Source organism: Rana temporaria, chromosome 6 (assembly GCF_905171775.1).
Source record: "Rana temporaria chromosome 6, aRanTem1.1, whole genome shotgun sequence".
Classification (NCBI taxonomy): domain Eukaryota; kingdom Metazoa; phylum Chordata; class Amphibia; order Anura; family Ranidae; genus Rana; species Rana temporaria.
Genome location: NC_053494.1, coordinates 10,867,588 through 11,085,454, shown reverse-complemented (window position 1 = coordinate 11,085,454; position 217,867 = coordinate 10,867,588). Strand labels below are relative to the sequence as shown.

General features: G+C 46.6%; 5 protein-coding genes across 10 annotated transcripts; 3 read left to right on the top strand and 2 right to left on the bottom strand.

Annotated features, from left to right (window-relative positions):
- Positions 1 to 9,978: 9,978 nt before the first annotated feature.
- TLCD3B (TLC domain containing 3B) lies at positions 9,979 to 51,636 on the top strand. The gene is made up of 5 exons (XM_040356151.1): positions 9,979 to 10,267; positions 37,908 to 37,991; positions 47,100 to 47,304; positions 47,852 to 47,947; positions 50,580 to 51,636. The coding sequence occupies exons 1-5, from the start codon at positions 10,143 to 10,145 to the stop codon at positions 50,904 to 50,906; spliced, it is 837 nt and encodes a 278-aa protein (XP_040212085.1). The 5' UTR covers positions 9,979 to 10,142; the 3' UTR covers positions 50,907 to 51,636.
- An 8,300-nt stretch (positions 51,637 to 59,936) lies between these two features.
- Positions 59,937 to 104,912, bottom strand: LOC120943066 (major vault protein). Of its 2 annotated transcripts, none has more exons than XM_040356150.1 (17): positions 104,806 to 104,912; positions 95,099 to 95,241; positions 90,486 to 90,681; positions 90,235 to 90,355; positions 88,760 to 88,891; positions 88,477 to 88,571; positions 82,489 to 82,725; positions 80,534 to 80,659; positions 80,296 to 80,454; positions 75,070 to 75,308; positions 73,080 to 73,277; positions 72,847 to 72,991; positions 70,417 to 70,628; positions 68,458 to 68,574; positions 64,047 to 64,173; positions 63,750 to 63,938; positions 59,937 to 60,787 (listed from the first exon to the last, which is right to left on the bottom strand). In XM_040356150.1, the coding sequence occupies exons 2-17, from the start codon at positions 95,218 to 95,220 to the stop codon at positions 60,650 to 60,652; spliced, it is 2,553 nt and encodes an 850-aa protein (XP_040212084.1). In that variant the 5' UTR covers positions 95,221 to 95,241; positions 104,806 to 104,912; the 3' UTR covers positions 59,937 to 60,649. The 2 variants fall into 2 exon arrangements, with proteins under 2 accessions (XP_040212084.1, XP_040212083.1); XM_040356149.1 differs by lacking the exon at positions 104,806 to 104,912 and adding an exon at positions 96,495 to 96,515.
- Positions 104,913 to 123,529: 18,617 nt separating this feature from the next.
- On the bottom strand, positions 123,530 to 130,538 carry PAGR1 (PAXIP1 associated glutamate rich protein 1). The gene is made up of 4 exons (XM_040356148.1): positions 130,390 to 130,538; positions 127,050 to 127,504; positions 126,849 to 126,931; positions 123,530 to 124,482 (listed from the first exon to the last, which is right to left on the bottom strand). The coding sequence occupies exons 2-4, from the start codon at positions 127,502 to 127,504 to the stop codon at positions 124,304 to 124,306; spliced, it is 717 nt and encodes a 238-aa protein (XP_040212082.1). The 5' UTR covers positions 130,390 to 130,538; the 3' UTR covers positions 123,530 to 124,303.
- A 134-nt stretch (positions 130,539 to 130,672) lies between these two features.
- Positions 130,673 to 152,816, top strand: KIF22 (kinesin family member 22). Of its 3 annotated transcripts, none has more exons than XM_040356145.1 (14): positions 130,673 to 130,758; positions 134,421 to 134,622; positions 135,910 to 136,037; positions 136,123 to 136,271; positions 137,380 to 137,589; positions 141,189 to 141,419; positions 142,941 to 143,094; positions 143,225 to 143,348; positions 143,435 to 143,603; positions 145,367 to 145,625; positions 149,020 to 149,081; positions 149,227 to 149,424; positions 151,542 to 151,601; positions 151,847 to 152,816. In XM_040356145.1, exons 2-14 carry the CDS (start codon positions 134,435 to 134,437, stop codon positions 151,874 to 151,876), a joined length of 1,962 nt encoding a protein of 653 aa, XP_040212079.1. In that variant the 5' UTR covers positions 130,673 to 130,758; positions 134,421 to 134,434; the 3' UTR covers positions 151,877 to 152,816. The 3 variants fall into 3 exon arrangements, with proteins under 3 accessions (XP_040212079.1, XP_040212080.1, XP_040212078.1); XM_040356146.1 differs by lacking the exon at positions 130,673 to 130,758 and adding an exon at positions 130,765 to 130,853 and having other exon boundaries at positions 145,367 to 145,559; XM_040356144.1 differs by lacking the exon at positions 130,673 to 130,758 and adding an exon at positions 130,765 to 130,853.
- A 15,258-nt stretch (positions 152,817 to 168,074) lies between these two features.
- Positions 168,075 to 191,845, top strand: MAZ (MYC associated zinc finger protein). Of its 3 annotated transcripts, none has more exons than XM_040356142.1 (6): positions 168,075 to 168,143; positions 170,767 to 170,868; positions 179,206 to 179,969; positions 181,230 to 181,293; positions 183,695 to 183,866; positions 191,156 to 191,845. In XM_040356142.1, the coding sequence occupies exons 1-6, from the start codon at positions 168,111 to 168,113 to the stop codon at positions 191,254 to 191,256; spliced, it is 1,236 nt and encodes a 411-aa protein (XP_040212076.1). In that variant the 5' UTR covers positions 168,075 to 168,110; the 3' UTR covers positions 191,257 to 191,845. The 3 variants fall into 3 exon arrangements, with proteins under 3 accessions (XP_040212076.1, XP_040212075.1, XP_040212077.1); XM_040356141.1 differs by lacking the exon at positions 191,156 to 191,845 and adding an exon at positions 188,227 to 188,423; XM_040356143.1 differs by lacking the exons at positions 170,767 to 170,868; positions 191,156 to 191,845 and adding an exon at positions 188,227 to 188,423.
- The last annotated feature ends 26,022 nt before the right edge of the window (positions 191,846 to 217,867 follow it).

The window sequence follows — 217,867 nt, the reverse complement described above, 5'->3', positions numbered from 1 at the left end:
GATCAATTCCAAATCGCCACATTAAGTGCTTGTGCATATATAGAAAAATCGATTTATAAAATGACCGGCCTGGCTGGAAATATTGCACAGGTCACCCAATGATAAAATCATGCGGCGGCATCCAGGGACCCCCAGCAGGGTGCATCCTGGGGCCACACATATCCTACATGCTTCTTCTAATCACACCGGGTTTAAAGGAGACAAGCTGAGAGAGGCCGAAGGCTGGCAGTGCCGTTCTCTGCCTGAAAATGCCGCTTGCCTTGCTGTCAGGATCAGGGTCGGCCTTAGGTGTTCAGGCGCCCTGTGCAAGCTAATCCTGTGGCACCCCCCCCCCATCTTCACCCCTCGCCCCCTGGTCACCTAAACATACACAAAGAGGACCCCTTTACATTACACAGCACCCTGCACCACTGGACCCCTTTACATTACACAGCACCCTGCACCTATGGAACCCTTTACATTACACAGCACCCTGCATCACTGGACCCCTTTACATTACACAGCACCCTGCATCACTGGACCCCTTTACATTACACAGCACCCTGCATCACTGGATCCCTTTACATTACACAGCACCCTGCACCTATGTACCCCTTTACATTACACAGCACCCTGCACCTATGGACCCCTTTACATTACACAGCACCCTGCACCTATGGACCCCTTTACATTACACAGCACCCTGCATCACTGGACCCCTTTACATTACACAGCACCCTGCATCACTGGATCCCTTTACATTACGCAGAACCCTACAGCTATGGACCCCCTGCATGTTACACAGACCCCCCTTCAGTGTATCCACCCCTTCAATGCAGATCCCCCCGTTCAGAGTAGCCCCCCCTTGTTGCCAGTCTGACACCCCCCAGTGTGTGGTACGTCCCCAAACCCCCCTAGTACGCCTCTGGATGGCCGCACGGCACCCCTGTTGCCCATGGCGCCCTGTGCGGCCGCACTGCTCGCACACCCCAAAGGCCGGCCCTGGTCAGGATGATCCGATGGCTTCAGCACTTTCTCCGCAACTCAGAATAAGCACTTAGGGCTCATTCACACTTACCGCCCCTCTGAAAAGTAATCAGTGGTAGAACGCTTTCCGGAGGGCTGTTGACAAGTGCCGCCTCCACATTGCCCTTTTTTATCCTGAAAAGCCTGCCCGACCGCACCGCAACCGAGCGCATTACATGCGATTGCAGGAAGGTTGCGATCTGGCCGCATTGACTTCAATGTGTTGAGTTGAGCGCCACCGGCACCACTTCCCACCAAACGCAGCATGTGGTGGTATACATTTTTGCCGCAGCTGCAAAGCATTGCGATCAAGTGATGTGAACAATCCCAGCACACTGCCATTGCACCTTAAAGCGGAGGTCCGCCTAAAAAAAATAAAAATATTAAAAGCCAGCAGCTACAAATACCGCAGCTGCTGACTTTTAATAAATGGACACTTACCTGTCCAGGGTGCCCGCGAAGCCGATCAATCGCTCGGCTCTCGGCTGCCCCCACCGCCATCCTCGGTGAGGGAATCAGGAAGTACAGGGAAGATAAAAGGAGATAGATAGAGGTGGAGAGGGAGTAAGAGAGAGAGACAGACAGGGGAGAGGGTGGGAGAAAGAGAGGGAAGGAGAGAGATTGGGGGAGAGTGTGAAGAAAGGTGGAGGAGGGGGAGTAGGAGATATAAGGGGAGAGGGAGATGGGGGGATAGAGGTAAAAGGAGAGAGAGGGTGTACAGGGAGGAAGAGAGACAGGGGAGAGGGTGGGAGAAAGAGAGGGAAGGAGAGAGATTGGGGGAGAGTGTGAAGAAAGGTAGAGGAGGGGGAGTAGGAGATGGGAGGGGAGATGGGGGGGAGAGGTAAAAGGAGAGAGAGGGTGTAGAGGGAGTAAGAGAGAGAGAGACAGACAGACAGGGGAGAGGGTGGGAGAAAGAGAGGGAAGGAGAGAGAATGGGGGAAAGTGTGAAGAAAGGTGGAGGAGGGGGAGTGGGAGATAGAAGGGGAGAGGGAGATGGGGGGAGAGGTAAAATGAGAGAGAGGGTGTACAGGGAGTAAGAGAGAGAGACAGGGGAGAGGGTGGGAGAAATAGAGGGAAGGAGAGAGATTGGGGGAAAGTGTGAAGAAAGGTGGAGGAGGGGGAGTAGGAGATAGAAGGGGAGAGGGAGATGGGGGGGAGAGGTAAAAGAAGATATAGGGTGTAGAGGGAGTAAGAGAGAGAGAGAGAGGGGAGAGGGTGGGAGAAAGAGAGGGAAGGAGAGAGATTGGAGGAGAGTGAGAAGAAAGGTGGAGGAGGTGGAGTAGGAGATAGAAGGGGAGAGGGAGATGGGGGGATAAAAGGAGATAGAGAGAGGTGTAGAGGGAGTAAGAGAGAGAGACAGACAGACAGGGGAGAGGGTGGGAGAAAGAGAGGGAAGGAGAGAGATTGGGGGAGAGTGTGAAGGAAGGTGGAGGAGGGGGAGTAGGAGATAGAAGGGGAGAGGGAGATGGGGGGGAGAGGTAAAAGGAGAGAGAGGGTGTACAGGGAGTAAGCGAGAGAGACAGACAGGGGAGAGGGTGGGAGAAAGAGAGGGAAGGAGAGAGATTGGGGAAGAGTGTGAAGGAAGGGGGAGGAGGGGGAGTATGAAATGGAAGGGGAGAGGGAGGGAAGGGAGAGGGGAAATAGGAGAGAGAGGTTGCAAGAGAGAGTAAGGGAAGAGAGTAAGACAGGGAAGGGGAGAGGGAGATAGAGAGAGGTCGGGAATGAGAAGGGGGAATGAGAGGGAGGGAAGGGAGAGGGGTAGAATGAGGGAGAGAGAGGGAGGGATAGGGGAGAGGGTGGGAGAAAGAGAGAGAGAGAGTAAGGGAAGTGTGAGAAGAGAGAGAGAGAGTAGGTAATAGAAGAGAAAAGGGAGATAGAGAGAGGTCGGGAAGGAAGAAGGGGGTGAGAGAGAGGGAGGGTAGGGAGAGGGGAAGAAAGAGAGAGAGAGGTGGAGAGGGAGCAAGTGATAGAGAGGTGGGGGAGAGGATCAGAGAAAGAGAGGGAAGGAGAGAGATTGGGGGAGAGTAAGGGAACAGGGAGGAGGGAGAGAGGAGTAGCAGAAAGAAGGGGAGAGGGAGATAGAGAAAATGGGAGAGAAGGGGGAATAGAGTGAGTGAGGGAAGAGAGAGGATAGAAAGAGATGGAGAGGGAGCAAGAGAGAGAGAGGTGGGGAAGAAAGTAGGTGAAAGAGAGGAAAGATGAAGAATGCGGCTTCTCTTTCTGGTTCCCTACTGCGCATGTGCGAGACGCGCTGCGCGTCCTCATTGGTCCCCGCTGTCTTCTGGGACCTGTGTGTTTCCCAGAAAACAGCAGGGGGGGTAAGTGGTGTAACCCCCACGGAAGTCTATGCCCGGAAGTGGGTGCAAATACCTGTATTATACAGGTATCTGTACCCCCCTCCCCCCTGAAAGGTGCCAAATGTGACACCGGAGGGGTGGAGGTTGCATTTTTGTGTGGCCCTCCGCTTTAAGACCCCTTTCACACTGGAGGCTTTTTCAGGTGCTTTATCGCTTAAAATAGCGCCTAAAAAAAGCCTCAGCTGCAATCCCAATGTGAAAGCCTGAGTATTTGTAGCTGCTGGCTTTTAATATTTTTTTTTAGGCCGACCTCCGCTTTAAGCCTTGTACGCACGATCAGATTTTCCGCGGACAAAGCGTAGGACTTTTGTCCTGAAGGGCATTGGTCGTGAACTTGTCTTGTATACAAACGGCAAAGAATTGTCGGCCAACAAACACAAAACTACGTGTTTTTTCAGCTCTTTAGCGCCACCCTTTGGGCAACTTCTGCTAATGTCGTGTTATGGTGAGCATTGCTTCCGAGCATGCGTGTTTGTACTTTGGATTTTTTTTTCCCGAAGGACTTCTGTACACACCCTCGGATAATCTGACATCACACATTTGTTGTTGGAAAATTCTAAAGCATGCTTATCCAACATTTGTTGTCGGAAAATCCGACAACAATTGTCCGATGGAGCGTACAGACGATCGGATTATCCGACAACGGCCTGTCATCACACAATTCCCGTCGGAAAATCCGATTGTATGCCTTTAGACTCCCTAGGAACACGGGATGTGGCTTTGTGGTTTGATTTGGTCGCCGCAAATAAACTGAGAGGAAATGAGAAGATCTTCCTAGGAGAGACAGATACACCCCCCCCCCCCCCCCAGATTTCTTCCCATCCCCCTAAGTGCTGCACATAGGTGCTGACAGGCCCCCTTTGTCTGTGTCACCTGCTGCAGCCTCCCCCCCCCCCCCCCCCCGACTCCCATAGATCTTCATACAGCACACAGGGGAAGCAAAAAAATAAATGAGTAAATAAACACAAATAAATAAATAAGTAAATAAACACAAATAAATAAAAAAATATAGTGATATTTGTAAATATTTCTTGTGGTTTCTTCCCCCCTGTATTCTATCCTCCTCCTCCTCCTCTTCTCTCCTCTGTCAGTGTTGCTCTGTGTATTTTATCCTCCTCTTCCTCCGCTGTCAGTGTTTCTCTGTGTATTCTATCCTCCTCTTCCTCCTCTGTCAGTGTTGCTCTGTGTATTCTATCCTCCTCCTCTCTCCTCTGTCAGTGTTGCTCTGTGTATTCTATCCTCCTCCTCCTCTCTCCTCTGTCAGTCCTGCTCTGTGTATTCTATCCTCCTCCTCCTCCTCTCTCCTCTGTCAGTGTTGCTCTGTGTATTATATCCTCCTCTTCCTCCTCCTCTCTCCTCTGTCAGTGTTGCTCTGTGTATTCTATCCTCCTCCTCTCTCCTCTGTCAGTGTTGCTCTGTGTATTCTATCCTCCTCCTCCTCCTCCTCCTCTCTCCTCTGTCAGTGTTGCTCTGTGTATTCTATCCTCCTCCTCCTCCTCTCTCCTCTGTCAGTGTTGCTCTGTGTATTCTATCCTCCTCCTCTCTCCTCTGTCAGTGTTGCTCTGTGTATTCTATCCTCCTCCTCCTCTCTCCTCTGTCAGTGTTGCTCTGTGTATTATATCCTCCTCCTCTCTCCTCTGTCAGTGTTGTTCTGTGTATTCTATCCTCCTCCTCTCTCCTCTGTCAGTGTTGTTCTGTGTATTCTATCCTCCTCCTCCTCTCTCCTCTGTCAGTGTTGCTCTGTGTATTCTATCCTCCTCCTCCTCTCTCCTCTGTCAGTGTTGCTCTGTGTATTCTATCCTCCTCCTCCTCTGTCAGTGTTGCTCTGTGTATTCTATCCTCCTCCTCCTCCTCCTCTGTCAGTGTTGCTCTGTGTATTCTATCCTCCTCCTCTCTCCTCTGTCAGTGTTGCTCTGTGTATTCTATCCTCCTCCTCCTCCTCCTCCTCTGTCAGTGTTGCTCTGTGTATTCTATCCTCCTCCTCTCTCCTCTGTCAGTGTTGCTCTGTGTATTCTATCCTCCTCCTCCTCTCTCCTCTGTCAGTGTTGCTCTGTGTATTCTATCCTCCTCCTCCTCCTCCTCCTCTGTCAGTGTTGCTCTGTGTATTCTATCCTCCTCCTCCTCCTCCTCTCTCCTCTGTCAGTGTTGCTCTGTGTATTCTATCCTCCTCCTCCTCCTCTCTCCTCTGTCAGTGTTGCTCTGTGTATTATATCCTCCTCCTCCTCTTCCTCCTCCTCCTCTGTCAGTGTTGCTCTGTGTATTCTATCCTCCTCCTCCTCTCTCCTCCTCCTCCTCTCTCCTCTGTGAGTGTTGCTCTGTGTATTCTATCCTCCTCCTCCTCCTCCTCTCTCCTCTGTCAGTGTTGCTCTGTGTATTCTATCCTCCTCTTCCTCTTCCTCCTCTCTCCTCTGTCAGTGTTGCTCTGTGTATTCTATCCTCCTCCTCCTCTTCCTCCTCTCTCCTCTGTCAGTGTTGCTCTGTGTATTCTATCCTCCTCCTCCTCCTCCTCTCTCCTCTGTCAGTGTTGCTCTGTGTATTCTATCCTCCTCTTCCTCCTCTGTCAGTGTTGCTCTGTGTATTCTATCCTCCTCTTCCTCCTCTGTCAGTGTTGCTCTGTGTATTCTATCCTCCTCTTCCTCTTCTGTCAGTGTTGCTCTGTGTATTCTATCCTCCTCCTCCTCCTCCTCCTCTGTCAGTGTTGCTCTGTGTATTCTATCCTCCTCCTCCTCCTCCTCTCTCCTCTGTCAGTGTTGCTCTGTGTATTCTATCCTCCTCCTCCTCCTCTCTCCTCTGTCAGTGTTGCTCTGTGTATTATATCCTCCTCCTCCTCTTCCTCCTCCTCCTCTGTCAGTGTTGCTCTGTGTATTCTATCCTCCTCCTCCTCTCTCCTCCTCCTCCTCTCTCCTCTGTGAGTGTTGCTCTGTGTATTCTATCCTCCTCCTCCTCCTCCTCTCTCCTCTGTCAGTGTTGCTCTGTGTATTCTATCCTCCTCTTCCTCTTCCTCCTCTCTCCTCTGTCAGTGTTGCTCTGTGTATTCTATCCTCCTCCTCCTCTTCCTCCTCTCTCCTCTGTCAGTGTTGCTCTGTGTATTCTATCCTCCTCCTCCTCCTCCTCTCTCCTCTGTCAGTGTTGCTCTGTGTATTCTATCCTCCTCTTCCTCTTCCTCCTCTGTCAGTGTTGCTCTGTGTATTCTATCCTCCTCTTCCTCCTCTGTCAGTGTTGCTCTGTGTATTCTATCCTCCTCTTCCTCCTCTGTCAGTGTTGCTCTGTGTATTCTATCCTCCTCCTCTTCCTCCTCTTCTCTCCTCTGTCAGTGTTGCTCTGTGTATTCTATCCTCCTCCTCCTCTTCCTCCTCTCTCCTCTGTCAGTGTTGCTCTGTGTATTCTATCCTCCTCCTCCTCCTCCTCTCTCCTCTGTCAGTGTTGCTCTGTGTATTCTTTACCTTCAACAGTGGAACCAACCATTTCATGTCTCACCCCCACCCTGAAAAATGCCTGGAGTCTGTGTGCCACCTGAGCATCTCCCCCAGCGGCCCCCCAGTGCCCGCAACATGGCACAGTCCCATAGGAGAGGGGCAGAGAGACATTTCTGGGCTATTTGCTGCCTTTTTTCTAAATAAAGAATCTGAGAAGGATTACAGATTATCCTTTTCAATGATTAGAAGATGAGTAAAGGGGGGGTGAGAGAGGTAGGGGGAGGATGAGAGAGGTAGGGGGTGAGAGGGATGAAGACAGGGAAGGGGAAGAGGGAAGAGCAGATAGAGAAAGGGAGGGGATAGAGGGGGAGGAGGAGACAGAGAGAAGGGTCAGGGGGAGAGAGAGAGTAAGAAAGAGATAGGGTGGGAGAAGTGAGATACATGAGGAGAGATTGAGGGAAGGGGGAGGAGGGAGAGAGCAGGAGATAGAAGGGGAGAGGGAGATAAAAGGAGATAGAGAGAGGTGTAGAGGGAGTAAGAGAGAGAGAGAGACAGACAGGAGAGAGGGTGGGAGAAAGAGGGGGAAGGAGAGAGATTTGGGAAGAGTGTGAAGGAAGGGGGAGAAGGGGGAGTAAGAAATGGAAGGGGAGGGGAGGGAGAGGGGAAGTAGGAGAGAGAGGTAGCAAGAGAGAGTAAGGGGGGAAGGGGAGAGAGTAAGGGAAGAGAGGGGAGGAAGAGAGTAGGACATGGAAGGGGAGAGGGAGATAGAGAGAGGTCGGGAAGGAGAAGGGGGAATGAGAGAGAGGGAAGGGAAGGGAAGGGAGAGGGGTAGAATGAGAGAGAGAGGTGGAGAGGGAGGAAGAGAGAAAGGAATAGGGGAGAGGGTGGGAGAAAGAGAGAGAGTAAGGGAAGTGTGAGAAGAGAGAGAGTAGGTAATAGAAGAGAAAGGGAGATAGAGAGGGGAAGGAAGAAGGGATGAGAGAGAGGGAGGGTAGGGAGAGGGGTAGAAAGAGAGAGGGAGCAAGTGATAGAGAGGTGGGGGAGAGGGTCAGAGAAAGAGAGGGAAGGAGAGAAATTGGGGGAGAGTAAGGGAACAGGGAGGAGGGAGAGAGTAGGAGATAGAAGGGGAGAGGGAGATAGAGAGAAGGGGGAATAGAGTGAGGGAGGGAAGAGAGAGGCTAGAAAGAGGTGGAGAGGGAGCAAGAGAGAGAGGTGGGGAAGAAAGTAGGTAAAAGAGAGGGAAGAGGGGGAGATGGAGAAAGGCAGGAAAGGAGAGAGGGGGAGAGAAAGTTGGGAGAAGGAGAGAGGGGAGGGGGGCTTAGAGGGGATAAAGATTAGGAGAGAGAGAAGGAAGAGGGAAACAGAGAGAGAGAGAGAGAGGGATGGGGGAAAATTGAGAGGGACATGTATATACAATGTTGGGTGATGTTTATACAATGTTGGGTGATGTATATACAGTGTTGGGTGATGTATATAGAATGTTGGGTGATGTATATACAATGTTGGGTGATGTATATACAATGTTGGGTGATGTATATAGAATGTTGGGTGATGTATATAGAATGTTGGGTGATGATGTATATACAATGTTGGGTGTACAGTGCTGGGTGATGTATATAGAATGTTGGGTGATGTATATAGAATGTTGGGTGATGTATATAGAATGTTGGGTGATGTATATAGAATGTTGGGTGATGTATATAGAATGTTGGGTGATGTATAATGTTGGGTGATGTATATAGAATGTTGGGTGATGTATATACAATGTTGGGTGATGTATATACAATGTTGGGTGATGTATATAGAATGTTGGGTGATGTATATACAATGTTGGGTGATGTATATACAATGTTGGGTGATGTATATACAATGTTGGGTGATGTATATACAATGTTGGGTGATGTATATAGAATGTTGGGTGATGTATATACAATGTTGGGTGATGTATATAGAATGTTGGGTGATGTATATACAATGTTGGGTGATGTATAATGTTGGGTGATGTATATAGAATGTTGGGTGATGTATATACAATGTTGGGTGATGTATATAGAATGTTGGGTGATGTATATAGAATGTGATGTATATAGAATGTTGGGTGATGTATATAGAATGTTGGGTGATGTATATAGAATGTTGGGTGATGTATATACAATGTTGGGTGATGTATATACAATGTTGGGTGATGTATAATGTTGGGTGATGTATATAGAATGTTGGGTGATGTATATACAATGTTGGGTGATGTATATACAATGTTGGGTGATGTATATACAATGTTGGGTGATGTATATAGAATGTTGGGTGATGTATATACAATGTTGGGTGATGTATATAGAATGTTGGGTGATGTATATAGAATGTTGGGTGATGTATATACAATGTTGGGTGATGTATATACAATGATGGGTGATGTATATAGAATGTTGGGTGATGTATATAGAATGTTGGGTGATGTATATAGAATGTTGGGTGATGTATATAGAATGTTGGGTGATGTATATAGAATGTTGGGTGATGTATATACAATGTTGGGTGATGTATATACAATGTTGGGTGATGTATATAGAATGTTGGGTGATGTATATACAATGTTGGGTGATGTATATAGAATGTTGGGTGATGTATATAGAATGTTGGGTGATGTATATAGAATGTTGGGTGATGTATATACAATGTTGGGTGATGTATATAGAATGTTGGGTGATGTATATAGAATGTTGGGTGATGTATATAGAATGTTGGGTGATGTATATAGAATGTTGGGTGATGTATATACAATGTTGGGTGATGTATATACAATGTTGGGTGATGTATATACAATGTTGGGTGATGTATATACAATGTTGGGTGATGATGTATATAGAATGTTGGGTGATATATATAGAATGTTGGGTGATGTATATACAATGTTGGGTGTACAGTGCTGGGTGATGTATATAGAATGTTGGGTGATGTATATACAATGTTGGGTGATGTATATACAATGTTGGGTGATGTATATAGAATGTTGGGTGATGTATATACAATGTTGGGTGTAGTGTCACCTGTCTGTGGCCCCCTCCCCCAGTGATGATGATGATGATGATGGGGGGATTAGAGTAGAGCCATGTCAGGCTGGATTAGGACAGGCGGTTATATCTCAGTGCCCCCCCCCCCCCCCCGGCTGTCCCCGTGTCACTGCTCATCATCCAGCCATCCTCCTCACTCAGTGCGGGGACCATCACAGCTCATCCTCCTCCCTCCTCCTCCTCCTCCCTCCCCGGCTCTCCCCTCTTTGTAGATGAGTGTAGCGGACTCCTCTGCCCCCATTGTCTGTGTGCCCGGTGCCTAGTGCCCCCCTCCTCCTCCTCCCGGTGCCGCCATGGTCCTGGTCCTGGCGGCTGGCAGCCTCTTCTTCCCAGGTCTCTTCCTGCTGGCCAGGGCCGGGCTCCGGGGGATACCTACCTTCCGGGGAGACCAACCCAACGCCGACATCGTGGCCGCCAGGTACCTTCTCCACCCCCGACCGACACCACCGATACCCCCGACCGACACCCCCAATCTCCTACACCCCCGACCGACACCGCAACCTTCTCCATCCCCGAACGACACCACCGACACCCCCAATCTCCTCCATCCCAACCGACACCCCCAATCTCCTCCATCCCAACCGACACCCCCAATCTCCTCCATCCCGACCGACACCGCAACATCAGCACCAACGGCCACAGCATGCCGCACATCTCACAGCACAGGGGGCATTATATCCATACACTATATATATATATATATATATATATATATATATATATATATATATATATATATACTATACAATCTATACATGACACTGCACCATTCTCGCTATACACAGCACAGGGGGCACTATATATATATATATATATATATATATATATATATATATATATATATATACGCACCATCATCAGGGGGGGGGGGGGGGGGAACATATACATCATACTGCACCATCACTATACTCAACAGGGGGGGGGGGCACTATATACAATATACACACTATAAACTATATATATACACACATTAATTACACTGCACCATCTTCACTATACACAGCACATTCATCACCGACATACAGGGGTATATAATAAATATACTACTGCATCATCATTACTGTACTCTGCCCACTGACATTATACTGAGCCATTATATATATATATATATATATATATATATATATATATATATATATATATATATACTATAACACAACAGGATCACTATACTCAGCACATGGCACAATGACATCACCAGATCACATACTATACTACATATGTATACACTACTATACAGCACCGAAATCTACTACACCCTGCATCACGACTATACTATAATATATACTTACATAGGAGCTGATCACTATACAGAGGGCACACTGCATCAGGATTACTATGCTGGGGGCACACTGCATCAGGATCACTATACACAGGGCACACTGGGCCAGGAACACTATACATAGGGCACACTGCATCATGATCACTATACACAGGGCACACTGCATCATAATCACTATACACAGGGCACACTGCACCATGATCACTATGCTGGGGGCACACTGCATCAGGATCACTATACTGAGGGCACACTGCACCAGGATCACTATACAGAGGGCACACTGGGCCAGGAGCACTATACTGAGGGCACACTGGGTCAGGATCACTATACATAGGGCACACTGCATCAGGATCATTATACAGAGGGCACACTGCATCAGGATCACTATACTGAGGGCACACTGCACCAGGATCACTATACAGAGGGCACACTGGGCCAGGAGCACTACTGAGGGCACACTGCACCAGGATCACTATACAGAGGGCACACTGCATCATGATCACTATACTGAGGGCACACTGCATCAGGATCACTATACAGAGGGCACACTGCACCAGGATCACTATACAGAGGGCACACTGCATCAGGATCACTATACAGAGGACACACTGCATCAGGATCACTATACAGAGGGCACACTGGGCCAGGATTACTATACAGAGGGCACACTGCATCAGGGTCACTATACATAGGGCACACTGCATCAGGATCACTATACAGAGGGCACACTGCATCAGGATCACTATACAGAGGGCACACTGCATCAGGATCACTATACTGAGGGCACACTGCATCAGGATCACTATACAGAGGGCACACTGCATCAGGATCACTATACTGAGGGCACACTGCATCAGGATCACTATACAGAGGGCACACTGCACCAGCATTACGATACACAGGGCACACGGCACAAGGATCACTTTATGGTGGATATAATGCATCTTTCGCTATACCAAAATGCAGAATGTAGCTATGTCACTATGTATCAGTATCACTATACAGAGTTTGCAATGTGTCTATATCACTATAGAGAGGATACAATGTATATTATCACTATAGAGAGAGGATACAATGTATATTATCACTATAGAGAGAGGATACAATGTATATTATCACTATAGAGAGAGGATACAATGTATATTATCACTATAGAGAGGATACAATGTATATTATCACTATAGAGAGAGGATACAATGTATATTATCACTATAGAGAGAGGATACAATGTATATTATCACTATAGAGAGAGGATACAATGTATATTATCACTATGATGGGGGACTCTGTACCAGGATCATAACATAGGGGAATGCAGCGGAACACTTTCACCATACAGATTGTACAGACCATGTGTTCCCATAACTTGATTATACTCTACCACTGTCGCTATACAGAGTATACATTGTATCACTGCACCTGGGAAGTGTATAATATGATATCATGTAAAGCTTTGTACACTATATGGTGGAAACAAAGTATTCTCACTATACCGGGGGTCCCTCAAATCATAATATCAGTGTATAACTCTCACTATACAGAGGGTGCTTTGTACAGATGATATGACACCCCAGAACAGCAGAAACTGTACATTCAGAGGATACAGAATATCAGCATTATGACATCACAGGATACAATGTATCATTGTCACTATAGAGGGGCATGTGTATGTGTGTGAATGCACAGCATGGCCCTGGGACCAGCACTGGGAATGCAATGTACTGTACATTTCCCATTATATTGGGGATGCAATGTATATTTCACTCTATTTTGGAGATACAATTTATATTTCTCACTATATTGGGGATACAATGTTTATTTCCCAAACTGTATTGGGGATTCTAAGTATATAGGCAATACAATGTATATTTCTCATCATGTTGGTGATATCTCTCAGTATATTATGGATACAATGTATTATTTTCCTTACAGAGGATATACAAGATATCAGCATTATCTAGGTGTATGTTATGTACCAGCAGCATTGTATTTGGGGCACATTGTATACTGACATCAATGCAGCATCTGCCATCTTTTCTATGCTAGGAAAACTATACCTGAACTCTATAATATAGGGCATGTATTCCCCATATACAGTGTGTCTTCAATTACAATGTAGCAACATCAAGCCACCATGTATCAGCCGCACTATACTGGGGATACAGAGTATTTTCAGTGATAGTTCCTCTGGCTGTAGACACAAGTCCACACTATGTTAATGACTGATATATACAGTCAGATTTATGCTTTGTATAGGAGTCAGTGTCCAATTATATACAGACAGGTAAAACATGTGTACTGGGATTTTGACAGATATATACAGACAGGAATACAAAGCATATAAGGGACAGTGATCAATATATACAGACAGGTATATGCTATGTATGGGGATCAGTGATCAATATATACAGACATATCCTGTGTATAGGGGGTCAATAATTGATCTATACAGACAGGTATATATTGTGTATAGGGGTCAGTGTCCAATTCTATACAGACAGGAATAGTTTATACTGCATATAGGGGCCGGTGTTCGATATGTACAGACAGGTATACACCATGTATTGGAGCGAGTTATCAATATATACAGACAGGTTGATGGTGCATATAGGGGTCAGGGACCAATATATGGAGACAAGTACATGATGTGTATAGGGGTCAAGGACCAATATATGGAGACAGGTACATGATGTGTATAGGGGTCAGGGACCAATATATGGAGACAGGTACATGATGTGTATAGGGGTCAGGGACCAATATATGGAGACAGGTACATGATGTGTATAGGGGTCAGGGACCAATATATGGAGACAAGTACATGATGTGTATAGGGGTCAGGGAACAATATATGGAGACAAGTACATGATGTGTAAAGGGGTCAGGGACCAATATATGGAGACAGGTACATGATGTGTATAGGGGTCAGGGACCAATATATGGAGACAGGTACATGATGTGTATAGGGGTCAGGGACCAATATATGGAGACAGGTACATGATGTGTATAGGGGTCAGGGACCAATATATGGAGACAGGTACATGATGTGTATAGGGGTCAGGGACCAATATATGGAGACAGGTACATGATGTGTATAGGGGTCAGGGACCAATATATGGAGACAGGTTCATGATGTGTATAGGGATCAATGACCAATATATAGAGACAGGTTCATGATGTGTATAGGGATCAATGACCAATATATGGAGACAGGTACATGATGTGTATTGGGATCAGTGACCAATATATGGAGACAGGTTCATGATGTGTATAGGGGTCAGTGACTGGTATATACAGAGAGATATACGCTGTGTATAGGGGTCAGTGATCATTGTATACAGACACGTAAATTCCGTGTATAGGGATCAGTGACCAATGTGTACATATAGGTGTAGGCCGTGTGTAGGGGTAAGTGACTGATATGAACAGACAAGTATACACTATGTATAGGGGACAGGGATATATACAGACAAGTATACACTGTGTATAGGGGACAGGGATACATACAGACAAGTATACACTATGTATAGGGGACAGGGATACATACAGACAAGTATACACTATGTATAGGGGACAGGGATATTAACAGACAAGTATACACTGTGTATAGGGGACAGGGATATATACAGACAAGCAGGGCCGGACTTACCATTGGCCTTGACTGGGCTCAAGCCCAGGGGCCCCACCCAATAGGGGGCCCCCTTTAAAAAAAAAAAAAAAAATTTTTTTTTTTTTTTTTTTTTTTTTTTTTTTTAGGGGTCCGGAGGTCCCCAGGGGCCCGGAGGCCCCCAGGGCCCCGGACGGCAACCCCCCTTTTTTTTATTTATTTTTATATATAATAAATATATATATATATATATATATATATATATATATATATATATATATATATATATATATATATTTTTTATTATTATTATTAAAGGGCCCAGGGGTCTCCAGGGCCCCCGGATGGCAACCCACCTTTTTTATTTTTTTATAAAAAAAATACATTTTTTTTTATATATATATATATATTTTTTTTTTATTAAAGGGCTCAGAGGTCCCCAGGGCCCCATGTGGCAACCCCCCCTTTTTTATTTTTTTTATAAATGTTTATTTTTTTATTTTTTATTAAAAGGCCCAGAGGTTCCCAGGGGCCCAGAGGTCCCCAGGGCCCCCGGGTTTGGCAACCTCCCTTTTTTTATGTATTTTTTATAAATGTTTTTTTTTTTATTATTAAAGGGCCCAGAGGTTTATTTTTTCTTTTTATTAAAAGGCCCAGAGGTCCCCAGGGCCCCGGATGGCTACATATATTTATATATATTTGTTTTCTTCTTTATTTCTTCTTTTTTTTGTAAAGGCCCCCCCGCTTCTCAATTTGCGGCAGCCCCCACGCTTCTCAATTTCAGGTGGCAGCACCCCCACCCCCCCTAGGTTCTCTGCTTCAGGGGGCCCATGCCTTAAGCTGTGCAAGGGGCCCCAAAATTCCTGATGGCGGCCCTGCGCATACCTCCCAACACGCACGGATTCTGTGGGACTTTCCCGCACAGACGGCTTCTTCCCGCAGTCCCGCAAAAGGGTTAATTTTCCCGCACTGCAAGAGGAGGCAGCACGGAAGCAGGAGGAACCGGAGTGGTGTGTGGAGGACTGTGGCTGCTGAAGGGAAGAAAGCCGAGAGCCGGGCTAATGACAGTCTGTGGCCCCGGCTCAACAACTGCAAAATCCCCCCCCGCTCAACAACTTTAATGCGCTCCCCCCCCGCTCAACAACTTCAATTCGCCCCCCCCCCCCCCGCTCAACAACTTCGATCCCCCCCAATTCTCGGCTCCAGGGGGCCCCTTCAACACTCAAGCCCAGGGGCCCCCACCACCCTAAGTCCTGCCCTGCAGACAAGTATACATTGTGTATAGGGGACAGGGATACATACAGACAGGTATACACTATGTATAGGGGACAGGGATATATACAGACAAGTATACATTGTGTATAGGGGCAGGGATATATACAGACAAGTATACATTGTGTATAGGGGACAGGGATACATACAGACAGGTATACACTATGTAAAGGGAACAGGGATATATACAGACAGGTATACACTATGTATAGGGGACAGGGATATATACAGACAAGTATACACTATGTATAGGGGGCAGTGACTGATATATTTAGAGAGGTATACAATGGGGCAGATCCACGTACATCGGCGTAATTTTGCGTCGGGCGTAGCGTATCTAAGATACACTACGCCGCCGTAACTTACTTTTTTTTTCAAATCCACAAAGAATCCGCGCCGTAAGTTACGGCGGCGTAGTGTATCTTTGGCGGCGTAATGGCGCGGCATTCAAATCTCTGTGATGGGGGCGTGTTTTATGTAAATACGTCGTGACCCGACGTAAACAACGTTTTTTTTTAACTGCGCATGCGCCGTCCGTGGGGGTATCCCAGTGCGCATGCTCGAAATTAACCCGGAACAAGCCAATGCTTCCGACGGTGACGTCATTCTACGCAAATCCCTATTCGCGAACGACTTACGCAAACGACGTAAACATTTCAAATTTCTACGCGGGAACGACGGCCATACTTAACATTGAGTACGCCTCATAACAGTAGCTTTAAATATACGCCGGAAAAAGCCAGACGCAAACGATGTAAAAAAATGCGCATACCGGACGTACGTTAGTGGATCGCCGTAACTAGCTAATTTGCATACTCGACGCGGAATTCGACGGAAACGCCACCTAGCGGCCGCCGAAAAATTGCATCTTAGATCCGACGGCGTACTAAGGCCTACGCCTGTCGGATCTAGCCGAGATGCCGTTGTATCTTGTTTTGAACGTACAAAACAAAGATACGACGCGGGAAATTTAAAATGACGCCAGCGTATCAATAAATACGCCGGCGTAATTCTTTTGTGGATCTGCCCCAATGTGTATGAGTCTCAGTAGCTAATATTTAGGTTTACACTGTGCATAGGGGTCTGATATATGATATCTATATACTACATACATATGTTTGTATATTGTGTTTGTTTTATATAATATATATATATATATACCTTATTTAAGTTGCGTTTGCTACAGTATCTTGTTTGTACTGTCAAAAGTGTGCGAAGAGCACTGTGGGGTTGATTTACTGAAGGCAAATAGGCTGTTCACTTTGCAAGGAAAGTTTGATTTTGAAAACAGAATTTTCCCCAGAGTTTAGTGAATGTGATAAAACTTTACTTTGCTAATAATACCCAATAAAAAAAAATCATATAAAATAAATTCAGCTTTTTTTTGGTTGTACGTGATTGGATGGTGAAAGTCATTAGAGATTCATTGAATTCACAAAGCTCTGGGGAAATTCTCATGCAAAGCGCAACTTCCCTTGAGAAATTAACAACATTTTTGCTTTTATTAAATCCCCTGTGGGCTAGATTCAGGTAGCTGCGCTTGATGTCACGGCGGAGCAGCGTATCGTATTTACGCTACGCCGCCGCAACTTACAGGAGCAAGTGCAGTATTCACAAAGCACTTGCTCCATAAGTTGCGGCGGCGTAGCGTAAATGGGACCGGCGTAAGCCCGCGTAATTCAAATGTGGAAGGGGGCGTGTTTTATGCTAATGTGTGATGACCTGACGTGATTGACGTGTTTTACGAACGGCGCATGCGCCGTCCGTGTACATATCCCAGTGTGCATTGCTCCCAAGTACACCGCAACGACGTATTGGTTTCGACGTGAACATAAATTACGTCCAGCCCTATTCGCAAACGACTTACGCAAACAACGTAAACTATTCAAATTTCAAAGCGGGAACGACGTCCATACTTAACATTGGCTGCGCCACCTAATAGCAGGAGCAACGTTACACCGAAAACGCCTTACGCAAACGACGTAAAAAACTACCGCCGGGCGCACGTACGTTTGTGAATCGACGTAACTAGATAATTTGCATACTCTACGCCGAAAACAACGGAAGCGCCCCTAGTGGCCAACGTAATATTGCACACAATTCTACGCCACCGCATTCAAGTTACGTCGGCGGAGGAAGCCTATTTTTGGAGCGTATCTGCCTTTGAGAATCGGCGTAGCGATACGCCGACGCAGATTTGAAAGCTTCCTGAATCTAGTCTTTAAGTACACATTTACACGCACCATAGTCCAGGTTCGGTGACTTGACTGAGAAGTGTGTATTGCTATGACATGTACCTTCTGCCATCCAAACACTCACCAGCTATGAGTTGGCAAAAAATTTTTTTTTATTTTTTAAATGTTTTTTTTTTTTTAACTTGTACAAACTTATGCAGGAACAAAACTGCATGAAGGGTGAACGGTTAGAAAAAAAAAAAAAAAGTTAAAGCGTACGTATAGCTCCATCCTTTTATTTTTACATAATGAAGAAGTATTGTTTTTTTTTATTTTTTATTTTATATATATATATATATATATATTAAAAAATGTGTATTGTTTTAATTGGTTATCAAGGTTATTTTTTATTGTTATAATTTATTTGTTATTATTGGTTATATACAGTGCCTTGAAAAAATATTCCTACCCCTTGAAATTTTCCAACTTTTGTCATTTTACAACCAAAAAAGTAAATGTATTTTATTGGGATTTTATGTGAGAGACACAACACTATGGGGGGTTATTTACGAAAGGCAAATCCACTTTGCACTACAAGTGCACTTGCAAGTGCAATCACTGTAGATCCGATGGGGACATGCAAGGAAAATAAAAAAACAGCATTTTAGCTTGAACATGATTGGATGATAAAATCAGCAGAGCTTCCCTTCATTTCAGAGCTTCCCCTTTAGATCTACAGCGATCTACAGCAACTGCACTTACAAGTGCACTTGTAGTGCAGAGTGGATTTCCCTAGTAAATCAACCCCAAAGTGTCACATAATTGTGAATTGGAAGGAAAATGATGAGTGGTTTTCAATTTTTTTACAAATAAATATGTGAAAAGTGTGGGGGGAGGGACATTTGTATGGCGCCCCCCGGAGTCAATACTTTGTAGAACCCCCTTTCTCTACACGTCTTTTTGGGGGTGTCTCTACCAGTTTTGAACATCTAGAGAGGGACATTTCTGCCCATTCTTCTTCTCTGTAAAATATCTCAAGCTCTGTCAGATTGGATGGAGAGCGTCTGTGATCAGCAATTTTCAAGTCTTGCCACAGATTCTCAATGGGATTTAGGTCTGAACTGTGACTGGGCCATTCTAACTCATGAATATGCTTTGATATAAACCATTCCATTGTAGCTCTGGCTGTACTTTAGGGTCGTTGTCCTGCTGGAAGGTGAACCTCCCCCCAGTCTCAAGTCTTTTGCAGACTCTAACAGGTTTTCTTCTAAGATTGTCCTGTATTTGTCTCTATCCATCTTCCCATCAATTCTGACCAGCTTCCCTGTCCCTGCTGAAGAAAAGGCATCCCCACAACATGAGGCTGCCACCACCATGTTTCACGGTGGGGGTGGTGTGTTCAGGGTGATGTGCAGTGTTAGTTTCCCCCACACATAGCGTTTTGTTTTTAGGCCAAGATTTTACATTTTGGTGTCATGTGACCAGAGCACCTTCTTCCACATGTTTGCTGTGTCCCCTCCCCCACATGGCTTCTCACAAACTGCAAACAGGACTTCTTATGTCTCTTTCTTTCACCAATGGCTTTCTTCTTGTCACTCTTCCATAAAGGGCAGATTTGTGGAGAGACCACTAATAGTTGTCCTGTGGACAGATTCTCCCCCCTGAGCTGTGGATCTCTGCAGCTCCTCCAGAGTTACCATGGGCCTCTTGGCTGATTCTCTGATGAATGCTCTCCTTGCCCGGCCCGGTCAGTTTAGGTGGACGGCCATGTCTTGGTAGGTCTGCAGTTGGGCAATACTCTTTCCATTTTCGGATAATGGATCCTACAGAGCTCCGTGAGATGTTTAAAGCTTGGGAGATTTTTTTTATAACCTAACCCTGCTTCATACTTCTCCACAACTTCATCCCTGACCTGTCTGGTATGTTCCTTGGCCTTCATGATGCTGTTTGTTCACTAAGATTTCCTAACAAACCTCAGAGGGCTTCACAGAACAGCTGTATTTATACAAAGATTAAATGACACACAGGTGGACTCTATTTACTAATAAGGTGACTTCTGAAGGCAAATGGTTCCACTAGATCTTAGTTGGGTTGGGGGTATCAGAGTAAAGGGGGCTGAATACAAATGCCCTCCCCCACACTTTTCACATATTTATTTGTAAAAAAAAAAATCAAAACCATTTATCATTTTCCTTCCACTTCACAATTATGTGCCACTTTGTGTTGGTCTCTCACATAAATCAAAACAAAATGCATTTACGTTTTTGGTTGTAACATGACAAGATTTAGAAAATTTCAAGGGGTGTGAATACTTTTTCAAGGCACTGTAGGTTATTTTTGCTGTTGGTGTCATGTTTGGGAGATTTCCCTGCACTCAGTGGTCTGAGTGCCTTGATGGTTGGGTGTCAATGTGTGGGAATGGACTTTCCTAGGCAGTCGGTAATTACCGTATTTATTGGGGTATAGCACGCTCCCGCGTATAGCGCGCACCCCTAAAGTTGCCCCCAATTCCTGTGGAAAAAAAGATTTTTGTACTTACAGTTTGGTGTCTTGCGCGGCGTCCATTCCCACACATTGACACCCAACCATCAAGGCACTCAGACCACTGAGTGCAGGGAAATCTCCCAAACATGAAACCGCGCCGAGTTTGAATACTGCGCCGGCATATACCGAGCGCAGTACACTCGGGCAGGCTCGGCTACTCTCGCGCTGACGTCCTGTACGTCCAGGACGTCAGCGCGAGAGGAGCCGAGACTGCCCGACTATACACGAGTGTACTGCGCTCGGTATATGCCGGCGCAGTATTCAAACTCGGCGCGGGAAAGCGGGTATCGGCGTATATCGCGCACCCACGCTTTTGCCCTGATTTTCAGGGCAAAAAAGTGCACAGTATACGCTGATAAATACGGTACATGCGGACTACTATAGATAATCCCTTTATGTGATGCTGAGCCTTCATGATTTACCTGCAATCCAATGAATAAAAGGGGTGGGCCAAGGAATAAAAAGGGGTGGGCCCAGGAAAAGTCAGGCTTGGGAGAAAGGGGCTAGACATCAGTGAGGGTGAACCTTGGCACCCCAGATGTTTAGGAACTGCAAACCGCCCCAGTGTGAAAGGGGCCTTACTGGAAAGTCCCCATCCACACTTCAGCTTAGGTAGGTGATTTTTTTGTGTGTGCGTTTTCCCATAGGAAATGCCATACAGGAGTATCATTGGGGCAGGTGTAGGCTTGCGCACAGGGTGTGCCAGATGTGCCCGGGCACACCTTAATCACCCCGTGCAGTGCAGATTCCCCCTACTGCCCTGGCTCCCCCCCCCCCCCCACCCGCAGCGCTTCCAACTTCCTTCCTTTTCTTTCCCACCGGCTGCTGTTGCAGGCACACACAGAGAGGGCCGGATTCAGATAGATTGGTCTATCTGTCCACCCGGCGTAACGTATCTAAGATACGTTACGCCGCTGTAACTTTGGGCGCAAGTTCTGCATTCAGAAAGAACTTGCGCCCTTAGTTACGGCGGCGTAACGTATGTGTGGCGGCGTTAGCCCGCCTAATTCAAATGGGGATGTTGGGGGCGTTTTTTATTTAAATTTGAATTGACCCCGCGTATTTTACGTTTTTTTTTTAAACGGTGCATGCGCCGTTCGTGAAAAAATCCCAGTGCGCATGCTCGAAAATCTGCCACAAAACGTCAATGCTTTACGTCAATTTTTTGCTGTGGCATGTTTATTTTGTGATTTAATTAATTTTATTAAAAGGAACGTTTTTGGAGTGTGGCTGTCCAAGTTCCCTTAATTTTTTGCATTCTCATTGCATTGCCGGCACCCATGCTTTGGATACAGTGAAGGGGCTCTCTGATCACTATTGAGTGGTTATCTTTTCTCTCTACCATAGCAATTGATTTATGCTTTTTTTTTTATTATTATTATTATTATTATTATTATTATTATTATTATTATTATTCATTTATCTTTATTTAATCTTTTTTATTTACATTTATTATTATCATTATTATTATTATTGTATTTGCTTGTGATGCAACAAATGTACTATAGCTATTGATTTCTGCTCTGGCTCATTTTTTATATATTTTTTTTAATATTTTTTGTTATTATTATTTTGTGGTTTATTTAGTCGATTGTGTTGATGTGTACACAGATATTGTTGTGCAGACATTTATTTTTTTATTATTGTATTTGCTTGTGATGCACATGTGTACCATAGCTATTGATTTCTGCTCTGGCTCCTTTTTTTTATTTTATTTTTTTATATATATATTTTTTGTTATTATTATTTTGTGGTTTATTTAGTCTATTTGTGTTGATGTGTACACAGATATTGTTGTGCAGACATTTATTTTTTTTATCATTGTATTTGCTTGTGATGCAAATGTACAATAGCTATTGATTTCTGCTCTGGCTCATTTTTTTGTTTTTGTTTTTCTTCTATATATTTTTTGTTATTATTATTTTGTGGTTTATTTAGTCTATTGTGTTGATGTGTACACAGATATTGTGCAGACATTGTATCATGTGTATAATCTGTCAGTGTCATATATACAGACACAGGGGAGCTATATACAATGTAACTATCCCGGCACGTGGCCCGGTCCAGGTGTGTCAACATAAAGAACGTTCATTATTGTACATTGACATTATATGTGTGACAGATTATTATTATTATTATTATTATTATTATTATTATTTTATACAGGATTTATATAGTATACATACAAACACTGATGGAGGGCACAGCGGGGTTTCCACATTAAACTGCTTTTCTTAACATATACACTTACAGCGAGTGAAAACCCAAAATTCTGTATCTCAAAAAATTCAAATATCACATAAGACCAATAAAAAAAGGATTTTTAATACAGAAATGTTGGCTTCCTGAAAAGTCTGTCCATGTACAGTATAGTATACACTCAATACTTGGCCGGGGCTCCTTTTGCATGAATTACGGCATCATTGTGGCGTGGCATGGAGGCGATCAGCCTGAGGCACTGCTGAGGTGTTATGGAAGTCCAGGTGGCTTTGATAGTGGCCTTCAGCTCGTCTGCATTGTTAGGTCTGGTGTCTCTCATCTTCTCTATGGGGTTTAGGTTAGGCGAGTTTGCTGGCCAATCAAGCACAGTGATACCATGATCATGTGACCAGGTATTCATGCTTTTGGCAGCATGGGACAGACCTTGCTGATGCAGTGTACCTACCTTGTGTCTTGTTGCTGTGCTCAGTCTTGCCATGGTGTGTGACGTGTGACATGAAACTGTCTTCCACAACCTCAGCCTAGCAACAGAGTTTGGCTGTTCCTCACCCAGTTTTACGCCTCCAGTCAACTGTCTTCCACAACCTCACCTTAGTAGCAGAGTTTGGCTGTTTCTTACCCAGTTTTAAGCCTCCAGTCAACTGTCTTCCACAACCTCACCTTAGTAGCAGAGTTTGGCTGTTCCACACCCAGTTGTATGCCTCTTAAAACCTCAACTTAGTAGCAGAGTTTGTCTGTTCCTCACCAAGTTTTAAGCCTCCTACTTAACAGTTTCCACAACCTCACCTTAGTAGCAGAGTTTGTCTGTTCCTCACCCGGTTTTAAGCCTCCTACTCAACTGTCTTCCACAACCTCACCTTAGTAGCAGAGTTTGGCTGTTTCTCACCCGGTTTTAAGCCTCCTACTGAACTTTCTTCCACAACCTCACCTTAGTAGCAGAGTTTGTCTGTTCCTTACCCAGTTTTAAGCCTCCAGTCAACTGTCTTCCACAACCTCACCTTAGTAGCAGAGTTTGGCTGTTCTTCATCCAGTTTTACACCTCCAGTCATCTGTCTTCCACAACCTCACCTTAGTAGCAGAGTTTGGCTGTTCCTTACCCAGTTTTAAGCCTCCAACTCAACTGTCTTCCACAACCTCACCTTAGTAGCAGAGTTTGGCTGTTCCTTACCCAGTTTTAAGCCTCCTACTCAACTGTCTTCCACAACCTCACCTTAGTAGCATAGTTTGTCTGTTACTTACCCAGTTTTAGGCCTCCAGTCATCTGTCTTCCACAACCTCACCTTAGTAGCAGAGTTTGGCTGTTCCTCATCCAGTTTTACACCTCCAGTCATCTGTCTTCTACAACCTTTCCTTAGTAGCCGAGTTTGGCTGTTCCTCACCCAGTTTTAAGCCTCCTACTGAACTGTCTTCCACAACCTCACCCTAGTAGCAGAGTTTGTCTGTTCCTTACCTAGTTTTAAGCATCCAGTCAACTGTCTTCCACAACCTCACCCTAGTAGCAGAGTTTGTCTGTTCCTCACCCAGTTTAAAATCTCCTACACCACTATTTCTGTTTTCAGGTAATGACTGTGTTTCAACCTACCTATGAAATTGATGATCATTATCACCTGCTTGGTGTAATTGGTTAATCATACACCTGACTCTAATCCTACAAAATCCCTGACTTTGTGCAAATGTAAGAACTGATGTTGGTTTGAAAGCCAAAAGGGGCGGTCACACCAAATACTGACAATTGCGCGGTCGTGCGACGCGACTCCCAAACAAAATTGACATCCTTTTTCACCACAAATAGAGCTTTCTTTTGGTGGTATTTGATCGCCTCTGCGGTTTTTAATTTTTTTGCGCAATAAACAAAAATAGAGCGACAATTAAAAAAAAAAATATGATATCTTGTACTTTTTGCTATAATAAATATCCCCAATTTTTTATTAACCACTTGCTTACTGGGCACAGAGAGTCCCCCGGAAGATGACCCCCCCCCCCCCGAGATTCAGAGAGTCCCCCGAAAGATAACCCCCCCCCCAGAGAGTCCCCCGGAAGATGACCTCCCCCCCAGAGAGTCAGAGAGTCCCCCGGAAGATGACCCCCCCCCCAGAGACTCAGAGTCCCCCGAAAGATAACCCCCCCCAGAGAGTCCCCCGGAAGATGACCTCCCCCCCAGAGAGTCAGAGAGTCCCCCGGAAGATGACCCCCCCCCCAGAGAGTCCCCCGGAAGATGACCCCCCCCAGAGACTCAGAGAGTCCCCCGAAAGATAACCCCCCCCAGAGAGTCCCCCGGAAGATGACCTCCCCCCCAGAGAGTCAGAGAGTCCCCCGGAAGATGACCCCCCCAGAGAGTCCCCCGGAAGATGACCCCCCCCCCCCAGAGAGTCCCCCGGAAGATGACCCCCCCACTCTCTACTGTCTGTGGAAACCTCATAACCTCATCCCCGGGAGGGAAACCCCTTTAAGTCAGCACTGGAAAATTACGCCGGCAATACGTGAGCCGACTGTCGTGTCCCGCGAGGCGTGAGTCACGATGGGAGGTGAGATAACGCCGGGAGAATCGTTTGCTGAAGTGCTAATTGTCACAGCGCACTAAATAGGATGAGGAGCTTCTCCCTTATTAATACATTTCATGACGGATAGCGGTCAGAAGATGTCAGGCGAGAGGGGGAGGGGCCAGAATCTGACAGAATCAGCCAACCGCCAAACAAGCTTTCACCGACCCAAAATGTATCTCTGCGTCTCAGGTGTGTGATTATAAATGTGCCGCTGATAACTTGGAGGAACAATGAGGAATGAGATGAAAAATTCCAATCACTCAGCAGCATTTATTCCGAAGAGAGATTTCCCTCTGATTTCCACTACAGAAAATAATCCGATAAATTTATCATTCACCGCGAGAAATGGGAAATGAACTTTATTAGGCAAAAAAGTTTGTTTTCAGAGATACCAAAGAAACCGACCGACTGGTGAAAGTCAGACCTGCATTGTACATATGAGGTGTCTATATACAGTGTCCCACAAAAGTCAGTACACCCCTCACATTTCTGTAAATCTTTTTTTGTACCTTTTCATGTGACAACACTGAAAAAATTACACTTTGCTACAATATAAAGTAGAGAGTGTACAGCTTGTATAATGGTGTACATTTGCTGAGGGGTGTCCTAACTTTTTTGAGATACTGTACATAGACTACATGTCTACATTACCCTCCATTATCTCTCCTAGCACCACCATCTCCTCTTCTCAACCCTCTCCTTTCCTCTCCTCCACCGAGCTTCTCCTCTCCCCATCTCCTCCCTTCTCAACCCTCTCCTTTCCTCTCCTCCACCGAGCTTCTCCTCTCCCCATTTCCTCCCTTCTCAGCCCCTCCTTTCCTCTCCTCCACCGAGCTTCTCCTCTCCCCTTCTCCTCCCTTCTCAGCCCCTCCTTTCCTCTCCTCCACCGAGCTTCTCCTCTCCCCATCTCCTCCCTTCTCAGCCCCTCCTTTCCTCTCCTCCACCAAGCTTCTCCTCTCCCCATCTCCTCTCTTCTCAGTCCCTCCTTTCCTCTCCTCCACCGAGCTTCTCCTCTCCCCATCTCCTCCCTTCTCAGCCCCTCCTTTCCTCTCCTCCACCGAGCTTCTCCTCTCCCCTTCTCAGTCCCTCCTTTCCTCTCCTCCACCGAGCTTCTCCTCTCCCCATCTCCTCCCTTCTCAGTCCCTCCTTTCCTCTCCTCCACCGAGCTTCTCCTCCCCCCTTCTCCTCCCTTCTCAGCCCCTCCTTTCCTCGCCTCCACCGAGCTTCTCCTCTCCCCTTCTACTTCCCACTCTCCCGGGAGCAAGCAAAGGGTCGCACCCGGGCCGCAGTTGAGACCCCTGAGCTAGATGATGCACCAGTTTATACCGTGTGCAGCTGTTTTCTCTCTTCACTAAATCTCTCCTTATTTTCCAGAAGGTCCAAAATTCTGTGTTCCCCGGTTCCAGCCCCGCCCACTCTCCCGGGACCAAGCCGAAGCCCTGCCTACTTCCCACTCTCCCGGGACCAAGCCGAAGCCCTGCCTACTTCCCTCTCTTCCGGGACCAAGCCGAAGCCCTGCCTACTTCCCACTCTCCCAGGACCAACCTGAAGCCCTGCCTACTTCCCACTCTCCCGGGACCAAGCCGAATCCATGCCTACTTCCCACTCTCCCAGGACCAACCTGAAGCCCTGCCTACTTCCCACTCTCCCGGGACCAAGCCGAAGCCATGCCTACTTCCCACTCTCCCGGGACCAAGCCGAAGCCCTGCCTACTTCCCTCTCTTCCGGGACCAAGCCGAAGCCCTGCCTACTTCCCACTCTCCCAGGACCAACCTGAAGCCCTGCCTACTTCCCACTCTCCCGGGACCAAGCCGAATCCATGCCTACTTCCCACTCTCCCAGGACCAACCTGAAGCCCTGCCTACTTCCCACTCTCCCGGGACCAAGCCGAAGCCATGCCTACTTCCCACTCTCCCGGGACCAAGCCGAAGCCCTGCCTACTTCCCACTCTCCTGGGACCAAGCCAAAGCCCTACCTACTTCCCACTCTCCCGAGACCAATCCGAAGCCCTGCCTACTTCCCACTCTCCCAGGACCAACCTGAAGCCCTGCCTACTTCCCACTCTCCTGGGACCAAGCCGAAGCCCTGCCTACTTCCCACTCTCCCGGGACCAAGCCGAAGCCATGCCTACTTCCCACTCTCCCGGGACCAAGCCGAAGCCCTGCCTATTTCCCACTCTCCCGGGACCAAGCCGAAGCCCTACCTACTTCCCACTCTCCCGAGACCAAGCCGAAGCCCTGCCTACTTCCCACTCTCCCAGGACCAATTCGAAGCCCTGCCTACTTCCCACTATCCCGGACTAATCCGAAGCCCTGCCTACTTCCCACTCTCCCGGAACCACTCCGAAGCCCTGCCCACTTCCCACTCTCCCGGGACCAAGCCGAAGCCCTGCCTACTTCCCAATCTCCCGGGACCAATCCGAAGCCCTGCCTACTTCCCACTCTCCCGGGACCAATCCAAAGCCCTGCCTACTTCTCACTCTCCCGGGACCAATTCGAAGCCCTGCCTACTTCCCACTTTCCCGGGACCACTCAGAAGCCCTGCCCACTTCCCACTCTCCCGGGACCAAGCCGAAGCCCTGCCTACTTCCCACTCTCCCGGGACCAAGCCGAAAGCCCTGCCTACTTCCCACTCTCCCGGGACCAATCCGAAGCCCTGCCTACTTACCACTCTCCCGGGACCAAGCCAAAGCCCTGCCTACTTCCCACTCTCCCTGGACCAAGCCGAAGCCCTGCCTACTTACCACTCTCCCGGGACCAAGCCAAAGCCCTGCCTACTTCCCACTCTCCCTGGACCAAGCCGAAGCCCTGCCTACTTCCCACTCTCCCGGAACCAAGCCGAAGCCCTGTCTACTTCCCACTCTTCCGGGACCAATCCGAAGCCCTGCCTACTTCCCACTCTCCCGGGACCAACCTGAAGCCCTGCCTACTTCCCACTCTCCCGGGACCAAGCCGAAGCCCTGCCTACTTCCCACTCTCCCGGGACCACTCCGAAGCCCTGCCCACTTCCCACTCTCCCGGGACCAAGCCGAAGCCATGCCTACTTCCCACTCTCCCGGGACCAAGTCAAAGCCCTGCCCACTTCCCACTCTCCCGGGACCAAGCCGAAGCCCTGCCTACTTCCCACTCTCCTGGGACCAATCCGAAGCCCTGCCCACTTCCCACTCTCCCGGGACCAAGCCGAAGCCCTGCCTACTTCCCACTCTCCCGGGACCAATTCGAAGCCCTGCCCACTTCCCACTCTCCCGGGACCACTCCGAAGCCCTGCCCACTTCCCACTCTCCTGGGACCAAGCCGAAGCCCTGCCTACTTCCCACTCTCCCGAGACCAAGCCGAAGCCCTGCCTACTTCCCAGAAAGTGGGAAGTAGGCAGGGCTTCGGCTTGGTCCCGGGAGAGTGGGCGGGGCTGGAACCGGGGAACACAGAATTTTGGACCTTCCAGAAAATAAGGAGAGATTTAGTGAAGAGAGAAAACAGCTGCACAAGGTATAAACTGGTGCATCATCTAGCTCAGGGGTCTCAACTGCGGCCCGGGGGCCGGGTGCGGCCCTTTGCTTGCCTTTATCTGGCCCTTGGGGCACTTTTACTCTAATGATACTAACAGTGGGGCACAATTCCTCACAACGACACCAACAATCAGGCCAATTGACACCAATGATGAGATATAATTCCTCAAAATGACATCAACAATGGGACACAATTCCTCACAATGATACCAACAATCAGGCCCTTTGACACCAATGATGGGGCACAATTCCTCACAATGACACCAACAATGTGGAACAATTCCTTACAATGACACCAACAATCAGAGAGAGGAGTACTGAGGCCGGGTGCTGTGATGTTCAAGAAGCTGTGTACAGCCCCCTGCTGACTCCTCCCACCAGCCACGATCTGCTTGCATTGCATAGAGAAGTAGAGAGGCATAGCGATGACATCACAGTGTCTAAAATTATGAATGTTGATGAGGGGCGAAGTGAGGTGCCAGGAAAGGCAAAAGTAAAATTCAAATTCAAGGTCAACATTAAATTTTCAGGGCTGCCGCAATCCAAATCTCTATAGCAGGTTTCGGGAGTCGCCCTGCGTCAGGACGAGAAATGCGTCAGGACGAGACATGCGCCCCCCTCCCCCGATCGCTCTCAGTTGTGACAGGAAAGCTAAAAGCACAGCTAAGTGTTTTTTCTTATAAATAGCAAACAGGAGCCGCAAGAGTCGCCGTGGTTCCTGAAACTCGACCTGCGGGGGCCGCGCCGTCCTCCCGACCTCAGAAAATGAACATGAATCGCAATTTATTTTTTCCCTGTCAAATCCGCTGACTCTGGTTATTTGTGTCCAAATCAATAGGACTGTATTCCTCAGAAGAGGATTTTACTAGCTGTGCTCAAGTCGTTTTCTGCATCTAATAACTCATAATAATGGACGGCGAACAGCAGTGAGGATCGAGAGCGAGAGATTAAAGGGCCAGTCCACCTAAAAATCACATTTCAGTATTTACTGGGTTGTGGAGATTTAACCCCTGGCAGTTTTTTCTATTTCTTGGGGACTCAGTTGGTGAGATTCTTGGGGTTGCACTCCTGCTGTGCCCATTATGAGGGGTTCCCACCATCCCTGTGCTGAGTTCCCGGGTCTGTACACCCGCTGTGCCCATTATGAGGGGTTCCCACCATCCCTGTGCTGAGTTCCCGGGTCTGTACACCCGCTGTGCCCATTATGAGAGGTTCCCACCATCCCTGTGCTGAGTTCCCGGGTCTGTTCCTCTGCTGTGCCCATTATGAGGGGTTCCCACCATCCCTGTGCTGAGTTCCCGGGTCTGTACACCCGTTGTGCCCATTATGAGGAGTTCCCACCATCCCTGTGCTGAGTTCCCAGGTCTGTACACCTGCTGTGCCCATTATGAGGGGTTCCCACCATCCCTGTGCTGAGATTGAAGGTCTGTACACCTGCTGTGCCCATTATGAGGGGTTCTCACCATCCCTGTGCTGAGATTGAAGGTCTGTACACCTGCTGTGCCCATTATGAGGGGTTCCCACCATCCCTGTGCTGAGTTCCCGGGTCTGTACACCCGCTGTGCCCATTATGAGGGGTTCCCACCATCCCTGTGCTGAGTTCCCGGGTCTGTACACCCGCTGTGCCCATTATGAGGGGTTCCCACCATCCCTGTGCTGAGTTCCCGGGTCTGTACACCCGCTGTGCCCATTATGAGGGGTTCCCACCATCCCTGTGCTGAGTTCCCGGGTCTGTACACCCGCTGTGCCCATTATGAGGGGTTCCCACCATCCCTGTGCTGAGTTCCCGGGTCTGTACACCCGTTGTGCCCATTATGAGGAGTTCCCACCATCCCTGTGCTGAGTTCCCAGGTCTGTACACCCGCTGTGCCCATTATGAGGGGTTCCCACCATCCCTGTGCTGAGTTCCCGGGTCTGTACACCCGCTGTGCCCATTATGAGGAGTTTCCACCATCCCTGTGCTGAGTTCCCAGGTCTGTACACCCGCTGTGCCCATTATGAGGGGTTCCCACCATCCCTGTGCTGAGTTCCCGGGTCTGTACACCCGCTGTGCCCATTATGAGGGGTTCCCTCCATCCCTATGCTGAGTTACCAGGTCTGTACACCTGCTGTGCCCATTATGAGGGGTTCCCTCCATCCCTGTGCTGAGTTCCCAGGTCTGTACACCCGCTGTGCCCATTATGAGGGGTTCCCTCCATCCCTATGCTGAGTTACCAGGTCTGTACACCTGTACAACAACGTAAAATCCGACAGCTGTTCCCTGGTCCATACCCTAACATGACTTACACCTGCTTTATGAGGGATAACTATACGCCGGACCTACGCCTTACGTAAACGGCGTAGATTACTGCGACGGGCGTAAGTACGTTCGCGAATCGGCGTATCTAGCTCATTTACATATTGGACGCGTAAATCAATGGAAGCGCCCCTTGCGGCCAGCGTAAATATGTGCCCAAGATACAACGGCGTAGGAGACTTACGTCGGTCAGATGGAGCCAGAATTCAGGCGTATCTGGCTTCAAGAATACGGCGCATAGATACAACGGCGCATCCGTGGACTTACGCGGCGTATAAGAAGATACGTCGGCGTAAGTCGTTCGTGAATCTGGGCCATAGCGTTTACAAAATAGGGGATAGTTTTATTGCATTTTTATTAATTTTTTTTTTTTTACTAGTAATGGCGGCGATCAGCGATTTTTTTTCGTGACTGCGACATTATGGCGGACACTTCGGACACTTTTGACACATTTTTGGGACAATTGTCATTTTCACAGCAAAAAAATGCACTGTTTATTGTGAAAATGACAATTGCAGTTTGGGAGTTAACCACTAGGGGGCGCTGTAGGGTTAAGTGTGACCTCATGTGTGTTTCTAACTGTAGGGGGGGCGGGGCTGGACGTGTGACGTCATTGATCGTCTTTCCCTATATCAGGGAACAGACGATCAGTTACACTGCCACAACGAAGAACGGGGAAGGTGTGCTTACATACAGCTCTCCCCGTTCTTCAGCTCCGGGGACCGATCGCGGGACGTCGGCGGCGATCGGGTCTGCGGGTCCACAATCACGTACCTGTACGTGTCTCTTTAAGCGCAGCCGTGGGGTCGCGCTGTGCGCGACCCCACGGCTGCGCTTAAAGAGACACGTACAGGTACGTGATTGTGCCCAGCCGTGCCATTCTGCCGCCGTATATCGGCGTTACGGGGTCCTTAAGTGGTTAATTGAAGACAAAAATGCTGATGATCCTCTAACCACAGAAGAGCTCATGAGATCCCCCCGACCCGCCAATGTCTTCTGAAATACTGCAAGCGCCGTGCGCTGGGAAGCTCTGGCAGATGCCAGTCTTTGCTGGTGCATTGTGGGTAACGAGTCACTGCGGACCGTTCTTTTATAACACATCTGTTACAAGTCACATTTTTATTAGGCCGTTAAGTTTTAGCGCCGTTCCCCTGTAATGCCGCTAACCGCAATAAATTAGATAGTAACAGAACGCGTTACATGGAGACTTCTGCTCAGCATCTGCATTAAAGTTTATGTTCCGCCAAAACTTTTCCACTCGTTTTGTACAGAGCAGGGAGGGGCTAGAACCCGGGGGGCACCATTAGAGAGATTTACCTTTGCTTCCTGTCCTGGTGACAACATTTTACTAGAAAGGAAGTGGAGGGACAGACAGATAGGCTGCATGCTCAGTGATGTCACCGCTCTCTAGTGATTGGATAGGCTGCATTCTCAGTGATGTCACCGCTCTCTAGTGAATGGATAGGCTGCATGCTCAGTGATGTCACCGCTCTCTAGTGAATGGATAGGCTGCATTCTCAGTGATGTCACCGCTCTCTAGTAATGGATAGGCTGCATTCTCAGTGATGTCACCGCTCTCTAGTGAATGGATAGGCTGCATTCTCAGTGATGTCACCGCTCTCTAGTGAATGGATAGGCTGCATTCTCAGTGATGTCACCGCTCTCTAGTAATGGATAGGCTGCATTCTCTGTGATGTCACCGCTCTCTAGTGAATGGATAGGCTACATTCTCAGTGATGTCACCGCTCTCTAGTCATTGGATAGGCTGCATTCTTGGTGATGTCACCGCTCTCTAGTGAATGGATAGGCTGTATTCTCAGTGATGTCACCGCTCTCTAGTCATTGGATAGGCTGCATTCTTGGTGATGTCACCGCTCTCTAGTGAACGGATAGGCTGCATTCTCAGTGATGTCTCTGGTCTCTAGTGAATGGATAGGCTGAATTCTCAGTGATGTCACCGCTCTCTAGTGAATGGATAGGCTGCATTCTCAGTCAGGTCACTGGTCTCTAGTAATGGATAGGCTGAACTCTCAGTGATGTCACCGCTCTCTAGTGATTGGATAGGCTGCATTCTCAGTGATGTCACCGCTCTCTAGTGAATGGATAGGCTGCATTCTCAGTGATGTCACCGGTCTCTAGAAATGGACAGGCTGCATTCTCAGTGATGTCACCGCTCTCTAGTAATGGATAGGCTACATTCTCAGTGATGTCACCGCTCTCTAGTGAATGGATAGGCTGCATTCTCAGTGATGTCACCGCTCTCTAGTGAATGGATAGGCTGCATTCTCAGTGATGTCACCGCTCTCTAGTGAATGGATAGGCTGCATTCTCAGTGATGTCACCGCTCTCTAGTGAATGGATAGGCTGCATTCTCAGTGATGTCACTGCTCTCTAGTGAATGGATAGGCTGCATTCTCAGTGATGTCACCGCTCTCTAGTGAATGGATAGGCTGCATTCTCAGTGATGTCACCGCTCTCTAGTGAATGGATAGGCTGCATGCTCTGTGATGTCACCGCTCTCTAGTGAATGGATAGGCTGCATTCTCAGTGATGTCACCGCTCTCTAGTAATGGATAGGCTGCATGCTCAGTGATGTCACCGCTCTCTAGTGAATGGTTAGGCTGCATTCTCAGTGATGTCACCGCTCTCTAGTGAATGGATAGGCTGCATTCTCAGTGATGTCACCGGTCTCTAGTGAATGGATAGGCTGCATTCTCAGTGATGTCACCGCTCTCTAGTGAATGGATAGGCTGCATTCTCAGTGATGTCACCGCTCTCTAGTGAATGGATAGGCTGCATTCTCAGTGATGTCACAGCTCTCTAGTAATGGATAGGCTGCATTCTCAGTGATGTCACCGCTCTCTAGTAAATGGATAGGCTGCATGCTCAGTGATGTCACCGCTCTCTAGTGAATGGATAGGCTGCATTCTCAGTGATGTCACCGCTCTCTAGTAAATGGATAGGCTGCATTCTCAGTGATGTCACTGCTCTCTAGTGATTGGATAGGCTGCATTCTCAGTGATGTCACCGCTCTCTAGGGATTGGATAGGCTGCATTCTCAGTGATGTCACCGCTCTCTAGAAATGGATAGGCTGCATTCTCAGTGATGTCACCGCTCTCTAGTAATGGATAGGCTGCATGCTCAGTGATGTCACCGCTCTCTAGTGAATGGATAGGCTGCATTCTCAGTGATGTCACCGCTCTCTAGTGAATGGATAGGCTGCATTCTCAGTGATGTCACCGCTCTCTAGTGAATGGATAGGCTGCATTCTCAGTGATGTCACCGCTCTCTAGTGAATGGATAGGCTGCATTCTCAGTGATGTCACAGCTCTCTAGTAATGGATAGGCTGCATTCTCAGTGATGTCACCGCTCTCTAGTAAATGGATAGGCTGCATGCTCAGTGATGTCACCGCTCTCTAGTGAATGGATAGGCTGCATTCTCAGTGATGTCACTGCTCTCTAGTGATTGGATAGGCTGCATTCTCAGTGATGTCACCGCTCTCTAGTAAATGGATAGGCTGCATTCTCAGTGATGTCACTGCTCTCTAGTGATTGGATAGGCTGCATTCTCAGTGATGTCACCGCTCTCTAGGGATTGGATAGGCTGCATTCTCAGTGATGTCACCGCTCTCTAGAAATGGATAGGCTGCATTCTCAGTGATGTCAGCGGTCTCTAGTGAACGGATAGGCTGCATTCTCAGTGATGTCACCGCTCTCTAGTGATTGGATAGGCTGCATTCTCAGTGATGTCACCGCTCTCTAGTGAATGGATAGGCTGCATTCTCAGTGATGTCAGCGGTCTCTAGTAAATGGATAGGCTGCATTCTCAGTGATGTCACTGCTCTCTAGTGATTGGATAGGCTGCATTCTCAGTGATGTCACCGCTCTCTAGGGATTGGATAGGCTGCATTCTCAGTGATGTCACCGCTCTCTAGAAATGGATAGGCTGCATTCTCAGTGATGTCACTGCTCTCTAGTGATTGGATAGGCTGCATTCTCAGTGATGTCACCGCTCTCTAGTGAATGGATAGGCTGCATTCTCAGTGATGTCAGCGGTCTCTAGTAAATGGATAGGCTGCATTCTCAGTGATGTCACTGCTCTCTAGTGATTGGATAGGCTGCATTCTCAGTGATGTCACCGCTCTCTAGGGATTGGATAGGCTGCATTCTCAGTGATGTCACCGCTCTCTAGAAATGGATAGGCTGCATTCTCAGTGATGTCACTGCTCTCTAGTGATTGGATAGGCTGCATTCTCAGTGATGTCACCGCTCTCTAGTAATGGATAGGCTGCATTCTCAGTGATGTCACCGCTCTCTAGTGAATGGATAGGCTGCATTCTCAGTGATGTCACCGGTCTCTAGAAATGGATAGGTTGCATTCTCAGTGATGTCACTAGTCTCTAGTGAATGGATAGGCTGCATTCTCAGTGATGTCACCGCTCTCTAGTGAATGGATAGACTGCATTCTCAGTGATGTCACCGGTCTCTAGTGATTGGATAGGCTGCATTCTCAGTGATGTCACCACTCTCTAGTGAATGGATAGGCTGCATTCTCAGTGATGTCACTGGTCTCTAGTAATGGATAGGCTAAATTCTCTGTGATGTCACCGCTCTCTAGTGAATGGATAGGCTGCATTCTCAGTGATGTCACCACTCTCTAGTGAATGGATAGGCTGCATTCTCAGTGATGTCACTGCTCTCTAGTGAATGGATAGGCTGCATTCTCAGTGATGTCACCGCTCTCTAGTGATTGGATAGGCTGCATTCTCAGTGATGTCACCACTCTCTAGTGAATGGATAGGCTGCATTCTCAGTGATGTCACCGGTCTCTAGTAATGGATAGGCTAAATTCTCTGTGATGTCACCGCTCTCTAGTGAATGGATAGGCTGCATTCTCAGTGATGTCACTGCTCTCTAGTGAATGGATAGGCTGCATTCTCAGTGATGTCACCGCTCTCTAGTGATTGGATAGGCTAAATTCTCTGTGATGTCACCGCTCTCTAGTGAATAGATAGCCTGAATTCTCAGTGATGTCACTGCTCTCTAGTGAATGGATAGGCTGCATTATCAGTGATGTCACTGCACTCTAGTGAATGGATAGGCTGCATTCTCAGTGATGTCACTGTTCTCTAGTGAATGGATAGGCTGCATTCTCAGTGATGTCACCGCTCTCTAGTGATTGGATAGGCTAAATTCTCAGTGATGTCACCGCTCTCTAGTAATGGATAGGCTGCATTCTCTGTGATGTCACCGCTCTCTAGTGAATGGATAGGCTGCATTTTCAGTGATGTCACCGCTCTCTAGTGAATGGATAGGCTGCATTCTCAGTGATGTCACCGCTCTCTAGTGAATGGATAGGCTGCATTTTCAGTGATGTCACCGCTCTCTAGTGAATGGATAGGCTGCATTCTCAGTGATGTCACCGGTCTCTAGTGAATGGATAGGCTGCATTCTCAGTGAGGTCACTGGTCTCTAGTGATTGGATAGGCTGCATTCTCAGTGATGTCACCGGTCTCTAGTGAATGGATAGGCTGCATTCTAAGTGATGTCACCGGTCTCTAGAAATGGATAGGCTGCATTCTTAGTGATGTCATTGTTCTCTAGTAATGGATAGGCTGCATTCTCAGTGATGTCATTGTTCTCTAGTAATGGATAGGCTGCATTCTCAGTGATGTCATTGTTCTCTAGTAATGGATAGGCTGCATTCTCAGTGATGTCACCGCACTCTAGTAATGGATAGGCTGCATTCTCAGTGATGTCACCGGTCTCTAGTGATTGGATAGGCTGCATTCTCAGTGATGTCACTGCTCTCTAGTAATGGATAGGCTGCATTCTCAGTGATGTCATCAGTCTCTAGTGAATGGATAGGCTGCATTCTCAGTGATGTCACCGCTCTCTAGTGAATGGATAGGCTGCATTCTCAGTGATGTCACCGGTCTCTAGTGAATGGATAGGCTGCATTCTCAGTGATGTCACTGGTCTCTAGTGAATGGATAGGCTGCATTCTCAGTGATGTCACCGCTCTCTAGTGAATGGATAGGCTGCATTCTCAGTGATGTCACCGCTCTCTAGTAATGGATAGGCTGCATTCTCAGTGATGTCACCGCTCTCTAGTGAATGGATAGGCTGCATTCTCAGTGATGTCATTTTTCTCTAGTAATGGATAGGCTGCATTCTCAGTGATGTCACTGGTCTCTAGTGAATGGATAGGCTGCATTCTCAGTGATGTCACCGCTCTCTAGTAATGGATAGGCTGCATTCTCAGTGATGTCACCGCTCTCTAGTGAATGGATAGGCTGCATTCTCGGCGATGTACATGGTATCCTATCAGCCGCCCCTATGCGCATGATCTGATAGCGCCGTGTATGGAACGATGATGCGCAGCCAGTAACTCATCACAACAGAAATGTGAGCGGCTCATACTAATCTAATCCCCACAGCCGGCCGCAGATCCTGTCCTTGGGGATTAAGGTCTTCCCAACACAAAGCAGCACCTATAAAATGTGACGCCACCCTACCACCCCACCACCTATAATAAAAAGACCATTAACCCTATGACCGCCAACAGTCTGAAACGTTCCCGCCTCTTATTGTCCTTTTCTCTCTCTTCCTGCAGGCTGGTGTCCTCTATACAAGCGGTGTTGGCATCGACGGCCGGGTACATAGTGGCATCAAGCTGCAAAGATGTCATTGAGGACCAGTAAGTATGACCTGGCGGTAGACGCGGTGGGGAAGGAGGGGGGGGGACGGGAGCGCTGGCAGGGAAGCAGACTGGCTCATAGGCTGCCTGTAAGCCAAGGAACATAAGGACTCATTAAATATGCATATAATCTGATGTACTCGGAGCCGGAGAGGTGTGCGCAGGGAAAGTGAAGCAGCAGCTCGGAGCCTGGAGAATAATAGTGTAACACAGCCTGAGTGCGGGGTTTAATTGTGCGACACAGGAATGAACCGCGTTAAAGGGCACCTGTCACTCACACACATGTAGCCGCCTGAGCAAAACTCACAGGGAATTCATATTTCATTTGGGCAAAGATTATTCTTCCAGGTGGCTGACATAGAAGGCAAATGACCAGTGGAGGTTGGTGCTGAAATTTTTTAGGGCGGGCGCAAACAAACTGAAAAAAAAAAAAAAAATCAATTGCAGCCACTGTGCCCATAAAACGCAGCCACTGTGCCCATGAAGCGCAGCCACTGTGCCCATAAAACGCAGCCAATGTGCCATCAAAAGCAGCCACTGTGCCCATCAAATGCAGCCACTGTACCCATCAAACACAGCCACTGTGCAATCAAACACAGCCACTGTGCCCATAAAACGCAGCCACTGTGCCAATAAAATGCAGCCACTGTGCCCATAAAACGCAGCCACTGTGCCCATAAAATGCATCCACTGTGCAATCAAACACAGCCACTGTGCCCATAAAACGTAGCCACTGTGCCAATAAAATGCAGCCACTGTGCCCATAAAATGCAGCCACTGTGCCCATAAAATGCATCCACTGTGCAATCAAACACAGCCACTGTGCCCATAAAACGTAGCCACTGTGCCAATAAAATGCAGCCACTGTGCCCATAAAACGCAGCCACTGTGCCCATAAAATGCAGCCACTGTGCCCATAAAACGCAGCCACTGTACCTATAAAAAGCAGCCACTGTGCCCATCAAACGCAGTCACTGTGCCATCAAACACAGCCACTGTGCCTATAAAATGCAGCTACAGTGCCATCAAAAGCAGCCACTGTGCCCATCAAATCTAACTAGTGTGCCCATCAATTGCCGCCACTGTGCCATCAAACGCAGTCACTGTGCCCATCAAACGCAGCCATTGTGCCTATAAAACGCAGCTACTGTGCCATCAAAAGCAGCCACTGTGCCCATCAAATCTAGCTAGTGTGCCCATCAATTGCCGCCACTGTGCCATCAAACGTAGACACTGTGCCCATAAAGCGCAGCCACTGTTCCCATCAAACGCAGCCACTGTGCCATCGAACACAGCCACTGTGCCTATAAAACGCAGCTACTGTGGCCATCAAAAGCAGCCACTGTGCCCATCAAATGCAGCCACTGTGCCCATCAAGCGCAGCCACTGTGCCCATCAAACGCAGCTGCTGTGCCATAAAATGCTGCCACTGTGCCATCAAACGCAGCCACTGTTCCCATCAAATGCAGCCACTGTGCCCATCAAACGCTGCCACTGTGCCATCAAACACAGCCACTGTGCCTATAAAACACAGCCACTGTGCCATCAAAAGCAGCCACTGTGCCCATCAAGCGCAGCCACTGTGCCCATCAAATCTAGCTAGTGTGCCCATCAATTGCTGCCACTGTGCCATCAAACGCAGCCACTGTGCCCATAAAGCGCAGCCACTGTTCCCATCAAACGCAGCCACTGTGCCCGTCAAGCACAGCCACTGTGCCCATCAAGCGCAGCCACTGTGCCCATCAATTGCAGCCACTGTGCCATCAATTGCAGCCACTGTGTCCATCAAACGCAGTCACTGTGCCCATCAAACGTTGCCACTGTGCCATTAAATGCAACCTCTGTGTCATCAAACACTGCCAGTGTGCCCATCATATACTGCCAGTATTCCCATCAAATGCTGCCAGTGTGCCCATTAAATGTTACCAGTGTGCCCATCAAATGCTGCCAGTGTGCCCATAAAACGCTGCCAGTGTGCCCATCATATGCTGCCAGTGTGTCCATCAAATGCTGTTCGTGTGCCTATTAAATGTTGCCAGTGTGCCCATCATATGCTGCCAGTGTGCCCATCAAACGCTGCCAGTGTGCCCCCCGCCCGCTCGCCGTCTGCCCGGCACCTACCCTGTCTTTGTGGGGGTCCCGCATGCGTCTCCTGCCTCATCTCCCGTCCTCTCCTCCCGTCAGGCGTCCAATATCGGCGCCTGTCGATTCAGCCAATCAGGTAACAGACACAATCACCTGATTGGCTGAGAGGCAGTTCAGTGTTAGGAAAGCGATTCATTCGCCTCCCTAACACAACGCTGAATGAACAGCGAACGCACAGCATGGCGCTCGCTGTTCACCGTTTTGGACGCGTATAGGAGCCTATGGCTCTAATCGGGTGCTTCCAAAAAAAATACCCCCCGCCGCTGTAAATCAGGTGCCCGGCGCCCGACAAGGGGCCGGACACCTGAATAGGGGGTAGCAGCGGCGACCATACAATGCATGAATCTATGTATGGTGATAGAGCGGTGCCAGGAGAGAGGAGGCGGTGCCCATGCGCCCCTTATGGGCGCACCGCCACTGCTGTACTCTATTTTAGACCTTTATGAGCAGCTTCCACACAATACAACCTTTTATTAGCCGTAAACGTCTCTTCTGTGCGCCTCTCTGACCTCAACTCATTATAGCTGCTGAGGGTTTCGCTAAATGCATTGCGGTTCATTGCAACGGTGGTTTTGCTGAAGTGCAATGAGAACTTGATGAGAAGCTCCGCTCACCTTTCCTGGAAGTGTTCTTGTGTCAAAAAAAAAAAAAAAAAATCTATGGGCCAGATTCACAGCAGTAATACGCCGGCGTATTTTCAAATTTGCCGCGTCGTATCTTGATTTGGAATCCTCAAACCAAGATACGACGGCTTTTGGCAAAGATCCGACAGTCGTACGGCTTCGGATCGTAGGTGTAATTTTCCGGCGGCCGCTGGGTGGAGTTTGCGTTGTTTTCCAGCGTCGGGTATGCAAATTAGCTGTTTACGGCGATCCACGAAGGTATGTGCGTTCGTCGCATTCTCTTACGTCGTCGCTAGTCGGTTTTTCCCGTCGCAAACATAAGCCTGCTTTTTCATAGCTTACATTTAGACCAGCCATGTTAAAGTATGGCCGTCGTTCCCATGTCGAATTTAAATTTTTTTTTTTTTGCGTAAGACGTCCGGGAATACAAAAGTACGTTACGCACGTCGCCATTCAAAATATTACATCGGGGCGACGTCATTTCGCGCAAAGCACGGCGGGAAATTTCAAAACGGAGCATGCGCAGAACGTTCGGCGCGGGAGCGCGCCTAATTTAAATGACACACGCCCCATTTGAATTAGGCGGGCTTGCGCCGGACAGATTTACGTTACGCCGCCGCAAGTTAACACGTAAGTGCTTTGTGAATCAAGCACGTACGACGAAAACTTGCGGCGGAGTAACGTAAAGGGGATACGTTACGCCGCCGCAATTTTTCATGAATCTGGCCCTATATTTTTTTAATTATATTTTTATTAACTTTCCAAAAACAAATTTAAAAAAGAAACACTACATCTTCGCAATCGTTTTCATATAACATTTCAATATCCCCCTGCCCTCTATACCAGTAAATACCTTATACAGCCCACTTCCTCTTTCTTGTCGGGTCATTAGCCTAGGCTTATGACATCACGCACAGCTCTCTATATATAACTCTTGCGAGAGTTTGCAAGGAAGTGAGAGGCGGTGAGTCATAAGAGGGCCAATGGGAGCTGCAGTGTGTCTGTGTAAATCCAGGAAGTGCTAGCGTCGTGCGTTAGCAGGACGGTAAGAAAAAGTCCATCTTTGGAGCGGTGTGTATACTGTTCCTCCACCTATTGAAATCAATGGGCACCGCGGCTATACCGTCGGAGGCACTTTGCGTGATTTTAACCCTTTCTTGGCCGCTAGCGGGGGGTAAAGGTGCCCCCGCTAGCGGCCGAATCGCGCCGCAAAATTTACGGTAAATCAAAATAGCGGCGCTTTATCGCCAACGCACCCACCGCCCTAAAAAAAATACTGAATTTAAAAAAAAAAAAGCATGATCCATGTGAAATGTTTAATTTGTATAATTTGTATTATTGAAAGAAAAATTAATAAAAAAATGTATAAAAAATTAATACAAATTTACTGAATTAAAGAAAAAAAAAAAGCATGGTCCATGTGAAATGTTTAATTTGTATTATTGAAAGAAAAATTACTAAAAATAAAAATAAAAAAATTAATAAAAATTTACTTACTGAATAAAAAAAAAAAAAAGCATGATCGGGGTTTGCTCCTGCAATGAGGCCACATATTTCTTAATTCTTTTTTTTCTTTTTTTATCAATATATATAGTATATACGTATATAAAAATATATATATCTATACAGATTCCACATGTGATATTCATGTGTGTGGATTGAATATTTTAATAGCGTTCCGCCGCTCCAGGCCTCTTATCGCCTGCGGCAGTCCCTTCGCTGTTCGTTGTTTAGATGATATTTTCTGGCCTCTGCGCTTGTTGACATCACATTAATCTCCATCCTCACACTGCGACACAACGCTCGCGCTCACAGCAGCAGCAGCAGCAGCACCTCCATCACCGGAGACGTTGTGCCACCTTGTGGCCGGATTAGAGCATAGCAAGCAGTGAAAGCACTGCATTGGAAGATTTCCCTTCCATCCCTGTTCTAGCGACAACCCAACGTTTGGGATTTTTTTTATAATTTTTTTTATTTTTACTCTCAGTGATAGAAATAAACAGGACAAATAGAGAGAGCGAATCTCCCTAACAGGGGCACTTAACCACTTGTCCACCGGGCCTATTTTGGCACTTCTCTCCTTCATGTAAAAATCACAATTTTTTTTGCTAGAAAATTTATCAGAACCCCCAAACATTATATAGTTTTTTTTAACAAATATTCTAGGGAATAAAATGGCGGTCATTGCAACTTTTTTTCTCGCACGGTATTTGCGCAATAATTTTTCAAACGCCGTTTTTTTGGGGGAAAAAAACGGTTTCCTGAATTAAAAAATAGCAAAACAGTAAAGTTAGCCCAATTTTTTTGTATAATGTGAAAGACGATGTTACGCCGAGTAAATAGATACCTAACATGTCACGCTTAAAAATTGCGCCCACTCGTGGAATGGCGCCAAACTTCGCTACTTTAAAATCTGCATAGGCGACGCTTAAATTTTTTTTACAGGTTACTATTTTTGAGTTACAGAGGAGGTCTAGTGCTAGAATTGTTGCACGCGCTCTAACGCACGCAGCGATACCTCACATGTGGGGTTTGAATGGCGTTTACATATGTGGGCGGGACTTGCATGCGTGTTCGCTTCTGCGCGCGAGATAACGGGGACAGGGGCGTTTTAAAAAAAAATAAATGTATTTTATTTATATTTTACTTAATTGTTTTTATTTTTACACTTTTTTTTACATTTTTTTTTTGTATCACTTTTATTCCTATTACAAGGAATGTAAACATCCCTTGTAATAGGAATCAGTGTGACAGGTCCTCTTTATGGAGAGAGGCGGGGTCAATAAGACCTCACATCTCTACAGGCTTACAAGCATGAAATCGGTGAAAAAACATTCACTGATTACATGCCGACAGCCGCGATTGCGGCTTTGTTTATTTCCGGGTACCGGGCGTAAGGTCATAACGTCGCGCCCGGGCCTCCAACGGTCATAGAGATGACTGGTGACCATCTGGTCACCAGTCATCTCTATGCTTTCCAGCAGCGCTGACCGATTCGCTCTCGGGCCCCCCGATGGCACGGGAGAGCCTGGAGAAGCACCGGATGGCGGCGGGAGCGGTGGGACGTCCCATCCCGCTGCCTATAAGAATGATCAAGTGGTGGAACCGCCGATTTGATCATTCTTATCGTGCGCAGAATCGGCGGCTGAAGACGGCGATATCTGAATGATGCCTGTAGCTGCACCCATCATTCAGATATCACCGCACAAAGTGGAGGACGTCATATGACGTCCTCTAGTGGACAACTGGTTAAAGCGGAGTTCCACCCAAGAATGGAACTTCCGCCTTTCGGAATCCCCGCCCCCCCACCGGTGTCACATTCTCACCTTTCAAGGCGTAGGAGAGAGCAGATACCTGTCTAATCCAGATATTTGCTCCCACTTCCAGGCATAGGTCGCCGCCGCGACCTACGCAACATCCAGCGCCTACTCCGTCGCCCCCTTCCGCTGTCTTCTGGGAGACACACGGGTCCCAGAAGTTAGCAGGGACCAGTGGTATAGCACAGCGAGACTCGCGCATGCGCATTAGGGAACCAGAAAGTAAAGCTGCGAGGCTTCACTTCCTGATTCCCTTACCGAAGATGGCGGCGCCTCCGCCCGAGAGCCGATGGAGGGATCGGCTTCGGGGTGCCGACATCGCGGGCGCCCTGGACAGGTAAGTGTCCTAATATTAAAGTCAGCAGCTGCCGTATTTGTAGCTGCTGACTTTAAAAAAAGGCGGACCTCAAATATTAAAATGAAAGTGATTGTAAACGATCACCTTGTAAAACAACCCATTCAGTTTACAATAGAAATGAAAGGCACAACATTCGTGTATAGCTATAAAAATACATTATAAATACGTGTTTTCCCCTTTTTTGTAAGTGATCACATTCCCTCTGTTCTCAGCTGCATAAAGGGGAGGAGAAGCAACAGCACACTGATCTTCCCAGTGAATGGCTGTGCAGCGGGGGGGCGTGACAAGTCTGATCATTGGAGGAGAGCAGGCTGAGTTCCCAGCACAGCTAGAGAAACACCAAAGTTCCAAATGCTAATGCCAAACAAGGACAGGTCCCCTTCAATGGGTTAATCCAGCTATTGAACCCAGGCTCGTGGACTGCGGAAGGGTTAACCACGTTCGGAGGTCACGCCGCTCAAGGCGAACAGTCTCCTCCCCTCCCGTAATCTGCGTTCTTTGCAAGAATTAATGCGTTTAAAAGAGATTAACACCCTCCCCTTCTCCTGTGCCCCCTCCCCCGGCAGATGGAGATTAAACCAGAATATGGAGGAGAGATTAGCTCTTCCTGACATCTGTCTAATTGGCACAGTTATCAGAGTGTCACCTCACGTACCAATCGTGTTACTTCCTGCCCGGGGGTCACTGGTCACATGTCTGGTGCAAAGACTGATATGATTGGCTCAGTGTTCTCTGTACAGCACTGCAGTATATGTCAGAGCTATACACATGTATAATAATGATAATAATAATAGTGTGTGACTGTGGGGGGGGGGAGGGGACATTAGAGTGTAAGCTCTTCTGGTACAAAGATTGAAATGACTGGCTCAGAGTTCTCTGTACAGCACTGCAGTATATGTCAGAGCTTTATACATGTATAATAATGATAATAATAATAGTGTGTGACTGTGGGGGGGGGGGGCATTAGAGTGTAAGCTCTTCTGGTACAAAGATTGATATGAGTGGCTCAGAGTTCTCTGTACAGCACTGCAGTATATGTCAGAGCTATATTAATGTATAACAGGGGTCTCCAAACTTTCTAAGCAAAGGGTCAGTTTACCGTCCTTCAGAGTTTACAAGGTCCCGACAGTGGAAGTCGAAAAGGTCCCGACGTCAGTGGGAAAAATTAACACCCCATTGCTTGTTTCAGTGGGAGTAATTGTGCCCAGTCATTGGGCCCCATTGTTGGTGTCATTGAGAGAAACTGCAGCCCCATTTTTGGTGTCATTGAGAGGAATTGTCCCCTATCATTGGTGTCATTGTAAGTGTAACGGTCACCACCGTTTACGATATCCCATCCATCAACCACGACAGCTTATTTGACACTCTAACCAACAGGACCCAATCCATCCCATTTCCCAGAATAACTGAGACACACAGCTCTGGGTTCTGGTTTCAAATGAAAGACATCTTCAATGGTACGCTCTCAGGATTTTATACAGTTCAAGGCATGTTTCAGTAATCACAGGAACAATCAAACTCTCCACCCACACATCACACACTGGGGGGGCTTCAATACACCTTCAGATGGGCTTATTACTAAACATTCCAGACATTTTGGCGCCGGTCTATAATTAACATGACCTAATCACTACACCTGAGAAGTCACATTGCTTTATTAATAGAATTCAAACAAAACACCATCACACAATGATTTCCCCTCAATCCACATCTTTAGACAGACGGTCCGTCTCCGACAGAAAGGTATTCACACCTGAGCATCAATAGGCTTTAAACAGTGTTATCACACAATGAAAGACCTTTCAGGAGCCAGCCTCATTTAACAACTCAATAGCCTGGGCTAAGCATTGAAAGAGTCATTCTATTGACCGGTAGGGTCAGAATAAACCAACACTTTGCAATATCTCAAGATCCTGCAATATGAGCTATCAGTAATGTCCCCTGTCCTGTAAGTTAGGATATCATTTCTCAGTCACCCTATGGCCCTATTGGACATAAGGTGACACTAGACATAAGATTCCTTGGTGACGCCGGTACAGGAGTACCCCTCATCCTTCCAAAGTCTCTGTTTATCACGGGTCATTCCATTACAGTAAGGAATTGTGCCCCGTTTTTAGTGTCATTATGAGGATTTGTGTCCCATCGTTGGTGTCATTGAGCCCCATTGGGCCCCATTGTTGGTGTCATCACTGATGTCATTTTGCCCCATTGTTGGTGTCATTGAGAGAAACTGTGACCCATTGTTAGCGTCATTGAGAGAAACTGTCCCCTATCATTGGTGTCATCGTAAGGAATTGTGCCCCGTTTTTAGTGTCATTATGAGGATTTGTGTCCCATTGTTGGTGTCATTGGGCCCCATTGTTAGTGTCAGTAGGAGAAATGATGCCACATGGTTGGTATCAGTGGATGAAATAATGCCCCAAGGGCCGGATAAAAGCAAGCAAAGGGTCGCATCTGGCCCCCGGGCCGCAGTTTGGAGACCACTGCTGTATAATAATAATGGTGTGTGACTGTGGGGGGGGGGGCATTAGAGTGTAAGCTCCTCTGGTACAAAGATTGATATGACTGGCTCAGAGTTTTCTGTACAGCGCTGCGGTATATGTCAGAGCTATATTAATGTATTATTATAATAATATGTGACTGTGGTCTCATTCTCTGTTATCAGGCACTGGCTCGCTCCCACCTACACCCGCTTTGCTCTGCCCTATTTCACTTATGATATCTACGCCATGTACCTCTGCTACTGGCACAAGCATAAGGTGAAAGACCATGCCGGGGGCTACGGTCTGCTCAAGGCTTACCTCTACAAGGAGTTCCTGATGGTCCTTCACCATGTCTTCATGGTACTCGTCTGCTTCCCCGTGTCTGTGGTGAGTCAAGGCCAAAGCATAACGTATATAATATGCTGTATATGACAAATTATAGCACATATATAGATGGTATATGATATTATTCATACAGAGACGTAACTAGAACCTTCAGGGGCCCCCGGTGCAAGAAACCATGAAGGGCCCCCCTAACCCCCACCCGGGGCTCTTCCCTCTGAGCCTGGTGGCGGAACACCATGGCCCGGTCGCAAGTGCAACCTTTACAACCCTGGTAGTTCAGCCACTGAGAACAGTAGTTTTGTACTTATTTATTTTATTTTTAATGATTTTTTTACCATTTTATTTTATTTTTATTTTACAATATAATTTTTTATCAGTTTATACAATTTTTTACAGTCTTCTCTGCCGCCGCACCATGATGCACCCGCCCACATCCAGGCCCCCTCCCCCCACAGGATGTGTTTTTTCTAACTGTATACCGGTAGCAATTTACTTTCTAAAGAACTGGATTGAATTTCTAGGTAGACCTTTGACGTCCTGTGCGATGGCCATACACGTGTCTCATGACCGCCATTTTTTTTTCTTGCAGCTCTGGAGGGAAGGAAAAGGTGACTTCTTCTTGGGTTGCATGCTGATGGCCGAACTCAGCACTCCGTTTGTTTGTCTGGGCAAAGTGCTCATCCAGGTGGGTACCGCTTTCTTTCCCCTCCAAGCAACAAATGATACCCGCAACAGTTATTCCCCATTTTAAATGTTATATATGTTAAAAGTAGAGGTGCACCGAAATGTAAATTTCAGAACCGAAAAGAAACCGAAATAAAAAAAAGTGTCAGGCCAAAACCGAAACCGAGACCGAAAATGACTTTTCTTTTTTTATAATTGTATGTTAAAACACCACCCCCACAATCACCTCCTGCCCCCACCACCCCCTGCCACCATTACCTCCTGCCAGCTCTTGCCGCCATCCCCTCCTGCCCCCGGCACCTCCTGTCAGCTCTTGCCACCATCACCCCCGCCAGCTCTTGCCGCCATCAACTCCTGCTCCCACCACCTCCTGCCACCATCACCTCACCCACCCCCTGCCATGGTGCCACCATTATCTTTTCCACCATCACCTCATGCCCCCACCACCTCCTGCCAGCTCTTGCCACCATCACCCCCTGCCAGCTCTTGCCGCCATCAACTCCTGCCCCCACCACCTCCTGCCAGCTCTTGCCACCATCACCCCCTGCCAGCTCTTGCCGCCATCACCTCCTGCTCCCACCACCTCCTGCCACCATCACCTCACCCACCCCCTGCCATGGTGCCACCATTATCTTTTCCACCATCACCTCATGCCCCCACCACCTCCTGCCAGCATTACCTTCTGCCACCATCACCTCACCCACCTCCTGCCACAGTGCCAGCATAACCTTCCACCATCACCTCATGCCCCCACCACCTCCTGCCACCATCACCTACTGCCACCACCAGCTTCTTTATTACCTTAAAGCTGGGCATGGCTGTGCTGTGATGGACATGGCTGTGCTGTGCTGGGCTCAGGACTGTGCTGGGCTGTACAGGACTGGGCTGTCACGGCTCAGTCCTCTGCCTATGGCGAGTGCACTGCACGAGCCAACGAGTGTCACTGCCAAAGTGTCCCTCCTGAGTCCTGACTCGATCGGCTATTCAAAAATGGCACCGGGTGGCGCCATTACGTAACTGCGCATTCGCCGCCCGGCCGAGCGGATGCGAGCTTTCCCGAGCCCGAAGCCGGGCTCGGGAAAGCTCGTATCTGCTCGGTCAAGGGGGGCGAATGCGCAGTTACGCAATGGCACCACCCGCTGAAAGATGAAAATTGGCTTGGGCAGGAAGGTGCGTAAGTGCCCGGTATGGAAGTGGGTAAACACTGTTCAAATTACACATGTGAGGTATCGCCGCGATCGTCAGAACGAGAGCAATAATTCTAGACATAGATCTCCTCTGTAACTCTAACCTGGTAAGCGTAAAAAAAAATTTAATCGTCGCCTATGGAGATTTTTTAGGTACCGTAGTTTGTCGCTATTCCACGAGTGCGTGTAATTATAAAGCGTGACATGTTTGGTATCTATTTACTAGGCGTAACATCATCTTTTACATTATATAAAAAAATTGTGCTACCTTTACTTTTTCTTTTTTTTTTTTATTCATGAAAGTTAATTTTTCCCAAAAAATTGCGTTTAAAACACCGCCGCACAAATACCTTGTGACATAAAATATTGCAACAATCGCCATTTTATTCTCTAGATTCTCTGCTAAAATATATATATATATATAATGTTTGGGGGTTCTAAGTAATTTTCTATCAAAAAATATGGATTTTAACTTGTAAACACCAATAGCTGGATTCACGTAGATCAGCCTAACGTTAGGCAGGCGTAGCGTATATGACATAAGTAAGTTAGAGAGGCAAGTGCTGTATTCACAAAGCACTTGCGTCCTAAGTTACGGCGGCGTAGCGTAAATGTGCCGGCCTAAGCGCGCCTAATTCAAATTGTGAAGAGGTGGGCGTGTTTTATGCTAATGATTCGTGACCCGACGTGATTGATGTTTTTAACGAACAGCGCATGCGCCGTCCGTGGACATATCCTAGTGCGCATGCTCCAAATTACGCCACAAAGACTTATTGGTTTCGACGTGAACGTAAATTACGCCCAGCCCCATTCACGGACGACTTACGCAAACGACGTAAAAATGAAAAAATTTGACGTGGTTCCGACGTCCATACTTAACATTGGTTGCGCTATCTTTTTGGTGGAATAACTTTAGGCCTGAAAACGCCTTACGTAAACGGCGTATCTTTACTGCGACGGGCAAGCGTACGTTCGTGAATAGGCGTATCTCGCTGATTTACGCATTCTAGGTGTAAATCAGCATACACGCCCCTAGCGGCCGGCCTAAATAGACAGCTAAGATACAACGGCGCACGCCGTCGTATCTTAGCTAGATTTAAGTGTATCTCAATTTGAGAATACACTTAAATTTACGACGGCGCGGATTTAGAGTTACGACGGCGTATCTACTGATACGCCGGCGTAACTCTCTCTGAATCTGGCTACAAATGTCAGAAATAGGCTTAGTCACGAGAGGACTATTGCATGTACAACAGCTCTTTTATATATATATATATATATATATATATATATATATATATATATATATATATATTTATATTACAACGGGGTATTTAGCGGTTTGCCAGGAGGTGAGCTTTACAAAAATAATTTGTTGATCCGTTTGACTAGAGTTCTTCTTTAACCATTTATTATTGTTGACCTTCTCCCTTGTCTCCCCCGCAGTATAAGAAGCAGCACACGCTTCTGCACCGGGTGAATGGTGTCATCATGCTGGTGACGTTCTTCTGCTGCCGTCTCCTGCTCTTCCCGTACATGTACTGGGTATATGGACAGCGGGTCGGACTGCCTCTCTACAAGGTCCCGTTCAGCCTGTCTGCAGAATATAACCTCGGCGCTGCCGTCCTCATGGCCCCCCAAGTCTACTGGTTCTACCTAATCTGCAGAAGAGCTTACAGTCTGTTCCGACAGTCAATGATGAGTCAGCGGCCCAAAAATGGACATCCGGCACCTGACAGCCCTTCAGCCAAAGACCAGGACTGCTCACAGTGACGCCTCCACCCCCCCCCCTCCGTTTAGTTCCAACATGTCCGCACCCAGCCACAGAGCCCCAACCCCAAAAACATGAGACCCGCTGAGGCCGCGCTACAGAGAGACTGTGCCTATCCAATGGAGGCACTTAGGCACCTTATAAATGTACTGCTTAAGAGGTCCACAGGAAGTCTCTGAAGTGTCCCGGAGCGAAGTGAGAGGAGACATTAACTCCCCGTGGAGATGGAAAAACAGTCTTACCTGCTACGTGACAGTATTACCATGTACAGAGTTCACCAATGCTCTGTCATTCTTATAGAAGGTTTACTATTTGCAGTACTCCTGGTGACCACTAGGGGTCACTGCCCCCCAACAGTTTGCCATTCGTGCACGATTTGCAGTCCTCAAATTGACCACTGGGTGTCACTGTCCCTCACACTGTCATATAATAATCGCTGCAGTACCAGTGAACGTGGCGTCACTGCCACCAACATGCTGCACTTTGTATATTATCTGCAGCACTGCTAATACTCCACTGGATGCCAGTGGCCCCCCAACACCATATTGATGTACAATTTACAGAACTCTAAATCCACCCAGGGCGCACTTGCCAACCATTGTTGTCATTTCCATTCAAAACTTAATATATGCAGTCTGTGAAACACTGTCATGAACAGGGCCGTCTTAATAGCATCTTGGGCCCCTGGGCAAAGTAATGCTCTGGGGCCCCTACAATGATGACAGTGCAGGTAAACGGACATCAAGTAGGTAAGAGGCAGACTGCCTCCCCTGTGTAACCATCACTCTCAGTGCCATCATGGGGCCCCCCCCCAATTTTGGGGCAGCGTGGGCTCAAGGACCAGCTGCTTTGGGAAAGTGCAGAGGCCCCGCCATACAGTTGGGGGCCCCTGGGCAGTGCCCAGGTGTGCCCTCTCATTAAAGCAGTGGTTCACCCTCCATGACAACATTTTAGCATAAAATGAGGCATAGTAGCGCGAGCTACAGTATGCCTGTCTTTATTTTTTTAGCCCCGTACTCACTGTGCAATCGTAGAGACAAGATTCCGACTCCCCGCGGGGAATGGGCGTTCCTATGGAGAGGGAAGGTGATTGACGGCCGGCTCTGGCACATCACGCTCCCCGAAGACAGCCGGAACAGGTCTCGGCTCTTCACGGCGCTATACGGCGCCTGCGCACAGACTATGCGCAGGCGCCGTGAAGCGCCAAGTCCTATTTCGGCTATTTCCGGAGAAGCGTGACGTGCTAGAGCCGGCCGTCATTCACCTTCCCTCTCCATAGGAACGCCCATTCCCGCGGGGAGTCGGAATCTTGTCTCTACGATTGCACAGTGAGTACGGGGCTAAAAAAATAAAGACAGGCATACTGTAGCTCGCGCTACTATGCCTCATTTTATGCTAGAGGAAAACATATTTTTTTTTTTTATTAATAGGGTGAACCCCTGCTTTAAGACAGCCCTGCTCATGAATACTACACGAGTACTATCTGCAGTACTCCAGTTGACGACTGGGTGTCACTATGTATAATTATATGAAAACCATTTGCAGTACTCCCGGTGGCCAGTAGGTGTCGCCATCGCCAACACTAGCATCTGTATACTGGTCGGCAGAACTCACGGTGACCACTGGGGGTCACTGTAACCACACAGTCATAAGATATGCTACCTGCAGCACTCTTTTGTGAGCACTAGGTGTTACTTCTATTTATACATACAGGGATCAATACTCGTTAGGTCCCCAGAATTGGTGTTATCCCCACACTACTAGAAAAGTATGTGCGACGCACCTATTATTTATCTTATTTATGGGACTGAAATCTCGTTTCAAAACAACGCACCCGAAACCTGCAAAGCATCCGCCTTTTAGGTGAAGAGTAACTGCATTACTGGTCGTGACCACATGGGAGCGCTGTTCTGTGTGATACAAAAAAAAAAACACACACAGTTGCACACAATCAAAATGTACGGACTTAACGCCACAGCTCAACTTTCCTCCAACGGCTTCCCTCCCCTAGCTCAGTATACCTCTGGGGAGGGGGGAGGGGAGGGGGGAACCGACGCCTCCTGCACCTTTTAGTAAACGGAGAGTCTTGGGCAGCAGCAGCATGTTAGGGGTTAAGTTTATCTGCCAAGACAACTACTCTCCGAGGGAATGGCTAAAAAATACAGCAAAGCAAAAAAAAAAAAAAAAACTTTCGCTCGAAGCTGCACACGTAAAGGGTTAAGCATGGCCAGTCAATAGCCAATCCGCTGTGCTTGCCTGGAACCTATAAAAGTCCTCATGGCTTTGCTTTACGGCTCTTAGTTTACACAATAGACTGAGTTAACCGGTAGGAATGTTAAGTTTTCATGCGCCATTTGTTTACGCATAGTGGGAGGAGCCAAATTGGTCAAGATGGCAGCCGGCCAATCCCCCTCGAAACCCTTGAAACCGGTGACATTGGGGCCAGCTATTTCGAGAGGCGGCGATCGCAAACTTGGCGACACAATGGGTTTCCTGCGAAGTGTACTGATCCGTTTAAAGAGGTTCTCCTGGAAAGTGTTAACCTTGCAGAAGGGTGTGATTTACAGCCTTGGGGGGGGGGATATCCATTGGAGGGGTGAGACCCCTTTCACACTTGGGCATCTTTCAGGCGCTTTAGCGTTAACAAAAAGCGCCTGAAAGAAGCCTCATCTGCAATCCCAATATGAAAGCATGAGTGCTTTCACACTAAGGCGCTGCACTAGCTGCAGCGCTTTAGGAGCGCCCCTTCCCATTGAAATCAATGGGAAGCACCTGAAAAACGCCTTGGCAGCAGCGCGTTGTGGACACTTTTAACCCTTTATTCGGCCACTAGCGGGGGTTAAAAGCGCCCCACTAGGGCTCAAAAAACGCTGGTAAAGCACCGCTACTTTTAGCAGTGCTTTACCAGGGTTTTTCAGAGGCGCTGGCAGTGCTTTCACATTGGGATTGCAGAGCTTCTTTAAGGTACTTTACATGCGGTTTTTTAGCGCTAAAGCGCCTGAAAAACGCCCCAGTGTGAAAGGGGTCTGGGGGTTGTGTGAGATCCCAAGCCTTCTCCGGAATCCAACGTCAAAAAAAAAGTCCTGCAAGCAGCCTCTTTGCAACGCTTTAGGAGCGGTGAATACATCGCTCCTAAAGCGCCCCTTCCCATTGAAATCAATGGGAAGCACCTGAAAAACGCCTTGGCAGCGGTGCGTTGTGGACACTTTTAACCCTTTATTTGGCCACTAGCGGGGGCTAAAAGCGCCCCGCTAGGGCTCAAAAAACGCTGGTAAAACGGCGCTACTTTTAGCGGCGCTTTACCAGCGTTTTTCAGAAAGAAAGAAATATAACCAATAACAACAAAAAAAAAAGCACTACAAAAAAAATAACAAATAAGATGGCTATATTGGGTTGTCCAATCGTACGCCAGTTGCCATCTTAAAGCGGTGGTTCACCCTTATTAACATGTTTTTAGTATAAAATTCGGCATAGTAGCGCGAGCTACAGTATGCCTGTCTTTATTTTTTTAGTCCCGTACTCACTGTGCACTCGTAGACACAAGATTTCGACTCCCCGCGGGGAATGGGCGTTCCTATGGAGAGGGAAGGTGATTGACGGCCGGCTCTGGCACGTCACGCTCCCCGAAGACAGCCGGAACAGGTCTCGGCTCTTCACGGCGCTATACGGCGCCTGCGCACAGACTATGCGCAGGCGCCGTGAAGCGCCAAGTCCTATTTCGGGTATTTCCGGAGAAGCGTGACGTGCCAGAGCCGGCCGTCAATCATCCTCCGTCTGGATAGGAACGCCCATTCCCCGAGGGGGGGTAGGAATCTTGTCGCTACGATTACACGGTGAGTACCGGACTAAAAAAATAAAGACAGGCATACTGTAGCTCGCGCTACTATGCCTCATGTTATGCTAGAAGAAAATTTTTTTTTTTTTTTTTTTTATTAATAGGGTGAACCCCCGCTTTAAGTATTACGTTTTTTACCCAAAAAAGGCAAACGTTATACATTAACCCTTTCCTGGAGAGCCAACTTTGAACCTCGCAAGAAGCCAGTCTCCTGTGTTAGAAGCCACCGCTGGAAGCTGCCCTTGTGTTATTTCTGAAGCTGCATGCCAGTTTTGAACCCATGATCCACATTTAGAAGTTATAGAACGGCAGCTTCCATCTGCGGCATCTTCACCGCCGTAAACCTGTCCGGCCTCAAGAACGGCTGCCTCAGGGCCCACCAGTTCCTAGTCGATTGATTAGGCTGCCTGTAAGCCCCACCCACCCGTCAAAGAATCCAGCGCCGGGGGGGGGGAGGGCGGGGTTTGAAGCGAGCTGTATCCGGGTAAAATTAGTCATCGAGACAATATCTTATTATTATTATTTTTCTGCATACGTTGCTGCTAAGATCCCAGACATTGTGACCGGTCCTAATTCAACCTATATAGACTCCTATTATAATCTATCCATTCAATTTCTCAACCTCCCCCTCTAGAAACCCCGCCCCCCCCCAACCCCACCCACTTCCTTGCTCCTCCCCTCTTATTTATTTTTAATTTATTTATTTATTCCATTTTTTTTTTTAACTGAATGTAAATATATTTCAGCAGAGCAAAATGTTAGTAATGTACTGCAATTTATAATACTTGTAAAGAGGTATTAAAAAAAAAAAAAAATGAAAGAAAAAAAAAAAAAGATTAAATGCAATCCAAAGAGTATCTGTGGAATGATGTCTATTGGCTGCAGTGAACATGTGAACACCTTGAGATTGGTTAAAATAGTATATATATATATATATATATATATATATATATATATATAAAATATAAATATATACTGGGTGTGGGTTTATGAGAATTCGCAGACTACAGGCTGACCTTTTAGGGCCTTACATCCAATTCCTTATACTCAGGGGAGCCATCACAAATTTTGGGGCCCCTTACACAGCTTTAGGCAGGGCCCCCTGGAGCAGAGAATCGGGGAGTGGTGGTAGTGAACCCTAAGGCAGACTGCTGCGGATGGAACACAGAGTGGATATGGAAGGCAGGTCCACTGCAGCACAAACAGGGATCCCACAGGAAGCTTGAGCCCAAGATTCCTCAGGGCGCGGAGTCTAAGATCCAGCTGGTATTCACCAGAGCCTCTAGTGGTGAGGATGGCCTTAGCTGCAACTGAATCCAGGTCGTGGCCCCCAGAGTCCCCCAGCTCACGCTCCGTAGGGCATAGAGGAGAGAGGGGAAGCAGCCACTCAGGATACAAGGTCAGGGCGACAACAGACAAGGATAAACAAAGGACAGGCCAAGGGTCAGGGTCACAAGCAAACAGGAATAGTCGGGGACAAGCCAAGATCGGTACACAGAGATAAACATAGCACACGGCAAGCAGGAACACAGTGCTTAACAAACAACGTTGATCAGCAAGATAGACCTGCAGTGCACTGGTTAATATAGAGTTCCTGAGATGGCCTGGGGTGGAGCGATACAGGGAGGAGAGATGATAAAAGCAGCCAGGTGAGAGTGTCCGGCCTCTAAGGTGAACACATGGAGAGGAAGGTAAGCTGCCAGACATTACTGCATATGCATGACACAGCTGGAGTGAAAAATCGAATATGTTATTATTATTTATGGTATTGAGGTATGAACATGGACTACAGACCAGTGTTAATTTGCCTCACATCTCGTACAGGGTGCTAGGGTTCCCAGATGCTGCAATTGCCCCCTTTGAGGCAGGTGGCATTTCTTTGATTGGGGGGAGGGGTAAGAGGATGAGTGCTGGGGGGTGCTTTGGAAGAGGGACCGGAGTTGTGCTACAAGGTGTGGTATCAAATCCAATCCCCGCCCCCCAGCACCCTCTCCTCTCCCAAAGCACCCCCCCCCCCCCAGCACATATCCTTTTACCACCCACCTATCACTCCTCCAGATGTATTTTCGTATTTCCTCTCCCCTCCCCAGTTACTGAATTCAGCAAAATGCACAGACCTCAGCAGCGATGCTCTTCCTCTTCTATACTCCTCCTCCTCCCTGGCTCCTCCTCCCTGTGTACAGGAGAACATCGGAACCAAGAGGGAGGAGCCGGCTCCAGCAAAGTGTGGATTGTGCAGGCAGTTGGTGGGGAGACATGCCGGCGGCCACAGAGGGGACGATCCCCACGTGTGGGACACTGGGAGCCCTGCAAGAGATACAGGGAAGGTGTTCCAAGTGCCCGCACTGGGCTCCGTGAATTAGCACAGTGTCTAAACCGGATTCTGCAGGGATCCCCCATGGTGGCGGAACACCAGGGCCCAGTTACAGCGGAAGCTTCTGTGACCCTGGTAGTTCCGCCACAGGGTGTAGTGTGTTACCAATTGTTTTCTTGGTGACTATGGTCTGCCTTGAGATCATTGACAAGAGTCTTTCGTGTAGTTCTGGGCCAAATTCTCACCGTTCTCATGATCATTGAAACTCTACGAGGCGAGATCTTGTATGGAGCCCCAGACTGAGGGAGATCTCCTGGAATCCCCTCCATGCTCCTGAGACTGTGCTGAGAGACACGGCAAACCTTCTGGCAATGACACTTATTGATGTGCCATCCCGGAGGAGTTGGACTGCCTGTGCAACCTCTATAGGGTCCTTGTCACCGGGAGCAGTGATCAATGTCGTGTCACATGTAGCCCAACCCCCTCACCGTTAGAATCACTCCCTAGGACACACTTAACCCCTTCCTCGCCCCCTAGTGGTTAACCCCTTCCCGGTCAGTGTCATGCACACAGTAATCAGTGCATTTTTATAGCACTACTCGCTGTATAAATGACAATGGTCCCAAAATAGTGTCAAAAGTGTTCGCCGCAATATCGCAGTCATGATAAAAATCACAGATCGCCGCCATTACTAGTAAAAAAAAGAAATAATAATAATAAAAATGCCATAAATCTATCCCCCATTTTGTAGACGCTATAACTTTTGCGCAAACCAATCAATAAACGCTTATTGCGATTTTTTTACTAAAAAATATGTAGAATATGTATCGGTCTAAACTAAGGAAAAAAAATATATATATTTTTTTTAATTGGGATATTTATTATAGCAAAAAGTAAAAGATCGTTTTTTTTTTTCAAAATTGTCGCTCTTTTTTTGTTTAGAACGCAAAAAATTAAAACCGCAGAGGTGATCAAATACCACCAAAAGAAAGCTCTGTTTGTGGGGAAAAAAAAGGATGTCAATTTTGTTTGGGTACAACGTCGCACGACCGCGCAATGGTCAACTACGCAGTGTCGAACCGCAAAAAATGGCCAGGTCATTGGGCAGCCAGTTCTTCTGGGGCTGAAGTGGTAATGAGTGTTCCTTTCGTTTTTTTGAGCTGTGTGTATATATAATGTTTGGGCGTTCCCAGTTATTTTCTAGCAAAACATTCTCTCTATACAGTAATCTATTTTATATCTATATATATATATATATATATATATATATATATATATATATATATATATATATATATATATATATATATACACATACATACATACATACATACATACATACATACATACACACACATACACACACACAGGCCCAGATTCTCGTAGAACGGCGTATTTTTGCGGCGGCATAACGTATCCGATTAATATTACGCCTCCGCAACTTAGACGGGCAAGTGCTGTATTCTCAAAGCACTTGCTCCGTAAGTTGCGGCGGCGTAGCGTAAATCGGCCGGCGTGAGCCCGCCTAATTCAAATGTTGAACAGGGGGGCGTGTTTTATGTTAATGTGCTGTGACCCGACGTGATTGACGTTTTGCACTTACGACGCATGCGCCGTCCGTGGAATATCCCAGTGTGCTTTGCGTCAAAGTACGCCGCAAGGACGTATTGGTTTCGACGTGAACGTAAATGACGTCCAGCCCCATTCACGGATGACTTACGCAAACGACGTAAAAATGTCAAATTTCGTTGCGGGAACGACGGCCATACTTAACATTGGTACGCCGCACTTACACCACCATATAGCAGGGGTAACTATACGCCGGGAAAAGCCTAACGTAAACGGCGTAACTTTACTGCGTCGGACGGGCGTACGTTCGTGAATTCGCGTATCTAGCTGATTTACATATTTCGACGCGTAAATCAGTGTACACGCCCCTAGCGGCCAGCGTAAAAATGCAGTTACGATCCGACGGCGTAAGAGACTTACGCCTGTCGGATCTAACAGATATCTATGCGTAACTGATTCTAAGAATCAGGCGCATGGATACGACGGCACAACGCAGAGATACGACGGCGTATCTGGAGATACGCCGTTGTATCTCGGTTGTGAATCTGGGCCACAGTGTATATATATATATATATACACACACACATTATTAATAATAATAAATTCCTATCATCCCCTCCACAGCAGTTGATATTTTAAAGTTGATTGTAGGAGTGTTGAACTGGTGTAAGGGGAGAGAAGACAGGGAGTGACCTCTAGATCCCCCCACCCTTGGTAAGAATAACTAAAGCCTCGTATACACAATCCGATTTTTGGCCAACCGAGCGTCGGACTTTTCTCCAAAGGCGCGTGCCTGAATTTTGTCTTGCATACTAACGGTACACAATTGTCGGCCAACAAACATGAACGTAGTTATGTACGACGTGGAACTTCAGCTCTTGTGCGCCACCCTTTGGCCACCTTCTCCTGTCGTGTTTGGTGAGCATTGATTCCGAGCATGCGTTGTTTGTGCTTTGGCCTTTCGCGTGATGGACTTTTGTACAGACGATACGAAAATCTGACAGGCCGTTGTACACCGAAAATTGACTAGCCTGCCATCCAACATTTGTTGGCCGAAAGTTGGACAACAATTGTCTGAAGGAGCGTACTAACAGTCGGGTTTTAGGCCAACAGTCTGTCATCAGACAATCCCCTGCGAACAATTGTATCGTGTGTACAAGGCTTTAACCTCAAAGTTCTAACAGTCTCATGTTACAGGCATCTGGGAAGCGTGAGGAAGATTTTGAGATTGCACACAGAGTTCAGACAGATGTCACGGATCGGAGACTCGATCACAGCAGCAGATCATTTTTAGTACACACAACACACAAGACATAAAGAAGAAAGATGGTTGTTTATTGAAACCGTATTGTTCCAGACAGAGCTTTGGTTGGGACTTTTGCGGCGACACAGCCCTCGCTACAGGTGAAAAAGGCACGTTGTATAGATAGCACAGTAAAGACACTGTGTTAGGCACTGTACACTGTTTCTTGGATGCATTTGACTGATCCATCTCTAGGGGAACCAAACACAGAACAAACAGGTAGCATGTAGTTTGCTAATAAGGAAATTCCCCTTTTGACATCTAAATGGCTGGCCTCTTAGCCTGTCCTCTACATAGACCACACTGCGTCCCCTCACTGTGATTGTGTTATTACAGGTCAGTGATTAACAGCATCCGAAGAACAAACTATCTGTGCTCCCAACCAGCATCCCACTATTGCGATTTTTAGTGTAGTGTGGGAGAATGTGGTCACAAGAGGCAACAAATAACTGCTCTGGACTAAAAGCCAATCACGAGGGTCATAGTGTCTTTGAAGAGATAGAATTTTATAGACACTACTGAGTAAAACATAGCAGTCTATGGAGGAGATGTTCTTGGTTTGCCTATACGGGCCCTTTAATTACAGGAAGGGGTGGGGGAGGAGTCACAGCTTAAAAAAAAAAAAAACACATTATGAGGTCATAGCATTCGGGGCCATGGGACAGTAGGGGACAGAGAGGAACAAAGGGTGGCTAGATACACAAAAGGGGAAGATCCATTAGGTTCATGCATCTTCATCTTTCCCTGAATGCGCCTTGGTGGAAAGACCCAACAGGCCTGTCGCTGTGCCAAAGAGGTTGAGGGGAGTGGAGCCATCGGTGATGAGTGTGGAATGGATCCCCAGACCCTTCAGAAGCTTAACCTGAGGAGAGAAAATGGTGAGATGGTAAATGCAGAACACAAAGAATGGGGGCACAGGAGAAAAGATGGAAGGAGGTGCAAGCCACAAAATAAGACGTGGGGACAAAAAAAGACAGATGAAAGGGGTTGGAGGCCAGAAATCAAGATGGAGGGCAGAAGGAAAGAAAGAAAGAAAGAAAGAAAGAAAGAAAGAAAGAAAGAAAGAAAGAAAGAAAGAAAGAAAGAAAAAGAAAAGAAAGAAAGAAAAGAAAAGAAAAGAAAGACAGAAAGAAAAAGAAAAGGAAAGAAAGACAGAAAGACAGAAAGAAAGAAAGAAAGAAAAAGAAAGAAAGAAAGAAAGAAAGAAAGAAAGAAAGAAAGAAAGAAAGAAAGAAAGAAAGAAAGAAAGAAAGAAAGAAAGAGAAAGGAGGTCAGAAACCAAGATGGATGTTAGGAGGAAAGAGGGAAGGTCATGAGGCCAGAAACAAAGATGGGGTAGGAGGAAAGAAAGAAAGAAAGAAAGAAAGAAAGAAAGAAAGAAAGAAAGAAAGAAAGAAAGAAAGAAAGATGGATGTTAGGAGGAAATATGGAAAGAGGGAAGGTCATGATCTAGGTAGGGTGCAGGAGGAGGGATAGAAGGAGACAGAGGCCAGAAACCATGATGGAGGGCGAATGGAGAGAGGAGGAGGGATGGAATGAGATGGACAGAAACAAAGATGGGGTAGGAGGAAAGAAGGAAGGAGGAGGACAGAAACCAAGATGGGTGGCGGAAGGAACAAGGCAAGGTCATAATCAAGATGGGTGCAGGAGGAAGGACAGAAGGAGACAGAGGCCAGAAATCATGATGGGCAAAAGAAAAGTTTGGGGGATGGAAGAAGATGGAAGTTAGGAAACAAGGTGGAGGGCAGGAGGAAATATGGTAGGAGATAAGGTCAGAAACCTAGATGGGAGGCAGGATAGAAGGAGACAGAGGCCAGAAACCATGATGGAGGGCAAAAGAAAAGTTTGGGGGATGGAAGAAGATGGAAGTTAGAAAACAAGGTGGAGGGCAGGAGGAAATATGGTAGGAGATGAGGTCAGAAACCTAGGTGGGAGGCAGTATAGAAGGAGACAGAGGCCAACAAACAAAATGGAGGGAAGAAGAGAAGATTGAGGTTAAAAACTAAGACGGAGAGCAGGAGGAAATATGTAAGGAGACAAGAGGCCAGAAACCAAGGTGGAGCGCAGAAGATGGAACGAGAGAGTTGTCAGACAATAAGTTGAGGGACAGGAGGAAAGATAGAAAGTGAAAAAGGCCAGCAACCAAGATGGAGAGCAGGAGAAAGATGGAAGGAGATGGGAGGCCAGAAACCAAGATGGAGAGCAGGACAGAGATGGAAGGAGATGGGAGGCCAGAAACCATGATGGAGGGCGAAAGGAGAGATGGGAAGGGATGGAATGAGATGGACAGAGCAAAGAAGGAAGTAGAGGAGGACAGAAACCAAGATGGGTGGAAGGAGCAACGAGGCAAGGTCATAATCAAGATGGGTGCAGGAGGAAGGACAGGAGGAGACAGAGGCCAGAAACCATGATGGAGGGCAGAAGGAAAGTTTGGGGGGTGGAAGGAGATAGAAGTTAGAAAACAAGGTGGAAGGTAAGAGGAAATATAGAAGGAGATGAGGTCAGAAACCTAGATGGGAGGCAGGATAGTAGACAGAGACCAAAAACCCAAATGGAGGGCAGAAGAAAAAATGGGAGGTCAAAAACAAAGATGGGAGTGCAGGAGGAAATATGTAGGAATAGAAGGAGATGAAAGTCAGAATCCAAAGTGAAGGGCAGGACAAAGACGGGAGGAGATGGGAGGCCAGAAACCACGATGGAGAGCGAAAGGAGAGATGGGAAGGGATGGAATGAGATGGAGGACAGAAACAAAGATGGGGGCAGGAGGAAAGACATAAGGAGACAGAGGCCAGGAACCACGATGGAGGGCAGAAGGAAAGTTTGGGGGATGGAAGGAGAAGTTAGAAAACAAGGAAGGAGATAAGGTCAGAAACCTAGATGGGAGGCAGGATAGAAGGAGACAGAGGCCAAAAACCAAAATGGAGGGCTGGAGGCCGGAAACCAAGATGGCGTGCAGGAGGAAAGATGTGGGTAATGGAAGGAGATGGATGTCAGAATCCAAGGTGAAGGGCAGAAGGTAAGATGGAAAGAGGGATGTAAGAAATTAAGTTGGGGGACAGGAGGAAAGCTAGAAAGTGAAACAGGGCAGAAACCAAAATGGAGGGCAGGAGGAAAGATGGAAAGAGATGGGAGGCAAGAAACCAAGATGGAGGGCAGGAGGAAGGAGATGGGAGGCAAGAAACCAAGATGGAGGGCAGGAGGAAGGAGATGGGAGGCCAGAAACCAAGATGGAGGGCAGGAGGAAAGATGGAAGGAGATGGGAGGCAAGAAACCAAGATGGGGAGGCTGATGGAGGATACAAAAAGGGAACAGAAGATAAAACAAAGAAAGCGGGAGGAAGAAAGATTGGGCACAACAAAAATAGAGAGCCGACACGTAGATACAAGGTAAAAAAACGAAGGGAGAAGGATCTAGGACAGAGATGGGCCATAAATACAAAAACATGGAGACAAGAGTAGATGAAAATAGAACAAGACATCAATTATGGTTGGCTGAGGTTAAGCGAACCAGTCGTAGTCGGCCTTGTCATGGATAGGGACATGTATGGGGTTCTGCTATTTCATACAGTTATGTACACTCTGAGGCCACGAGAAATTGGGACACATGGAAATTTTGTTACAAAGATTAAAAGATAAAATACTCAAATTCTGGCATAAGCATGGACGTGACTGGTTCTCTTTTCTGATGAGCAACAAAGATGGAGAAACGACGACAAAACTCAAATGGAGGGAAAAAAAATAAAAATAAATTGGGAAGAAAATAAAGAAAGAAGTCGGAGAAATTGGCAGAGATTGCAATAAAATAAATGTCTGTTGTTGAGTCACCTGTAGCTCTGGTCCGGCCAACGCGATGTCCCTGATTGTATCGGCTCCAATGGATTCCATCATTCCCTTGAACTTCTTCACGGCGATATCAGCAACCTCCATCTCCCTCTGAACCTCCAGCTTGTTCTTCTCCTGCAAGTATTTCAGCTCCTCGGCACGGGCCTGCCGCAAACGCTGCAGCTCCGCCTCCTGCACGCCGCACACAAATATGGGAGACAAAAGTCAAGCTTCAGCCATGTTAAAAAAAAATAAAAAATCTTTCAGCCCACCGCGATCCAAAGAGGGCACGCCACTCACCGTTTCGATGCCCAGAGCCTCGGCCCGCAGTTTGGCTTGCAGCACGGCTCCTTCGCCTTCAATCTTCGCTGCTTCCGCCTTGGACTGGGCTTCAGCCTTGGCCGCCCCTGTGCTCTCCACCCCCGTGCTGGTAACAAAAAGGACAAAGTCATCACCTCCGTTTATAATATTTACGCGGTGGTTATGTAATATCCCACCGTCTGTTTTAATGGAATTTAACCGCTTGAGGAGCGCCGCACGACGACATACGTTGAAAAAATTGCACGGCTGGGCACAAGGGTGTACATGTACGTCCCCTTTAAGATCCCAGCCATGGGTCGCAAGCGTGGTCCTCTTCTCCGTGACCATCCCCGCGGGAACAGCGGACCCGATCGCCGCCGGTGTCCCGCAATCGGGTCACAGAGAGGAAGAACGGGGAGAGGTAAGTGTAAACAATCCTCTCCCTGTGCTTCCTAGTGAGCCTGTCACTGATGGTCTGTTCGCTGTCATAGGGAATGACGATCAGTGACGTCACACGCCAATCCACGCCCCCCCTACAGTAAGAATCACACATTAGGGCACACTTGACCCCTACAGCGCCCCCTCCTGGTTAACCCCTTCACTGCCAGTGTCATTTTTACAGTAAACAGTGCATTTTTATAGCACTGATCGCTGTAAAAATGACAATGGTCCCAAAATAGTGTCCGATGTGTCCGCCATAATGTCGCAGTTATGATAAAAATCACTGATCGCCGCCATTACTAGAAAAAAAAAAAATGCAATAAAACTATCCCCTATTTGGTAGACGCTATAAATTTTGCGCAAACCAATCGATAAACGCTTATTGCAAATTTTTTTACCAAAAATATGTAGAATACGTATCGGCCTAAACTGAGGGAAAAAAATGTTTTATATATTTTTGGGGGATATTTATTATAGCAAAAAGTAAAAAATATTGAATTTTTTAAAAAATTGTCGCTCTATTTTTGTTTATAGCGCAAAAAATAAAAACCGCAGAGGTGATCTAATACCACCAAAAGAAAGCTCTATTTGTCGGGAAAAAAAGGACGCCAATTTTGTTTGGAAGCCATGTCGCACGACCGCGCAATTGTCAGTTAAAGCGACGCAGTGCCGAATCGCAAAAAGGGGCCTGGTCTTTAAGCTGCATAATGGTCCGGGGCTTAAGTGGTTAATAAATACATTATTTTATCTGTGTTGTGGATTTCAGTATGGTGCCTTAAAAGTGATCCTTCATAGGTTCTCTCAACAGTTGGATGGTTGTCCTATCTAAGAAGAAGGTGGGAGGGGATTTTCATAATCTGGCACCAACATCAAACCAATCACAGGCCCCCTTACAGATGGAAACATCCGAAAATTCCAGTTCCAGACTCATGGGCCCGGTTTCAGAAAGAATCGCGTATCTTTAGGCGGGTGTAGCGCATCTCATATACGCTACGCCGTTGTAACTTAGAGAGGCGAGTACCGTATTCACAAAGAACTTGCGCCCTAAGTTACGGCGGCGTAGCATAAATGGGCCGGCGTAAGCCCGCGTAATTCAAATGACCAAGGCAGTGGGCGTGTTGTATTGAAATGAGCCGTGACCCCATGCAAATGAGGGGCCGAACGAACGGTGCATGCGCTGTCCGTGGACGTATACCAGTGCGCATGCTCAGAATCATGTCGCAAATACTCAATGCTTTCGACGTGAACATAACCTACGCCCAGCCCCATTCACGTACGACTTACGCAAACGACGTAAACTTCGACGCTGTTCTGCCGTCCATACTTAACATTGGCTGCGCCTCATATAGCAGGGGTAACTTTACGCCTACAAAACACCTTACGCAAACGACGTATATCAAGGCGGCGGGCGCAAGTACGTTCGTGAATCGGCGTATCTAGCTCATTTGCATATTCTATGCGTAAATCTATGGAAGCGCCCCTAGCGGCCAGCGTAAATATGCACCCTAGATACGACGGCGTAAGAGACTTACGTCGGTCGGATCTTGGCCAAATTCCGGCGTATCTGATTCTTTGAATCAGGCGCCGAGATACGACGGCACACATTCGGACTTACGACGGCGTAGCTGGAGATACGCCGTCGTAAGTCCTTTGTGAAACCGGGCCATGGTGCGTATTTACACACTGCTCTACAGAAGACTTATAAATGAAAAATTATATATTTTACTGTGCGATACACTTTTCTATTCTTAGATATCAATAGCACATCTAACAGGCACTGTGGAAGTGTTTGGCTCTTTTATTCTAAAAATAAAAAAATAACCCACAGGGTGACACTCTGGTCCTGTTTTGCTTTTCTTGCACTGTGCAACAGCCACTAGGTGGCACTGTACCGAAATTTTGCTCATTGTGCCTTTCTTAGTTCTATAGAACAACCACTAGGTAGCGCTGTGATTGTTTTTTTTCCCTCTGTCATTCTATGCAGCACCCACTAGGTGGCAGTGTGTGTGTGTGGTTTTATTTCTTTGTTCTGTGCAGTGCTCTGCGGTTTTTCTTTGCTCTTTCTTGTCCTAATGCAGTCCTTGCAGATTCCTCCTACCCAGCACATCACAGTTGAGGCAGGAATCAAAAGCCATAAAAAAAAAAAAGTCTTCAACACACATTGGGTGGGAACACCCGAGACACCCAGGTGTGCAGGAGCAGAGCGCGGAAATCTCACTACAGGCTCCACCAATGACAATATATTTGGAAGGACTGACTCTTTAACACAATTACGTATTTTAGATACTTATATAGCGCCGTCAATTTACACAGCGCTTTACATATATATTATACCAGGGCTGAAAATTTCAAATCCTGAGCTACAAGCCAGGCCTCAAAGGTTACTCGCCACCAGTTGCCCCACCCAACCCCGCCCCTAATTCCACCCCTAAACACACGCCTATAAATTATCTCATGAAACTACACTTAAATGTTTTATGCTGAAAAAAGTTATAAAAATAAATATTAACATATAAAACGAGAGTGCAAGGTGTTTTTTCACCTTAATACATAGGATGCATTGATGTGAGAGAACACAAACCTTTACAACCCCTTTAACTGCTTGCCAACCAGCCGCCGCAGTTTTACGGCGGCAGGTCGGCTCGGCTGCGCGAAATCACGTAATATAACGTGATTTTGCATTCCAGCCACTAGGGGCGCGCCCCCCCTGCTCGCCCCTGGTGCAGCGCGCGTGCCTGGCGGGCGCGATCACTGCCGGGCACCCGCGATCGCTCCTTACAGAGCGAGAACCGGGAGCTGTGTGTTAACATGATCGCATGTTCATACAATGTATGAACAGCGAATTGTCATTTCCCCTAGTCAGTCCACCCCCCCCTTCAGTTAGAACACATCCAGGGAACATACTTAACCCCTTCCTCGCCCCCTAGTGTTAACCCCTTCCCTGCCAGTGACATTTTTACAGTAATCAATGCTTTTTTTTATAGCACTGATCGCTATAAAAATGCCAATGGTCCCAAAAATGTGTCAAAAGTGTCCGCCATAATGTCGCAGTACCGATAAAAATCGCTGATCACCGCCATTACTATACACGTATCGGCCTAAACTGAGGAAAACAATTGTTTTTTTTATATATTTTTGGGGGATATTTATTACAGCAAAAAGTAAATACCGTATTTATCGGGCTATAACGTGCCCCGGCGTATAGCGCGCACCCCCGAACTTGAAGGAAGATTCCTGCAAAATAAAAATAAAAAATACTTACAGTTTGGATGCCCCTCGTCGGTGTCTTGCCCGTCGTCCATCGGCGGCCTCGTCCAGTCCGGCGTCCTTCTGCGACCATCCCCGCGCTGTGTTCGAACCACTGCGCCGACATATACCGAGCGGAGTACACTCGGGTATAGTCGGGCGGGCTCGGCTCCTCTCGCGTACAGGACGTGACCGCGAGAGGAGCCGAGCCTGCCCGACTATACCCGAGTGTACTGCGCTCGGTATAGGTCAGCGCAGTGGTTCGAAGAAAGCGTGGGAAGCGGGTATCGGCGTATATCGCGCACCCATGATTTTGCCCTGATTTTCAGGGCAAAAAAGTGCGCGGTATACGCCGATAAATATGGTAATATACAATTTTTTTTCAAAATTGTCGCTCTATTTTTGTTTATAGCGCAAAAAATAAAAACCGCAGGAGGTGATCAAATACCACCAAAAGAAATCTCTATTTGTGGGAAAAAAAGGACGTCAATTTTGTTTGGGAGCCACGTCGCACGACCGCGCAATTGTCAGTTAAAGCGACGCAGTGCCAAATCGCAAAAAGTGGCCTGGTCATTGACCAGCAAAATGGTCCGGGCTGTAGTGGTTAAGAGCAATTAGTCATTAAAGTTGATTTTCTGTAAGCCTCTCAGTGCAAAGGGTGAATTTCAGTTTTACTAAAAGACTAAAAATACCAGGCGCAGCAAGTCCTCCTATGCCCACCTACCTGAGGGCTTCCAGCTCTAGAAGCTCCTTGCGGGCTCGCTCCGCCTCGGCTTGATCGGTGATACGCTGGCGCTCCAGGCGACCTTTTGCCTCTTGTTCCAAACGTTCTGCTTCATGTCTGCACAGAGATATATATAGCTTTAATGTACACACACCTACACACTGCTCTACAGAAGTCTTGGAATTAGAAAATATATATTGTACTGAATAGTGTAATACATTCTTCTACCATTAGATGGCACATGTGGATCCATTTTGCCTTTCTTAGCGACACCCACCGTTGATACTTTTTTGTTGCCAATTGTGCACTTCCTTTCTTCTAGATCAGTGGTTTCCAAGCTGCAGCCCTTTGCATGCCTCTATCTGGCCCCTGGGGGGACTTTTCCTCCCACAGATACAAACAATGGGGCATTATTCCTGCTCCTGACATCAGCAATGGGTCCCCATTTCTCCCATTGACACCAACAATGGGGCACTATTGCCCCTCCCCCCTAGGGTGACCACATGTCCCGGATTGCCTGGGACAGTCCCGCACTTTGCAGGTCTGTCCCGGGCACCTTCATTCCAGGACAATACAGTGTCCTGGAATGAAACTGATACAGACCCCCCCCACACCCCCCCCGGCCGATCTGATGCCTCCAAAATAGGCCGCCACATCGCCGCTTGACTCGCTGAAGGTACTTGTCCTGGCCAATAATGTCTGAAGAGGCGCAATCTCCGCCCCCTGCCTGCAGGGCAGTGTAGAGCCAGCGTAGGAACAAGGTAGGTCTCGGGCCTATAGGCCAGGACAAGTACTGTCAGTGAGTAAAGAGGCCTTTTTACGGGGGTGTGATCAGTGCTTCTGGGTAGAGCGTGCACCCACCGTCCCGGCTGTGCTGTGATTCGTTACAACACAACCTGATTTTTGGGAAGGGGAGGGGTGTCCCTAAATGGCAGTTTGGAAATGTGGTCACCCTAACCCCCCCATTACCAAAGATGCATTGTTTACTCCCACTGACGCCAGGACAAATTTTTACTCCCAATGGCTTCAGTCCGGCCTCCCTAAAGTCTGGATGACGGCAAACCGGCCCTTTGTATAGAAAGTTTGGAGACCGCTGTTCTAGATAATAGCCACAAAGTGGCACTGTGGTTGGGGGTTTCTCTTTGTTGTTCTATGCAGCATCCACTAGGTGGCACTGTGTTGTGTGTTTTTTTCTATGTTGTTTTATGCAGTGCCCACTAGGTGGCTCTGTGGTTGTGTTTTTTTTCTCTCTGTTGTCCTATGCAGTGTCCACTAGGTGGCTCTGTGGTTGTGTTTTTTTCTCTCTGTTGTTCTATGCAGTGCCCACTAGGTGGCTCTGTGGTTGTGTTTTTTTTTCTCTGTTGTCCTATGCAGTGCCCACTAGGTGGCACTGTGTTGTGTGTTTTTTTCTATGTTGTTTTATGCAGTGCCCACTAGGTGGCTCTGTGGTTGTGCATTGTTCTGCCTTGTTCTAATGCAGTCTTTGCAAATTCAATTTCCTGCATCTATTTTGGTTCAGGGTCATTTGCAGAATATTTTCCGCATACGCAGCAGGCATAATGTGCCAAGCTAGTGATCTGTATTAGGTTACAGATTAGACAAGCTTTCTGGAAGCTGTGGGACCAAAAGTCCCAGCATGGCCATAGATCAATGCAACTTTGTTGTGCATTGGTAGATCATTAATCAGATTTTTCAGTTTTTATCTGATGTAGGCCGAGCTAAACAACTTTTTTTCAAGTTATACTTCATATGGAAGTAGATATTGAACAACATTTTTTTTCCCCCCAATTATTTTTCAAGTTATTTATCATACAAAAATATTTGGCTCCCATTTTGGATGGGGACCTCTGTCAGGTTTTATTGCCATCTGGGAGATTTCCCCTCACTTCCTGTCCTGGTGACAAATGTCATCTTGGCTCTCTTGGTGTTGTGGAACTACAAGTCCCAGCGTGCTCTCACCTGGCCGTGGCCTCTTGAGAGTTGGTGGTGATCTCTATAGCCAGCTGGACGCTCTTCTGCAGTGCGTCTCGGGTGCGCTGGTCTACCGGCTCCACTGACTGAATGTCCACGCTGGTGATGACCAGACTGTTCTGTGGGAATTTGAAGGAGCTTCGGATCTTCACTGCATCATCGAATCCAAACACAGCCGAGCAGATGATCCGGTTGGAGTTCTGTGTGAGAGAGAGAGAGAGTGTGTTATATAAAATCAGCCACTAGAGGGTGCCAGGGTTTGGAGGACACGACACCTGGGGGCTCCCAAACCAACATTCAGGAGTCACAGGACAATGACATGCAGACACCCAGGGTCACAAAATGACGTACCACTGGGATCCCAGAACAATGACACCCTGAAATTCAAGTTACCAGAACATTGGCACCCATGGTCCCAATACGACACCCCAACCCTTGAAGTTGCCAGAACAAGGACACCGCCCAACCCTTGGGGCTCCCAGTAAAACGAGACTCTGAGATCTGGGTTCCCAGAACAAGGATATCCCAACCCATGGGGCTCCATGTAAAAAGGCAACTTGATTCTAGGGCTCCCAGAACACCACCATGACTCTCAGGGCTTCCAGAACAATGGAGCATTGATACTCAGAGTCTAGGAATTATGACTGACATCTGGGGTCCCAGAACAGTGACATTCTGACCCCTGGGGGTTTGAGAAAAATTACACCTTGACCGTTGGGGATCAAAGAACATTGCGATCCTGACATCTGGAGACCCAAAACAACAAACCCAAGCCTTGCGGCTCTCGGAATATTTACACCCCAACCCTGGTGCTCCCAGAACCCTGACACACAAATATTCGGAGTCTCAGGAGACAGACACCCTGACTCTTGGGGCTCCGAAAACACTGACATCCTGGCATCTAAGAAAAAGGATACACCAACCACCCAACCAATAACATATTGATACTAAGGGTCTAGGCACCATGTCAAAGGACAATGACACTCTGACATCCATGGTCCCAGAACAACGACAATGACACTCTGACATCCATGGTCCCAGAACGACACCCCAAACCTTGGGGCTTCCAAAAAAATGAGATCCAGAAATCTGGGGTCCCAGAACAATGACATATTGATACTCAGGGTCTAGGCACCACAGCACCATGTCTAAGACCAATGATACTCTGACATCCATGGTCCCAAAACAATAACACTGACATCCATGGTCCCAGAATGACACCCCAACCCTTGGGGCTTCCAAAAAAATGAGATCCAGAAATCTGGGGTCCCAGAACAAGGACAGATTGATACTCAGGGTCTAGGCACCACGGCACCATGTCTAAGACCAATGATACTCTGACATCCAGGGTCCTAGAAGAATGACAGCTTAAACTTTGGGGCTCCTAAGAACAACGAGATCCTGAGATCTAGGGTCCCATAACAATGAACCAAACCCTTGGGGTTGTCAGAATAATTACACTCCCAGAACAATGGCACATTGTCTAAGGACAATGACACCATGACATCCAGGGTTCCATAACAATGACACCTTGACCCTCCCAGAACAGTGACCCACAAATATTCAGGGTCTCAGGTCAAGGACACCCTGACTCGTGGGGATCCCAGAACGATGGCATATTGATACTTAGGGTCTAGGAACCATGACACTGCATCTTAGGACAATGACATCCTGACAACTTGGGGTCCCAGAACAATGACCCTTGGGGTGCCCAGAACAAAAAGATCCTGATGTCCGGGGTCCAAGAAAAAGGATACCCCAACCCCTGGCACTCCCAGATAAATGGCGCATTGCCTAAGGACAAGGACACTCTGACATCCAGGGTCCCAGAACAATGACACCTTGACCCTTGGAGCTCCTAGAACAATGAGATACTGACATCTGGGGTCCCAGAACAATGAACCGAACCCTTGGTGTTCTCAGAATAAATACACCCCAATCCTGGTGCTCACAGAACAATGACTCACAAATATTCAAGGTCTCAGGACAATGACCTATTGATACTCAGGGTGTAGAAACCATGACGCCATGTCCAAGGACAATGAGACCCTGACTTTCCTGGTTTCAGAACAATGACAACTTGACCCTTGGGGCTCTGATAGCAATGACACAGATACCCAGGGTCCCAGAGCAACGATGTTTGGTTACTTGGGACTTCCAGATCAATGACACACTGCGGCTCGGGGGCCCCAGTACAATGACTCCCTGACACTCTGGCTCCAAGTACGACAACACTTTGCTCTTCGCTGTACAAACCAGAAGGAAAATGTGGTCAAAGCATCCCAAACTAAATGTCAGACAGAAGGATTTTTCCTTCAAAAGCCCCTCAAAAACACACCCTACGTGACTAACCCCCAAGCCAGGCAGGTGGCACGCACACCATGCAACCAATCCGGAGCCACGAAGATGGTCATTTACCTTGTGGAAGTCATCGAACTGCACAGAGGCCACGGCCCCTCTGATACGGGAGGCGATGGCTTTGCATGCGTCGCCCACAAAATCCGGAACGCTGAAGATATTAGAAGCCTCAAGAGAGTCTTTCTTGTCATTGATTTCAAAATGCCTGTGAAATGTATTCATAGAACCGACAGTTAGAACATAACATGGCAACATTATGACATAAGTGCTTCAGACTTTTGGTTGAGTCTCACCAGTTGTAGGACAGCTGGATCTGGAGCCTGGCGTGGTCGGCGGTCTCTATATTGATAAGATCTGTGCAGAAGTCCGGTCCCAGGAGAAGGCAGATGGCCTTGATGACGTTGGACCGTTTGGGTTTCCCTCCAGAGAGGCTGAGAACTGTGAACTGCTCGTCTGGGCCGAGAATCACCAACTCCGGGCCAAACACCACCCTGGAGGAAGAGGAGAGTGCAATGAGACCAAAGCTGAGTCTACCCAATTTTATTGGGATTTTATGTGATAGACCAACACAAAGTGTCACATAATTGTGAAGTGGAAGGAAAACGATAAATGGTTTTCAAAATGTTTTACACATAAATATGTGAAAAGTTTGTGTGTGTGTGTGGGGGGGGGGGGGGGCATTTGTATTTAACCCCCTTTACTCTGATACCCCTAACTAAAATCTAGTGGAACCATTTGCCTTCAGAAGCCACCTAATTAGCAAATAGAGTCCACCTGTGTGTCATTTAATCTCAGTTTTATAAATACAGCTGTTCTGTGAAGCCTTCAGAGGGTTGTTAGAGAACCTTAGTGAACAAATGAAGGCCAAGGAACACACCAGACAGGTCAGGGATAAAGCTGTGGAGAAGTATAAAGCAGGGTTAGGTTATAAAAAAAAATCTCCCAAGCTTTGAACATCTCACAGAGCTTCTGTTCAATCCATCAACCGAAAATGGAAAGAATATGGCACAACTGCAAACCTACCAAGACACGGCCGTCCACCTAAACTGACCGGGCTGGGCAAGGAGAGCATTCATCAGAGAAGCAGCCAAGAGGCCCATGGTAACTCCGGAGGAGCTGCAGAGATCCACAGCTCAGGGGGGAGAATCTGTCCACAGGACAACTATTAGTGGTCTCTCCACAGATCTGCCCTTTATGGATGAGGGGCAAGAAGAAAGACATTGGTGAAAGAAAGACATAAGAAGTCCTGTTTGCAGTTTGTGAGAAGCCATGTGGGGGAGGGGACACAGCAAACATGTGGAAGAAGGTGCTCTGGTCAGATGAGACCAAAATTTAACATTTTGGCCTGAAAGCAAAACGCTATGTGTGGGGGAAACTAACACTGCACATCACCCTGAACACACCATCCCCACCGTGAAACATGGTGGTGGCAGCATCATGTGGTGGGGATGCTTTTCTTCAGCAGGGACAGGGAAGCTGGTCAGAGTTGATGGAAAGATGGATGGAGACAAATACAGGACAATCTTAGAAGAAAACCTGTTAGAGTCTGCAAAAGACTTGAGACTGGGGGGGAGGTTCACCTTCCAGCAGGACAACGACCCTAAAGTACAGCCAGAGCTACAATGGAATGGTTTAGATCAAAGCATATTCATGTGTTAGAATGGCCCAGTCACAGTCCAGACCTAAATCACATTGAGAATCTGGGGCAAGACTTGAAAATTGCTGATCACAGACGCTCTCCATCCAATCTGACAGAGCTTGAGATATTTTACAAAGAAGAAGAATGGGCAGAAATGTCCCTCTCTAGATGTGCAAAGCTGGTAGAGACACCCCCAAAAAGACTCCCAGCTGTAATTGCAGAGAAAGGCGTTTCTACAAAGTATTGACTCCGGGGGGGGGGGGGCGCCATACAAATGTACCCCCCACACTTTTCACATGTTTGTAAAACATTTGGAAACCAATTTATCGTTTTCCTTCCACTTCACACTTATGTGACACTTTGTGTTGGTCTATCACATAAAATACATTTACGTTTTTGGTTGTAACGTGACAAAATATGAAACATTTTAAAGTGTGAATACTTTTTCAAGGCATTGTAGAGATGTAGATCTCAGAGAGGCAGAGTTCAAGCATTTAACAACTAAAATGATCAGCAAGAGGCAGCCTTCCTGTCCAGAGGCCTTGTGAAAGTCCTGCTTAGCCAGGCAATGAAGTTTTTTTTTAAAGGATCACTCTATCTGAACCATATATTTTATTAGGGGTGACCCATGTACATTAGCTCACCTGGCCTTCTTCTCGCGGTAGTCGTAGACTTGGACAGCGGCGTTGTGCGGTACGCGGTAGGTGACGGCCCTGGTTTTGTCTCGGGGCTCGGTCTCCTGGGATTGCCGTCCTCTTTCGGACCGGTCGGCCACGGGGTCCTTGCCAGAGGCCAGCAGAGCCTCCACGTTGGCAGGCAGCTCCTTCTCCCACAGCTCCTCGTCTTGGGTCAGCATGTATGTGTGCCCGACCACGGAACGGACCTGGGGGGGAGGGGGAGAGAATTATATCACTGAATGTGGAACCATCGGGGTGGACTACATAACAAATTCTACAACCTTCCAAAAAGTCACGACGACTGTTCTCTCCACTCAAGGTGCCAGAAGGGTGAACACTAACCCCCTGGCTATAGGTTAGACTGGTTCACACCAGTGATTTCAGGTGTATCTTGTCCATGTCAATAGAAATACCGTATTTATCGGGGTATTGCGCGCTCCGGCGTATAGCGCGCACCCCTAAAGTGGACCCGCATTCCTGTAAAAAAAAAAACATTTTAGTACTTACAGTTTTGGTGTCTTGCGCGGCGTCCATCGGCGGCCTCGTCGGGTCCGGCGTCCGTCTGCGGCTTCGGTGGTATCCTCCTCGTCGGGTCCGGCGTCCTTCTGCGGTGTCCTCCCCGCTCGATCCCTGCTTCCCGCGCCGAGTTTGAACCACTGCGCCGGCATATACCGAGCGCAGTACACTCGGGTATAGTCGGGCAGGCTGGGCTCCTATCGCGGTCACGTCCTGTATGTCCAGGATGTGACTGCGAGAGGAGCCGAGCCTGTCCGACTATACCCGAGTGTACTGCGCTCGGTATATGCCGGCGCAGTGGTTCAAACTCGGGGCGGGGATCGGCGTATATCGCGCACCCACGATTTTGCCCTGATATTCAGGGCAAAAAAGTGCGCGGTATACGCCGATAAATACGGTAATTTTTTTCAATGCTGTTCATTTACATCAATGTGACTCAGCATGGAGTGATTTTTCGAAAAGGTTCCTGCGCTACTTTGGAGTGATTCAAGCATGGCCCCATAGAATACACAAACCACATCCAAGTAGCAGCACTACAGAAATCGCACTCAAAGTCGTATCGCAACAGTGCGAACCAAGCCAGTCTGGATCTGACTGTTGGATGGAGGCGACACTGATATTCGTTAATCCCATCCAATTTTTTTTTTAATTTAAAAAGTTAAAAAAAAAATATTCTGCCTTTACAACTTTATCTTAATACATTCTATGCATTAAGATAAAAAAACATCTGTGTGTAGCAGCCTTTACCCACTTGACACCCGCCCGCCGTCAAATGCCGGCGGGCGGAATGCTCTATTGTTCTGACAGGACGTCATATGACGACCTGTCATTTAAAGCCTCTAGGGCGCGCGCGCGCGCACCTGTCGCGTCACTGGGAACACAGTGCGCGTGCCCGGCGGCCGCGATGGCCTCGGGGCACCCGCGATTGCCCAGTAACTGAGCAGGGACGTGGAGCTCTGTGTGTAAACACAGAGCTCCACGTCCTGTCAGGGAGAGAGGAGACCGATCTGTGTCCCTTGTACATGAGCACACTGATCGGTCACCTCCCCCAGTCACCCCCCTCCACACACAGTTAGAACACACCCAGGATACACATTTAACCCCTTCCCCGCCCCCTAGTGGTTAACCCCTTCTCTGCCAGTCACATTTATACAGTAATTAGTGCATATTTATAGCTCTGATCGCTGTATAAATGTGAATGGTCCCAAAAATGTGTCAAAAGTGTCCGATGTGTCCGCTATAATGTCGCAGTCCCGAAAAAAAACGCAGATCGCCGCCATTCCTAGTAAAAAAAAAAAATCATTATGTCCCCTATTTTGTAGGCAATATAACTTTTGCGCAAACCAGGTTATTGCTAATTTTTTTTTTTACCAAAAATATGTAGAATAATACGTATCGGCCTAAACTGAGAAAAAAAAAATATATATATATATATATATATATATATATTTAAAAAAAAAATGGATATAAGGACGCCAATTTTGTTTGGGAGCCACGTCGCACGACCGCGCAATTGTCAGTTAAAGCGACGCAGTGCCGAATCGCAAAAAGTGCACGGGTCTTTGACCAGCAATATGGTCCGGGGCTGAAGTGGTTAACATCATTGCTGAAAGTAAAAAGTAAAACACGTGTGCACTGGCAAAGTGCGTATGGTGCCATTAAGAATTCATGTCACTGCAGCACCCCAATGTGTAACATGTGCATTTCCGCATGTGTCCTCACCGTGCAAAAGTGCCAACCTAGCCTTGGTGTTCCGAATAACTCTGCAATGCGTTTTCTTTTTTGCGCTTTGCTTTTTTTCCCCCTTGCTGTAGCTGCAGCTGTTACTACCGTGAATGATCCGGGATTAACTTGTAGATGCTGGGATTCCTGTGGCGGCTATGCCGCCACAGGAATCGGCTGTGAAACATATTTGTGTCTTTTTATAACGTAGAAAACTGCGGGCAATAAATTTAATTATGCAATTTTTTTTTATATTGTATGAGTTATCTCTAAGGCCCTTGTCACACTTGTACGACTTGTCCCATGATTTGGGACTGCAAAGTAGCATGGCAATGGCAAGTCGTTTCACATGATTTCCAATAACAACCATTCATATTAGTACGACTTTAGGTCGTGTCGACTTCAAAGTAGTCCCCGCACTACTTTGGTCCAACTTTGATCAAGTTAAGCCCTGTACACACGATAGGTTAACCAGAGGACAACGGTCTGAAGGACCGTTGTCTTAGGTTAACCAATGAGACTGACTGATGGTCTGTTGCGCCTACACACCATCGGTTAAATAACCGATCGTGTCAGAACGCAGTGACGTAAAACACAACAACGTGCTGAAAAAAAACGAAGTTCAATGCTTCCAAGCATGCGTCGACTTAATTCTGAGCATGCGTGGATTTTTAACCGATGGTCGTGCCTACCAACGATCGGTTTTGACCTATCGGTTAGGAATCCATAGGTTAATTTTAAAAGTTGGCTTTTTTTTAACCTATGGATAAATAACCTATGGGGCCCACACACGATCGGTTTTGACCGATGAAAGCGGTCCTTCAGACAGTTGTCCTCTGGTTAACCGATCGTGGGTACGAGGCCTTACACAGGCATTTCCCTGAAATCTCGTCCAAATCACGCCAAAATCGCGGTAAAAATCGCAGCAAAATCAAGCAACTTTGAAGTCGAGGTAGTGTGAAAGGGGCCTGAGAGTGATCAGTCACACTGGTAACTCCGGAGGATTCAGCAGTGGTGGGATTTATCTTGTGGTCTACATTGTGCTATTCCTGTCCCCTGGAGTGGAGTGACAACAGCTGAACCTCTTATGTGTAGGAGGTAGTCATTGATCATATGGGGTCATAGCTCTCGTGTTGAGGAGTAAAAGTGGTCCTGAGCTAGATTGAAACATCAGCTAAAAGCTAGTTAGTAATAATCATCTGGACTTCTCAAAACGTTGAAGACTTTTCCGTAACTTCTCTGAGTCACTTCTTCAGTCTAATGAGTGTCAGGAAGATACCCCAACATTTATATCCACACAGGTAGCACAGACACCTTCATCTAATCACCATAGAGTGTGTCAAGGCAGATATGGGATTGTCCAAGAACTGCATGGAAGGTGTGAAAAGGTTTGTCGTCGTCCCCCGTCCCATTCTAGTTCCATCACTCCATCCTTGGGGGTCAATGTTGTAGTGAGACCATCCTCTCCACAGTTAGAATCACTCCCTAGGACACACTTAACCTCTTGATCGCCCACTAATGTTTAACCCCTTCCATGCCAGCGTCATTTATACAGTAATCAATGGCTATGCGTAGCTCCGATTGCTGTATAAATGACATTGGCCCAGATTCAAGAAGCACTTGCGCCCGCGCAACCATTGGTTACGCAGCGCAAGTGCTGACTTGCTCCGGTGTAACGAGTGCTCCTGATTCAGGAACCTCGTTACACCGACTGCAGGCTAAAATCTGTGCGGCATAAGGCTCTTATGCCTCGCACATTTTAGGCTGCATTCTTGCGGGGGCCGCTAGGGGGCGCTCCCATTGTGTATCAGCGTGTAGTATGCAAATTGCATACTACCACTGATTCACAAGCTTGCGCGGGCCCCGCGCAAGCCAGGTACGGAGTTTCCGTACGGCTACTTTTAGCACAAGGCTGCCCCTTCTAATAGTAGGGGCAGCCAATGCTAAAGTATAGCCGGCCTTCCCGCGCCGTGAAATTTGAATTTCACGGCGTTTGCGCAAGTGAAACGTGAATGGCGCTGGACGCCATTCACGTTCACTTAGAAGCAAATGACGTCCTTGCGACGTCATTTGACGCAATGCACGTCGGGAAAGTTTCCCGACGGAGCATGCGCTGTACGCTCAGCGCGGGAGCGCGCCTAATTTAAATGATTCCCGCCCCCGGCGGGATCATTTACATTAGGCGCCCTTACGCAGGGCTATTTAGCATATCGCCCGCGCAATTTACGGAGCAACTGCTCCGTGAATCGCGGGCATTTCAAAATATTTGCGTGGGCGCAGAGAAAAATCTTTGCTCTTTGCCCACGCAAATATTGCGTGATTCTACCTGAATCTGGGCCTCTGTGTCCATCACAGAGGCCCTTCTCCAGGTTCCAATAAAGTACTCTGCTTCTCTTCCTGTATTTTGTTTATTGTTAAGAGATCATGTAAGGATCCCAGGGTAATGAAGAATTTGTGGGAGAGTATCTCTGTGGTTGAGTCATTGCCATATAAACATTTGTAAAGGGGAGGAGTTAGTAAAATGACGACGCCCATGCGGGGGCACCAGAAACATTTCTGCCCCCAGGCGCCTGTGACCCTAGGATCAGCCCTGACTAAGCAGCTAGTATAGAAAAGTAGGGAGTCCGGGAACATCCAATGGGGGGGATGAATAATCCATGCAGGTTCTAGCCATCTCTAAATTAGAATTGCTGTTGTGGTCCTCTTGCAGAGATTCCGTCTCACATCCTGTCCAGATGACAATGTTGTGAATAGGACAGGAAGAAAGGATAAATCCCCGTAAGACACATACAACAATAAAAACTTGAAAGCTTCATCATGCTGCCCCCAAAATGAAGGCAAAGAGTTCTGGACGTTCCTTTTCGAGTAATGGCCTCAACACACAAGTTCATGAATGACAAATGGGAACTGCAATCAGTGAGGATGTCAACAAAGATTGCTAGAAGCCATTCTCACCTTTCCAGTCTTGATGTCTCGTACATAGATGCCTTCATTTTCATCCAGAGGTATAGAGTCCCTCCTAATTATAACCTCCACCTCCACGGGAGGCACATACTCCAGTGGGCCTCGAATCATCCAGCGATCACCTGGCTTCCGTTCAACATCATTTCCATCCTGGCAAGAAATAATGGACAATATTGAGGCTCTGGACATCTGAAGTATCAAATATAAATCTTTAAAAATGCTACGTTACCTCATCTTTCTCCTCCAGAACCTGCAGGGCTCTGAGCACCAATCCTTCCTCCTCGGACAGGATGTAGACATCTTGGATTCCCTCTTCTAGGCTCTCACCTGGCTGCAGGAAAAACGACTTCTCACCCTGCAAATTGAGACCTACATTAGTCTGGTGATGAAGCAGTAGAACTGTAAATATAGGAAGACAATAAATAAGGTCCATAAGGATGGAGGTCTCCTACTTTTTTGGTTCCTAATGTGCGCTCTGCTAAAATCAGGTTGAATTTATGGCCAAAAATCAGAACATATAGCCTACATACTGCTGGCTTAGTCAGGGCCTTATGATGGGACCTGAGACAAGACCAGTGGCGTATCTAGGGTATGGCAGCCATGGCAAGTGCCATGGGCGCCATATGAAGGGGGTGCTGATGAGTGGCTGGGCAGCAAGGCACTAACCAGGGTCTGAGGGTCTCTTCTTCCCTCCTCCCGAGCATAGGCAGGATCTCCTTTTCAGCACCTTTGCTAGTAATGGACAATGGCAGCGCTATCCCTGCTGCGTTCAGCCACAGCCCTCCCCTGTTCTCCCAGGCTCTCCCATTCCATCTGGTTGGATTGGCAGCACACAAATAAGACAGAGGAACATCAGTTTCTCCCTCTCCTCTGTGAAAACTGAGGCCTTAAGTGATGAAGATTTCATCACTTCCAGTATTGGTTCTGCATTTACCTGGCCTTGGAGGGCAGTGGAGGGATCAGGGGTCTAATAAACCCCAGATTTCTCCATAAAGAGGACATGTCACTACCAAAGGTATCACAAGGGATGATAAATATCACTAGTTTTGTTAGCTGTTATTTTTTGTTAAGGTTATCTGAAAGATGGGCGCTATTTTCACTAGATATGCCTCTGGACAAGACAGCAATGTAACCTGTCCTCAAGAGCCATTTGTATTGCCTGTGCTACCTCACAAGGGCCCTAAAAGAAAATAATAATTATGGTTACCATCAAAAGAGCTCCAGGATGATCACTAGATAGAAGAAGCTTGGCGCCAGATAGCCTACTCCATTGTTGGTTGCACAATCCATATACATTGAGGAATTAACCTTGATCAAGTATAGCAACTACTCCATCAGTATATCATAGTTGGCATGGAGCATGCCAAAAATTGTGCCAACCGATCATCATGTTTCCCAATTCCAGGTCTCCCCAAGTGACCATTGGAAACACAGGTCAATGCCAGGTAAAGCTCTTCTACTTCTGAGTTTCTACAAGGCTTTGTGCTAGTTTCTGGTTAACAGTTAGGAGCTTGAGCTCAACCAACTGTTAAAGATGCCCTACTGCCTCGGATAGAGCCTGCTGTTGGGATTTATGTTAAAGCCCCATACACACCATCAGATTGATGGTGTGTATGGGGCTTAAGACAAGGCAGCAATGCAATCTGTCCACATGGGAAAAGCCTGATTCCTGTTCTCATTATACTCATTCTCAAGGGATCTCCGGAATGATCAGAAGATGAGGAGTCTAGTGCTAGGTACTCATCTCAGTTGCTGGTTGCCCAATCCCATACGTACAAGCATTAGTCTTTGATCAGTTATAGCGACTATACAATAGGTCCACTGGAATATCGTAGTTTGCACTAAGGATGGCAATGAATTTGCTAACCAATTAGCATGTTAGGAAGTGGTGCGAAAAGAGAATAAAAGAAAGAGGTGGACCTAAGAAATGTGGAATGCAGAGCCTAACGGAGACTGTTGGAGATATAAACTTTACCGCAGTGGAGACCCAAAATAACTACCCAGTGTTAAAACTGGGCACTGCTATTTACAAGTCTTTCCTTCTGCAAATTCCCCATGGATTTTTTTTTCCCCTTTGTGCCATAGGACAATCAACTCAAATTAACCAATGCACATTATAGCCAAACTCTGTCTTTACATCACAGTTTTAAAAGGCAATGCCAAGCCAGGTGCCATCTCCCCCACCTTCACAACCCTCTTCTGTCCAAGTTGCAGCTTGCCATCGGCTCCCACTGGATCCAGGATAACGCAGTACTGACGGCTATTCAGAGTGGTGATGTCAACCACCCCCACCACCTCCTCATACACGTTGGGGATGTACGCTTCACTGTCCTCCATGGTCACCAGCCACTCTTCTCCCGTACGACGCAAGTGACCCTTCTCATCGCGGAATGTCTTGGTGGCACGGATGTGCAGCGCTTTCTGCAACATGAAGAAAAAGAGACATTTAGGGAAAAGCAAGACCAAATCTATAGTTGTGTGTATGGACACAAATATGTTAAAAATGGAAAATCCACATTCTCTCCGGAGGACGAGGAAGGAGGAGGAGGAGGACGAGGACAAGGAAGGAGGAGGACGAGGAAGAAGAAGGAGGAAGGAGGAAGAAGAAGGAGGAAGAAGGAGGAAGAAGGAGGAAGGAGGAAGGAGGGAGAAGGGAGGAGGAGGAGGAGGAGGAGGAGGAGGAGGAGGAGGAGGAGGAGGAGGAGGAGGAGGAGGAGGAGGAGGAAAGAAAGAAAGAAAGAAAGAAAGAAAGAAAGAAAGAAAGAAAGAAAGAAAGAAAGAAAGAAAGACAAGAAAGAAAGAAAGAAAAGAAAGAGAAGAAAGAGAAGAAAGAAAGAGAAGAAAGAAAGAGAAGAAAGAAAGAGAAGAAAGAAAGAGAAGAAAGAAAGAGAAGAAAGAAAAAGAAAGAAAGAAAAGAAAGAAAAAGAAAGAGAAGAAAGAAAAAGAAAGAGAAGAAAGAAAAAGAAAGAGAAGAAAGAAAAGGAAGAAAAGAAAGAGAAGAAAGAAAGAAAAAAAAATCTTTACATTAAATCAAATCAAAAACAGCAAGACCAATGGGTTGACCAATCTTGGATAAATAATGGATGGACTGGGATAGATTTTTGCCCAAAAATAAGATAAGACTAATGCCGCATACACACCATCACTTTATGTGATGAAAAAAAACGACACTTTCTGTGAAGTCAAAAATGACGTTTTTGAAACTTCAATTTTCAAAGACGAAGTTGCCTACACACCATCGTTTTCTCACAATGATCTTGCAAAGTGAGGTTACGTTCCACCACGTTTTACCATTGAAGCTTGCTTCATAAGTAGCTTCTGGGCATGCGTGGATGAAAAAACGTCTTAGAAAACGACGTTTTTTGCTACACACGGTCAATTTCTGTGAAGTAAAAAGTGCACTTTTGAAAAACGACACATAAAATTGAAGCATGCTTCAATTTTTTTTGGTCGTTTTTTACAAGACATAAAACGACGTTTTCCCCCCCACACAGTCAGTGACGTTTTTAAAAACTTTTTCATCACATAAAGTGATGGTGTGTACGCGGCATAAGTGTTGTCACTACATTACTAAGCTATCCAAGCATGCTGGGTTATGCTGCCATCATTCTGCTGGATCCTCAAACGTTCATCTAAAATGGTCTATGCAAGTTTCAATATGATTGTACAACAGTGGCGGCCCGTCCATAGAGGGCGCCCGGGCGCCGCCCCCCCCCTCCCCCAATCAGTAAAAAAAAAAAAAAAATCTAAAAAAAAAAAAAAAAATCAAAAGTTTATTTAAACATGTCCCTTTAAGGATTTTTTTTTTCCAAAAAAGGTCCTTAGGTGCACTGTGTACGAGCGCCGGACGCCGGGAACAGTGCAGTGTGTGTAGCGCCACGTCTGTGCAATCACGGGATTGCAGACGAGGTGCTACATTGGAAGAAAAAAAATGCCGTTGTGGCGTTCTCCATCGCGCCACTTGCTTCCGGCGCGATGGACTTTGTTAATATTGCTCTGGTGCACACTTTCTATGTGCACCCGCACGTCTCTGTGCTAGTCCCGACGTAACAGGAAGAACAGGAAGTGACGTCGGGACTCTCGAGCTCAGTGCGCCTGGAAGGTGAGCAACGCTGTGTGTGTCTGCCATCATCCCTGCCCTGCAGTAACAGGTCTGAACCCCCTCACTGCCTAATAATACTAAAACAAACTTGTAACAGCGGACCCCTTCCCTCTGCTGGCTTGTAAAAAAAAAATATTCGGCGAAAATAACGGCCGCAGTCTCTGGTCATCTTGTGCAGTATGTCCGCAGTCTCTGGTCATCTTGTGCAGTATGTCCGCAGTCTCTGGTCATCTTGTGCAGTATGTCCGCAGTCTCTGGTCATCTTGTGCAGTATGTCTGCAGTCTCTGGTCATCTTGTGCAGTATGTCTGCAGTCTCTGGTCATCTTGTGCAGTATGTCCGCAGTCTCTGGTCATCTTGTGCAGTATGTCCGCAGTCTCTGGTCATCTTGTGCAGTATGTCTGCAGTCTCTGGTCATCTTGTGCAGTATGTCTGCAGTCTCTGGTCATCTTGTGCAGTATGTCTGCAGTCTCTGGTCATCTTGTGCAGTATGTCCGCAGTCTCTGGTCATCTCGTGCCCATTTAGAGTCCTTCATAACTAACAGTGTAATTTTTTAGTTTGTTTGCGCCAATCTGTAAGCCTGCGCTATATACCATGATTTGTGATGCTGGGGCTATATACTCTGTGTTGTGATGCTGAGCTGTATACTCCGGACACTATGAGTGGAATACAGGGGACGGAGTGGGTGTATTCTATATGGGGTGTGGCTTATGAGAAGTGGGAGGGACCAAATGTGGAGGGGCGGGGTCTTGCGCCCCCCCATCCTAAAATGTCACCAGCCGCCACTGTTGTACAATCTCTTTTTATTGACCAACAATGATTTAGCCAAAAGAGCTACCCAAACAATGCATTGTAACTTATATCCAGTCATGCAGACCAGGGTTTCTCTACCAGAGTTCCATGGGTTCCTCCAGAGATTGCTGGGGGTTCCTTGAGCAAGGAGCAATTTCTGCCTCTCAGATAACCTCCCATTGACACCATTGGTCTTTTTAGCCATCTGAAAGGGGGCAATTCTTCCCAATGACCACAAGTGTAAGGAACATTCTTCCCACTCACCATCACACTAATGTATCCTGCGTTGTAGATAGTCATTTTTAGCAGGGGTTCCCCAAGACCGGAAAGTTATTACAAGGGTTCCTCTGTGTTGAAAAGGTTGATAAAGGCTGACGCAGACCCTCTCACTATGGGGGTGTTGGTTAATCCAAAAGGAGATTGTCCAGGTAGATTGTCATGTGTGGCCAGTTATATTTCTTTGGAGAAGTGAATGGGGACACGGTATAGTGAAGTGCAGCCTTCCGTATAAAACTCATGGTTTAATGATTTCCAGCCAAGGAGAGCCATGCTTGACCTTCACTAACAATTCTCAGGTATAATTGGATGCCAATTACTTGAGATAGCTGCTGCAATATATGCTATTTATTTGTATTTATTTATAAAATATGTAGCTTTTTAAAGATAAAAAAATAAAGAATATTATAAAAGTCGACAGCTACAAATACTGTAGCTGCTGACTTTTAATATAATGACATTAACCTGTCCAGGGAGCCCCCAGCCGATTTTTGGATTGGCTGTCTGGTGCTGTCGCCGCCATTCCTGGCAAGGGATGTGATAGACAGAGGCTTTTGAAGGGGACTGAATGCTAGCCAATTGCCTACCAACTATGGGCCCTGGCATGATGGCATCCGGTTTCCTACTGTGAATGCACGCTGCACTTTCTAACTGGCCCCCAGCTGCGAGGGAAGGAGGGATGGCACCGTCTCCCGGACATGGGGAAGGGGACCTCCCCCTGAAAGGTGCAAAATGTGCCAATGGAAGGAGGGGGGGGGGGGGAGCAGATAAGCGGAAGTCCCACTTTTGGATGGGACTACTCTTTAAGTACCTCTTCATATCAGCCTCCTACAATCCATGACAGGTTTTTTTTCTGTTCAGAGTTCAGGTTTAAAAAGTAAAATATTAAAGTCTATACACTGGTAATTTAACTTTAAGCTTCCATCTGTACAGTCAGTCTCTATATACATCCAGGTGTGACATAGCGAGGGGGCGGATGGACTTAGGACGGGCGAGGTCATCATCTGGGAAATTGGTCCTTTAACAGCCAGATATCCTGATTACATTTCATGCTGGTGATGTCATGCAATAAAATGCTCTCTTCCAGTACAAAGATCAATGATCAGACAGTTGCTGGGGAGACACACCCGGATCGCAGCAACTGATACGAGTCATTGTGACAACTCTTTCCCGCAGTTCAGATTTAGAATATCGGATTCATATCACATTCTGGCTAAAGTACCAACTAAGCATATATCATGTCTGCAGGCACATGCAATTATCTGCAAGTTACATCTTCTGTATGCAGTATGTTCCAGCATCTGGGAATGTGCTCAGGGGAGGGCTGGCAACCTTAGGCCTGGGGGGCAGGTTCAGTCAATTGGCCCATCAACCCACCGAATCAGCTCACCATCCATGGCCCATCTGTTTTTTCAATGCAGCCTTACCAGTGCAGTCAACTTCAGTGCCTATCAATGCAACCTGATAACTGGGGCATGTTACATGGGGTGGGTCAGCTATGATGTTAGGGTCTCTCACCACAGTGATCTTACCAGGTCCTTGCCAACTTCCTAGACCAGAATAAAAAAGAAAATGGTAGCGGGCAGTGGCTGCCGGCCATAAGTCAGGGCGGCCTGGGAGGCAATGGCCACCCTTCCCCCCGGCCCAGCCCTCCCCTGAATGTGCTCCTCTAAAGGAGGACGCTCTCTGCTCCCCACTCTGACTGCTGAGAACAAATCCCATGTCACGCCTGTCACTCAGCGCAGTCAGAGATTGGAGCCCGAAAGCCGGAGCACCTGGAATCATCCTGATTAGCCGGCAACTCTGTCCAACTAGCCGGAAAGTTCTTAAAGCGGAACTTTATCCATATCAACTTAATTTTCTTCATCAAGAAACATAGATTCCACATGAATAATTATGCTACCGAGATGAGTGTGCGCTGTAAATGGTCTCCAGCATTGCTCCTGCTTCTTCTTTCTGGGAGGTGGCCATTTTTCTGAAGCCCAGAGCCCCAGTAAATACTGAGGCCCGGATTCACGTACGAGTTACGCCGGCGTATCTCCAGATACGCCGTCGTAACTCTGAGTCCGAGCCGTCGTATCTATGCGCCTGATCCTTAGAATCAGTTACGCATAGATTTGTATTAGATCCGACCGGCGTAAGTCTCTTACGCCGTCGTATCTTAACTGCATATTTACGCTGGCCGCTAGGGGCGTGTACGCTGATTTACGCCTAGAAATATGGAAATCAGCTAGATACGTCAATTCACGAACGTACGCCCGGCCGACGCAGTACAGATACGCCGTTTACGTTAGGCTTTTCCCGGCGTAAAGTTACCCCTGCTATATGAGGCGTAGATGCGGCATACCAATGTTAAGTATGGACATCGTCCCCGCGTCAAATTTTTTTAATTTTACGCCGTTTGCGTAAGTTGTTCGCGAATAGGGCTGGGCGTCATTTACGTTCACGTCGAAAGCATTGGCTTCTTGCGGGTTAATTTGGAGCATGCGCACTGGGATACTTTCACGGACGGCGCATGCGCCGTTCGTAAAAAAGCGTCATTTACGTGGGGTCACATTAAATTTACATAACACACGCCCACATCTACCACATTTGAAATAGGCGGGCTTACGCCGGCCTATTTACGCTACGCCGCCGCAACTTTGGTTTGAGAATACGGCACTTGCCTGTCAAAGTTGCGGAAGGCGTAACGTAAATAGGATACGTTACGCCCGCACAAAGATACGCCATTCTACGTGAATCCGGGCCTTGGACTGTCAGCAGATTGGCCTTTAGTGACCTTGATTTTCAGCACAGTGATAAAAAAATGGAGAGCAACTGAGCATGTGCACATGGGGGGGGTGGGAGAGTCCCCACTGGTTATTATTTTTAGCCCCCAACCCTTACAAAAATTGGTGTAATCCAGTCACCAGGAGGCAGAGGTGAGTGTGGCCCCACCCACACAATATACTGGTCACAGACAACATACATACGGTTTCTGAGGTCTATAATGTTAGTCTTACCTTGTCGGTTAAGACGAAAGCGTCCACAATATCTACGACTTCTTCATACACACCCGGAAGATAGGCACCAACCTTTTTCACCAGCCACTCCTCCCCTGCGGAACAGAGAGGCAGCCAGAGGTGAGAAACTGAGCACCATTCAAGGTTCTATAATCTCGAATTAAAATATATTTTTTGAAAAAAATAAATAGGCTGCCAATGCCAGCTGCCATACGGGGTATCACATAACTTGAGGCATTGACTTGGATCATCATATTCAATAAATAAAATAATAGGTACTGACCTGTGACCCGGGCATGGTCCTCCCTGTCCTGGCACTCCTTGCGGGCGCGAAGGCGGATGGCCTGGTTGTGGCGAATGACACTCGATTGGATGGTCTGAACCACCTCTACCTCCTTGCGGGGGATGTAGGTACCTGGCAGGGTGAGAGTTCAGAAATGAAGATCCATCTCTAATTCTGACCTTGGTTAAGAATTAAAAAATTGGCCTATAATCAATTTTTTGGATCAGCACTAATTTGGTGACGCACTTGCAGCTTCTAAATCACCCAAGAATGAAAGTGGCAAGAGTTCCATGCAGTCGTTTCTCCATCTCTTCCGGGTAAAGCCATAACTCTATCACTTGCCTTTACAATGGCAACCATGGCTGAAAAGAGGGAATTCCACTGGGGAGATCTTACTGTCTGGAGCATGACACCATCACTTGCCTTTGCAATGGCCGCCATGACTAAGAAGTGTCAATCCAATTGGGGAGATCTTAGTGCTGGAGAGGGACACCATCACTTGCCTTTGCATTGACCACCATGGCTGAGAAGACAACGGAATCCCATTGGGGAAATTCTTACTGTCTGGAGCATGACCCAATCACTTGCCTTTGCAATGGCCACCATGACTAAGAAGTGTGAATCCCATTGGGAAGGTCTCATTGTTTGAAAGAGACTGCATCACTTGCCTTTGCATTGACCACCCATGGCTAAGAAGAAGTGTGAATCCCATTGGGGAGGTCTTACTGTTGGAGAGGAACATCATCACTTGCCTTTGCATTGGCTACCATGGCTTAGAAGTGTGAATCCCATTGGGGTGGACTTACTGTTAGAGAGGGACATCATCACTTGTCTTTGCAATGGCTCCATAGCCAAGAAGTGGGAATCCCATTGGGGAGAGCTCACTGTTGGAGGGCAACACCATTACTTGCCTTTGCATTGACCACCATGGCAGAGAAGAGGGAATTCCACTGGGGAGATCTTACTGTCTGGAACATAATCCCATCACTTTCCTTTGCAATGGCCACCATGGCTAAGTAGTGTGAATCCCATTGGGGAGGTCTCACTGTTGGAGGGACACCATCACTTGCCTTTGCGTTGACCACCATGGCTGAGAAGAAGTGGGAATTCCACTGGGGAGATCTTACTGTCTGGAACATGATCCCATCACTTTCCTTTGCAATGGCCACCATGGCTAAGTAGTGTGAATCCCATTGGGGAGGTCTCACTGTTGGAGGGACACCACCACTTGCCTTTGCGTTGACCACCATGGCTGAGAAGAAGAGGGAATTCTACTGGAGAGATCTTACTGTCTGAAGCATGACCCAATCACCTGCCTGTCCATGACTAAGAAGTGTGAATCCCATTGGGGAGGTCTCACTGTTGGAGAGGGACATTATCACTTGCCTTTGCATTGGCCACCATGGCTAAGAAGTAGGAATCCCATTGGGGAGAGCTCACTGTTGGGGGCCCCAGAAGTCAGCAAAGTTCCCTACCTGGGCCTTCAAACAGCCACTCATCACCGGCCACAAACTTCTCGTTGTCATCTTCAAAGTCCAGTAGTGCTTTCAGGTGCAGCGCGGTGTTGGCGAGGACCACTGTCAGCGGTTGGACACCCTACACCAGAATGGAAAAGCATACAGAAATTATCTCCCATGAATAATCCAATTTCTCATACATTCAAATTCTCACTACAGTCCTTTGGATTTGGTTGGCTATAGGCAGGCAGATCTCCAAGAGGGCATACCTGCTGTAACTCCTCCCCCGGGTAGAGGGGGAAGGGATCCTGGGTCAGACGGATCTCCTGGTCTCCGTGCCGCAGTTTGGCCTGTCCGACGTCATCGAACTGCACGTTACGGGTTGCGTCCCTCAGCACCGGGTTCTGAATCACGCAGTAGTGCCGGGGTGGCACCATCACCATGCGAACCGGATGGAACAGCACCCTGCGCAACATGAATGCAATTTATGACCAATCAACAACGATTTAATAATATCAGGTTAAGCAATACTAAAAAGTATATTCACACACTGCTGCATAGTTAAAGGAGGCCTCCGCCATCAAATAAAGAATCAATCGATTGCCTTGTGTTGGCCTTACAGCAACACTTCGAGGTCCATTTATATTTGTCTCAACATTTGCAGCAAAATGTCGCAAATACTTCCCTTAATTCTTACAATACGTGTGAAATGTCATTTATATGCATTTTCCATGGTCGTCAGTTCCATCTAGTGGCCATACTTAAGTATTTTCCTGAGAAAGCACAATCAGAAAAATGCCACATTTTGGCCACTAGATGGAGCAAACGATCATAGGAAATACAAAGATATGGTGGAGAGTCCTCACTGGTTGCAATGTTGCTCATAATGACACGTAATGCCCATTTCTACACTGTGGGCGGCCTGTGTGATGTACTCAATAAGAAAAATGCAAGCTGTAGGTGGCCCTGCAAGCACCACCCCGCGTGACAAAAAAAGTGGATTAAAAAAATATATAATAAGCAGAAAAGTATTGGCCGGAAAATGACTGTGTCCTATCAGATTGTAGTTATTGTTTGGGTATTCAGAGAGCCGCAGATGGCCACTATGGCTATACAGCCTTCCTTTATGGGATCCCCTCCTACCCCAGGCCCCATAGAGGATATGTGAATCTCATGGCTATACAGCCTCCCTAATGGGGCCTCTCCTCCTACCCCATGTCCCATAGGAGTTGCATGAGCCAGTAGCCTATTGGGACACCCTCTCTAGCCCATAGGAACCGTGTGGGCTGCTATGGCCATACAGCCCCCATATACATGCCTCCCCCCCAATCCAGGCCCTATTACAGCACCGAAGGCTCTTAGGACTATACAGCCTCCCTAATGAGTCTCCCCTCTCCTACCCCATGCCCCATAACAGTTGCATGAGTCAGTATGGCTATACGTCGCCCCCCCCCCCCCCATGACCCCTCTTTGTACCCCAGTCCCCATAGCAGCCACGCGGGCTGCTATGGCTTTACAGCCTCCCCAATGGGGCCTGTCTCCTTCCCCAGTCCCCATAGCACCTGCGTAGGCTGCTATGGCTAAACAGCTTCCCTAATGGTTCCCTCTCCCACTCCAGGCCCCATAGTAGCACTAAGGGCTTTCATGAATATACAGCCTCCCTATTGGGAGGCCCTCTCTACCCCAAAGGAACCGTGTGGGCTGCTATGGCCATACGGCCCCCATATACATGCCCCCCCCAATCCAGACCCCATTGCAGCACCGAGGGCTCCTATAACTATACAGCCTCCCTAATGAGACTCCCCTCTCCTACCCCACGCCTCATAGCAGCCCCCTGGCTTCTATGGCTATTGTTACCCTACTGTCTAGGACAGTGGTTTAGCTTGTCAAATCCAGACCATACAGCAAGAGTGATGTTCTATACGATATACACTCTCCACTGAGTGTTTTCCCATTTAAAAAAATCAATTGTTGAAAAATGCCCACACAGCAGACTTCCACAGCTAATGTATATACACAAGTATCCAATTCAGATCAGATGTCAGTACATTACGGTCCATAGGGGAGGCGCCGATGATGGATATAAAATCTAAATCTGAATAATTCATGTAGAGTCAGACAGACAATTTGACGATGGTCAGTGCCGCCATCAGGAATTATGGGGCCCCTGTCACAGCTTCAGGCATGGGCCCCCTGGAGCAGAGAACCGGGGGGGTTGCTGCCGCCTGAAATTGAGAAGCAAGGGGGGGCTGCTGCGAATTGAGAAGAGAAATAAAGAAATTATATATATATATATATATATATATATATATATATATAAAAATATAAAAAAAAGGAGGGGGGGTAGCCATCCGGGGCTTTTTTTATAAAAATAAATTACTTTTTTTTTTTTTTTTTTTTAATTTGTTTATTTATAGACAGGGACAAGGCCGCGCGGGCCGACATGGTACAATAGTACAAACAGTACATGTGATAGGATAAGTAGATCACAACAATACACGGGATCAATATAACGTTACACATTGCATGATGGATCATGGTAGGCGCCTACTGTGTGGCGCAAGCGTTAAGTGGCGTGTGTGCCCTAGGAGAGCTCCCGGGCTCCGTCGCCTGGTAAAACCAGTGGTGGCTCCCAGAGGGTGTCTCCTACTCAGATAGGGAGGCGTGTTTGTTGGGTCGTAGCTCAGTGTCGGGTCCACACGACCTGCCCCCTCTTTTTCTTTTTATGTCAAGAAGGAGAAAGGGAAGGGGGAAAGAGCCCCAGTGTGGGGTAGTAGAAAGTTCCAGGGAAAGAAAACAGGTCTGAAAGGGGGAAGAAGGAGAGAGGGTGGGCATGGATAGGGGGGGGGGGGGGGGTCAGTCACCTTACAGATAGGCTCACCCTAGGGGTAGTCCCTGTACCTTGTGGGCTCGCTCCCTGTTATGTAAATGGACTGGAGCAGGGGGGGGATCGTACTGGTATGGTAACGTTCACCCAACAGCCGCGGGCTCTCTCAGCGCCTGGCCCTCAGCTGAATAGATGAAAATATTCCATAGCTGCCAGGTTTCGGTAAATGTTTCCTGCCTGTTGTGTGCTGTGAGGATGAGATCCTCCATGTGCTTTATCTCCTCCACCTTCGTGATCCATTGGGATACTGTCGGCGGGAGCGTGGCCTTCCAATGTAGAGGGATGCAGGCCTTTGCTGCATCCAACAGGTGCCTGATCACAGATTTTTTGTATGTCTTCTCCGGGACGGTAGATACGTGTAGGAGGAAGAACGCTGGGTCGTCCGGTATAACGCGGGCCGTGAATTTCTGGGCCACCTCACGGATCACCCGCCAAAAGCGACTAAGGCCAGGGCAAGACCAAAAAATGTGCAGTAGCGTCCCCCTGTCTGCCCGACAGCGCCAGCAAAGATCAGGCGTCGCCGGGAAGAACTTGTGGAGCAGTACTGGTGTCCTGTACCATCGTGACAGGAGCTTGTAGCTAGTTTCCTGCGTCTTGGCGCAGATTGAGTATTTGTGCGTGAATCTCAGAATGCGTTGTCGTTCGGCCGCAGTAAACTGACGGTTCAGCTCCTTTTCCCACTTAAGCATACCCGGGGGCACGAAGTCTGCGCATGGAGTATTTATAAGACTATAGGCTACGGAGAGTGTATGTGACGTGGTTTCTGAGGAATTGCAGAGTTCCTCTAGTGGTGTGAGGGGCTGGGCATTAGTGGCTGGCGGTGTCAGGGAGCGAAGGAAATGATTTAGTTGGTGGGACCTCAGGAAGTCCAACCGAAACGGGCCTGTGGGGTCAGAAAGTTCCGCAATAGTATTCCATCGTCCTCCCGAACTAAAGTGGGAGGCTTGGTGGAATCCCGCCCCGACTAGATCTCGAAAGGCCAAGTCACGTATGCCCGGTATGAACTGGGGGTGCCCCAAAATGGGACACAGCGGTGAGCTGTTCGAGGACAAGGGCGTCTGTGAGATGAGTCTGGCACAGACTCGCGTCGTGTTGCCAATCAGCGGATGTCGTTTAACGTCTGCCGGTAGGTTCGGAGCGCACCAAGGTGTTCTGTTAAGGGGGATCTCGGTCTGGTCCTGCTCTATCTGCACCCAGAGCTTGTTCTCTCGGTTGCGGCACCAGTCTATAAGCCTACTTAGGTGGGTCGCTTGGTGGTAGGACCGGATATACCCGGGAGTGCAAGGCCCCCCTGGCATTTGGGTAGGACCAGAAGTTTAGCTGACAGCCGTGGTCTCTTTTTAGCCCACACAAATTCAGTGAATACGGATTGCACCCGTTTAAAATATGATGTAGGGATATGTATAGGTTAGGCAGTGCTTGAAATTACAATTTTTTAACTTGTATGGGTTCCCCCCCAAAATCCATACCAGACCCTTCTTCGAGCATACAGCCTGGAAAGGGGGAAGGCAAATGAACCATACCAGGCCTAATGCCCTCAACATGGGGGGGGGGGGGGGGGCACTTTGTCCCCATGTTGATAGTAAGGACAAGGTCTTCTTCCCCACAACCCTGGCTGGTGGTTGTGGGAGTCTGTGGGGGAAGGGGGCTTATCAGAATCTGGAAGCCCCTTTAACAAGAGAGCCCCCAGATTCACCCTCCGTGATTGAGTTTGGGGTACACTGTATTGTATTTTGGGGCAACCATTACTCATACCGATTTTTGGTCTATGTAGCAGTGCAATTGCTTTGACTCTCTCGTTACCAATTGCTGAGACAAAATCTTCCATAATGAGTGCATTGTATTCAGTCAGACCTGACTGGTGGATTTACATTTACAGTGAGAGGTTAAAAAAAAACAAAAAAAAAAACTCAACTGCTTTTATGTTAAAACAAAATGAAAAGATTATCATGTTACTTTGATGCAGCGATACCCAGACCGCCATGGGGCGCTCACCTCTCATTGTCCTGGCGGATGTAGGTCTTGGGCCCGGTCTCCACGCGGGCAATGTTGGTGTTCTGGTCCAGCACATGGATGTAGTGGTACGGGGGGATACGGATGATGGATTCTTCACTCATGGTTAGGCCGGAAGGATGAAGCTGAAAAGGTGAACAGATAAAGGATTATCCGCATGTTATTTCAAGGTTTTATTTAGCAGGAGTGCCTACAATGCCAATAACCATTATCATTTATTAAGCGCGTCATATCACTAGGCAGGTGTGCAAACTAGTGTCACGTATGTAGGCAGGTGTGCAAACTAGCGTCAGGGTTGCAGGCAGGTGACTGTTAGGTGTGGTAGCAGGTGAGTGTCAGGTTTTCAGCAGGTGTGTGTCAGATGCGCAGACAGGCAGTGTCAGGTTTGCGGCAGGTGAACATCAGGTGTATAGATAGTTGAGTATCGTGTATACAGTAGAGCTGGGTGTGGCAGGGAGACCAACCCGGGGGAAATCCTAGGCGGGTGTGCAAACTAGTGACACGTATGTAGGCATGTGTGCAAACTAGTGACAGGTTTGTAGGCAGGTGTGCAAACTAGTGTCATGTATGTAGGCAGGTGTGCAAACTAGTATTACGTATGTAGGCAGGTGTGCAAACTAGTATTACGTATGTAGGCAGGTGTGCAAACTAGTGTCAGGTTTGTAGGCAGGTGTGCAAACTAGTGTCATGTATGTAGGCAGGTGTTGCATTTTTGAAAACGCTTGTTGCCTTTTTTTTGTGCAGGCAGGTGTACAAACTAGTGTCGCGTATGTAGGCAGGTGTACAAACTAGTGCCACGTCTGTAGGCAGGTGTGCAAACTAGCGTCGCGCATGTAGGCAGGTGTGCAAACTAGCGTCGCGCATGTAGGCAGGTGTCCAAACTAGTGTCGCGTCTGCAGGCAGGTGTCCAAACTAGTGTCGCGTCTGCAGGCAGGTGTCCAAACTAGCGTTGCGTATGTAGGCAGGTGTGCACACTAGTGTCACGTATGTAGGCAGGTGTGCACACTAGTGTCACGTACGTAGGCAGGTGTGCAAACTAGTGTCACGTATGTAGGCAGGTGTGCACAGGTGAGTGCCAGGTGTGCAGGCGGGTGACTGTTAGGTGTGGTAGCAGGTGTGTGTCAGGTGTGCACACTAGTGTCACGTATGTAGGCAGGTGTGCACACTAGTGTCACGTATGTAGGCAGGTGTGCACACTAGTGTCAGGTTTGTAGGCAGGTGTGCAGGCAGGTGACTGTTAGGTGTGGTAGCAGGTGTGTGTCGGGTTTGCGGCAGGTGAACATCAGGCGTACAGACAGCTGAGTATCGTGTATACAGTAGAGCTGGGTGTGGAAGGGAGACCAACCCGGGGAAATCCTTCACCTTTAGACACAATTACCTGCATGCTGTTAACCCTTCTACTACCCTGTACAGCCACCCAAAGCAAATTTGATGCATCTAAAGATAACCTATCACCCCACTGCAGATCTCCCTCTGAGACGTCATCATGCTGATCCAAAGGCTTCAATACTATGAGAGTCGCTAGTCCTGAAGAAGTGAATGATTAAAAAAAGCTCTGATCTATAGAGATGTATATAAAATGCACTTTTTTATCGATCAAAAAGCGTTTCCCAGCGCTAAACCTTTCATCTGATTTCTAAATTGCTGCATTTGTAAATTCCAAGAGGAATAGTAGTGGTAAAAAAAAAAAAAAAAAGCACTTGTCGGTTTAGCCAATCTTGTTTTTTGTACAATTCTCCTTTAAGGGGGCGTGGCAATGGGTGTGTCCTATGCCTGCATACCTTTGCTGATAGGTGTCCCTCATTCCCATCTTAAAAAGTTGGGAGGTATACCCGTCATCCTGCCCTCCAGTAGACTGAGCAGCACAATCACAAAGCCTCCTCCACTATTAGAGCGGCTCCCTTTTATCTCTGACGTTGCCCTTTAAGAGTGACGCGGCGCCCTCCGCATGCGAATACTGACAGATGAACACATGAGGGAGATCCTGGTGGAGGAGGGGAGAGCCGCCATCATGTCCTGTAAAAACTCAGCTATCGATGACGGATACACCGCACACATGTCCGGAAGCCCAGCTTGCACCCGGACCCATTTCACAGCCAAGCCTTTCCCGCACATCAACACATCACCGCACATTTTCCATTGTCAGTGCATTGCTGCAAAGCCCATTGAGGACTATGGCAGCACATGAAGGCTAAACGTTTCATCTGCTTCTATTTTACCTTCCCTGGTTCCTCCCTTTCCCCTAAATAAAGCCTTTCCATTGTCATTACATCCCTTGTTCTAGAGCCGGTGATATCATCACTGGGTCCCTGTGCTTCCCTGTACAATGCAGGCAGGTCTAGGCTGGTGGGAGGGGCCAGCAGAATGCCATTCACACAGTGTCATCTTAAGAGCATTATATGCCCCCGGGCAATACAGTGCACTGGGGCCCTGTCTACACAATCACGCACGAGAATTTACTGACAAAAATCATAACATTTACTTGCAGAACCACATTTTTTACTGCAACTGCAAAAAAAGTACCTAAAATTACAGTTTTCAGAAAGGGAACCCTTATGTAAAGGGGAACGCTGCAGATCATGATCTAAGGGGGGAACTCTGATGTGGAGGGGGGGCTCTGGTGACCAGAGACCATCTTATATCAGAGTCCACTGCTTTCTCTTTCCCACTTACATCAGGGTCCGCAGACTGAGTTCCCCCTTGCATTGTAAGGGGGAATCCTGCAGACTCTGATGTAAAGGGGAACTCTGATGTGGGGGGCACTCTGGTGACCAGAGACCACCTTCCGTAGAGTAAATACACTAAGGTAAGGGGGGTCACTAATATAGGAGATGGAACCTTTATATCAGTGCCCCCTTAAATTTTTGCATTCACTCCCCCCTTACATCAGCAACCCCCCACACTCGTGGAGGACCGGATCTTCTCTGTGATTTCCGCAAACTGGGCATGGGCAGTTCTAACCCATCACTCTCCACAATTTTTTACTGGGGTTGCTGGGCAGCCGGTGGGGCCCCCCAGGCAAGCGGGGCCCCCGGGCAACTTCCCAGCGTGCCCAATGGAAAAGATGGCCCTGCATTCACAGCTTCCTGGAAACATCTCAGCCTTGGTACCCCCTCTCAACAGCCCTTAGTCCCAATGCAAGCAGTGGGCGGGCTCCTGGGAGGAGTTATGCAAATATCAAAATGCCAGGATGGGTGGGCGTCAGTCAGGGGAAGTGGGCGTTCCTAGGCAGGCTGCATTTACATAGGCAACGCCCACATGTGATGCGGAGCGTCCACGATTCAAAGAACTGAGCCAATGAATGAAAGGGGCGGGCCAGGGATAGTCAGGATGAGGAGGAAAGGGCTAGATCAGGGATCTCCAAACTTTTAAAATAAAGGGCCAGTTTACTGTGCTTCAGACTTTAGGGGCCATTGGGAGAAGAAAAGGTCCTGATGTCAGTGGGGGGGGGACGGGGGACGCATTGAATTGTGCCCCATTAGTGGTGTCATTCGGCCCAATTGTTGGTGTCATTGGAAGGAATTGTGCCCTATTGTTGGCATCAGGGGGAGGAAGAGAGCCCCATTGTTGGCGTCATTGGCAGGGATTGTGGATATAATTAGGATGAATTGTGCCCCATCATTGGAGTCATTGGGAGGATTTGTACCCCATTGTTGGTGTCAGGGGGGGAGAAAGAGCCCAATCATTGGTTTCATTGCACCCCATTGTGCCACTTCCTTGGTGTTATTGCACCCCATTGTTGATGTCATTGGGATAAATTGTGCCCCATCGTTGAAGTCATTGGGAGGAATTGAGCCCCATCATTGGAGTCATTGGGAGGAATTGTGCCCCGTCATTGGAGTCATTGGGCGGAATTGTGCCCCATCATTGGAGTCATTGGGCGGAATTGAGCCCCTTCATTGGAGTCATTGGGCGGAATTGTGCCCCACCCCATCATTGGAGTCATTGGGAGGAATTGTGCCCCATCATTGGAGTCATTGGGCGGAATTTTGCCCCACCCCATCATTGGAGTCATTGGGAGGAACTGTGCCCCATCATTGGAGTCATTGGGCGGAATTGTGCCCCGTTATTGGAGTCATTGTGCCCATCATTGGAGTCATTGAGAGGAATTTTGCCCCATCATTGGAGTCATTGAGAGGAATTTTGCCCCGTCATTGGACGGAATTGTGCCCCATCATTGGAGTCGTTGGGAGGAACTGTGCCCCATCATTGGAGTCATTGGGCGGAATTGTGCCCCGTCATTGGAGTCATTGGGCGGAATTGTGCCCCGCCCCATCATTGGGAGGACTTGTGCCCCATCATTGGAGTCATTGGGAGTAATTGTTGATGTCATTGGAAGGAATTGAGCCCCATCATTGGAGTCATTGGGAGGAATTGTGCCCCATCATTGGAGTCATTGGGAGGAATTGTTGATGTCATTGGAAGGAATTGAGCCCCATCATTGGAGTCATTGGGAGGACTTGTGCCCCATCATTGGAGTCATTGGGAGGAATTGTTGATGTCATTGGGAGGAATTGAGCCCCATCATTGAAGTCATTGGGAGGAATTGTGCCCTATTGTCGGTGCCACTGAGCCCAATTATTGGTGTCGGGGGGGGGAGAGAGCCCCATCGTTGGTTTCATTATGCCCATCGTTAGTGTCAGTGGGAGGAATTGTGCCCCATCATTGGTGTCAGTGTGGGGGGGGGGGATTATGCCCTACTGTTGGTATCAGTGTATGAAATAGTGCCCTAAGAGCCAGATAAAAGCAAGCATAGGGCCACATCCGGCCCCCCAGGCCGCAGTTTGGAGACCACTGGGCTAGATGATGCCAGAGTTCCTTCAGCCAGGAAATGGGGTGGAGCTTCACCTGACTTGCTGCAGCTTCAAATGCACCTTGTGAGAAGCTCACAGTGTGCGCGATCTGAAGGGTCCCTGCTGTCTTCCGAGACCTGTGTCTCCCCCAGAAGACAGCTGGGGGGACGGAGGAGGGGCCGGTGATGGCATAGATATCCACGGATACTGCGGCTATCTATGCCCGGAAGTGGGAGCAAATAACTGCATTATACAGGTATCTGCTCCCCCCCTCCCCCTGAAAGGTGTCAAATGTGACAGCGGAGTATTCCGAAAAGCGGAAGTTCCATTTTCGGAAATAACTCCACCTCAAACTGTTTTTCTTTCGACTTTGGACCTTGTCAGGTTTTAATTGCTATCCAGGGATCTATTGGAGAGATTCACATTCACTTCCTGTCCTGGTGACAACAGACAGGAAGTGAGGGGAAAATCAGCAATAGGGGATTCAGTAAGAAAAACCTGACATGTGTCGGCGTCCCCCACCTTTTTTTTTTTACCAAGAACCCGCCCCCCTCACACCCCTTTTGTTTTACTAAACTTTTTTTTTTTTTTTTTTTACTCCACACTACTGTTGGGGAGTTTTCTCACACTGATGTAGTTGTCACTGGGACAGGAAGTGAGGGGGGGGGGATCCCAGATAGAAGTAAAAACCTGGCAGGGGGATCTAACCCTTCCCTATTTTATCCAAAACTGATTTCTGTTCTGTAATAATCAGCCGGCTGTCATGTGAGCATCTGTTGGTTCACACCGGGGGGGGGGGGGAGGGCACATTGCTCAGCCATGAGCTGTACTACTTCCTTTTTGTATGACGAAGATCCAGCCGGCTGCAAGGCCTGGGGGCGCCTGCAGGGGGAGTCACATTTCACAAGCAATGACACAGCACCAGGAGTGGAGGAAGAATGGAGGAGGATATGGAAATTTTATATTTTTCATAGGAAGTTATAATAGAGAGAAAAAAAAACAAGAACTCTTTCAAACTCAGCAAATCTTCAACCCCAACATTGTCTATATTTATATTTTTTCATAGAGTAGAACTATAGGGATTTTTTTTCCCCCCGTTTTGGATAGAGCAAAGGAGTGTTATAACCCCTGTAATTTTTTATTTTTTTTTGGTCCATCTGTGCCCTATTGCAGAGATTTCCCTGCACTTCCTGTCCAATAGCCAAAACAGGAAGTGAGAGGAAATCCCTGCAAAGTGAGGGGGGACCCCCCCCTGTTTGTCACCAGAACTTGTGTCCCGATTATAAGATTTCTTTACTTCACAAATTTTAGGCTGCATTCACACTATAGCGTACTGAATCGCGGCGTTTTGTCCCGCGAATTGCGGCGGCAAATAGTGGCGTTTTGTACCGCGATTCGCGGCGACAAAACGCAGCGATTGTGAATGCAGCTTGTGACCCCCTCTATGGAGATGGTTCACATCTCCTAGCCGAACGCCGAAAGACGCCTGAAAAAAAGGTCCGGGACCTTTTTTCAGGTGTCAGGCGTTCGGCGTGGAGATGTGAACCATCTCCATAGAGGGCAATGCTAAAGCATCCCTCTGGCGTGTCGGGGCGGCAGCGGCGTTCACACTACAGGCGTATATACGCCTAGGTGTGAATGGGGCCTTAGGATTTTCTTTTACTTTCAATAATAATAATAATAACAGTAAAAAAGGACAAATAAAGAGGGTGAATCTCTCCAACGGGGACTCAGAGAACAATAAAAACCCGACGGGGTGTAATCCCTCCCTATTTTAGCCTCCAAAAAAAAAAGTTGTCTTTCGTTTTTTGAATCTGAACTCCAGACACAAACAACAAGATAAAAACAAAAGAGCCCATTAAAAGGATAAAAATAACAAAATCAGCAATTTGCTGCAACGTTCAGCTTCAATCCAGAGATTTCTCCTGCAGTATTTGTTTTCTGCCACTAGATGTCCTCAGTCTGAACCCAAGTAGTCCTCCTAGGACTGGACAGAGAAAAGAGAAGAAGCACAGTGATGAGCTCATCTCTCTGCTCTCTCCTCTTATCAGCATGCTCCTTATCAGCATGCCCCCGATTGGCTCTTTGTGCTGCTTCTTCCTCTGACACCCCCCCACCCCCCAGCCCTGCTGGACAGGAGCTGCAAGAGGCCGACACCTAGTCATATCCAGGCAGTGATGTATTAAAGGTTAGAGAGTTGCATTCATTTATGTCTTTACTTCTGTCAGGTTCCCTTTTCTGTCCCCATGATGGAGATTTCCCCCTCACTTCCTTAACACGTGACACCAGAATGAGAAATGGGGGAATTCCCATCAGGATAGGAAGATGGCAATGAAAACATTCATATTCCCCAGCCTGTGTGTTTTTTTTCTGTGTCCCCATTGGAGACGTTTCTCAGCACTGACAGGAAGTGAGGGGCTGAATCTGTTCAGTGGGGACACCTACTGTAATAGAAATGTAACCCTTTCCGGCCTTATTTATTGCCAAAGTTTTACAGCATGCTGGTCCGTGTGCCCCCCAAACCTCCCAGGGTCCATGCGCCCCCAGGGTCTCTGCGCCCAACCGCCCATGATCAATACCCCCCAACCTCCCATGCGTCCCAAAACCTCAATGGTCCATGCGCCCTCAAACCCTCCCAGGGGTCCATGCGCCCCCCCCCAAAACCACCCAGGGTCCATGCCCCCCCCCCCCCCAAACCTCCCAGGGGTCCATGCGCCTCCCAAACCCTCCCAGAGGTCCATGTGCCTCCCCCCAATCCTCCCAGGGCCCATGTGCCCCCAAAACTCTCCCAAGGCAGATACCCCCCAAACCCTTCCAGGGTCCATGCACCCTCAAACCTCCCAAGGGTCCAATGCGCCCGACAAACCCTCCCAGGGGTCCATGCCACCCCCCAAACCTCCCAGGGTTTCAATGCGCCTCCCAGGGGGTCCATGCTGCCCCCCAAACCTCCCAGGGTTTCAATGCGCCTCCCAGGGGTCCAAGCGCCCTCAAACCCTCCCAGGGGTCCATGCCCCCCCAAACCCTCCCAGGGGTCCATGCGCCTCCCAAACCCTCCCAGGGGTCCATGCCCCCCCCAATCCTTCCAGGGCCCATGTGCCCCCAAAACCCTCCCATGGGTCCATGTGCCCCAAACCCTTCCAGGGCAGATACCCCCCAAACCCTTCCAGGGTCCATGCACCCCCAAAACCTCCCTAACAGATACCTCCAAACCCTCTCAGGGCCCATGCGCTCCCAAAACCTCCCAGGGCCCATTCGCACCCAAAACCTCCCATAGCAGATACCCCCAAACCCTCCCAGGGTCCATGCACCCCCAAACCCTCCCAGGGTCCATACGCCTCCAAACCTCCCATAGCAGATACTCCCAAACCCTCCCAGGGTCCATGCGCCTCCAAACCTCCCAGGGGTCCATGCCCCCCCCAATCCTTCCAGGGCCCATGTGCCCCCAAAACCCTCACATGGGTCCATGTGCCCCAAACCCTTCCAGGGCAGATACCCCCCAAACCCTTCCAGGGTCCATGCGCCCCCAAAACCTCCCAGGGTCCATGCACCCCCAAAACCTCCCCAGCAGATACCTCCAAACCCTCTCAGGGCCCATGCGCCCCCAAAACCTCCCAGGGCCCATTCGCCCCCAAAACCTCCCATAGCAGATACCCCCAAACCCTCCCAGGGTCCCATAAGAGATACCCCCAAACCCTCCCAGGGTCCATGCACCCCCAAACCCTCCCAGGGTCCATTCACCCCCAAAACCTCCCATAGCAGATACCCCCAAACCCTCCCAGGGTCCATGCACCCCCAAACCCTCCCAGGGTCCATGCACCTCCAAACCTCCCATAGCAGATACCCCCAAACCCTCCCAGGGCCCATGCGCCCCCAAAACCTCCCAGGGCCCATTCACCCCCAAAACCTCCCATAGCAGATACCCCCAAACCCTCCCAGGGTCCATGCACCCCCAAACCCTCCCAGGGTCAATGTGAAACTCAGTGCATATGAATAGAATCCAGTGCTGAGGAACTACAAGAACCAGCCTGTTAAGAAGCAGACCAATCACACGCCTCTGCTTATTAAAGGGAACCTGTACCATAAGAATATGTAGGTTGCCATTGCTGCTATTACAATGCTGGTTGCCTGGCTGTCAAGCTCATCCTCTGGCTTCAGCACTGAAGGAAGCACGCAGGACTTCTCACCGAGCTCTGACTTTCTAATCTCCGAGGATAGACAAAAGTACTGGTCACAGACAGCCAGGCATGCTGCATTTTCCAGCATAGGGTCTTCACTGCTGCAGCTGCCATTGCCCAAAGGTGACACAGTCATCGCCCTGTCACCACCTCTCTGCACTGACACACAAGCACAGGGGAGCGGGTACTCCACCCAACACTGGTATGCCAGCTACAGGCATCTGAAAGGGGCGAGATGACCCCATCAGAGGAGTCTCACTCCTCCTGCATCATTAAATACATTCATGGGGAGGACTAACCCTTCCGAAGCAAAAAAAAAGCTCAGTTGGGAGAGCGTTAGACTGGGAAAAAAAAAAATTCCAGCTCCAGTTCCCTGAACAGTGGGCGGTACAACCTGTCCTCCTCTGATCCCTGTCCCTGGTGGGTGGACTGGCCCTTTAAGAGGGCAGCTCAGAATCAGAAAGATACAAATGTAACAAATTAAATGAAAAAGTTTCTGCTACAAAAAATCTTCCACTTCCTCCCCACCTTAGGGTGTACGCAGCTCCGATCTACTCCGGGACGGTCATCCAAGACCCCCCCCCCACCCCTTCCCGGAATCCCCCCACCCCCTCTGTCCTGGAATCTACATTCAGAGGGGTACAACAGAGAGGAAAGGGGGGGGGAGACCCCTAAAGAAGGGGAAAGGATTGTAACCCCCCCAGAGAGGAGAGAACATTACCTGTGTCCCTGCTCTGTGCTGGATCTCAGGGAGGACAGGGGTGTGAAGGGGAGGAGGGGCTAAGGAGACAGAGGACACGCCCCTGGGGGTGTCACTGCACCAACATCAGCTTTTTAAAGGGACAGTCCAACCTTCAGCCTACTTTCTCCTCTTCAGATATGTAGAGGATTTTCTTCTTAGTAAAGTCAGTTGTCAGGGAATACAAGAGACACAAGGGGGACCGTCCCAAATAATAGGGATTGTGTTTTCTGTGGATGGAATGCTGGTGATTGGATATTGAACGGATTCGCTGGAACTCCAATGATTGATGGATTCATGAAATTGTTTATTTCTCTGTATGGATGACAAATAAAATAAAGAAAGAGGACCTGTCCTGTCCTGTTCTGTATTGGAAGTTTTTGTGGATAGTGAAAGAAATCAAACTCATTCTTTTCACATTAACCACTTCAGCCCCGAAGGATTTGGCTGCCCAATGACCAGGCCATTTTTTGCAATTCGGCACTGCGTCGCTTTGACAATTGCGCGGTTCCCCCCCCCCAACACACACATCCTCAGGCTTCACATGGCCCCAACTTCTCCCTCCCTCCTCCTCAGGCTTCACAGCCCCCCCATTCTCACATCCTCAGGCTTCACAGCCCCCCCCCCCCTTCTCACATCCTCAGGCTTCACAGCCCCCCCCCCTCTCACATCCTCAGGCTTCACAGCCCCCCCCCTTCTCACATCCTCAGGCTTCACAGCTCCCCCCCCCTTCTCACATCCTCAGGCTTCACAGCCCCCCCCCCTCTCACATCCTCAGGCTTCACAGCCCCCCCCCCTCTCACATCCTCAGGCTTCACAGCCCCCCCTTCTCACATCCTCAGGCTTCACAGCTCCCCCCCTTCTCACATCCTCAGGCTTCACAGCCCCCCCCCTTCTCACATCCTCAGGCTTCACAGCCCCCCCCCTTCTCACATCCTCAGGCTTCACAGCCCCCCCCCCTTCTCACATCCTCAGGCTTCACAGCCCCCCCCCCCTTCTCACATCCTCAGGCTTCACAGCCCCCCCCCCTTCTCACATCCTCAGGCTTCACAGCCCCCCCCCCTTCTCACATCCTCAGGCTTCACAGCCCCCCCCCCCCCCCCTTCTCACATCCTCAGGCTTCACAGCCCCCCCCTTCTCACATCCTCAGGCTTCACAGCCCCCCCATTCTCACATCCTCAGGCTTCACAGCCCCCCCCTTCTCACATCCTCAGGCTTCACAGCCCCCCCTTCTCACATCCTCAGGCTTCACAGCCCCCCCCTTCTCACATCCTCGGCTTCACAGCCCCCCCCCCCCTTCTCACATCCTCAGGCTTCACAGCCCCCCCTTCTCACATCCTCAGGCTTCACAGCCCCCCCCTTCTCACATCCTCAGGCTTCACAGCCCCCCCCCCCTTCTCACATCCTCAGGCTTCACAGCCCCCCCCTTCTCACATCCTCAGGCTTCACAGCCCCCCCCTTCTCACATCCTCAGGCTTCACAGCCCCCCCCTTCTCACATCCTCAGGCTTCACAGCCCCCCCCCTTCTCACATCCTCAGGCTTCACAGCCCCCCCCCCCCTTCTCACATCCTCAGGCTTCACAGCCCCCCCCCTTCTCACATCCTCAGGCTTCACAGCCCCCCCCCTTCTCACATCCTCAGGCTTCACAGCCCCCCCCCTTCTCACATCCTCAGGCTTCACAGCCCCCCCCCATTCTCACATCCTCAGGCTTCACAGCCCCCCCCCCATTCTCACATCCTCAGGCTTCACAGCCCCCCCCATTCTCACATCCTCAGGCTTCACAGCCCCCCCCCCTTCTCACATCCTCAGGCTTCACATGCCCCCCCCCTCCTTCTCAGGCTTCACAACTCCTCCCTCCCTCCTCCTCACAACACCCCCTCACATCCTTAGGCTTTACAACTCCTCCTTACATCCTCAGGCTTTACAACACCCCCTTACATCCTCAGGCTTTACAACTCCTCCCTCCTCCTCAGGCTTCAAAGGGCCCCCCTTCTCCTCACATCCTCAGGCTTCACAATGCTGTCCTCCTCCCCCCACCCTCAGGCTTCACAACTCCTTCCTCCTCACATCCCCAGGCCTCATAACACCCCCTCAGGCTTCACAACTCCTCCCTACCACATCCTCAGGCTTCAAAGGGCCCCCTTCTCCTCACATCCTAAGGCTTCACAATGCTGTCATCCCACCCTCAGGCTTCACAATGTTGTCCTCCTCAGGCTTCATATCCCCCCCCCCCATTCATTAGGCTTCCCTGCCCCCAAAACTCACAGAGCTCTGCTCAGAGTCTCAGTCCTGTGTGAGATTTCCCTCTTCCGGCTCACATGGATGACATCATCGCCCCGCCCCCAGCTTCAGTGGACGTCCAGTATGACTGAGAATGGAGTCACACAGATCCAGTGACAGCCCCATAGACACCCACACTAGTCATGTCTGGTGGCAGCAATTCCCACTGACAGTGACATGGCGAAAGTCAGATGTGACCCTTTTTGTAACAGAACACTGTGCATTGTTTCATGAAATCCCCCAAATGCTTAGTGTGCTGGGATTTCATTCAAAATAATGGTCACTGCCACTCAGTAATGCATTTTACATGTGATAACATGCGCACCACGCCGCCACCACCACCACTCACAAGTCTTAGTGGCCGTGTTGTGGTAATGTTACATGTTACATGCTGCGTATGTCAGCATTTGTTCTTAACCACTTAAAGACCGAGGCCTATTTCTAACACTTGTTGTTTACAAGTTAAAATCATGTTTTTATTGCTCGAAATTTACTTAGAACCCCCCAAACATTATGGGCCAGATCCACGAAGAAGTTACGACGGCGTATCTATTCATACGCCGCGTAACTTCTAGGTTGCTCCGGCGTATCTTTGTTTTGTATCCACAAAACAAGATATGCCTGAAGCTGGTCTAGATCCGACTGACGTACGTCTTAGTACGCCATCGGATCTAAGGTGCATATTTACGCTGGCCGCTAGGTGGCGCTTCCGTTGATTTCCGTGTCGAGTATGCAAATTAGCTAGATACGCAAATCCACAAACGTACGTCCGGCCGGCGCATTTTTTTCCGTTGTTTCCGCAAGGCTTTTTTCGGCGTAACGTTACCCCTGGGTCTATGAGGTGTACGCAATGTTAAGTATGGACGTCAGGCCAGCGTCAAATTTTCCGTCGTTTGCGTAAAACGTTCGCGAATAGGGCTTTGCCTAGAATTACGTTCATGTCGAAAGCATTGGCTTGTTGCGGGTTAATTTGGAGCATGCGCACTGGGATACCCCCACGGACGGCGCATGCGCCGTTAAAAAAAAAAGGCATTTATGTGGGGTCAAGACGTATTAACATAAAACACGCCCACAACTTAGTGAATAGAATTGCGCGCCCTTACGCCGACACATATACACTACGCCGCCGTAACTTACAGCGCAAATTCTTTGTGGATACGGAAAATACGCTGTAAGTTACGGCGGCGTGGTGTATTTGAGATACGCTACGCCGGACTTAAAAATGCGCCGCGCTACGTGGATCTGGCCCTATATATTTTTTTAGCAGAGACCATAGAGGATAAAATGGAGATCATTGCACTACTTTATGTCACACCGTATTTGTGCAGTGGTCCTACAAACGTATTTTTTTGGGGGGGGGCAAAAATACACTTTTTTTTTACTTAAAAATAAGAAAACAGTAAAATCAGCACAATTTCTTTCTATGATGTGAAAGATAATGTTACGCTCAGTAAATTGATACCCAACATGTGAGGCTTCAAATTGCAGGCGCTCGTGAAATAGCGACAAACTTTGGCACTATAAAATCCCCATAGGTGATGGTTAAAAATATCTACAGGTTACCGGTTTAGAGTTACAGAGGAGGTCTAGTGCTAGAAATATTGCTCTCGCTCTAACAAACGTGGCAATACCTCACATGTGTGGGCGCGACTTGCACATAGAGTCAGGTGGTGGCCATCTTGCCCTCACTCAACTTCCTGCCCACCCATCCCGGGGATCGGATAGTTTCCACCGCTTCTAACCGCTCCGATAAGCGTCGGAGATGCCCGAGAGGGGCGTGCACCTCTCCCGCCGCCCATAAAAGTGATCTCGTGGCAAATCCACCACTGAGGCAGTGAATAAAAATACCATTGTTATGGCAGATAGCTGACTTTTAATGTTAGGGCACTCACCATTCCTGGTAAGGGAACCAGACAGTGAAGCCTTTCACGAAGCGTGCTGCACTTTCTAATTGGCCCAGAGGAGGGGGGCCGAACTTAGAGGATATTCGGCCGCGGCCCGTCTCCCGGAAGTGGGAAAAGGGGCCTGTTAAAAACAATCTCTTTGAAATTTACCAAACCAGTGTGATGGGGGCAAACCGAGAAAGGCTGGTGCTATGAAAGTCAGCTAAAACATTGTTTTATTATTGCATATGAACAGCAGTCAAAAAGAAATCCAACGCGTTTCGGCCGTCAGGCCTTAATCATGGAAGATGCAAGACTGTATTCACTTTGTCCAACTTATCTAATCACACAGACCCTTATACTACATCGTTCTTGGTAGGTCTACGGCTGCGTTCCGTGAACGCATATAAAAGCGAGCAATTTTGCACACGTTTACAAAATGCACAGAAAAACGTATGCTGTGCTTGCGTTGGCTATTCATTGTCCATGGAAGTCCAAATGTGGCAAACAGACATGCGTTGTTTTTTTTTCAAGTGAAAGAAACACTCAACAAAAGAGTCAAAGCTCACGGCTAAAAAATGCGCAAACCTCAATGCTCAAAAAGTTACATGAGCTGATTTGGCGCATTTGGCGCGTATACCAAAGCCCATTAAAACGAGTGGACTGCCCTTTGCGTGTAGCGCCAATACACACACAACAAACGTGCAATTTTACACACGCTCACGAAACGCTCGCATGTGAAGGGCAGGGCAGCCATCACACATTTTGGGGCCCCTTACACAGCTTTTGGCAGGGCCCCCCTAGAGCAGAGAACCCGGGGAGGGTTCTGACGGAAAAAAAACAAGTGTAATCTCTTCTCTCCTGATGTAAGATAATAAGCGGGGGGCGGAGAGGGGGGGGTGAGGTGAGGCACTGGTCACCATCGGGCCCCTTACAGGAGCAATGCAAAAAAATAAAAATAAATTAAAAATAAAAATGGGAGGGGGCCAGGCCCGGATTTCCCACAAGGCCTCGGGCATGGCCTCGGGCATGGAGTCCCCCGACGCCCGGAACATACAGTTAATGGCGGTAAGTTGCTTTCTAGCAGGACTAAATGTAGTGTGGGGGAAATACTAAGAAATAATAATTAAATTAATAAAATAAAAAAGTAATTAAAAAGTAAAGAATAAGAAAAATAATATTAAAAATAATAAGAAAATTATACAATAATAAGAAAGAGTAAATGACAAGCTACAAATAAAAATAAATAAAAAAGTGATTAAAAAGTAAAAAAAAAAAGAAACAAAAAATATTTGAACTAACCATGCCGCCCCTGCCACCCGCTTGCCATTTTCAGTTGATTTGGGGGGTGGGGGTAGTTTGGTTGGCGGGGAGGGGGTGCATTGCGGAACCTGGCCTTGGGGCGGCAGGGAGAGCAAATCCGGCCCTGGGAGGGGGGCCAACCGGGCCTGTAAGGGGCCCTCGGGACCATCTTACAGGTGTAAAATAAAAAACATGTAATTAAAAAAAATAAAAACAGGAGGGTGGCCAGCTGGGCCTGTAAGGGGCCCTGGGGACCATCGGGCCCCTTACAGGTGTAATGCAAAACATTTTTTTAAAATAAAAACGTGAGGGGGGCCAGCCTGACCCCTGGGGACCATGGGGCCCCTTACAGGTGTAATGTCTGTACCCCCCTGATGGCGGCCCTGGCGAAGGGAGATTGTACCAGAGGAGTTTAATATGTGTGGCCATCACAATCAGGCTGCGCAAACCAAACTGCTGATTGCAAACATTTGCATTGAAAGGAAGATGAGCAAAGGGAGAACTCTGCATGCAAAGGGAGAGAATGAACATCCGATCACACAGGAACGTGGCTGCCATTGTGAGGGTTCAACAAATGATCCGAATATAGAAAGCTGTGGGAGTGTCATTGTGTCATTGCTGGGCGTAGATCAGGTTGAACCACATTTTACTGACCAAAAAGCTAACTGAGGAGATGTTTGAGTTAGGGAGCGGTGCCGCACAATGGAAAGGGAAGGTCGGACTACCGCATTCACTACAATTACAGTGACATCAAAGACGGACATTCTCACCGTTCGTGCGTGAGAAACCCAATAACACCTATGAGTGACAGACAGCCTGCAGGCTCTGCCTTGCTATCGCTTCACTTCAAATGCCAAATTTCTAAGAGCTACCGTTTAGAAGATTTTTAACCGTATTCAACACAAATAAAAACTGGACCAATAAAGTTGCATCGAAAATTCACGAAAAAAAAACATCAACTTTATTATTTCTATTAATAGTCAATATAAAGAAAAAAAATTCAAAACACCAAAAAAAAAAACAAAGAAAAAGATTAAAGCTGAACTCCGGGCACAAAAGCTTTAAATATATTCAAAGGAGCAGGGATTTTTTTCAGGGGGAACTTGGGGGAACTCAGTTCCACCACCTCTGGCTCAGACCCTTTGGTGCCTGCTCACCACAATCACTTGTAAACACAGAAGTCTGGTTTCTGTGTTTACAAGTGACAGCTCTGCACTCTGTGTGTAACCCCCCTGAACTCTGCACTCTGTATGTAATGCAATCCTGGTATTTAATGCCCCTTAAGACCCTTCCACCGTTTGTGAAATCTGAACAGGGTCGTGGTTGAGTTCCTGCACCTATTTTCTGAGAAAAAAAAGCTCTGCAAAGGAGACACAAAGGAAATAAACTCACTTTGTGCGCAGTGCGCACCAAATGCCTTTGCCAACCCGAGATATTACTTTGAAAAAGTAGCAGAACATAGCCTGTGCAGAGACAGAAGCTGTGGGAGGGGCCCAGCAGGCTGCCTGCAGAAAACTACAGGAGGGGGCGGAGACAAGACCAGCCACCCTGCACAAGGAGAGAGAGCAGCAGAGAGGGGTCTTTGTTACAGAGGCAACGTTGTTTCACAATAGATTACTGCGCAGAACTGGAACAAAAATGTACAAAGCACCCCAAAAGGATGTACTGTATTTGTTTTTCAAAAAAACAATGGTCTGGTATAGCTATAAGCCCAAAAAACTGTTGACCTCGTCCACGAGGCCCTCTATACATCTAGAACTGAGAAACCTATGATCCTTCTATGATCTATCAATGATCTACCAAGGATTCGTTTATGATCCATCTATCTTCCAAGTATAATCTATGACCCTTCTATGATCTATCATCTATAATTTCTCTATTATCCATCTATGAACCTTCTATAATATACATATGTACCTTGTTTGATCCATCTATGATCATTCTATAATCTAACTTTGATCCTTCTATGTTCTTCTATGACCCTTCCATGATCTACATATGATCTATCTATGATCCATTTATGATTGTTCTATCATCAATTTATGATCTACAAATGACCCATCTATGATTCTTGTACAGTATCCTCATCTATGATCCTTGTACAGTATCCTCCATCTATGATCCTTGTACAGTATCCTCCATCTATGATCCTTGTACAGTATCCTCCATCTATGATCCTTGTACATTATCCTCCATCTATGATCCTTGTACATTATCCTCCATCTATGATCCTTGTACAGTATCCTCCATCTATGATCCTTGTACAGTATCCTCCATCTATGATCCTTGTACAGTATCCTCCATCTATGATCCTTGTACAGTATCCTCCATCTATGATCCTTGTACAGTATCCTCCATCTATGATCCTTGTACAGTATCCTCCATCTATGATCCTTGTACAGTATCCTCCATCTATGATCCTTGTACAGTATCCTCCATCTATGATCCTTGTGCAGTATCCTCCATCTATGATCCTTGTACAGTATCCTCCATCTATGATCCTTGTACAGTATCCTCCATCTATGATCCTTGTGCAGTATCCTCCATCTATGATCCTTGTACAGTATCCTCCATCTATGATCCTTGTACAGTATCCTCCATCTATGATCCTTGTACAGTATCCTCCATCTATGATCCTTGTACAGTATCCTCCATCTATGATCCTTGTACAGTATCCTCCATCTATGATCCTTGTACAGTATCCTCCATCTATGATCCTTGTACAGTATCCTCCATCTATGATCCTTGTACAGTATCCTCCATCTATGATCCTTGTACAGTATCCTCCATCTATGATCCTTGTACAGTATCCTCCATCTATGATCCTTGTGCAGTATCCTCCATCTATGATCCTTGTACAGTATCCTCCATCTATGATCCTTGTACAGTATCCTCCATCTATGATCCTAGTACAGTATCCTCCATCTATGATCCTAGTACAGTATCCTCCATCTATGATCCTTGTACAGTATCCTCCATCTATGATCCTTGTACAGTATCCTCCATCTATGATCCTTGTACATTATCCTCCATCTATGATCCTTGTACAGTATCCTCCATCTATGATCCTTGTACAGTATCCTCCATCTATGATCCTTGTACAGTATCCTCCATCTATGATCCTTGTACATTATCCTCCATCTATGATCCTAGTACAGTATCCTCCATCTATGATCCTTGTACAGTATCCTCCATCTATGATCCTTGTACAGTATCCTCCATCTATGATCCTTGTACATTATCCTCCATCTATGATCCTTGTACAGTATCCTCCATCTATGATCCTTGTACAGTATCCTCCATCTATGATCCTTGTACAGTATCCTCCATCTATGATCCTTGTACATTATCCTCCATCTATGATCCTTGTACATTATCCTCCATCTATGATCCTTGTACAGTATCCTCCATCTATGATCCTTGTACAGTATCCTCCATCTATGATCCTTGTACAGTATCCTCCATCTATGATCCTTGTACAGTATCCTCCATCTATGATCCTTGTACAGTATCCTCCATCTATGATCCTTGTACAGTATCCTCCATCTATGATCCTTGTACAGTATCCTCCATCTATGATCCTTGTGCAGTATCCTCCATCTATGATCCTTGTACAGTATCCTCCATCTATGATCCTTGTGCAGTATCCTCCATCTATGATCCTTGTACAGTATCCTCCATCTATGATCCTTGTACAGTATCCTCCATCTATGATCCTAGTACAGTATCCTCCATCTATGATCCTAGTACAGTATCCTCCATCTATGATCCTTGTACAGTATCCTCCATCTATGATCCTTGTACAGTATCCTCCATCTATGATCCTTGTACATTATCCTCCATCTATGATCCTTGTACAGTATCCTCCATCTATGATCCTTGTACAGTATCCTCCATCTATGATCCTTGTACATTATCCTCCATCTATGATCCTAGTACAGTATCCTCCATCTATGATCCTTGTACAGTATCCTCCATCTATGATCCTTGTACAGTATCCTCCATCTATGATCCTTGTACATTATCCTCCATCTATGATCCTTGTACAGTATCCTCCATCTATGATCCTTGTACAGTATCCTCCATCTATGATCCTTGTACAGTATCCTCCATCTATGATCCTTGTACATTATCCTCCATCTATGATCCTTGTACATTATCCTCCATCTATGATCCTTGTACAGTATCCTCCATCTATGATCCTTGTACAGTATCCTCCATCTATGATCCTTGTACAGTATCCTCCATCTATGATCCTTGTGCAGTATCCTCCATCTATGATCCTTGTACAGTATCCTCCATCTATGATCCTTGTGCAGTATCCTCCATCTATGATCCTTGTACAGTATCCTCCATCTATGATCCTTGTACAGTATCCTCCATCTATGATCCTAGTACAGTATCCTCCATCTATGATCCTAGTACAGTATCCTCCATCTATGATCCTTGTACAGTATCCTCCATCTATGATCCTTGTACAGTATCCTCCATCTATGATCCTTGTACATTATCCTCCATCTATGATCCTTGTACAGTATCCTCCATCTATGATCCTTGTACAGTATCCTCCATCTATGATCCTTGTACAGTATCCTCCATCTATGATCCTTGTACAGTATCCTCCATCTATGATCCATCAATGATATTTCTATCATCTATCTATAATCCTTTTATGATCATTCTTTGATCTATTTTCTATACATCTATGATCCATGCATAATAGATTTATCACCCATCTATATTGTATGATCATTTTATGGTAATTTAATTATCTAGACTATTTTTCATCCTATGCTCCATCTATGATATATCAATGCTCCATTTATGATCCATCTATACTCTACACCAGGAATGTGCTGCCGGGGACCTAGTACTTAGGTCTGCACCAGGGCTGTGCTGCCACGGACGTAATACTTACGTCTGCTCAGGGCTGTGCTGCCACGGACGTAGGGGCAGATCCTCAAAGAAATTACGCCGGCGTATCTGTTGATACGCCGCGTAATTTCAAATTTTGCGCGTCGTATCTTTGTTTTGGTATCCACCAAACAAGATACGACGGCATCTGTGTTAGATCCGACAGGCGTACGCCTTAGTACGCCGTCGGATCTAAGATGCAATTTTCCGGCGGCCGCTGAGCGGCGTTCACGTCGTAATCTGCGTCGAGTATGCAAATTAGCTTTTTCCGACGATCCACGAACGTACGAGCGGCCGTCGCATTCTTTTACGTTGTTTCCGTTCGTCTTTTTCCGGCGTATAGTTAAAGCTGCTATCTGGTGGTGTACTCAATGTTAAGTATGGCCGTCTTTCCCGCGTATAATTTTAAAAATTTTACGTCGTTTGCGTAAGTCGTCCGTGGCTGGATGCCATTAACGTTCACGACGAAAACAATGACGTCCTTGCGACGTCATTTGGAGCAATGCACCCTGGGAGTTTTGACGGACGGGGCATGCGCAGTTAGTCCGGCGCGGGGACGCGCTTCATTTAAATGAAACACGCCCCCTACTCGCCGCATTTGAATTCCGCGCCCTTACTCCGCGAGAAATACACTACGCCGCCGTAACTTACGGCGCAAATTCTTTCTGGATTCAAACCAAAGCCAGGTAAGTTACGGCGGCGTAGCGTATCTCAGATACGCTGCGCCGGTGCAGATCTTTGAGGATCTGCCCCGTAGTGCTTATGTCTACACCACGGCTGTGCTGCCACGAACATAGTACTAATGTTTGCTCTAGGGCAGGGGTGTCCAAACTTTTTTCAAAGAGGGCCAGATTTGATGAAGTGAACATGCGTGAGGGCCGATCTTTTTGCCTGACATTCTTTGAACCATAAAAATTTGGTCTAAGTGTGTTTCGTTCCAGCACCAATACACTGCCCAACAATAATTCTCTTGCCTTTGTGTCTGTGTGTGAGTAAAGAGATGGGGCATATTATTTGAATATACTGTATTTATTGGCGTATAACATGCACCTTCACTTTAAGAGCGAAGTTTCAGGACTTTTTTTTTTTTTTTCATTTTAAATAAAGAACTGTGAAGCAAAATAAGGGTCATTGCCCATCTGTAGCCTCACAGGTGCCCATCTGCAGATCTACCATTGCCAGGAATGCACGCACCATTGCCAGGAATGCACGCACCATTGCCAGGAATGCACTCACGAGCGCCAAAGATTATCTACAGGAAAATTTCCTGTTTACAAGGCGGCCTCTTTAATAGAAAGTCCCACCTCCTTTAATGGACAGAACAGTCGTCCAATGGCAACGCCAGAGACGGGACTTCCTATTACAGAGGCCGGCTGTACACAGGAAATTCTCCTGTGTGTGTGTATAGCGCTCGTGCCGCCTCCTCCCTGTCCTCCAAGGCATATACATCTTTGTGGCCCCGGCACTGGGAGATCGTCGGGGGCCACAAAAGATATATGTGTCCAAACAACCAGGCGGGCCATTCAAAACCGAAATGCGGGCCGCGATTGGCCCGCGGGCCGTACTTTGGACATGCCTGCTCTAGGGCTATGCTGCCATGGTCATAGTACTTATGACTGCTCCAGGGCTGTGCTGCTATGGAGGTAGTATTTACATCTATGACAGTGAAAGGGTTAAACCTCCTTTCCACGAGCCCTAAATTGTGTCCACGTGTCCCCGTCATGGATCTAGGATTACACACGTTGTTACCGGCTTTACAGTCACCACTGATTAACTTAAAGATATTGATCATGTCTCCTCTTAATTGCCCCCTTTCAAAGGTAAATAAGTATTTTACGTAATGGTTCCATAGATGAGGCCCTCCAGTCGCAATATTAATTGCATTCCTTTTTCTAATTCTAGAATGTCCTTCTTGTTGATTGGTGACCAAAACTAAACCTGCAAATGACTGTGATGACCCCCCCACCCCCACCAAGAAAATTGAGCAGCAGGCTTTATGAGGTACATAAATGGCCTACACACCTATAGCAAGGACATTATTCAACTTCAGTTGGAGCTGCACAGTCTGGTTTTATCTACAGACACCCCTTACCTGCATAGGCAGTTTTTTGGGTAAGGTGAAATAACCCTTTAATATATTCTTTAATATTCGTTTACTTATTAACCACTTTCATACCGCGGTTCGTCATATGACGTCCTCGGCTTTCAGTGGTGATATCTGAATGATGGGTGCAGCTGTAGGCATCATCCAGATATCATTTTTTTCAGCCTGCGATTCTTCTCTACACCATAGGAACAATCAAAGCGGCAGTTCAGCCACTTGATCGTTCTTACTGGTGGCGTGAGGAGACACCGCCCTCCAGTGCTTCAACGGGCTCGCGAGCCAGAGAAGGAATCCACCGACACCAGAAGGAAACCATAGATAAAACCGAGGGACAGATGGTCCCCGGAAATCTCTATGACTCTCAGAGACCCAGGCGCGACCTAGGGTTGCCACCTGTCTGGAAATTCACCCGGACAGTCAGAGTTTTAAATCATGTGTCCGCGTTTCAGTCCGCCTAAAACCCGGAGACATTATTCAGACAGGAATGTGGCTCGGAAAAAGGCCTGACAGGAGGGTGAGGGGGCACTAGGCACCCTGCTTTACTATTATTTTTGGAGCACCCAAAGGTGTCCCATGTCTGTTACAATCCTAAAGAGTGTAGTTAAAAAAAAAAAAATAATGTTTTGATGTCCGCCGCTAATGTGTTCGGGTTTGGCTTGAAGAAAAAGTGGCAACCCTATTCCTCGTCCTCCCCGCGTTGTCTTCTGGGGAATGGGGCGCGCTGCTTTCTGGGAACTGTGTGTATCCCAGAAAGCAGCCGCCAATTCACAAAGCGCCGCCAGACTTGCGCATGCACAGTAGGAAACGGGCAGTGAAGCCGCAAGGCTCCACTGCCTGTTTCCCTCAGTAAGGATGGCGGCGCCTGGAGCTGCCAGGATCGAGCGATCGGCCTCGGGGGGCCGACATCGCGGGCGCCTAGGACAGGTAAGTGTCCTTATTAAAAGTCAGCAGCTACGTGTTTGGCTGACTTAAAAAAAAATAAAAAATCGCGGGTAGAACCCCGCTTTAACTTCATAGGATTATAAATGTTATTTATTAGCAATATATGTGTATAAAAAAAAATGCTGTGCGCCGTTAAAGTGTTCGGGTTTGACTTGAAAAAAAGGTGGCAACCCTAAGGTGACCTCTGACCTTCTTTATGATTACACACCTTCCTAAAACAAGGAGCCCAAAGGTGTCACCAGGACGACCGTGTATACAGATGAAGGTGCGTGCGGGAAGAGTTAATCCCTGCGTAAACTGACTCGCCCCGGCAACGGTTGCTATGGGTGTGTTTGTGGCCTGGGGACATTTGTTTACTGCGGTTGGAAGCATCAATTATGTCCTATCCAGGTGATTTTCATGTCCTGCTGTTATGCAAAGCTCCGGCTTACGTGTGCGGTCCTCCAGGAATCACGAGGATGCATTATTATCTCTAAGGACCAGTAAAAACTGGAGATGGGTTTACTGTACTTACTGTAGTGCCGTAGGTGCTCGGGGGCAAATGCCCGGCCTACAATAAGTCTGAGTTCCAAGCATACCTCCCCTGGCCCTGCCCGAAATGTTCATACTGCACCACCCAGCCGCAGCAACTGTCACCCTCTGAGTCTGACAGGCTTTCGGCAGCGGTGCCAAGCGGGACACCTGTGCCCTTTGCCCGTGGCTAAACACCGGAGACGGGCTTTACCGATAGCTGACCTCTCCCCCCTGGGGCCCTGGACCTGAAAGAGTCATCATGAGGCAGCGGTAGTACAGAATTCAAAATGGCTGAAGGCCAGGGCTGGACTGGGACAAAAATTTGGCCCTGGACTTCATCCAGACTGGCCCACTTTGATAGGTCTCTCCTATGGCGGCCGGACAACTGTGGAGCGCCAGTCCTATGAAAAAAAAATTAAATAAAAAAAAAAAGCGATTTGAAATCTGGGGTACGATTTGAGATGCGATTTGAGATGTCAAATCGCATCTCAAATCGGCGGCATTTGCCGGCAATGGCACCTGCGGCGCTGCACAGATTTCAAAAAGTAGTTCCTGTACTACTTTTTGCGATTTCGGGCCGCGATTTACATTGACATCTGTGCAGAAACCTGCTGAACCTCGCACGGCTTCACTCCCGCAGCCCAGTGTGAACCTGGGCTCCAACTCTATTCAAATCGTTTTTTTTCCCCAGCCCTACGCAACGGCATGAAACCTGCTCTGTTATAGCACCACCATTTGGCCAAAACTAGATACTGCAGATAAATAAACCACAACATTTTTTTAAAAAAAACACACATTTATTTACATGGCATCAGCAACATACACATAATTACAATACTGGTTCCATACAGAGGAAGCTGTTGGGAGAACCTTCCATTGATGACTTGCTTTACTCCAAGGGTTATCTTCCATCTCCATCCTCATTTAAAGCCCAACTCACCATTTAATGTCTATTTAGATTTGTTTGGGCCAAGCTGGCCCAAAAGGAACCATGTATTCACTAACAGGCGCACTCGCAGAGAATGCTGTATAAATTGCCTCGGCTCCATACAGTATACAGCGGCGTATATACAGGGTTGGGGGAGGAAGGGGTGAAGATCTGCTTTAAAATATATCTAAACAATAGAATTTTTTTATATAAATTGCAGCAGCTTACCAGTCCTTTGGGTGTCGTGCACACTGCAGCTCCAAAAAAAAAAACGCTGCTTTTACAGGCATCTAAGCTTTTATTTCTCTGCCTAATGCCCCGTACACACGATCAGAAATTCCGACACGAAAACCGTGTTTATTTTTCCGATGGAATTCCATTTCAAACTCGTCTTGCATACACACGGACACACCCAATTCTGACCGTCGAGAACGCGGTGACCTACAACACTACAACAAGCCGAGAAAAAATTTCAATGCGTTCAATGCGTCGACTTGGCCGTGGCTTCGGCCTAATCCGCTGCGATCCTGGGAAAAGGCCGCAGTCTAGGCCGAAGCGGCGGCCTCGCCTAAAAAAAAAAAAATTCTGCCCGCAGCTTGCCGCGATCCCTTTTCCCAGGATCGCGGCTCTCTGCGGGAAGGATTTTTTAGGCGGGGCCGTGGCTTCGGCCTAGTCTGCCGCGATCCTGGGAAAAGGGATCGCGGCAAGCTGCGGGCAGAATTTTTTTTTTTTAGGCGAGGCCGCCGCTTCGCCTAAAAAAAAATCCTGCCCGCAGCTCGCCGCGATCTCAGGATCGCGGATCCCTTTTCCCAGGATCGCGGCGAGCAGGATTTTAAGGCGAGGCAGCGGCTTCGGCCTAGTCCGCGGAGCGCCAACGTATGGAAAAAAAAGAAAGCGAAAAAAATCGATTTGATCAAACTTTGAATCGATTTGCCCTCGCAACTCGATTCAAATAGATTTTTTTCCCAGCCCTAAGTGTGCATGAGCATGGCTGCATTTGTTTTCGTTTTTTAAACATTTACTATGCCTTTAATTTTCAGGTCAGTAACACATTCCCTTTTCTGAGATGACATCTTTCCCTCGCCACATTATATCCATGGGTGAGCAGGACGTTTAGTACAGGACTACAGACCCCCTCCACCCTCAATAAAATACAGTGAAGGTGTTCCGAAGTCCACAGTGAGCTAGAAACAGGACGGGATCAGCTCACAAGATATCTGCAAGGACCCCCTCCCCCCTCTTCATATACAAATCATACCGGCGCCATTCAACGAACATTTCATTCACACTGAAGAACACCTTGTCCTTTCTCTTGTGGTTTGCACCGTCTCTAAATTAGGAAGCCACATACAGGATTTTTTTTTAAGCTATATACAGCACGTCATTCTTAAGCCTTTGTACACGCGATCGGATTTCCATCGGACAAATACGTGGAATGTTGTGCGAAGGGCGCTGACCACGAATTTGTTCTGCATACAGACGGCAGAACTTTTTTTAGCCAACATACACAAAACATTGTGGTTTTTCAGCTCTTCAGCGCCACCCTTTGGGCAACTTCTGCTAATGTTGTGCTATGGCGCGTTTGTACTTTATTCCAAAGGACACACGATCGGATAATCCCACTGCACACATTTGTTGTCGGAAAATTTGAGAGCATGCCAGCCTACATTTGTTGGTCGGAAATTGCCGACAACAAATGTCCGACGGAGCGTACAAACGGTCGGACTATCCGACAAAACCCTTCCATCACACATTTGTTGTCGGAAAATCCAATTGTGCGTACGAGGCTTTATCTGCTTCTTTCAGATTAGTGGTGCTACACGGTGGATGTGCTTTATAGTTCCTCTATAACAAGGCAAAGCTTTTCTTCTGCTCTCACTTACCAAAACCAATACCCACCTTATGAGGCTGATTGTTTTTTTTTTCAGCAGTGATTTAGCTAGGTAGGCGACTCAGCCACATAATGCTACATAGACAGAGACTCGTAGGCAGATCACAGTACAGAATATGACAAGCATGTACAATGTGAATGTCACACCACAAATAACTTCTCAGGTAAACTGTCCAATCATGACACTGACTGTGCGACCCCCATCACAACACAAATGTTTCCCATTAGAACATTCCCATTTCAACCTATGGCACTCTAGACCATGGGTCTTCAAACTATGGCCCTCCAGCTGTTCAGGAACTACAATTCCCATCATGCCTGTGAATGTCAGAGTTTTACAATGCCTCATGGGATGTGTAGTTCCGGAACAGCTGGAGGGCCGTAGTTTGAGAATCCCTGCTCTAGACAATACAGAACTACAAGTCCCATGAGGCATCGCAAGGCTGAACGTTTACAAGCATGACTCCCAAAGGAAGAGGCATGATGGGACTTGTAGTTTCACAACAGCTGGAGGGCCACAGGTTGCGCACCCCCCATGCATTACAAAATCTGATTGATATCCTGAAATTGAAAGTAGGCAATCCAAGAAAACATTTGACAGAGACAGCCCTGGTTCAGATCGTGCGATTTGACATGTCAAATTGGGGGCAATTGCCGGCAATGTCCCCGCCCGAATCGGTGCGACGCTGCATTTGCGCCGATTTCAAAAAGTCGTTTCTGTACTACTTTTTTGCAATTTCGGGTGCGATTTCCATTGACATCTGTGCAGAAACCCGCACAGATGTCTGAAATCGCAGCCGAAATCGGGACGGACATGCGGGAGTGAAATCGTGCGAGTTCAGCGTCATTCCCGCAGCTCAGCGTGAACTTGGGCAAAGGCGTGACTGTTCGAAGAGACATTTGGCAGAACAATCAAGTAAACCCCAACTCAGGATTCATTTCATTCGCCAAAAAAGAAAAAAACGTCCTCCAGTTCAGGCTGCAACCTACACTACCTCTCCTCTGCCACAAGATGTCCTCGGTTCTCCAAGCTGAACAAAGCCGAGGTCAACGAGGAGGAGCGAGGACATACCTTGAGTGCAGGGACGTCACCCTGGAGCAGGGGGTCTCCTCCAAACTACGGCCCTCCAGCTTTTGCAGGACTACACATCTCATGAGGCATTGTAAAACTCTGACATTCACATACATGACTAGGCATGATGGGAATTGTAGTTCCTGAACAACTGGAGGGCCGTAGTTTGGAGGAGACCCCTGCTCCAGGGTGACGTCCCTGCACTCAAGGTATGTCCTCGGTTCTCCAAGCTGAACATAGCGAGGGCAACAAGGAGGAGCGAGGACATACCTTGAGTGCAGGGACGTCACCCTGGAGCGGGGGTCTCCTCCAAACTACGGCCCTCCAGCTTTTGCAGGACTACACATCCCATGAGGCATTGTAAAACTCCGACATTCACAGACATGACTAGGCATGATGGGAATTGTAGTTCCTGAACAACTGGAGGGCCATAGTTTGGAGGAGACCCCTGCTCCAGGGTGACGTCCCTGCACTCAAGGTATGTCCTCGCTCCTCCTTGTTGCCCTCGCTTTGTTCAGCTTGGAGAACCGAGGACATACCTTGAGTGCAGGGACGTCACCCTGGAGCAGGGGGTCTCCTCCAAACTACGGCCCTCTGGTTGTTCAGGAACTACAATTCCCATCATGCCTAGTCATGTCTGTGAATGTCAGACTTTTACAATGCCTCTTGGGATGTGTAGTCCTGCAACAGCTGGAGGGCCGTAGTTTGGAGATCCCTGCCCCGGAGATTTGCATTTACTGTGTAACACAGACATCATCCCCTCAGTGCTGCTCTCTGCACCAATGAGGACCGGCCATCCCCGAGGAGAGGCCAAGTCCCCTGCAGCACCATATATAGCCAGCATGAGGATTTCGGAAAAGGCAAGTATAGATTTAAAAAAAAAAAAAAAATGCCAGTAGGGGGCACAATGAGGGAGGGAGGTGGAAGAGAACAAAGTTTGGAGTTGGGCTTTAACAAGATTCCCTCCATCAGAAGTCTTGATTGCCGTGCCTTCCGCATTGCAGGCGATGGTGTGTGAACATTCAGGACGCAGTTCACTCTGTTTTGTTGTTCAATCACAACAAACTTTATTGGCACCAGACAAAATCTAATCAGACAACTCCACCCCCAATATTGGCTTAGAACAGAGATCCTCAAACTACGGCCCTCCAGCTGTTGTAGAACTACACATCCCATGAGGCCTTGTAAAGCACTGACATTCACAGACATGACTAGGCATGATGGGAATTGTAGTTCCTGAACAACTGGAGGGCCGTAGTTTGAAGACCTATGGCTTTAAAGCTCTGTGCCCAAGTCCATATTGTGGACAAAACGCATCAGTGGCGGAGCCATGCCCAGCAGAGAAGGAGATGTCCAACTTTGTCTGGTGCCAATAAAAAAAAAAAAAAGGAAGAAGAACAGAAGAACGCGTCAGAGTGCAGCCTAAATGTCTACAGGTCTTGAGTGGAAAAGACGGATCTCAGAGATGAAGACGGTTGCTGCCACGGGCGGAGCCATTTTTAAATGTTTGTGTTCCAGATGACAGTGCTGGCTCTTGGTCAAGAATTCTCAGAACATAGCCTCATCCATCGAATGTTCACAACCAAATGAATGGACGGGCAGCCCGCCCCCCCCCCACCCGTGTCCTTCCAGTCTCTATCTCCCACTAGTTCAGTATTTCCTCTGTCGGGGGAAGATTGCGGAGGAGCGTTTCGGCGTGGGTACAGAGTCAGGGTCCATATCGAAGAGGTCGCGCCCCGTTTTCAGGATCTGCTCTTCGATCTTCTTATGACGCTTCATGTCCGATAGAACCTTATCCAGCCTGGCCTCCCTCTTCTGGCTGCTCCTCACTGAGGAACAAGGGCAACAGTTATTGGATGTTCGAAATGAAAGTCGCATTATACAACAAATCAATGACAATGTTACTGACAGCAATTCCACGATGGCTCTTGTATTATAAGTGATTGTAAAGCTTGTCATTTAAAAATAAATAAAAAAACAAACATGTGATACTTACCTGCTCTGTGTAATGACTTTGCACAGAGCAGCCCTGGATCCTCTTCTTCAGGGGTGCCCCGCTGGTGGTCCTGGATCCTCCCCCCTACTGAGTTCCCCCCCCAATAGCGAGCCTCTTTCTTCCAAGCCATGTTCCTGTAAATGGACATTATCCATTCACACACACACAGGGCGGGGCTTGGCCCTACCCCCCCACTCTCTCCTTATTGGCTCAATGGCTGTGACTGATTGCTCCTGCTGCTGTGTGTACCAGTGAAGAGAGAGAGACCCGGGAGAACCGCTGCTCTCATGCACATTACTGGATCGAGATAGGGCTTGGGTAAGTATAAGAGGACTAGAAGTCTCTTTAAAAGGGGTGGTTCCCCTAAAAATAAACTTAACATTGCATTTCCCACATTAATCACAATCCGACCGACGCATACATCGCGTCACGAGATGCCGAAAAAAGCCGAACGTCGGTGCGGCTCTATACGGCGCATGCGCACCGACGTTCGGCTTCTTTCGGCATCTCGTGATGCGATGTATGCGTCGGTCGGATGCCTGTCCATCAATTAGGAACGCCCAGCCCCAGCATTGTACCCGGAAGTGGCGGTGAGAACGTATATATAGCAAACAGTACGTACGGACGTTTTTTTTTTTTATAAAACCAGCCGATTCTAATTGTGATTAATGTGGGAAATGCAATGTTAAAAGTTTATTTTTAGGGGAACCACCCCTTTAACCACTTAAGGACCGCCTCCTGCACATTTACGTCGGCAGAATGGCACGGCTGGACACATGCACGTATAGGTACGTCCTGTGCTAGTACCCAGCCGTGGGGCGCGTGCCCGCGACCCGATCGCCGCTGGAGTCCCGCGATCGGTCCCCGGAGCTGAAGAACGGGGAGAGCTGTGTGTAAACACGGCTTCCCCGTTCTTCACTGTGGCGCCGTCATCGATCGTCTGTTCCCTTTTATAGGGAAGCACAATCGATGACGTCACAACTACAGCCACACCCCCCTACAGTTGTAAACACACATGAGGTCACACATAACCCCTTCAGCGCCCCCTTGTGGTTAACTCCCAAACTGCAATTTGCATTTTCACAGTAAACAATGCATTTTTTTTGCTGTGAAAATGACAATGGTCCCAAAAATGTGTCAAAATTGTCCGAAGTGTCCGCCATAATGTCGCAGTCACGAAAAAAATTGCTGATCGCCGCCATTAGAAGTAAAAAAAAAAAAAAATTTATAAAAATGCAATAAAACTATCCCCTGTTTTTTTTTTTTTTTTCCTCTGTGGTTTTTATTTTTTGCTATAATAAAAAATAATAATAAAATAAAATAATAAAATATATATATAAATAAAAATAAAAATTCCTCAGTTTAGGCCGATACGTATTCTTCTACATATTTTTGGTAAAAAAAATAAATAATAATAAAAAAAAAAATCGCAATAAGCGTTTATCTGTTAGTTAGCGCAAAATTTATAGCGTTTACCCTCACCCCGGGCCCTCAGCGCGCCACCCTCACCCCGGGCCCTCTCAGCGCGCCACCCTCACCCCGGGCCCTCTCAGCGCGCCACCCTCACCCTCTCAGTGCGCCACCCTCACCCCGGGCCCTCTCAGCGCGCCACCCTCACCCTCTCAGCGCGCCACCCTCACCCCGGGCCCTCTCAGCGCGCCACCCTCACCCCGGGCCCTCTCAGCGCGCCACCCTCACCCTCTCAGTGCGCCACCCTCACCCCGGGCCCTCTCAGCGCGCCACCCTCACCCTCTCAGTGCGCCACCCTCACCCCGGGCCCTCTCAGTGCGCCACCCTCACCCCGGGCCCTCTCAGTGCACCACCCTCACCCTCTCAGTGCGCCACCCTCACCCCGGGCCCTCTCAGCGCGCCACCCTCACCCTGGGCCCTTTCAGCGCGCCACCCTCACCCTGGGCCCTCTCAGCGCGCCACCCTCACCCTGGGCCCTCTCAGCGCGCCACCCTCACCCTCAACCTGAATATCATGGAACATTCACCAGAACCTCGACCCTCAGCATGACACACAGTTTGGCTGAAATGCCTTGACTGTATGCAATAGAATACATCTGATGAAGAGTACCAGAGCAGTGTGACGTAAACACCCTGGTGTCCTACATGGAATAGAGCCCCCATGACTTCAGTTTTATCTACATAGGAGACACTTCCCAATCCCCACCCAGTCCATTATCCCCGTACATACCGGGCGTTCTTCTTCTGTCAATCATTGAATTTTTCGGGGTGACCGGTTCATCGTCAAAGTCAAACTCGGTGGGAACATGCGGCCTGCAGACGAAAAGGACAAAAACGGAAACTTTGTCACATCTGCTTTACATAACACTATATAGATCTCACTCTATACCTACCTGGTGCTGTACTATACAATTTATAAAAATCCACCCACCTCTCTTCCTCCTCCTCCTCTTCCTCCTGTTCCTGGTCAGACTCCTCATCCTCAGGATCCGGCTCCGGAGTCGGAGGTCGACGGGCCAGAATGTCCACCTGAAGCGGGAGGCTCCCCTCGCTGGCGATCAGCTCATAGAGGCGCTTGATGTCCTCCGTCTGCGGCATCCAGCCCTCCGTCTCTTCCACGTCATCATCGCTGCACGGAATGCACCAGTCTTCATCATCCTCCTCCTCCTCTTCTTCGTCCTCCTCATCCTGCCGGTCCTGTTCTTCTTCCTCCGCCTCGCCCTCTTCCTTCTCCCTCTCCTCCTCCTCCGCCTCTTCTTCTTCCCCCTCCTCCTTCTGGTCCTGGTTCTGTTCCTCCGTTTCTCCTTCCTCTTCCTCCTCCTTCACAGCCAGGGACTCCATACCGGCCGTCACCTTCTGCTCCCCATCTTCCGAGGCTTCCTGCATCTGTGCGGGGACAAAATAGACATTCACATTCTGATAGGACGGTATACAGGAGGTGTATTACAGTCTACACCAGTGTTTCTCAACTCCAGTCCTCAAGGCGCCCCGACAGGTCATGTTTTCAGGATTTCCTTCAGATGAAACGGCTGTGGTAATTAACCACTTACGGACCGCGCATTTACATATACGTCGGCAGAATGGCACATTGGCGTACCTGTACGTCCCTGCCTAGACGTGGGTCGGGACCCCCCCCCGGTACATGCGGCGGTTCCCGTGGCTTCAGGAGCGATTCGGGACGAGGGCGCGGCTATTCGTTTCTAGCCGCCCCCTCGCGATCGCTCCCCGGAGCTGAAGAACGGGGAGAGTCGTATGTAAACACACCTTCCCCGTGCTTCACTGTGGCGGCTGCATCGATCGAGTGATCCCTTTTATAGGGAGACACGATCGATGACGTCAGACCTACAGCCACACCCCCCTACAGCTGTAAACACACACTAGGTGAACCCTAACGCCTACAGCGCCCCCTTGTGGTTAACTCCCAAACTGCAACTGTCATTTTCACAATAAACAATGCAATTTAAATGCATTTTTTGCTGTGAAAATGACAATGGTCCCAAAAATGTGTCAAAATTGTCCGAAGTGTCCGCCATAATGCCGCAGTCACGAAAAAAAAATCGCTGATCGCCGCCATTAGTAGTAAAAAAAAAAATAATAATAATAATAAAACTATCCCCTATTTTGTAAACGCTATAAATTTTGCGCAAACCAATCGATAAACGCTTATTGCGATTTTTTTTTTTACCAAAAATAGGTAGAAGAATACGTATCGGCCTAAACTGAGGAAATGTTTTTTTTTTATATATGTTTTTGGGGGATATTTATTATAGCAAAAAGTAAAAAATATTGCATTTTTTTAAAATTGTCGGTCTATTTTTGTTTAAAGCGCAAAAAATAAAAACCGCAGAGGTGATCAAATACCACCAAAAGAAAGCTCTATTTGTGGGAAAAAAAGGACGCCAATTTTGTTTGGGAGCCACGTCGCACAACCGCGCAATTGTCTGTTAAAGCGACGCAGTGCCGAATCGCAAAACCTGGCCGGGTCCTTCCCCTGCCTAAAACCCCCAAACATTAAAAGTGATATTAAAGGTTCAAGGTTTTTTGTTTAACCCCTTCCATACCGGGCATTTTCACCCCCTTCCTGCCCAGACCAATTTTTAGTTTTCAGCGCTGCCGCACTTTGAATGACAATTGCGCGGTCGTGCGACGTGGCTCCCAAACAAAATTGGCGTCCTTCTTTTCCCACAAATAGAGCTTTCTTTTGGTGGTATTTGATCACCTCTGCGGTTTTTATTTTGTGCGCTATAAACAAAAATAGAGCAACAGTTTTGAAAAAAATGCAATATCTTTTACTTTTTGATTTAAAAAAAAAAACATAATTTTATTTTTATTAATTTTTTTAAACGTTTTTTTCCCCTCAGTTTAGGCCGATACGTATTCTTCTACATATTTTTGGTAAGAAATAAAAATAAAAAATAAAATCGCAATAAGCGTATTTGATTGGTTTGCGCAAAAGTTCTAGCGTCTACAAAATAGGGAATAGAATTATGGCATTTTTACTTATTTTATTTTACTAGTAATGGCGGCGATCAGCGATTTTTATTGTGACCGTGACATTGCGGCGGTCACAATACGGAGTGCATGAGCATCATGGGAAATGGAGTTCCAAAACATCTGGGGTGCCAAGGTTCACCATCACTGGTTTAGTAGATATTCACCTCGCAATGCGCCGCTGAATGCAGCAACGGCGCATGCGCACAGGGGATTTTCGGTTTAAGGCCCAGAATTACCCCGGATCCTGCCGGGAAGAAGTCTCCCGCGCGCGCAATGCGTGGGAGTGACGACATCGCGGCTCCAGCCACTCACAGCGGTGGAGCCGCGATACCCGGAAGACATCTCCCTCGGCGCGGACCAGGTAAGTTACTGATGCCTCGTTCTAAAGGTAAGTATTTCATAATGAGCTAGTATGCGGTGCATACTAGCTCATTATTCCTTTTGCTTTAGGGTTAAAAAAAAAAAAAAAGTTCAGCGGGTATACAACCGCTTTAATACACAGGATGCATTAAGGTGAAAAAAAAGAAGGATTACAACCCCTGTAAAGGTAGAATAGACAGTAAAAGATATAATGGGGGGGGTCACAGAGTCAGGAAGTGAGGGGAAATCTCCACAGTGGGAACAGGAAGTGGGGGGGGAGCTATAATGGGGTCACGGGTAGAACAGGAAGGGAAAGCTATAATGTGGGGGGGTCACAGAGACAGGAAGTGAGGGAAAATCTCTACAGTGGGAACAGGAAGTGGGGGGAGCTATAATGGGGTCACGGGTAGAACAGGAAGGGAAAGCTATAATGGGGGGGGGGGGGGGGTCACAGAGACAGGAAGTGAGGGAAAAATCACTACAGTGGGAACAGGAAGTGGGGGGGAGCTATAATGGGGTCACGGTTAGAACAGGAAGTGAAAGCTATAATGGGGGGGGGGGGTCACAGAGACAGGAAGTGAGGGAAAATCTCCACAGTGGGAACAGGAAGTGGGTGGGGAAGCTATAATGAGGTCACAGGTAGAACAGGAAGTGAAAGCTATAATGGGGGGTCACAGAGACAGGAAGTGAGGGAAAATCTCCACAGTGGGAACAGGACGTGAGGGGAAAGCTATAATGGGGTCACAGGTAGAAATGAAAACACATTTGAATTCTTCCCCAATGAATCCGAAGCTACACACATGGAGAGTGTAATATAAACATGTGTACCAGTCATACTATTATCATGTCAGGTCCCCAGGTATAATCAGTGCAGGGACAGCCCTTCCCCCATCTATACATATGATGGTGTCACTCACTGTGCTGTCAGTCCCGCTCTTCTCACTGCTGTCACTTCACCATTCATCAGAATACAGACACACCATAAGCCACCATGTTCCCTCCACTCTGTTTAGCCGCCTGCTAGTGCTCAACGTCACTTCCGCCCTTCTCCCCTCTCTCTCTCTCTCTCTCTCAACTGTCACCAGTGCTTTCAACAGCTACAAGCCCACTTCCGGTGCGTTGAACCTACCAGTGCCCACAGCAAACATGGCGGCCCGTTTAAGTAGCGGTCACGTGACGCGACCGTTTTTTAAACTGGCCAGTAGGGAGCGAGGTGCGTCTCAAGCCTCGATCTCAGTGGGAGCCCCGGCGTGTCACGTGTGGAAGCTGCGGCCGTTCATTGGCTGGTAAGGAGGGAGGCCGCCAAATACGAATCCCGAGAGCGAGTAACCGATGGTGGGCCTGAGCCGAGCGAGTGAAGGGAGAGCGGAACACCGGGCCGGTAAATGGCAGCGGCGGCGACACACTGAGCGGGAGGGGGGGTAGTCAACCGTCTGGTCTATTTTATGTATAGGTCGTATATATCACCGGATATGTGTGTCATTTATATACCGCACAGCGCCTCAGATGCCGAGGACACTCCCATCATCCCAATATGCAGTTTAGTACGTCCCCACTGTATACATATATATATTGCACCTCACAGACCCCATTGTGTGTATATATGTATTATACCATATAGCTCCCTACAAATACAAATATATATATATATATATATATATATATATATATATATATATATATATATATATATATACACATACACATACACATACACATACACATACACATACACACACACACACACTGGGGTCTGTGAGGTGATATATATATATACAGGGCTTTTTTTCAGGGGGAACTCAGTTCCACCACCTCTGGCTCAGACCCTGTGGTGCCCACTCACTACAATCACTTGTAAACAGAGAAGTCTGGTTTCTGTGTTTACAAGTGACAGCTCAACACTCTGTGTGTAACCCCCTGAACTCTGCACTCTGTATGTAATGCAATCCTCGTATTTAATGCCCCTTTAAGACCCTTCTACTGTTTTTGAAATCTGAACAGGGTCGTGGTTGAGTTCCTCCACCTATTTTCTGAGAAAAAAAGCTCTGTATGTGTGTGTGTGTATATATATATATTCTCTTTGTAGGGAGCTATATGGTATAATACAGGGATATGTAGTGTGTATGTGTGTGTGTATATATATATATATATATATATAGGGGTCTGTGAGGTGCAATTTATATATATATATATATATATTCCACATTGCCTCATAACCACTGGTCACTTTTACCCCCTTCCTGCCCAGGACAATTTTCAGCTTTCAGCGCTGTCACATTTTGAATGACAATTGTGCGGTCATGCTACGCTGTATACAACATTTTTTTTTTTTTATTTATCTTTTTGAGATGGAGCTTTCTTTTGGTGGTGGTTGAACTGTTGCACCCCCCGGAAGATTTTACCCTCTTCCTGATCTGAGCACTTTAACTGACAATTGTGCGACATTGCACCCAAACAAAATTTGCGCCCCCCCCCCAACAGATAGAGATTTCTTTTGGTGGTATTTGATCACCTCTGCGGTTTTTATTTTTTGCGCTATAAACAAAAGAGCGACGTGTGTGTGTGTGTTCTCATTTTTTTTTTTTTTTTTTTTTTTTTTTACGGTTTTATTTAATACCGGGCTTTTATACCCACCTCCATACCGGGCCTATTCTGGCACTTCTCTCCTACATGTAAAAATCATCCTTTTGCTAGAAAATTACTCAGAACATTATAATTTTTTTTTTTTTTTTTTTTTTTTAGCAGACACCCTATGAATACGCAGTGATACCTCACATGTGGGGTTTGAACAATGTTTACATACGTGGGCGGGACTTGCGTGTATGTTCGCTTCTGAGCGTGAGCTACCGGGGACAGGGGCGTTTTTACATATTTTTTATTTTACTTATTTATTCAATTTTTTTTTTTCATTTTACTTATTTATTTTTTACACTTTTACAAACATCCCTTGTAATAGAAATAGTGTGTGACAGGTCCTATTTATGGAGAGATGAGGGGTCAATAGGACCCCACATCTCTCCTCCGGGCTGGAAAGCATGAGATCGTGAAAAACAATTCACAGATCTCATGCTTACTAGCCGCAATTGCGGCTTTGTTTACTTCCGGGTACCCGGGCGTGACGTCATCACATTGCGCCCGGGCCTCCGAAGGTCATAGAGATGACTGGTGATAGAGATTACTGCAAAAACGCATTGCATGCTTTTCTGCAGCTTCTCCATTGAAGTATATTGAACCAAAATAGCATTGTTTTGCCCTTTCCAAATACGCAGCAGCTGAAAATAATCATGGATTTGAACGTGTCCCATAGGAAAACATGTAAATGAACTGTAGTGTGTTTCTGCAAAAAGCACAGAAGTGTGAGCCCCGGCCTGAGATGTTTAGTAACATAATGGGGGTTAATTTTTTTTTTTTAAATTGGTACAAAAAGCAAATCGCTACTGTAAGGGGTTTATATATTTTTTACTGTGGGACCGTGAAAGTGATATTTACAGTAGCGATTTGCTCTTTTTGTACTATAAAGGGCTAGTGGTGCAACGGATCGTCATTGATCCGCGATCCGAACGGGTCAACATGTTCAGTACGTGACCCGCGGAGCTCTCCGCTGCCTCGGCCATAGGAAAGGCCGCGGCTTTGGCCTAGCTCCGGAGCGGCGGCCATCTTTGTACACCCGGCAGCGGCCTAGCTCCGGAGCGGCAGCCATCTTTGTACACCTGGCGGCCTAGCTCCGGAGCGGCGGCCATCTTTGTACACCCGGCGGCGGCCTAGGTGAGCTTCGCGCTGACGTCCTCACCCCTCAACTACTTGTGGATCTGTTCGGCCGGCTTCTATTCTGGTAAGACTAAACGCTAGCAGACAATCTTCAAACAGTGGGGGAGGTGTGGATATTACAGTGGGGACTATATATGGTGGTGGTCCGAAAAATGATCCGTTGCACCCCCTATAAAGGGCTAATTTTAGTTAGTTTTTTTTTTTTAAACCCTATTATGTTACCGGCCAATTACCGCATTTATCTTCATATAACGCGCCCCGGCGTATAGCGTGCACCCCCAACCTAGACAGAAAAAAAATCCTGGAGGGGAAAAAAAAAGAAATGCTTAGTTTGGATGCCCCTCGTCGGTGTCTTGCCCGGCGTCCATCGGCGGCCTTTTCCGGTCCGGCGTCCTTCTGCCGCCATTGTGGTGTCCTCCCTGCTGTGTTTTTTTAGCCGATCCCCCGCTTCTCGCGCTGTGTTTGAACCACTCCGCCGACATATATTGAGCGCAGTACACTCGGGTATACTTGGGCAGGCTCGGCTCCTCTTGCGTAAAGGACGCACAGGACGTGACCGCGAGCGGAGCCAAACCTGCCCGACTATACCCGAATGTACTGCGCTCGGTATATGTCGGCGGAGTGGTTCAAACACAGCGCAGGTATCGGCGTATTTCGCGCACCCACGATTTTGCCCTGATTTTAAGGGCAAAAAAGTGTGCAGTATACGCCGATAAATACGGTAATCGATTATGAAAATGGTAATCGATTAATTTTATAATCGATTTGTTTCGTCCATAGGTTCAACACCATCTGAGCTGGGGGATGGTCTGACCATGGAGTAATAATTTTTGGCTGATGAAACGAATGGGGACAATGTAAATAAGCGATCTCTTCTCGCATATGTTTTGTGTACATGGGAATAGAACGTGTAGTCCCTCATCATAGCGTGGACATCCCTCCAAACATAGATGAGATCATGGGAATCACGGGGGCCACTTTGTTTGGGAGTATGTGTGTTTTTTGTTTTTATGTCTTTTTATGTGGGTTGGATTTGTCTAGAATCTGGTCCAGTGAAGTGTTACTGTCGCCACCTAAAATCAGATGACCCACCACATATGAGTATTGGGTAGATTTTTAATAATCTTGTGTGCGGTGTATATATTTTAGATGTGACACAAATGTGTGTTTGTATTTCTAGGTACTTTACCAATCATGGCGAAGAGGGCGAGTATCCTGGAAACACAAGGCATGAAAAAACCATCCATTACCCGCGTGCGTGTAGCGGTCCGCTTGAGGCCGTACATGGATAAAGGGGAAGATAAAGTCTGTGTCCGGGGTCTGGACTCCCAGTCCCTGGAGATTATCAACTGGAGGAACCAGATGGAGACCATGCAGTACCAGTAAGATTAACCATCACCCTATTCAACATAAAGTAAATACCGTATTTATTTGCGTATATCGCGCGCCAGACTCCGATGGCAAAAAACGCAATAGTATAATTTCGTTTTTATTAAAAGAAATGTAAAAACCGGGCGCCAAGTGGCTTCTTGTGTCGGTGCCCTGGACCCGGCACTGAGGCTGAAAGGCGTCTCAATACAGTGGAGTGATGGCCCCTAACACTGGGGAGGCTGGCGTGCGTTCCACCTCCAAGAATGGTGGACCAGTGGGACCGGAAGTTGCGTGACCAGGTACCGCCTCGACATACGTTTCGTTACCACGTCATCAGGAAGCGTACCTGCTATAATGCCAACAATTTTTTTTTTTTTTTCTGCACTTTGCATATTGTACATTCATATTCGGTCCTGCCCTCATGGAGTTTGCAATCTCTAAAGTCTCTACCTCACATGAATGCATACCAGGGCCAGTTAACCGAATGTCTTTAGCTATTTCCACTTTTACTGCTACAGTGTCTGCCAGCTGTGCAGAATCGTGTGTGTGTATACAGTATATACGCGACTCTGCTTGTCTAGATAGGGGGCGCCACTTGTGCTGTGATTATTTGCCACACAAGCTGATCAGCCGGATGTCCGCTTGTAAGCGAGGAGGGATACAGAACAGAGCTCTGTCTTGTCAGTGGGGATGTGTTGGATTTTATTCCCTGCTTTTGCATCCTTTTTAGTAAAAGCACCACACATGGCACACAATCAGTGTGTGTATAGATAGATAGATACTATATGCTATAACTTGTGTGCAAACCAGTCCCAGGATAAGCTTATTGGGGATATCATAATTATTTTTGGTAAAAAAAAAAAAAAAAATGTAGCAGAATACATATTGGCCTAAACCTAAGACATTTTATTTATTTCATTTATGGTCATGTAAGGGGGTAAATCTTCCGGAGGTCAAGTGGTTAAAGCTCTTCCACATGCACATCCTACCCCCTTTCCCCCAAATGCTTGCCGTTGGAGCTGCACGATTCTGACCAAAATGAGAATCACAATTTTTTTTTTTTGCGCTTAGAATAAAGATCACGATTCTCGTGGCGGAAAATCTTTTACATTTATACCAAAAGAAGAAAAAAATGTAAAAATTCATTTCAGGTCAGTGTATTGAAGTAATTAAGTCAGTATGGCAGCCAAACAACTTGCGTTTTCTGAAGTCATCAGTAATTTAAGCTTTTGTGGTTAAAATGTTTTCTAACAAGTTAGGTTGCACTGTGTTCATACTCTGCCATTTCCTCCTTGCAGGTTTGATGCATTTTATGGGGAAGCTGCTACTCAGCGGGAGCTCTACACCGGTTCTGTGTACCCGATTCTTCCACATTTGCTTATTGGACAAAACGCCAGCGTGTTTGCCTATGGGCCCACAGGAGCAGGTTGGTTTTGCCATCACAAGATTTGAATGATTTTATTACTGTCTTTGGCATATGATTAAAATTGAGGCGTTCTTGTCTTGTGTAGGGAAGACTCACACAATGCTGGGGGACCCGAATCAGCCAGGTGTCATCCCTCGGGCTGTTAGAGATCTGTTACAGATGACACGGGCAGCTACTGAAGAGAACTGGACCTACGCTATCAGCATGTCTTATGTGGAGATTTACCAGGAGAAGGCAAGTTTCCTTTGCCTCTACTGCTTCAAGTCTGCAATGATCAGTCGGCTTGGCTGTTATTATTTTTCACCTTCTTAATAATAATAATGTGAAAAATAATAATATTGTTGTTTTTTCACCTTATTGTTTTTTCACCTTATTGTTTTTTCACCTTATTGTTTTTTCACCTTATTGTTTTTTCACCTTATTGTTTTTTCACCTTATTGTTGTTTTTTCACCTTGGGCTTCTTTCACACTATGGATTGTATGTCCGTTTTATAATATCCTTTACTACTGTTATTACACCTATTAACGGATACATACGGATAAATATTTTACCATTCTTCCTTTATTGAAAACGGATAATGTTTATCCGTATATATCCGTATACATCCGTTATATCATTCCTTTCTAACGTCCGTTAATAAAAACCATTTCACCCTTTCTTGAAGTCCAGCTCCAGAAGTCTTTACTGAGCATGCTCAACGTCCGTTAACATAACGGACATTTACGGAGACATTTACTAACGTCCGTGCGCCATAGACTTCAATGTTAAAATATAACGGACGTTAATATATCCGTTACTTGCAACGGAAAAAAAATTAGTGCAAGACCCGTCACATATTCCGTAATAACTAACGTCCGTACGTTATAACGGACTATTTCGGATCTTTACGGAACATAAAAAAATCCCATAGACTTTAATGATATGTTATAAAGGACGTATAACTTCCGTTTTTTAACATTTTCTGACGGATTTTAATACGGATTATTAAAACGGATTTATTTTGTAGTGTGAAAAGGGCCTTGTTGTTTTTTTTCACCTTGTTGTTATTATTTTTCACCTTGTTATTATTATTTTTCACGTTGTTGTTGTTGTTGTTGTTTTTCACCTTATATTGCAAATTAAAGTGCTACACTCAGGAATTTTTAACTGGACCATAACAAGGATGCAAATTGTGATTCCAATCCTAACTTTCACTGATCTCCAATACTTCTTTTGGGTCAGGGGTTCTGAAGCCAGAGATCTCTATTTTTAGAAGCTCAGCAATGTCCCCTGACATATATATTTTATATACTGTATGGTAGAGCCTGTTGGTCCCTGTAATCATTGGTATTTCTTGACCAGGTGATGGATCTTCTGGAGCCCAAGAACAAGGATCTTCCTATCAGAGAGGACAAGGACCATAAGATCCTGATTCCTGGTGTGACACAGAAAACGCTTAACAGCTTCTCGGACTTTGATGAGTTTTTCATCCCAGCAAGCCAGAACCGCACGGTGGCCTGTACAAAACTAAACGACCGGTCCAGCCGCAGCCATGCCGTCCTACTCATCAAGGTAAGGCCTGACTAGAAACTGGACACTGTAAGTCACATGTGTTTGCAGTAATACTAGTCAATGCCAGTCCTATATTGTTGCTGTGTATAATTGTTACTACTATGTTTTTTTCAGATTTATTTGCACACTTGCCACACAGAATTTGCTCAGGCTCCATGTATTGAATGTGAAATATGGCGATGTGTTCCGGCAGGGTAGGAGCTTCCCTTTCCACTTTTTCTTCCGTCTATCGGATGAACGCGGACATACGGTCCGTGTTCATCCGATTCCCCATAGGGGAGAGCGGAGGAAAGACAGGGCAGTCCCTGCACAGTGTGCCGGGACCGCCCTGCCAGCTCAGCGGGGATTTTACGGAGGATCCCCGCTGAGCTGTACGGACACACGGAGGCGGATCATTACTGATCCGCCCCGTGTGAAAGGGCCCTAAACGTCGCTTCCTGTACTGAAAGTGACGGAATTTGCGGCGGCGCCCTGTACCCCTGCCCTGGCCAGCTTATCCGCTTCACTTTGATACTTCCGCCAAACCGATCTCCGCTCCGTCCGCCGACTTCTGGTTCCGGGTATCGGATCTGGCATCGGGGGCATTTGTGCGAGTACAAGTACTCACACATATGCTTGGTACCGATACTAGTATCGGGACAACCCTAACGCCAATGATGGGGTAACTGTTCCTCCCCACTGATGCCTGCACAATTTCTTCTCCCTCCGGCTTTTGACACTGGAGCGTTGTGCTAGCAGGACAGTAATGTCCTGCTAGCCGCATCTTTGGAGCGGTGTGTTTACCGCTCCTGCCCATTGAAATCAATGGGACAGCGCGGCTATGCTGCCCGCAATGCGCTGCCTTAACCCCCGCTAGCAGCAGAGAAAGGGTTACAAGTGCCCTGCTAGCCCATAGCTTTGGGCGGCTCAGTGTGAAAGGGGTCTAATAGTGATCAGTTCTAACAATATGCACTGTCACTGTACTAATGAGTCAGGGACGGGGTTAACAGGAGCGATCAAAGTGTTAAATGTGTCCTTGGAGTGCTTACTGTGCGGGAGAGGTGCTTGTACTATGGGAACGCAGAGATCCGTGTTCCTGCTTTGCAGAAACACAGGATCACAGCTTTCCCTTCTCGCAGAATGGCCATCTGCCTTGGTTACATAGACCCACAATTACTATTCGGTTTCAATCAAATACTTAAAAAATGTAATCTGAACACATGTTGCGGTGTGAGCGCTTGATCTTTCCAGTCACCAAAGTTTCTGGGAAACAGCTCCTGATGATAAAGTGCATCTTTGTATCCTCTTGGTGTGGAGGTCAGTGGGAAGGTGTTCTCTCATCCTTTGATTTTGGAAATCCCCCCCCCCCCCCCCCCCCCCCCCCGACAGGATCAGATATGAAAAGCTCTCGTATGACCCTAGACTTTCTGCATTGATATTTATTTGGGTGCGAGTTAACTAACTGCGATGAGTTTGTTTGCCTCTTGATGGCATCATCACAAGCACATTAAAGTCTCCATTATACTGTCTAGCTAATCTTCCTGGGTGAATCTAAGTGGCAATTATGTGCGCTCAGATTTCATAGTATTTGTTTAAATGTGTGATTTACTGTGCGGTGACAGTCCTGTGTGTGTAGGCCAGACACCAGCAGGTGGCAGCAGAGTTCTACTTATTGCCATGTTTTGGCCGCAGTCGAGTCTCTTTGATATTTTTATATGGCACTAAAATTCCACTGCAGTTGCATTCACCTCAGTACCTTCCCCGAAGGAGCATTTATAGATAAATACACAATGTCAGTGGTCTGCAAACTGCAGCCTGGGCGCGGATGGTACCCTCTTTCTTTTCTTTTTCTGGCCCTTGGGACACCTTTTCCCACTGACCCCCTACAATGTAGAGCTGCACGATTCTGGTCAAAATGAGAATTGCGATTCTTTTGCTTAGAGTAAAGATCACGATTCTCAAAAACTGAATGTCAGAAACACCCCCCAAAAAAATAATTCTGATTTATCTGAAAATATGAATATATAAAAAAAAAGACCGGTGATATGTCTATAATGTTAAAGACCATATAACTCCTATGAAAAAAGCAGAATTAAACTTTGATTCTGCTTTTTTTCATAGGAGTTTTTATGGTCTTTAACATTATAGACATATCACTGGTCTTTTTTTATACATCGGAAGCAGTACCGCCAGCAACCATTGGGTGGCGCATGTATACACAGTTGTACAGAACTGTGAGAAAGATTAATACATCAGAAGCAGTACCGCCGGCAACCACTAGGTGGCGCATGGATACACACTACAGTTGTACAGATCTGCAAGAGAAGCCCAGGCATCCATCCAGCGGCGCAGGCTGCTGACGTTGGTTCCGATATCGGCGGCACTGGTTACGTGGAGCCGGCCGTGAAACAGAAGAATCGTGGGTCATCCCGCGGGGAGAATCGAGATCGCAATTCTCTCCGCGATTAATTGTGCAGCTCTACAACAATGGGGCTTAATTCCTACTATTGACGCCAATGATGGGGGTAAACTGTTCCTCCCATTGACGCCTGGACAATTTCTTCTCCCAATGGAAAGTCTGGCAGCCCTGAAGTCTGAAGGTCTATGAACTATAACTGGCCCTGTGTTAGTTTGGAGACCCCCTGCTCTATGGCATACAACCTTGTTAACACCTGACATCACAACTACACTATATGGCTAAAATTATTTGGAATGATTGAGTGTCCAGTAGAGGGGACTGTTAATACTACGGCATACATAGACTTAGTCAGTCGTCTTCTAGCCTTGCAGTAAGTTTGGTGACCACCTTCTCCAGCATGACTGTGCCCCTGCAAAGCCAGCGCCATTAAGACGTTCTCTGTTGTGGAGGAACTCAAGGGTCCTACACAGAGCCTTGACTTCAACTCCTACTTGGAACTTGTTTTGGGGTGACTTGTGAGCCAGTTTTTCTCATTTAGCATCAGGTCCTGACCTTGCAAATGGGCACATTTCCAGACACTCTCCAAAGCTTGTGGTGAGCCTCCCCAAAAGAGTGGAAGAGGTTAACTGCATTAAGGGGTGAGGTGGCAAGGATGTAATTAAAGGGGTTGTAAAGGTACAATCCCCCCCCCCCCCCCTAAATATCTTCCTTTACCTCAGTGCAGTCCTCCTTCACTTACCTCATCCTTCCATTTTGCTTTTAAATGTCCTTATTTCTTCTGAGAAATCCTCACTTCCTGTTCTTCTGTCTGTAACTACACACAGTAATGTGAGGCTTTCTCCCTGGTGTGGAGTGCCATACTCGCCCCCTCCCTTGGGACTACAGGAGTGTCAGGACGTCCACTAACGCACAGCTCCTTTCTCTATCTGCAATGTAGAGAGCGTCCTGACTCTCCTGTAGTCCAAGGGAGGGGATGAGCACAATTACCTTTACAATCATTTTAATCTGACTATTGAAGAAAATTTGCTGCCACCTCCTCGGCATCCTAAAGACCCAAAGGGCATAAAAACTCATCCAGAGGGTGTACCTGGATGGGTTTGAACTCCAGATCACAGCACTCCAAAGGCAATTGGCTAGCGACTTTATCCAATATGCTGATTTTGCTGAGTTCATATATTTGTATTGCTATGAACCCTCTCAGGTGCAGAAGACGCAGCAAGTACCACCATTCAGGATGCTAACGGGGAAGTTGTATCTGATAGACCTGGCGGGATCAGAAGACAACAGACGCACCGGTAACCAAGGCATACGCCTGAAGGAGAGCGGCGCCATCAACTCCTCGCTCTTCACGCTCAGCAAAGTGGTAGATGCCTTAAATCAGGGGTTACCCAGAATCCCTTACAGAGACAGCAAGCTGACACGGCTCCTACAGGTAAGAAATTTAAGTGTGTGTGTTAGGTTTCTTTTTTGTTCTTCAGCACATTGGGTTATTTTATGACCTTTCTGCCACTAAAAGCCAAAAGTGTGCATGGTCAGATAAAATAACATGGAGAGGCGGTTTTAAGCGGTAACAAAACTTGACACTGCTAAAAAAAAAAACTAAGGGTCTCGATGGAACTACCCAATTACACATCTCATTCCTGGGAAAGGATTACAGTACAGTGGAACCTCGGATTACCCCAATAAACCGTTCCAGGAGAATGCTCGTAATCCAAAGCACTCTCGTATCAAAGTGAGTTTTCCCATAGAAGTCCATGGGAATGATTTGTTCTGCATTGACTTCAATTGTATGCAATAATGCATGCGGCCCTTGGGGTGCCGGAGAGACTTTTTTTATTTTTTTTTGTGGTTCCCTTAACCACTTAAGGACCGCCTCCTGCACACTTACATTGGCAGAATGGCACGGCTGGACACATGCACGTACAGGTACGTCCTGTGCTAGTACCCAGCGATCGGTCCCCGGAGCTGAAGAACGGAAAGAGCTGTATGTAAACATAGATTTCCCATTTTTCACTGCGGCGGCATCGATCGTGTGATCCCTTTTATAGGGATTGACAATCGATGACGTCACACCTACAGCCACACCCCCCCCCTACAGTTGTAAACACACATGAGGTCACACATAACCCCTTCAGCGCCCCCTGGTGGTAAACTGCAACTGTAATTTTCACAGTAAACAGTGCGTTCCAAATGCATTTTTTGCTGTGAAAATGACAATGGTCACAAAAATGTGTCCAAAATTGTCCGAAGTGTCCGCCATAATGTCGCAGTCACGAAAAAAATTGCTGATCCCCGCAATTAGTAGTAAATTTTTTTTTTTTATAAAAATGCAATAAAACTATCCCCTATTTTGTAATCGCAATACATTTTGCGCAAACCAACCGATAAACGATGCTTGCGATTTTTTTTATTTATTTTTTATTTTTTTATACCAAAAATGGGTAGAATACGTATCGGCCTAAACTGAGGAAAACAAATGTTTTTATATATTTTTGGGGAATATTTATTATAGCAAAAAGTAAAAAATATTTCATTTTTTTTCAAAATTGTCGCTCTATTTTTGTTTATAGCGCAAACAATAAAAACCGCAGAGGTGATCAAATGCCACCAAAAGAAAGCTCTATTTATGGTGGAAAAAAGGACGCCAATTTTGTTTGGGAGCCGACTGCGCAATTGTCAGTTAAAGCGACGTAGTGCCAAATCGCAAAACCTGGCCGGGTCCTTTAGCTGCCTAAAGGTCCGGGTCTTAAGTGGTTAAAGTCCAAACATCCCACACACACCCCTCAGTACCACTTGACACATGGTGCAGTTTTCCCCCTAATCTACAAATCACCGGTGTGATCAGGGTTTGATGGAAGCAGCAGTGGTTGTTTTTTTGCTTTTGGTAAACCTGAAAAGATGAGTGTTACTGTAACATTTTTGAGTCCTTGCGCTTTTTGTTTCCACTTCCTAGGATTCCCTTGGTGGCTCCGCCCACAGCGTTATGATAGCAAATATCGCACCGGAGCACAAGTATTACTTTGACACGCTGACGGCCCTCAACTTTGCTGCCAAGTCCAAACAGATCATTAACAAGCCTTTCAGTCAGGAAACCATTCAAGCTTCAGGTAAGTGTGGACTGGCTATCTGTCCATCCATGCATCTGCACCATGATCATTATAACGTGTGTTCATATCACTGTGGGATTAAAGACTAAGTATTCACGTCTCTTTAAACCGCTCTATTCACATCTTTTAGTTCAGGCCACCTTTAAGAGGCCTCGGGAAGATGTAGATATCACTGCCCCACATCACAAATTGAAGAGAACCAAGATGGACTCTATTGACGAGTCCCCCAATTCCTCCAAGGAATGTATTAAAAAGTGAGTCCCTTGTTCTAAATGTACCAGCAGTTCCCAGGAAACGTTCAGGACAAGACTGACTTTAAAATAAAAATAAATTTTTGCAGGAACAAACTTAACCTCGCCTCACTGGACCCAGCTGTGGTGGAAAGACTCCTCAAACTGGATAAAATCCTCACTGAGAAAGGAAAGATCGAGACCCAACTTCTGAGCACCCCGAAAAGAGAGCGCATGGCTCTGCTGAGGAAATGGGAAGAGAGCCAGATGGAGATCGAGGTGAGATTGGCGCAGGCCAAATCAACATCTACATGCAGAAAATTCTGTATTGGGGCAAGATCAGCGTAGTTTTCTTTCTCCGGATCTTCATTGAGCTGGTTTAATACACAGCTTTTCATTGCAATTTGTTCAGCACCATCACCAAGTCCTGTACAGCTTGTTCCATACAGTGTATATACTTGCATCCGGTTCTGTTCTTGTATGCTCATTGGGAAACCTGTGATAAACCTGACCATTGAAATTGGGTTAAAGGAACACTAAATTCAGAGGTGCCCTTTACTAAAACACTGCTTTGCAGGATCCTATGGATCCCTGCAGTAGCACCTCTTGCATGCACACTTCATTCTGGGACAGGGCATGCATGCCTTTTTTACATGGTATTTGGGATGAGGGTGGTCATGTGACCTTTATTTCCCATCTACTGTAGAACAAGGAGATTGGGACTTTGAATGAGGTTCAAGACAGGGTGGGAGTATATAAAAAAAAAAAACATGTTTATTAACATGAAAAAATTATGTGTGATACACTCTCGGAAGTCAAAGGAGCTGGGCATGGAAACATAACTGTAATGGACATTAGAGATACATAATATTATCAACAAGGAAACTCATGACCTATGGCTTTACATATGAAACATAGACACGGACATACAATGCCATCAATAATTAATACAAAACCGTATGAAAAACAATAAACCGCTTCCCATGAGTAGGAGATAGGGCACACATGCTTCCTAAGGTGGCATAGTGCGATTAAAAGACATGAGGTAGAAAGTTGTAGATGGGGTGGCTAGTAAATCAGATATGGAATAGATTGGCATCCTTGAATGGCCCGATGCGTTTCGTGCTAATGCACTCATCAGGGGCTGATGCTTCCAAATCTGGAGGATTAGATAGTATTTGTCTACAATAACTTAAAACATAAAATGAGGACCATGAATAACAGTCCTAAGCTTACATACCTAAAAGAATGGTGGGAGTGAGTAAATGCTGAGCCGTAGCCAGGAAGAGGATGTCCATCCCGGAAACTGGGGTGACTGCGCCAAGTCCAATCGGAACGCAGGGCTGGAGTACCTTTTTATAAGGACAGGTAGCCAAAGAAGGGGGTGTATGGAGCCAGGTTGGTGGTCAACGGTTGGGAAATGCCAGGGAGTCTGTGTACAACATATATGGATGGGGTGAGATGCATCAACCAGAACAAAGTGGTGGCAAACAAAAATGGCAAAAGGTTACTTGGGTGTAGAATAACCAGGTGCAAAGAGTCCCTCGATAGTGTGGCATCGTCCCATGGACATGGAAAGGCTGTGTGCAGGTAGCCTATAAATACTCCCTGATCCCTGCGGGCGCACACTGACGTCACGCTGGCCAGACATTATTTCCCATCTAGTGTGTGTGTGTGTGTGTGTGTGTGTGTGTGTGCGCGCACGCGTCAGCCTTACATGGGGCACATGTTTTCTTACTGGGCCTAAGGGTCCATATACTCATGTGAGCATTTATGTGGTGTCTACTGTGCTTGCTACCCAACGGAAAGTTCAAGTGAGTGGCCTTGAGCCATAGGGAGTAAGTGGCTGTTGTGACAAATGTTAAAGGTTGGAGACATATATTGAAGATTCTAGTAGGTTTTCTTGGTAGAAGTGAATCCTTCAGAGGGTTTAATACTGCTTTAATTGAGCCTTTTGTAACTGCACCTGTTGGGTCACTTTCAGTTGTTTACTCTATTCCTGTAATTAAAGATCTGTTTATTGCATTTCGTATGTTTCTCAGAGGCTGAAGGAGAAGCAGAAGGAGCTGGAGGATAAGGCTACAGCAGCCGAGGCTCGGCTGGAAAAATCAACCAGTTCAGACCTGGAGCTCTCAGATTGCAGCGTGAGCGAAAGCATGTTCCGGGCGCCGCTTCGCACTCGGGCAACTTCCACCGCCAAGGCCAAGAAGGTGCTCCGTGTTCTGCCCCTGCAGGGTGAGCATTCAAGCGCAAATCCTGGAGAACTAACTGCTGGGAAGCAGGAGGAGCTCGAGCAGTCTGGTACTGTCCTGAGAGCGGGGTCACAAATATTCTCTAAATTACCTTTTTGTTTTATACCTGGAAGAGCTTGGGGTTTTTAAAGGAGAGTAAAAAAAAATGCACTGTGGGGTTTTTTTTTTTTCCTCCCTCTTTCCTGCAAGTGTCAGTCAAATCCTCAGCAGGGAGTGGGCCCGAGCTATGTCTGTGGATGCACACAGGAGGTCTCAAGAGTGCCGACGTGTGCCTCCATTGCACACAGCTTACTATAGGGGTGCACACAGAAGGGTAGGAGCTGAGAGCACCAATTGGCACCCCAGAATAGAAGGTTCAAGGTTGCTCTGGGCAAAAACCATTGCACGGAGCAGGTAAGTATAACATGTTTGTTTTTTAAGGAGAAAAATGAAGCCTTTACAACAACTTTAAAAAAATATATATATTTTTGCTGGGAAATACCCAGTAAACCTGCTAGTAATCTCATGCCCTCCATGTTCTATCCTGTCAAAGCTAACCATTGGTTTGCCATACATGCACAACCCGTGGCCCTCCAGCTGTTGTCAAACTACAATTCCCAACATGCTTCAGGCTTGTAACTATCGGCCTTGCAATGCCTCATGGGACTTGTAGTTCTGCAACAGCTGGAGGGGCACGGATGGTTCGGACCCATGGTGGCATTGAGAAATATGCAGCATTGGCTCCTAAAATTGAAACGGCAGGACAGTCCTGTAATCGGCCTTTGCTGGCACATACCCGCCCCCATATCAATCGTTGTCAACTGGCAAAGATGGATGCAGATGGTTATTTTTTTTAATTTGGGATCGCTGCCCTCATACTTTTCTCCACTGTGCAGTTTGTTTTGCTTATTGGCCCCGATCATAGTCTTCTGGGATCCCCTGGCGGCGCTCGTGGCTCCTCGCATCGGTAAACCCCATAGGAGAAGCACTTAGAGGTTGGATGGTACCGTGCGGGTGCGCTTCCAAGTCCAGCATTTGCGTACATAGACACAGAATGCTGGACTCGGCCCCGGTGCCTGCATCATTGGATTTAAGTTACAGCAGCGGAAGAGCCGAGAACCTGGGCAGAGAGGACCAGCACGTCTCCGCCGAGGGAACGAACGGGCTCAGGTGAGTACAACTGTTTTATTTTTTTTTTGCCTTTTATGCATTAATGTGAAAAAAACATGAGGGTTTACAACCCCTTTAAACCAGTGGTCTCCATACTCCAAAATGTGGCCCTTTAATTGCCAACAATAGGGACCTATGTTTTCTACGTCCGCTGGGCACAGTCCGACCCCCCACAAACGGCATTAAATTGGCACTTTTACTTAGTTTGCAGACCCCTCCTTTAGGCCATCGGGTGAATACACAGTTGAAATACCTTTTTTATGGTATTGCTGGCTCCTGGATCACTAGTTCTGTTTTTTAGATACTACTGGACATAGCCAAGTTTACTCTTGACCTGTTTATGCATTAAGGTGAAAAAAACATGAGGGTTTACAATCCCTTTAAACCAGTGGTCTCCATACTCCAAAATGTGGCCCGTTACTAGCCTTTATCTTGCCCTTGGGGCACTATTCCTGACACCAATGATGGAGCACCATTTTACTCATTGATGGGGAACTGGCTCCTGCTTTTGGATCAGTAGTTCTGTAGACACTACTGGACATAGCCAAGTTTACTCCTGACCTTGCATTTGGTCTATAACGGCTTGGTCAAGATCCTGTCCCTGTCTGGATAGTGTAGGAACTTTTGCACACCGAGTTCAATCCCACCAGTGGTTTCTTCTCCTACCAGCAAACTTTGAGCAGAACATGGTTTGGCTTACAATGCTTCCTCTGTCTGCATCCTGCTGTAGAAGGAATTGCAGTGATAAATATGACAGATTGAGGAGCTTTAAAAAAAAAAAAAAAGAATACGCAAGAGATGGAAGCTCTGTCTGTGCATGAAAAATATTGCATAAATTATGGCTACAAACAACCAGTATCTTTCCAAACATGGAAATCAAAGTGGGTAGATCAGAGCTGCAGCTTTCAAAACGGAAGATGACACAAAAGACTGTCTCTGTAGATTAATGGCTGGCCAAGCAGTGTGTGTTCTGTACTGCCAATAAGACGGAGAGATGGAATGTGTACGTTCAAAGGGTGAGGTACGCTAAACGGTGGTTTCCATGTACACTGTGCAAGCAATCTAGTCCCTCCCAAGGACCATAATATAAAAAATGGAAGAGGATTGCGGCACAAAAAAGTGATTTGATGAATAAAAAAATTGCATCAAGTACCGGATATATATACCTGCTGGTGCTTGATGTAATTTTATTCTTTATCTACTTCCGTACCAGGCATTTTCACCCCCTTTCCGCACAGACCAATTTTTAGTTTTTAGCGCGGTCATGCAACACTTGTACCCAAATGAAATCTTTTTGTTTTGTTTTTCCCACAAATGGAGCTTTCGTTTGGTATTTGATCATTTATGCGGTTTTTACTTTTTGCGCTATAAACAAAAGCGACAATTTTAAATAAAAATACAATTTTACTTTTGATTTAATAAATATCACTATTTAAAACTTTTTTTTTTTTTTTTTTTTTTTCCTCAGTTTAGACCGATACGTATTCATATTTTTGGTAAAAAAAAAATCGCAATAAGCGTATATTGGACTGGTGTTGCTGGCGCAAATGAGAAAAATTATAAAATGTGTTCTATATTAATGGGTTTGCTGCAATCAAGAAAAGGTGCAAGACACTCTATGGTGTCTCATCCAAAATGAAATGAGTGTAATATATGGATTGTGCTACCCTGGTGGTTGGTCTATGTCCACCTAGTCCTGGGCAATTACAATTATTGGTTCAAACTCGGCGCGGGTATCGGCGTATATCGCGCACCTACGATTTTTGCCCTGATTTTCAGGGCAAAAAGGTGCGCGGTATACGCCGATAAATACGGTAGGTTCCTTTTAAACTAGTGCATTGTTGATTCACTTACCTTTTCCTTCGATTTTTTTTTTTTTTTTTTCCCTTCTAGGTTTTTTGTTTTTCTTTTCTTTGTCTGAATTTCTCACTTCCTGTTCTTCCTCCTCAGTAAGCTGCTCTGACTAACCTCCCAGCCAGATGGGGGCAAGCTTACTGAGGAGGAACAGGAAGTGAGAAAGTAAAAAAAGAATTAGAAGGGAAATCAAAGGTAAGTGAACAAACAATGCACTAGCTTAAAGGAACCGATTTGGAAAATAAAAAATTAACCATTACAACCCCTTTAAATGACTGCAGATTGGCACAAAGCTTTCCCTACCTTCGTAGGGGGACTATATGCTCTAAAACAGGATTTTGCTGTACATTACATTTATCATGCATTGAACTGAGAACTTCAAGCTAATCCTTAATCTTTTTTTTGCTTTTTTACTCACTGATGTTCTGTCTTTTGTTCAGGCGTTAACAACCAGTCCAATATCCAGGAGGAAACGATACCAGTTGTAAAGAAAACAAAACGGGTAGGTGGAATGCCATCAATGCTGAAAATGGCCTTTGCATTAACCGCATTTAAATGCAGACTGTGTGTGTGTGTGTGTGTGTGTGTGTGTGTGTGTGTGTTATGACTGGTTCATTTCTCCTTCACATTCAATGTTTCCCTCACAGAAAACCCCCGCAGGCCAGGAAAACGAGCCTAGCTGGGAGGTGAGCATGCGGTCGGACATCCTCCAGAGCGGCCGGGAAAAGATCCTCCATCTCCTCAACACCGGCTCTATAAAAGAGCTGAAGTCTTTGCAGAAGATTGGAGACAAGAAAGCCAAACTCATTGTGGGCTGGAGGGAGCTGAAGGGCCCATTCAAAAAGGTGGGCTGATGCTTTGCCATCGTGGCTAGTTCACAAAGAAAGATTTCACCATGTTACACTAGCTTTGGGTGCATTTGAGGGCAGTTGGTCTATTACTTGAAGGTGATGCAAACCCTACACAGAAAATGTCTGGTTTGGCCTTCCCGCATTTACCTGTCTCCTCTATTTTCCACTGAGATCCCTGTAACTTCACACAGTAATGCAAGGCTTTCTCCCTGGCGTAGTGTCATGCTCGCCCCCTCCCTTGGACTACAGGAGTGTCAGGACGCCCACTAACACACAGCTCCTTTCTCTATCTGCAATGTATAGAGCGTCCTGACTCTCCTGTAGTCCAAGGGAGGGGGCGAGCACGACACTCCACACCAGGGAGAAAGCCTTGCATTACTGTGTGGAGTTAGACAGAACAGGAAGTGAGGATTTCTCAAAAGAAATAAGGACATTTAAAAGCAAAATGGAAGGATGAGGTAAGTGAAGGAGGACTGACCTAAGGTAAAGGGAGCTATTTAGGAAAAAAAATTGTACCTTTACAACCCCTTTTTAAGTGTTGGGTTTTGGGATTCTCTGAATTTCTTGCAGTTGGTGGTTGGCTTCTTAAAGTGATACTAGAAGCTTTTTTTTTTTTTTTTTTTTTTTTTTTTTTTTTTTATGAAAAAGTGATACCTGCTCTGTGCAATATTGCACAGAAATGCCCCTCACCCCTTCTTGGGTCCCCTGTTGGCACTGTCAGCTTCTCCCTCTTCCTGTATGGGAAAATAAAGAAAGTTGACCGCTCAGAGGTCCCAGAGAACTGCAAAGTGAAGTCCAAACTCTTGGGTGCAGGCACTGCAATAGTATGCACAAATGTATAAGAAAGAACCAGGATGGCCGCACTCCAAAAATAAAAATTTGTTCATAGCTATGAATAAGCACTGTATGAGAGTGTGAAACGCGTTAGCCCTTTTTCCTGATTTTTTTGCTGTGACATCCATGTTGTGACCAGTTTTTATTAAAAGGAACACATTTTTATTTTTGGAGTGCGGCCGTCCCGGTTCTTATACATTTTTCTCCCTCTTCCTGCTGCATCCATAGACTCGCACAGCACAGGTGAGCCTCGCCTCCACTTCCTTCTTACATAGGTTTTTTTTTTTTTCACAAGAAATTACATAGGTTTACCCAGAGCTTTTTTTCTCAGAAAATAGGTGCAGGAACTCAACCACGACCCCGTTCAGATTTCACAAACAGTAATAGGGGCTTAAAGGGGCATTAAATACCAGGATTGCATTACATACAGAGTGCAGAGTTCAGGGGGGTTAAATACAGAGTGCAGAGCTGTCACTTGTAAACACAGAAACCAGACTTCTGTGTTTACAAGTGATTGTGATGAGCGGGCACCAAAGGGTCTGAGCCAGAGGTGGTGGAACTGAGTTCCCCCTGAAAAAAAGCCCTGGGTTTACCTGACGGCAGCATATTGCTCCACTGCCCTTGGCATCTACTATAAAAGCAGTAGTGGTGACAGGGGTCAAGTGTTGATGATGGGAGTGGGTAGGACAAGTGGTGGGGTATGTTTTTTACCTTGATGCAGAGAATATGTAGAGCAGGGATATGCAATTAGCGGACTTCCAGCTGTTGCAGAACTACAATTACCATGAGGCATGTCAAGACTGACAGCCAGAAGAAAGACACCCAGAGGCATGATGGGACTTGTAGTTTTGAAACGGCTGGGGGTCTGCTAATTGCATATCCCTGGTGTAGGGTAAACCTTTTGACTTTTAGAACCGCTTGAGGCTGGGTTCACACTACTACACTACTTTCATCCTACTTTGCTCTGCTACATTGGTCCTACATTTATCCTACATTGGTCCTACATCCATCCTACTTTCATGAACAGGATACTACTTTGGTCCGACGTCAATGATATTCAATGGGCCTGAAGTAGGATCAATGTAGGACCAAAAGTAGTACAGGGAGCATTTTCAAAGTCGGACCGACTTGTGTAGGACGCTACAAGACGCTCTCATAGGGAAACATTGAACACAGAGCAAAGTAGGATGAAAGTAGTGTAGTAGTGTGAACCCAGCCTCAAGGTGAATAAACTTCATGGCACTTCTGATGGCTTGACAAGTTCTGTTACTTCACAGGTGGAAGAATTGTCGGATATGGAAGGGATGTCTGTCAAACTGGTCTGTTCGTTTTTAAAGGTGAATATTTTCTAATAACCCGTCTTTCTTCATATATAAGGCTGATGCTTACCACTGCTATGTTAAAATGCCTTCTGTCTGCATGCATTATCCAAATGTTGACTTTTCTCTGGTCTACTACAGGGCTGCCTGGTAATGAGGTGCCCTGATGGGCCATTTTACTATATTGGGGTGTTTGGTGCTCCCATTAATGACTCCGAACCATTCTAGCATTCCTTTTTTAACACACTCTTGCAATTCAACAGGCCAACATCCTGAGCATAGGGGCCAGCTGAAGATCTGCAGTTACGGACTCTGCACTTGTCGGGAGCCTCTGATGTAATGGATTCTATGAAACCTTTTTACACCTACATGGGGCTCAGTCCATCCCCCTCCCCCCCCAGCACAGCACAGGATATAATGGTGGGGGTTCATCCACAAAACCACCTTGCTCCAAGCTCCTGTCACCTCGGTTTGTCAATCCAATATCCTTGTGACTCTGTGCCCTGCTTCAGAGTTTTTGTGCTTTGTGCTGATGGCAAAGCGAAGAGACTTTTGGGAGGACTTTCTTTTTTATCATGTTTTTATTTTTATTATTGTATTGAAGTTTTAGGTAAAATAAGTGACTGGCATTACCTGGAGATGTGTTTTCAACTTCAAAAGGCTTCCTGATGTCTTCTTTGTTTTATCGAAACCACTTCTTTTGTATATAATGTATTCTATTTTAAGGGGAAAACAGAAATTGGACCAATGTAGTTCACTTTTTACCGGCATTTGTTTTTATCCAGAGAAGCAAGTTTAAATTACTTATACAATGTTACTTCATCTGAATCCTGAATGTTCATTTCTCAAAATGTGATTGTCATTAGAATGAAAATCATTTAAACCTTGCTAGCAGACATGACGCACAAGGAGACTTTTTTTTTTTTTTTTTGCAACAAAATTAACAAGTTGCCTGTATCCCAATTGGTTTAAACTTCTACGACTTGTCCAGTAAATTGGTCCTCTGAAGGAAACTCTCAGCCCCAGTGACCATAGCCAAGGCCGTTGTGGGATTTTTGGCCTCATAAAAGGTCTGACGGAATGTGACTTGTCTAACCCTACAGACTCAAAAGCAACATCGAGACAAGAATGGGGAGTAGAGATTTGGGACTTGACTATCCGTGGTCAGCCATTGCATGAGAGTTTGCTTGTCCATACCATGTATTAATAAAACATCTGTTTTTTTTAATTTAAGGATTTGTTGTCTTCAGTTATTTTTTAATAATTTTTTATGTAATGGTGTCAAAGCTATTAACAGGACTGATTTGGGCAGAGCTGGGGTTGGATATTATCAGCACAGTATTGGCTCACAAGATGTGCTGGTGTTTCATCACATTAGGCGACCCGTCAGAATGTGTAACAGAAGTGATGTTTAATCGCCGCCGTCTTCCTGCACCCCTCCACAGTAAGGATAAACTGAGAAGCGGGCAAGCTGACATCTTGTTACACCCACCAGAGTTGTACACGTTGAGTTGTACAGAGTTGTACTCTAACCCCTTAAAATCTTAAGTCGGGGGTCGTCTTATATGCCGGTAACCTAACCTCTTACCTTACCAGAATCACGGCCGTACGATTTTTCAAAAGCCGCGCCTCCGACGTCTTCTGTTCCGTGATAGGCGGAAACAATCAGCTTCCCAGGAGGCACTGTGTTCAGTGTCCGCCTATCACGGAGGCCCTCTTGTCCTGTGTTTAGTGTCTGCCTATCACGGAGGCCCGCTCGTCCTCGGACGAGAGGGCCTCCATGATAGGCGGACACTCAACATAGCACCTCCTGGGAAGCTGAATGTTCCGCCTATCACGGGAACAGAAGACGTTGGAGGCGCGGCTTTTGAAAAATCGTACGGCCGCGATTCTGGTAAGGTAAGATGTTGGGTTGCACGGTCTGGTCATGTAATGGGGCACGGTCTGGTCATGTAATGGGGCACGGTCTGGTCATGTAATGGTGGCACCGTGAGGCGAGGCATGACTAGTAGGAAAGGGGGTAGTCTTATACGGTGAGTATATCCCAAAACCAACATTTTGGCTGGAAAATTAGGGGGTCGTCTTATACGCCGGAAAATACGGTACTTGGAACTCAGTCTTAGGCCCCATGCACACGGGAAGCAAATGTAAACAAGTTTTATAAGGCAAAAAACGGCTTTTAAAACGCATTTAGCCGCGTTTGCGGCTATCAGCCTTCATAACAAAGACATTGTAGACCCTCCTTTAAAACGCAAAAACCAAAAATTTGCTCATGGTGAACCTGCTCTCATATGTGAAAAGCATGGGGTGCCAGTGGTGGACCTGCAAATTCTGGTGTTCAATGGAAAATGCCAATCAAGCTCCACAGTGTCCGGCAGTGAGCACAGAGCACACTAGAGGACGTTGGGCCCTCAGGCAACCCCCATGAAGTCTGTTTCTGATTGTTTGGTCAGACATTCACACCAGTGGCCTTCTGGAGGTCATTTTGTAGGGCTCTGGCAGTACTTATCCTGTTCTTCCTTATACAAAGGAGCAGATACCGGTCCTGCTGTTAAGGACCTTCTATGGCTCTGTCCAGCTTCTCCTAGAGTAACTGCCTGTCTCCTGGAATCTCCTCCATGCTCCTGAGACTGTGCTGGGAGACACGGCAAACCTTCCGGCAATGACACGTATTGATGTGCCATCCTGGAGGAGTTGGACTTCCTGTGCAACCTTTTATAGGGTCCAAGTATCGCCTCGTGCTACCAGTAGTGACACTGACCCTAGCCAAATGCAAAACTAGTGAAAAACAGTCAGAAAATGAGTTGGGAAAAAAAATGTCAGACACCTCCACTTGAAAAACCATTCCTCTTTTGGAGGTCGTCTCATTGTTGCCCATCTAGTGCACCTGTTCTTAATCAGTTTCAGCTGCTTTGCTATTAATTGAAATTAACAACCTCCTCCGTATACACCCCTCCCCCCTCTGTATACACCCCTCCGCTACTTAACTGACCGGATCAATATCCCAGGAGTTCTGATTCAAAAGTGTTCCTTTAATTTTTTTTGAGCAGTCAGTGTGTGTGTGTGTGTGTGTGTGTGTGTGTGTATATATATATATATATATATATATATATATATATATATATATATATATATATATATATATATATATATATATATATATATATATATATATATATATATATATATATTTTATTTATTTTTTTAAAGATGAACTTATCCTTTTAAGTTTTTAAGACTTGCTAGCAGCATTCACTCCTCCTAGGGCCCATGTCAACCCTGCTGAACTGCAGTTGTTCTGAGATGAACTCATCCTTCCCGAATTGTCAGCAGCAACTCAATTGCTGTTAGATTTCCAATTTATACTCCATGAGTTGGAAGTAGCGGTGTCCAGTTTCCCTAATTCTGAGGTTCCTGGAATAGACGGCCATTCATTGGAAGTATATAAACGATATGGGAAAGTTCTGTTGCCAGCCCTTCTACTTGCACTCAATGAAGTATTCTCTGTTGGCAGACTTCTCTCCTCTATGTAAGAATCTATGATCATGATGATGCCTAAATATAAAGACAAAGACCCACTAATTCCAGATTCTTACCACCCCATATCTTTACTCCCCACTGATATTAAATCTGAGCTTCACCCAAAAGTGGAACCTCCGCTTATTTGCTACCTCCCACCCCTCCAGTGCCACATTTGGCACCTTTCACAGGGGAGGGGACCTGTTTTTTTGACAGATCCCCATCCCGACTTCCCTGAGATGGTGCCACCCCTCTGAAGTTTGGCCCTCCTCCTTCCTCCGCAGCTGGGCCAATTAGAAAGCACAGCTTGCGCATGTGCAACAGGGAACCGACTGTTGACCCCACATCTCTCCATAAAGAGGACCTGTCACACTGATTCATATTACAAGGGATCCTTGTAATAGGAATAAAAGTGATCAAAAAAAAAGTGTAAAAATAAAAAAATTAAGTAAAAAAAAAAAAAAAAATTTTTTAAATGCCCCTATCCCCGGTAGCTCGCGCGCAGAAGCAAACACGCATGCAAGTCCCGCCCACGTATGTAAACACCGTTCAAACCCCACATGTGAGGTATCGCTGCGTGCGTTAGAGCGTGTGCAACAATTCTAGCACTAGACATCCTCTGTAACTCGAAAATAGTAACCTGTAAAAAAAATTAAAGCGTCGCCTAATGAGATTTTGAAGTACCGAAGTTTGGCGCCATTCCATGAGTGTGCGCAATTTTAAAGCGTGACATGTTAGGAATCTATTTACTCGGCGTAACATCGTCTTTCACATTATACAAAAAAAATTGGGCTAACTTTACTGTTTTTGTTATTTTTTTAATTCATGAAATTGTCCCGTCCCGTCCCCCCCCCCCAAAAAAAAGGTGTTTGAAAAATTATTGCGCAAATACCGTGTGAGAAAAAAAAGTTGCAATGACCGCCATTTTATTCCCTAGGATGTCTGCTAAAAAAAATATATATATAATGTTTGGGGGTTCTGATTAATTTTTTAGCAACAAAAATTGTGATTTTTACATGAAGGAGAGAAGTGCCAGAATAGGCGCGGTGGTTAAGTGATTATAAGTTAGTTATTTCAGATTTTCAAATTTTTGGGTTTTATTTCTTATTTTCGTTCTTTTAAATTTTTTGGGATTTTCGGGCCAGATTCACGTAGATTCGCGGCGTCGTAACGTATCGTAGATACGTTACACCGCCACAAGTTTTCATCGCAAGTGCCTGATTCACAAAGCACTTGCGATGAAAACTACGCTGGCAGCCTCCGGTGCAAGGCGGGCCAATTCAAATGGGCGTGTGCCATTTAAATTAGGCGCGCTCCCGCGCCGGACCTACTGCGCATGCTCCGTTTCGCAATTCCCGTCGTGCTTTGCGCGCCGTGACGTCATTTTTTCATACGGCGACGCGCGTAGCGTACTTCCGTATTCCCGAACGTGTTACGCAAACGACGTTAAATTTTAAATTTCGACGCGGGAACGACGGCCATACTTTAGACAGCAATACGATTGCTGACTAAAGTTAGGGCACCCAAAACGACGACTAAATTTGCGACGGGAAACTAGACTAGCGGCGACGTAGCGAACGCGAAAATCCGTTGTGGATCGCCGTGACTCCTAATTTGCATACCTGACGCTGGTTTACGACGCGAACTCCCGCCAGCCGCGGCCGCGGTACTGCATCCTAAGATCCGACCGTGTAAAACAATTACACCTGTCGGATCTTAGGGATATCTATGCGTAACTGATTCTATGAATCAGTCGCATAGTTGGAAACAGGGATACGACGGAGTATCAGGAGAAACGCCGTCGTATCTCTTTGGTGAATCTGTCCCCAAATTCTTATTTTTGTATTCCCAAATTTTCAAAATTCAGATTTTCCTAAATGTCGAATATTCGGGAAAATTCGGATATTTTCCAATTAACGAATTTGTCTAAATTCGCCAAACGAATTTGGAATATAAACCGATTGCACATGTCTAATGCGATTTGACCCGTCGCGTAGCTCATGCTCTCTCCGGCTGTAGCTGTCGGCTTTGCAGGTTTTAGAAGCACAGATTTTCTTTTGATTATTATAACGGGTTTCGTTTGGAACGATTTGCACTGGCGTCCTTATTTACCTTCACTTTGTCTGGAGATGAGGGAAGAATCGGAAGCGGCCCGTAGATGATGTCATTATCTTTTCTTCCACCTCCTGGGAAGAAGGAAAGAAAATCGCTCGACTCCCCCTATCAACACAGTCAGTGTTGCTGGGGGAATCCCTCCCGCAGCACAATTGTGTTCTGCCAGTGGGGACTTCCCTTCACAGTCATCACATGAGGAAAAATCCAACAGGCTGGTTGTACTGGAGCTGGTTGATTGACTTAAAGCGGAGGTTCACCCAAAAAAACAACTATGTACCTTCCAAACGAGCATACTAGCGTCAGCTACAGTATGCCTTTTTTTTTTTTTTTTTTTTTTTTTGCGCTGTACTTACGGTTTAATCCCTAACTTTCGTTTCAGACTCCCGTGGGGAAATGGGCGTTCCTATGAAGAGGGGAACATGATTGACGGCCGGCTATGGCGCGTCACACGTTCCGAAAATAGCCGGAGTAGGACTCGGCTCTTCACGGCGCCTGCGCACAGACTAGGAGCTGACTGCGCAGGCGCCGTATATGTCCGAGTCCTATTTCGGCTTTTTTCGGAACGCGTGACGCGCCATAGCCGGCCGTCAATCATGTTCCCCTCTTCATAGGAACGCCCATTTCCCCGCCGGAGTCTGAAACGAAAGTGGACGATTAAACGGTAAGTACGGCGCAAAAAAAAAAAAAAAAAGGCATACTGTAGCTGACGCTAGTATGCTGGTTTGTATGGTAGATAAAGAAATTTTTTTTTAGGGTGAACCCCCGCTTTAAACGGGTTGTAAAGTCTCAGGGCCAGATCCACGAAGCGCGGCGCTTCTCTCCGTCCGGCGTAGTGTATCTCTGATACACTACGCCGCCGTAACTTATTTTTTATTTTTTGTATCCTCAAAGATTTCCCGCCGTAAGTTACGGCGGCGTAGTGTAACTTAGGCGGCGTAAGGGCGCGCAATTAAAATGTATGTGATGGGGGCGTGTTTTATGTTAATACGTCATGACCCGTCCAAACAACGTTTTTTTTTTTTTTTTAACGGCGCATGCGCCGTCCGTGGGGGTATCCCAGTGCGCATGCTCGAAATTAAACCGGAACACGCCAATGCTTACGACGGTGACGTCATTCTACGCAAATCCCTATTCGCGAACGACTTACGCAAACGACGTAACATTTTCCAAATTAGACGCGGGAACGACGGCCATACTTAACATAGGATACGCCTCATATAGCAGGGGTAACTATACGCCGGAAAAAGCCAAACGCAAACGACGTAAAAAAAATGCGCCGGACGGACGTACGTTCGTGGATCGCCGTATCTAGCTAATTTGCAGACTCGACGCGGAATTCTACGGAAACGCCACCTAGCGGCCGGTGTAAATATGCACCTACGATCTGACGCCGTACTAAGACGAACGCCAGTCGGATCGAGCCCAGCTTCCGTCTTATCTTGTTTTGTGGATACAAAACAAAGATACGACGCGGGAACTTTGAAATTACGCGGCGTATCCATAGATACGCCGGCGTAATTCGTTTGAGGATCTGGCCCTCAGAGTTTTTCACCTTCACACATTCTATGCATTAGGGTAAAAAAAACTCCTGTGCTTCAGCTGCCCCCCCCCCCCCCCCCCAAAGCCTCCCTTTCACTTACCTGAACCCCGATCGTTCCAGCGACGAGCACAAGCCCAGCATCTCCAGCAGCTGTCTCGGGTCCTCATTGACGCAGGGGGGCGGGGGCCAAGTCCTGCTGCCTGTTTCAATTGACGCAGCAGCAGGACTCGGGAGCGCGCATGCACGGGTGCCCCTCATGGAAATCGGCTCACTTGCCAAAGAGGAGGAGCCAGCAGCGTCGTCGGGGGACCTCAGAAAAGGAGGATCGGGGCCACTCTGTGCAAAACCCTTTCACAGAGAAGGCAAGTATAAAAAAAATCATATATATATTATAATGTAATGTCATAATATAATAAAATCAGAATGAACCCAAAAAAATCTATAGAAAATAAAGGGATAGGATAGAAAATAAAAGAATAGAATAGAGTAAAACAGAATAAAATAGAATAGAAAAGAATAAAACAGAAAATAAAACAAAACAGATTACAAAATAAGGGAATAGAAAAAAAAATAGAAAATAAAAGAATAGAATAAAGGAAAACAGAATAAAATAGAACATAAAAGAACAGAATAAAATAGAATAGAAAATAAAGGAGTATAATAGAAAAGTATAGAACAGAAAATAAGAGAATAAAACAGGACATATTACAAAATAAGAATAGAAATAAGATTGAAAATAAAGGGATAGAATAGAAGATAAAAGAATAGAATAAAACAGAATATAAAAGAACAGAATAGAAAATAAAGGAATAGAAAAGAATAGAACAGAAAATAAAAGAATAAACGAGAACAGATTACAAAATAAAATAATAGAACAAAAAAAATAGTAAATAAAGGGATAGAATATAAAATAAAAGAATAGAGAATGGTAAAACAGAATAAAATAGAACATAAAAGAACAGAATAAAATAGAATATAAAATAAAGGTATAGAATATAACCATTTTCTGAAATTCAAATAGAATACAATAGAATATAATCTTCCGAAATTTCAATTTCAAATAGAATAAATTCAAATTAGAATAGAAAATAAAATAATAGAATAGACTAAACAATAGAAACTAATAGAATAGAAAGAATATACCAACATAACTGTTCTCCGACATTCAAATTTCAAATAGAATAAATTTGAATGGAAAATAATAGAATAACATAGAGAAGAATATAACAGAAAATAAAAGAATAAAACAGAACAGATTACAAAATAAAAGAATAGAAAAAAAATTGAAAATAAAGGGATATAATAGAAAATAAAAGAATAGAATAGAGTAAAACAGAATAAAATAGAACATAAAAGAACAGAATAAAATAGAATAGAAAATAAAGGAATAGAAAAGAATAGAACAGAAAATAAAGGAATAGAAAAGAATAGAACAGAAAATAAAAGAATAAACGAGAACAGATTACAAAATAAAAGAATAGAAAAAAAATAGTCAAAATAGTAAATAAAGGGATAGAATATGAAATAAAAGAATAGAAAAGGGTAAAACAGAATAAAATAGAACATAAAAGAACAGAATAAAATAGAATATAAAATTAAGGTATATAATAGAATAAAAAATAGAATATAACCATTTTCTGAAATTCAAATTTCAAATAGAATAGAATACAATCTTCCGAAATGTCATTTTCGAAATAGAATAAATTCAAAATAGAATAGAAAATAAAATAATAGAATAGACAAAACAATAAAAACTAACAGAATAGAAAGAATATACCAACATAACTGTTCTCCGACATTCAAATTTCAAATAGAATACATTTGAAGGGAAAATAATAGAATAACATAGAGAAGAATGGAACAGAAAATAACAGAATAGAATAGAAAAAAAAACAATAGAATGGAAAAAAAACAATAGAATAGAATGGAATAGAATATAACCATCTTTCAAAATGATAATAGAATAAATAAGATTAGAATGGAATTCAAATTGATAAGAAATTTCAAAATTCGTAAAATTCAAAACGATTCGAATAAACAAATCCCCGAAAACGAATTAAACGAAAACGAATTGATGTAAATACCGAATAGAAATGAAACAAAATAAAATAAACATTGTTCTGCACACGTCCAGCCAGCAGGTGGAATAGAAAAAATAAATCTATACATGTATGGCCGGCTTAAGATTGTAGGAAAACCACAAGCTGAGGGGCTGATCTGTGTCAGACATTTGTGAACACAGCCAAGAATTGTACAGGCATGAAATGTATTCATCTGTAAAGCAGCAGATCAGATGATGTCTCCAGGAAGGAGGGTCGGGGAAGTCTCTGCACGTCGTCCTCTGTATTGCTGGACGTGCTCTGCCTTGTGTGACGGGTTTCAGATAATGTGGTAGAACCTCGTCAGGTTTATATTGTTGTCTGTGTTCCTATTAGAGAGATTTCACTTCCTCTCCTGGTGACCACACCTGAAGTGAGAGACAATCTCCCTAACAGGGCCACAGAGAGAAATGAAAACCCTACGGGGGGGTTCTGGATATAGGGAGCCTCAAGTGTGGCCCCTGACCTAATACCCGGGGAATGTAATGCAACATACAACAGACATGCATCAGGGAACAGGAGTCACATGACACTCTGCACTTACAGGGCAACAAAGAAACAGACTGCCCCTCAGGGGCCGCACAATTGTGCCAAAAAGATGTCTGCAGTCTCTGACCATCTCTTGTATCATGTCTGCAGTCTCTGACCATCTCTTGTATCATGTCTGCAGTCTCTGACCATCTCTTGTATCATGTCTGCAGTCTCTGACCATCTCCTGTATCATGTCTGCAGTCTCTGACCATCTCTTGTATCATGTCTTCAGTCTCTGACCATCTCTTGTACCATGTCTGCAGTCTCTGACCATCTCCTGTATCATGTCTGCAGTCTCTGACCATCTCCTGTATCATGTCTGCAGTCTCTGACCATCTCCTGTATCATGTCTGCAGTCTCTGACCATCCCCTGTATCATGTCTGCAGTCTCTGACTATCTCCTGTATCATGTCTGCAGTCTCTGACCATCTCTTGTATCATGTCTGCAGTCTCTGACCATCTCCTGTATTATGTCTTCAGTCTCTGACCATCTCTTGTATCATGTCTGCAGTCTCTGACCACCTCTTGTATCATGTCTGCAGTCTCTGACCATCTCTTGTATCATGCCTTCAGTCTCTGGCCATCTCCTGTATCATGTCTGCAGTCTCTGGCCATCTCCTGTATCATGTCTGCAGTCTCTGACCATCTCTTGTATCATGTCTGCAGTCTCTGACCACCTCTTGTATCATGTCTGCAGTCTCTGACCATCTCTTGTATCATGCCTTCAGTCTCTGACCATCTCCTGTATCATGTCTGCAGTCTCTGGCCATCTCCTGTATCATGTCTGCAGTCTCTGACCATCTCTTGTATCATGTCTGCAGTCTCTGGCCATCTCCTGTATCATGTCTGCAGTCTCTGACCATCTCCTGTATCATGTCTGCAGTCTCTGACCATCTCTTGTATCATGTCTGCAGTCTCTGACCATCTCCTGTATCATGTCTGCAGTCTCTGACCACCTCTTGTATCATGTCTGCAGTCTCTGACCATCTCTTGTATCATGTCTGCAGTCTCTGACCATCTCCTGTATCATGTCTGCAGTCTCTGACCATCTCTTGTATCATGTCTGCAGTCTCTGACCATCTCCTGTATCATGTCTGCAGTCTCTGACCATAAAATGTGTCAAAAGTGTCCGCCATAATGTCGCAGTCACGAAAAAAAAAGAAAAATCACTGATCGTCGCCATTACTAGTAAAAAGAAAATTATTAATAAAAATGCCATAAAACTATCCCCTATTTTGTAAACGCTATAAATTTTGCGCAAACCAATCGATAAACGCAAATTTTTTTTTCTTTTTTTTTTGACCAAAAATATGTAGAAGAATACGTATCGGCCTAAACTGAGGGAAAAAAGTGTTTTTTTATATAATTTTTGGCGAATATTTATTACAGCAAAAAGTAAAAAAATATTGAATTTTTTTTTTTTTTCTTAAATTGTCGCTCTATTTTTGTTTATAGCGCCAAAACAAAAAACCGCAGAGGTGATCAAATACCACCAAAAGAAAGCTCTATTTGTGGGGAAAAAAGGACGCCAATTTTGTTTGGGAGCCACGTCGCACGACCGCGCAATTGTCAGTTAAAGCCACGCAGCGCCGAATCGCAAAAAGGGGTCCTTAACCTGCATAATGGTCCGGGGCTGAAGTGGTTAACCTTTGCCAATAAAACCTGGAAGCGGATTGGTTTCTATGCAGAGCCGCACCGGATTCTGCGCGCTCCATTTTTTAGTAAATCCGCCCCCCACCTAAGCTTACTATAACCCGGGCGCAACACTTCCGACCAATCCCATCGCCCTATTACGCCCTCCCGCCCAGCGGCAACTCGCGTTTCTTTCTGCGCGCGTTTCCAGAATGCGGCAAAACGCAAAAAAAAATGCACGATAGGGTGCCAAAGCGTTTTAACAATACGCCCAAAAAAAAAAAAACGCGCTGTTTATAAATGCGCCAAAGTCAGCTCCACAAAAGGGGGTGTACAGGCGATATTTTGAGGGTGGGGGGCCGTTCCTCTACATTGTCGCACCATAAACTGTACGGTGTGACCGGCACGCAAAAAACGCACGATTGGGTGCCAAAGCGTTTTATCGCGCAACAATACGCCCCAAAAAAAAACTTGCTGTTTATAAATGCGCCAAAGTCAGCTCCACAGAAGGGGGTGTACAGGCGATATTTTTTTTGGGGGGGGGGGGGCGCTGCTCTAAATTGTCGCACCATAAACTGTACGGCGTGAACGGCGGCGGCACGCAAAAAACGCACGATTGGGTGCCAAAGTCTTTTATCGCCCCCCAAAAAAACGCGCTGTTCATAAATGCGCCAAAGTCAGCTCCACAGAAGGGTGTGTACAGGCGATATTTTAAGGGGGGGGTGCTGCTCTACATTGTCGCACCATAAACTGTATGGTGTGATCGGCGGCGGTGGCACGCAAAAAACGCACGATTGGGTGCCAAAGCGGTTTATCGCGCAACAATACGCCCAAAACAAAAAAACGCGCTGTTCATAAATGCGCCAAAGTCAGCTCCACAAAAGGGGGTGTACAGGCGATATTTTTTTTGGGGGGGGGAGCGCTGCTCTACATTGTCACACCATAAACTGTACGGCGCGAACGGCGGCGGCGGCACGCAAAAAAATGCACGATTGGGTGCCAAAGCGTTTTATCGCGCAACAGTACGCCCAAAAAAAAAAACGCGCTGTTTAGAAATGCGCCAAAGTCAGCTCCTCAAAAGGGGGTGTACAGACGATATTTTGAGGGGGGGGCCGTTCCTCTACATTGTCGCACCATAAACTGTACGGCGTGACCGGCGGCGGCACGCAAAAAACGCACGATTGGGTGCCAAAGCGTTTTATCGCGCAACAATACGCCCCCCCCAAAAAAAAACTTGCTGTTTATAAATGCGCCAAAGTCAGCTCCACAGAAGGCGGTGTACAGGCGATAATTTGAGGGGGGCGGGGCGCTGCTCTACATTGTCGCACCATAAACTGTACGGCGTGACCGGCGGCACGCAAAAATCGCACGATTGGGTGCCAAAGCGTTTTATCGCGCAACAATACGCCCCCCCCCAAAAAAAAAACTTGCTGTTTATAAATGCGCCAAAGTCAGCTCCACAGAAGGCGGTGTACAGGCGATAATTTGAGGGGGGCGGGGCGCTGCTCTACATTGTCGCACCATAAACTGTACGGCGTGACCGGCGGCACGCAAAAATCGCACGATTGGGTGTCAAAGCGTTTTATCGCGCAACAATATGCCCCAAAAAAAAAGTATGCTGTTCATAAATGCGCCAGAGTCAGCTCCACAAAAGGCGGTGTACAGGCGATATTTTGAGGGGGGGGGGGGCGTTTCTCTACATTGTCGCACCATAAACTGTACTGCGTGACCAGCGGCACGCAAAAAACGCACGATTGGGTGCCAAAGCGTTTTATCGCGCATCAATGCGCCAAAGTCAGCTCCACAAAAGGGGGTGTACAGGCGATAATTTAAGGGGGGGGCGTTCCTCTACATTGTCGCACCATAAACTGTACGGCGTGACCGGCGGCGGCGGTACGCAAAAAAAGCAAGATTGGGTGCCAAAGCGCCCCAATAAAAAATGCGCTGTTCATAAATGCGCCAAAGTCAGCTTCACAAAAGGGGGTGTACAGGCGATATTTTTTTCGGGGGGGGGGGGGCGCTGCTCTACATTGTCGCACCATAAACTGTACGGCGTGACCGGCGGCGGCACGCAAAAACCGCACGATTGGGTGCCAAAGCGTTTTATCGCGCAACAATACGCCCCAAAATAAAACCCCCCCGCTGTTTATAAATGCGCCAAAGTAAGCTCCACAGAAGGGTGTACAGGCGATATTTTGAGAGGGGGGGGGGGGCGTTCCTCTACATTGTCGCACCATAAACTGTACGGCGTGACGCAAAAAACGCACGATTGGGTGCCAAAGTGTTTTATCGCGCAACAGTACGCCCAAAAAAATAACCGCGCTGTTTATAAATGCGCCAAAGTCAGCTCCACAAAAGGGGGTGTACAGGCGATATTTTGAGGGGGGGGGTCGTTCCTCTACGTTGTCGCACCATAAACTGTACGGCGTGACCGGCGGCGGTGGCACGCAAAAAACGCACGATTGGGTGCCAAAGCGTTTTATGGCGCAACAATACGCCCCAAAAAAAACGCGCTGTTCATAAATGCGCCATAATCAGCTCCACAAAAGGGGGTGTACAGGCGATATTTGGGGGGGGGGCGTTCCTCTACGTTGTCGCACCATAAACTGTATGGCGTGACCGGCGGCACGCAAAAAACGCACGATTGGGTGCCAAAGCGTTTTATCGCGCATCAATACGCCCCCCAAAAAAAAGCGCTGTTCATAAATGCGCCAAAGTCAGCTCCACAGAAGGGGGTGTACAGGCGATATTTTGAGGGCGGGGGGTGCTGCTCTACATTGTCGCACCATAAACTGTATGGCGTGACCGGCGGCGGCACGAAAAAAAACGCACGATTGGGTGCCAAAGCGCCCCAAAAAAGAAACGCGCTGTTCATAAATGCGCCAAAGTCAGCTCCACAAAAGGGGGTGTACAGGCGATATTTTGAGGGCGGGGGGTGCTGCTCTACATTGTCGCACCATAAACTGTACGGCGTGACCGGCGGCTGCGGCGGCACGAAAAAAAAGCACGATTGGGTGCCAAAGCGCCCCAAAAAAAAAACGCGCTGTTCATAAATGCGCCAAAGTCAGCTCCACAAAAGGGGGTGTACAGGCGATAATTTGAGGGGGGGGTTCCTCTACATTGTCGCATCATAAACTGTACGGCGTGACCGGTGGCAGGCAAAAAACGCACGATTGGGTGCCAAAGCGTTTTATCGCGCATCAATACGCCCCCCAAAAAAAAGCGCTGTTCATAAATGCGCCAAAGTCAGCTCCACAGAAGGGGGTGTACAGGCGATATTTTGAGGGCGGGGGGTGCTGCTCTACATTGTCGCACCATAAACTGTATGGCGTGACCGGCGGCGGCACGAAAAAAAACGCACGATTGGGTGCCAAAGCGCCCCAAAAAAGAAACGCGCTGTTCATAAATGCGCCAAAGTCAGCTCCACAAAAGGGGGTGTACAGGCGATATTTTGAGGGCGGGGGGTGCTGCTCTACATTGTCGCACCATAAACTGTACGGCGTGACCGGCGGCTGCGGCGGCACGAAAAAAAAGCACGATTGGGTGCCAAAGCGCCCCAAAAAAAAAACGCGCTGTTCATAAATGCGCCAAAGTCAGCTCCACAAAAGGGGGTGTACAGGCGATAATTTGAGGGGGGGGTTCCTCTACATTGTCGCATCATAAACTGTACGGCGTGACCGGTGGCAGGCAAAAAACGCACGATTGGGTGCCAAAGCGTTTTATCGCGCAACAATACGCCCCCCCAAAAAAAACGCGCTGTTCATAAATGCGCCAAAGTCAGCTCCACAAAAGGGGGTGTACAGGTGATATTTTGAGGGGGGGGGCTGATCTACATTGTCGCACCATAAACTGTACGGCGGCGATACGCTCGGATGTGAACGTTATTTACAATGCCCTATAAAAGCACACAATGTAAATGTGTTCCAAAACCTGGGAACTTCCTTTGCTTCCCCTCCCCCCCTCTCCTCCATTGTGCTGCTGCCTCCAATGTAACTCTACACTGGCAGCCATTAAATGGAATGCAAGCAAAGAGGCGCGCGCTGCCCCCTTTAAAAAAAAAAAAAAACTGCCCTCCGACAAATAAATGCCTGGGCCAGCAAGGGAAGCGCCGCCCACTCCAGAGCCAAGCCGTTCATCAATGCAGGCGGACGATACCATTATATCAGGAGAGGGGGGGAGACCTGAGCGCGCGCGCTGATTGTTAATTCAGATGTAAACCAATTCATCTCTTTCTACTGGAGAGGAGAAAGGAGGGGGCGGGTGTTTACCTTCCCCCTCCCCTTCCCCATCTTGTTTCCCTCCAACATCGACCTCTCTGCACAAGTCTCCATTTTGCACAAAAAAAAAAGAAGCTCCCTCCTCCCTTGTTTTTCCTTTTTAGTTCAGTCCTGCCTCTGCAGAGGAAGAGAGATAGAAAAAAAAAGAAAGAAAGATACATTGTTGCAATGCATTGATCGTGTTTTTTTTTCTTTATTGCAGCAGAATCTCCCTCCTCCTCTATAGGATGTAGGTTTGATTTTTTTGTATTTTTGTAGGGGAGGAGGTCTTTGCGGTTGGGGGGGGGGTGGGAGGAGGGTGAAAGGTCAAAGCAGCTGCCATTTTTTTTTTGGGCCAGTAAATAATGCAGAAATAATCAGAGGGGGGAGGGGGGAAGAGAGGGATCAGGCAGGCTTGCAGTTGTTTCCCAGTCTGCTGTGTACAAGGAGGGGGGGGGCACCCAGAGAGAGGGGAGGGGTGCCAGTGATGTCATTGCAGCTCTGATCTCCCTTTTATTCAATCCTGTGTGTGTGTGTTTTTTATGGGATTTTTTTTTTTTTTTTTAAATCAAGCTCTGAAAAAAAAAAAAAAAAAACTAGCCTTTAGGGGGCAGTGATCTGCAAGTGAGAGAGAGAGAGAGAGCCCCATCCAAAGCAGAGCAAGGCGAGGGAGGGAGGGGGAGAGTGCTCAGTTCCAGAGAGGGGGGGAGATCACCGGGACAAAAAAAAAAAATATTTATATATTTTATATCAAACCCCCTCTAAAAAATAATAGTTTTTTTAAAAAAAACAACAACACTACCCACCCCCCCACCACCATCCCCCCCTCTTCGCCATGGATGCAAACTGGACCAGCTTTATATTCCAGGTAATGGATGTCTTTTGTTGGGTGGCTTTGGGAACGGTGCTTTGCTGTTGTGTTTTTTGTATTTTTTTGTATTGCATGCTTTACCTTCTCCTGCCGGTGACTCTTTTTTGGGGGAGGGGGGCACCCCATGAAAAAGCGGAGCCCTGAAAATTAGCATCTTCTTGTGTCTGTGAGTATTTTTCTCTCTTTGCAGGGAGGGAGGGAGAGGAGAGGAGATGGTGTTGGGTGTTTAAATCACCACCCCTCCCTCCCATCTTTTTTTTTTTTCTTCCCCCTCTCCCTCTTCTTCCCTTTCATAGAAATAGAGAGGCGCCGCGAGGATAATATTCCCCTTGCATAGGGCAAACCGGGTGTCCGCGCTTTAACGGGAGGGGGGGGGATAAAAAATCGGCTTTATGCACTAATAGGATTCCTTGCATGGCCGTCATGGCTCCTCCGTGTGTGTGCAGCTCTTTGTCTGCAAAAACGGCGGCCCGTCTCCTTAATTCGGGGCCAGACGGTGTAGACTTGTAACCGTAGAGCTACCGGGGGCTGGAGACGGGGGAAGGGGGGATTGCAGCTTTAAAATTTCCGGTCACAGGCCGAGAATACACCTGAAACGCTTTAAGACCACCACTGTGTTAGGGGGGGGGAAGGGGGGCTTTTTATTTAATTTTTTTTTACATCCGTATAGTTTTTTGATGCCTTCACGGCGTCCGATGCGTTTATTTTTTATTTTTTTGCGTTCGGCAGGGTGACAGGTGAAGGGCCCACCTGTACGCCAGCTCGGCTCGGAGGTGGGAGCCGGTCGGTATAAAGTGTTACGGCGTGACGTTAAAAAGGGGATAAAGCCGCGCCACCTTTTGTCCACCTGTACGCCGGCTCGGAGGTGGGAGCCGGTCGGTGTAAAGTGTTACGGTGTGTCGTTAAAAAGGGGATAAAGCCGCGCCACCTTTTGCCCACCTGTACGCCGGCTCGGCAGTGGGAGCCGGTCGGTATAAAGTGTTACGGTGTGTCGTTAAAAGAGGGTAAAGCCGCGCCGCCTTTTGCCCACCTGTACGCGCCACCTTTTGCCCACCGGTGCACCAGCTCAGCTCGGAGGTGGGAGCCGGTCGGTATAAAGTGTTACGGCGTGTCGTCAAAAGGGGGTAAAGCCGCGCCACCTTTTGCCCCACCTGTACGGCAGCTCGGCTCGGAGGTGGGAGCCGGTCGGTATATAGTGTTACGGCGTGTCGTTAAAAGAGGGTAAAGCCGCGCCACCTTTTGCCCACCTGTACGCGCCACCTTCTGCCCACCTGTGCGCCAGCTCGGCTCGGAGGTGGGAGCCGTTCGGTATAAAGTGTTACAGCGTGTCGTCGAAAGGGGGTAAAGCCGCGCCACCTTTTGCCCACCTGTGCTCGGCTCGGAGGTGGGAGCCGGTCGGTATAAAGTGTTACGGCGTGTTGTCAAAAAGGGGTTAAAGCGGCGCCACCTTTTGCCCACCTGTGCGCCAGCTCGGCTCGGAGGTGGGAGCCGGTCGGCATAAAGTGTTACGGCGTGTTGTTAAAAAGGGGGTAAAGCCGCGGCACCTTTTTGGGATTCGGTACGACGAGTGTGCGCAAAATTAGTTTTTGTATTTTTATTTGATTATATCACGTATTATTTTTTTGCAATACGTTTTTGAAGAGGGGCGTAAAGCGGTGCCCCCCCCCCCCTTTGATTTGGGCTTCTGTGCGCCGATCGTGCGCAAAATGTTTCTTTTTGTTTATTTTACCTTTTTTTTATTTTTGTGATTATGAAACACTTTTTTTTAATGTTCTGCAAAAATGTTAAACTGTTGCAATACGTTTTTGAAGAGGGGCGTAAAGCGGTGCCCCTCCTTTGATTTGGGCTTCTGTGCACCGATCATGCGCAAAATGTTTCTTTTTGTTTATTTTACCTTTTTTTTTTTTTTTTTTTTAAATTGTGATTATGAAACACTTTTTTTAATGTTCAACAAAAATGTTAAACTGTTGCAATACATTTTTGAAGAGGGGCGCAAAGGGTGCCCCCCCCCCCTGATTTGGGCTTCTGTGCACCGATCGTGCACAATTTTTTTATATTTTTTTGTTAATTTTACCTTTTTTTTATTTTTGTGATTATGAAACACTTTTTTTTTATATTCTGCAAAAATGTTAAACTGTTGCAATACGTTTTTGAAGAGGGGCGTAAAGCGGTGCGCCCCCCCTCTTTGATTTGGGCTTCTGTGCACCAATCGTGCGCAAAATGTTTTTTTTGTTGGTTTCACCTTTTTCTTTGTTTTTTTGTGATTATGAAACACTTTTTTTTATGTTCTGCAAAAATGTTAAACTGTTGCAATACGTTTTTGAAGAGGGGCGTAAAGCGGTGCGCCCCCCCTCTTTGATTTGGGCTTCTGTGCACCAATCGTGCGCAAAATTTTTTTTTTTTTTTGGTTTCACCTTCCTTTTTTTTTTTTTTTTTTTTTTTTTTATTATTTTTTTGTGATTATGAAACACTTTTTTTTATGTTCTGCAAAAATGTTAAACTGTTGCAATACGTTTCTCCAAAATAACCACAGTGTGGCCTAATCTGGTGATTACTATGTTTTTATTTTTTTTATTTATTTTTTTGTATTTTATTTTAATTTTTAATTCTTCTTATTCAGGATTTATATAGCCCCAACAATTTTTGCAACGCCTTACAACATGAGGGCAGACAGTACAACTACAATACAATTCCATACAGGAGGAATCAGAGGGCCTTGCTGGTTAGAGCTTCCAATCTAAATTTTCATACAAAGTTTTTTTTATTTTTATAATCATTTGTGACTTTTTTTTTTTTTTTTAATCATACGTTTTGGAGAGGGCTTAAGTCTGTGCCCCCTTTTGGGTCCAGTAAAGTGAACATGGGCAAAATGTGTTTAGTTTTGTTGTTGTTTACCCTTTTTTGATTGATTATGAAACAAAATCTTTTTTCGCAATAAAGTTTTGGAGAGGGTGTAAGTCTGTACCCGCTCCTGATTTGGACCCCAGTACAGCGATCGTGCGCAAAATGCGTTCAATATTTGTCGCGATTTGGACCTTAGTTCAGCGACCGTGCGCAAAATGCGTTCAATATTGTCGCTATTTAACCCTTTTCTTTTGATCTTGAAACTTTTTATTTCGTTCGGCAACATTTTTAACTGTTGCAAAAAGTTGCTCCAAGACAACCACAGCGTGGCCCAGTCTAGAGATAAATATATCAAGCGCAGATTGTGCCATGCGGATATACGACTGATACATTTCTATTTCATGCAAGTTATATTTTTGTTAATTTTTTTATTCTTAGCTTTTTTTTACATGACTCTCTCTCCATAAGTTTGAAGAGGGTGTAAAACATTCCCCCTTCTATTTGGGCCCTGGTGCAGTGTTATTACACAAAATGTATTCAACTTTGTCTCTTCCGTTCATAGACAGACACAGCATCCTTTGACAGTAGGGTTATATCCCCTTCCCTTTAGGAAGCAGATATAACCCTACTGTCAAAGGATGCTGTGTCCGTCTATGAACGGAAGAGAAATGGATTTTATGGCGAGTACAAAAATCCTATTTTTATTTTTTTTTGTATTTATGAACATTTTTTATACTCTACAAATTGCTCAACTGTTGCAATAAGTTTATTTAACGTAGGCGTGCGCACAGGATGTGCCAGGTGTGCCCAGGCACACTCTAATCACCCTTTACATCACAGATCCCCCCTACTTCCCTAACTCCCTTCTTCCCCTGCAGTGCTACCGGCTTCCCTCCTCTCCTGCCAGCTGTAGCTGCAAGGATGTTTTAGGATGAGTGGAGGAAGGGGCCGGTAAATATGTAATTGGCCATCCCCTTCTCTTTCTGAATGAACATCGTGAGTGATCAGTAGTGTGTGTGTTTGAGCTTTGGGGTGCACACCATAATGCAATAGACTGCGCACACCTATGTTCTTTAAAGCGGGGGTTCACCCAAAAAAAAACTTTAACATTAGATCCAGCCGAGTTGTCAGACATGACAATCGGCTGTTTTTTATTTTTTATTTTATCCCCGTACATACCGTATTTTCACCGCCACTTCCGGGGTATATCTTCTGCGGGACTGGGCGTTCCTAATTGATTGACAGGCTTCCGACCGTCGCATACAGCGCGTCACGAGTTGTCGAAAAAAGCCGGACTGCGAGTCAGCTCTATACGGCGCCTGCGCACCGACGTTCGGCTTCTTTCGGCAACTCGTGACGCGCTGTATGCGGCGGTCAGAAGCCTGTCAATCAATTAGGAACGCCCAGTCCCGCAGAAGACATACCCGGAAGCGGCGGTGAAAATACGGTATGTACGGGGATAAAAAAAAAAACAGCCGATTAGATTCAGGCGAGTTGTCAGAATGACAATGTTAACATTTTTATTTTTTTTGGGTAAACCCCTGCTTTAAGATAACCAAAGTGTGGCCTGGTCCAGAAATTAAAGCAGCGTTCCACCCAAAAGTGGAACCTCCGCTTTAAGCACTCCTCGCCCCCTTACATGCCATGTAATCTTTTTAGGGGGGAAGTGGGGTCTTCGTTAGGAGTAGGACTTCCTGTCTCACTTCTGCCTACGGGCTGCCTAGACGGCGACTTCTCTCCACCTAGGTGCCCCCCCTCTAGGTGATCTCCTGGGACACGTAAAAGGTCCCAGAAGACCGCCTGTCCACTTCGGGAGCGCAGCGTGACTCGTGCATGCGCAGTGCGTGCCCGGCCAAAAGCTGTCACGGCCGGGTGCCCAGAGTGATAATGGAGGTGCTGGCGGAGAAGAGGGGGAGAGGAGCGACGCTCCGTGCGGCCGCATCGCTGGACCGTGGAACAGGTAAGTGTCTGTTTATTAAAAGTCAGCAGCTACACTTTTTTTTTTTTTTTTTTTTGGTAGCTGCTGACTTTTAATAAACATAAAAAGCCTGGAACTCCACTTTAAGTTAGAAGATATCGAATACAATATGAATATATTTTTGCTATCTTATCTTTTTTTTTTTTTATAACCATTTTGTAAAAAAAGAAAAAGTTGCTTTTAGACTTCAGCACCAGTAAAGCGCCTCTCCTGTCACTCCAGTGTGAAAGCCCTCTGGCTTTCACACTGGAGTGGTGCGCTTGTGGGAGGTTACAAATGGTCCTGCAAGCAGCATCTTTGCAGCGGTTTAGGAGTGGCGTATACACTGCTCCTAAAGTGCCCCTGCCTATCGAAATCAATGGGCAGCGCCACCGAAGCGCTGTGGGAGTTGGCGCTTTGCGGGTACTTCTAATCCTTCGGCCTCTAACGGGGGTGAAAAGTGCCGCGCTAGCGGCCGAAAAGCGCAGCTAAACCGACGGTAGAGCACCGATTTACCCCCAACGCCCCTGTGTGAAAGTGCCCTTATTGGAAGACCTGCAAATTTTGCAGAATAATTATTTAAGCCCCCATTTACACTGCACTGAAATGTAAAATCTGAGCCTATGGCGCCTTCCGAATTGGTGCGACGACGACTTTGCGGCGCAGCAAAGTTCCCAAAAGCAGTACTTTTGGTGACGAGGGGGGCGATTTCAATCGACATCTGTGCATGGACCTGCACAGATGTCTTTCAAATCGCCCTAGAGATAAAACGCAGGTAAGGAATCGAGCGCGTGCAGCTTTTTTTTTTTTTAAACCCGCCATCAGTGTGAACGAGGTCTAAATCAAAGAAAAAGGGTAATGACAATATTGAACACATTTTGCACCACGGTCAATATATCGGGGGAATCCTCTCCAAACATATAAACTTAAAGTGGAAGTAAACTCATCGATTTTTAACAGTTCAAAAAAAAATCTGTTACATTCTTGGCACGTGAATGCAGCTGTCCCATTGGCTGTGCTCTCAACCAAACTGTCAAACCATCCAATGGCTGGTGTCCTAACTGATCACATGTGCAGCATCATGGCAGTTAAAGTTAACAGAGGCCAAGATGGCAGCTTCCTTGTCTGAAAATGAAAGGCGGTTTTACTTCCACTTTAAATCCAAAAAACACTTTATTTTTAAAAATTGGATATTAAAATTTTGCAATACGATAACATGTGTAATAGTTATATATTCATTTTGTAGAATGTGTTTTAAAATTAATCTTTTGAACTAGGCCATGCTGGTTACTTTGGAGAAACTTATTGTAACAGTTTGAACGTTTTGCAAAAAATTTAAAAATAAGTTGCTCCAAAAAGTGTGGCTTATGCCTCGTACACACGATTTCCATTTATCAGATGATAAAAATCGCTTTCGGATACCGTATTTGCTGGCGTATAAGACGACCCCCTAATTTTCCAGCTATAATGTTGGTTTTGGGATATCCTTGCCGTACAAGACTACCCCCTTCCTACTAGTCTGTCTGGAAGCTGAGGGGTAGCCGGAACAACCACTGACAGGAACAACCGCTGACATAAACAGGCTTTTTTTCAGATCTCACTGTGCCATTACATTACATGCCCCACTGTGCCATTACATGCCCCACTGTGCCATTACATGCCCCACTGTGCCATTACATGCCCCACTGTGCCATTACATGCCCCACTGTGCCATTACATTACATGCCTCACTGTGCCATTACATTACATGCCTCACTGTGCCATTACATTACATGCCTCACTGTGCCATTACATTACATGCCTCACTGTGCCATTACATTACATGCCTCACTGTGCCATTACATTACATGCCTCACTGTGCCATTACATTACATGCCTCACGGTGCCATTACATCACATGCCTCACGGTGCCATTGCCTGCCTCACTGTGCCATTAGGAACATGCCTCACTGTGCCATTAGAAACATGCCTCACTGTGCCATTCCATTCCCTGCCTCGATGATCTCCCTACCTTCTCCTGTATCCACAGTATGTCAGATGGCGGCCATCCATGATTCAAAAGCCACGCCTCCTCCTCAGGCTGTTCCGTGATAGGCGGAACACTCGTTTTCCCAGCAGAGCCTCTGTTCAGTGTTCCGCCTATCACTGATGTCCTCTCGTCCGAGGGTGAGGATGAGAAGGCATCCGTGATAGGCGGAACACTGAACAGAGGCTCTGCTGGGAAAACTAGTGTTCGCCAGGCTGTTCTGTGATAGGCGGAACACTCGTTTTCCCAGCAGAGCCTCTGTTCAGTGTTCCGCCTATCACGGATGCCTTCTCATCCTCACCCTCGGACGAGAGGACATCCGTGATAGGCGGAAACACTGAACAGAGGCTCTGCTGGGAAAACTAGTGTTCCGCCTATCACGGAACAGCCTGGAGGAGGAGGCGCGGCTTTTGAATCATGGATGGCTGCCGTCTGACCACAGGTACCCGGCGTATAAGACGACCCTCCGACTTTTGGGGCATTATTTTACATGCAAAAGATCGTCTTATACGCCGGAAAATACGGTAGATCATTCGATAATCTGATCGTTGGTACACAGCTTTCAACAGCAGATCGCGACAGTCCGTCCAATAAAATCCGAAGGCACAAACGCGAAAAGACTTTGCCCGGGTGACAATCAGTACAGTATGCGTCCGCTAAAAATCAATGGACAAACACCGCGCGTGATCACAAAAATAAAACCAGAAGGAAACGGGTCACACGCATTTGACATCATTTCAGATACATAGCTGCGCACACCAGAAGGTTTTTCCAGAATCATACGCCAAAAATCGCACTTTTCGTAGAGCGCGTTTTGCACTGTTCGCATTTTAGCTGTATAAAACTAAATATCGAATACGATACGTTGTACGATAATCGGAAACGTGTGTACGAGGCATTAGTCTGGAGATTTCAGTTAGGAAATTGTACAATATTAATTATCAGTAAACATTTTATTTTGCATTCATACTTTTTTTTTTTTCTAATTGGCTGTAAAACACAACTTTTTCTTTCTGCAAATGAGTGAATAAGTTCAAACAGTCCTGATCTTCTGCCTGGACTGGTTGGGCGAATTCAGTTGTTTTGACTGGTTTTACAACATTGAAGACCTAATTCCCAGCATTGCTTTTCAAGATTTTAAAGTCCCTGTATCTTCAACTATTGACAATGCCAACCTAAACATTTTGGCTTGGGCAGGGTTCACGCTAGTGCCAATTGGATGTGGATTCCCTCCCGCATCCAATTCGCATGACAGGAGGATGTGACTGGCTCTCAATGGAGCCGGTTCACACATCTCCAGGGCGGCTGCTGAGTGAATTGCACAGGTCCTGTGTGTCTTTTGTTTTTTTTAGTTTCAGGTCCGAATTCAGGCAATGTGTGTTCGTTTTTTTTTTTTTTTTTTTTGCCTGATTCATCCCTGAAACGGAAAACGGGGACGCACCGGACCCCTGCTGTGAGCCGCATCTGTCTTAGGTGTGAATCCAGCTTTCTATGCACAGGTTTTGTCAAGGTAGGCCTGTATTAATGTGGAATAACTTAGGTGGGGAAGATATTTTCTTGTGCACAAGGAACTTCCTGTTGACTTTCCTCAGCTTGAAATGGCTGTATACTGGGAGTCCTAGCTTTGTTTTTGACTATTATCTGTACACATTTCCAAATTGTATTAAAGGGGGTTGTAAAGGTTCGTTTTTTATTTTCTAAATATGTTCCTTTTTTAAAAGGGTTGTAAAGGTACAATTATTTTTTTTTCCTAAATAGCTTCCTTTACCTTAGTGCAGTCCTCCTTCACTTACCTCATCCTTCCATTTTGCTTTTAAATATCCTTTATTTCTTCTGAGAAATCCTCACTTCCTGTTCTTCTGTCTGTAACTCCACACAGTAAGGCTGCATTCACACCTGCGCGTATTCATGCTTATTTGCGCGTTTGCATACAGCGTTGTCCGACGTTTTTGTACTTCAACGTTTTTTATTTTAGCCAATAGGAAAAATTATCATCTTTTCATCACTTGTTGCGCCCGTAGCAAACGCTCGTTGTCGCTTAAATCGAGCGTTTCCATTACTTTCTATGGGAAATGCTCAAATACGCCCAAACTGCCCGATACGCGTGACAAAAAAGGGTCCGGGACTTGTTTGAGCTTCAGGCGTTCGTCGTTTCAGCGTTCGGCGTTGAGATGTGAACAGTCTCCATAGAGAATAATGTAATTTCGACCCTCCGGCGTATTGTAGCGTCGCACTTCAGGCGTTAAAACGCCTAGGTGTGAATGGAGGCTTTCTCCCTGGTGTGGAGTGTCGTGCTCGCCCCCTCCCTTGGACTACACGACACTCCACACCAGGGAGAAAGCCTCGCATTACTGTGTGGAGTTAGACAGAAGAGCAGGAAGTGAGGATTTCTCAGAAGAAATAAGGACATTTAAAAACAAAATGGAAGGATGAGGTAAGTGAAGGAGGACGGCACTAAGGTAAAGGAAGCTATTTAGGGAAAAAAATTGTACCTTTTACAACCCCTTTTTAATTGAACAAGCTGTAGTTGAGGTCTGTTCGCACAATCATAAAACAGTATGAAAAATACCCCTTTCAAAAGCGATCGTCTGATAAACTAATCGGCAAAATTCTCATCAAAAGGGGACAAAAATTACGTTTACAACCCCTTTAAGCCAGTGCATTGTTGGTCCACCTACCATTTTTTTTCCTTCGATTTCCCTTCTAAGGCTTTATTTCCATGGATGTTTTTACAGCCACTTTTTTAGCCTTTTTTACAGCTTAAAAACGCCTGTCCATGTTTTTTTATTTGTTTTTTTTTATTTCGAAGCGGTAGCGTTTTTGCGCATTATTGAGCGTTTTTTAACGTCTGGCGTTTTTACAGCTCTATGGCTGCTTTCACATTGCAGCGTGGAGCCGCGGTGATGGTATAGCCGCGCTATTTGTAGCGCGGCTATACCGTTGTGTTTACCGCAATATTCGGGTTCGCTAGCGGTGAGGTTTTAACCCCCGCTAGAGAAAAGGGTTAATACCGCGGTATTACCTCGCTTTCCCATTGATTTCAATGGGAAGGCGCGGTATAGGAGCGGTGAACACACCGCTCCTATACCGCGGTAAAGATGCGGCTAGCAGGACTTTTGGTGCGCTCCTGCTAGCGCACCGCTTCAATGTGAAAGCCTTCGGGCTTTCACATTGAACACTACAGGGCATGATTTTTCCTGCGGTATAGCAGCGCTATTTTTAGCGCTGTACCGCATGAAAAACGCCCCAGTGTGCAAGGGGCCTAACACTGGAGCTTCAGAACGCACTGGTCCTGTTTTTTTTTTTTTTTTTTTTTTTGCAGCTTAAAAACAGCTCAAAAACATCATGGTGGGCATGAGGCCATAGACCAACATGGAGAGCCGTTTTTAAGCTGCAAAAAACGCTCAGAAAAGTGGCTGTAAAAACATCCATGGATATGAAGCCTAAATGTTTTTCTTTTCCTTTGTCTGAATTTGTCACTTTCTGTTCCTCCTCAGTAAGCTTGGCCCCCATCATCTGAGCCCTTCTGGCTGGGGGTTAGCCAGCGTGCTCGCCCCCTCCCTAGTCCCTTGGGACTATATCCCTGTGGGGAGACGCTGTGAACGCTCACAGCGTCTCCCCGCACTGATGTAGTCCCAAGGGAGGGGGCGAGCACACTGACTAGCCCTCAGCCAGATCGGCTCGGATGATGGGGGGCCAAGCTTACTGAGGAGGAACAGAAAGTGACAAATTCAGACAAAGGGGGGGAAAAAAACATTTAGAAGTGAAATGGAAAGAAAAGGTAAGTGAAACAACAACGCACAAGCTTAAAGGAACCTATTTGGATAATAAATGAACCTTTACAACCTCTTTAATATGGTAAGCCCCTTATGCAATCCATAAAGGGTTTTTGTAGTGTACCTTCCTCACCAGCTGAAACAAGACTAGGCCTTCATCTGGCTGTATAGTATTTCTGGGGCAACTGGTCAATCTAAGTGGGCTTTAGGCATTCTGTGTATCACCAGCACATCACGGATAGCATTGGATAATTCATATCAGTCCCTGCACCCACAGTAGCTTAGATTTCCTATCTGCACCATCATACAGGGCTAGTCCCACAGCTTTTAAACCTCTCTACCCTTGGCTAATTCAGGTAAGAAGACACCTGTAAAGAATCTCTGACCGTCCTTCTAAGGTTTTTTTTTTTTTTTCTTTGTTTTTTTTTGTTTTTGTTTTTGTTTTTTCTCTTGCAGACCCCTCCGCCACCCCCTGCCGAACCTCTACAGGTTGAACTTTTGCCGGTGTTGGCTACAGTATCTGCACAGCAGGATGGATCCCTCTCTTCCCAGGCAATGGTGCATGCCATGGCATCCCAGCACCCTTCTACAGTGGACACGGCAGCCCTCAAGCAGGTGGTGCCAGGTCTGTCCCTTTCCCAGCAAATGACACTGACGCACATCAAGTCAGAAGAATGCCCCGTCGCCACCACCACCGCCCTTCCCCTGCACCCCATCATGGAGCTGCCCAAGAAGTCCAAGAGTCGAGGCCCCTACATCTGCTCCTTGTGCTCGAAAGAGTTCAAAAATGGCTACAACCTCAGAAGGCATGAAGCGATTCACACGGGCACCAAACCTGCCCGGGCACAGCCAGCCACCGTTAAAATGCCCACGATGGTGCCGCTCAGTTTGCTCAGTGTTGCCGGCGCGCTCGGAAGTGGTACAGAAACCCTGGAGGTGCCCACCTCTCCTTCCAGCCTCCCCCTTTCGGTGCCCGGGCCCGCCCCAACGGCCAAGAAGGTGCGCAAGAACCACGCCTGCGAGATGTGCGGCAAAGCCTTCAGAGATGTCTACCACCTGAACCGCCACAAGTTGTCGCACTCTGACGAGAAGCCCTACTCCTGCCACGTGTGTCAGCAGCGCTTCAAGCGCAAGGACCGGATGACGTATCACGTGCGTTCCCACGACGGCACGGTGCACAAGCCCTACATCTGCAGCCACTGTGGAAAAGGATTCTCACGGTAAGGACGACACATGATGGGGCTGTGAGATCAGCTGATCGCCTGCAGTGACTGTCGCAGAAGCACAGTACTGAGTTTGCATAGTTATCGCAAGGAGAGGAACTTAAAAGCATTATTACCACTTAAGGACCGCCTCCTGCACATATACGTCGGCAGAATGGCACGGCCGGGCACAAGCACGTACCTGTACGTCCTCTTTAAGTGCCCAGTCATGGGCGCTCGCCCGCGACCCGGTCCGAAGCTCCGTGGCTGCGGGACCCGCAGACCTGATCGCCGCTGGAGTCCCGCGATCGGTCCCCGGAGCTGAAGAACGAGGAGAGCTGTGTGTAAACACAGCTTCCCCATTCTTCACTGTGGCGCTGTCATTGATCGTGTGTTCCCTGATATAGGGAAACACGATCAATGATGTCACACGTCCAGACCCGCCCCCCCTAGAAACACATATGAGGTCACACTTGACCCCTTCAGCGCCCCCTAGTGGTTAACTCCCAGACTGCAATTGTCATTTTCACAGTAAACAATGCATTTTTATAGCATTTTTTTTCCTGTGAAAATGACAATGGTCCCAAAAATGTGTCCAAATTGTCCGATGTGTCCGCCATAATGTCGCGGTCACAAAAAAAATTGCTGATCGCCGCCATTAGTAGTAAAAAAAAAAATGTTTTAATAAAAATGCAATAAAAATATACGAAACACTATACATTTTGCGCAAACCAATCGACAAGCACTTATTCCGATTTTAATTTTTTTAATTTTACCAAAAATAGGTAGAAGAATAAGTATCGGCCTAAACTGAGGAAAAAAAAGTTTTTTTTATATATATTTTTGGGGATATTTATTATAGCAAAAAGGAAAAAAATATTGCATTTTTTTTCAAAATTGTCGCTCTATTTTTGTAATATTTAGCATTTTTTTTTTTATTAGCAGCTTCTTCATTCGTAGCAATATAAGTAGACCACAGAGCTCAGGTTTTAAATATCTAAAGGTAAGACGAGGTTGGATTGGCTCTTTACAGCAAAGAAAAGGATGCTAAAATATATAATATATCAGATAATGAGAGCAGGTAGTTGAATTTTGTGATTGAGAAACAAGCATACATATTTTCTCTCAAAAAAAATAAATGAAAAAGCAACAGTGTAACAATTGGAAGCAGAGTAATAGTAGTATAGCCTTTTCATACTTAATACATTCCCTCCACTGTATATGCCTGATAAATATATTGTGATTTTTCTTTTCTTTTTTTTTCTTTTGTAATTTCAGTCCTGATCATCTGAACAGTCACGTCAGACAAGTTCATTCTTCAGAGCGTCCATTTAAATGCCAGGTACTTTCTATACGGTCTTCTTATCTTGCATGTACTATAGTTTTTTTTCTCTTTCCTCTACTTTTGAGAATTGGGATCTAGAGCCCTGTGTCCTATCATTCTGGGTCCCCTATCAGATAGTGTCCAGGTTGGACTGCGCAGTACGAGATCACAGAAATCTCCGAGACTGAACATCTGTTCCGCCAGCTGTAGTTGGAGCATGCGCACTTACAGCGCTCGCTCCCGTTGCTTATCGACGGTGCTTGCTCTATCAGATGGGGGACAGCGCTGGCCGCGCTCACAGCAATTCAGCAAGGTGGCGGATGGTTTTTAAAAAGGTGCGGGTGTATTATTGAGCAGTGATTTATTTATTTATTTTACAGGATGGACATCTCGATAGAACAGCGCTGGCCGTGCTACACCTGCCCCTTTTTAAAAACCATCAGCCCCTTGCTGTATTGCTGTGAGCGTGGCCAGCGCTGTTCTATTGAGATGGGTCCCCCATCTGATAGAGCGAACGTCGTGGATAAGCATCGGGAGCGAGCGCCCTGTTAACTGCGCATGCTCCAAGAACCGCTGACGGAACAGACGTCCAGTCTCTGAGTTTTCCGTGATCTCCAATTGCGCATGCGCAGTCCAACCCGTCCAACCCGGGCACTATCTGATGGGGGGGGGGGGGGGATCCTATACTGATGTAACACCCTGTAAATTGTTAATTTTGTAAAGCGACCATGTGGCCAGGCTTTGGAGGTCCGAGTATTTACATAGCGGTAACCTTACCACTATGAGTTGCACCCAAAACTGGAACTTTCGCTTTTCAGAATCCCCCTCCCCTCTGGTGTCACATTTTGTCACCTTTCAGGGGGGAGCAGATACCTATCTAATACAGGTGTCTTGCTCCCACTTCCGGGCATAGATAGCCTAGCCACCCACGGCTATCTACACCACGTCCGGCGCCCACCCCCTCCCCCCGCTGTCTTCTGTGACCTGTGTGTCTCGAGTCGCGCATGCGCAGTAGGGAACCAGGCTGTGAAGCCGCAAGTTTTCACTTCCTGATTCCCTTATCGAAGATGGCGGTGCCTCCACCCGAGAGCGGAGGGACAGATCGGCTTCGGGTGCCGTCATCACGGGCACCCTGGACAGGTAAGTGTCCTTATTTCTAAAAGTCAGCCGCTGCAGTATTTGTAGCTGCTGACTTTTAAAAAAAAAAAAAAACAAGGCGGAACTCTTTTAAGCTTTAAAACTGTCCTGTGTAGCTGCAGGAATTGTGGACCAATTCATTCTCAAAAATTCACAGCAGATGCTGTGAATTCAACACTGCAGGGCAGTTCATCCTCCAGTTCACAGCAGAAAGCACTGAAGCCATTCGCTTGGCAGCTCAGTTCACCCTGCTCCCCACTCCCAGCCGTAGCTCGGCAGCCTTTCGCATTCTCTTTTTTTTTTTTTTTTTTTTTTTTTTAAGATAGACCAGGGGTCTCGAACTGAAGGCCCTCCAGCTGTTGCAAAACTACAAGTCCCATGAGGCATTGCAAGGCTGACGGTTACAAGCATGACTCCCACAGGCAGAGGTATGATGGGACTTGTAGTTTCGCAATAGCCGGAGGGCCGCCAGTTTGAGACCCCTGATATAGAGACAAAACAGGAGCTCTGGGATAGGGACGCAGAATGAGTTGAACTACTAAGTGAATAACTTCAGTGCTTTCTGCTGTGAACTTGAGGATGAAGTAATTCACTCAATAGTTCGACTCCTCCTGCTTCCCTATCCCAGAGCTTCTGCTTTGTGTCTATATAAAATATGAGACTGCTGGAAGGCTGCTGAGCTATGACTGAGAGTGGGGAGCGGGGTGAACTGAGCTGCTGGGTGAACTGAGCTGCTGAGTGAATGGCTTCAGTGGTTTCTGATGTTAACTCGAGGATGAACTGCTCTACAGTGTTTGCAGCTAAAGAGGTCAGTAAGGGCTTGCTTGTAATAAATATGAAAATGTCCGTAGCATGGGCACGAGTTGACTTTCTCAGCCTTGTAGGTCAGTCTGTTCTGGAGCTCTCTGGTCTGCATGTGAGGACTTTCGTCAGACAAAGCAGTGATGGAGAACCTTGGCACCCCAGGTGTTTTGGAACTACGTTTCCCATGATGCTCAACTACACTGCAGAGTGCATGAGCATCTTGGGAAATGTAGTTTCAAAACATCCGGGGTGCCAAGGTTCGCCATTTCTGAGATAGGACATTTCTGGCTTTCACATGCATGTGTGAGCTTCCTAAGACTAAAGGCATTCTGTGAAAGTCCACTTGCAGGGACACTTTAAGCTGGCGTTTACTGTGAGTTTACTGTGAGTTGTTGGGGGTGGGATTCTGTGCCAACTGTCGCCACAAGCTTTCCAGGAGTACTTCTCTTCTGAAGCAAATATCTGTAACTCTCGACAGACCTGTGAAGCTGCCTTCGCCACGAAGGACCGTCTGAGAGCGCACATGGTGCGACACGAGGAGAAGGTCCCCTGCCACGTCTGTGGGAAGCTCCTTAGCGCTGCTTACATCACGGACCACATGAAGGTTCACAGCCAGGGTCCGAACCACGTGTGCGAGCTTTGCAACAAAGGTAAGACTGCAGAGGAGTGTTTATGTACCTTCATATCGCCATCCCTGCATGACACCAGGACACTCCCTATAACTCTTGAGTGGGTGTATCCCAATGTCCAGCGATGCTCTTCTCAGCCAAGTTTGAAGAACTTACTTCAGTGGGTTGGGTGGTCTTTATTTGGAAGCCCATTGGCTTCGTACACCTAGGAGTGTTCATATGGTCCGTAGGCTTGGGCAGTAGGAAAACTCCAAGATCTCAAGGGTTCTGGACAGGTGTAGTTATTGACTTGACTCTATACCCTCAAATCGAGATCTTCAACTGTACGGCATGTTTCCACCCATCGGCCATCTTTCTGAAGACGGCCAGGGTTATATGTTGATCTCTTGTGGGCATTTTTTTAACAACCAGCTGTCTTCAGTGTGGTGAGCAAAGGTCAGAAAGACCTCGACTTTGAAGATCTGTAAATTTGAAGGGACAGAGGACCACCAATCCAGAAACATTGCGATCCTCAATCCAAGGTTGTCCAATGGCGGGTTTGTAGAATTCTAAAGCTGCTGATGCAGAAATAATATCTATTTTTTAAATTCCTTTTTAAAAAATGTTTTAAGACTTTTGTCAGGAAGATATATATATATATATATATATATATATATATATATATATATATATATATATATATATATATATATATATATATATATATATATATATATATATATATATATATATATATATATATATATATATATAAAAAATATGGTATTCTTTAGGCTAGGCTTAGCATGTTAGTAAGAACTTGAAACTGTGAAATGAGGTATAGCTATGCTTCTAAAGGGTGGAGTTTAACAGTACTAAGCAAATTGCAAAACCTTGTGGGATGAACTTGGTAGCTAGGCTCCTCAGGGGTGGAGTTAAGGGGGCAGTATGTAAATCACAGGCCAGCAAGCTTGAGAATGGTAAATTTTGATGAAACATTCCTGCCTTTACAAATTGTCCCTGTTCTTTTAGCTATGCATGGCTTTACTTATAAGCTCTGCTAAGGAAACATACTGACTTTAATATCCTTTCCTGTTAGGGCAGTGAAAATGTTTGACAGACTGTCTATAGTGCGATTTATATATGTTTGATTTGAAAAGCCTAAGAATAGAGTTTTTAAGAAATCATTATTATTTTTTCTTTTGTGTTTGGGGATATACTGTGCTCTTTAGTTATCTTGTAGTTTAAATTCAACTAATTAGAAATGGGATTTGTGTTGATAAACTCCATAGTGTTGGGATTTATATCTATTGGGATTATTGTAGGACCAGGAGACATGAGGCTTTAAAGGTAAACTCCAGGCAAATGGCCATATGCACACTTTAAAAATGCATGGGCAAAATTTGTGTAACTCTGTTCAGCCATTCATGTGATTTCCACACTCTTGCCACAGTACATAGCTTGTTAGTAGCCACCATTATGCTCTATGGTAGCAATGCTGCTCCTTATACCTGCCCGCCCATTGAACAAAACGTGCATCATCCTACAGCAGTAGGGGGGCCTCAAGTGCGGCCCTTGACAGTACCAAAGCGCTGCACATAAAATTCAGTGATGGAGACAGCAGACACACAGCAGGATATAATTAGAGACTGCGGCCCTGATGCAGGAGGCGGCCAGGGACTGCGGCCCTGATGCAGGAGGCGGCCAGGGACTGCGGCCCTGATGCAGGAGGCGGCCAGGGACTGCGGCCCTGATGCAGGAGGCGGCCAGGGACTGCGGCCCTGATGCAGGAGGCGGCCAGGGACTGCGGCCCTGATGCAGGAGGCGGCCAGGGACTGCGGCCCTGATGCAGGAGGCGGCCTGGGACATGCAGATTGGTGTCTGCAGGGGTCCAAAAAAAGGGCCTCTTGCACCACGGTCCTACTGCAAAGTTCCCCCTCTCCTAAGCTTTACCCCCCCCCCTTTTTTTTTTTTTTTTATACACCCTTCCCCCCCTCCCTCCAGTTTGTATGTAGGCTGGTAGCAGGGCTGGACTGGGACAGAAATTTGGCCCTGGACTTCATCCAGACTGGCCCACTTTGACAGGTCTCTCCCATGCCGGCCGGACAACTCCTGCACCGCCACCCAAGCCCCTTCTCCCCCTTCACTAGCCGTTCTACTTTATTAGAGTAGAACGGCTGGTACTGGTATTCTTATAGGCAGTACCAGTGGGGAAGCTAGACATTTTTCACCCGGGGCAAAGAATCAGTTCAGTGCCCCCCCTTATGGGACAAGATTAGGCAGAAGGGAGAAACTCCCAGGCCATAGCTGTTGAGTCAGCTGTCTGTCCCCTCCCCCATGCTCCTCTGTCACCCCCCCCCCCCCCCCCGCTCCTCTGGTCCTCCCAATGCCTCTTTGTTCCCTCCAGGTGAGCGCTGCGGGGAGGGAGAGGAGGTGAGCGCTGCGGGGAGGGAGAGGAGGTGAGCGCTGCGGGGAGGGAGAGGAGGTGAGCGCTGCGGGGAGGGAGAGACAGAGGAGCAGAGGGGGGCGGCGTTCTGCTGTCACTGAAGCCAGCCCACCGAGCCATCAGCCCACCGGGAAACTCCCTGTGGTCCCAATGGCCAGTCCATCCCTCGCTGGTAGCGCTGTGCTGTATAATAGATTCTGATTGGCTCACCCAAAGCTCCTCTCCTCTCTCTCTTTATTTCCACAGTGCAGCAAAACATTTGCCTTGAGATTTCCTTTAAATGTTTTAAGCTAATAATACAGAAATCCTTTTCTAAACACAGTAAGGTAATTAAAAATAAATCCTTTTAGCTTTGGCTGTGCAGGGCTTACCTGAGCAGTTCTGTTGGGAATACACAACGGTCTCTTTCCGGAGTCTTTATGTTTCTCTGCTCATCCCTGAACTACCAGTCTTTTGTATGGCCTGTCCCCTCTTGTCGGCTCTTCCCGCTAGGATTTTCCAGGCTGTTGCACCTCTGTTGGTGTCTCCCTTCTTCTGCTGCATTCTCAATGATTACATTTTAAAAAAGAAATTCAGCAGTCCGAGTGAGACCCCTTTTATTTATAGCCATTACAGGTGGGCAGGGCAGACCAGAGAACACATGGAGGCTGGGTGGTGAGCCTGCCACCCTTCAGTGAAGCCATGCACAGCCCAAAGAATCTCGGGAAAGGGTAAAAATGTTGGTCATGCGGGTTTAAAGGGCAGCTCCACCCTAAACTGATGATATCTGTGATCAATGGTAGTCATGTGCTGGCTTCTGATGTTTCCTGGAGATTCCTGTGACGAGAGAGCTGTGCTGGAGTTCTGCCAGTGATGATGTCACCCCCCCCCCCTAATGGATTCTCCACAATTGTAAATAATTGAGCGGGGAGTGCAGTGGCGAGGGAGTGACATCATAGGGAGCAGAGAACCGAACCACCGGCAGCAAATCTCACCATCGGAGTCTCCGATCGATATCAGAAAGCGGGCGATGCAGTTCTATGGCACCAACCTATACCTGATTAAAAAATTTAAAGCCGAACTCCAGCTACAGAAACTTATGCAATACATAAATATGAGAGCTTTCTACCCTACCAAGGGAATTGTGTTTCTGTCCATCCAGTCCTGAGATTTATGCAGCCCTGTCTGGCAGGGCAGGAGACCTGCAAATGACTTTTACAGGTCTTGTCCCTCCCCCTACACCCAGCCTGTGACAAGACAGTAAAAGGAGAACTGATGAGTCTCCTTTCTTTCTCTCTTTTTCTCCTTTCTTTCTCTCTTTTTCTCCTTTCTTTCTCTCTTTTTCTCCTTTCTTTCTCTCTTTTTCTCCTTTCTTTCTCTCTTTTTTTCTCCTTTCTTTCTCTCTTTTCTTTCTCTTTTTCTCTCTTCTTTCTCTTTTTCTCCTTTTTCTTTCTTTCTTTCTTTCTTTCTTTCTTTCTTTCTTTCTTCTTTTGCTCTCCTTCTCTTCTTCTCTTTTGCTCTCCTTCTCTTCTTTTGCTCTTCTTTTGCTCTCCTTCTCTTCTTTTGCTCTTCTTTTGCTCTCCTTCTCTTCTTTTGCTCTCCGTCTCTTCTTTTGCTCTTCTTTTGCTCTCCTTCTCTTCTTTTGCTCTTCTTTTGCTCTCCTTCTCTTCTTTTGCTCTCCTTCTCTTCTTTTGCTCTTCTTCTCCTTTTTCTTTTTCTTCTCCTTACTGGGGCTGCAAGAGGCTGATACAAAGTCACAATACATTTTACACAAACCCATTACATTTTCTTAATGATTACTGAGCTGCATTACTTTTGTGTCTGGAGTTCAGCTTTTAATGTTAACTGTATTTTAGAGGAGATAGCTGATGTGGGTGGTTTTGTGGGGGGGGGGGTGGTTTGGATGACAGATTCTTAGTAGAGAGCAATGCCTGTGGCCCGGCGTTAAAGCGGCGTGTGCTTCTCCTCCCCGTGCAGGTTTTGCCACGGCCGCCTACTTGCGGGTCCACTCGGTGAAGCACCACGGTCTGGTGTGCCCACGGGCAGACAGCTTCCTCTGCAAGTTGTGCAGCGTACACTGCAAAACTCTGGCTCAGCTGAGCGGCCACATGCACACACATGCCATGACGGGGGCCATGGGCCTTGCTGAGGGGCCCTTACTTCAGTGACCACGGCTAAGGCAAGAGCGTAGTTACCTTTCCATACCCCCCTTCCTCTTCCCTTCCCCCTCCCCCTCTCCTTCTTCCCTTTCCTTGGGGCTGTATGCATTGTGGGTAGCTGGAGCTGTCCTGAGCATTGCTGGGTCTTGGGGTATGGCCCATAATCCTCTCCTGTTTCTTGGCACATCTGTCTTGTCATTCATGATCTGTGTCTGGGCTCGTCCTGTAATAGGCATGTCGAACTCCCCAGTGGAACATTATGGCCCAAAAATATTAAAAAAATTGTGTCACTTTTGGAAATTTGCCAATTCTGTAAAAAAAAAAAAAAAAAGTAAATATCTGTATTTTAGATCTCAGTTTAAAAGAATAATCTTGATCAAGAAAGCATTTCCCGCACCATAGACCGTCACACTCTCCGGTTTGACATGCCTGTCATAATAGAATCTCGTTAATCCGTGCTTTTTTGTTTCTGCCGCTCGTCTAGCTGTCTGCTTCGTCTCCATCCCGTGTCTTTGTTCTGCACGAGTTTTATGCTTTTGCTAAATATGGTTGTTGTTGTTGTGCAGCTTTAAAAGGGGACTTTATATTGAAATGTATGCAAAGCCAACACGTTTACTTTTTTTTTTTGTTTTGGATCGAATGTGGAAGGGTTAGATCCTCTGTCAGGTTTGTATTGCTTTCTGTGTCCCAAGTGGGGGGAGATTTATCCCCCCCCCCCCCCTCCTCTCTAGTTCCTGGAGACAGTTGTCTCGAGTACAGAATGTGATGGGAGATCCCAATATTTTTGAGTTGAAGAGGGTGGGGGACACCTGTTTCGGTGACAACGAAAGCCTGCCATAGATGGATCGAATCTTGGCCAATAAACAAAGGACTGACTGAGATGCTTACCATCTATGGCAGGGGTCTTCAAACTACGGCCCTCCAGTTGTTCAGAAACTACAATTCCCATCATGCCTGGTCATGTCTGTGAATGTGAGTTTTTTTTTATTTTTTTTTATTTTTTACAATGCCTCATGGGATGTACAGTTCTACAACAGCTGGAGGGCCTTAGTTTGAGGATCCCTGATCTATGGGAAGGCTGGTTGTACCCAAGTTGATCCGTCGATTTGACTTGGGTACCACCAGCCTGTCTGACTTTTTACTAATGTACGAATACTTCCGGCGTAAATAGCCGCTAGCAGTAATCCTTGTGTTCTGCCGGACGGAAAGCCTTCCGAAATGCCGGAGGGATTCACCCATTTATTAAAAAAAAAAAAAAAATTCCCTTTTTTTCCCCCTTAGATTCCTGCTCGTTCGGTCTAGGGGAATCGGCTATTTGTGTTTTAAAATATGAGCAGTACTTACCGTTTTCGAGATGCATCTTCTTCCGTCGCTTCCGGGTATGGGTCTTCGGGAGCGGGCGTTCCTTCTTGATTGACAGTCTTCCGAGAGGCTTTCGACGGTCGCATCCATCGCGTCACTCGTAGCCGAAAGAAGCCGAACGTCGGTGCGGCTCTATACTGCGCTTGCGCACCGACGTTCGGCTTCTTTCGGAAAATCGTGACGCGATGGATGCGACCGTCGGAAGCCTCTCGGAAGACTGTCAATCAAGAAGGAACGCCCAGTCCCGCAGCCCATACCTGGAAGCGACGGAGAGGATGCATCTCGTAAACGGGTAAGTACGGCTCATATTTAAAAACAAATAGCCGATTCCCCTAGACAAAACGAGCAGGAATCTAAGGCTAAAAAGTGCCCTCTAAGGGTGAACCCCCGCTTTAACACTAACTGTGTTGATGGGGGGGGGGGGGGGGAATCGAGCATTCCGCCTCTCCACCACATCGAATCATCTTTTAGTGGCTATCAGTCTCGCTAAGCGGACATGATTGAAAGAACTGAAATCCAATGAATGAAAGGGGCAGGCCAGGGAGGAAAGGGATAGATGGCAGGTGCTCAATCTGTGGCTCTGCAGCTGTTGCGTAACTACAACTCCCATGAGGCAGTGCAAGGCTGACAATTACAAGCATGACTGCCATAGGCTGAAGCATGATGGGACTTGTAGTTCCGTAACAGATGGGTGGCCGCAGGTTGAGCACGGGTCTCAAAACGATGGCCCTCCAGTTCAGGAACTACAATTCCCAACCTGCCTAGTCAAGTCTGTGAATGTCAGTTTTTTACAATGCCTCATGGGACGTGTAGTTCAATAACAGCGGGAGGGCGGTGGTTTGGAGATCCCTGTAGTGCTGGACCTCCTTCAGCCAGGAAAGTGGGCTGTTTTTGACTTTCTGAAGCTTCTAATGCACATTGTGAGAAGCGCACGGTAAGCACTTTCCAGGAGAGGAGTCGTTACAACTGGGAAAGACTGAAAGGAAGGCTGGAGGTCCAATTTAACCATTACATACTTTTTTCCAAAACTAAAAAAAAAAAACGTTGTTTTTTTTCACGAATTGTTTTACCCATCAAGTTGGGGTCGGTGAAGAGAGTATAGTATTTGAATGAATGACGTTAACCTGTTGCTCCAATGTCCCAGTCTGAGTATCTCTGGGACTGGCATTGCAGTTTTTTCCCTGGTTTTAGGTCCCAGAAGTTTCTCGGCATGGGAATTTCAAATAAGGAATTCCCTCTAAAGTGTCTAAATGTCAATGCTACACTCTCTCTCCTCCTTTTTTGCTCTACTAATTCCTCTTTGATACATGGAGCCACCCTTTAAACCCCACCCCATTTGTGTATCTGCTCGGTTCTCAACCATTTTTTTTTCTCTTGTCTTGCAGGAACCTGCCAAGTCTGCCCTATGTCGGACCCATCGGCCGCCGTGACCGCTGTCCTGCCCAACACTACTGTCCCTGGCATCTTGCCGTCGCAGCCCTGGTGACTGGCTCTTCTGGAGGGGGATACAGACGCTGCGGCCTCTCTCTTCTGATGTGTTTGTGTACAGACTGATGGGGGGTGTGATGGCTCCTCTAATGCGCACATAATGTATTATGAAGAGGGGGTGCATGTAACCTCCTCCGTCGCCTTCAACCTCCTCAGGGAGGAACTAATGAAGGTGACACTGAAGAACAAAAAAACAAAAAAGGAACACCATCCATACCGACAGCTTGGTATTACCAATACCCTATTGCCCTATATTCACTACTAGACACGAGCTCCACTGGGCAGAACTTTATACACTACATCCCCCTGAGTGGCGGGAAGAGGAGTGCAGTGTTTAATCGGCATGTGGCCCTCGTCGTGAAACATTCCAGTCCCGCTGTTGGTTAGAGTGGCTGGTGTGGAGCTGGCACACAGGGATGACACGGGATGGGCCACTGCAGTAGGGTAAAGTTGGCCACGCAAGCTTGACTAGCAGAGGTGGACTTCACGAGACATTTTATCTGCAGTTTACCCAGGTTGTCGGACAGACGCAGCGTCCTGTGGATGGTGTAGACCTATTTTCATTTTAATGAATTTTAATAACACTAGATGAAGAGTACTTTTTTATCTTTATTCTTTACCAGTTCAATGGCTGGCTGTTTAAAAGTTGGGGGGAGTATAGAATTTCAGAAGACCCCCTGGGGAAAGTAGAGGTAGGAAAGGAAGTTCCATTAAAGTATTGGTGCTGTAAAGGGGGGGGGGAAGTAGCACTCTCCAATGGAATGTGGGAGGGGGGCTGTACTTGGATGGGGTGGGAAGCATGGGTAGGAGGGGAGGGCTGTACTTGAGCAACAGGAGACTTGCAGGAGGAACAAGGGGTTATACTGGACTAGCATGGAGGAATTGGGGCCTCCCTGGAAGAGCAGGGAGTAAAAGGGTGTTGTATTTTAGCAACAGTGACTGTATCCAAGGAGCAGGAGGAAGTGGGGTGTACTGAAGGAATAGGAGACGGTGCCAGAGGACCAGTGGGGAACCTGGGGCTGAACTGCAGGAACAGCAAGGAAAGCTCTACTGGAAGAACATTGAGGAACGAAGGGAGGCTTTATTCGAGAAAAATTGAGAAACTGTACTGGAGAGGAACAGTGAGAACAAGGGGGCTTTACCAGAGAAATGGGGGGGCCTTGCTGGAGGAGTTGGGGGGAATCTGGGAGGCTTTCCTGGAGGAGCAGGGAGCATTGCTGGAAGAGCAGGGATGAATCTGGGGTGCCTTGCTGGAAGAGCAGGGAAGGATCGGGGTGGGGGGCCTTGCTGGAGTAGCAGGGAGGAATCGGGGTGGGGGGACCTTGCTGGAAGAGCAGGGAAGAATCGGGGTGGGGGGCCTTGCTGGAGAAGCAGGGAGAAATCGGGGGGCCTTGTTGGAGCCGCAGGGAGGAACCAGGGTCCTTGCTTGGAGGAGCAGGAAGGAATCTGGTGGGTTTATCTGGAGGAACTGGAGCCTTGCTGGAGGAGCAGAAGACTGGAGCAGCAGAGAGGAACCTAGGGCTCTTTGAAAAAGTTTGGGACTGCTGAAAATGCAAAACCGAAATATTGGCAGCAGAGAAGAGGATGAGAACCATGCTGTGTTGTTGGCTTTACTGCCCTGATTTTGACCTTGGATAAAGTCCACGGCATTTTGTTACAAAGTTTAAATGTCATGACCATCCTTGTGCAGCGTTTCAGGGCATATTGCAGGGTGAGGGCTAAAACCTGGCATCCCTATTACATTTTATTTTTTTTCCCCCCTTGTCTTATACTGTTCACCAAATCTTTTGCTCTTTGTGACTCCCCCCTGAAGCCATTCCAACACCCTGATGAGCTTAGAACTGCAAATGGTTTTACGAACTTTAGGAAGCAACCACCGCTATAGTAGAACAAGTCGTAAACTGTGTTGCTCTGACAACGCCTACAAATGCTGTTGACAAACTGGCTTTTGTAGATGGCTGTAACTAAATTAACAATTAAGCAAGTTGTGATTATCGGTGGACTTGCAGATCTCATTGGGTTCTGAATGTTGGGATTTGTAGATTCAGATGTCACTGAAACCCAAACAGAGAGGCTTCTAGAGCCACGTTTGACTTTTTCAGATTTCACCAAGCACCCATCTTGACCCTAGCATTTCAGTCCCAAGTTGTTGGCATATCACATTTTAAGTGGTCCTGTCAACTGCATTTTGTGCAGTACTCCAGTATTGAGGGTCCGGTGTTTTGGCATTGAGTGTGCATCCTCCTTCAAGCGATTCTGAACTAGACCAGATATGCCAAATGACCAAAAGCACGAGGACACCCTTCAAATGGTCGAGTTGAGCTTTTTCCAGTGAAGGGTACGGTTAATGTTAGAGCGTATTCATTTAGACAATTGTGTGCTTCCAACCTTGTGACAGCAGTTTGGGGGACGGCCCTCTTGTGTTCCGGCATGCCTGTGCCCCTATGCAAAAAGCTAGCTTGATAAAGACAAGGTTTGACCAATTTGATGTGAAGGATTCAAGTGGCCTGCAAAAATGGTCTTGACCTCAACCCTACTAAACACCCTTGGGATGAATTGGAACACCGCTTTATGAGGCAGGTCTTCTCATTCAACATCAATACCTGACCTCACAAATGATCTGTTGGCTGAATGTGCACAAATTCTTAAAATAATGGATGTTCTAGCTGCAAATCGAGGCCTACTCCATAATAATGGTCGTGGTTTTGGAATGGGACGTCCAACAAGCTCATATAGGTGCGAAGGTCTGGTGTCCTCAAACTTTTGGCCATATAGTGTATCTTGGCAGATCTTCAACCTCCTAAAGAGCTACTTAATAGCCTAGACTAGATATTTTTTTAGGCTTGGTACACACCCTTGTTGTTTTTTTTAAGGTGCTTTTGCATCTGTTTTGTTGCATGTTACTGTAAAGTGCACCAAAACACAGAAGATCGTATGCTAAAGGGAAACAAATTGTAGCACACCTTGCATGCAGTTGCAGCCTGATGAATCAGGACTGTAGGTCTATTATTAAAAGATTCAAAATTAAATATACCTTTCCCCCCCCCACAAAGAAAGCAGATTTGTTTTGATTTTTCTTGTCTGTAAATAATTTTCCTTCACCGTTGTCCTCAATGAATTGGAGACATAAAGGTGGGAACTTTTTTAGTAGCAAAGTACGTGAAATAAGATGGTGGTTTTTGCTGATCTCTTTTAATAGGCTCAGTGGATTTTATTGTTTTAATTTTTTTTTCTTTCTTTTATTCTAGGATAGGTAGGACTTATTTCACTAAAAGCCTTTAGTAACTTTTATAGACAATTGTCCCTAATTGTACTGCACAAAAGGCAACATTTGAATAGAGTGCAGATTGAAATGGAAGGGCATGTTTTAAAGTCGATTTTATTAAAGTTGCGTTATTCAATGTGGCCTCCGTCCTTGTCTTTTAAAAGAAAAAGGGCAAAAAAAAAAATGGTGGCAAAAATACACAATATACTTGGGTTTCCCCAACTCCAGTAGTGTACTGGGTGACGTCATCCTCCTGGGAATGCTGAGTTGCCCAAATCTCCTGAGAAGACGCAGCAGAATCGTCTTCTGGCAAGATTTGGGCTACTCAACGGAAGGAGGCCAACGAGATGTCTCATTCAACTAGACCCCAATGGAAAACAGGCGGAGAAAGGTACATTTAACTTCCCGCTTCCCATTTTTCTTGGTACTTGAAATGGCATGCTATGGAGGGGGCACTTTTTGAATAAGCGGACCTTGTCAATGAGGTGTGAGATCCAATTTAAAGCCTCCACATGTTAATGTAATTTCCAAATTTGTTTTCAAATCTGGTGATCCTGCCATGGAATTTATTTTAATTTTTTTTTCAGGAACTTCCATTTAAAAAAAATGTTTTTTTCCATGCCATCTAGCATACTAGCGCGAGCTACAGTATGCCTTTTTTTTTTTTTTTGAGCCATACTCAGTTTAAACCCTTAGTTAAGTTTCAGACTCCCCATGGGGAGTAGGCGTTCCTAGGCAGAGGGGGAACATGATTGACGGCCGGCTATGGCGCGTCACGCTTCCCGAAAATAGCCGAAATAGGACTTGGCTCTTCACGGCGCCTGCGCAGTCAGCTCCTAGTCTGTGCGCAAGCGCCGTGAAGAGCAGAGTCCTACTCCGGCTATTTTCCGGGAAGCGTGGCGCGCCATAGCCGGCCGTCAATCATGTTCCCTCTGCATAGGAATGCCCATTCCCCGCGGGGAGTCTGAAACTTAACTACGGGATTAAACTGTGAGTACAGCCCAAAAAAATAAAATATAGGCATACTGTAGCTCGCGCTACTATGCTGAATTTCATGGTAGAAACTTGTTTTTTAGGGTGAACCACCGCTTTAAGTGGTGACAACTGTCTCCTAACTGCTCTACTGCGTTGTCACCCCACGTACTTGGTAAAGGCTAAAAGACCTTTTTATCTGTGCTGGCATGGTTCATTGTTACTACCGGGAAGCCCGTCCAGGGCAAAGGTTTTCAGCTAAAGCTGGAGCAAGTGCATGTAGACAGGAAGTGGGTAAAAGATGCTGGAGATGATCAGTAGCACTGAGAATGGGAGGGGGGGGGAGATATGAAAACAGTATTATAAAAAAAAAAGTGATATGATAAACAGTTATTTAGTAATCCAAATGGCATCCAGTTAGGGTTTACATCCATTTTTTATTTTATTTTTACAAAATGTTCTTGTGTAGAAATAATATCTGTTGTAAAATTTGGAGTTTTGTTTGTAGCCGTTCAAGAGGGATTTTAGTTTGGTTCTTGGCAGCAACTGCACAAATGGAAATTTTACAGGACGGTTTTGAAAAACGCCCATCTTAAAAAATAAATAAATGTTCTGATTTGGTTGCAATGAAGCTTCACTTACAGCCGAGGTAATAACGACCACTTCTACTTTGTGTGCCAGACTTTTTGTTGGATCGGCCCATATACATTTTTCATTTGTGGTCCATAATTTTGACGTTCATGTAAGGCAGTGATGGGGAACCTTGGCACCCCAGATGTTTTGGAACTACACTTCCCATGATGCTCCACTACACTGCAAAGCACATGAGTATCACGGGAAATGTAGTTCCAAAACATCTGGGGTGACGAGGTTCCCCATCACTGATGTAAGGTGATGCACTTCTAGAAAATAGATCTTGGTTCACTTAAAGGATTTGTCCTTGGCTTGATGCAAATTCATCCCCAAACCTCCCCTTCACTCTCATGTCCCAGCATTTTTTTTTTAATTAAACCATTTAGCAAGGAACTGCTTTTATTACTGCCTGTGACATCACCAGGACTGTAACATTTTTGCATGAGGAACTACTCAGTTCCTGTGGACAGAGGTGCGGCCCCAGAACTACAGTACAGTATATCTCTAAAGAGCCCTGTTCTTACACACCATTAGCTAGATTCAGAAAGACTTAGGCTGGCGTATCAGTAGATACGCCAGCCTAAGTCTGAATCTGCGCCAACGCTAATTTAAGCGTATTCTGGTAACCAGATACGCTTAAATTAGGCTCAGATACGAGCGGCGTAAGTGTCTTACACCGTCTTATCCTAAAGTGTAATTTTTAGGCTGACCGCTAGGTGGCGCTTCCATTGCGGTCGGAGTAGAATATGTAAATCACAAGATATGCCTATTCACGAACGTATGCCCGGCCGAGGCAGTACAGATACGCCGTTTACGTAACGCATTATCAGGCCTAAAGTTATTCCATCAAATATCTGGAATAGTAATGTTAAGTATGGCCGTCGTTCCCGGGTCGAAATTCGAAAATTTTACGTCGTTTGCGTAAGTCGTCCGTGAATAGGGATTTACGTCCACGTCGAAACCAATAGGACCGTGCGGCGTACTTAGCCGCAATGTACACTGGGATATGTACACGGACGGCGCATGCGCCGTTCCAAAAAAACGTCAATCACGTCGGGTCAACCCAAATTAACATAAAACACGTGTCTCTATAGTTCAGTCAATGACTATGGAGATGGTCCTTTTGCGTCAACATCTGTGTTTTGACATTTCAGACATTTTCGTTTTCCAGCTGACCATATTTTTAAGAGGTGACCCCCTTGTCTTGATTCATTGGCATCATCGTGTCTCTTTAGTTTGGAGATGGTCCTTTGTGAGTCAAACAAGTTGATGTTTCCTAGCTTGATATCTTCATTTTCTTGATGACCATCTTTTTTTTTTTTCTTCGAGAGAGATGGCCCCTTGTCTTGATTAAGAGGCATCACCGTGTCTCTTTTGGATATGGTCTCTCATTTTAATGCAAGTCGATGTCCATGCTTGCCATCTAGACATGTTCGTTTTCTAGATGACCATCTTTTTTAGAGGTGACTGGTTTTCTTGATTCATTGGTTCAGTCATGGATCATGTTCAGCAGCCCATTGACATGTCCATATTTCCATATGATCCTCTTAGGCTGGGTTCACACTGATACTACACAACAGTCCTATGACTTTCATCCTAATTTGCTCTGCGACATTGGTCCGACATCCATCTGACTTGAATGAACAGAATACTACTTTGATTCGACTTTGTGATAGTATGACTTGTTCTTTGACCAATCGAAACAACTCCAGTGTGATATAAGTTCCTTTTTTACTGCTGCTGTAATCACCAAGTCGATTGTTTAGGACAAACTTATTATCCCAAGGGCCAGTTTACTCTCCCTAAAACTTTTAGGGGGGCCGGACTGTGGCCATCGGGAGTAGAAAAAGTACCATCATCAGTTGGTGTAAACATTGCCCCATCTTTTGTGTCAGTGACAGGAATTATGCCCCACTGTTGATGTTTTTGGTAGGAATTGTGCCCCATCACTGGTGTCAATGAGCTCTATTGTTGATGCCATTGGGAGGAATTGTGCCCCATCTTTGGTGTCAATGCGAGGAATTGTGCCCTATGTTGGTGTCATTGGAAGGAATGGTCCCCCATCATTGGTGTTATTGTGCTCCATTGTTGGTGTCATTGGAAGGAATTGTCCCCCATCAATATTGGTGTTATTGGGCCCCATTGTTGGTGTCACTGGGAAGAATTGTGCCCCCATCTTTGGTGTCAATGGGAGGAATTGTGCCCTATGTTGGTGTCATTGGAAGGAATGGTCCCCCATCATTAGTGTTATTGGGCTCCATTGTTGGTGTCATTGGAAGGAATGGTCCCCCATCAATATTGGTGTTATTGGGCCCCATTGTTATTGGGAAGAATTGTGCCCCCATCTTTGGTGTCATTGAGTGGAATTGTGCTTCATCTTTGGTGTCATTGGGAGTAATTGTACCCCATGTTGGTGTCATTGGATTGAATGGTCCCCCCCCCATCATTGGTGTCATTGGGCCCCATTGTTAGTGTCATTGGGAAGAACTGTGCCCCTCTGTTGGTGTCAGTTAATGACATAGTGCCCCAAGGGCCAGATAAAATCAAGCAAAGGGCCACAGTTTGGAGACCACTGGTTTAGGACAAGGATCCTACTTCAATGATATTCGATGGGCTGAAGTAGGGTCAAAGTCATGCAGGGAGCATTTTCAAAGTCAGACCAGTTAAGACGGCTCTCATAGGAAAACATTGGGAGCTCATGTCACATGACATGTGAAAATCCATTTCGGAGCGTTTTTTACGTACAAGTGTGAACCCGGCCTTCTAGTCCTTCATTTATATACTCCCACCAACGTCTCCTAAATCTATCCAGTTCATCTCCCAGAACGTGATTATGTGTTAAGCATATTCTGTCATTCGTCATCTTTTTCTGGTAAAGCCCCCTCGTCTTGGTTCACATCCTCAACCAAAATCTATGGTCACCTGTGCATTGTCCTCCTCATTTGTGCGGTAGAGCGGCAAGAGGGGGGGGGGGGGGGGGAACCATCTCGACCTAGCGGGTCTACATTAAACGTGTTTTATAATTTCCATACAATAGCTTTATAATGGGTCCTCTCCATAGTCCTTTCACCCCCTTCCTTGTCGGTGAAGCCTGGCCCTGCATGTCGTCCCGTTGTTGTGCACCTTGTCCCTGGGCCCCTAGCCACCAGTGTTATGGGGGCAGGTGCACCTGCTCTCCTCAAGGGAGGTTCAAAACAAATCAGAAATGCTATTTTTTTTTTTTAATGTTAAAACCTGATTGCTTTGCGTGTTCAGATCCAATGTTGAGTGCATGAGACCTTGTGTGTGTATATAATATGTACAGGGACATGGTCTACAGGCTGTATATACTGTGTGTGTCACATGCATCTCGCACTGTAAATATCGAATCTGCTGGAAAGCCGTCATTTTGATATCTGTAAAAAAAAAAAGGAAAAAAAAAATTAGCAAGAAAAGTTTTTTTTCTCAAATGTCTTTGTGATGCTGATTTCTGTTTCTCACCCCCTCAGATGTCCAATGTCGCTCCTTTCTGCCCGGTATTTCTTTGAGTTAACCCTGTCAGTAAAGGACTAGCCCTGCCTCCTGTTCTCTGTATCATGTAATCTGTCTCCGTATGTAGAATATTTCACGTCTACCGTCATGGTTGCTTATGAAACATCTTGAATTTTAGTAAAATATTAAATCCCAACGTTGCTCGTGCCTTGTTTTTGTCACATCGTTGCATGATGAGAGGTGGCTTCTCTGGTTTTTTTTAATCTGTTTTTTTTTATTCGGTTCCTTTTGTAGCGGACATTTCCCAAAAAGTTTTTTTTAACAAACTGCTGCACATCATTTCTGTAGCTTTGGGCTTGACCCAGTTATCTTATTTTGCTCATTGGGAAATTTTTACAGTTTTTCAGTGGAAACGCTATTCGTCCCAAAAATGAGCTTAGCCTTTGTTCTTTTCACAGTTGCAAACACGGTGGAGTTGATTTACTAAAATTTGGAGAGTGCAAAATCTTGTGCCGCTCTGCATAGAAACCAATCGGCTTCCATTTCTTTTTTTAAAGCTTAAAGGGGTTGTAAAGGTACAATTCCCCCCCCCCCCCCCCAAATAGCTTCCTTTCCCTTAGTGCAGTCCTCCTTCACTTACCTCATCCTTCCATTTTTGCTTTTAAATGTCCTTATTTCTTCTGAGAAATCCTCACTTCCTGTTCTTCTGTCTGTAACTCCACACAGTAATGCAAGGCTTTCTCCCTGGTGTGGAGTGTCGTGCTCTCCCCCCCTCCCTTGGACTACAGGAGAGTCAAGACGTCCACTAACAGACAGCTCCTTTCTCTATCTGCAACGCAGAGAGCGTCCTGACTCTCTACTGTAGTCCACGGGAGGGGGCGAGCACGACACTCCACACCAGGGAGAAAGCCTCACATTACTGTGTGGGGTTAGGCCCCGTACACACGACCGGATCTATCCGCTGAAACTGGTCCGACGGACCAGTTTCAGTGGACAGATCCGGTCGTGTGTAGGCCCGACCGGACAATTGTCCGGCGGATCGGACAGTTTCCAGCGGACAAAAATTTCTTAGCATGCTAAGAAATCTGTCCGCTGGAAACCTGTCCGTCGGTCTGTATAGACTCACCGGACACGTCCGACCGACCGCCATCCCTCGCATGTGTCATACTGATTCGACGCATGCGTGGAAGCATTGAACTTCCAGGGCCGCGCACGTCGCCGCGTCATCGCTGGGATTTTGGTCTGATGGTGTGTACAGCCATCAGACCAAAATCCGGCAGCGGACATGTCCGATGGAAACGGTCCGGCGGACCGGTTTCATCGGATAATCCGTCCGTGTGTACGAGGCCTTACAGACAGAAGGACAGGAAGTGAGGATTTCTCAGAAGAAATAAGGACATTTAACCACTTCCCGCCCGGTCAATAGACAATTGACGTCCGGGAAGTGGTTGTGAAATCCTGACTGGCCGTCTATTGACGTCCTGCAGGATTACATGCCGGCGCGCGCGGCGATCTGTGATGCGGGGTGTCAGTGCTGCCTTACTGGTGCCCATCAGTGCCTGTAATCGAAGAAGAAAACTTACTTATTTACAAAAAAAATAACAGAAAAAAATAAAAACTTTTTTCAACATTTTCGGTCTTTTTTTAGTTGTTGCGCTAAAAATCATAGAGGTGATCAAATACCACCACAAGAAAGCTCTATTTGTGGGAATAAAATGATAAATTGTTTGGGTACAGTGTAGCATGACCGCACAATTGTTATTCAAAGTGCAACAGTGCTGAAAATGGCTTGGGCATGAAGGTGTGTAAGTGCCTGGTATGGAAGTGGTTAAAAGCAAAATGGAAGGATGAGGTAAGTGAAGGAGGACGGCACTGAGGGAAAGGAAGATATTTAGGAAAAAAATAAGTTGTACCTTTACAACCCCTTTAATTGAACAAGCTGTAGGTCTGTTCACACAATCATAAAACCGTATGAAAAATATCCCTTTCAAAGATCGTATGATAAACTAATCATGACAATTCATGCAAAATTCTCATCAACAGGGGACAAGCACAGAAAAATAAATTGTCTGATCTTCGTTTTTAATCAGTACAGTTGTTGTCTAAAACTTCGTAATCTATTGGTTTTTTCATTCTGTCCTTGGAGAATTTTCGTATGTTTAGTAAATTCATTCAAAAGTTTCCCAACTCTGGCGTCGCCCCGCACAGCACGACTTGCAAGCGACTTCTTTTAATAGAAGTCCATGCACGCCGCTCCGAAGTCACCCAACAAGTCGCCCCAGTGTGAACCGAGCCTTAGAGACTGCTTGGCTAACATGCTCAGGTTCACCTGTTTTTTGCAAACTCCAGTTTTGGTAAATCGACCCCCATAGACGTCCCCCCATAGACCCCTTTTTTGGGGAAAAGCCAACTGACCTACCCCTTCTTGATTTTTGTTTTTATTTATTATAGCGGTGACAATTTTAGGCAAAGCTTTACATATTGTACATTCACATCAGTTCCTACCCCCAAGGGGCTAACAATGAAAAGTCCCCATGATACATGCTAAGGCTAATTTCAGAAAGGATACAATTAACCCACCAGCATTGTTTTTGACGAGAGGAAACCTATATAGGCACAGGGAGAATGCAAACTCCATGTAGATGGTGTTCTGACCCTTCTTCAAACCGACCGGGTGCAGATCTTGGTGGTAGTAGCAAATATTCAAATGCAAGGCAGAAGTGCTAACCACTTGTGGGAGAAACTAATAGCTAGAGCAGGGTTTCTCAACTCCAGTCATCAAGGCGCCCCAACAGGTCATGTTTTCAGGCTTTCCATTATTTTGCACTGGTGATTTGATCAGTTTCACTGCCTTGTAATTACCACAGCTGTTTCATCTGAGGGAAATCCTAAAAACATGACCTGTTGGGGGCGCCTTGAGGACTGGAGTTGAGAAACACTGAGCTAGAGCGGTGGTGGCATGTAGACTGGGTGCGGGCCGTTGGGGCACTTTTCCCTCCCACTGGCACCAACGATGGGATACTTGTCCTCCTATAAACCACAGTCGCTATGTAGGAGGAACAATCTCCACAATCGATCATTATAAACATGAATACCAAACATGAAAAATTCAGGGAAAATCCCCTGAGCTGGCGGTGCAAACATGGACATAGAAAATTCCAGACAATGGCACAGTAAAACCAGAAGAGGGCACAGATTCCCTTTTAAGAAAGGAAGATCAAAGGAAAGCGAAACAAGAAAGAGGAGAAAAGACAAGGGTCAGGGGGAGAGTAGGGAAGGCATACCAGCAGTGCTCACTGTCGTGTCATTTGTAGCCCCCCCCAAAGTTAGAATCACTCCCTAGGACACACTTAACCCCTTCATCGCCCCCTAGTGTTTAACTTTGTGTCATTTACACAGTAATCAGTGCATTTTTATAGCACTGTTCGCTGTATAAATGACAACGGTCCCAAAATGGTGTCAAAAGTGTCCGCCATAATGTTGCAGTCACGATAAAAAAAATCGCTGATCGCCGCCATTACTAATAAAAAATAAATTAATAATAAAAATGCCATACAACTATCCCCTATTTTGTAGGCGCTATACATTTTGTGCAAACCAATCAATATACGCTTATTGCGTTTTTATTTTTATTTTTTTTAACCAGAAATATGTAGAAGAATACATATCGGCCTAAACTGAGAATCCCTGAGACTGGGTGTGTACCCCAATAAACAAAATATGAGAAGCAATTAGCAAAACAACAAATAAAATCTCAAACAAACAAATAAATAACCTCTGCATGTCAAGTTACCTTAAGGATATGATTATAGCCAGTGCCGATCCTAGGGTCACAGGCGCCTGGGTGCAAAAATATTTCTGGCTCCCTCACATGGGCGTCGTCATTTTACTAACTCCTCCCCTTTACAAATGTTTCTATGGCAATGACTCAACCACAGAGATGCTCCCCCACGAAGTCTTCATTACCCCGGGATCCTTACATGATCTCTTAACAAAATACAGGAAGAGAAGCAGAATACTTTATTGGGACCTGGAGGGGGGGCCTCTGTGATGGACACAGAGAGGACATCTGTTAGATGTTCGGCGCCCCCACCTCTGCAGGTGCCTGGGTGCAATGCACCCTGTGCACCCTGCCTAGGATCGGCCCTGAATATCTCTTCTTGTACACCTCAGCATTCTAATATCTCTTCTTGTAAATGCTTGCGCTCTTCCATTCACAGCACCATCTTCCTAGTTATTCCTGTACACCCCAACATTCCAATATGTCTTACTGTGCACCCCAACAGTCTCGCATTCACCACCCCATCTTCTTAAGTCTTCCTGTACACCTCAGCATTCTAATATCTTTTCTTGTAAATGCTTGCGGTCTTCCATTCACAGCACCATCTTCCTAGTTCTTCCTCTACACCCCAAAATTCCAATATCTCTAACTTTGCACCCCAACAGTCTCACATTCACCTTACCATCTTCTTAAGTCTTCCTGCACTCCTCAGCATTCTAATATCTCCGGGGCCGATCCTAGGGTCACAGGCGCCTGGGTGCAGAAATATTTCTGGCTCCCCCACATGGGCGTCATCATTTTACTAACTCCTCCCCTTTACAAATGTTTCTATGGCAATGACTCAACCGCAGAAATGTTCCCCCACAAAGTCTTCATTACCCTGGGATTCTTACATGATCTCTTAACAAAATACAAGAAGAGAAGCAGAGTACTTTATTGGGACCTGGAGGGGGGCCTTTGTGATGGACACAGAGAGGGCTTCTGTTAGAGAGTCTGTTAGATGTTCGGCGCCTCCACCTCTGCAGGTGCCTGGGTGCAATGCACCCTGTGCACCCTGCCTAAGATCGGCCCTGAATATCTCTTCTTGTACACCTCAGCATTCTAATATCTTTTCTTGTAAATGCTTGCGCTCTTCCATTCACAGCACCATCTTCCTAGTTCTTCCTCTACACCCCAACATTCCAATATCTCTTACTGTGCACCCCAACAGTCTAACATTCACCTCATCATGATTTTAAGTCTTCCTGTACACATCAGCGTTCTAATATATTTTCTTGTAAATGCGTGCGGTCTTCCATTCACAGCACCATCTTCCTAGTTCTTCCTGTACACCCCAACATTCCAATATCTCTTACTTTGCACCCTAACAGTCTCACATTCACCTTACCATCTGTACGCCTCAAAATTCTAATATCTCTTCTTGTACACCTCAGCATTCCAATATCTCTTTCTTGTACATGCACGTGGTCTTCCATTCACCACACCATCTTCCTAGTTCCTAATCTACACCCTAACATTCCAATATCTCTTACTGTGCACCCCAACAGTCTAACATTCACCTCATCATGATTTTAGGTCTTCCTGTACACCTCAGCATTCTAATATATTTTCTTGTAAATGCTTGCGGTCTTCCATTCACAGCACCATCTTCCTAGTTCTTCCTCTGCACCCCAATACAGTAACTCTTGCTGTGCACCCCAACAGTCTCACATTCACCTCACCATTTTCTTAAGTCTTCCTGTACCCAGAATTCTATGATTTCTTCTTGTACACCTCAGCATCCCATTATCCCTTTCTTGTACATGCATGTGGTCTTCCATTCACCGCACCATCTTCCTAGTTCTTCATCTACACCCTAACATTCCAATATCTCTTATTGTGCACCCCAACAGTCTCACATTCACCTGATCATCTTTTTTAAGTCTTCCTGTACACCTCAGCATTCTAATATCTCCAGGGCCGATCCTAGGGTCACAGGCGCCTGGGTGAAGAAATATTTCTGGCGCCCCCACATGGGCGTTGTCATTTTACTAACTCCTCCCCTTTACACATGTTTCTATGGCAATGACTCAACCACAGAGATGCTCCCCCATGAAGTCTTCATTACCCTGGGATCCTTACATGATCTCTTAACAATAAACAAAATACAGGAAGAGAAGCAGAGTACTTTATTGGGACCTGGAGGGGAGTCTCTGTGATGGACACAGAGAGGGCTTCTGTTAGAGAGTCTGTTAGAGAGTCTGTTAGATGTTCGGCGCCCCCACCTCTGCAGGTGCCTGGGTGCAATGCACCCTGTGCACCCTGCCTAAGATCGGCCCTGAATATCTCTTCTTGTACACCTCAGCATTGTAATATCTTTTCTTGTAAATGCTTGCGCTCTTCCATTCACAGCACCATCTTCCTAGTTCTTCCTCTACACCCCAACATTCCAATATCTCTTACTGTGCACCCCAACAGTCTAACATTCACCTCATCATGATTTTAAGTCTTCCTGTACACATCAGCGTTCTAATATATTTTCTTGTAAATGCGTGCGCTCTTCCATTCACAGCACCATCTTCCTAGTTCTTCCTGTACACCCCAACATTCCAATATCTCTTACTTTGCACCCTAACAGTCTCACATTCACCTTACCATCTTCTTAAGTCTTCCTGCACACCTCAGCGTTCTAATATCTCTTCTTGTACACCTCGGCATTCTAATATCTTTTCTTGTAAATGCTTGCGGTCTTCCATTCACAGCACCATCTTCCTAGTTCTTCCTCTACACCCCAACATTCCAATATCTCTTACTGTGCACCCTAACAGTCTCACATTCACCTTACCATCTGTACGCCTCAAAATTCTAATATCTCTTCTTGTACACCTCAGCATTCCAATATCTCTTTCTTGTACATGCATGTGGTCTTCCATTCACCGCACCATCTTCCTAGTTCCTAATCTACACCCTAACATTCCAATATCTCTTACTGTGCACCCCAACAGTCTAACATTCACCTCATCATGATTTTAGGTCTTCCTGTACACCTCAGCATTCTAATATCTTTTCTTGTAAATGCTTGCGGTCTTCCATTCACAGCACCATCTTCCTAGTTCTTCCTCTGCACCCCAATACAGTAACTCTTGCTGTGCACCCCAACAGTCTCACATTCACCTCACCATTTTCTTAAGTCTTCCTGTACCCAGAATTCTATGATTTCTTCTTGTACACCTCAGCATCCCATTATCCCTTTCTTGTACATGCATGTGGTCTTCCATTCACCGCACCATCTTCCTAGTTCTTCATCTACACCCTAACATTCCAATATCTCTTATTGTGCACCCCAACAGTCTCACATTCACCTGATCATCTTTTTTAAGTCTTCCTGTACACCTCAGCATTCTAATATCTCCAGGGCCGATCCTAGGGTCACAGGCGCCTGGGTGAAGAAATATTTCTGGCGCCCCCACATGGGCGTTGTCATTTTACTAACTCCTCCCCTTTACACATGTTTCTATGGCAATGACTCAACCACAGAGATGCTCCCCCACGAAGTCTTCATTACCCTGGGATCCTTACATGATCTCTTAACAATAAACAAAATACAGGAAGAGGGGGGGTCTCTGTGATGGACACAGAGAGGGCTTCTGTTAGAGAGTCTGTTAGATGTTCGGCGCCCCCACCTCTGCAGGTGCCTGGGTGCAATGCACCCTGTGCACCCTGCCTAGGATTGGCCCTGAATATCTCTTCTTGTATACCTCCAGTATTCTAATATCTTTTCTTGTAAATGCTTGCGGTCTTCCATTCACAGCACCATCTTCCTAGTTCTTCCTCTACACACCCCAACATTCCAATATCTCTTACTTTGCACCCTAACAGTCTCACATTCACCACCCCATCTTCTTAAGTCTTCCTGCACACCTCAGCGTTCTAATATCTCTTCTTGTACACCTCAGCATTTCAATATCCCTTCTTGTAAATGCATGTGGTCTTCCATTCACAGCACCATCTTCCTGGTTCTTCTTCTTCTACACCTCAACATTCCAATACCTCTCCCTCTACCCACCACCACTCTGCTTGCCCTGGAACCTCAGTATCGCTTCTCATGTACCCCAACAATTTCACTGCCCTTCCCAACACCTCAGTATCCCTAAATGAATCCCTGACCTACGCCTTGTTTCTCCACCACCTCCATATTATCCGTTTCCCTAAAACCTGACGTATTATTGCTCTTCTCAAAACGTCAGTATCCCTCCTATTGTTTTATTTCTGTCTCCATCACCTCCATATCTTTTTCCAGAATCATATCTTGATTTTTTTTCTTTCCTATGTTCTGAGCCTCCCGCTGTTTAATCTGTGTCAGAATTTTGTTGCCGCACACAGCCGTCCCCGAGCACCCTGTAGAATTCTCCGCAGCCACAAAATGCAGAGATCTCGCTTCGTATGAAGGGTGTTTCCCACTCCCAAGGAATGCCCACTCTCCTTTTTTTTTTTTTTTCCTTCAGCAACACTTTATGTGTTTCGTATTGCGTGGGTTAACACAGAATCTCTCCCATGGGACATCCCGGGTCCATGAATAATTCATCGGGCCCAGACATGCCTACATTATGGATGGCTAGTGAGCGAGGGAGGGAGATGGAGGTGTAGTGACAGAGCGGGGTGTGAAGAAGCGAGCAGACTCCGAAGACAGGTCAGAGCAGCGAGCGCAGCGACGGCGTTGGCTGTGCAGACCCCGAGCATTGCACTGTACAGGGCTTCCGTCCTGAGATAAACCATCGTGATCAAGAAAGCCGGAGCCGGGCTGAGAGACGCTGCAAAGCCGCAGTCCATTTTCTTTAAAAGATTTTCATATTCCAATTAGTTTTTTTTTCGACTGCAGTGACGAGAAAATTAGTAGGATTTTTTTTTTTTTTTTTTTTTTTCGAACAAACCAAATTCTAACTGTGGATGAGGTTTTTGTTGGTGAAAAATTGTACATATTGTAAATAAAATGTGTTTAATATGCCTGGGAATCCATGCAGCTAGCGGGTTTGGAGGGAATTTTAAGGGATTTGAGTAAAACTGGAGAACTGAACGAAGTGAAACAACTTTTCTATGAACAGTACAACAAAAATCTAACTGTGTGTGGCCAGTTTAACCCTACACATCCCAGTACCTATTACCAAGGAGGTTTTTCTATACACTGGAAGAGGAGTGGTACTGTGCAGAGTCTATACATAAAGACTAAGGCCTAGGTTCAGGTATGGCCGATCTACGTTGCGCGGGCGTAGCGTACCGTATTTATGCTACGCCGCCAAAACTTAGAGAGGCAAGTGCTGTGTTCACAAAGCACTTGCCTCCTAAGTTACGGCGGCGTAGTGTAAATGGGCCGGCGTAAGCGCGCGTAATTCAAAGTAGACTGGTAGGGGGTGTGTTGTATTTAAATGAGGCTTGACCCCATGTAGATGCATGGCCGAATGAACGGCGCATGCGCACGCATGCTCAGTATTACGTTGTATTTACGCCCAAAAATACGTTGGCTCAATGCCTGTGATGTGAACCTAATTTACGCACAGCCCTATTTGCGTACGACTTACGCAAACGACGTGAAAAGATAGGCCTGTTCCGACGTCCATACTTTGCATGGGATGCGCCACTTAGAGACCAGCTTTATCTTTACGCCGGCGTATCTCTGAAGTAAACGGCGTACCTAATTGCGACGGGTGCACGTACGTTTGTGAATCGGCGTATCTAGTCATTTGCATATTCTACGCCGAACTCAACGGAAGCGCCACCTAGCGGCCAGCGTAAATATGCACCCTAAGAAACGACGGCGTAGGAGACGCCGCTCGTATCTTAGCCTAATTTAAGCGTATCTGGTTTCCAGAATACACTTAAATTTACGACGGCGCAGATTCGGACTTACGACCGCGTATCTACTGATACGCCGACGTAAGTCTCTGAGAATCTGGCCCTAAGAACAGATACTGAGAATTACACTCAGGACAAGAGAAGTGGTGCTGTGCAGAGTCTATACATACAGAATGGCCCGGATTCACATACATTGGCGCATATTTATGCCGGCGTAGCGCATCGAATATACGCTACGCCGACTCAGCGCACAGAGGCAAGCACTGGATTCCCAAAGCACTCGCCCCCAGTCACTCTCAAATCTACGCTGGGTTTCCTCGGCGTAAGCCAGCGTAGGTGGAAGTGGGCATGAGCCATGCTAATGAGGCGTGACTCCATGTAATTGAAGGACTGAGCGTCATAAAGTTACGAATAACATACAGCGCATGCGCCGTCCCGTGGACGCATCCCAGTGCGCATGAACGTAACCTACGCCCAGCCCTAATCACGTACTACGTAAACGACATAAAATACGACGGCTGTTCCCTGGTCCATACCTTTGCATGACTTGCGCCTCCTATATGGGGAATAACTTTACGCCGAACGTAGGACTTACGCAAAGCGAGTATATTATGCGCCGGGCGCAACTACGTTCGTGAATCGGCGTATCTCCCTCATTTGCATAGGTGAATAGGAAATCAATGGGAGTACCACTTGCCGCCAGCGTAAATATGCGCCCACGATACGCCGGCGTAGGAAAGTTACGTCGGTCGGATGAAGCCTATTTTCAGGCGTATCAAGTTCTGTGGGCACGGCGCATAGATACGACGGCGCATACTTACACTTACGCAGCGTATCTCGAGATACGTCGGCGTAAGTGTTTTGTGAATCCGGGCCTGTAAGAATAGATACTGAGACTTACACTTAGCATACAGGACAAGAGAAGTAGTACTGTGCAGAGTCCATATATACAGAATAGGAGAAGTGGGACTGTGCAGAGCCCATACATACAGAATAGGAGAAGTTGTACTGTGCAGAGTCCATACATACAGAATAGGAGAAGTTGTACTGTGCAGAGTCCATATATACAGAATAGGAGAAGTTGTACTGTGCAGAGTCTATACATACAGAATAGGAGAAGTTGTACTGTGCAGAGTCCATATATACAGAATAGGAGAAGTTGTACTGTGCAGAGTCCATATATACAGAATAGGAGAAGTTGGACTGTGCAGAGTCCATACATACAGAATAGGAGAAGTTGTACTGTGCAGAGTCCATATATACAGAATAGGAGAAGTTGGACTGTGCAGAGTCCATATATACAGAATAGGAGAAGTTGTACTGTGCAGAGTCCATACATACAGAATAGGAGAAGTGGTACTGTGAAGAGTCCATACATACAGAATAGGAGAAGTTGTACTGTGCAGAGTCCATACATACAGAATAGGAGAAGTTGTACTGTGCAGAGTCCATACATACAGAATAGGAGAAGTTGTACTGTGCAGAGTCCATACATACAGAATAGGAGAAGTTGTACTGTGCAGAGTCCATACATACAGAATAGGAGAAGTGGGACTGTGCAGAGTCCATACATACAGAATAGGAGAAGTTGTACTGTGCAGAGTCCATACACCCGACATACAGGGCAAGAGAAGTGGTACTGTTCAGAGTCCATACATCGAGAATGAGAACGGATACAGAAAATTACACCCGGCATACAGGAAAGGAGAAGTAGTACTGTGTAGGGTTCTTACATACAGAATAAGAACAGATACCAAGAGTTACACCCAGCACACAAAACTAGAGAAGTAGTACTGTGCAGAGTCCTTACCTACAGAAAAATAACAGATACCGAAAATTACACCCGGCATACAGGACAAGAGTTGTGTTACATACAGAATAAGAACAAATACTGAGACTTACACCTAGCTTAGAGAACAAGAGAAGTGGTACTGTGCAGAGTCCATGCATACAGAATAGATACCTTGAATTACACCCAGGACAAGAGAAGTAGTACTGTGCGTTGCTCTCATGATAAGCATGCTGGTGAAGAATTACAGAAAATCTGGGAAGAAAGCGCGAGTGCGCATCTTTATTTCCATACACTGTATACTATATATAGAACATGGAGAGCAGAGGAATCTGTTACTCATCTCCTAGCAGATAATCAGAGCCTAACTGTCATTACTGCATTATTGGTTGCTGGGGTAATGAAGATATCTTTACTACTATTCCACTACTCACTCCATACTCACCATCCCATCACTACCTGCAGACTTCTCACCCTCTACTATTCCACTACTCACTCCATACTCACCATCCCATCACCACTCCATCACTACCTGCACACTTCTCACCCTCTACTATTCCACTACTCACTCCATACTCATCATCCCATCACTACTCCATCACTACCTGCACACTTCTCACCCTCTACTATTCCACTACTCACTCCATACTCATCGTTCCATCACTACTCCATCACTACTTGCACACTTCTCACCCTCTACTATTCCACTACTCACTCCATACTCATCATCCCATCACCACTCCATCACTACTTGCACACTTCTGACCCTCTTCTATCCCACTACTCACTCCATACTCATCATCCCATCACCACTCCATCACTACTTGCAGACTTCTCACCCTCTACTATTCCACTACTCACTCCATACTCATCATCCCATCACCACTCCATCACTACCTGCAGACTTCTCACCCTCTACTATTCCACTACTCACTCCATACTCATCGTTCCATCACTACTCCATCACTACTTGCACACTTCTCACCCTCTACTATTCCACTACTCACTCCATACCCATCATCCCATCACCACTCCATCACTACTTGCACACTTCTCACCCTCTTCTATCCCACTACTCACTCCATACTCATCATCCCATCACCACTCCATCACTACTTGCACACTTCTCACCCTCTTCTATCCCACTACTCACTCCATACTCATCATCCCATCACCACTCCATCACTACTTGCACACTTCTCACCCTCTACTATTCCACTACTCACTCCATACTCATCATCCCATCACCACTCCATCACTACTTGCACACTTCTCACCCTCTACTATTCCACTACTCACTCCATACTCATCATCCCATCACCACTCCATCACTACCTGCACACTTCTCACCCTCTACTATTCCACTACTCACTCCATACTCATCGTTCCATCACTACTCCATCACTACTTGCACACTTCTCACCCTCTACTATTCCACTACTCACTCCATACTCATCATCCCATCACCACTCCATCACTACTTGCACACTTCTCACCCTCTTCTATCCCACTACTCACTCCATACTCATCATCCCATCACCACTCCATCACTACTTGCACACTTCTCACCCTCTACTATTCCACTACTCACTCCATACTCATCATCCCATCACCACTCCATCACTACTTGCACACTTCTCACCCTCTACTATTCCACTACTCACTCCATACTCATCATCCCATCACCACTCCATCACTACTTGCACACTTCTCACCCTCTACTATTCCACTACTCACTCCATACTCATCATCCCATCACCACTCCATCACTACCTGCATACTTCTCATCCTCTACTATTCCACTACTCACTCCATACTCATCATCCCATCACCACTCCATCACTACCTGCATACTTCTCATCCTCTACTATTCCACTACTCACTCCATACTCATCATCCCATCACCACTATATCACTACCTGCACACTTCTTACCCTCTACTATTCCACTACTCACTCCATACTCATCATCCCATCACCACTCTATCACTACCTGCACACTTCTTACCCTCTACTATTCCACTACTCACTCCATACTCATCATCCCATCACCACTCTATCACTACCTGCACACTTCTTACCCTCTACTATTCCACTACTCACTCCATACTCATCATCCCATCACCACTCCATCACTACCTGCACACTTCTCACCCTCTACTATCTCACTACTCACTCCATACTCATCATCCCATCACCACTCCATCACTACTTGCACACTTCTCACCCTCTACTATTCCACTACTCACTCCATACTCATCATCCCATCACCACTCCATCACTACCTGCACACATCTCACCCTCTACTATTCCACTACTCACTCCATACTCATCATCCCATCACCACTCCATCACTACTTGCACACTTCTCACCCTCTTCTATCCCACTACTCACTCCATACTCATCATCCCATCACCACTCCATCACTACTTGCACACTTCTCACCCTCTACTATTCCACTACTCACTCCATACTCATCATCCCATCACCACTCCATCACTATCTGCAGACTTCTCACCCTCTACTATTCCACTACTCACTCCATACTCATCATCCCATCACCACTCCATCACTACCTGCACACTTCTCACCCTCTACTATTCCACTACTCACTCCATACTCATCGTTCCATCACTACTTCATCACTACTTGCACACTTCTCACCCTCTACTATTCCACTACTCACTCCATACTCATCATCCCATCACCACTCCATCACTACTTGCACACTTCTCACCCTCTTCTATCCCACTACTCACTCCATACTCATCATCCCATCACCACTCCATCACTACTTGCACACTTCTCACCCTCTACTATTCCACTACTCACTCCATACTCATCATCCCATCACCACTCCATCACTACCTGCACACTTCTCACCCTCTACTATTCCACTACTCACTCCATACTCATCATCCCATCACCACTCCATCACTACCTGCACACTTCTCACCCTCTACTATTCCACTACTCACTCCATACTCATCATCCCATCACCACTCCATCACTACCTGCACACTTCTCACCCTCTACTATTCCACTACTCACTCCATACTCATCATCCCATCACCACTCTATCACTACCTGCACACTTCTCACCCTCTACTATTCCACTACTCACTCCATACTCATCATCCCATCACCACTATATCACTACCTGCACACTTCTTACCCTCTACTATTCCACTACTCACTCCATACTCATCATCCCATCACCACTCTATCACTACCTGCACACTTCTTACCCTCTACTATTCCACTACTCACTCCATACTCATCATCCCATCACCACTCCATCACTACCTGCACACTTCTCACCCTCTACTATCTCACTACTCACTCCATACTCGTCATCCCATCACCACTATATCACTACCTGCACACTTCTTACCCTCTACTATTCCACTACTCACTCCATACTCATCATCCCATCACCACTATATCACTACCTGCACACTTCTTACCCTCTACTATTCCACTACTCACTCCATACTCATCATCCCATCACCACTCCATCACTACCTGCAGACTTCTCACCCTCTACTATTCCACTACTCACCCCATACTCATCATCCCATCACCACTCCATCACTACCTGCACACTTCTCACCCTCTACTATTCCACTACTCACTCCATACTCATCGTTCCATCACTACTCCATCACTACCTGCACACTTCTCATCCTCTACTATTCCACTACTCACTCCATACTCATCATTCCATCACCACTCCATCACTACCTGCATACTTCTCATCCTCTACTATTCCACTACTCACTCCATACTCATCATCCCATCACCACTCCATCACTACCTGCAGACTTCTCACCCTCTACTATTCCACTACTCACTCCATACTCATCATCCCATCACCACTCCATCACTACCTGCATACTTCTCATCCTCTACTATTCCACTACTCACTCCATACTCATCATCCCATCACCACTCCATCACTACCTGCACACTTCTCACCCTCTTCTATCCCACTACTCACTCCATACTCATCATCCCATCACCACTCCATCACTACCTGCACACTTCTCACCCTCTTCTATCCCACTACTCACTCCATACTCATCATCCCATCACCACTCCATCACTACTTGCACACTTCTCACCCTCTACTATTCCACTACTCACTCCATACTCATCATCCCATCACCACTCCATCACTATCTGCACACTTCTCACCCTCTACTATTCCACTACTCACCCCATACTCATCATCCCATCACCACTCCATCACTACCTGCACACTTCTCACCCTCTACTATTCCACTACTCACTCCATACTCATCATCCCATCACCACTCCATCACTACCTGCACACTTCTCATCCTCTACTATTCCACTACTCACTCCATACTCATCATCCCATCACCACTCCATCACTACCTGCACACTTCTCATCCTCTACTATTCCACTACTCACTCCATACTCATCATCCCATCACCACTCCATCACTACCTGCACACTTCTCACCCTCTACTATTCCACTACTCACTCCATACTCATCATCCCATCACCACTCCATCACTACCTGCACACTTCTCACCCTCTACTATTCCACCACTCACTCCATACTCATCATCCCATCACCACTCCATCACTACCTGCACACTTCTCACCCTCTACTATCTCACTACTCACTCCATACTCATCATCCCATCACCACTCCATCACTACCTGCACACTTCTCACCCTCTACTATTCCACTACTCACTCCATACTCATCATCCCATCACCACTCCATCACTATCTGCAGACTTCTCACCCTCTACTATTCCACTACTCACTCCATACTCATCATCCCATCACCACTCCATCACCACCTGCAGACTTCTCACCCTCTACTATTCCACCACTCACTCCATACTCATCATCCCATCACCACTCCATCACTACCTGCACACTTCTCACCCTCTACTATCTCACTACTCACTCCATACTCATCATCCCATCACCACTCCATCACTACCTGCACACTTCTCACCCTCTACTATTCCACTACTCACCCCATACTCATCATCCCATCACCACTCCATCACTATCTGCAGACTTCTCACCCTCTACTATTCCACTACTCACTCCATACTCATCATCCCATCACCACTCCATCACTACCTGCACACTTCTCACCCTCTACTATCTCACTACTCACTCCATACTCATCATCCCATCACCACTCCATCACTACCTGCGCACTTCTCACCCTCTACTATTCCACTACTCACTCCATACTCATCGTTCCATCACCACTCCATCACTACCTGCATACTTCTCATCCTCTACTATTCCACTACTCACTCCATACTCATCATCCCATCACCACTCCATCACTACCTGCACACTTCTCACCCTTTACTATTCCACTACTCACTCCATAGTCATCATCCCATCACCACTCCATCACTACCTGCACACTTCTCACCCTCTACTATTCCACTACTCACTCCATACTCATCGTTCCATCACCACTCCATCACTACCTGCATACTTCTCATCCTCTACTATTCCACTGCTCACTCCATACTCATCATTCCATCACCACTCCATCACTACCTGCAGACTTCTCACCCTCTACTATTCCACTGCTCACCCTATACTCATCATCCCATCACCACCTGCACACTTCTCACCCTCTACTATTCCACTACTCACTCCATACTCATCATCCCATCACTACCTGCATACTTCTCACCCTCTACTATTCCACTACTCACTCCATACTCATCATCCCATCACTACCTGCAGACTTCTCACCCTCTACTATTCAACTACTCACTCCATACTCATCGTTCCATCACTACTCCATCACTACCTGCACACTTCTCACCCTCTACTATTCCACTACTCACTCCATACTCATCATTCCATCACCACTCCATCACTACCTGCATACTTCTCATCCTCTACTATTCCACTACTCACTCCATACTCATCATCCCATCACCACTCCATCACTACCTGCACACTTCTCACCCTCTACTATTCCACTACTCACTCCATACTCATCATCCCATCACCACTCCATCACTACCTGCACACTTCTCACCCTCTACTATCTCACTACTCACTCCATACTCATCATCCCATCACCACTCCATCACTACCTGCATACTTCTCACCCTCTACTATTCCACTGCTCACCCCATACTCATCATCCCATCACCACTCCATCACTACCTGCACACTTCTCACCCTCTACTATTCCACTACTCACTCCATACTCATCGTTCCATCACTACTCCATCACTACCTGCAGACTTCTCACCCTCTACTATTCCACTGCTCACCCTATACTCATCATCCCATCACCACTCCATCACTACCTGCACACTTCTCACCCTCTACTATTCCACTACTCACTCCATACTCATCATCCCATCACCACTCCATCACTACCTGCACACTTCTCACCCTCTACTATTCCACTACTCACTCCATACTCATCATCCCATCACCACTTCTTCACTACCTGCAGTCTTCTCACCCTCTACTATTCCACTACTCACTCCATACTCATCATCCCATCACCACTCCATCACTATCTGCAGACTTCTCACCCTCTACTATTCCACTACTCACTCCATACTCATCATCCCATCACCACTCCATCACTACCTGCACACTTCTCACCCTCTACTATTCTACCACTCACTCCATACTCATCGTTCCATCACTACTCCATCACTACCTGCACACTTCTCACCCTCTACTATTCCACTACTCACTCCATACTCATCATTCCATCACCACTCCATCACTACCTGCATACTTCTCATCCTCTACTATTCCACTACTCACTCCATACTCATCATCCCATCACCACTCCATCACTATCTGCAGACTTCTCACCCTC

Bases quoted from the DNA above. Each gene is read 5' to 3' on its own strand.
- PAGR1 (XM_040356148.1), bottom strand. From the start codon at position 127,504: ATGCAGGAAGCCTCGGAAGATGGGGAGCAGAAGGTGACGGCCGGTATG. The intron at 126,932-127,049 runs GTGGGTGGATTT...TTTCGTCTGCAG, and splicing joins GAGGAGGAGGAGGAAGAGAG to GCCGCATGTTCCCACCGAGT. The intron at 124,483-126,848 runs GTATGTACGGGG...CTTGTTCCTCAG, and splicing joins TGACAGAAGAAGAACGCCCG to TGAGGAGCAGCCAGAAGAGG.
- LOC120943066 (XM_040356149.1), bottom strand. The intron at 70,629-72,846 runs GTAAATGACCAT...TCTCTCACACAG, and splicing joins AGTTCGATGACTTCCACAAG to AACTCCAACCGGATCATCTG. The intron at 63,939-64,046 runs GTGAGTGGCGTG...TGCGGCGTGCAG, and splicing joins AGGCTCTGGGCATCGAAACG to GAGGCGGAGCTGCAGCGTTT.
- TLCD3B (XM_040356151.1), top strand. From the start codon at position 10,143: ATGGTCCTGGTCCTGGCGGCTGGCAGCCTCTTCTTCCCAGGTCTCTTC. The intron at 37,992-47,099 runs GTAAGTATGACC...CTCTGTTATCAG, and splicing joins AAAGATGTCATTGAGGACCA to GCACTGGCTCGCTCCCACCT. The intron at 47,305-47,851 runs GTGAGTCAAGGC...TTTTTCTTGCAG, and splicing joins TCTGCTTCCCCGTGTCTGTG to CTCTGGAGGGAAGGAAAAGG.
- MAZ (XM_040356141.1), top strand. From the start codon at position 168,111: ATGGATGCAAACTGGACCAGCTTTATATTCCAG. The intron at 168,144-170,766 runs GTAATGGATGTC...CTTCTTATTCAG, and splicing joins GGACCAGCTTTATATTCCAG to GATTTATATAGCCCCAACAA. The intron at 170,869-179,205 runs GTTAGAGCTTCC...TTTCTCTTGCAG, and splicing joins GGAATCAGAGGGCCTTGCTG to ACCCCTCCGCCACCCCCTGC.
- KIF22 (XM_040356144.1), top strand. From the start codon at position 130,805: ATGGTGGGCCTGAGCCGAGCGAGTGAAGGGAGAGCGGAACACCGGGCC. The intron at 143,095-143,224 runs GTAAGTGTGGAC...CACATCTTTTAG, and splicing joins GGAAACCATTCAAGCTTCAG to TTCAGGCCACCTTTAAGAGG. The intron at 151,602-151,846 runs GTGAATATTTTC...GCAATTCAACAG, and splicing joins TGGTCTGTTCGTTTTTAAAG to GCCAACATCCTGAGCATAGG.